This window comes from Limanda limanda, chromosome 12 (assembly GCF_963576545.1).
Source record: "Limanda limanda chromosome 12, fLimLim1.1, whole genome shotgun sequence".
NCBI lineage: Eukaryota > Metazoa > Chordata > Actinopteri > Pleuronectiformes > Pleuronectidae > Limanda > Limanda limanda.
In genome coordinates this window covers 12,247,327-12,495,985 of record NC_083647.1, presented here as the reverse complement: position 1 = coordinate 12,495,985, position 248,659 = coordinate 12,247,327, and the positions used below count along the sequence as shown (strand labels likewise).

At 42.7% G+C, this 248,659-nt stretch overlaps 14 protein-coding genes across 15 annotated transcripts in view; 7 read left to right on the top strand and 7 right to left on the bottom strand.

Moving 5' to 3' along the window:
• Positions 1-1,605: 1,605 nt before the first annotated feature.
• Positions 1,606-3,379, bottom strand: olfm4.2 (olfactomedin 4, tandem duplicate 2). The gene is made up of 5 exons (XM_061083480.1): positions 3,320-3,379; positions 3,063-3,230; positions 2,762-2,974; positions 2,480-2,621; positions 1,606-2,399 (listed from the first exon to the last, which is right to left on the bottom strand). Exons 1-5 carry the CDS (start codon positions 3,377-3,379, stop codon positions 1,606-1,608), a joined length of 1,377 nt encoding a protein of 458 aa, XP_060939463.1.
• A 2,368-nt stretch (positions 3,380-5,747) lies between these two features.
• olfm4.1 (olfactomedin 4, tandem duplicate 1) lies at positions 5,748-7,543 on the bottom strand. The gene is made up of 5 exons (XM_061082087.1): positions 7,490-7,543; positions 7,192-7,365; positions 6,884-7,096; positions 6,660-6,807; positions 5,748-6,580 (listed from the first exon to the last, which is right to left on the bottom strand). Exons 1-5 carry the CDS (start codon positions 7,541-7,543, stop codon positions 5,748-5,750), a joined length of 1,422 nt encoding a protein of 473 aa, XP_060938070.1.
• Positions 7,544-8,509: 966 nt separating this feature from the next.
• LOC133016069 (leucine-rich repeat-containing protein 74A) lies at positions 8,510-12,196 on the bottom strand. Its single transcript, XM_061083383.1, has 13 exons — positions 12,088-12,196; positions 11,678-11,853; positions 11,497-11,604; positions 11,326-11,419; positions 11,066-11,115; positions 10,890-10,971; positions 10,686-10,771; positions 10,408-10,602; positions 10,219-10,314; positions 9,964-10,107; positions 9,697-9,801; positions 9,332-9,417; positions 8,510-9,119 (listed from the first exon to the last, which is right to left on the bottom strand). The coding sequence occupies exons 1-13, from the start codon at positions 12,194-12,196 to the stop codon at positions 8,510-8,512; spliced, it is 1,941 nt and encodes a 646-aa protein (XP_060939366.1).
• A 1,291-nt stretch (positions 12,197-13,487) lies between these two features.
• On the top strand, positions 13,488-18,910 carry angel1 (angel homolog 1 (Drosophila)). Its single transcript, XM_061083089.1, has 10 exons — positions 13,488-13,581; positions 14,664-15,476; positions 15,913-16,148; positions 16,234-16,303; positions 16,392-16,834; positions 17,445-17,586; positions 17,695-17,805; positions 17,897-17,930; positions 18,023-18,186; positions 18,278-18,910. Exons 1-10 carry the CDS (start codon positions 13,488-13,490, stop codon positions 18,436-18,438), a joined length of 2,268 nt encoding a protein of 755 aa, XP_060939072.1. The 3' UTR covers positions 18,439-18,910.
• A 2,313-nt stretch (positions 18,911-21,223) lies between these two features.
• Positions 21,224-27,559, bottom strand: vash1 (vasohibin 1). Its single transcript, XM_061082586.1, has 7 exons — positions 26,696-27,559; positions 26,168-26,256; positions 25,749-25,805; positions 25,353-25,427; positions 24,545-24,926; positions 23,541-23,650; positions 21,224-23,321 (listed from the first exon to the last, which is right to left on the bottom strand). The coding sequence occupies exons 1-7, from the start codon at positions 26,906-26,908 to the stop codon at positions 23,249-23,251; spliced, it is 999 nt and encodes a 332-aa protein (XP_060938569.1). The 5' UTR covers positions 26,909-27,559; the 3' UTR covers positions 21,224-23,248.
• A 3,814-nt stretch (positions 27,560-31,373) lies between these two features.
• fcf1 (FCF1 rRNA-processing protein) lies at positions 31,374-33,644 on the bottom strand. Its single transcript, XM_061082349.1, has 8 exons — positions 33,553-33,644; positions 33,212-33,276; positions 32,953-33,024; positions 32,718-32,866; positions 32,531-32,603; positions 32,316-32,403; positions 31,724-31,818; positions 31,374-31,633 (listed from the first exon to the last, which is right to left on the bottom strand). The coding sequence occupies exons 1-8, from the start codon at positions 33,553-33,555 to the stop codon at positions 31,585-31,587; spliced, it is 594 nt and encodes a 197-aa protein (XP_060938332.1). The 5' UTR covers positions 33,556-33,644; the 3' UTR covers positions 31,374-31,584.
• Positions 33,645-33,669: 25 nt separating this feature from the next.
• Positions 33,670-46,564, top strand: arel1 (apoptosis resistant E3 ubiquitin protein ligase 1). The gene is made up of 22 exons (XM_061082348.1): positions 33,670-34,280; positions 34,565-34,793; positions 35,273-35,441; positions 36,824-37,044; positions 37,558-37,629; positions 37,885-38,111; positions 38,259-38,496; positions 38,604-38,773; positions 38,873-39,053; positions 39,180-39,424; positions 39,536-39,613; positions 39,703-39,844; positions 39,932-40,053; positions 40,164-40,239; positions 40,806-40,915; positions 41,022-41,201; positions 41,513-41,638; positions 42,626-42,755; positions 42,867-42,925; positions 43,016-43,105; positions 43,197-43,372; positions 44,302-46,564. Exons 2-22 carry the CDS (start codon positions 34,646-34,648, stop codon positions 44,402-44,404), a joined length of 3,063 nt encoding a protein of 1,020 aa, XP_060938331.1. The 5' UTR covers positions 33,670-34,280; positions 34,565-34,645; the 3' UTR covers positions 44,405-46,564.
• A 20,156-nt stretch (positions 46,565-66,720) lies between these two features.
• Positions 66,721-151,496, top strand: LOC133016015 (latent-transforming growth factor beta-binding protein 2-like). The gene is made up of 42 exons (XM_061083311.1): positions 66,721-67,184; positions 69,918-69,991; positions 81,267-81,528; positions 97,282-97,290; positions 97,556-97,809; positions 99,172-99,369; positions 102,084-102,284; positions 103,559-103,848; positions 105,324-105,426; positions 113,578-113,652; positions 117,139-117,261; positions 117,357-117,521; positions 118,942-119,286; positions 120,096-120,115; positions 120,357-120,393; positions 120,858-120,923; positions 124,601-124,726; positions 125,231-125,359; positions 125,571-125,690; positions 125,995-126,114; positions 128,623-128,742; positions 128,937-129,059; positions 129,167-129,292; positions 129,382-129,507; positions 129,692-129,817; positions 129,996-130,121; positions 130,662-130,787; positions 131,739-131,864; positions 132,352-132,471; positions 132,618-132,743; positions 134,491-134,613; positions 135,258-135,386; positions 141,754-141,882; positions 142,478-142,612; positions 143,579-143,773; positions 143,862-143,954; positions 144,733-144,861; positions 145,101-145,241; positions 145,780-145,953; positions 146,069-146,338; positions 147,108-147,257; positions 149,294-151,496. The coding sequence occupies exons 1-42, from the start codon at positions 66,721-66,723 to the stop codon at positions 149,467-149,469; spliced, it is 6,270 nt and encodes a 2,089-aa protein (XP_060939294.1). The 3' UTR covers positions 149,470-151,496.
• A 916-nt stretch (positions 151,497-152,412) lies between these two features.
• LOC133015340 (protein O-mannosyl-transferase 2-like) lies at positions 152,413-161,038 on the top strand. Its single transcript, XM_061082519.1, has 21 exons — positions 152,413-152,988; positions 153,078-153,162; positions 153,599-153,703; positions 153,826-153,934; positions 154,171-154,279; positions 154,433-154,592; positions 154,676-154,782; positions 154,886-154,968; positions 156,514-156,623; positions 156,726-156,792; positions 156,905-156,965; positions 157,073-157,151; positions 157,309-157,460; positions 157,887-157,978; positions 158,073-158,149; positions 158,257-158,328; positions 158,418-158,477; positions 158,570-158,675; positions 158,776-158,916; positions 159,475-159,586; positions 160,359-161,038. Exons 1-21 carry the CDS (start codon positions 152,705-152,707, stop codon positions 160,462-160,464), a joined length of 2,277 nt encoding a protein of 758 aa, XP_060938502.1. The 5' UTR covers positions 152,413-152,704; the 3' UTR covers positions 160,465-161,038.
• Positions 161,039-171,633: 10,595 nt separating this feature from the next.
• LOC133015926 (protein O-mannosyl-transferase 2-like) lies at positions 171,634-180,068 on the top strand. The gene is made up of 21 exons (XM_061083215.1): positions 171,634-171,911; positions 172,002-172,086; positions 172,594-172,698; positions 172,816-172,924; positions 173,161-173,269; positions 173,801-173,960; positions 174,044-174,150; positions 174,254-174,336; positions 175,643-175,752; positions 175,855-175,921; positions 176,032-176,092; positions 176,200-176,278; positions 176,439-176,590; positions 177,026-177,117; positions 177,223-177,299; positions 177,411-177,482; positions 177,572-177,631; positions 177,704-177,809; positions 177,910-178,050; positions 178,656-178,767; positions 179,563-180,068. The coding sequence occupies exons 1-21, from the start codon at positions 171,634-171,636 to the stop codon at positions 179,666-179,668; spliced, it is 2,271 nt and encodes a 756-aa protein (XP_060939198.1). The 3' UTR covers positions 179,669-180,068.
• Positions 180,069-180,700: 632 nt separating this feature from the next.
• On the top strand, positions 180,701-192,914 carry lin52 (lin-52 DREAM MuvB core complex component). Its single transcript, XM_061083070.1, has 6 exons — positions 180,701-180,719; positions 182,422-182,496; positions 182,614-182,651; positions 182,784-182,850; positions 183,022-183,105; positions 192,450-192,914. The coding sequence occupies exons 1-6, from the start codon at positions 180,701-180,703 to the stop codon at positions 192,503-192,505; spliced, it is 339 nt and encodes a 112-aa protein (XP_060939053.1). The 3' UTR covers positions 192,506-192,914.
• Positions 192,915-197,928: 5,014 nt separating this feature from the next.
• On the top strand, positions 197,929-203,880 carry vsx2 (visual system homeobox 2). The gene is made up of 5 exons (XM_061083005.1): positions 197,929-198,373; positions 199,121-199,205; positions 199,702-199,825; positions 202,909-203,089; positions 203,495-203,880. The coding sequence occupies exons 1-5, from the start codon at positions 197,929-197,931 to the stop codon at positions 203,878-203,880; spliced, it is 1,221 nt and encodes a 406-aa protein (XP_060938988.1).
• A 10,651-nt stretch (positions 203,881-214,531) lies between these two features.
• LOC133016061 (synapse differentiation-inducing gene protein 1-like) lies at positions 214,532-220,061 on the bottom strand. The gene is made up of 3 exons (XM_061083372.1): positions 219,642-220,061; positions 215,340-215,477; positions 214,532-214,690 (listed from the first exon to the last, which is right to left on the bottom strand). Exons 1-3 carry the CDS (start codon positions 220,059-220,061, stop codon positions 214,532-214,534), a joined length of 717 nt encoding a protein of 238 aa, XP_060939355.1.
• A 21,093-nt stretch (positions 220,062-241,154) lies between these two features.
• LOC133015376 (RAS guanyl-releasing protein 1-like) overlaps positions 241,155-248,659 on the bottom strand; it is a 16,589-nt gene continuing 9,084 nt past the window's right edge. For both annotated transcript variants that reach the window (XM_061082560.1, XM_061082559.1), the window contains exons 8-17: positions 247,996-248,112; positions 247,628-247,903; positions 247,144-247,224; positions 246,296-246,400; positions 246,008-246,117; positions 245,512-245,656; positions 245,319-245,355; positions 244,796-244,927; positions 242,971-243,284; positions 241,155-242,878 (exon numbers count right to left, since the gene is read on the bottom strand). In XM_061082560.1, coding sequence (XP_060938543.1) covers positions 242,744-242,878; positions 242,971-243,284; positions 244,796-244,927; positions 245,319-245,355; positions 245,512-245,656; positions 246,008-246,117; positions 246,296-246,400; positions 247,144-247,224; positions 247,628-247,903; positions 247,996-248,112 — 1,452 coding nt within the window. In that variant the 3' untranslated portion in view covers positions 241,155-242,743. The remainder of the gene's footprint in view (positions 242,879-242,970; positions 243,285-244,795; positions 244,928-245,318; positions 245,356-245,511; positions 245,657-246,007; positions 246,118-246,295; positions 246,401-247,143; positions 247,225-247,627; positions 247,904-247,995; positions 248,113-248,659) is intronic.

The following is a 248,659-nucleotide window of genomic DNA, read 5'->3' as shown; positions in this document are numbered from 1 at the left end:
GCTCATCTGTTTGACTTGGTGACTCACATACTGAGGCAGACTGTGGTCTGACTCGTGGCACTTTGCTGTGTGTCTTCCCCTCTCTCTCTCTTTCTCTGTAAAAATCTATTTACAATATAAATGAAAGTACTGTGATTTTAATATTAAAATGTAATGCTTTAGAGTCAGTGACTAAAGTATTTTTTTAAATGATATATAGGGGTAGCTTTCTTCCTGAAGGTTATTCAGACTGTATGATTGACCTCATCTCGAGCTATAATATACTGTATATCTCCTATGTGACGCAACAACAGTAGTAAGGTCTCGCCTGCTTTTATGAAGCTGAAAGGCAAAATGTGTCTGGAATGGCAAAAACATGACAAACATACATTGTGCACAATACGACAGCAGTTTGGACGTAAAACTGTTTTTTATTTCAACTCAGAAACACCAAAGTAACAAGCTATGTTCACCAGACTGGTGATATTTCATTTCTCTCTCCAGTTTATATTTTGATTAGCTGGGACCGGAGGTTAATTGAAAAACTGGAACTGGAATATGAATGTAACGAAGCAGCTTCTTCTTGAATCATGCAGATAATGCTAATGTATTGAAAAGGCAGGAACATCTTCATCATTGTCTTCTTTGAAGGGCTGAAGGTTGCCTGCGGCTGAAGCACATTAATTTCTTTCTGCTCCTGTGTATCAACCTATTAAAATATCTAAGTTAATTACAGAGTGACGGCAACTTCTTTATTTTTTTTGCTGTTTCTGTGTCTTTTTGGTCGCCACCCATTATACTCTGAAGACATTAAAGTTGACCAAGCCAGTATTTTTAAGTAAGACACATTTTCTGTAAGCTCACTCACCAGCTGCAGAACCTGGAAATTTATTTCATTTTGATCTTGATGCTGAAAGATACAGAGAACATCATTATTGCTAAAGTACCTTTCATACTCTATGTTATATGTATCTGGCATGATATGTGTTCTTTTAAATCTATTACTTAAATACTCATTGAGATTTTTACAATCTGTTTTTCTAGAAACCTGCAGGAGATGTATCGGTTATTGGTAAGAGGAACTAGTTCTTGCTCGCTTTTGTCCAGATTACCAACCCTAGTTTTAAAATTTTCTGCCAATTGTGTGAAATCGTAGAGGAAATGTAAGATGATGTATTGCAACTGGAACATGAGCTGTTATAACAGGGTGTAGACCAAACTGATATCTAAATTAGACTTTGTTAATGTGAAACCAAAAAAGTGCTACTAGTGAATTTACTATTCATTTATTAATGCTTTTTCCAATCAACGCCATATGGTCTGAAACGCTCTGGATCGTACCAACCCTAGTTTATATCTCAATGAATGTGTCATTTGAATATGTGGAATCTGGAAATATTTTTTCATTATCTACTTTCCCCTCATCGAATGCATCATCAATTTTGTAACTGCTCTATTTATATAAATAAAACAACCCATAACATCATTTGAATGCTTCAGCTTAATTTTATTCAGAAGTAGAGATTACATTGCTTTATAGAGTGTCACAGAGCATCAGGGACAAAGAGAGCGAACACAGATCAGTCGTACCAATCACAATACGTTAGATCACAAAGCTGAGAAAAATCATTCTCTGTTAAACTTCACATTGTAGGACACATAGTAGCCATTGTTGTACATGTAGAGCTTCTGCTCAGTAGGGTTGTAGTCCAGGTTGGTGTATTTCTCCTGAAACTTCTGGAAGGGAATGTTGAGCTGCTTCTCCTCCTTGGTCTTGGTGTCGAACGCATAGAAGATCTCCTCTGTGTTCAGATCCACCGACCTGGTGGCGTACATGACTCCACACGCCATGAAAGCGTTGCCAGCCAGCTCCTTGAACGCACCGGTGTTCCACTCGTCCGCAATGCCGAACGATTTCTCATCTAGCTTGGCGAGGACAATCTTACCCATGCTCTCCTCTGAGGCATACATTACCCACAAGCCATTTTCATCTGCTGCAAAGTCTAGGTTCTGGTTATCTGCGTATCTGTACGAGAACCTCTGACTGGCAGCTGGGATCACTCGGGAGTCGTATTTGGAGCTGGTCAGATTCAGCTTGGTCATACCGAAAGGCGTGTTGTGCTGGTAATATATAGTGTTCCCGTGAACAATGTAATTGTTACCGGTACCTTCCCAACCATTTGGTAGGTGATGGTGTTTGAATTCAGACCTCAGAATCAGCTTCTCATAGTCGGAGTACAAATAGAAGTCGTACACATGGGGGGTGCTGTATGCACCGTAGAAGTACATTGACTCGTAGCCTCGGACAGGTTTGGAGTCTTTGCCCCAGCCTCCGTATTGGTAGCCTCCGTTCAAATGAGCGTTCACTTGGACCACCATGGGTTTGCTGATGCTCATGATTCCTGTGTGGTTGCAGTTGCCTGAAAAAAAGGAGGGAAGAGTTAAAAATGACTGAGGATCTACATGTCTTGTCGGCTATCTTCTGACAAAGCTGCCTCACCAATATCTGGCTTGAAGGAGTCGTGCTCCTTCTGGCACTCCTCCAGCTTCTTCTGCAGCTTGGCGAACTCGAAGCGGATCACGTTCAGGTTGCTCTTGTCATAGGTCTCCAGTTGGTTTACAATGAGCGTCATGTTATGAATCTGGAAACAAACACATTCATTAAACAGAAATCTATGAAGATTTGGCTAACCCTAACTGAATTTTAAATCCATGAAAAGTCCATGGTGATTCCCAGGCCAACACCAGATTCTCGCCACAGATTCAGATGTGACTTTCCTACCTCAATGAACAGGCTGTCGAACAGAGGCGAGGAGGAGTTGAGGGAGTCTCTGAGCTGCGACACCAGAGCGTCAAACTCTCGGAGCTCGATCCTGAGCAGCTCAAAGTCCAGTTTGATGTAGTTGTCGGCGCTGCTCTCCAGCATGGCCACTCTGACTGTCAGCTCCGTCAGTTCTTTCAGGTAGATCTCCAGTTTTCCTTCATAGCTCACCATCTAAGTGAAAACACAAGTCAACATCATGATGTTTATACCACAGCACATGTTTTTATACCATCGTGCCAGTCAGTCAGCTCCCGAGCACCTTGTCCATTTGGATTTCCACTTCCAGGATCAGGTCTTTGCTGACTTGTTGCATGTGTTGCACCCGGTCGGCAGGGAAGGTGGTGTCGGGCACATACACCAGACAAACGCACTGACCTGAGTCTCCCACTGATTCAGTCACATTGCCAGACTCCCAGTCCTCCACTGGCTGCGAAATTATCAAAAAGGAAAATGTTAGTTTAAAGGTGATTTTATTTAATTGCACAATCAGGGATCAAAGAAAAGTTATTCCCTTACAATCCAGGCCAAAGCAGGACTGAGGACTGGAAGGAGCAGCAGCAGAATTGGCAGCATCATGTCTCCGTCTATCTCAAGTGTCTCCTCAGATGCTTGACTGGAGGGTTTTTAAAGGCAGCTCTTATCAGGTCATCACTGACATCTTCTCTCTTCCCATAGTTATTGTCTGAGCTCGACACAGGCACACATGTTCATTCACAACGTTCGGCCGTCACAGGCATTATCTTTGTTTGGTCACGATAATATTTTCAGAATCCCCACGTATAAGATCTGATCAGGACACGGGGTGTGGATGAGAAAAATGCCATGTGCAGTAAACTCTAGCAACACCTTGTTAAGTTTATGGCCTGTTAGCTGACCTCATGGATGTTTTCACACCTGTCCGTTGGTCGGTTGGTTTATTTGTTGGATTGTTAAAAGGATTACACAGAAACTGCTGGACAGATTACCAGGAATCATGCTGGAACCATGTGGAAAGGGTCATGAAAGAACCCATACAATTTTGGTGCGGATCCAGATCAGGGGCGAATCCAGGAATATTTTATTTCTTTCTTTAATTTAGCTTGATAGGGCAATTTTTTTTTAACATTTTCACTATTTTCCATGGGAATAATTAATGGATCTTGATGAAATAAATCCAGGCCCAGTTAGTGTGTGAATACAGCTTGATTAAATTTGATTAAATGTAGGAGGACTGTTGGGTCTGGCCTGAGGCATATGTTCTACTAAGAGCCATTCTATTATAATTTAATTTAATTTCTTGAAAACAAAGCAGTTTATTCATATTTAATCGTTCTAACTGTATAAGCATTAACTCAGGGGTCACTTTTTTTAAAATAGGAATCCAATTGCTTTTGTTGTATCCTCATCCATATGGTTAATTGCAGAATCTTAAGCATGTGTCTTTGGTGGTGTCTTTAAAAATGTGACAGTTATAAACACGTTAATCATGTAATACTAACTGGAAAACTTTTTGATGCGAACATTATACATTGTATCAATGTAAAAAGCCAAATCTGTACTCAAAATGTGGAAGTTTTTTAAGATTTTATATTATTATTAGCATAAAACAGATATACTGCTAGAAATAATGCAGTAAACGCACAGCAAAACCTTGACACTGAAGCAGCTACGTCTTATAGTGTAACAATCGTCTGTATATTTGCACAGGATGCACCACTTTGTTCACTTGAGCATCAAAAGACAGCTCAGAATTAAAAATAGCTCCTAGGCAGCTTTAAAGACAAGAGAGACAGAAGAGATTGTCAATACTGCTGGTACTGGGGCCAGTGTGTGTGTAATTATAACCACCTCAGATTTTGAGTCATCCGCCTTTTCATTTAATCCTGGCAGGACGTAATATGGGAAATACGGGTGGAACAAGGCTTCAGGGGGAGATACGACTGTGTATCATCTGCATAACGATGACAATTAATATTAGTTATCCTGTGTAACAACACAAAGATAATCATAAAATAGCCCTGTAATGCAGATGCTGTAATTTTTATTGCAGCAGAACATAATGTTTGACGTTTAGGCTCCGACTTCATCAACTGAACAGTCGGAGCAAATATTTATAAGCCCCCCAGTCAGAGCCTATAGGTGGATGTTGGGACGGCAGAGGGGCTGAATCCACTGGCAGTAATACTGACGCAGCAGCAATGAGCAAGCAAAGGGAGTGATGGGAAATCATTGCAGTTTAAATAATCCGTCAGATTGGGAGGGCGTGTGTTAGAAAGGGTTGTGGAGAATAAGACATTACATGATTGGAGCAGCGCAGCTCGAGTTGGCTGCCTGAACGAGCTTCACTCCATTTACTGATCAGACCATTTGAAATTTGTGTCAGATATTTGCCTAGAAATAGATCCTTCCTTGTTGAATATATGTATGGGTCAAGTTCATCAGTCAACGATATATATATAATCAATAGAACTCCACATGTCTACTTTCTTTTAACTAATTAAAATTAAAACTAATAATTTCTACATCTTAATTTTTTAAATATTTACTATAAAACATTAATTCCATACTGAAAAGTGTTTATTATGAACATATTCTATACTTTTTTAAATTATTTTTTTCCTATTGTCTTTTATATTTATATTCTCTTGTCTACCTCTTTCTGACTTTACCATAACTAGTGAATGTCCCCAGTTTGGGGTCAATTAAGTTTAATGTTATCGTATCTTATTTTCTTAAAAGAAGTATTGTTACTGTCATTTTCAGTCATTATTGAGTAATACATTCTATTCATGAGCATTTACACAAAAACACACCTGACACTTATATGATGCTTCACATGATTTATTCACTTATTATCATTTAAGAAGAAGGAGAAAGGAGAACAACCAGAGAACAACCAGAGAAAGAGAAAAACAGGGATAGAATCATTGTTTCATTCATAGGTTCAGTAAATCACTGATAATGCTCAGGAGGTGAGGACCAATGGAGGCTGAGCAGTGGCTTGAGTTGTGTGGTTAAACCACAGATGATAGCTGGCGTAGTAGCCGTTGTTGTACATGTAGAGCCTCTGGTCTGTGGGGTTGAAATCCAGGTTAGAGAACTTATCCTGGAACTTCTCAAACAGGACGCTAATGTGACTCTCCTGTTTGGTGCGGGTGTCGTATTTGTAAAAGATTTCTTCTGTCTGGATATCTACAGTCCTGACCGCATACAGAACGCCACACACCATAAAGGCGTTGCTCACCCCTGGTTTGTAGACGCTAGTCTGCCATTCCTCCTCAACCCCAAAAGAGGGCTCGTTTATCTTAGCGATGACCATGCGTCCGCTGGACTCCTCTGTGGCGTAGGTCACCCACAGGCCGGTCTCATCGGCAGCAAAGTCAAAGTTTTGATTGGGCATGTCTGTGTAGGAGAATCTGGTGCTTGCTTTAGCAATCACCCTTGACTCATATTTCATGGTGGTGAAATTCAATTTGGCCAGCCCGAACGGACTGTTAATCTGATAATACAAGGTGTTGTCACGGATGATGTAATTGTTCCCTGTGCCCGTCCAGCCGCTCTGTAAATTGTGATGCTGGAAGTTATTTCTTAAAATTAGATTCTTGTAGTTGGTGTAAAACCTGATGTCAACAATGGAGGTACTAGTGTAGCCAGAGTACCAGTACATAGACTCTCTGTCGGGAACAGGTTTGGAATCCTTCCCCCAGCCTCCGAATTTGTAGCCAGAGCTTAGATGGGCGTTCAGCTGGCTCACAATGGGCTTGCTGACCCTGATGATGCCGTTGTGGGCACAGGAACCTACAAAGAGAACCGGAAATGAATCAAATGAGTCTTCAGAGGGCCCTCAATACATTTTTATTAGTGTGAATGAACTCACCAATGTTGGGGTTGAAGAGCTCCTGGTGGCGTCTCTCGCACTCCTCCAGTTCCAGCTGCACCTTGATGTATTCCCGGCGGGTCACCAGAACCGCGTTCTTGTCGTAGGTCTTCTCCATCCAGTCCAGGGTCGCCACCATGGTTGTGATCTAAAAAAAACAACATGGCATCGGTTTGTCAGCACCACGGCTGTTGACAGCTGTGGCGACCATACGCCGTACTTACCTGCACGTGCAGAGACTGAAAGATGATGGTGGAGCTTGCGATGGAAAGCTGCAGCTCTTTAACTAAAGCCTCCACTTGTTTGATCTCCACCTTCACCCCGTCCAGGGCTGCGTCATTGTAGTCATCCGGGTTCTTCTCCATCTTCTCAATCTCCACTGTCAGCTGGATTATTCTTTCTGCATATGCAGTCAGCTTGGTCTCGTAGTCTTCCAGCTGAAATCAGGAAAAATATAACTTTAGACACTATACTTTTTTGATCTGTCACCTATTCGTTTTACAGTATTTGTTTCCAGTATATGCAAGAGTACCTTGCCCATCTCCAGTTCCACTTTGTGGGAGATCTCCACAGCTGTCTGCTCTACCACCACCAGGTCTCTGATGGGGAAGGTTGAACTGGGCAGGAAGGCATCACAGGTACATCTGTCCCCGCTTCCACCTCCTGTCTCATTTCTCACTCGCCCTTCCCTCCACCGGCCAACAGGCTGAAAAGAAAGGTCACAGGAACATTAAATCAGCTTAAGGTTATAAAGAATATGTATATATATATATATATATATATATAAAGAACAAAGATGCATCAGTCAATCTAGGTCGTGCCATACATACCCCCCAGGCCGCCGTGGAGCTCAGAAGCGTAAAGATACAAAGAGTGCCTATCATTCTGGTGCAGGGCTCATGATGGAGACGGCTGAATCTTCTGGGTTTATATAGACAGTGTCAATGTCTGGCCGGGTGCAGCAGCTGTCCTCGTTCACAGCATCATTAGCCACAAGACACAGGTCGAGATATGTGACGCTTGACGTTATCTTCAGCAAACAGAAGTTAAATACTCCGGTTCCCAAGTGTTATAAAATGTGATGAATCCTCAGATAGCTCAACTTATTCAGCAGGAAACAGAATGAAATGTTGACTGAGAGATGACCACAATATGAATGGACGGATGCTGTATTTGTCAATCTGTCATTTTTTGATGTTTTAATCGGCATTTGGCATTTTGTTGATTTGTTATTTAGCAGCATCACACTAAACCTACTGGACAGATTACAAATGGAAGGACTCCAATATATTTTGGTTAGGATCAGGGTGCGGTTCAAATCATTATTTTTTCACTTTCTTCAACACTGTGAGATAGAACTTTAAAACTTTTTTGTCACATTATTTCAAAATAAAGTTCAATTTGAAAGAGTCATCTTCATAACGGTTACATCTTCATTGGCCTATTAGCAGGATTACACAAAAAATACAGAACTAATTTTATTGAAATATGGTAGAAGGATGCAGGAATGTTTTAATCAACTTTCTTAATGAATTGCAATGTTGATTTCTTTCTTTTTTACATTCCCACTTGTTTCCCAGAGACAGAGTCTTCATGGAGCTTGATGGAAAAATCAGGGGACTAATATTTATGAGTGTGTGTAATGTGGGACAGATCCAAATTAAAATCCAGTAGTAAATTTAAATGTGGTTTCTTAAGGGGACTGTTGGGCCTTTGCAGAAGTATGTGCTCTACTGCGAGCCATTCAAGTTAAAGACAAGATAAATATGAAAATCTGTCTTTATTTAATAAATATGAGGAACACAAGCCAGTGGTGACACATAGAAACAATCCGAACCTTTCATTGACAGTCACTTGACAGTTTGATAAGGATTCTTTGAGCCCTTCTCCTCCTGCTTCTTCATTTTCTTCTTCTTCACTTTCTTGGTTTTAGCTTTACCCTCTGGCTTCTTGGCGTTAAGAGCCGGCCTGGATCTGGTCAGGGGGTTAGCGGTGGGGCTCAGTTTGCTGCGGCTCATTTCTGGATCAGAGCGTATCCCCTGAGCGGAGATGGACTTGCCTGGGGTAAAGCGTGGGGAGTCATCCAGCAGGTTGGGCTGGGAGTAGGAGCGCATCTCCAGAGAAGTGGTTGGACGGAAAGACGGGCTGCCCCCGAGCCTGGGCAGGTGGACATGCTCGTTGCTCAGGTTGGTGACAGAGTAGCGACTGCTGTTGGACATGACAATGTGGTGCCAGGAGCTGAGGGGGGTGGCAGAGAAGTGCTGCGGCCCCCCTGAGTCCTCCTTGGCAGCACCTGGAGACATGACTATGGAGCCATGGGGCGTCACCGCCTCCACGGCCTTCTGGAAGGTCTTGAGGATTCGGTCGCTTTTCTGCTTTTCTTTCTTCTGCCGGGACTCAACCTTCCTCAGCTGGCGGCGATGATCCCTCATCATCTGTTTCCTGGTATCTGCCAATCCCCTGCACAGAAATATCAGATCATTTTTACAGCACTGGAACCCATTTACTACAGCCCCTCTGTGCCATATACAAACACCACTCCTTTACAACACCATGTTTTTGATAAGGACGATTTCCCAGCTCATATGTAGGACACACTTTTTTCTCTGTGCTGGAATTTAAAGGCACCATCTGTCAGCATAATCAAACAGTAGCACACGGTATGTGCTCACCTGTAGTCCACCATCCCTGTCCTGTCACGATCAAGTCTCTGAATGAGCTCCTCAATCTGGTATCGATCCAGAGGGATGCTCGATTGCTGTCAGAACAAAAAAGTAAAGGAGTTTCTACTTTTTCATGCACAGCATCAGTGAATTATTTGTAAGTTACTATAGGATTTTATTGATTTGTTCTGTGCTCTGTGCCAGTCATGATCAGCATCAGGACACAGATGCGAAAAGGATTAGATGACACCTCATGGATGATTTCAGAGGACACTCTCATGGTATTCTGTCACTGAAATACACCAGTGCACTTTTAATGTAAATGTCACTGACTCATATCGCTGCTCAGTAAATCAACAATGATTGGGTCACACCTGCACGGCCTTCCTGAAGTCGGGGACTGGGACACGCATGGTACCGTCTTTGTCTATTTTCCTGAAGAAATCCCACAGACGCAGTTTACGCTGGTCCAGATAATCCTTTTGAAAAACAGAGACAATTATTAAACAGACAAATTAAAAGTGAATTTCTACTAAATTAAAGTGTGAGTAAAACACTTAGACATTATACACAGATGTGGGATTACAATTTAAAACATAGGACATAACCATCTCAAATGTTCATTCTGTGACTACACAGACCTGGATGATCTTCATTGGATCGACACGTTTCGGCGGCTTCTTGGCGATGAACCCCCCCACCCCTCCATACTGTACATCCAGGCCAGGATGCTCCTGACACGTCACCTCCAACAGATGCACAAAGTTCTCATTTACCAGCACGTTCTGCCCGGTAGAAAAGCAAAAAGGGAAAATAATACAATATTTGATTAATATTGATACAAAACTCACAGCTAGTTTGATGTGTTTGTGATCGAATGAAAAACAGCCACTCACACTCAGGTTTATCTCCTCCAGGGCAGTTCTAGGTGTGTTCTTCACCACATTAACCAAGGCCAGTGCTCCCTCTACCGTTATAGAGTTGTATGCCAGCTGCAGGAGTTTAAGTATTAAAGCATCAATTTACAATGTACCTGCAGCCGTATTGAAGATGTGTGTTGGCTTTATGAAACTTTGTCCACCCACCAGCAGGACTCGGAGTGTGTCATTGAACTCCAGGCCTCTGCACAGCATGCCGACACCTTCGTTGGTGAGCCGGTTGTTGCCGAGGTTGAGGTGAACCAGGGTGCTGTTGAATTTAAGGGCCTCTCCCATGGCCAGGGCGCCTTCATTTCCAAAACCATTCCATGATAAGTCAAGGTGTTTTAACATCATATTTACCTGCATATGGATAATGCACAGTAAATGTGATCAAATGTTGCACATGAAGTCGATGATGACATTTATTTCTTATAGAGCCGTACTCTGAGTCCTGCAGATAAAGCTACAGCTCCTTTCATTCTCAGATGATTCCAGCTGAGGTCCAGCAACTCCAGACCTTCGTTGTTTGCTGTAGAAATGGACGTTAAAATCAGAGACAAACATATAGATATATATACATATTCACTGTAATTTAATGCAATGGATCTCATCTATAAAGAAATTAGGTTTAGTGGATTTTACTGTACCTAACATCTGTCCAAGATGTTCACCTCCTTTTCCACAAAATTCATTATGGCTTAGGTCAAGTTCTTTTATTCTGGAATTAATCTAAATGTTTCAAAAATATATTTTCAACATGGTTATTGTACAAAATAATCAAATAAAACAACAGGGGCATTTTAGAAGTTCTTTAATAACTTACCGAGAAAGAATCTGCAAAGTATTTAGCATCATCATCAGTAAATTTATTACCTGTTGGGAAATTTGTATTTGTTTAAAAATATATTTTTTTAAATGCATAAACATAATAGCAATATTTTTTACAAATGTTTTATTGTTATAATGATATAATCTTATTATTGTTATGGACACTTCAGATAAGTAGGTCCATGAAACTCATTGCATCACTCCCAAGAAACCTCCCCTTAATATCATGTTAAATGCTGTTAATGTGCTCATTACCTGAAAGTTTCATAGTCTTTAGTGAAATATTGTCGGGCAACATCTTAGCCACATGCTCGGCTCCTTCAGACTTCAGAGAGTTGTTGGACAAATCCTGAATGATACACAGAGGCTGGTGAGGATACAGCTCTTGTGCCCTCTAGTTGTGGCTCTGCAGTACTGCATACATACCAGATGCTGGATGGTGAAATTGGCCCTCAGCATTTCCACAATGTATTTGGCTCCTTCAGCTTGAATGTCATTGTTTGCCAGTTCCAGAGTGTTGATGTGCATGTCGGTCTTAATGAGAAGAGCTGCTAATCAGAAATAGCAGAGTCTAACTCATTAAAAAGAATTGACATTTTAAACTTACCACCAAAGCAATAGCAAGTGCCTTGCTTCCCAGAGGTCCCAGCCCATGGTAGGTGAGGGTCATAGTGGAAGAGTCAAGGTTTCGTAGGAAGTAGGAGGCCGGCACCACACCCACGAGCTTGCAGGCCTGCAGGTACACTTCAGTTACAGATGTCTCCTTGTTGCTCTCCTCGATTTCTGGAAATAAGTAACCACATAAAAAATGATTGTCTCTCTATGGGCTGTTGCCTTAGTAGCAGTGGAAATTTATAATACAGCAACAAGTCATGTTACTGTGCAATATTACGTTTTTTCTTGAGCATTATGAATTTACAGTATTTAACATGTATATGGCTTTAAAGCATTACAATACGAGCAGTATTTAAAGACTCACAAGATATCCTAGAATTGGATTTCAATGTAGCTACTTACCATCAGACTCCAAGTCGGAGTCAAACTCGTCCTCCTCTCCTCGGGGCTGATCTGGAGATGGACAATCATCGTCTCTTAAGCAGAGGGACTTGAGAGATAATGTCGACATTGCATTCAGCCGTCACAGCTCATATACTGTTAGAAACTATTTCCCTGACTCAAGAGGAACACAGCCGGGCTATTTCCCTGTTTGTCCCGTATGGGCTTGTGCTGTGAAATGAAATAAGCGTGTAGTGTCCAGCAGGTAATTCGACCCCCCAGGTAATGCGGCATAGCGACATTATTAATGAATGACTCAGTGAAGCATGGGCATTCCGGTTAGTGGATGGTCCACTCTACCTCCTGGGCCACAGCCGCTCACAAAGGGAATCGATGTGGTTTGGAGTATAAAACCAACACAACCTCATGGGCCTGGGCCATATGTCCAAAACCTACATCAACTGTCATCTGACTGATTGTATTTACTGATGAAAATGCAGATTAGGAGATTGTGGATGTGATACATTGAAATTGACGCAAATTTGAATACATTTGCCAATTGGCACTGCAGGTGACTAGGATAAAAAAATAAAAAAAATCACACATTCTGTGGTTCTGTGAAATGTTATGGTTAAATATGCAGATTAGCTTGTTGGGTGGATTTAGGAGAAATATACTGTTGCAGACAGACAGAGGGTCAAAAAAACACCATCAACTTTTTTTCCATTAGAGCGAAAGAAGAAATGGAACCATAACAGACCAAAATCTCAAAATGGACCAGTACATGAAAAAACAATAGTTTTGCCTGTAGTGAGTAACTGCATAATTTTGATTGTAGGCTCCTCATCTTATAACTATTCATTCTACTAGTTTGTAAAAAAATCCCGTTTTTCGAACTTTTTTTTTTTTTACCCAGAGCTTTTTTTTTTCTTCAAGTGAATGCAATACGCTTCCGTAGAAAGCCAATTCATTTGCCTTAATAATAAAAGTAATCCTTACAATTTCAATAGGGCCTCACTGTCTGTCAGTGCCTGTCAGTGCTCGGGCCCTAAATAGTAGTATAGAAACATGCACATTGTGGCATAGTTTCCTTGGTTGTTGCCTTCTCGTGTGAATACTAAAGAAGACCATTGTCTCTGTGTGAACTGTTAACAATTGTGTGAGTGTGAGGGTATTAAAATAAATTGGTAAATAACTCAGAGATGTGCTTCTATTAAGAACTTTTTGTTAAAAAAACATTTTCTTTTTTAAATAATTCTGAGAAGGGCCCTTCCTCCTCACTGGAGCCCCTGCATCCCAACAGGTCTGTGCACGTCCCTGCTGTGATCGGTGGAGTTCTACTGATCAGCCCAACGACCAGCCCCCCCATGAGGGAGCACGTGCCCCTGTGATCTGTCGCCGCTCGACCAGCCTCGGGGCGCATGCGCAGGCACCAGTGCAGCATCATGATTGGCACCCTGCTGTGTTACGCTCTCTACCCTCTGTCGCGGTACCTGACCGGGCGGGGACGCTCAGGTAAACTTCACCGCACACGCACACGCACCATCAGTGTCTGAACATGCATGTGTGGAGTGTGTGCGTTCCTCCGGGTCGGCTAACGGGAGCTAACGGCTGCTAACGTAACGTGAAGTGCACCGTTAACTGCGCAGTTACGTTGTGGAGTTAAAGTTTTACAGGGTCGGTGTGTGAGACGTGTGTGTGACAGTGCACTGTGAGCTGACGTCTGTGTTTTTGCCGCGTGGAAAAGTTCGTGTGTGTGTGTGTGTGTGTGTGTGGGGGGGGGCTAACTTTAGCAAACATGTGTTGCACCTGTTTGTGAGCACTGGACGCCCCCCTGTGACGTCAGAGCGTCGCCACATGGGAGTGTTGTGAACATAGACTGTAAATAAAAAAGATTGTGAAGCAGATAATCCTCAATGAATAAATATACAATCCACAAACTAAATAAATGATCGACTTTATTCCAGCAAAATGAATCAGATTTTAGTCTATAATCAGATTTAAATTTATATTAAAACCCATACCTGTTTTATTGAGGGGATTTTTGTGTATTTAATTGCATACTTCCGCTATTTTCTTTAAGAATCTGTGAGTTGGAAGGTCCCAATACGGTTCTCTAAGTTAAATAAGACATTTGTGAAGTTGGGGATGTTATTCCTCATTCTGCATTTTGTGAATGGGGGGGATTTGCCTTTCAGGATTAACGAATTTGCAGAAAATTTAACTGTTAATCATTATCAGCAGTGGGATTTAAATATGTCACTGAAATAAAAGTACAAATTTATCATCTATAAGTAAAAGAATCACGTTAATTCTTTTACTTGAGTAAAAGTGGGAACTTTCTTTTAAATATTCTTATTAAAAGTAAAAGTCCTTGCCGAGCATATCCTCTTCCCTAATACAACAGTCTGCCATATCAGTATGGCTGAACCTCTTTCTCGACCAATGCTGCTCCTACAGGAGGTGAGGTCTAATGTTACCTACCCGTTCTGATTGGATCAGTGGATCAATTCCCCTCTCTGTATTGATTCATAAGAAAAAGCTAATTTTGTAATTTATATATGCATCACTGTTCTTTTGTTTGTCTTGTTTCACAGAGGCCTCAAAGAAAGTTCTCCCTCCTGCTGTGCTTAATGGCACGGCAGTGTGGGTTGGTGGTTCTGTCACAACCAGCAGGTTCACCCATTCTCAGACAACCCTGCTGGACCAGTGGCTCAGCCCAAGCAGTGCGACGAAGGGAGAAACGAAAGAAGGGATGAAAGAGCAGAGCTCAGAAAAAGAAGATGATGCGGAAATCCAACCAGAAAAAGAACAGCCGGTGGCCGTCCTGCGTGAAGAAACCGAGGCTGTAAAGACAAGTGAGAGCCAACAAGAGAAAATGGAAGTTCCCAAGCAAGAGGAGATCCATGAGGAGTTGTTTAGGAAGCCAAACACAGAAGATGCCACTATTTCTCCAGCTGAGGAAATCAGCCCAGTGCGAGGTCTTGGAGAAAAGTTAAAGTGCCTGCAAACAGATGACGGCACAGAGGAAAGTGCCTGTCCAGAGCTGGAACAAATCCAGATACACATGCCTAAGGAGTCCGATATCCCATCTGAAACCACCTGTCCAGCACATAGTCTTCCAAGCGTGGACGAATCAACTGTCAATCAAATGACAGAGTGCTGGGATGAATACTACATAGCTCCCACTGCTGAAGAAATACGGGATGGAACATGTAGTTCTAAACTGGTATTTGCCTCTCCACTGTCTAACACTCCAACCCACCTTGAATTCAGCGAGCGTCACCATGAACAAACTGGCTGGCACTTCCCTGTAGGACCCGGCTTGGCAGAAGTTGTTAAGTGTCCACTGTGGCAATTTCCTTATGGGAGCTATTACCCTCAAATGGAGAACACAGTGCCATTTGAAGGTGAGTCATCATTTTTTCGAAGATGTCAAAACATGCAACCTCTGATATTTATTTTTCTCTTCTCCGTGCAGCTTGGAAGGAGGTGAAGCTTTGCCAGAAACCTCTACTCTGCTTTGACTGTCAATTTTTTTCTCTCCATTTATGATATTTTACACTTTAGTGAGATTTGTTTACCCTGAGAGATGTTCTGATGCCATCATTCCCTTCCCTAGACTCATATGGATAATGTATTTGAACAGCTGTTTGCTCCTAACCCTGTACGGAATTGATGATTGCTAGTGTTGTTGTATGACTTGGCTCAAGTTAAACCCTTTGAGAAACAAATTGTATAGAACTTCTTTTATTATCTAGTTTGGCATTCGTCCCTGAGAATTAACACAAGTGAATGATTCGAGGAATGACTTCTTTTCAATAGCTGTTGTTGTCTTCCACCCAGTAATGTGGAGAGTATGGCAGGAGATGGATGAGAGTGAGCCTGCAGCAGAGCCAACCCTCATCCCCTTCCCATCCACAAAGGACTCGATGGACTTCACTGTCATGTCCTACAACATCCTCGCTCAGGATTTACTGGAGGCCCACGAGGAGCTGTACGTACACTGCCCTCTAGAGGTGCTGGACTGGAGCTACCGCTGCAGCCTAGTCCTCGAGGAAATCATGAAATGGGCACCAGATGTGAGCCTGAAATCTAATCTAGCTGCATCTTATTTTATTTTTAGACATCCAGTAATGATTTGTGTGTTTGCCTTCTTGTGTGTAGATACTGTGTCTCCAAGAAGTTCAGGAAAACCACTATCACGAACAGCTGTATCCAGGCCTGTGTGAGATGGGTATGTCATCTGAGAGAAATCAGTAGAGTAGTCACAGAGATATTGTAACAACGTTAATGCATATGTTGTCTTCATGTTGTTGCTCCAGGCTACACTTGTGTGTACAAGCGGCGTACAGGAACCAAGACCGACGGCTGTGCTACTTGCTATCGAAGCAGTTGCTTCTCTGAGGTATCGGTGACCCCTCTGGAGTTCTACAGGCCGGACACAGAAGTGCTCAACCGGCATAATGTGGGCATTGTTTTGCTGCTTCGGCCTTTGGTCACCCAGGGCTCTGAGACCAAGGCGAAGGGCCCACTCCTCTGCGTGGCCAACACCCACCTGCTCTTCAACCCGAAGAGAGGGGACGTGAAGCTGGCTCAGTTGGCCATGATGCTGGCAGAGATCGACAGGGTGGTCAAGTCCTGTAAGGCCAAAGGTGAACAGTGTAACGTTGTATTGTGTGGAGACTTAAACTCAGTGCCACAGATGCCTCTTTACCAACTCATTACTACCGGCGAGCTCTACTACCAGGGTCTACCCGGATGGATGGTGAGTCTGGAAAGAACACCTGACTATTATCCAGAGTCCTGCACGGGTCCATTTTTTCAACCTCCACCTGCAAGGTTCCGGACCGCACCCGACATGTTACCCAAAAGTATAGCCTTGTTAAATCCAGATCAAAAATCTAGTTAACATGTTTCCTCAGTGACGAATTTCCTTGCTTTCAGCTTTTAAAAGCAAATACTTTTTGTCACTCTTTCAAACAGCAGAGCCACAAAGAAAATATTCATCACTGGCTATTTGTGTCTTTATGTGATCCTCGTACTAGCGAGTTCAGTGTCACTAAAGAGTGGAAGTGAACAGTCCACATGTGGTGTTGGCTTTCACAACAAAACAATCCTTGTGACAATACTGCACCATCATTTTCCCGTGTTTATTTTATTCTCACTCACTGCCCGTATCCCTAAATTTGTATAAATACATTTTTTAGTTGTTACACAACTTGCATGTGCAGGACTCTGCTAGTATCAACATTTTGCGTACTAACTGAAAAAATATCAAACTGCTCCTACATAACTTTCTGTGGATCTTTATTTGAAGTTTTCTGCAATGATGCTTCCAGTAGTTACCTCTATAACATTGTATGCATGTCTTACAGATTTCAGGTCAAGAGGACCTGTCCTACAAAACTCATTGTTACAGATTGTTTGCTCCCCTTTGGCCAAGCTGTCTGGGAATCACCGACAACTGCCAGTACACAGCCGTCAACGACCTGTTTGAGAGGGGGAGTCAGAAATCAGGTTAGCGTTTGAAGTCCCATTATGATTTATATATACTTTTGTTTTTGTAATCCTGACCTGAGGAGTGAATTTCAGTGTTTGTATCTTACAGTTGTTGCTCTTGTGTAGGGAAATGTCGTATTCGCCACGACTTCATGCTTCAGCTGCGCTATTGTCCAGCTGCATGTGTCCGTCCTGCGGACCTGACACTGATCCCAGGCGTGACTGACAACACACCAGGTAGAGCTGCACCACACAGACAAAGCAACACAGTACAACACAAACCGATTTCCTTCCAGAAATCTTTTGTGTGTCTTCCTATTGTGCACAGAGGCCTCAAGGGAAAATCAGTCCTACGATAGAAGGTCAGTGAGCTTTTTGTCATATTTGCTGGATCAACTATGGCTGCTTATGGCTACTCTATCAATGGATATTAGTCATGAATTTTGTATCACAGTTTCAGACACACCATCAGACATCGGTTAGACCTGGAGTCGGTCTATAAACACATTCTCCCAGGCTCTGGCTCCTCAGAAGTCACAAGCCTGCACTCTGAGGTGGGAGCGACTGTCGACTACATCTTCTTCTCCCCAAGACGCATCTCCTCCTCTGACCAGAGAGGTAATGGGGTCATGTCACGAAACATGTTGCACCTCTGAATGAATAATCTGCTCTTTCTAAGTGACTGATGTGCTGTTTTTTTTTCCTTCAGCTGGAGGCGACTGTGTGAATTCAGGTCTGAAGTTGATAAGCAGCCTCTCTCTCCTATCAGCGGACGTCTTGTGGTCCATGAAGGGACTCCCCAATCACATGTTCCCCTCTGACCATCTATGCCTTTTGGCAAAATTCCAGCTGGACCTCAATGCTGCATGATGGGAAAAGACTGGGGGTGAACTCAGAGGGACGGAGGTCAGAGGATTAGCATATTTTGGGTTCAAGTCTTGCTCTGAGCACATTTGTTTTTTGTTTTTATTGGTATGAAGCCCATTACGGGTGGTTCAGTCAGGATCAGAATTTTCTAACTGAATTGAAGTTGATGTTTTTGTTTAAAAAGTGCCAGGAAAAATAATGACTATGTTCAGTTCATCAGATAAATGACATATGAGTGAGATATGACAAACCCTATTAGTTATTATTACAAATCCTTATGCAGTAGTTAATTTAGAAAAATTAAGGCAGTGATTGCTTGTGATAAAACACTGACCTCTTTGTTTGGCTGATAAATGTTCTGGCAACATTTACATTTATTTTAAACCTAATTTGGAAATGAGAATTCGATTTCTCTGATTATGAGTTAGTTCATTGTTGCAGATGGTAAAAAACCTGAATAAATATTTTCCATTAATTATTGACTGTGAGTTTTGGTGAGGGGTGGCTGTGGCTCAGAAGGTCGAGTGGGCCGTCCACTAACCAGAGGGTCGGCAAACTCGGATCCCGATTTCTATTTTATTTTATGGTGACGAAAAAGCCTCTGGGGGACACGGTCACCATTTTGGGGCTCCTGGTTTAAACAGTGGATATCCAAGACAAGACTCTGTTCTGTTCATCGTACACTGTTTAGAATCCCCTTTTCTTAATTATCATTTCATTTAACGTTAGGACAAAAAATCAACAGAGAGGTCTTTAGTAGGCGTTTTAGGGCCTGCAGGCCGGACAAAATAATGTATACTTCCTCACGGGATCTATGATGTAGCAGGAAATTAATTATTAAATTATTCAGTTAGTGTTGTTCTTGTTGGATTGTGACCTAAATGTTGGCTCTGCCCCTTCCATCCCACTCACTGAAGCACTCATTTTGTCTGGGCAAAGATGTATTTCAGTGTGTGTGTGATCTTGTACAGATATCTTTGTGAGGACCATTTTGAGCCCACAACCTACAGAGTGAGGACATTTGGGCAAAGTGAGGACATTTTGGCCAGTCCTCCGTTTCTGATGCCCACTTTTAATGGGCTGTTTGAGGGTTAAGACACTGGGAAGGCAGCAAGAGCGTCAGGTCTCTATGGTCTCTCTCCATGTACTCAATAGAGGGAAATACAATTTACTAATTTTAATATCAGCATTAATAAATTCCCATCTTTAAATATAATTAAATAAATATGGGTACTAATTGAATTAAAACAGCTGGTAAGCTAAACAATATACATATATATTTTTCAGGTTTGTAATACAAAAAGTTATGGTAAGGGGCAAGGGGAATGCATTATGCCAATCAGTGTCCTCACTAAGATAGATCTACAGACAAGTGTGTGTGTGTGTGTTTATGTCTGGTTTGACGCATGAATGAATAATTAATAGATAGTTGTGTGTCCATGCATGACAGAGCTCAGAATGGGTCTTTATGTTATTTGCCGGCTATAGAATCTGTCTGTGAAGTCGTTTCTCATCATTATCACGTCTTTCACTTGCTTCTCCCTCATTCCAGTCAATTTCCTGTATTAATTCTGTATATTTGTCATATTATTCAAACATCCATTACTTAATTTTATTTAACTCACAGCATAATCAGATTTTTCCTGAGGCAAATGACCGAAATAGGTCAGAAGGTTTTTATTTCTACATAGGTCATTATGCCATCTGTTTTTACAGTATAAACACTGCTGGTGTTTGTATCCTCCACAGGAAGGAAGGATAGGGATTTGTTTATCTTTCTCAAGAGCCTGAACGCAGACTTCCAAAATATTAACAAATCTTTTTTACTGAACCGACTTGCATACTCGCTCAGAGCAGTTCTTTGTGTGTTACATGTATCCCCTGCCCCCTTAGGGGTATATTACTGGCCCCTGCATTACACTCTAAGTGGTTTCTTGTTGACTGCCTTGCATTGAATGCAGCAGCCATCAGACTGTATTAGCTGATTGCTGTGCCGTGGGACGGACGGGGGGGATCCATCAAGCCGGATCTCTGATCATGAGAGTAAAGCACAAGCTGCCAATACACTACCAGTGTTTTATATAAGCACAGCAAACACTAAGACAATATGAGGAATGGAATAAAAATGTTACACAACATCCATTTTGTAAGAATGGGCTTTCAATTTAAACAATATTCTGAGTCTGAGTGTTTTAATTCACTGAGGCTGACACTTCCTTTTATAGACTTGTTGGCATTCAGTTTCTTTTTATAAAAACATTACATGGTTAGTGTTTGGAGATCTCTGTCTGCTCATCATCTGCTGCTGTGCCAAAAGCTGCTCTTCAGCTGAGGACACCCTGTGCTTACTTCCAGATATCGGTTGACAGAAAACCGGCGCCGTCCCCTGCCTGACACCCAAACATCTAATTACAGGGTTTATGCAGGGTCTTAAAAACTTTAAAATTGTATTAGTTGAGCTAACGGCCAGAAAAAGTTTTAATTTTGTTTAATTATTGTGTACTAGGTCTTAAATATATTTAGTTAGCTCTGAATTATGTCAACATGGAACTGTTAACTGAAAGTATTACAATTAGCTTGGCTTTAAAGAAAGACTGGATACAATTATGGGCAAGTGTAAGTAGTTCTGGGACTCTGATATTCCTTCATATCTGTCGCACTTGAAATTGATTCATTACGGTCTTAAAAAGTCCCATATTGAACTTTTTGGAATTGGCAGATTTCCTGAATAACATACAAACCACTTTTTGTGGATTATAAATGGCAAAGTAATTGAATACAAAACCACTTTGTGTTGCCTCAAGCCTGGTGACACTTTATTGTGATCCTGTAAATCTTTTTGTACAAAACAGTTGTTTTATAGAATATTAAACCGAAAATGGACAACACCCACTGTACAAATAAAAATGTTGTGGCAACATATCCCGAACAATGCGTCTTAAATATCAAGTGGTTTACTGGTGAACATAGAAGGAAGTATAAAATAAGATCATTTCCTAGTTTAAAAAAATTTACAAAATCCAGATAAAAGTGTCAAACAAACTTCACACCTTTGCTGGAATGAAAGTCTGTTGCTTGAATACCACTTAAGGCAAGTGAAATATTGGATTAAGTCGCTACAAATGAAAGAAACAATGTAAAGCAGTAGTAGTACGTATATAAATGCCAATAAATCACAGCCGTATGAAATGCTAATGAAGTCGGTCAGTGTTCCCATCAGTCACCTTGATAATAGATCATATGTTTTCCTCTGGCATCACGCTCAGGGTGGGAAGCTCAATAACTGTTTAACAGGATATCGTATTGCTGTGATCCAGGTTCAGGTCCAGTCATCTAAACAGAGAATCTGACTGTTTTCATTGCCTGCATAACTAATCAGTGGTTAAAGAAGATGGAAGATACAATGGAGGGACATGGGTCCAATCCCTGTTAGAGTGATACAGTGATACAATGAGAAAGACATTTAAATCCTCAAATATCAATGCACCTCAAAGACACAATTATTTAAGCCTAAAAGTAAAATGCACTGGAATCCAGCTTGAAATGCTAACTGTTCAATCTATTGATAAAGTGCTGGAAACAAACTTTTGTGTTGCTATAAACTGTTTAAACGTTACACAGAAACATAATGTTACTGACTTAACCAGAATATTTCTAAGTTCTGCTGAAAAGACACGAAAGTTAGCGTTACATCGCTGTTGATTTCATCCAGCACATTTTCATTACATGTCTTAAATTAAGGTGTCCAAGATGTGCTTGGACATATAAATATAAGTTTAATGTCGGCTGATTTGCTGTCCCATTGGCCTCCACATGGTAATTCATTGTCTTTTCAGTTGCTGATCAGTAAGAACACAGTAAAATTAGCAGTTTATATATTCTCTGCGTTTATATGACTTATAAAACCTGATCACAGCAGTATAACATTATTCTATTCATAACAGCATTTTAGCTTCACCCCCCGAGTGTGCGTCAGAGGAAAATGGCCGCCGTGTATGGTCCATTTCGTTCATTGAGATATTTTTTATTCATTGAACCGTCTCATCTTTTCCAATATTTCAATATACTTGGGTATATAATCATAATTCAACTCCATATTCAGTCAACATCTGTGGGTACTTAGCATGCTAAACATGCTGGCATTTGGGTGTTAACTGTCACACAGTTGGATGAGCACAGATTATACTGCTTTGTGTTTAATGAGGTGATAACAATAATGGAATCGGATATAAAAAAGTGTTTCTCTTCTCTTTGAGTTGTCAATACAAGGCACGAGGGTCGTGGTTCACTACACAAGCGTTTGCTGCCCAGCACAGCCTAAGTGGATTTAAAATTACATTACATGTATTTGCACACTTACAGTACGACGATACAAATCGCAGACGCGCCTCTAAGAGCTTTTGTTGAACATAACAACACGACAAAAATCTATGATATGTCCGGTAGCACATTTACGGAGTGGTAGTCTCAGCCGGCTTCAGGGAAGCATCCTAGTTCAAATTGTTCACAGTCAGCAAAACTGCACGAATCTAAAAATGACAAATTACTGATCCTTTGACCCCTTCTTTTATAATTTGGGAGCATAGCCAGCACCAATTACTATGCACAGTAGCTGCTCCAGAAAATCCCCTAATGACAGACATGGGGAAGCAGAATGAGGCGTCTGTTTACGGGAGGAAAAGTTGCTGGTGACCTATTACACACTGCATCCTGTGAATAGGCCCATGTGTACAAAGAACTGAGCCCTGGAGTAAATCCCCGGCCCCATGAAACAAGTGTGTTTGCTCTCAACAGCAAACTGAATCCTCTTCCTTCAGACTCGAATCTGGTAGCCGTTCAGGTCTGCAGACGGTTTTTGCTCCAAGACCTTCTTCTCTCCAGAGGGACTGCAACATCAAACACAATATGGACAAGACAATGAGTTTTATTCACCTTAGAGGGAAGCTGTGACTAATTCACAAGCTATTTCTCCTTTTGCCTTGGAGATCATGAGACGTCTGAAGTCCAAATATGTCCCGGTGACAACGAAGATTACATATCAGAAGTTATTGCGCCTTTATTTTTAGTGAAGCGCTAAAAGATCCAAAGCACATGATTAGTCATACCGTCTTTCAACACGGCTGATCCTGCGTACGGGGCTGCTTGGTCCTCTGAGGGGGGAACCCATGCTGTTTCTCCTGTCTTTGGTTGGAGATGGAGGAACAGGCTTTCCTAACTGTGAAAACACAAACACAACATTTTAATCACTTTAAAACACCACTCCACTACGCTGAAGTAGGCAAAGTACTAACAGTCAATGGGGGAAATCTGTCCTGTGTCTTTAACATGATTGTGTCGGGCACTCAGTGTAAAAGATCAACCTATTGATGGAATGAGTCAGCCATGCAAGAAGAGGAGCAGAGTCCAGCCATCACATTAGCTTTATTATCCGCAGCATCGAGGCTGCCTTCATTATGTTAGCATGAGAGGTGATGAGCGAGATATCGCTCCTCAAATAGCAGATCAGCTCGATGTCTGAAACAGAATGTCAAAGGAAATTTAATCATCAGCTAGGAAGGCCGGTCCATCTGCTGAGGGCAAATTACATTTCTCATCATTGTCTTAAGTCCTGTGAAAGCTCCATTAACTCGTGTCAGCTGCAAAGTGGAGCTTCAGAAAGAAAAAGCTTAACATCTGCCTAATGTTTAGATTGACATTATTCCTGATCTGCTATTGGCTACTGCGATGGCATCCAACATGGAAACTCTTCTACCAAACTGTGTTTTCTAATAATTACCTTTTGGGTCTTTTACACATTTTTACAATTTCCCTGATTAATGTGTGGAAAAAGACAGACATATTAAGGCGGTTACATCTATCAAAGGGACTGATGTCTATACATTTTGGCAATTCTTTATAAAAATCTGGATCTACCGGATTTATTGTGGCTTAATAAAGGGGATAGGATTTTTCCAGCTGCTGCCCGGTAAAAAATAATTACTCAATAGTTTTAGAACTATGTCCCGAACCAATATGATGGATTTTGTGTGAATTAAAGGGGACTGTAGGTCCTTAGCTGAGGTGTGCGCTCTACTGTCTAGTTCTAACTCTTTCCCCCACATTGCTGTACCTTCAGGCTCATGTCCCTAGTGTGTCTCTCCAGCTCCTTCCGCAGCTCGTCCTTGGTCAGCGTGTCTACATCGAGTATGGAGTGTTTCCACTCTATCTGCGCCACGCTGTGGGGGTTGTGGGACACGTACTGGCCGATCTTGACCTTGTGGAGCGTGTGCCAGTAGCCCTTGTAGGCTCCGTCGAAGTCCTGCACTAAGTCCATCAGTGTGCGGTACTTCAGGGGCTTGAACATGAGGTCCTCCCTGCGGCTCGTGCCCAGCGCACCAAAACGTCCCCTACTGTGAAGTCCCAGCACAATGTGGCGGAAGTGGTTCCCTGAGAACTGAGACTTAAAGCTGAGGGGGAAGCGCTCCACGCCCGGCATGTTGTTGGTGAGGTAACTGAAGGTGGGTCAAGGAAATAGTAGGATACACAAATAAAATCATAACATGCTGTCAAAACTCCAATAGGCCGTTATAATTAGAAAATGCTGCTTACATGACAGTGTCTTATTCAGATTATTGTCTTAATGCAATTAATATCAAAATAGCAGTGTCCATGGAAACAAAGTTAGTGTCAAAATTGGCAAAAAATCATGTTTAAAGCAGATGCAGCTCCTTATGTCAAACCTGTTAGCGTACTACTAGTTAACACTGCTGTGTTATTCCCCTAGATCAGGTTCAGGTGAATAGAATAGATAAGACATTTTATACTTTTTAAGTTCTAAGCCTTCAGCCTCGACAGTCACTTTAAATTGTACACACACAACACAATTTAAAGACATACCATCTGAAACGTCACAATATGATCCGTTGTTGTAAGGATACATCCCCAGAATCACTGCCTCCAGACATTTGATTGGCAGAGCCTCGCGGGTCATCTCCTTAGCGATGTCCATCAACCTGTGCAGAAAAGTTTAAACAAAGAATAATAAGACCCCAGTGCACTGGTGATTGCCATTCAAATGATGTGGACACAGTATTATTGATTTAACGCAGTCAAACCAAAACATTTTTTCCATGAGCCAGGGAAGATCAAATCTGTGCAACTTAATCGAATAAAGTGAGGCCAGGGGAAAGCTCCAGGCCTCGGCTGATTGACGCTAGTTCCTGCTCACAAAGCCCAGGAGTAAACCTGAGATACAGCTGAGCCCTGTGCATCAGCCATCAGCATCAAGGGCGAAAACCACGAGAAAATCAACAAGCACCGTCAACATGACTTACGCGTTAAGAGAGCGGCTCTTCTTGATTTCGAAAAACTGTGTTCCTGTGTGATTGTACCTGTAGGACACGTTAAGGTTATATTACTACAGAGCATCGTGACGCTGCCTTGGATAAGAGAGACATCTGCTGCGTTCAGCGAGGGGAGGAGAAAGAAACTTGAAGTGCTTTGTGATATTCATAGGTTGTTGGTTAATTATGGATGAATGCTCTGACTGACAATCAAGCTTTTGCTTAATATAGAATATTGTATCAACAGTGGCCTACTTTCTGATGTGTGGCCGATATCTATCACAATGTGCTAAAACAGACGGTGAAGGGATTTAATAAATAGTTGTGATTATCAGTGTGAGAAATGGCTTTTCAACTCTAAATAACATTTTATAAAAAACATAATACACAGTGTGGGTTCCAAAGGATACTGTAAATCCCTGATGTATTTCTGTATGGCTTCCAGGTGTTGTGGGACAGTGGTGGTAGGTTGGTATGTAGGCACACTCGGTACTGGAATCTGTGGGACAGAGGAGCCAAACAACTGCAGACATGATACAATCCCAATAGTCACTGCAGCCAGAGAATGTCGTCTTGTTTGACCGCTACTCGGGATAATCAATCTGCTTGTAACACCACTCTCAGGAGAAATGACTGAAAGGGATCATTCTTCTGTCTTTAACATAGCGTGTGCATTCACAGTGCATGGACGAACTGGACAATACATGGAAATGGTAGAAAAACCATGAAAAATAGATAGATCAGTCATTTACAGTGGATTTATTTATAGTGTGTTTAGAAGCACATGGTTCTCTGTACTACTGTGAGTCATGTGGTATTACTGTATGGTCACACTGCAACTCAACATTTCCCTTTAGCATATGGGTGTAAATTGTTTCCCCACTAACTTCTGTATGGTCAGTGTGAGGAGCAGAGTTTCTCCTGTCATGACACATTACCTTGGGCAGGTCGGTGGCACCCCGGATCTCCTTTCCCAGAGCCTCGCTACTGGGGTGGATCCGAACCACATGGCGCCACATCCTGTCCCAGGTCTCCTCGTCCACCGGGAGCCCTCCCCTGTTCACGTAGAAGGGCACCCCGCCATCCCTCAGCTCTTCGTCGCCCTCCTCCTCCTGCTCCTCGTCCCTCTCCTCCACCGTGGCCTTCAGCATCTCTCCTCCACACAGGTTCCTGGCACACAGCTGTCCTGGACTGGACCCTTTTCTTCACAGGGTGTTAATCTGCCTGCAGGTTTGAGTCGGTCCCAACAACAGATGGCCAACTCATGGCATCCAGCAGCTCTGTGGCCCCACTGTCTCACACAGGCAACGCAGTGAAGGGGAAGGTGATCAGAGCTCACCTCTGTGGCTGAAGCAGGTGAATGTGAAACAAGGATTTAAAGTAGATTGGTCCTTTTGGGATCAAAGGCTGACTTTGCATTACCTGTGAAGTACTTTGGTCCAATATGTTAAAAAGGCTAAAGGTCCTCTTTTGATCAGCTATTGATATAAATGAATAGATAAAGACATTAAGCTTGTTACAGGGAGGAAAGGGTGAGTGTTCATCTTCATGTCCGACGGCGTGACGCTATCAGTCTCTTAAGAGGATCGACTCGGCAGACAACAGAGTCCTGGATATCTCTAATCCCCTGGATCCGTTAGAGGTCATCCACAGCGCACATCCCTCAAATCACTGCCCGGCACAGACCGCAGCACGACCCCCTGTCCGTCCAGCTCAGACCCCGGTGCACCGCGGTGGTTCCCTCCTGCTCAGCCGCTCCATTGTTCATTAGCTGCTCCTCTTCTCTTCTCGGCTCCAGCGGCTGCGCCTCGGATCCACGGCTGAGACACTCCCAGAGCAGCGTGCACTGCGCATGCGCCGCGCTCACAGGATTTGCTCACGCGTGACTGATGCTGCATTCAGGCGCTGCTCTGCTCCAGAGCCACATCAGAGACTGGAGCTTCACATCCATAAATGTGAAGTGCTGAGAAAATAAACCCCCTGTTCGTGTTCTGCAGAATCGATTCTGCGAATCTGCGATAATAGAAAATCTGCGATAATAGAAAAGCGGTAAAATACATTCAGTCTTTGCACCAAATGTATTATATTATTTCAATATATCTATTTGTTTATTATTTCTGTTTAATGTATAGCTCTTTATTTGTTAATGCGAGCAGTTGTTATCATATTTATCTGTTTGTTTATTTTATATATTTAAATATTTGAATATTTTGTCTATTCTTTCATCCGTTGATATGGAGCTTTATTATTCAATTGTTACTTCTGAATAAAGGAGTTCAAACAAAATCAGGCTAGACCTAGATGAAACAATCTAGATTTTTCACACATATAGGTTCGAGCTGAAGACCTAAATTCTTCTCTTTGAGAAGAATTCAAAAATATGAGACTGTCAATCACTACATGGTGAAATCAGAAAGTGACAAAACACTGTAAACTGTAAACAGTCCAAGCTTTTTCTGGCACTGTCCCAAGACTTTTGTTTTCAATATTTTCAAAGACTTTGTTTTGTAAACGTATTCATCATTTTGTACATTATCTATCCATAAATGCTAATTTAGTCATACAAAATAATTGTGTTCAAGATGTTGAAAAATGTATAAATCAGATGACTGATTACTAAATATAATGACAACAAAGCTATCAACCCCACAACATGTCTTTCTTTTTTTTTATCTCTGTGTTCATGCTAACAAAGAATTGATGGGAGAAAAGTGCTGGTCAAACTTAGAACCACTTATATCTCTATATTCACTTCTTTTTTTTATTGTCAACCACAGCAGTAACCCATTTTCAACTTATCCAGATGTGTTGGATGAAGAAAGTCATTTTATTTCAAATGTAAAAAAAATGTAAACTACAGGTAAGAAAAACATGTTAATTTACATGACAAGGTATCGTATGTAATATCAGGTAAAATGGCCACGTGCGCTGATCATGTCACATACAAATCAACTAATAATCGCCAGTGTTGTATAAAGTACTTGAAAGCCATACTTGAGTAAAAGTACAGATATCTTACTTGAAAGTGACTCAGGTAAAAGTAAAAGTCACCTGTCATAAAATGACTTGAGTAAAAGTCTTAGAATTTCTCATATTAAATGTACTTAAGTATCAAAAGTATCTGGTGTTGAAATGTACTTAAGTATCCAAAGTAAAAGTACAAGTACCAAAATTAAAAATGCTAAGTGCTTTTTATAGTAGGCCTACAGACACAAAACAACCCAAAATTGTTCTCTTCAGGATTTATTTCAACTGACTGAAAAACACTATATCTATAATGTATAATTTTACAATTTTGAACCTGAGATGCTGAGGTTAAAATAGTATAGGACAAGTGCGTCTGAACTTCTAGAGACAACAACGAATCAACACAACAGAATAAACAAGTGCCTCTTGAGTCTACCTAAGAACACTAATAGACAAAAGAATAACCACTAAAAAAGTCTGTAAATATCACTGAACATGGACCTTTCATCAGTAACAGGAGTGATACACAATGCCACTTATGATAACTCAGCAAAGGGAAATTAGGAACACAAAATAAGATAGTTTATCTTTTGTTAACAGCCTGGACAGTGCCGTACAGAGAAGAAATAATTACGGGACACAGTCTGGTTTTGCTGCCAAATTTCAGACTGAACAAGGAAATAAATAATTGAAGACCAATGTTTTTTTGAATGCTAAATTACATATACAAAATACATCCAATTGAATATCTTAAGGTGCAAATTTGGTTACAGTCTTTTGTTGACTTTATTTTGAAGTATATAAATTATCAGTGTCTTGCTTGACGGCACTTACACACTAACCAGGACTGCTCAACCCTGTGAAGTACCAACTATAAAATACAATTTCAAAAATTTCTTGGACTGCAAACCAGCACTGAGCGGGCCCGAGCACATGCATTTTGAAGCGTTGCATGCGTTTTGCCTTTTGCCTGAAACAAATAAATAATAACCAGCCCCACTTCTCCCTGGCCATGTGTTCTCTGTCATCTCCCCAGACCTGCCCTTCTCCATGTCTCCACCTGATGTCCCCGCACTTTTCTTTAATTTGTCATTTTTCTTTCCAAAATTCCACTTGTTCTGCAGCTTCCGTCCTCGCCCACGCACCTGATCCCACCTCCCTCATCACCCAAACCAGTATTTACAGCTGCCTACAGTCAGCATCTCCACGTCGGTTTGTCGGTTTATTAACCTTTTGTGTCTATTAGCTGTATTTTGTAACTGCCTGGATGTTTACCTGCCTGTATATCTGCCCGCCAGCTTGTCCACGCATCTACATGTAGGCCTAAGCCTGTTTATTTATCATTAGACTACCATCACTGAATGGGCCTGCGTTTTTGTTTGCTTTTTTTTCCAGCAGGGTGACAATACACCTGTAGGGTATCTTGCCTGTAGGGACGGGAAAAGTGAAGACACAACCCTGCTTGAAGTTGTACACATTAGCCAGTTTGTACAATATACATATATAAAGACTCAACAGCTTCTAAGTTGTGTTGAGTCAGCACACAGGGCGACTAAGGATTGGAATTGGCAATATATAGATATATAATATCTTTGCAAAAATTATATTGGCGTTATAGTGAGTGGAAAACTGGGCCTGATTACCCAGGGTCACATTTGGCAAGGTCCATTAAAAAACCTGAATTGTGTGCGTGAATATGCAGTAGTCCACGACAGTGTTTGTTTTTGGTTGTGTTGGCTGAAAGTTGTTTTTGCGTTTGCTTATATAATTGGTTGTGTTGTTTGTTTTTCCATCTCGACTTGTTTTAAATCTGTTTGTTTTGTTTACGTGGACGTGTAAGACTAAGTAGACACGGCCAACCAATGAGAGTCTATTTGCCAACAGTTTTTGTTTAAACCAACTACTTCCAATGTTTTCTTTAAGAAAAGTTAACCACTTGCTGCTTCGAACTATGTATTTATGTGCAGATGTTGACACGAAGCAGGAAAGAGAAAACGAATGTGAATCGAAAAAGGAATACCTTCAATCATGTAAAGTCACCTAATAAAAGCCCTCAAAAAGCCAATTAATTTGCCTGAATAATAATCCTTACAACTCCAATAGGGCCTCACGTCTGTCAGTGCCTGTGAGTGCTCGGGCCCTAATAATAAAGACTGAACCGAGCTCCTGCAGGAGCGAGAGAGCGAGAGAGAGGTGCGCCGTGTGTAAAGGTGCACGTTGCGCCAACCTCCGCTGCTCAAGTAACGAGCCAGTTTTGAGAATGTAAGAAAGTACAGATATTTGTGCTCAAATGTAGCGAGTAAAAGTAAAAAGTCGTCAGGAAAATAAATACTCAAGTAAAGTACAGATATGTGAAAATTCTACTTAAGTACAGTAACGGAGTATTTCTACATCGTTACTTCCCACCACTGATAATCAGTTAAGTTTTAGAATTTCCTCTGCATTGTTTAGCATACACACAAGGAATACATTTCTGATGTTGCATTCGTGAACTAAATCTTTAGAGAAGACAGAAGCTTTAAGGATGAAGTGACCTAAGGTTCCTTGAGGTTTTCTTTCTCATAATGAATTAGCATCTCTGCTCATATAGAAATTTTACTCTAAACATCTTGGCGGGTTGGGAAAAAAACCTCAAGACTGAAGAGGGCATGCATTGAAAAAGTTCATTTATTCAAACAAAATGTTTTATATGGTCACGGTACAAAGTAATGTTCATGTACTTTAAACCCATCCCCATCCCATTCTAACCAAATCAAACTTGAAAACCTATAAATTGTATTTGTATACATAGATGAAAAAGGAAAAATATTATTACACAGGAAACCAGTTCATTTACAGGTCCGCCTCAACTGTAGAGATATTAAAATCTTGGAGCACCATAATCATCAGGCATCCGTTCAATATTAAACCTGTATTTAAAAAGAGAGGGAGGTACAAGTGAGAAAGTTGGTTTCAACACACACACAAACAAAAAGCTAATATATATGTATGTGATGTACCTGTGGTTTGAGATGTACATGATAGGAACTCCAGGGATCTTCCTGACTCTTCTTTTTAGATCTCTGTCCACAGTGGCCAGGATGTAGCACTTGTGCTGTGGAAATATTGTTCCACAAGTTATAAAGTGCCGTGAAACAAGTATTCACACCCGGCTCCTTATTTTGTGTGCACTACACATAGCTCTACAATGAAGCAACAGCACAAAACACAAAGTTAAAGATCCTTCACATTTTATATCATAAGACTGTGGCGACCATAATAATTAGTAGTTAAAGGGAAACACTGGAGTGACATACACTCAGTCATTCATTTATTTATTATCCGGGTAGTAAACTTGACTTTGAACAGGGTGCACAAGTTAAAAGGCAACAGAGCAGTACAGTATAAAAAATAAGAAAAATGTATTCTCCCAACAGTAGACATATCAGTATTTTGGAATTGAATAATAAACCATACTGTACTGTGTTATTCACTTGTTTTACTGCTGTTATTTATCATATCAGTTATGCATGATATTACTCATATTGTAGAGTGAATCACTCAGTAAACATTAATACATAAAGCAACAACTGTCCTTTAAACTGATATTACCTGTGTTACCCTTTGGACCAAACAGTCGTCGGCGTACGTTCCCTTGTGTGCACATGGTAGGCGCTCAAACCTCGGATCCTTGGCTATCCTGCAAAAACCAACAAAAGCAAAAGATGGTCATCGTAAATACTCATTTGATTAAATGATGACGGAAACAGAATAGAAGGGGACCGAAAGTACGTCGGTTAATCTCCCAGTGCTATTAGATCTTGTACCTGAGTGCAACTCTATACTTCATTCCAAGCTTTTCGATCTCAGCCATCACACAGTCTGTGATATATGGGATACCTGGGTAGATGAAGAGCAAAATAACCATCGTTGTTAGTTAACTAGAATATGCTGTGAATCATCATGAAAATAAGATCATCACCTACATTGCTACTTGCAACTGGAGGTACTTACATTTGGCATAGAGACAATCCATCATCGACTGAACAATGTCCAGTTTGGCCTTGATGGAGAAGTTAATGAAATTGGTGTCGACCAGTACGTGGTACGGTGGACCGAGCTGAGTGTTGTACTGGAAGAACAAGCACGACGGGTACTTGGCCCTGCACAAAGAGTTTACACAAATCAAGGTAAGGAGCCATTATCCACAAGATATCAACTGATTCAAGCGTTCGTGTCACCAACTCACACTTCTGTCTCCTTCAGCTGTGAGGGATCCTTCTTCTTTACCTCTTTTGGTTTGGCTCGATCTTTCTCTTTTCTAAACATTAACAAGCAAACCAGGGCTGATAAGGCTTTGATTCATATTCGATGTTGACATTCTACAATTGCTTCATTCCTCTGGATAACGCGTGTTGATGGTGGATTAAAAATACTTCCTAGTGATGAGGAGCTGGTGTCGTAGGCACAATCACAGAGAAAAGTTATTTAAACGAAGCAGAACTCACATTCTGTTGTCTTTCATATTGATCATCCGCTTCATGGCAGCGAACTTCTTTGTTTTCTGTTTCCCCTGCGTAAAAACAACAAAACGAGCTTTTAAAAACACAAACCACAATGTATACATTGTTAAATCAGGAGAACAACTGGTTAAAACAGCGTTATTCGTGTGTTGTATCTGACGCTGTATGTGTACATACAGTTTAAGCTAGGATAGCTAACATAGCTGAGGAGTACCTTCAAAAACAGCTTCATCTACTTATTAATAACACATAAATAATACACATTACAGGACATACGTTATAAAGGCAGCAGTGGACTGGCTGCCAAATCGTTACATCAAACCTACCATGGTTTAAATTTGAGAAACAATCCTCCTTCGCTCAGTAGCAGCTAGCTTCCCTTCCCCTCGTGTGTCGCTGCGCTTACCGGTGACGCAATCAAAAGTCGACACCTCCTGTGTGTTTTCCGGCTGCTATGCTAATGTGTAGCAGACGAAGGTAGACGCTGTGTTCACTAGCACTGGTTCAGTGCAGCTTTATATTCACAGCCTTGTTTTGTGTACCTGTGCGACTGCAGGCAACGTGTTGTTAACATGCTGCGATGTGGACTTTGACAACGACGAGACTCGGCGACCAGCTTTCTGTAATGTCGCGCTGACATTGTTGGCTAACTTGGTTAGCTGTTAGCATTGTTCTCTAGTCAAGCTTGCCGCTTTTCATGCTAACCACGCTAACAGACATTGGAATCCGCTTCTAGCTTCACCGAGCGCTGCAGGCGTCAACAGACTTGGGGACATTGTTGTTGTTATTGCATTGTCGGATCGTTTTGAAACGCCGGTCGAGCAGACATCCAGTGAGCCTTCCGGTGTGTTCCTCAGCTCTGTGGTTGTTGTTCATGACAGGGGCAGCAGCGGGGGACATTAGTAAGCGTTGTGACACCTGAGCGAGCCCCCCCACAGAGCTGATCTCCCCCCCAGCAGCAGCAGCATCTGGGCTCGATTCATGGGATCGATTCATGAACTTACTCTCTGACTGACCTGGGATCTTGGACTGTGACAGCCAAGCAGAAGGCGGGGTGAGTACTGTGACCCTTCTCCAGCCAAGTTGTTCATGCATATTTCAGTGATGTGGATTACATGTAATGCTATTCTCCCATCAGCCAACACTTCTCCCGGGCGACACTTAAATATTCATGCTTTCTTGGCAGAGCAGTTTACAGTTGAAGCTGCGAGGCTCGATCATTTCCCATCTGCTTGACCAGAGTTCCTCAGTAGACTCCCTTTATTGCAGGCTACAGCACTTTATTCTGTATCTTCCTCATTTAGCAACTTGAGCACTTGTGTCTTGTATTTATCGCAGGACACGTGAGTAGCTCCCTGCTGCATGGCCCTTTTCCTTTTGAGCACGGAGGGGTCTGCGTGAGGGCTGCAAGATGGTCTGATGGACCGCCGCTTCTTCCTGACCCTTCTCTTCTGCTCTGTGTCGTGGATCTTCTTCTGGGAGGTGCGCTGGAAGAAAGGAAAGGAAAGTCAGGTTGAGGAATGGCTCCGAGGACATCACCTCTCTCAATACAGCCACTTATTTGAAGGTCAGCGGGTTACCATTGTTTAATGTGAGATTATCTTGACAGCGCAAAAGTTTGGTTGATGGTTTCCACCAGGTGAAGTGAGATCACATGGTGTCAGTAATATGCAAAAGGAAACTTTTGAAACTGAAACAGTTTGTGGTTAGAAATGTTTCTCAAACTCAAGGCTCATCCACCACATATCCTAGTTTATGCAGAAATGCTTTGGATAAGTGTCATGTGAACTCAACTTGACCTAGGCTTATGCAACAAAATCGAATTTCTTACTACTCTGACCATAGTCATTTTTTTGGGATTAGAAATTATAAAAATTCTGGTTTATAAAATGTACAGACAATCAGCACAGTCTTAAATACTCATTATAATAGACTTTCATGAATATTTTGGCTTGTGTTGTGGCCTGTGTTGTGGCATTACTGTTGCTGATTTGCTGGCCAGGATGTGCGTGGGGGATTCTGATGTGCTGTTTATGTGTCATCCAGATGTACAGACACTAGAGGAACTGAGTCTGAGTGTACTGAGTCGCCTGGAAGAGGTGGTGAAGGAACCGCAGAGCTGGAGGGAAATTGCAGAGGCCCACATCCAGCTGCTCCGAGACTTTGCCTTCCAGGAGTGGCTTTGCTCCCAGAACCTGGAGCACTACTACCATTCGTAAGCAATGAAAGTCTTTAGCATTTAAACAAACCTGAGCAGCCTTCCTCCTTCAGATTCAATTACCTATTGGCATGTTATATTTATATATGGCATTTGAGTTTTTTCCTGGCATGGATTTGAAAGTTTTTTCAATGTCTTCTTGAGTAGGTTAGGTAATTGTGGTCCTTGTTAAACAAAGGTTATGTTTATGAATGTCCACTTGAGGGCAGCCTCACCATGTTTGCTGACACTGTGTTTCAAAGGGACACTGCAGTAAAACCTACTCTTTAGAGGCTGCTAGCGTGAGACCCTGTAGCAATGCAGGTGTGTGTTGTGGGTGACTGTCTGTGTGAAGTGTTTGTGTGTGTATGAGTGTGTGTGTTTGTTAGGTGCTCCCTTGAGTCAGAACTGCCAACGATAAAAAGTTATTGCTTTATCATAAAATTCTTGTTTGTTAATCCTGCTTACGTTTGACAACAATGAATAAGTCTTTTGTTTGTAAAGATGGCAAAGGTCATTAGTGTTTCTAAAGCACAAAGAATCTTCTTTTTTTGGGAAAAGTGTTCATCATCTGTAAAGGGCTGCAGTGTTACATCACTGAAGGTCATTGATCTCTAAATCTCTTTTTTAGAGAAATTATGTAAGGAAGAGCAAGTTGATGAAAAGATACAATTTATGTACATGTAGAATTAAAGAAAATCTTTTCATATATAATATCAACATTATAAGAATAATTGCACCCAAACACAAGCTGGATAATTGACCACATCAGAAAAAGTGACCTGTAAAGTGATATTAATATGTTGCACGTTACAAGATAGAGAAAGCTATGTTAGATACTTTCTACATCTTTTTTTATTTTCTGTGTGTTTTTGAGTCGGTTGAATTGTATGTTAATTCAACTGGAAGATTTTCATTTTATTTCCCTAATTATTTAGTTTTATTGGTTGCTCCCATACTTTTGGCAATGGTCACCACTTTGACCAGTCAGTTGCATCATGAGCACAGCCCATGTTAACAGGTCAAATAAACAATGTTGAAACACTAGTTTTACGCTAAGATTATGTTTTGGTTTTAATGGTTATAACTATTTATCTACTTAGCATTATATTCTGCTAACCACTTTAAACTCGGGTGCTTTTGTAAGGCCACTTGATCTCACCAAAAGATTAAGCTGATTAGAGCAAAGTTACTTTAATGCAGAGTTTCACAACAACTGTGGTTTGCTTAGTGTTTGAGGCAAAATGTTTACTGAAGTCAGCAGTCTTACTCAATAGAGTAACACTTAGCTGTGATGCCAGGATTCTATTTCTAAGGCTGTGCTAGTGCAGGAAGTGCTGCAACTCCTGTCAATTATTTATTGTCATACAGTATATTTTCACTTTTGTTTTCCTCCGCAGACTGAAGACCTTGGGTTGTATGAATCTGGATGATCTGTCTCAGTTTGATAGTCAACTGCAGCTGTCTCTAGCGGCCTGGGGCTACTACTACGAAGACTTCATCAAGTTGTCCACAGGCATCAAGATCCTCAGGAACTCCAGGGGCAGTCGAGACCAGGACTACGAGATCCGGCTGGTGCACAACCTCGCTCTGCGGCGTCTGAATGAGAAGTGGTCAATCGGTGAGACTCTTTTCCCTCCTCAGAATAGTGTTAGTTTGGGGTTGGTTGCCATGGCTACAGCTGAGGTATTTAATATATATTATAAGTCATAAACATATTGTACTGATTTCCAAGTAGTTTTCACAAAAGTTGTTGCCTCAAAAGTCACAGATCTTTTGAATGTATCTCTTGTTGTACAGCTCAACAACTGTTCTTGTATTTTTCTTGCCTATTCTCAACATTATTCACTCGTATTGAAATCTATGAATGAAAGTTATCTTATATCATTACTATTGCCCAACTGTAACCCTTGTTACACTGTTGTTTTTTCAAAGGGTGTAAATCACACCGTATCTTGGCGTTTATGCTGCTAGGGTTGTACATTCATAAAATGATGTCATAAAAATATAAGAAAGAACAGCCATAAACAATTTTACCACTGCAGAGTAGGATATGGTATTGTCTGCATTTTATAGTTACATTAGTGTTTTTGATTACTTATTAACTGTTTATGTTCAATGGTTGTCATTCAAGGGGGAGCTCTCATATTTGGCTGTACTGTGGCACTGTGCTTCCTGATAAGGGACCTCATGTTTTACGTGATTGGTGAGTTCAACATTTTAAGTGGAGCTGAAATGTTTGTTCCTGGAATTGACCCTACATGACTCATTTTCACTTTCTCTTCAAGAACATTGTTAATCTGCGACGTGTTACAAGCAAGTTTGACAAATAGCTTTGTCATATTTTATAGCCTGCAGATTTGTTGTAAAGTTTTGGTCCCGTCAATAATTTCTCAATTTACCAGTGAATCCACTAATTTCCAACAAATGGATTCTTACACTTATTCCCTTCTCATGGCAGGTGGAATTACTGTTTCCATCATAGCGTTTGTCTTTACTATCAAGTTCCTCTGTGAGCTTGCAGCGAGGGTTGTCAGCTTCCTTCAGAATGAGGATCCAGGGCGACGTGGAGACCGCAGCATCTATGACTACGTCCGGGGCAACTACCTGGACCCGCGTTCCTGCAAGGTGTCATGGGACTGGAAGGAGCCGCAGGAAGTGGGACAGATTATGAGCTTCGGGGTTCAGGTGATGATCGATTCCTAATGTGTCTAAACTAAAGATGTTCTTGTTTCTAGTAGTGTAATGATAATCACATTTCTTGTGGATGAAGCAGTGTTGGTAGCACTGTCTTCTGAAATGTATACCTGACTTGTTGTATGTTTGTCTTCTCAGCTGTTCTATAAAAATGGCCAGCCCTTTCCAGCCCATCGACCTGTGGGACTCAAGGTCCACATCACCCATATTGAATTGGCTCTAGACATCCCGGTTACACAAGAGGTTCTGCAAGAGCCAGAGTCCAATGTAGTCAAAATGGCCTTCACAGTGCGCAAGGCTGGACGCTATGAGGTTGCGGTCAAGCTGGGCGGCCTCAATGTGGCTTATAGCCCTTATTACAAGATATTCCAACCAGGTACGACTTCTGTATAAGAGCCAGCCTGTATTTCGATTTCTATAAGTTTTGATAAGACACATTTGTATTGGTGGTTTACTACTTCTGTGCTCTTTTTTTCACTTTAGGTACAGTTGTCCCATCCAAAACAAAGATAGCCTACCACTTCTCCACCCTGGTCCTGACAAACGGCCAGCAGCACACTCTGCAGATTGAGCCCAGGGACGAGTATGGAAACCCCACCAGTAACTCCACTTCTCTCACAGATGAAGCCAACTACAGCGTCCACGTGCACTATGTAAGGGGACAACCCCATTTCTGTTATCAGTATACTGGCATTTTAACTGGCTTTACAGCGGTTTACCGGTATTTTCCAAACTTCTCCCTGTTCTTCCAGCTGGGCACAGTGGATGACGACAGTCTGGAGGGCTACTACAGTAAATCAGTTACACTCAACAAGCAGCAGTGCCAGGTCATGCTGAAGCTGACCCTGAGGAGGACGGGGTGTTTTAGGGCCCGCATCTCCTACAAGGACCAGCAGCTCAGCAACGGGGAATTTGACATTATTGTTCTCAGTGGTGAGCAGGTTTTACTTGTGAAGAAAAATACACTACTTTAAACCAGTAACTGAAATGCATTTATTTTGATATAGTTTCATTTAGCCTCGGCTTTCAAAGCGTAATACTCGTTTAATCTCATTGCAGAGAATGAGAAGGCCTGCGTGGAAAAGAATGTGTCCACTCCGGGCATAAGCATCTACTTTGAAGCGTACCTTTACAGCAGTGGGAACTACAGCAGTTCATCGTGGCAGTTACCAGCTTCCTCTTTGTTGGCTCCCCAGCGGAGGCCCTCTATGGGAGAAGAGGAGGACGAGCATGACTCTCCTGTGGAGGGACAACCAGAGAAAGTCAAGAAACCAAAAAAGGTCTACTGTTACATATCACCAAAGGTAAGTGTCCAGCGTTTACTGGTAGAACTTGGAGTTGTGAATATAAGAAAACGAGAGAGACGTTTCTGTGATAATTTAGGTGAATTTAACCTGGACTCTTATGTCAATCAGCAACTATCCGTGAAGGAGTTCTACCTGAAAATAATTCCATGGCGCCTTTTCACCTTTCGAGTATGTCCAGGAACGAAGGTAAGCAGGGCGTATGTGAGAAAATCCTGGAAAATCAGCCTCTTGGGTTTGTTTGACAAGCTCACTGTAATCTTCTCCTCTCTTTTCAGTTTACCTATCATGGTCCTGATCCCATTCACAAGTATCTAACTCTAGTGGTGGATGATGGGATACAGCCTCCTGTGGAGCTCAGCTGCAAAGACAGGAACATCATGGCTGCCACCTTCATTCGCTTCCTGCACAAGAATATTGGTTTGTCTCAGTTCAGACTCCGGCTGCTTTTACTAAAAACGGTCTTTTGTGGATGCAGTCGCAGTAATTTGATGGTGTTTTCTGCAGGTGGCTCTGAGACGTTCCAAGACAAAGTGAACTTCTTTCAACGTGAACTCCGACACATCCACTCCAAGAGACCTCGCACCAAGACCTGCCTAAAAATCACTCGACACACTATTCTAGATTCAGTGAGTGCTGCTCTCCTGCATTATGAAGCTCTTTCACGATATGTGCATTATGAAAATAGGCAGATAATCATAACTCTCATTCATTTGTCCCTCTTCTTTCTGCTGCTCAGTCCCTGAAGGCTACCAGGAACTTCTCGGTGTCAGACTGGAGTAAGAACTTTGAGGTCGTGTTTCAGGACGAGGAAGGTAAATAAAACCTCTGAGTATAATGGAGTGAGCTTCAGCTTGTCTTAGGGTTAACTTTTTCTTAGCCTTAAAACAGCGGCTTCAAAGTTTAGTTTGAAAGAACTTTAAATCCCTTTCCAATTCCTGATCTTGCTCAATGTAACTTTGATGAGAGTGTACGATCTCCTGTCGCAGCTTCAATTGTCAGAATCAGGCCCAGTGACACCAAGAGTAATGCTGTAGATCAGTTAAAAAGGCTTCGAGGTAATTTAACAGTGTGTATGATTAATAAGGAAACTTTTAAAATTTCAAAAATTCTAAACAGAGTTTTGTGTATTTGTTTAAATGACTGCTCTCCTGGTTAAAATAGTAGGGGATCATGGGTAAATTGTTCAGGTTTGTTTCAGTTCAGTGGGACTACGCAGTCAGGGCTCCAGGCAACACATTGTTAGACTTTGTTTTGGCTGTAGGGGGTGCTGTTGCTCAGTAATAGTTCCCAAATGTTGCTTTAAAACCCAACCTGATGCAAATTGAGGACACAGTCATTAATTAAAATGACCACATTGTTTTCATGCATGTGCCTGCAGCTCTGGACTGGGGGGGGCCTCGCAGGGAGTGGTTTGAGCTGATTTGCAAGACTCTCTTTGACACGACCAACCAGCTGTTCACCCGCTTCAGCGACAATAACCAGGGTCTTGTAAGTTTTAACCTCCTCCACCTTGTAAATATTCCGATGGTTTACCTCCTCTTTAACTACATACACTACATTATTGAAACTAAGAGAATAAACGTTTATTTTACAGGTACACCCAAATGCAGAAAGGTCGCCCCACCTACGCCAGAAGATGTATGAGTTTGCGGGTCGTGTTGTTGGGAAGTGCCTGTATGAGTCTGCCTTGGGTGGAGCGTACAAACAGCTGGTGCGAGCTCGCTTCACGCGCTCCTTCCTGGCCCAGATCATTGGCCTCAGGATGAACTACAAGGTATGGAACAGGCTCCAACAGAAAAATACTTTGTACTCAGAAGTTGGATGATCATGTTTTTTTATTGTTTACCCTCTGGTCTGTCTCATCACTTGAACATTACTCTCAAAGCCAAGAAACCTGATTTGTTTCTTGTCATTATTTATTTTACGGAGAACATGCCGGCGTGTTTTGCCGCTTATCCAACTTCCCTCCGATTTCAAAGCGGAGAACTAAAGTCGACCCAATCATCTTTTCATTCAGATGAAATGTCATGTTTATTTTAAAAACGTCATTGCGCCGCGTTTCCCTGTTTTATTTCCCACACACAGTACTTTGAGACAGACGACCAGGAGTTCTACAAAACCAAAGTCTGCTTCATCCTAAACAATGACGTGAGTGAAATGGACCTGGTGTTCGCGGAGGAGAAGTACAGCAAGGCAGGACAGCTGGAGAAGGTGAGGCAACACTTTTGGAGAGGACCCTCCCCCTTTATCCCTGATGTCATTTCACGAGATAGGAGCAATAAACCAAGCAAAGGGAACCACATTGCTCGTTTGGCAAGCATCTTGTTTTTGTTAGGGAGGGGGAGTGGTGAGTTTACATTAAGATTTTAAACCTTTTCAAACTTTGTTCCTCAGTTATCCAATCCCACACAATAACGGCTTGTGTAACTCTCCGTGCTGAAACAGAGTTCAACCTCCTTCTTTTAATTAGACGCATATGTTACTGTTTTTTTAAACATTGATTAAAACTCGAGTTCGTAGGATTTATGATGATCTACTGGCAGAAGCTTAATCTAATTTTCATAATTATGTTTTCATTAGTGTGTAATCTTCTAAAACTTAGGAATGAATGTGTTTTCTTAAGTTTAGATTGAGCTCTTTATTTCTACATTGGGAGCAGGTCCTCGTCCACAGAGCCCATATGGCCTTGTTTCTCCATTAGCTTAGAATGGACAAACCAAATGCTGGCTCTCATTTTGATGTTACCTGAAAGTCACCGATGTTTTCTCCGACATGGGACAGGGAGAATAAAGCCTAGTGAACACGACACCATTTTTAGCCCGATTTTCCAGTTGCTGATGAATTTTCAAGGTTGTTGACAAAACTCGGAGTCCAATCTGTGAGCTAGATATCTAGACGAGTCGGTCACAGCTACAGCAAGCTGGAGCACAGGATGGAGTGGGGGTGGTGAAGGTTCACGTCGTAATGATGCGCCCACTGATTTTTTTTTTTACACTGCACATGTAATCAGGGAAATCAAGCAATAGGCATGCAGGTCAAAGACAGGGTAACAGTAACTCAGTGCAGCTTAAATGTACTGCATCAGGCTCAGACAGCAAAAAACTGAATTGCTGGATGTCTCTGCCATCTTTATCAGTTTGAATGCATCATGTTTTTTCATATGTATGTCTGTTCATTTGACCATATTTTCTCTTGCAGGTGGTGGAGCTGATATCCGGCGGAGCTCAGATCGCCGTCAACAATGAAAACAAGGTGCATTATCTCAACCTGCTGGCTCAGTACAGACTGGCCAGCCAGGTGAGAGATGAAGTGGAACATTTCCTGAAAGGTATCGGAACTCACCCGGCTGCAGTCTGACATTTTTATTCTCCAATTCCTCTTAATTTGAAGTCCTCTGGTTCGGTGACTGTACTTAATGAAATTTCCTGATCAATTGCAGGCTTGAATGAACTGGTTCCAGAAAACCTGCTAGCCATATTTGATGAGAACGAGTTGGAGGTATGTTTGTTGATGTTTATAACGCAATCATGTTAATCTTTTTTACTCCAGTGGGTAATTCCTTTTTTTCCCCATTTTAAATCTCTTCAGCTCTTGATGTGTGGCACGGGCGATATAAACGTGCAGGACTTCAAAGCCCACGCTGTGATTGTCGGAGGATCGTGGCACTTCAGAGAGAAAGTATGTCATGGAAACTCTCTGTCTTCCCTCTGCTGTCACATGGGACCGCTGATCAGGATGTCTGAGCTTGTTGATGTTTCTCTTGCGACAGGTGATGAAGTGGTTCTGGGCCGTCGTGTCCAGCTTCACTCAGGAGGAGCTGGCTCGTCTACTGCAGTTCACCACCGGCTCCTCCCAGCTCCCCCCCGGCGGATTCAACACTCTGTGCCCCTCCTTCCAGATCATCGCCGCCCCCACACACAGCACCCTGCCCACTGCACACACCTGGTGAGTAGCTGTATGATTTATATCTGGTGTTGTTCTGTGAATCTTGGTGTTTACATATCTCATTAAATAACCAAATCCAACATTGTGTTAGTCTGTCTTACATCAGTTTTTGAAAGCTCAGCCTTTTCTTTAAGTGTCAGTCAAATGCCCTAGATATGAAGATGTAAGTCTTTAAAATACTGGACACATACATCATATAAAAGCTCATGTTAATAGACTTAAGTTTAAAATTTAACAATACAAGTTAAATAAGTCTTGATTGTGAATTATAATATTATGTACTAGGTCTTAAGCATGTGTTGGTAGGTCTTAATTATGAAAAAGTTCCTTTAAATCTTCTTTCCAAATAAATGTTTAGGCAGTATACATTGTTTTACAATGTCTCAGTGTGTTGTAGTTCTTTCTCAACAATACAGATATTAGCACTCTGTAATAAAACTCTAAACATGACCAATGTTTAGTCTTCACTCAAACATCCCGGTCAGAATTTATTGGTAGACTCAGTTTGGCTTTGGGAAAGACTTTGGATACCAACTGTCTCTGCCTGTAGTTTGTGAGGTAACATGGAGTTACGAGGATTATTCTCTCCTCAGCTACTTAACTTTATCCTCAGTTCAGAAGTAAATAATCCTGGGGCTCTGCTGTTCCCTCAAATCTGTTGTACTTGACACAGGTCTTTACATTCATTATGGTCTTAAAAAGTTTAAGATTGAACTTTCTTAAAACATGCAGAAACCCTGTTTTTGGATGGAGATTTATGGCACAGATTAATAATCTTATCACGCAACCAAATTGTTATGATGAAGTCATTGTTGGTTTTAGTCTGTTTCATTTGACACATTCAATTTCACGTAGCATTCTGTATAAATGCGACATACATGCTTCATGGGAATTGAAAAATGAGCTGCCTCTGTGTGCTCTGTGTTTAGTTTTAACCAGCTGTGCCTCCCGACCTACGATTCCTACGAGGAGCTGCACAAGATGTTGAAGCTGGCCATCAGTGAGGGCAGTGAGGGCTTCGGCATGCTCTGACACCGTGGCTCCACCCGTGCAAGAGGACACCAGCACTGCTCCGGTGCACCACTCCTCTGCATTCACCTGCATCTAACAGTCCGGCTTCACAGCAAAGACTCCCTATAAATACTCTCTCAGGATGAGAGGGCGTGGCAGAAAGCTGAACTGGAATCAGGACTTCCATGAACTCTAATGCTACTGTGTAATGTATAATAAAATATCTCTGTTTTTTTGTAATTGAAAAAAAGGATTTCTTGGACTGATGTAAAAGATGGGATTTGGGCTGGTTTTATTTCTTAAAGGCTAAAAGTTTGCTAGGTTTTATATGTTTGAAAGGCAAACGATGCAGAGCAAAGGCCTTGAATATGAACTGTATATTTGCTTCTTTTGCGAACCGGGGAACACTTCAGTGCAACAGCAGCCTACATGTGATGTGGGTGACGCGTGCATCTACGGCACTTTGGCCTTAATCGATCAGGGACTGATGTTTGTATGTAAATATCCAATATCACTCTTTTATGTCGATACTTGTACATACTAGCGTGTATACATACCTTTTTCATCTTACTTTTTCATTTGACATTTGGGGTGATTAGGGGGGGTTTCTTTATCATTGCACCTTTTGATGGGTTGAACGTTGATATCATTTCTATAAGCTTTTCTTTTTTCCCCCCGATAGAGATGAAAGGGTTTTAAAAGGAGCCAAGTAATTACTATTGTTTATACATGTTTTTTAACTTATTGTGTCTTTGGAAAAAAAAGTCTGTGTTGATCCATACTGTCAAGAGTGGTAAATGTTTTTGTTAATTTTTTTATAACCTGCCTTATTCATGCCCTTTGCCTCTGATTGTATCCAGGGAGCTCTGTAGGTGAGAGAAGCATAGAATAGATAATAGTTGTTAAGATATTTCTACTACATTTCCACCTCCCCTCCCTCCACTGTGGGTTCACTGTAGATGTGAGTGTTGGTTGGATGTTAGGGGAGAGCTCATTAAAACAAATGTTATATGATTTTTACTTTCCCGTTCGCAGCCTTTTCATGGGTTTCCCTCAGAAACTCCTCCTCCACCTATGCATCCTCTGACCCAGTGTGTGTATGTGTTCACGGCACGTACACGTACGTCAGAGCATGACGTTCGTTCTTAGTTGCCTCCTTCCAACACCCCCAACTTTACAAGCCTCAGCCATATTAACCAACGTCCTCCGTAAACTGCAGCGTTGTATATCTTTGGGGAATATTGTTTTCCATTATATTATTGTGAAGCTATTTATTTTTGAAGCTGTCAGCGTCATCTATATCCTGAGCCAACAGAATCGCCTTCCTGTTTTTATTTCTGTTCATAATTGTGTAGCTGTCCCACAGTTTACATGTTCATTAGCCATTTTATCATAGTGTGCGCTGCCAGTCGGATTGTGAAGGAAAAATCGGTGTTTAGACTCGGAAGCGAAGAAGAAAATGCGGATGATTAATTGCTCTCAGCAGTGTTTGAATATATGAACGTTCCCCACAGAGCACGCTGCTTTCAGCTCCACTCCTCACATTGTTCTCACAGTTGGTAGGAAAAAGTTTGACTCAGCCACCAAGAGATTTAACTTCAGGAACGGCAGCCACGGCACATTTTGACTGCAGGTGTTAGTTACTACTGGTCGGGATTATTTGCATTGACTCATTAAACCCAGTTCAGTGGGATTTGGTGAGCATTAGCATTAGTCTGGCTTTAACAGTGTTAGGAGGGTTGTGGGAGGGTTTGTGGATTTGTGTGTTTTGGGTTGTGCAATGTTGACCTGACGTGCTGAGGAGAGCCGTGGAAATCTTTCATTTTCAGCACCAATGTCTGATATCACACTTCTCTGTAGTAAATGTAACATGTGTTAGTTGACGTTCCCTTAGATGACACGACCATTGTAAACAGATAAGGAGGTCTGTCCTGTAGTTTTATGTTCTTGTAAATTGTTTTGATTTTCATGAGCTTTACGACTCTGGTTACATTTCGGAAGGTTTCTGGGTTAGTTCGCCCGAGTGTGACTTTTAGCAATGTAGATTTTGTGAAATATTTGCCTACTTGACCTTGAAGCCGGGGTTAATTTTTTCCCCTTTTCTTTTTTTTTAATAGTAAGCCCCTGCTGATGAATGTTTGAGGTCCTTTTGTTTATGGGAATAAAAAATGATGGACTGGATTCTTATCATCTTATCTCACTTTTTCCTGCGTCATCTTTGGATTGTGTTGGACAGTGTGGATCAGAGATGATTACAAACCCTGCCAAAGCTGGATGTCTGAACTCGGGAGTTGGCTTGTGGTAGCGACCTTACAGGGCAAATAATTCCTTAACGTTGGTCTGAAGATTTTGAAGAACCTGGAGAAGAGCCCACTGATGAACCCAACATAATGTAAAATACAAATTCACCAAACTGTCCAGAACTCTTGATATTTTAAATGTTTCCTTGCTCTATATCAGAGTTAACACTGGTTTTTAAGGACTAAGTTTAAGATTAAGTATTTTAGGTGATCTACAGTTCAGCATTACTCTTTAACTTGCTGGGTTTGTTTCTGGCAAATTGTGATGCGACAGTTACACACGGGGTCGAACCTGCTCACCAAAGTTACATAGAACAGACATTCAGGGTGAGGAGTGGGAATGAAGACGGCACCATTCTCTCTATTCCAAGTCAGTGAAGCGTCAAACTCATTTTGAAGCTGCTGTTGTAAGATAAAAAAGTTGCATCGTGTTGCTTCAAGTCTGTAGTTCTATCGTCTTAATAGAAATACACAAATCTCAAAGTCAAACACAGGTCAGATATTTGACATAAAAATTTAAGACAAAAGGTTTGGGAATGCTGGATCTTTACTTCTCATGCATTTTACTCTGGAATTCTTTACTGTGGTTTTTGTTGTAGTGAAGGTAAAAACTTACATGTAAGTTGTTGACAGCATTTTACTCCACGGGACAGAACTTTCTGTAAACCTCAGTTATTTCTGATCAATATTTGTTTTAATGACGTGTCTTTATTTCTCTGCTGTTCATTAGACTATTTTAAAACTCAATGAACACATATAAATCATCTGCTGAACAGGCATGTGATCGTCCAGCAGACTTGATGTTTCAGACACAGGGGGGCAGTGTCTCCACATGGGACAGGAGTGGAGGACAACCTTGCCTGGCCTGCTGTCCTGCACCCTCGGGGGCAGGAGGAGGACAGCGGCACTAAAAGATGATGAGGGGGCTTTCCTCTCCTGCGCCGACCCCTCACACTTAAAATCTTTAACGCAGATCGAATCCCCTCCATTAGAGATGTTTCTCATTCTCCCCACACACATCCAACATACCTCATGAGACGTGAAAATAAACAAGGTTCATTCAAACCTGCTGCTGTCACGTCAGCTGGCGGCTTAATGAAATCAATCTTTGGAGAGCTCCTCCGCGTGTGGAATGTGATCGAACGTAACTGCTGAAAGTCAAATGGAAAACAAGGGGATGCCTTTGCCTTCCTCTTGTACTACTACCGGCGGCCATATCAGGGAAAGATGTGATAGCAACACTCTCTGGGATGATAAGGGACTCCATGAGTACAAAATCATTTTTAATTGCTTTGCTTGAAGGCCCCAAGGCCACTCAGCACTACACCCACATGTTCCTGGCCTGTCTCCTCACACTGTGGTCTGAACACTATCAGGAGCAGGCAGAAAGGCATCTTGAAGTACTTGGAGTCAGGAGTCCAGTTATTTGGTCTTGGCATGCACCTGCGGATTTGCATAATGGTCTCTCTCGAATTTCCCCCAGGAATGCTCGCTAAAGAGGGACCACAAATCAGAAAGTCATCCTCTGGCGCTCGCTGAGAATAATGTACCACGTTGGAACGGTTCTCCTTCCCCAGAGAACCTGTGGGAGATCTCTCAGCAACAGCACAATGTTGCATTTTTGTAAATTCATCTGATGATACTAATTCTCTGGGAAAACATGTTTCTCTGACAAATTTTCCATGTACTCTTCCATAAACATCTCCAGACCTGACTGTAGCTTGGTTTTTGGGGGTTTGGGGGTTGCCAAGTTCCTCGGGGAGTCAATTTATGGGTGGTTCTCCTCAACCAAAGAATTTGACATGATCGAAAATGCAGTGCCTCATTTCCTCATCTCTGAGTCAGACACCCTGCCTTTGAGGAGACGTCCGTCAGTGTCTGTGATCAAAGATAATCGTCCACAGACAGTGAACTTCACAGGACAGAGAACACAAATGTGGCACACTGTAAGTATCTTTAGTACATGACCGCTCGCCTTGCTTCCTTCTACACAGCCTTGGGCTTGTCTGCTTCCCATTCCAACATGCAGGTCCTCATTACCTGATTGGACGCCACTGATTACCTGCCAACTGGATTGGCTGCAGGTATTCATCATCTGTGATGACTGGGCCAATTTAGAGGCCGATCCTAATCAGGGTTGTTGAGGGACAGGAGAGCATCGCAGCAGCAGGCCTGGATTGAAGTTCTCCACTTCTCCATGACTCCGTGTTTCCCGACCAACGCTGGCAAACATCAGGGCTCCGTGTGTGACTGTACAAAGTCTTCCTCCAGGGTGAGTATGATAGAAGACTTCTCTCCCTTCTTCCTCAATGGTTGACCACTTAAGTGACTTCGTCTGTTTGGCTTTTGGGAGGGAATTCCTGCCTCAGCTGTGTCTACTGTGGCTGCACAACCAGGGTATTTAAGGAGATAAGACTTTTCACTTTTTCTTTCCTCTGGTGTGTTCTGCAAAGTTAAAAAGTCCAAAGTAAAGTGAACTGTTTTACTACATAGACAACTCTGCTCCTGAAGCGCTTAAAACTCCTTACCAGTCGTCTGGCTGATACCTCTGAACCAGTGTGATGTCAATTTGCAATGTCCAGATTTGCAAAATGCACCCCCTGCGGCTAGTCTGGCACTCCCCCCCCTAACAAGGACAGGTAAAGCAGGAGCAGATGTCACACTTCCTAGAAAACCAGGAAGCTGTTCACCAATCACAACACATCCTGGGCTTAATCAGAATGGGGACCTTGAAGACACGGGAGGTGGTCGTGCCTTAAGCCGTTTTCAGAAATGACCTCCGGGTAAAATCCGGATAATTGGCTACAGAGTTTACCCGTAGTCTGCCTTTCACACAACACAGTGGGAGGTTTTCTACACAAACATGTTCACAACAGAATCAAATCCTCTGCATTATTCAGGCGAGAGGTGGAGCAGCCAGGTGCAGCCGACAGAGTCAGGAAGTGACATATTAACATGCAGAGATCATGTTTACAGCTCCCCCACAAACATCTTCGTGGGTTTCTTCTTCATGAGATACCGCTTTTTCACCGGGAGATATTTGTTTTCTTTTAATTTTTGTCTCTGTTGCGTGTGTTAGATGTTCACACATCGACTTCTTCTTCGGACTTTATCCGCCTTCCCTCCGAGTATAAAGTCCTCGTGGCTCTGCGATTGATGTTGAGGATTATGGGGAATTTGCCTTTGAGAAATATGGATCACAGTGATGACAATGGTCTGGCAACTAACTGCAGCGAAGGAATGTATGGACGGGATGCTGCTGTTGATTAAAGAGTCCCCCCCCCCCCCCAATCTCTTGATATTTCACAGATTCTCTGCTGCTCCTATCAATCCTCTGTGATGAGACCTGGCTCTTGACTCCGGAGCTGTGATGCTGCGAGTCAGCGCTGAGCGATATCTGTGACACGTACATGAAAAGGCCTCTGTCAAAATACATTCCTCCAGCAGAAAACGGGACCGCAGGCACATGTTTTGTTTTTGAAGATGATATAAACGTCCTCGTGCACAACCGAGGTCAAAGACGAGCAGAAGCTCAGAGCCACAAGTGGTCCTGAAAAACAGGTCTCACGGCGTGGAGATTAAGTGTCCCCCAGCTGATGGCTGTCTGTGTTATGTATGATGCAGGAGAGCGCCTGTTGATTCATGGGGTTAGTCGTCCTGCTGGGATGTGCAGCTGGTTTATATTCAACGTGTCGGGAAACATTTGGGTCCTTATATTTCCTCTGCAGAGACAAGTCCTCCAATGATGATCATCCAAACATCCCAGAGCTGCTCTACACTTTGTTGTCTTTGTGTTCATCACCATAGCAGGTGAGGTGAGGTCATTCATCCTGGAGTCAGTCGGTGTATAAGTGTAGCAAACAGTCGGTGCAGAACGGGATTGTCAAGTTCGTTGGCTGACCATTTTGGTTCGAGACTGAAATAAGTCAACAACTATTTGACTGTTATTTTTGGGTGGGCTGCGTTCTCTGGCCTGTGAGTGACATCTGGGTTTCAGTTTCTCTCACACAGTCTTATTACCTTCACCGAGGTGGTTGTGTTTTCAGCCCTGTACGGGTGTTTGATGGTTGGTTTGAATGTTTGTTTATAAGCAAGATAAAGCAAAAAATACTACAGGGCGGATTACCATGAGCCTTACTGGGAGGATTGGATATGGGTTAGGGAAGACCCCATTCAATTCTCCAGATCAGGAGAATCTAGGAAGTTTTGATCACTTTGTTAAACACTGTGAGATCGGGCATGATTGAATATAAGGGGAGCACCATTCTAGTTAGATATGCTTTTTTTAAAGGTAGGCAGGAATCAAAAGCAAGGGGAATGTCAATATTACACCTAGATATACACGCACACAATTTTTTGTTTTTTCGAGAAAGGTCTTCTGTTGGATGGATTGCCACGAAATGTTGTACAGACGCTCACCATTCCCTCTGGATGAAATGTAATAAATCTTCTTATTTTTCATCTCATTTCTTCAGTCGAAATGTCTATTTTAATCCAATGCTTTGTTGTATGACTGATGATTTCAGCCTCAGCTGTCCCTTCTGCTATTCATCACTGATTATTAAATCACGGCATACTAACGTGCTTACTGGTGAAAACACTCTATATGATGATATGATGAGATTTAGCTCCAAGCCATGCTCTTCAGCTTCATAAAGCCACTAGCATAGTTGTAGACTCTTGTCATGTTTATCTCTATGTGCTCATAAACATCCCTGTGATTGTCCCTTGATGTACATACAAGTAAAACACCTCATACGTTTCCTGAGCTGTGGAGAAGAAAAGTTTGTTGGTGGTTTACAACACATTCTTCCAGAGCGCTGAAAAGCTGCATAGCTCTGCCTCAGGGTCATAAAGTCACCATCAAAATCACTGTCATTAATCCTGAGGCCCACTGTTATACAGAGGAGAAATATGAGCATTACTTGATGGGATGTTTGCCACCCCGAGGGTTTTGAAATGTGCCAAAATCTGGTTGGCACTGGTCGGTAATGAGTCTGGCATCGGTCTTCTTTCCATCCACAGCCACTGGAAGTCCGTTTGATCCAAGTACTGCAACTCCTCACTAGGCCAGACGCTGACTCCAAGCCAACCCTGGAGGTCATATTTGGACGTACATGAACGGAGCCAGAATGATGTGTTTGTGTAAATTCATCTGTGTTGATTCATACTTTGCTCACAATACACAGCGAAGATCTTGTGCCTCGAAGGGGAGTTGACAGAAACCTGCTATGTGTCACGCTGCATAAGGCTCGGTATTTGTGAATGAAACACCGTGTTGGTCCATGGTTTGGGCCACAACAATGTGGAAGCAGCTCTGGAGCTTTTAGTCATCTTCTGAGCGAGAAGTCATCATAGGTTTGGTCAGCTCACTGGGGATTTCATTCATTCATACTTTCTCCAGTTGGAGGATGAGGTTTTCAATGAGTTTCGCTGACCACAGCCGTGCAAACCACAACAATAGTAGTCACATCTGGCCGGCACATGTGCCACCTCTTGGTGCGCACACGTCAGCCTCGGCCAGATTACAGTCACGAGTCTGTTTACAGTCCAGAGCCACGTATCAGTGTCACCTCTGTGCTGTTGAATCTGCCAAGAGAGAAACTGTTTGACAGAAGCTCTGAACACTCAAGGATACAAAGAAGCTAAATAAGGATTTTGCCTGTGCACGTGTTTTGCTTGGTGTGTAACCCGAGGCTGGCACATGCAGGATGCCACACTCCAAACTCGACCAGACCTGCCAGGAGCCGGTCAGTTAGAGATGAGAGGTTGAGCACACCTGCTGGAAACTGCTGACCGAGGGGGAAAGCGTGTTCCTGTCCGGTCCGCCGCGGCGATCTCTGCCAAGTCCCAAACGGAGGTCAGCACGGGAGGGACCACCCGGGCGAGAGAGAGGGGAACAGGGTGAGGCTCTGTTTCACTGACAGAAAGGTTGACTGCATCCTATCAGCGGCTGCTTCACAAAACGTGCCCAGCTCTCCGTTAAGATAATGGCAGCCTGCTGCGTGAGCCCTTTGGAAAAAAGGGACTGCGTGTTTTCAGCCCGACATCATTGCAGCTCCTTCCTAATGGACGACAGATTCACATGACTCCCCTTGACAGTCATTGCTGTAAGAGTTGGATTGAGAGCATGTAATCACCGGGAATGAGCTACACAACATGACATTTTTCACAAAATTGTCTCCAGTTAGAGGAACGCTGAGGATATGATTCAACTCGCTCCAGGTTCCTCTCTGCCTTCCCTGCCTGCATGGCGGGTCATGGCAGGAGTTCCTTCCTGTTTGAGGGGTGTCAGCCACCCAACGGGATGATGAGGATACCATCCAGGAGGCTCTGGGGAGGACATTAAAGAGCAGTGATAAGCGAGGACATGAGAAAGGCCATGGACGTGGCAGACAGTGTTTGCTTTGCTCTGGGTGTGAGCTATGTGAGGATCTGCATGTATATTTTTTTCTTTCATGGTTGACTGGTTGAGACAAGAAACCCCCGTCATGGGTCGTTACCCTGCTACATTAAGAATATCAGGGAGACACACGTCAACAAAGCTGCAGTTTGGAGAATATCTGTAAACCGTGTGAGTTTAAAGACCTTTTTATTTGTCCTGATTTTCTGAGCACATGGACTAATCTGATGTTTTGAATTATTTCTATGAGTGTATAGAGCCATTTCTAAAAGCATGTCTGTTTTGAAGGGGCTGTTCGTTTGACCTGTGGTGATGCTGATTGCAGCTTTCTTTCTGAAACTGTAAAAGTGACCTGCAGTACTCGAGCTGTGGCGAGTAAATACCGACTGTGGGACTCGGTCCTCAGAACCCTGAGGCTGCACCCGGCTGCTGCACAAAGAGCTGCTCACCTGTTTATTCAAAGATCAAAGTGAAGTTGGACTCAGTACACAGGACCTTGAACTGGAGAATCAGCTGCAGTTGTTGTGAATGACAACGTCTCATACCTTCGAGTCCCAGCTGATGAGTTCCAGCTGCTACAGAGCGCTCGGTCAGCTGTTTCTTCAAAGTTGATCAATGATGAACGTAAAGTTCTAGAGATACACGAGCCACAAAGAGACGCGTATTTCTGGAATTAATGGATAAATGTTTGTTATTGATGACTCAATCCCTTTCAGTAACTTCAAAGTCCACATCCATCCCAGAGTGATGTGTTCCTGACGAAAGCAAGAATGCGTTAATGCTTTACAGTTTCCAAAAGACACGCCAAATTAGAAATGAATAGAATGCAGCAGGCTCCCAATTGAAAAGGGCTTGTTGCCGTGAGATGCCTGCAATGAGGTCCATCAGAGCCGGAGGACAGAGGAGAGGAACGCTGACATGCATCAGATATGTTTGGACAAAGCTGACAAACAGGAAACGAGACCCACTGGTGAGACTGTTCAGGCAAGAAAATCCTCATGAACGCACGCAACACAACATTCGATACTCGCTGTAGCTTCTGCCACTGCGTCACAATCAATCAGATGGCCTGTCAAGACGGTGCATCTGCCCACCCGCCCTTTGTCTTTTTCCCAGCATCCCTCCTGCCCATCAGGCAATGCAGTTCCCCGACCTGCTGGAATCCCCCCATCGTCTGAATCTGTCCATTCCAGACTGCTGTCATCATTCCAAACCCCTCATTTTTCTTCTTTTTTGCATAACTGGCCAGCGGCTCCAAAAGGACACACCAATTTCATCAGATATCCAACATTGTCTGTGGACTGCGTTAGAGATGTTTTTCCATCCGCTAAATAAATCAGTGATCGCGTTACACTCATTAGAGAATGCAACGGCGGGATTTTTGTGGCAAAGTAAACATTACATCAGCAAAGAATTCGCCCAGAATCACTTGGAAGTATGGGAGTAAACGTCCAGCGAAATGCCGTGTAACATTTCATTTTTCAGTCAATTCACAGACAGCCTGTATTTATTACCCCGTGAATATATACACATGAGGACCTTTCATTTTTCTTTCTGATGCTGAAGTACAAAAAATGACATAATAAAGGCGGTTATGCAGCTAAAGGAGTTCCTGGGTGTTTGCGATGAGCAGATTGAGCCGTTTTCTGTTTAGGTTTGTGATTAACAGCCCCCAGGTTGCCTCCAGATGTGGCTTGGCCGCCGACACACACAGAGTAAATTTCGTCTGATAAAAGAGTGACCCAACACGACACCATCCTTCATCGTAATGGAAGACGCAGTGATCTAATGAGTAGATCCGACGACTCGCTGCAAACATTGAATCACTCTTGGAGCTAAATGGCGGACAGATGGTTGACGCGTCTGCAAGCGATCACAGCCAGTGATTACCAAACCTCTGATCACATGCTATAAAACATAGTGAGATAAAAACAGTGAAATGGTGGGAAACAGTAGTAGCACTGCGACCTGCGCCATCACAGCCTCTAATATTACCCAGGCCTTTTGCCGGGGTAAAATCCCGGGCCGCGTCTGCCTTTGTCGTTTTGTTTTTGTGCCACAGAATCTGTTTATTCTCAGACGGGAAGGCTGAAAATATCCTGGATCCATCTACAAACAACAAACCGAGACTGGAGTTGTTTGTGAAGGCAACTACACCCTTCCATTCCATTGTCCGCTTGCCTGTTACGAAATTCCCCCGCAGCATTCGACCGATCTCCAAACACAAAACCTGGTACATAGCAAAAATATGCACGATTTTAAGCCAATTTTTTTCCCTCTGAAATCTATGTAAACATCCCACAGAGAACGGGGCTAAATCAAGCTCTGTCATGCAAACCTTAATACACAAAGCCCTATGATTGATTCCTCCGGGGGTTATCTTATCTCGGGACCGGCACAGTTAAGTAGAAACAGTTGAAGGACAATTTCATGACCTTATTGTTTTGTTAACAGCTCTTGATAATTGTCGCGGCCATCATCGTGTATTTTTCTGCTCAGCTGTCATCTTGTTTTTATTCATTTAGTAATTTACCTCTTCCTTAGATAAACACTGGTCTGCACTGTGCCAAGATTCTCTGTGAAGAACGGACACTCACATTGCACATAGAGCACTTTGACATTGTAGGAATAACAGTGGTTCGGTTATCATACTGAATTCAGTCCATAATTACAGAGTGATAAAGTACGGCCTTCATGTGCTCTTGTGTTTTCACGTTTCATTAAAAAAATTATCAAAGCTTTGACTGTGGCAACCCTCCTCTTACCTTTGATTTGTGGAGTGTCATTTGTTTAAATTAAAAGGCAGCTTTTGTAGTAGGATAAAAAGATATAATTGCAGATCCTGTATGAGTATATGATATATGGCTGGTTTGAAGTCCTTCTCAAGTTCTGTATTTGAATGCAATTTAAAGATGACTTGTATGGTATTTTGTTTTAGTAAAAACACCATTAAGTCATCAAAACCTCTGAACTCTTATCAGTCCAAAATTTGAGGAAATTCCATGAAAAGACAATCTTGAGGTATCTCAAGCTCAAGATGCAAAAAACTGTGTTTGTTGTTGTCCTGTGTCACTTTGATCTTGACCTTTGATCTTTGATCACTGAGTGAACATTGTCCCAAATTTGACAGGATTCTCTCGAGGTGTTCATGATGCAAAAAAGGGTCATTTGAGGTCACATTGAGCTTTGACCATGAAATTCTAATCAGGTCATCCTTGAGTCCCAGTGAATTTCTGTGCATCATGTAATGAAATTCTCTACGGGTGTTGTTGATGTATCATGTATGTTCTTTGACCAACAAAATCAAATCAGTTAATCTTGATTCTGAGTCTTAGTGAAGGTTCGTTCAAAATATGCAGCCATTTTCTCAAGGTGTCTGGAGATGTTGCGTTTCAAAAAGTATATTGTGAGGTCCCAGGGAACCTGACATTTGACATTTCACCATCAAATTCTAATCATACAATAGTTTGTACCAAGTTTGAAGAATTTCCCTCAAGGCGTTCTTCACATATTGTGTTCATAAGAATGGCCGTTAAAGGAGCCAAGTCCAGCAACTGTGATACTGTGGTCTTTGTTAAAATTAAATAAACAATACTATTTAAATCAGTGAGCCTTAGAGGCCCTAAAATTTTATTTGACTATTTTGAATGATCAACATTCTTAGCATAGTCTTCAACAACACACAAAGCCAAGATCAGCTTGTACAATATGGGATTCTGTTGCATAATGAATATTTCCACTTTTGAGATTTTGTTAGAACTGTTACCAAAAATGTTTTCTTCAGTTACGTTAGACCTCAGGAATTTTACTTGTGTTGTGCATTTGATGGGAAACATAAAAGAGAAGAGCATACCAGCTAATTACTGATTTACACCCCATGGCCTGCTGGGAAATAATTAAAAGGCAAGTGAGTAACACGCTCACACCTTTCACTCTCTACATGCCCTTGGGCAAGGCACTCTGCCCTAACCCGTAACTCTACACAGCTGGTGTGAATGAGAGGCACATGCTCAATCAACTTTCACTTGATAAATACAGGTTGAAATAAAACCACTGTTGGATAGATCGGCCCTCGGTTCGACTTTGGTCTTTTTAACTCTAACTCCTCCAGTAAAATGTCCCAGTTCACAGAGTCTCCTCCCTGACCTGATGGTAAGTGGTGTGCAGCGGGTGAACATTGGGTCATGTACGTGTATACGTTGCTCATGATGCCATGTACAGTCATGAGGATCAGAGGGATAAGTAATCTCACCTCTCCTGGCACTTGGGGCTGTGTAGCAGCATGTCTGTCTGCGGGCTTATTAAAACTTGGCTCCCTAATGAACACTCGGCCTTGAAGCCTGCTGAGTGCTTAGTGCCGCTCAGGAGACGGTGCTCTGGACACACGGGGCCTCTCTTCCTGCTCCCCTATGGAGTGCCGGAGTATAAAACTCAGCTGTACCGGCCGCCGCGGGTAGAGTCATATGAACACTTTTACATTACAGTGAACTGGAATGTTAACCGAAGACTACTCACACATATCAATTCTGTACTATGTTCCTCTGTGTTTAATATTTGAGGAAATCAATTTTGCAATTGGCTCGACCGTTTCTTTTTGTTTATATCGTTTTGTCGTTGTCCTGCCTTGGATGATTGAAACCCCACAGCTGTGTCATGGGAGAGTGGGAGGAAAAAGGCAGTTTCACATGGCTGATTGAAACCCAGGCCATGACTTCACACTCCACTGTGGACATTTGTGTGTTTGTGTGGGTGTGCGTGTGTGTTGTCGGCAGTGTTGCACAATAACATGTCTGGCCCAACAGCTCCCTCGGGGGGGTGATTTACGAGCTGACCAGTGACAACCAGGAAACTTGGGCCTATTCTACAGTCTGTCTATCTCTATATCTGAATATCTGTCTATCTGAATATCTGAATATCTGAATATCTGTCTATCTGTCTATCTGAATATCTGTTTATCTGTCTATCTGTATATCTGTATATCTGTATATCTGTATATCTGTCTGTCGGTTGGTCGGTCTGTCTACTTCCTGGGTAACTTCAGTTCAAAGAGATTCCTCTGTAGTGTCATGATGAATGGGGCAGTTTTCTCAAACATCTGTCGGAGGCCTGTGTGTGTGTTTGTGTGCGCATGTGTTTGCGTGTGTGTTTGCGTGTGTGTGTGTGTGTGTGTGTTTGCGTGTGTGTGTGTGTGTGTGTGTGTGTGTGTGTGTGTGTGTGTGTGTGTGTGTGTGTGTGTGTGTGTGTGTGTGTGTGTGTGTGTGTGTGTGTGTGTGTGTGTGTGTGTGTACCCAGGGGGCTCGAGCAGACAGGTCAGTGCAGTCAGAGAGGCTTCCTCCCTGAACCTCACAGCCCCATTATACCCCTCTGTCCTGTCTCATGGATCCCATGGTCATAACAAGGTTTCATTGATGGCTGTCGCACACAGGCCGCACTGAAGTTTACTCTTTGTTATAGGCTGCTGTTGATGTTCATTGACCCCCACGCTGGAGGGATTCCCACCCAACACTGGTGACTGATAATTAGCGAGAGCCTGCAGTTGAAAACACTTTGAAGTCATCTCTCGGCTAATTGTTGTGTCATTTTCCTTTTTTTTCTCACTCAAAGCTAGCTGGCGGTAAACAGGACGTAGGTAACGGCGGAGCCAGTGGGCTGTTCTGACTCGATGGACGCGGGGGGAAAAGGTTTAATGGATTGAAAAATAACAAATTTATCATGCTTAATGGGAAGCTCTTCAGGTCAAATTGACCCCATGCGGGGGGTTAAATCGCGTCATAACTTTCTGGTGCTCGACCTTCACTGTTAATTGGGAGCAGGGCAGAAGATTTTTCATTCACCTAACTGTTGCTGAAGAGAGCACATGACTCTCTGCTCGGAGCCGGTCAAGCATGAGGCCCATCCTGCTGCCGTCAAATGTATTTTTTTTACCACGTATGAGAAGAAAGAGACGCTGCATGAAAACAGGATCGGTTCGGCCCCGGACTACACACCATACCACAGTGTTGTGTCGGAGGGTGGGAGGCGCGTGTCATCAGTGAGTCAGACACCAAATTGCGGCTCGATGCATCATCTGTTCCCAGCAGTAAAGGTAAACAGACCCTAACCTGCATTACTCAACAGCACGGCAGCTTAATATCAAAACAACTGACAATTTTGGTAAATCCCTCCTTTATTGCGGTCAGAAGTTGAGTGGGTGGCTTCATCGGTGAAATGAAAGAAAACAGTTTTTCAGTGTCAGACAGTTTCTGTGCCACAGATGTTTGTACTAGAAACCTTAAAATAATTATGTAGACAGACATGGGAGTTTAAAAGCTACCACAAGCTGCAGCTGACAGTGTTGTAAAAACAATACGATTTTAAGCCAAAGGTACAGAACATTGCTGTGTCTTTTCATTTTAGCTTTATCTCTCATTTCACAATACAGGCTGTTTTGTTGATACCTCATTGAAAAGGTGATGAAAAAAGAATTACCCTCTGGAGGCAACTAAATGTGTGAGTGAGTATAAAACTTCCTTTTTACAGATCCTGCTCTTAATATAAAACCCCTTTTATAAGACGTACATAACGCTCAGTAAAGTTATATATATATATATAACAGAAAAAAAAAATCCAAAGTGGTCCGAAAATCTGTGAGTTTCTTTTACAATATGACACCAGAGAGGATCAGTCTTCGAGAAATCTGAAAATCGCTCAGATTCCAAGGTGGAACTAATGCTACGATTGGTCAGGAGTATGATCAACTTGCGAACCTTTTGAAAACCAGTTTACTTTTTAATGTGCTGGAGCCATCGTAGAGACACATCACTACTTCACTGTATACATCTTGATTTCCCAGCAACACTTGAGCCTCTAGACCACATCATCCCTTTTCTGTTTTACTTACATAAATATCCAACACAAGCTGTTTAAATGGTGGTCACCGTGTTTTGGTTGGTCTTATTGGTCCCACCGGTCACGATAATCCACAGCGTCTGATGTGAGCGTTTGTTTCTCCTAGATCAGCAGTGCCAGAGTCAAACCAGTTGCTCTGTCAGAGCGCCAGTTCTTCGGCTGATCGAGAACTAGTTAAAGATTAGGCACTGCCTTGTGGTAACACTGGATTTAAATGGTTATATGGTTAACTATGTAAATAAGTCATTGGTAGTTTGGTGTCAGACTGTTGACATGAATTTCACCTTTGCCCTAATTTCTGAAATATTCCACTTCCTCTGCATCATCCATGTTTTTTGTGTTAAAAATCTGTTTTGATTTGAGCCACCAGTTTGTCCTTCTTATGAGATAAGTGTGTAAGGCGTTTTTTTCTCCTGTGGTGGTTTGGGGGATGTTGGGTAATTGCAGCAGATATCCATTTACTGTGTATCCTCTTGGTAAAGCTGCTAATGTGGAAAATGCTTGACCTTGATTTTCCATGGTCTGGTGGTGGAGACATCGTGAAACAACGCGAACTGCACAGGGACCAAAACTGTGAGGCACGCAGCCATCTATCACCCCTTCAGGACAAATACCAGCTGAGCCAGTCCAGCAGGCCCAGTCGCCAGGTCACAGCCAGGAGGACCAGAAGCAGTGGAGCCCATGGGGCCCGGGGCCAGCGGCTGGAGAGGCTGCTGACTTGAGGTTGAGGGGGCCAGGAAAATTGAATGGGAGGGGAGAGAAAAGGGGGGGAACGGATGAAGAAAGCTGCGGGTGAACAGCCAGGATGATCTATCACACACATTAACTCCTCCCTCTGCTTTTTCTTTCGTGAATTCTGCTAAAGCCAAAGAAAACATGACGACTAAATACTCAGAATGTGCAGGAACGCATGTCGCACGAGGCACCATCTCCATCCCGCTCGTATTTACACTTTGCTGCCACTTTTGATTCATGCTGTGATTGCATGTTAATCTGAAAGTTTTAGACGACATCTGGCTAATGACTGAATGGGCCCCACATCTTAGGAAAATGTATGTTTTCCGGAAAGTTATGGCAAGTTCTTATTTGACCTAATTGGCTCCACCCTTTGAATCTGCTCCAGTGGCGTTTATCATGCAGTAGCATGACATCATTGTGTGTATTGTTCACCAGAGACACTTTAAATCAAACTTCAAGAGACAGAAGGGCTACACCACAAAATCCAAGGCTAGAGGGGGGAATTTACATAACGTAGCAGCAGATTTTCATGCTGACCAGAGTTAAACAATGTTAGCCAGTGTGTATTTCAAAGGCCCACAAAGGCTGCCATCGATAAAACAAAGTTTTATGTGATCAACTAAAACTGTAAATTATAGTACATACACAGGAAACTTTCACTTTTGGTTACGTGAGAGACACAAGCAGAACATTTGTGATCACATATCTTGGTTGTGATGTAATGCAGCTTCCTGGAAATCATTTCAAATAGCAGAGATGGTTCTGCCTAACATGACTAAAGCACTTAGTTTAACCGAAAGAGGTATGAAACTATGTTCACTTGAGTTAACTGAACTTGTGTTTCAGGAGTGAATTAGATCTCAATGGAAAACATGTGCAACAGTGCAGTGCATCCTCCAGAATTCAGCCCATGGGCCCTTTCACACCTTGTTTGGTTTGAACCAAAATAAGAGGTGTGAAAGGTGCCTTGGATCACAGCCTTTGCCTCTGACGATAATAATATGGGAAATATGAGGACTCATCGATTACTTTAAACTAACAGTTAGATATAAGATAACATAATTTACATAAATACTTATATATATATATATATATATATATATATACTTTTTCAAGGCAATCGACCAACTTGTCAACTTTTACAATGCATTAGGGGCCAATGGAGCATGGTTAACTGGCTCCTGTCTACTGCCCAGTTTATTACACCAGCAGAAAATATACAAATCTGTCCTGCAAGCCCCTGGTGGCTATCCATGAAAATCAAGAGCACGACAAGGAAGCTTCTGAGGTTTGCACATAAAACATTTAGGGCCCATCAAGTCAGGCTGAAAACTATCTGCAGGTCACAGTCCCATGCTGATAATATCACTGGAAGATGTACAGGAAGATGAATTAATTCTTTTTTTATTGTTTCTCCACGATGACCTCTGACACCAGGCTCGGCTTCATGTGATGCATGTGGCACCTCTACATCCACACAGGGGTCCATCTGTATCTCATGCCGAGCTGTAACTTGATGAATCATTATTTCTCTAAAACCAAAATTGCTGGTCCTCTGGCGAAGCCCCTTCAGAGGGCCAAAAGGGCAATTTTGTATGAAGGAAGCAGTTCATCTTAACCTTGCTTCAGTTTTCTCACTAATTTCTTTGAGCTCTGACTTCGCAGGCAGCTCAAAGCTGTTAACTTAACATCTCACACCCATAAATGACCGTGGCAGTCATTCACCCGTGAAGTAATGCTGGGCGGACATATTGTAGGTGATGACATGCTTCAGAAACATAGCCAGTGGAGCTCGTTCTGTCCAATTTAATCATCTTTCTGGATTGCTTTAATATTTGAAAGCATCCAGTGGACGGAGTTGATAGATTTTCCTTTAGTCTTCAGCCATGTTTAACAATACCATGCAGAGTTTACATGTACAGTATTGCTTTGAAGAACATACACATACGATTCTAACTTTTCTCCAAGCAAACCCCTGTAAAAAAGTATAAGTATCGTGAAAGACAAAGTGGAAGTGCTTGTCTTAAATAACGCCCATGTGACCTACTTCTATTACCCACCTGACAGCACTTTCATACAAGCTGGGAAAGACCCAGCAGTCCTTGGCCTAAGCACATTACATTTCTCCTGCTCTATCTTCAACTGTTTCCTCTTGTTGCGTGAATGCCTTGTTGTATGTGAATTGCCCAATCAAAATGGTGGCCTCCTGTAATATCAGTTCCAAGTAAAAACTGTCATTTTCAATGAAAACAAAAAAATGACATTAATAAAGCACATCATTTCAGATGTTATTAAGCGTTTTTTTGCCAAATGAACCTCCTTTCTTTTCCTATGTTTTTTTCCCCCCAGGTCCTTGCTGTTGCCCAGTCTGAACAATGTTGGTATTATGTTAGCTGCTGCCGGGCAGAGAGGAAGGAGAGCTGAGGGCTTTGATTCAAACGGCAAAAGGTAGTTGACGAAAAGATTGACGTCGCTTCATGGTGCTCCCCATTGAAAGTCACCACAGAGAGCGATTCACATGGATCACTTAATATTCTGCAGGCAAGGCTAAGAATACACTATTGATACTCGCTCATAATGAGAGCCCTACATTCTGAGTGCAGTGATACTGTTTGGCTTTCTAATGGGTACACTTGACCCCTGACCCCTCGCTCGCTCAGCGGCGTCGATGCTGTCACTCTCCACCAAATGCATGCAAATGGCCCCCTCTCGGGACATTCATGCTTCCAGGTAAACATGTACAGTTTGTTCCCATGATAGACTTCTTTAGCAGGCATTCAGTTTGTGTTCAGTGGCTACAGAACATTGGCTTCCTGGTTACACAATAAAAAGCATCTAGGACGTAGAGCTATTGAAAGCACTAAGTAGCCTGAAGACAAATCAAATCCACCTTGAGCCTTCTTCATCAAACACACACACACACACACACACATATATGCAGGCAGTATGCATCAATGTAATTACAGGACTTGGATGTTATTATTGTTACTATGACCCTGTGCTTTGTGCAAAGCTGTGTAGTGTAATGCAGTTATATTTCTGCTCTACTCTTGAAAGAAGATAGGAGTGGCTTGGTTGTCATGCCAGGGTTTTCAAAGGACCCATTGTGTTGAAGCGTCGTTCATGGCCAGAGCCATCCTCCTGGTATTTATTTTACAGTCCCTCCAGATGCTGCAAATTGTATCAATTGAGCCACATTAAGACGCACTTTCATACCACGCATATCTGCTCAGCAGATCTTCGGTGACTCCCAACCGCGGACACTCACGGCCCAGAGGGGACTTCTGCAGTTGCCATCGGTTATGTGGGTGATTGTTGAGGTTGCTTTCACCCGTGTTTGTTGGTTGGTTGGTTGGTTGTTTTGTTGTCAAGCATGATGACGGAAAAACAACAAAACTGATTTACACCGAGCTTGGTGGAGGGATGCGTCCTGTACAAGGGAAGAATCCATCACATTTTTGCGTCAATGCAGATTTAATGCTCATTTATGCTCCCTTTCTTTACAGATAGAAATATCCATTTCAAAAGTTTTAACCGCCACTGCCGACATACTTCCATATGCCTTTTACGTTGGCATGGTTGTTAGGCAATACATCCACTAGAGGATAGTGTAGAGTCGAAGGTTTCTGACAACGACAAACATGTCAGTGGAGGAAGTTGTGATAATGTTACTTTTGAAAAGGAGGCAAAAATGGCCTTTTGTCCCTCGTGCTCGGGCAAAGTTATATCACGCAGATGTTTCTCCTGGAAAAGTTCTGCCATCGTTGAAATTCTTTCTTGTGTCTTATAGTTGTTCCCCCCTGAACTATTGTCTATACTGCCCCTCCATGATTTATCGTGGTAGTGATGTGTTTCATCTGTTTCTTAATTAGCTTTCAGAAGACATGCACAAATACCGATAAAACTAAAGTAGAAGGTAGAGAGAAGACTCTGTCCGTTTCCTTATACATTAAAGGGTGGTTTCAGGATTTGTATTTGTTTTATTCAACATGAAATAAGTCACGTATGTGCTCTGCAGAGTTTAACTCTAATTTGGGAGGGTTCATATTGTGGCGATATCAGAGAGGTTGTTCTGTTACTACCCATATTCATATAAATTAAAAAGATAAGATACGACCTGTCACTACAACGCAACACAAATCAAAACACCACAAGCGGCATGCTCCAACAAACTGAGCATACAGATGAATCACCATCTCTGTATAGTTTCAGTTGTCCAACCCCTGCCATTTCAAGTACACATTTAACCACACAGACCAAAGAATATACAACACAAATATTCTCTTGAAGGAAATTGATAATATGAAATAATTAATCTGCCAAAAGACGATTAGAGGCTGCTGCTCTACACACAGAAAAACTGAGTTTACAACATAACACAGAGATAAAAAACTGACTGGGGCTGTGTAGTTGCAACCTGCTGCTCAGTCACACAGCTCACTGGGCAGATACATATGTAGCACCTCATGGATTTGTCTGTGCACGCCCCCTGGTCATCCTCAAGGATGCTGGGGTCAACTAGTCCTGATCGGTGTCAGAGGCCCCTCGACACCAGGCATGCAACATGCCTAGGGGTGGGCTGACACTGCAGGACAGTCATAAGACGAACACAGCCTCTTTCTCTAATTAGATTTTCCATGGGTTGGAAGCTGGGCTGCAGTCAGCTGTGGTGCTCTGGCCAAGTCTCCACTCCATGTTTGAGATAACAGGAAAGAAGAGTCTGGAGGAAGGACACTGTGTATTTAAGTTTTCCTGCTGAAACTTTTCTCAGATATGGTGAGAAGAAGAGTGGGCAGACGCCTCCTCTTCCTCTCCTCTGCAGTGAGTGGTATGAGAGAGAAATATAGAGAGAAAGAGAAAGGCAGGCGTGTGCATCTTTGTGGGTTGAATGAGAGGAGGGATCCACCTCTCTTTTGATTATTTAAGATCTTATGAGAGTGAAAAAATAAAGATTAATGTGTTGTTTCCAGACAGTGAGAAGGAAAGTGATGATTCAGCATGGATGAGAGAGAGAGAGAGATTAATGGGGTTTGTTACATAAACTGACCAGTTTTCCAGAAAATCGAGTTTGAGGTTGAACCTTCAGCTTCAACAGTTTACAAGATCAATGGGAGTCGTAGCCTACAAACTGCTGGATGCACTTTTTGTATATTATTATAAGTGGAAGTTGAACTGCAGCAATTAAAATGCTTCATACTGTTATGTAACATATGGAACTGAATGAATCCACCACGAAAGAGGCAACATGGACTTAAATGATCCAACAATGAGGATCCTGACTTAAAAACATATTAAGAAGTATTAAGATCTTTAATTCTTATTCAATGTAGATGCCTGTTTGTTTTTGATTTAAATTGACTGCAACGACTGATGCAGATGCAGTCGCCATAAGTCAAAAAAGTTCCTGCTCAGAGGAACCAGATAAAGACGCATTGACATGATGTAACCTGGCAGAGAAAGTGCGTGTGGGCACATGGACCGAGCGGTGCAGCGAGTGGAAGGTACAGTCGACACACGCAGGGGGAGTTTCTCTTCGTTACAATCCCTGCAACAACAAAAAAAGGAAAAAAAAGTATCCCGGTGGTGACTTCAGATCCAAGGAGGTGGTGATATTCATGGGAGCACGATTCAAACTCTCTCTCTCACTTGGAGTAGGAGCGCAGCCTCTGGAGCCGACGCGCTGCGCACTACGCATCTAGCTCAACGCACTTCGGAACAGATGGAATTCTGTCTGCGTAAAGTCGATTCTTTATTAGTGCTGGAAGGAGAAAAGCTCAGACTCCTGGAGCTGATCTGATAACCTGAACCTGAAGACTCCGTTAAGTCTCTACCTGGACATTATGCGGAGGTATCCAGGCTTTTTCCATTCTTGGGAGAGGATGTCGCTTTGCTGAACACTTGTAGCCTGATATTATTTCTTTCATTTGCTCATATTTGACTGTTTGATCCAGCGTTACTCGATCTCCCCTTTTTACGCGGTAGTTTCAAAAAACTTTGCATGCGTCAAAATGGACCGCGCAGGATTTGCAGTTTTGACAGTTCTGATTGTTGCGCTGGTGCGAGTTGGCGACGGCCACCAGGACACAGCAGCAGCAGCAGGTGGGAGGCAGGAGTCCGCAGGGGGGCACCGGGCGCAGCAGCCCCGGGTGAGGAGTCAAGGTCACACGCCAGGAGGACCCTCGGAGGACGGGGCATCCTCACCACGACCATCCGGGGAAAGCTCCCCTGAATGCAGCCACTTGAGGACTCTGGTCCGCCTGCCCAGGGACGCATCCTCCCGGGTGGACGGCAGGCAGACCTCCGGAGTGGGACCGGCTCATGCTGCAGGAGTCTCCCGGCAGGAGCGAGCCCCTGCGCCGCGGGATGCTGCGCAGCGCACCGCCAGACAAGCGGCCGGTCCGCAGCAGAGGACCAGAGTGAACCGCAAGCCGAGCAGCAAGCCCGGCTCTGCCCACACAAGGAGACTCACTGGGTAAGAGTGACAACCGAGTGTTCCCCAGTGTCAGGGCTGAGCAGCAGCACCCTCAGTCATGTGTGTGACCTGTTTTTTCTGTAAATCAGCCCACGTGGTTTACTGTAAAGTTGTGTGGTGGCCCACTTAGGCAGCATCTTTATTCCAAGAAGGCAACAAAAACATGTGATGATGAAACTGAACAACCCACAACACAGGCAGCAGAGTGCGGCTCCATTTCAACCCAGACTGACATCCAGAGCTGCACTCTAACTACATATGAGTTACAGTCATGTATGTACTTTGTCATCAAGGTCAGGGCAGGACATGGAATAATAGCCGAGGTTAAACTCTGTGCTCCTGATTACTGGCCTGATGGTGGATGCTTTATAATGAGCAGCAAATGCGTATGAATGGCTGAACTGTGTCTGAACTGTTTTCGAGATTCATGCAACGTTGCATTATCACATTTTCCTCCCATTACCACCCATTACACTGTATTTAAATAGAAGTAGGAGACTGAGGCTGCAGACTACTTCAATGTGTGTGCCCCAGTTTCGTGCATGTTGCCTGCAGGCCTTGTTTCGTAGCATTAGCTGGTGAACATTTGTGCAAATTTGCTTAGTGATCAGAAACACCTGTTCCTCCAATGGCCATCTCTCAATGCTGCAAGTCTGCCCAACTTTGTGTGTCTCAGTGGTGAGATGGAGGCCATGTTTCCATATTAAGAGCTCTTTTCTTTTTGTGAAATGAACCCTTGCCCCTCCAGTCCTGTTTGTTCCATAGGGACAAAGCATGATACACACTGGAGGGGGGAGAGTGTTTACATAATAATCTGAGGAGGGGTGGCTCACTTTTGGTTGCAGACAGTGAAATAGAAATGAAATATATCTCTTTGTGTGTCATAACAGGGCCCCCTGCCTTTAGGAAGTGGATTATTTATATGACCAATTTATGAGGGACGTTTTACAAGCAATGGGAGGATTCAGCCAAATGATTTGCCATCTGTGGCCGTACTTACATGTACTCATCCGAGTATGGCTTAAAATGTGATGAAAACGAAAAGGAGAGTGACTAATGGCCTATAGTACAGGCACTATACATTTCACTCCATGCCCCGAGTCTGCTCCCTCACCCACCTGCTAGCTATAGATACTCTTGTCATTAAAGACGGTGAAAACTAACACTAACCACTTAACGCCCAAGAGGAGTGAGTGACAGCGATCATGTGCAGCACTTTATGGATCCTGTCCATATAATTAATGTGCTGTACCATCAACAGGCCCTGATCTATCACATGTTTAAAAAAAACAACATATGTCACTCAGACAGCTGCAGCGAGGCACGGCTGAATTGAGGTGCTGTCTATTTACGGCAACGCTTAAAGAAAATAGCTGCCTGTAGTATGAGATCCAACATGCTTTATTGCAGCGTGGGGCACATGCCTTGGCTGGCGTTGCCAAAAATACATATTTCAGTGTTAAATGAATAGGGCTCTTTGAGGCATAAAGGTAGCACTACATAAATCTGTGGGAACATTACCTTATAGTCGTCCGCACGGTGATTTTAACACTTTGATTCATTAGCTTCAGATGAATCATCTGCTGCTTGTTAGAGAAAGTGCTCTCATGACACATTTCCTCCTGGAATTCCCACACGGCGTGCTCATTTGCTGAACCCCGCGGCACAGTGCGGCGCTGGGTTCACTTAAGGCGCCTTCACATTCACACCGGCTCGCTGCGTCTCGCCCCCCCCCCCCCCTTTTCAGTGCACCTGTCAGGCTGATTGATCCAGATAGCTCAACGGTGAAATGATACTCCCACTCTTTACGTTGGGGTTTAAAGAAGAAAAATATAACAAGGTGCGAACAAGGTGTTATCCTTATTTTAACCTGGGGGGCGTGATCCTAATAGTGTTGTATAAAGCTCTCAATCACAGACGTGCAGTGATGGAATTCAAACGCGATGACTGACGTCTTTGGCATGGGCCCTGGCCTCATGGGTTTGATTTACGATAAAGCTAAAGCCTGCCAGAGGGCCCAACCAACTCCATGTTCCCCCTGTGACGCCTCAGAAACCCTTGCAGTATATCTAATGAGCGCCGTCCGGCCCGAGGTCAATGAGTCAATCCCTGTTATCTTCTCAAATCACTGTGAGTCCGACATCCACTTACTGTAATGTCTTGTGAAAAGATGACGGGTCACAGATCCTTGCCAGTGCGCTGACTGTTGCCCCGAAGTTGCTCTTGCGGTCTGGTGCCTTTTCATCTACCTTGCTGCAAAAAATTGGCCTGCGCCGCAAGCGAGGATTAAAGAGTGCAAAGAATCCAGTTCTAACTGTTTAAAACTTGTCATCTCTCATTTGCTCAGTGATTTATAGAAGATGCAGGGTGCTTTTCATGTCCCGTGTGTCTAATCCCTTCAAGGCTCAGATAACTCTGTATTTGTTTTCAATCTGGACTCCACATAACAGAGCAAAGGACTTGTGGGTCTGCGCTCAGAGTGAGTTTTGTGACTTGTGCCCTGAAATTGTTATCAAGTAAAATGCAATTATAGAGTAAACTGTGTTCATATCAATGCAAGAGCCACTCTGGGGAGATCTGAAACGGTGGCAGCCTTTGCAATCAGATCTGTGTGTTGAGGCACTCCACATTTTCAATTATGGTTTATTAAGATGCTATTTATATTGAAGTCTGATTCAAGCAGTGCTGTCAGTTATCTGATAACAGTTTTTCTCTTTGTCTTCCTTTGTTCAGGCCAAATGTCTGCGGAGGTCAGCAGTGCTGCTCTGGCTGGGCCGTGGCACGAGGAACCAATCGCTGCATTAAACGTAAGGAAAAAAAACATAACTGTCTTCTGTAAAGTAAAAAAAAAACATGTAACATGCATGAATACCCTTTCATTCAGCTTAAGATCACAGTTTTTATTGCTTGGTAGCCAAGGTCATGAGAAGACACACAAACACACTGACAAGCCTCATGTACAGTAGAGCTTTGGGAGGGAGAATACATTTCCAAACAGAGAGGCTTTACAGTCTTATGTACACTGGCTGAAAAACAACACATTTAATGGATATTAATGACTGTCCTGTCAAGCGGAATTAGTCTATGAAAGTTTTCCTATGGCGATGCTGCCCCTATGGTCATGTTCATCATGTGCTGTTTGCCTTTTCGTTTCATGTAAGGTCCTTACGTGGAAATTACAAGCACTTAGCGCTTGGCTCTCTCTGAGACACAAGCCCTTAATTATGGGTGGGACTGCTCCTTCTTTTATTGGACCACAGTGCTACTGGATTTCCTCACAGCCAGATAATTAAGAGTGCAGTAGAGGACACGGCCTGAGAACGAATAATTAGCCGCTTTCTTAAAGGCAGCACTGACGCAGGAGGTTGTTGCTTTTCATTGTAACAGTGATATTTCTTTATTTAACTTGTGTGTAGACACGGCAAAGTCTTGTCTTTTTTTAGACCAGTTCTTGATAAAGAGGCCAAACTTTAAATAGAAATGTCTACAGCAATTTCACTGATTGCATGTCATGTGTCCCTTTCACGTTTACGACCACCGTTGTTGCTGCAGATTGAAATAACAGGCTGCCATTGGAGTTTTGGGCTTTTTTAGTAAAAGTTATCTTTAAATTTTACAAGTGAAAACCCATATGGCAAACGACATATAGGGACTACAGCTCTGTAGGCTATCTATCTATCTATCTATCTATCTATCTATCTATCTATCTATCTATCTATCTATCTATCTATCTATCTATCTATCTATCTATCTATCTATCTATCTATCTATCTATCTATCTATCTATCTATCTATCTATCTATCTATCTATCTATCTATCTATCTATCTATCTATCTATCTATCTATCTATCTATCTATCTATCTATCTATCTATCTATCTATCTATCTATCTATCTATCTATCTATCTATCTATCTATCTATCTATCTATCTATCTATCTATTATTTTGACTTGTTTCCTGTTGCTGGTTACTGTTTCCAATGTTTCTTCGGAGCTAATTCTCCTCCACACGCACTCACACACACACACACAAACACACAAACACACACACACAAAAACACACACACACACACACACCGTTCACCCACATTTCAGCCAGTCCATTACACAACAAGCAGACTGGCTCCGGCAGTCACCTAATTAGATCTCCTCCCCTCCTGCCCAGTGCAAAGCCTCCGTCAACTTTCTCAGGTCCCAACTAAAGGCACAGTTACCAGGGTGTAAATTACATCTAACATGGAGTTGCAGTCACCTAAATTAAAAGAGTAAATACTTATAATGTGCCCAGTAAGTAACAGGCCCAGTCTAACATGCCTCTGTTAAACAAGCCAGTGAATCTGAGAGGGCCAGGGGTCTTTCCAACCATCTGGACCCTCTTACGGCTTGGCCCTCACCCAGGTCTGACTGGAGGCTATGCTATCATCAGCTGAGTGAAGCCCCAAGGCAGGCAAGGTGCCAACACAAAGACCCCAGACTTGAGCTGGGACTGGAAGCCCCCGCGTAGAGGACCTCCGTGGAGGAAAAAAACAGCTCAGCCTATCTTTATTCTGTCCCCGGCCTGAGTCTCTTTTCTTTTTTAAAGAGAGGGCAACACAAGAAAACATGTTCACAGTGGGGGAAAGAAAAGGAACAAACCTGTTGGCGAGAGCATTAGTAAAAACACATCGTTTCTGACCCGCGTCTGGGAAATTCTGGCAGAAGTAATGTCTGATATTAAAAGTGTCAGCTGCAGGCTTCACCCAAGAGACTGGATTGGGTGTCTGGAGTTATGGCCTCCTAACAATACCTTCTTGTTCGATTGGGTTGAGCTCAGAGCAAATATATGACAGGAATTGGATCTCCAGTCGTCCAGGGAGCGCGTCTGCATGTGTTTACTGTTTAAAAAGGTCTTCGTCTTGGCTTCCCTGGGCCTGCGTGGTTGGAGGCTCTCTGAGGACTCGGTGCTGCCCATGTCCTGGCAGGTTTGGTGCTGACGGCTTTGTTTTCTTCAGCAGGGTGGATGGTTAGCAGACCTGTTTGTCTATGAAAGCAAATTCAGTGTGCCAGTGTCGTGTGATAGAAAGCTTTGATCCATTTAAAGCATTCATTGCTGTGTCATGTTTATTTCTCCTCTTGTCAAGTTAAAGGTTATTTTTTTCTGTGGCTGAGGTTTTACATTTCAGATTTTATTAATGGTGGCCACGAATCAAAGGTGTGTGTGTTGTGGTTGGTTGGTAAAGTGGGGCCAGGTGTGGGGTTGGCTCTATCGAGGCTGCCGTCAAAGTGAATGGAGCATCTTGGTTCTGGGTCAGCACTACACTTAAATATTTATTCCCCCCGCTGTGTTGAGATTCACATCTGCTCATGTGTTCCCGTTTGTTAGATGAAGAGCAGAGGGAGGCCATGTTGTAGCCTCGCCCAGTCACAGCCCAGCAGTAGTCCTGCCTAAGATATAAGACTTAAGACTGACTGTCTGCATTACTGTAACTGTCGACTGTTTGACACAAAAGCCGATCATGAATGCTCCAGATGGTGCAGGTAACTGTCAAAGTCCAGAAGAATCTCACACCAATGTAAAACAAATGCTTCACTATCCTGTGATTCATAAAACATACCAATAATAGTAATCTGTGGAAATATTTGTACACCTGCCTAAAGAGTAATTGTGAGAAAAGAGAAAACAGCATGGTTCAGTAAAATGTGCACAGTACACCACCACTTTGTCTTGAGAATGAACACAGAAATCTGTTTACAAAACAGTTGATTACCTGTGGAATTCGGAGAAAGTTTGAATTACTGGCATGTTTCATAATAAATACAGTAACCCCCCCATTAACTGTCTTATATCGTTGTAAATTACTATTTTGAAGTTATGGTTGACAAGATTTCTAGGGAAAAAAACAGTATAGTAAGAACCTTTAAAGCCTGTGTTACCGGAGATTGGGTCTAAATTGTATCTCTTCTTCTTCAATCTTGTTTTTGTACTCTTAAATGTGGCTTTCACTCAAACATGGCTTTATAACTGAGTCTTGGAAAAGCTACCAGGTTGGAATGTAGACTCTACATAAAGATGGTCGACATGCCAATTCCCCAAAGTGAGGCCAAGGCATCTCAATTTGCCCCTGGTGTCCCAACTCCTCCGTGTTAGCAGGGACATGGACCAATCCATTAGGTTGAAGTAGTCTACATGTCAAATATTTTCTCTCTGGGTCATTTAAGGTTGTTATCACATTCGTTTGAGGGATTTTTTCAGGTAAGATTGGTTTTAATTAGTTATGTGATGCTTTAAAAGTTCTCTACAGCAGCTCCACCCCTTATCACTAGATAACATACTCTGGCTCAAAATGCACAAGATGGCATCTTTCGTATCCGGGATACTTTGGCTTACTTTCTGGATAGTGGGAAGAAGTGGAGATGCTTCATCTATGGGATCAGATTTGTTGTTATCCTGAGCTATGAACTCTTTAGAAAGATGGGAGTAGTGAAGTATAGTGATACATGCTTAACAGTATGCTAATCAGTATGCTATTATGCCCAAAATGATAATGGTAGCTAATGATTAACTTTCAGTAATGTTTAAAAAGTATTATAATAACCACATTCCTTATGTTAGTTTAGCTTGTTAGCATGGTATTATTAGCTACTACTACCACAGCTGAGGATGAGTCAAGTTATTTTACTCAGAATTCCTAGTATTCGGCTGATTAAAATTTGACCAGATGTTGGCATTAGAAGAAAAGTTAAGGGGTCACCAAAGTTAATGCAATTCATCCTGAGGGTGACATGAAGGAAAGCCTCCAATGGTTATGCCACTAAAATCCCAAATATCATAATTTCCTGTTAAGCATGCACCTCATAGCAATTTATTCAATAGTTTTTTAAATTACAATTTTTGACCCAAGCAATGGACAAAGAATCCTACTATCCTGGTGGGAAAATGAGCACTATAGGTGTTGGCATACGTCTGGCGAGGTCACTATGAATCAGAGTTATGTCATGTTGCCCTGGCTTCTCCAGTTGACATGGCTGTTTTAGTAATTGGATTAATGGCATGGTCTACCGCCCACAGAGTGAATGTATGGGAGAACACAGAATACTCCAGAACAGGGGATGACTCTCTACAGGAACTGGCTTTACTTTATATCAGAGCTGACAGTACTCCCTAAAGTGCAGGCTTATAGATTCTGCAGTCACTACACTATACATCAACATGTTTTGGTGAAGGCATGTGCTACATATGGCAGCATGCTGCAAGTGGAGCCAATACTGAAAGCCTGACTCCCCCCCCTACTTATAAAAAAAAAGAAAAGCACACACATGGCCCTTGACTCAAACCTGTTGCTGTCTCAGAGAGTGCAGATGAAAGGTGCATCATTCACGTGGAAGAATAAAGTTGTTTTCAGTCTCTTAAACAGTTGGTGATGGACAGAGTGAAACTCGGCACTGTAGTTTCTTTTTGATTGCCCTCCAGCTTTCTTTGGCCTGCTGTGCCGCCCAGGGCCCCATCCCAAACCTGAAATAACTCCTTGAGCAGAAAAATCTCTCTCTTGCTTACCTCTGCCATCACAACATTAAACCAAAATACTGAGTGAAGCATGTTTCTCTTATTCCATTACGTCTCCAGATGAGTTCAGACCAACATTTATTGGTACCTTTTTTATTGTGACCTCCTTTTAGACATATAATAGCAGATGGTTGTTTAACACCCAAAAGGGGAAATGGTTTTCATGTATGTTAAAGTCATCAAAATGTGAAATAATTCAAATACTCCATAAAATAACCATTTTGCTTTATTTGTTGAGTCATTTATCCCAGTCATTCTTTAGTTTTAAACCTGAAACACATTTGATGCTCCTTTTGTTTGGTACGACATGTGTGAAGCAGCTGGTAAAGTATCAAGGACCTACATGTGTTAACGTTCTCTGACCTCCAAAACAGTGCCCAAAAAATGCAGGTTCACCATCTTCGGCTAATAGATACAAGCCGTCTCAGTTTGCTTTTAGCGACACACCGCAGAATATTCAAACACGGCAGACCCAATCCTACAGTAGGATTTGTTTTCTGCTTTCAGACAAAAACACAAGCTAGTTCAAGAAGCTCACTCAAAGGTAGGTATCCAGAACCGTGATATGTGCTCTAATCTAAACAAGCCACATGTAGTATCTGTTTTCATCTCTGGCAGAAGAGATTTATTGTGCATAACCAATGTAAGTAAAGTTTTGTCATGGTGTGTACACTGCATAGGACAGTATATATGCAGTTAGAAGTCATGAGTCCGAGCCAAGCACATGATAGAGCCACGAACCACAGAGTCACAAGGACTAAATGCATTAGCATCGGCAGAGTCACTGTAAATACATTATAATTCAATATACTGTTTACAGAACATTTACAGCAGATTATTTGATGAGAATTAATTCATGATAAGCATGAGTTATAGGAACCTAATCAAATAACATATTTATTCTGCAGCCTTGTTGAAATAACCCCAAAAAAGAAAGAATTTATTATTCCAAATGTTTAAAAAAAATTGACCAAATACTGAAGAGAACCAAGATTCCTGAGCGGCTTCCTCTGTTTTACAAGAACAGGAGGTTCTTAAGACGCCGTCGCTGCTAGTTTTGTCATTGAGCCGGGGTTAGAAATTACGGCAACACAGACAGCCAGGGCCCTCCTCGGCTTTATATGTCGTGTGTGTGGATTTGTAGGGGTTGCACAGTTCACAGTTCAGGGGAATAACACTCCCCTGGCAGCCCTGCAGAGAGTTATGGGCCATTAGACAGATAGACCTGTAATCAATACACACCCCATCATCCCAAACCCATCATTAACAAAGACGCCGGACAGCTCGCTCTGACTTTGTCTCCCCGAACCAGGAGTGCAGCTTTCTCTCCTCCAGCTGGTGTGTCTGTTTGTAGGCTGCAAATGGATCTTGCTTTGGCCTCCCGTGACACATGTTTTTCTAATTGCTACCATAGCAAAAAAATGTGGTGAAATGAGGTAGTTCTCAGCGTCTGAACCCAGACACGTTCCTGTAGAGTTTCTTTCATTTGTTTATTTGTACAACTTGAGGTGTTTCCTAATACAGAAATAATGGAGAAAGAAGTGGAACATCAAATCTTGGCCATGTAAATTCTTCAAGAACACGTGAGCTGTGTGTTCAGACATGCACTTAACTCTGGACTTTCTCATGAAATTATCCGAAGGAGCTTTGTGTGAGAAAGCAAATGCCTAAGTCAGTTGCAGCGGAAATTCTCCAGAGTTTCTCTCGCCATCAGCCTAGTAAAATGTTTGAAAAATGTCAGAGCAAGCCCAAGTGAGAGTACGGCAGGATAAGGTGTGGAGAATTCTGAGCGAATGGGTGTGTTGATGACGTTTCTAACAGCCCTCAGATGCAAAACTGAAAAGAAAAGAAAACAAATATCTCAGAATGAAAAAGAGGTACACGAAGAAGACACAGAAGAAGACATTCAAGAGCTTTTGACGATAAGGGTCAATAAACAAAAACATGTTTCCCCTTATTTGAATGCTCCTACTGCGTTCTTCATATGTGAAATGTAAACTCTGAAGACTGACTGAACCAAACTGTCCAACAAAATGCTTTGTGTTTTGTTTTTTTCTGTTATTTCGTGATGCAACAGAAGTTCACATGCTCCTGATGATGTTTGCAGCAGAAAACCCCCCAGGATGGGGCCTTACTGACTCAACATTAACAAGCCAGCACCCCTCTCCTCCTTCAGTCACACACGCTCCACGAGGCTGCAGTGTTGTTAGGGTAGCTTATAGACAACAATATATCATGGCACCCTCCTGCTTAAAGACCATATGGAAGTTGTTGGGATATGATCCCTCAGGAGGATGGGGTTTGTGGGGTTTTGGTGAGCACCACGTCTCACAGAGTCAGCTTTACAAGTTGCGGGCGCACGCCCCCCCAGATCCAGATATCCTCCACACAGTGCACATGGCATGTGGCTCATTAGGAGCTGAATCTGGGAGTTCGTGGGGTGCGGTGGAGGCATGATATAGCGTAGCTAAAAGCAATGTACACAATGTCGTGGGTCAGATGTAGGTTAACTAGATCCCGCCCCGGAGCTGAGAATAAAAGCTCCAACTACTGTATTGGACAGAAAAACCTCACACAGGGATTGAAAAGTGTGGATTTATGACAGAGGCACCTTCATCCGGTAAAATATTACAGTCGTAAGATTTACCACAAAGAGAAAACAAAGGATCAGTCGAACAGCGTCAGACTCCCCTCTTCTGCTTCTTGTTAGAACAATAGAGACGTTAAATTGTGAACCTTTAATGAAAGCATGTAGAGTTACAGTTACAGTGGTTCGGTGCAGCGGAGTTAGCCTTTGCCAAACCTGACGATTGGGATTGTTCTGGCAGCCATGTGGAAATCACATGTCGTAAAGAGATTAACACTCACTTGAAATGATTAGCATTGAGAGGCAATTGTATTAACTGCTCAATAGACCAATTCTTACTTCTTCAGTGGATAGCGAGTCTGAATGAGAGGTGAAACTTGGAGCTGTTCTCGCCCCGCCGCCTCCCACAGTCTTAAACACTTGACCTATTTCATGGGATCTGCGAGGGTCTGCGGCGAGTCCTGCACAGAGGCCCCTGCTGTCATCGTAGGAGGTTTGCCAGACTTTGTATTCAAGCACCAGAGGTTTACAGTTGTCTGTGATTGTGGAGTTTTACCCAAAGTTGCATCATTTCTATGACCTATGTTTAAGTGCATATTCCTCCTTTTAACCTCCTCATAAGCTTTGCATCCACTTGCACGTACATACACCTATTCTACCTCTACTGGGAAAATGGTCAGTATGTAGTGTATTCAGAGGTGGCCTCAATATAACAGTAAGTTGAGTAAGTTGCTCAAACCACTATTTCAATAGTACTTTTCATTCTTTCTTCCTCGCTTTTATTTGTATTTTTTCATGGTTTGAAAAGGCCTTTGGTTGAGCCTTTTGTCATATTCTAAAGAATTCTAATCCCCAGAGCAGCTCACATCCTCCTAATCTCATAATGGCCATCCCAACATTATTGCGTTTATGCTTTCATTATCAATATTATTTTCAGGACTGTCAGGTTTCCTCTGGTCGGTCTGTTGACTTATGTTAAGTGAGGAGATTTCTCCACGTGTTTGAGTTCTCTCAGATACTGGTTTCAAATAGCCCTCTGCTGAATGAATGGACTATAAAGATTTGATGGGTTGTATAACTGTGAGTCAGAGAGAGGGGAAAGGTGAATCTCTGGTGGATTGTAATGGACTGGAAATGAGTGCTGAGTTGGAAATGAGAGTTCAGTGGAATGGAGAAGGGGGGGGGGGGGTTCAAGAATGGCGGTTTTCCTTAGACACGATCATGCATATCAAAGCTTATAACAGGTAAGAGCAATCCACTTGCGATAACTTAAGAATAATTAACTCAATAAAAACCACAGGCTTGCTTTTAATGTATGAAGAGAATTGCTCTAAGAAGCCAAGTAACCAAGGGAAAACCACTTGCAGGACGAGTATTTGCATTTACTCCAGCTGTTTATAGTGTTTCTTTAATGATATTAATAACTGTATTCATACAACAGCTAAAAACAGCTGTAACACATTGCAAATAACAACAAGAATACAAAATAACAAGGACAACAAGCTAAATAACAAAATAGCATATAAAATCAAGTAAATCAATTAAAAGTAACTGCAAAAGAAAGGTTAAAAGAAACATACGTGATAGCTAAATACCATCAAGTAAAAGCCATTCAGTAAAAGTAAGTTTTGAAAGTTTTAAAAATCTATTTTAATAACAAACAACTTTGATCTGATGAATGTGCTTTATTACTGATTCCTCTGGATCAGCATGTTTGTGTGGAAGGTTCAGAGCTGCCAACCACAGTCTAGCAGTCTCGTCTTTTCAGATGACTGGACCCGGACACATTCTCCCAAAACTTGTCCAGTCTCTCTTCATTGTAATTAAGGCTTAAGTGGTAACGCCAGGAATGTTTGCGATGTCTCCCCTTTTATTTCCAGGGGATTCACGTTTTATTATTACTCTTGCAAAGTGATAATTGCGGCACATATTTGTGAAATGGGCAGAATGTGAGGCAATTAGTTTTAATGATGTGCAAGACAAATCTGTACGACAGCAATTACTGTGACAATGTGCTCAGCAGCCCAGAGGCAGGCCCCAGAGACAACACAGACAGGCGGCGATACACTGTACACCGCAGCCAAGCAAGAGGGTTCACGTGGGGCACAGGTCAGGCCCGGAGTCACTGACCTGGCCGCTCTATTGTCAGTGCAGCCGATGTGTTTGTCTGGCGTCAATTCTGTGCCTCACAACTGAAAACAGGTCGCACGTCACTCGATTGTTAGCATATCCCATCGTCAGCCGGCCGTGAAGAACAATTTATTGGGTTATTTTTCTGCCCCGGACTGTTTCTCTATTCACTTCAGATGGTTTATTTGAAGAATGCAGTTTCACACATTACAGAGTTCTCCCCCTGCAGTATAATGTCACTGGAATCTGTGGCCCATTTGTGCCACCGCTTTATCCTCAGACTTGAGGTTAAACAGACTTTGGACAAGACGATGGCACCCAGCCAGCCTGTACTTTAGTTAGATGATGTATTTAACTCCTTGCCAAACAGAGCTCAGGCAATTCCTTTTTCATCCCATGATGGAAAATTTGGATCACATACCAAGTTATACAAATCCACAACCACATTTCTCTAAACGTGTATGCTTCATCAAAAAAAAGAGTCTACATTTTCCTCAGAGTCGTTATAACGAAATGCTTGAGTGAACCGCTTGGTCTAAATACAATTTGCTTCAGCATAAGGCAGAGGAGAGTGGTGATTGTATGATATTTAATCTTCAATTTGTTCGTTTTTCTCATCATACCACAGGCTGACGATGCGTAATGCAGTGGTCTTTCAATTAACGTACTCCCTGATCTGAATTAACCAAAATGCAGAGCTGAATGGAAATAAAAGTCTGACGCGTGTTTTTAGTTTTGAGCTCAATTCATCAGCAGCCGCATTTTTGGGGTCCACCGTGATTTCTTCTTCTCTTAAAGCAACATAAAAGTGGCCCTGCAGACTGAATACTATCACAATAACAGGAAGTGTGCGGCAGGTACGCCACTGTTCGAACCCGGTTGGGCCCTTTTTGCGACAGCACTCCTCGCTGCCAAGAGCCGTGGCAGCGATCCTGCCTGCGATCTGTCAGCGTCCGCAGCATCTGTGTCAATAGCATTCCAGAGCCCTGTTGACTGTGTGCCGCTGTTTGCTTTTGCCACCACAGACCAGTAGCCTGATTTACTGTTTGAGGACAATGCCATAAATCCTCAAGTGCCGTTTACTACATACATTTGTGTCACAAGATCGAGAGCTTGTTTACTTTAAATTGTGTGCCACAGGACTTTCAGCACTCCAAGAATCTGGAGTGTGATGGGAGGGTGGGCTGATGGAGTGACACAGATTATTTTTCCATGACCACAAAGTGACCTCAGCGCTGTGTGTTTGCAGACGATTGATAAATATTATGCACACATTCATCTTTTACGTCCAATAAGCCCCTTCGGATTGGGTTGATACAGCTCCACAGGCATTTTCTTTGATGAAGTGTCAGCTATTTTCAGTCGGCCTTCAATAACCAGTTTTTCCTATTCGCTCAAACTCCCCATGTCAAAGTAAAACACGCATTGGATTCTAGATAAGTGACCAAAATATATTTTTAGGAAATCGCCCTGTACAGAAATGCCGGAGGCGCAGGCTTAAGCTCAGTGAGAAATTGGATAAGGGTTTAATGTAAGTGATCATATGAATTTAGACGAAACAGTGCAGTTAAAGACTCAAGAAAAATTGAACATGACAGCCCCTCCAGGCTCTCCCCTGAATGAAAAGGACAAAAAAGGTTGAGATGAAACTAATGGCCCTGTGATTGAATCAAGTTAAAGTGAGCCCCAGTGTTGAGATCAGGGAAAGCCATAAAGGAGCAGTAGCAGGAAAGCCACTCTGTCTGCTCCCTCTTACACGGGGGGCACACGCTCGAACATGACCCGCTGAAAACCTGATCTCCCTCTCTGCTCTCTCTTCAGCGGACTGCCAGCCCCCCTGCCAGAACCGCGGCTCCTGCAGCCGGCCACATACCTGTGTGTGTCGCTCAGGCTTCCAGGGCGCTCGGTGTGAGGAGGTGGCCCCGGAGCAGGTGTACATCCGGGAAGGAGGCGCCCTGAGACGTGTTCACCCCGGCACCAACCCCTTCCAGAGAGACCAACCGCGGAGAAGGCCCTCGGAGAGACAGGCCATCGATAGCGCCAAGGTTCAGACGCCACGACCCCCCACCACCAGACAGCCTGTGTAAGTGATGCAGCTGTGCCTCCTCGACTCATCTTATTACAGCAAGAAAGAGCCGGACAGTTTTGCCAAATAAGGTTTATTTGTGTGAAGGTTTTACATCAACTCGTAACTTATTGACCCGCCACACCAGAAAGCGTAATATGATAGTAATATGATGATCGAGGGACTACTGCTGTTTTTGGCAAGCTAATGGCTAACATACTAGCAAGTGTTAGCACTGCCCAGTCACAATACTGCATTGAGCTTTCTCCACGCTGTGCTAGGCCTACTTACTTCCCCCTGGTATTTGAGGGCAAAATAAAAACAAGTTACTTAGCTTATCAGTTAGCTGATGCTAGCGTTAATTGGCAGGTGACATTAATTTACAGAGAGATAATAAAGGGCGGGTGTCAAAGTTAGCTAGCATGTCAGTAACCTGATGCTAGCGTGAACCGGTAGTGAGCCAGAAAGCTCGGTAATTCATGGGAAAATAGGGTCATTAATTTGCACATTCACCACTTGTTTAATCAACATTTGGTTTTTAATAATACTCATTGTCTTAATTAAAAGTTGTATATGCTCTAAAAAGCTCCGCTATGAAAGTCAATGCTTTTTTTCAGGCTATACAACTTTAAAAAAATGTGTAAACATATGTATTTCACAGAAATATATATTTTTAGCCCCAACTACTGCCAGCTCACAGAAAACGAATTGACACACCGTGCTATTAGAAATTATTTAAAGACTCTTTAACAAACAGTAGTTCATTACAATTCTATTCAAGACTGGTTTTGTTTATCATTGCAATAAATCAAACCAGATGACAACTTACATCCTTAATACGCTTATAGTAAAACAAAAAGTAAGTAAGCTTTTGCTGCCATTACTGCCAGGCTTGACAAATGTATTAGGGTAAATCTTTAAAATATAGGAAAATATAACATGATATACCAGACTGAAATATATTTAAAAAATGCTATTTGTTCTGAAAATAGTGCTTGAGGATAATGTTTTCTTGAGGTTTTCATTGTTTCAGTTTGTTCTTTGACTCAATGTAATAACTGTGACGACAATATATCGGGCTAATAGCTGCTCAGACTAAAGCCCCTTATTGTGCATTCAGAAAAATTCTCTAAAGACTGCTAATCAGCAGGGCTAACAGTTTCTTGGCTTGACCGTCTGACTGTTTTCGTTCCAATAGCTTTTTGGTTTGATTAATCACTTTGCCGTGGTTTGATCCATATTCTAGATCAAGGATGCTGAAAGGGAGTAATTGTTTCCGGGAGTATTTTGATGGGCCTTTATTGCTCACAGGCTTAGACTTATCTAGTCAAATTATGCTAAATGTTGGACTCAGGCCCAGCACTATTCTAATCTTCTCACTGTTAGTTATAGTGCCATAATTTGTTTGGGCACTGAGGTCATCATTCACTTTTTAGCCAGTTTGTCATCTGGGTTATTTCTCCCCAACAAACCACTTTAACATGCTCTAGTACATCTGACATTTCTGATGCTCCTCTTGATAATTAAGAGGGTCTTATGTTATTTTGTACTTTTGCTGGTGTTATGGAATTACGCTGGCTGAGCCATCCACATGTTTGTGGTAGCTAAATGAAAATCCACTACATGTGTTGGCAGATGGGTCATTAAAGAGGTTTTTTTTTAATCCCCATTTCCCAAATGTTCTAATCAATACAAGACCTCTGTAGAGTCACACAGTTGCTATGCATATGTTTGCTTTGTTCTTGACTCACAGGACATTTTTGTGTCCTGAGTCACATCTGGGACAAGAGAAAGAGACGAGGTTACAGGTTCAACACCGTAATAAGCAGACAGTGTTCCTGAGTCACAAATGCCCTTACTATGACTACTCTCACTACCATGTTTCTATTGAAAGTGACTAACTGCTTGTAAGAGGTGCTGTTAAGTTCAAGATGAGCCATTTTCCCCCGCTCTAGTGCAAAATTTCCAAGCACGCAGCTCAGACTAATCCAATTACAGGTTGACAGATTTCCCTGAACTCATCAGGACATAATAATAACTTCTGCCAGAATTGTAAAACGTCTTCATTAAAACATTAGGCTAAGAATCATTTGAATGCTTTACTCCTTTTCATTGGTACTTCCAGGAAGCAATTTGAATGCTCGTGTAATGCACGTTTCAAGCTCAGCCCTCATGAACTGCTGCAAACGTTTGGGATGCTCTTGGCCCAAAATGATCTTTTCGGGTGGAACAGTCTTCCCCCTGGAGAAGTGGTGGATGTAAGTCTTGGTTTCGTATAACAGCCTGAAGGTTCCACTGTTTCCAAAGCCAGGAAAGCACGAGCAATGTGAGGTCACAGAGAGTGAGAGTCAGATAGAGAGACAAAATCAGTGCCAAGGCTCAATTAAGGAGTAAGAAGAGGAGTAGGGGAGGACAGACACTCAGATAAATCGCATTGCCCCCACTTGAGGGAGCAAAGGCCACATCGTACATGCAGCACTCAGCCAGTCACCTCTAATTTTCCCCAACTAGCGAAGGTGTGAGGCACTATATATGTCTTTCTTGGAGCGGACTAGGCTCATTATGTCAGGAGCACCCTGTTACTGACCCGGCCTGTCAAGTGGCGCCAAGAACAAGACATAATGTCGAGAAGTAGACAAGGAGTGACAGAACAAAAAGAATGATAAGAAAAAAAAAGAAACAAGCAAGAGTAACAGAGTAGGCAAATTGTTTAGGTGACCAAGGGAGGGTGGTTGACCAATTAAAAGTCTATAATCTGTTAAACTTACTGTCTAGTCAGCTGTGGTTCCCAATTGTGGAACCCCACTGTGTGCACGTCAGCAGGCGGCAGACAGGGAAAGTTTAGTGTCTGCGGTGGATTTTAAGAGGTTTGTCAACATCTCAGTTAAGATGATGCTTATCTCAATTTTCAGGAGACCAGCACTTAAAATGTTTGAGGGGAAAACACAGGCTTTTCTGATTAAAGTCTGGTTGCTCTGTGAGAGAATGTTTTTAATAAGACTTTATAGTAGCAGCTGCCTTTTCTTTGGCATTTAACAGTAGGTGTTTTTAATTACCAAAATTATTGATAATATAATGCATCAATTTATGACAGATTTCCTTTGTACTAGCCATATTGCTCTAATTCAATAGCATACCAACACAATTCAGAATTTGGGGTTATAAGCACGCTGCTGACATCGGAAGCTCTAAGAGGGATTCCTGGGGTTGATCTTGACTCCAGCTTTAGCTAGGGTTTATAATCTGAAGATATCCTGTCCAACAGTTATAGGCTTGCAGTTTCCCGCAGTCTCACAATGTTCATTTGTAGTTTTGTATTGTGTTCAGACATAACACAAGGCTAATTTTAACCAGACTTTCTGTTTAAATTTGATTGTTAGACTATGTGCATTGTTGCGTCAATATTTCCGAAACAAGCTATCAACCTAGCAACATAATCCGTATTCAAAGTATGGGGTAGCCATGAGGGGAGTGTGGTGATAGATTTATCACCTGCAATACATTTATCATTGAATAAAGCTTCCCTTAGAAGTTAATTCTAATAGTCTGTATCCGATGTGTAGTGTTAGCCCCTCAGTGGTATAATTTGGATTTATCGTTTGAAAAAAAGAGCCATCCATCCATTCCTATCACTTAATCAACCCTGAACATAATGTACCAACCCACCATGTGTAGAATGTGCTACAGTGGTGAAACAATTTGTTTAAACTTGGGAAGGCATCTGGCACTAGTCCAGAAGAATTAACATCAATTTGGGCAAAAATTACAACACAGTCAGCCTGAACACACCTTTGTAATGTTTACTTTTTCTCTACTGGGCATACCAAATCCTTCCATCCAAAAGTTTAGCTTGTTTGAGCTGTAAGTTCTCTCTGTCGCAATTGAATGATGGCAGACATGTTGTCATCGCTGTTCAGGCACACCTCCACAATGAAATGTTATTTTAGAGGCTAAACGGTTTCATGAATTACCCCACTGAATGAGTTCAGCACATTTATCAGTGGCAGCCTTGGGATGGACAAAACATATGAGGAGCCTCCTGTTCTGTGAAAATTGTGAGACGTCAACACAACTCCATACCATACTCCCTCTTCTTGTATTGCTGTCTCCAGTCTTCCACCTTTCCCTCTGACCCTTTAAACTGTGTCCCAAAAGGTCCAGCTGGCTGATATATGGGATTTAAACTGTAAAACTGAAAATAGCTACATCCCGGCACATGCAGCTGGCAAAGAAATAACAGTTTCCTCATATGAGGCAGTAGAGCAAATGCCTTTCACCGTAACCTGGTGTTTCCTGTGAGCCCTGTGCTCACCAGTGGAGGGCTTGTCCCTGTCAGCACGGGACCGCGTACATCACAACCGCTCCGTCATATCCTAGTATGAAGGTCAGGGCTAGTGGTGAACACATAGAGTATGTCATGTAGGCTAAACTTCACACCCCTACAATTCTCTTACATCAGTCCTCTGCAGGAAACAGAGCAGGGCAGTGCAGGATGTGTGTGCAGTGTGCAGGTCTTCCCTCCAAAGGTTATCTCCCTCTGGGCTATGTTACATAATCAGAGACAGGACAGCTGGTAGCACCTACCTGGATAAGAGAGCTGTAAATTGATGGCATACACTTAAACTGCCATAATAACTGAACTAAAGCTTAACCATAAAGTGGATTTGAATGCTATTAACTTAAATATATAATGCATTAAAAACCAATAGACCTGTATTATATATTTTATTAACAATGTCTAAACCAAGAGGAATCTCCTTCCGCCCCCTTTTGTATTGGTCCCTTTAATGGATCACAACTATTCATTGTCAATTGCTGCATTATATGAATAAGACTTTAATATATTACCTCATACGTGAACATGAGTTGCACCTGAGTCACGTCAGGTAGATTTTAATCTGCATTGCAACGACTCACATGATCCCACGCTGCTACCCAACGTCATCAAGACTTTTCTTATTGTTCCCAATAAGAGAACTATAGTGGCAGAAGTTGTATGTTTACCTGAATCTTGTATCTCTCTTTAGGTGCATTTTTAGTCTCGGTGTCGAGTTTGTAGCTGTAACTGTCATTGATGGTCTGCTTCACCTACATTTCGATCAAATAAAAGTGCAGCAATTACACAACTATCCCCTGGTGTGATGGCCCAAATGAAAAAAAGTGATGATACTCACTATGTATTTTTATTCAGGCTATATTCTGGCACTTTTCACTGTGTGAAAAAAACATTTAAATGAGGCCACTATGTAAGGCAATTACGTATCAATGTTATTTTTGATTGATTCATTCACTGTGATCTGAGGTGTTGATTGTGGCACAAAAAAAATTGCTACTATTGCCAATTGTGGAGGATGGTGAATATATGCCAGTGAATTTGAGTGTATTTAAATGTTCAAATAACATCTATGTGTATCCGTTTTTTGGCCCATTACCTAAAATAATTGCACATGTCCAATTTTGTATAGTGTCATCTGCTTTAGGGATGATTATGAATTTGGTTACACCCAGTAACACACTGAGACATTGAAGAAAAATAACAAACACCCAGTAACATTGAGATAAAGACCCTTAAAGTGGGTGATACATACATCGTTCTGTGCATTAACTGCTAATATCAGCCCTACTGTTTGCCCAGTGACTAATAGGACTGGTGGTTCTGTGGCTTGTTGACTTAAGGCTTAGCACATAGCCACACAGCTGTTTCTCAGAGGAAACTGTGGTCATAGTGGGAGTTCTCCATGTTAATCATGGATCACTACTTGCTTTCACTCCCACTCCAGACAAACCACACAGCCAGCACTGACAGAAGTCACTGTCAAAATCCTGTAGGTGACCTCAGCACCTGTATTGAAATATTATTTTACAATCATCACTAGTGTTCTTGGATGTAATGATGAGAGGAATTCGAGCTATCGGGTGTAACAGAAGCACCGAGGTTGAAATGAATATGATCATAAACATTGTAAGGCAGCAGTGGAAATTCACTCAAGAAGTTACTCATAACTCAGCTGAGAGGCCAATAAATTAAGAGAATCCCAAATCCCACAGTAGCTTTCCATCTCATAATACTCTTGATGCTTTTGGCTTTGATCAGATATGAGTGTTCATAAACCTAAAACATATATCTAAACATTCAGCCTGGGAAAGTGTTCCCACTGTACCACCTGGCAATGTGCTTTGCTGCTCCGTGAGGACATGTACAGAGTCTTCCTCACGTCTCTGTTTTTCAGCCTCTGCCACAGTAGAGGATGCCTACAGATGAGCAGAGGGGTAAAGTGAAGGGTTATTCCCACAGGTTGTGCGTGTTGTTCCCACACGAATGAGACCCTATCTCTGTTTCAAACCAGGCATATGACCATTTGTCCAGAGCTGTGATTTGTATCCCTGCGTGGGTAGAATGGGAATGAACTTGAACGGGGTCAACTGGGCTTCAGCTGGTGTATCGCAGGCGTGTTTGTCTTGGCATGCTGGTGCTACAAACTTGACCTTTGCCCTGAGCTCGGTATGTGGTGAGCATTTTCTCTAGCGATATGAATGGCATAAGGCTTTCCGGAACTTGGACATCCTCTGACCTGGTTTTGTGAGGCTGGATGGCTGCATTGTGCCACTATGGGTTTAACATCAGCATGGCAGAGTGCAGACTCAGCTATGGAGGCCACCCTGTCCTCAGGTGAACTTTCTATATGCTGGAAAGTGCAACAAGATGTTGACATTTTGTTGTCATGGTAGGAGTTAATCAAGACTGTTTCTGCATATGTTGTAAAAGTGTTTCTAGATTTTTGAACATGTGAAAGCTAAACATACAACAATATTGAATAAGCCAGACCAGGAAGAGTTGGTGTTTTTTTCTTTCTACAAACACAGAGCCAAACGAGTCCCATGAGTGTTTGGCTTCCTGCTAAGCCAGAGGGAACAAAAGACCATAGAGAACTCAGCAGTCAGCGTGGGACAGATATGTCTTTCTCTCTCTCTCCATCCCAACGCTCTGGAAGCCCCATGCGAAACACACTCTGTGCTGCAGAGCCAGGGCCCGGCGTCTGCAGCCAAATCTATTTCATCCAGCAGGCCTGTGCAGATGCAGCTGTCAGAGGGACAGATACTGTACAGCAGTTATAGGAAGAGGGGCGTCTATCCCAGAACGCAGTCCAGCCTCCAGCTCCGGAGCTGAGGCAGATGGAAGCAGCATCAAGCAGCTTTGTCCCCCAGATATTGGGGAATGTTTTGAAAGCACAAATTAGCAGTAGGTCTGTGCATGGGACCAGTCAACCTGAGCTCCTGTGGGGCCAAGAAGTGTAGCAGACCTCCAAAGGCGGCAAACATATGCAACGAACATGCTCAAGCTCCCATTTCTTCTTTTGTGTCCAGACATCACCTTTCTTCCCTCATATTCTCTGTGAATGTCTGCTAAAGTTTTTATTGCCGTGCAAACCGATGTTGCAGGTCTGTTCAAATATTCCCTCAATCACGCCTGTTGTTGGAAACCCTCTTTGGTTTTCAGTCAAAGCAATCTGACATATGACACTCGGCCGTGTAGGCACAGTCTCAGTCAGCACTTTGTAATGGCTCTTCCTGCTGACCTGTCTCGTGGCATTTTACTAAGTAAATGATCAGAGCAACTAAAATAAACCGGGGAGTATTGAATAGCCTCCCTGCTCCCCATGTTTCCCAAGCTCCCCAAGCATTTTGATTCTGGCCCCCGGACCACAGCAACCACACTGCCTCGCCTCCATCCAGAGTCAGGCCTGTTTGGATTTCTTATAGCTTGAAACAAGATGCTGAGGTAAAAACAGACAGGTTGCCACCACCACTCCCCCCCTGGAGATGGGAAGGTAACTGCTTATTCCACACTTTTTGGCCTGTGATCGAGCAGACTGCAGTAGTCATATGTTTTGATCATGTAATGTCTGAAAACCTCAATGGGGTCAAATTCACAGAAAATCAATTTTCATGCCGACAGTTGGGGGGGAGTAATAGCTATAAAATTAAGTGGAACTTCATCTCTTCATTTGCCTGTGTTGCACTTTGGCTAATCCAAATAACAGCCTTCGCTAAATAAGTTTCACAAGAAACTGTGCACTCTCCAGTGTGCAATAGGCCCAGTTGCTGCACTAATATAAGCCCCTTCCCCAGGGGGAGAAGAAAAAGCTCTCTGAATCAATCCAGCCCCTCTGTAATTCATTTCACCCAGGCTCTGGCTGCTACTAACGGGATTCCTGGAAGGCCCGTCCAGACAGAGAAAACATGATTTAATCCAGCCTCTGCGGCTGGTGCGATAAGCCCTCAGACACACCCAGATTTTCACAAGGGGAAATATTCTGCCAGGACCCACAATTATCCGAGTCATAATGAGTAGAGATTTTATCAAAAAGAGACTGGGCCTTAATTGCTCACTGATGTTTGGCCTTATGCATCCACGCATGAAGAACTTGTTTCAGGAGAAAGGAGCTTATCGGTAAAGCTCTGTACACGTTCTTGCAACTTGTAGTTTGCAAGTGATTCCTTTTTTTATAGTATGGGACATATACGAGACTACTGGCACTACTGGCAACGCTAAATTAAATCAAGCAGCAGTCAGTGAAAATGTCATCATACTGTTTTTTTCTTCTTGTATTTCGACCATTCTGGTTTTCATTCATTTAAATTTTTCCAGGAGTGAAATCTGTGTTTTTTGCCAGGACACATTTTTTATTTCACCCATTCATTGGTGCTCTCGTGATGGTGATTGATGCCCAGCCAAACGTATAGTTTTTGCAGATCTATGATAGAGTATGGCACACAGATTTTCTTTTCCTTTGATATCTAACCAGAAATATACAATCCAAGTTCTTAAAAGGAATAGTTCAACATTTTGGGAAATATTCTTACAAGTCTTCTGGCTGAGTGTTAGATTAGAAGATTGATACGATTCTTATACTATATATGTGTAGTGAAGATGTAGTTTCACATTTTAAATCACATCTGTAACTTCGATTTAGTTAGCCCATTTTTGTTGACTAGGAGGCCTAATTATGGTCTATTTTGTTTCATGCAACAGGGTTTTAAGATTTTTCTAGTTTCTACTCTTCTTTCCCTGGTGTGATCCATAAAACATATCATTCTTATAACCATGGGGTTGTTTAAGACGTTTAGCTGCCTGTCAAGTAAGACAGAACATGCAAACTTTTGTGATGAGGCCATTTCTGACAGGTGATTGTTCGCCCACCAACTGCAGGCTCCTGATACCTTCATGATTGTTGACCACCGTCACCGACACTGAGCTACAGTGACACACATCTTAATCATCAAAAAGTTGGATGAGTCGTAAAACTTGCTTCACTCGTTATCACTGTTTGTAGGACTTCCAAACCAATAAAATACAAAACCCTTTGGCAAACGAACACAGGACTATCATTGGTAATGGTTGGACTGGATAAAGTGCAATTCAAAGTACATTATGTGCATGTAACTTTTGCTCTGCTGATATCATGTTCACGTAACTTGGAACTCATACAGACATTTGCACATCTTGTTTTCCTGGCTCAGCATGAAATGATGTTTGTGCTTCAGCTGTAAATTCTTTAGTGGTAAAATAATCTGGGTTTAGACATTTTTTCCTTACACTGACTCACTGTTTGAGCTAGCCTTTGGTATAGTAACCCCTATCAATTAAAGAATTGACAGAGATCTGTAATGCTATGAGTCAAAAGTTTTTCCCCTATGGTATTACCATTGGGTTATTTCTGTAAACCCTCTCTGAATGGTCATGCCTCTATTCATTAAAGATATAAACACAACACTCCATTCACAGATACAAAGTGGTGAATTAGTTGGGGCTAAATCTTCTGGGTCATGGCCTTGAATGCCCAGTTGACACCCACAGGAGATTACCATAGTGCAAAGCAGCTGGTATTCCAGCACTAAAGCTTACTGATGTGCAGATTAAATATTTTAAATTTTTACAAAAACATCAAATGGCTGTTAAAGTTGTGTTTGAGCATTTCTTGCCAAATCACTAGTAAAGATTCAAAGTTAAGCACTAGTGTGGTGCACAAATCTCTTTAAAATTACATGTGATGTTTTCACATTTCACACACTGACAAATCAATTGTGATTTAATGTATCAATTTGTTAGACGGTACCGGTATGTGGATTTTGTTACTTTTCAATATGGCCATGGTAACTAGCCGTTTATCCCTGTGCTTGCATTCCTTATGCTAAGCTAACTGGCTGCTAGCTTTATCTTTTTTATTTACTCTAGAGAAATGTTAGCTATATCAATTTTCTTATCTATCGCAGCAAGAAAGACCAATATGTTTATTTCCAGAAATTCTAATCAAATCAAACTACCCTTATAAAACAATAATCAGCATTGAAATTGCGAAGATGACATGCAATTATCTTGCAAAACAAGCTGTGAGAAAAACCAAGACTTAGCTGTAATTTAGGGAAAGACTTTAATGTGACAGAGGTTCATGTTAGGTTATTTTTAATTCCCAATGAACACAAACTTAACCACCAAGCCATCGAATAACTTTGTTGCTACGGGGAACACAAAACAACACCATAATGAAAATGGGGTTGGATGTATGTATTGGTGCATGCTAAGCATCAAACCTCAAGATTTTATGGGAAGAAACACGCAGGGACCTCGGCGGTGAAGAACGAATGGATGAGGGCGTTCTGCATAGAGCTTTAGGAATGAGATGTGTGACCACAGTGGGGGTTGACCACTGGTGGTAGACATGGTTTGGTAGACTGGCCAAGTAAGAAAGGATTAATTATTTCCCTGCCCGCAGAGACTTCTTTCACCTCCTAAAATACACCATGGTCATTAAGACTGACCAAAATCTGAATCAAACTTTTCCCATCTTTGCATGTGAGCCGATAAAGTTACATCAGACTTCAGAAAACAAGCCCATCCTGTCTCACATTATGAAGACATTGACCTGCATTTCTTTATTAGTAATACATTCTTATCAAAAATCTGATATGAAAGCTGACTTTTTGCTAAATCAAATTCTGAAGCGAACAAGTCATACTTGGAACAGGAATCACAGTCAGCCTGTGATAGTATCTGTATGATCTGGAATGTTTTCCTTTTCGTAGCTACATCTTTAAACTATTGGGCTTTGAATAGCAAAACATGAGCAAGTTTGACTGTGTATATCTTTGCTAATGTTCTTGAATAACACCTCCTGGGACTAGTTTCAACAGTCTGCACTCTCCTTCCTCATGTACGAGCTTTCGTTTGTGAAATGCAGAGTTTAATCTGTTGTAGATTCTCCTGCTAAAACAAATCATCTGTCAATTTCAAGGTGTTTCCCTGTTTAACAGCATCTCACCAATATATTTGGGCTGCGTGATTTACTTGTTTCATCACAAACCTGAATCCAAATCTAATAACGTTTGGTTTGATTAAAAGCTTTGAAAATAGAGCCAATATACTTTGTTCAATCCAAAAAGTTTGTACCCCAAAACAAAGTGTTACAAACTACAAAAGTGCATGTCCCAAGTAGACTTATAATTCTTGTCTTCCTTCGTTACTCACAGTCTTTGCAGTGGTTGAGCAGCACAAAGTTTTCATTGTTTCAGCTGTGTGTTTTAGATTTCTGCTGTTCCCTCCAGTTAGACTGATGATCCACATATTCTAGGTCAAGTTGTGAAATGAACAATAGTCTTTCACACGTTCTCTGAGTGAGATGAATGTGTATAAACTTTGATTTACACTTGGTCTGATGGCGATTATTTCATTTCCCATTCACCAAGTAGCTTTCAAATTGCCCTAATTATGTTCAGCTCTTATGTAATAAGGGTTTTTGGCTGACGCTCCGTGTTGGAAAGAGGTAAATGGAAGAATTAAACATTGTTTGATGAATGACTTTAGTTTCCGCAGCAGGATAGAGAGACTCTTGTGCCAACTTGCTGATGGTTTGCCACTCGTCACTCCGAAGGGCATGTCCAGTCCAACACACGAGATCTGTGTCGGGACAAAGTGATAAAGCTGGGAGCTACCGAGTTGTGTGGTGTGATCCAGACTGGGATGCTCGTGCTGGACACCTCTGCCTGCTGTCAGACTCTTGTTTTGACAAGTCTGTTCAAAGCCAAATGGCTCCATCCAACCGCCACACAAGCTTTTCATATCAGTCTCCTTTCTGCACTAGTTGCCATAAGCTGACAATCAAAGCCATTAGATGCGGGTTCGGAGTTCGGTATTCTCCAACAAGATCAAATGAAAAATTTGCTTTGCCAAGGTGAACTTGTGCTGAGCTTGTAGGGCCTGTGAAAAACAATTTATTATTACAATCCTCTTTGGCATCCCGAGCCCAGCGAAACTAGGTTATCTGTCTGAACTACATAAACTGACAAATATGCTTTATTTAAAATTTTAATTTATAGCGACAGAGGGTAAGGAAGCACCTCAGAGACCTACACTGTAACTGGGAGTGAATGAGTCAGCTGTGGCCCATACGTTACTGTGCAGAGCTTCACATAAACACTGTTGTGGTCTAGTCATGCTGAGTGAGCTACGCAAATGGTTTCAGATGTAAACAGTTCCAGAGGATCTGGGTCACTGCATGTATGTGTGTGAGTGAGTGAGTTAGTGAGTCTGAATGTTTAGTGTGAACTGGATCATCAGAATTTCCCTGTCTATCTAAGAGGCTTCTGTCTCTCAATGGGCAACCTACCGAAACAACACACTCACTACCGGGATGATGGGATGGGATGTTCTCCAAGTCTCCGCTATGGGGTTTCCTGGCACTTAAAAAAAGCCACCTAACCAAATTTCCAAATGTAACACCCCCCACACACACACTTTTCAACATCAAAGTGTACCTTGTATTTTGCTTGGCGGTGAAATTCATTGGGTTCTATTAACAACATGGTTTATGTACAGCATCAGCGGAAGCTGAGAGATCAGAGGGTTAGCAGCCTTTTTTTGACCGTCCTCCAGTTCTCGATCCTGGCGTGTGTTTTCACAGTGCTCCACAATGTGCTGTTTGCGCTTCAACACTGCCTCCTCTCCAACTCATCTGGGCCAAGAGACTCGGCTGGAACTGCCATCCATGCTGCCTGTCATCCCTTCACGAGAGCAAATATTCACATGCGATTAGTTCAGATACGAAAGCTATGTAGCAACTCAAAGCCAAGTTATACTTTTGTAAAAAAATTCTTGGCCATCACTTTGATTTTGTAACTTCCACGAATGTGATGAGCTTTTGAGGTTGAGCTCTAATTGTTTTCCGCACATTTGAAATGAAGAATAATGAGTGAAAGTGGACCATGCCAATGGCTTCATGTCTTAGTTGGAGGCCTCCTTTGCTATCAAATATGAACCAATGCTTTGATCAAGTATTTGGACTGAGATTTATCAGCTCACGAGAATGTTTTTCTCTTTGAATGTAATTATTGAGCACATGTTCTGAACTGGAAATAAGACATTTCATGTACTAAACCCAGTCGAGCCTCACACTGCAACTGAATCTCCCTCATGTAATCAAAGTGTTGACATAACAAATCATAATTTGGCCTGTTATTTCAACATTGTATGGTTTTTTTTGGCCAATAAGATTGATTGTTCAATGTTTTTAGGAATATGATTATTTGCGTTATTTCCAAAAGCAAGATCTGCAGATTGATACCTACGTCAAGGCTATGGAGCTAAAGCCAGGCAGCAATTAGCTTAGCTTAGCATGATACATGCTGGATGTTTGTATACAGATTAGAGAGGACAAGTGTCAATTAGTGAGATTTAGAGGTGCTGGAAGCTGTAATTCTGAACTTTGCGCCATAGAGCTGAGGACAACAAAGTGTGATGATCATACTGCAACAATAAGGACTACTCAGCTTTAAAGTGTAGAAGCTTTTCAATTGGCAGTGCACAGCATCAGGAATATGGACTCATATGAAAGACACATTTTTAATTACACTTACTGACAGAGTGCGGCTCGGGCAGCAATTTTCTGTGTGAAGTCGTGCAAGCCTGATGATTGCCACAATTAGAGGCAAGCTATTCATAAAAAATCACGTAGATAGCCCAGCCAACCTGACCAAACCTGACCCGAACCAGACAGGCATTCCGTTTGCCTCAGGAATGGGCAAGTGTAAAAAATCCATTAGATACCTGACTCAACGGGCCAGAGTCAAATATCCTCAACCTGGTCTTTACCATATGCTAAATCACCACATGTCTTATCATCCTTAAAATAGTTTTTCTCTAACTCAATACCCAAAACATTTTTTTCCGTCTGTCTTTTCAAACCATGATCCGTGTAATCTTGGCAGAGGTCTTCAGAATTGCTTTCAAGTCACCCAGAACAAGGCAGGGGAACGGTTCCTCCTTGGATCGCAGGGGCCTTGAAGCTCCCTAATTATGACATCAAATGTGCAGTGCGAGTTGCGCTTGCCCTCGCCACCCCCCCCTGATCTGCAGGACGAGAGGGCAGCGCTGAGCTCATGCTTGGCGGAAGTCACTTTGCCATTGAAAGTGAGAGAGACACAGAAATAGCAACATCTGGCCAAGCCAAGGAAGCAGGACGGGATGCTTGCAGGCCAGGTGTCCCCCGTCAGCATTGGAAAAAACGTGGTCATAATTTGGATTGGACGGTGTGTAGCTGGGTCACCGCCTGTCTGTCCTTTCCACCTTGACACAAGCACCTCTTATTTCCCTGTGACACATCCTATCCCTGGGCCTCGCCCTTTACATTCAGGATCTGGAACAGCAGCTGTTAACTATAGGTGCTGCCTGTAAGATGACGCGAGAGACCATTATCAAACATTTGTCTCCCTTTTCCCCCTTTCATTTAGTGTCCCATTTTCAGTGGCAGCAGGAATGTAGCTTGTACTCTGTGAGGAGAAGAGACATGCATAGGCCTGTGCTACATCTAGCAAAGCTGGGACGGGGTGTGTGTGTGTGGGTTTGTGTGCGTGCACATGTATGCATTTGTGGTAGTATTACGTGTTTATTGGCCTGATTATCGTTGTGTATCTTCAGGGGCTGATTCAGTGTATAAAAACATAGTGTGTAGCTAAAATCAACATACAATAAATGTTAATGCATGGTTCATATCCTCATTTGGTTTTTGATTACAACCTCAATTACATCACAGGGCCACAGGTGTGCTTTGCGGATGTTCTTCTGATCTCCCCGTCATTGTTCGTCTTTGTCTTGCTCTGTTGACTCTCTGTCAGGGCAGATCAGTGGGATCCAGATGTTTTTTGTGGGGCTGAATCCCAGCAGTTTCTGTCTGAGAGGCACGCACCACCCCCTAGGTCGCTCACATGAGCTCAGCTTCCAGGTCGTGCAGCACAGGCTCAGTAATTGACCCGAATCAAACGCTCACTGGTTAAAAAACGCGCCCTTTGCAGCTCTGGCCGTGCTTTGTTCTTCGACCCTAGTTTTAATTCTTCCTCCAACCCAGGGCGACCCTCAGGATGTTGCTCCCTGGTTGGCCGCTGTCAGACAGAACAGGGAGTTCATAATCTAGTCAAGCAGACACAATGGGTGATGGAGAGGTTTTGTAGTCGTGATGGAAAGATCTAATGTGTTAAATCACGCAGTTTTCTCCGAGGCAAACCGACCAGCCACACACAGACACGCACACGTGTGCACACACTCAGACTCACCAACGAAGTGGAACCTGTGAGTCTTGCTCCCTATGGTTGCCTGATACTTTATTTCTGTTAATCAGTGAAGAAAAATTGTCTCTTACGCAATGTCTTTAATGTTGAACCTAATCTTTCATTAATTAGTGAGGGTCGAGGCTCTCTGACTTACAGCAGATGTTGGTTGAGAAACCCTGTGTGCTTGAATCATTTTATTGTGTTATTAATTTAATTAAAACTCTAAATTGTTGTGTCTTATCTATTAAATCAATTAAGCAAAGCTATGACCTAAGAGTGCATGTTTGTCCCTCAGGGATATTAATTTCTGTTGCACACAATCACCTTGCTTAAATGGATTTCACGGTGATGACCATACGTAGCCGATGGGAGTGTATATATGTGCAGGACATCAGCCTTTGTCTGAGGTCATATGTTTATGGTCCTGTGTTGATGTGATTGACAGGACCCAAGTGAGACGGGGACCCCCTGACACCTCCCCTCAGCAGACAGGGACCTCCCGCACCGTAAAACGTTATCCATCATCCACCGGGCCCATCACCTCCAACGCTCTACCTAACGGTAATGGGCACGGCAGTGAGCACAGAAACTGGCACGGACACAGACATGGACAAAACAACGTGAACTCCTTTAACGCTCAAAAGGCCACTGGGGACAGTCAACTAAATGGACAGTTCGACAACGCGCTGCAACCAGCAGGTAAGGAGAGAAAAATAAACACTATCTACTCTCACTTTACATTCATACTTAACATTTACACTCTCAAAACAAACATAATCCACTTTTCGCTCAATTCACGGAAGCTAACACATCCTGTGGTGTCATTGCTAAATGCAACTTGAGCCACAAAAAAATTGGCTGCATCCCAGCAGTTCCCGTCTCCCTCTGTCCAATCATACCACCCCCTCTGCGGTCTTCATCACACTGAACAGATGGATGTTTCATTTTGAGGCTGCATGCAGTGCGAATGTGTGTGTGTGTGTGTGTGTGTGTGTGTGTGTGTGTGTGTGTGTGTGAGTGTGCATTTTTAGGACCTTTTCCAGCATATACCCTGTCAGGACTTAGAGGTAAAGGGTAGAGTTAGGGGTTAGATGTGAATTGTGGTTTGGTTAAGGTTAGGTCATTTGTTAAGGGGGTTTAGTTAGTCTGTCCACAATGAATGGAAGTCAATGCAAAGTATTGATTATGAATAGCTGTGCAAACCTGCGTGTGTGTGTGTTAGAGAGATGTCAGGTATTACTCATGTTATGGGGACCTAAACTATTGACACAGTCACATTGTGGGAACATGTCCTCTTTATGGGGAAAAAAGGAAGTAAACCATGACATTTTAAGGCATGTTTTAAGGTTAGGTGACGGTAAGTGTAAGGGTTAGGGTTTGGCTAGTAGTAATTATAGTTATGGTTAGATCAAGTGTCCAGGAAATCAATGTAAATCAATGTGTGTAGTTGCTGGAGAAGACAGTGAGTAGTGTGTTTGTTCCTGCACGCACATGATATCTTTACAAATCTGCACTGTCACCTCGCCGACATGACAGGCACTGAACACTGGCGCCTCGACTGACAACAAAAAAAAGAAAGATCTCGTCTTTCCTAATTTTTTATTCCCCTTTCACTACCTCATCTTCCTCTGATCCACTATCCAGCGTACACAGCTGTCTGCTGCTCATGCTTCCCTTGTTTTTAAGCCGTCTACCAGGGCAACGGCTGTTGAACAGCTTCCCACCATTACACAATGTTCACTTGCACTCACACTTTCTTTGTCTCCTCCACACATACACATATCCAAAACACCTTCTCCCAAAGATAAAGTGCTTGGAGGCTCGCCCGATACCTAATAGTATTCACTCTGCCATTTGTTGGCCTGTGGCACGTCTACATCACTCATTCAGCTGCAGCGTGCCACTAGCCAGTCGTCAGCGCACACCCTCACACACTTAAAAACCCTTTGCCCAGGCGGGGATTGTGTCACAGTGAGGCTGAGGCAGAAAGGATGCAGCTCGTCTCCAGCCTGTCTCTGCTGCTGCTTCTTCTTCTCAAGCAGGTGTGTGTGTGTCTTCCAGGGGCCAACCTCACCTCCAACCTGGACCGCATCAAAATCGTCTTCACGCCCATGCTGTGCCGCAGGGTGTGCAGCGGTGGGCGCTGCTACAACAGTTGTGAGAAGGGAGACATCACCACGGTGTACAGTGAGACCTCGCAGCAGCAGCAGCAGCAGCAACAGCAGCAGCAGCAGGCAAAGAACCAGGGCTTCAGACTTTGTGAGTGTCGACTCCAGGCCCGTTGAACTTTCCCGCCTGCTCCCTCTTCTCTGTTCCTTTCTCTCACTGTCTCTCTTGCTAATGTTTCCAATTATCACAAACCTTCCTTGTGTCTCCATCCCCTTTTTTATGGGCTGAGCTTTACAAAATGGGTTCCCAGTGGCATGCCGTACTGTTCTGAATACCAAGCTCATAGAAGGCAGAGTGGAGGAGATTAAAACTGAGAGCTGTGCTGAAAAACTTTCACTGTCAATAAGAAAGAGAGACATGGAAAGTAGGAGAGACGGCGGTAGGGCAGATTAAAAGCGGGCCGTGTAAAAAGGGGACTAATCTCACCTCGCGCACACACACGTGGTGGTCCAACGCTCACAACACTTAGCCCCATCTCTTTGCGGTTTACGCCTCACGGCTGGCCCCGCTGTTAACCATTTAATGTGCTCCCTGGGAGAGAAGGAGCGTATGAAAGAGGAGAGGGAGAGGCAGAGGGGAGAGAAAGAGTAGCAGCATGAGCAGGATTTTATAGGGATTACATTAAACCTGCCATTTATCCAGGGGGCTTTGCTTCAAAATCATGCTGGAGTGTCCGTGGGAAGGGAGGGTGTGGCCAATGCCAAGGGGACGCCTGCATGTTTCGTAGTTTGCTCAGCAGCTATGAGGGTTCAACTAAGACACAGACTAACTACTTCTCCTGGATTAGAGGTGAACGGTACACATACCACACACACATACATACAAGCCCCTCAAACATGCACCCATCCTTCACCTCAGTGTACAAGGCTCGTTAGGGAGGACCTGGCTGACTTATGAATATATAAACAGGTTGATATTGCAGATTTATGTGTCCATTAATGGGGTTTTGGAACGTGGTGTGGATATTCCAAACACTTCAGCATCCTGGCAGACGCCGCCCACACGATTACATTCCTGGCACCCCCTGCTTCTTCCCCCGGCAGCAGTTTGTTTTTACGTCCCATTTTTTATCATCTACCAATCGCCCTTCATTATTTAAAGGCACGTGTTAAAGAGCGTGTTAAAAAAGAGATTGCTTTTCATTTAGGCGAGCATCCTGTTATTTCTCGGGTGTGCGTGTTAGGAGAAGAATGTCAAGTGGACAACAAACAGTTATCTCATGCTGTTGTTATGTTCTTTCGACGGTGCTGTAAAATCAGGCTGGGTACTTATAACAGGTTCCCTGGGTACAGCACTTATTAAAAGCCTGATATTAAATCGAGTTGAAGTGTGTTTATTGAGGGAGAAGGGAGTGTGTTTATTTGGTTGTTAGTGGTTGTTAATGAGACGGATAGGCAGACAGGGAGCGTGGCGAACAGAGTCGACAGTTGATTGTTGTCTAAGAATAGTTCCTGCCCCATGCGGGGTTGGGACTGGCCTGAGAAAGACCAGGGCTGCATCTGATAATTCAGCTAATCAGAAGAGGCCCTCCTGTATGTCTGGACACAACACTGGACCCTTTTAGTTAGTTTCTGTCTCTCCATCCCTTGTTTTCCACCCACTATCTGTTCTTCCTCTATTCTTATTCCTCTGTCTCGTCCTTCTCCGGTCACACTGTTGCTAATGCTGTGCGACAGGGAGCTAATTCCCTCCATGCCACTGAGACTGTCCAGTGTCTGTCTGTTCCGTGTGTGCACCCTGTTAGTGTGTTTCTGTCTCTCTCGATGAGTCAGAGAGGATGCAGCTGAGCAGTTCACTTTCCATCACTTGTGTCCTCTTTCATTCCATTGGATTTGGGCTATTCACATCTCCAGCTACCTTTTTAAACCTTCCTCATATTTCTGTTGTGTGCTGTGTCTGAGGTAGAAAAAGTTCAAGTCTTCACTTTTTACATCCTTTATGAGCCAGAATGGTTCTTTTCTTATTCGTCACGGTTTCATAGTCTTTGATGTTTTGAGTTAGGAGAAGTCCGGTCAGAGTGAATCTGTAGATAGGAGCAGGCTCAGGTATGTAAGGTGCTGAGCTGGCACCCATCCCTTACGCCAAAAGATAAGGCCGGAGGAGAAGGCTGTGAAAGCAGTGCTGTCAAACACCATCTGGCCAGTGCCGACCTTCCCTCTTTTTCTCCCCATGGTAAATTGCAACCTATTAATCAAAGTGTGGACAGAGCCCGTTTTGGAATTCAATTTGCTTACATAATTAAGAGCAAGTTTCCCAGCTTTTAAATTGTGTACAGCATTCGATAGTTTGGAAATTGTAAACTATTTTCCTACAGCCAGCCAAGCAAGTGTTTCTTACAGATACGCATGGACTTGTTATTTTCTTCAAATTGTAACAGGATGAATCCTCACTCATCACCCCACACAGGAGCATGTAATTACCTTGTGAGGCAAAACATGCCAATGAAAGAGGTGCCGCACGAGGGGCAGTGTTACAGCTCTGCCCTCGGGACAAAGTTGAAACTCTGTAAAGTCATGTGGTACGTGGAGCCTGCCGATGCTAAAGCAGCAACCAGCATGACCATTTCTGTTTGCAAACTATAACTGTTTGCAAACAAACCTCGCCCACATTTGGCCTCTGCACATGCCCTTCCTGTTAGAACTACTCCTTCTGTTTCTTATTACTGCATCCTCGTGTATGAGGTTGCATAAATCGGTCTAATTAAATGTGGCGTGTTGTTTTCTCTGACTAATTTCCAGCTTGTAATTACCTCTTTATCTTATTCTCTTGACCACCGATCTCACTCATTCTCCCATTCTATGCAGTCTTCTGTCAGATCCCCTGTCATAATGGAGGCCGATGCATTGGCAGGGACCAGTGCTGGTGTCCTTCAAACTCCACGGGGAAGTTCTGTCACCTGCCATTGCCGGCTCCTGCCAGAACCAACCCTCACAAAGATGGCAGCCACCAGGGACCCAAATCTCCTTCCCACTCCATGTACACGCTGCCTCTGTCCAATCAGCAAGGTAATCAATTAACGCTGCGACCAATCAAGCTCACCAAGCTGTGAGGTTTGCATGTCAACTTCAGCTGCATCACTCTCTACTGTCTCCAAACGATTCGAAGATTGTGGAGGAAGTAGACCCCGACAGGGTTAAGTGGATGGTGCAACGCACACCGTCAGAGCTGTCAGAGCTGTCTACACAACTTCAACTTGCGTCAGTTGAACTCAACACAAAAGATTAACTCTGTGATTTTGCCACAGAATGTCCTTCTTTTAAAATACTAGATTGTTCAGACCTTTGTTTTTTGCCAATTGTTAAATTTTTTAAAATAAGCAATTGCGCATTTGATTAACAAATCTGTTTTCAATGTATCACTCTTCCTTTATGGGCCAGCAGTGGAGGTAAAACTCTATTTTGAGCAGAGTGGGTAATAGATGACTCAGTGGTAGTCCTCATATTGTTCGCACAATGCTGCTTTCATCACACATGAGTGAAAATAAGAAACAGAGCAAGGAACCATCATGAAGCTATAAGACGGAATTTAAAGATTTGCTCACTTTTCTTCTCTTCTGGTATTCTTTATTTCCTCCTTATATCTCTCAGGGTCTCACTCTGTCAAACAGTAAGTAGAAGCAGAAGCTCCGTCTTAGATTATTTAAATTCCATTCAGAGATCTCTCTTTCAGTTCAAATAAAATTACTTGAATAATCAGAATTTTACAACATGAGCCTTATGTCTGCATTGTCACGTCGCCAAAAAGAAAATTAGCCGTCTCCTCTGCCTGCTTTAATACACGCACAGGCAGTTTCATGTTCAGGACTCTTGATAAGGTTTATTTCTTCTCCTTGGACTCACCCTGACGTTTGTCTGTGAGTGTATGATTCATGACAGTGGGTCAGGATTCTGGGAAAAAACCCTGGCACTCCCTGAAGATGGATGTTTCCCCTCTGTCAGAAGGACAAAAGAACTCATTCTCTTCATTGCAAGAACCTCTCAGCTCCTCAAAAAATCTGTTTTTGGTCTTTAAGTTTATTTGATTTAAACCAGAGGATCCAAAACTCTTTGTGTTGTTGTTGTTTTGTAGTATTTTATGGTGTATTCACTGCCGGGAATCTCCCCCCATGTAGCGCTCATAACTTGGTGATGAAGCAATCGAGTGTGTGCTAAATAAGTTATGCAGCATGTCAGCTGATAACGTGCAAACACTTGTATACAGCTTTTATCCCAAACATTTCAAGTTTGAAACTATAAACTATCCACTATATTGCATAAACTGTGTGTCCCTCCTTGTCCAGTGTCTCTCCACCCATCCCTGGTGAACGTCCACATACAGCATCCTCCAGAGGCCGAGGTCCAAGTCCACCAAGTCGCTCGGGTACAGCTAGGACAGAGGCCGCCCACCACAGAGGGCGCTCACTCTGTCCAGCAACGCTCCCAGCCGGGGAATGGACACGAAATCACCAATGAGCACAGCAGCAGGCACACACACACCGATGGGAACGGAAATGGACATGACCACGCCAGACCACACAACCGTCAGAACGGCAATGTGGGAAGATGCTTTCAGGAAACAGTCGACGGACAGGTATCGTGTTAAGTCATTAAAGCCCACTATGCACCCTGTCATCATCACTAGCTGGGCTTCACCACCTGGTATGTTCGTTGAACACAGGGGGAGAAAGTGTTGTATAGCCACAGCTATCATTATGTTTCTGTCTCAAACAGGAAGTTGGCCTGTGGGAGTGATTTATGCAGTGTCCAGGATTTATGAGCTTTGACCACACTCGTCATCTCGTGTTCCACCAGTTTGCTAACAGAGGCATGTTATGAGTTAGGATACTTTCAGAGGACAAAGGTTAAAAAATGAAAACCAGCCCATGTGGTCCTTCTCTTTGTTGCTCAAACAGAGGGACTTTCATGGTCCGCATGGAACCATTCATGACATGTGGGTTACTGCAGATATATTATACAAGATAATGTATAGTTTTTCATAGCATACATGAATGGGAAGGACCTAAGTGGCAATGCATGAGCTCGGCTAATCCAAGGCAGTTAAAGGTGGTGTTGTTAATTTGTTTATGAAACACTCTTTATCTTATTTGTTGAAATCCTCTTCACATCCTCATACCTATCAATAAAGAGAGTAATCTGTCATCGGTGACCCTTGCAGGACTGTTATAAACACAAACATGAAATGATTAGTCAGCACAACTGGCTCACTTACTCACCTGTCTACCTGCAAGCACCTTCACTGTTGTGTCACTGAGCCGAGAGGGCAAACACAGCTGAACCAAAAACGGTAGCCAGAAGTTAGCGTGGAAGTCACGGGAAAATCGACTTGTAGCTGTTGTGAGGCAGTGCAAGGTCATACTTTTTGGGGTCGTAGCTTTGACGAAAGGGCCGATGGGAGGGGTTGAGATTTATTGGTTGCATATTTTCAAAGTGTATCCTGCTCTTGCTAGCTTATGCAGGATTACCAACCCTAGCTTTGCTACAGCATCTGTATGCTTGGCCTTAATAAGGCATTATGATTGACTGTGGAGCAGCAACAAAAACAAAAAAATCTGCAGAGATGTTATGCCAGGATTTCTCCTTGAACAAGTTCATTTTTCCTTAACTGAAATTATACCTTGCAGTCCTACAGTTTTTTTTGAATCCCAATAGAAAATATACAAAATAATTTTTCGTGTTTTTATAAGAATGTACTCTTGGCTGCTTCTTTAATTTCAGATTTTTCTGTTTTGCCAAAAATCCAGTAAATAAAGCCTGATAGGAATCTCTCGTCACAATTAGCCAAAAGCCTTAATGGTCCATGCCAGCAGCTTCATACTTCTGCCTTATGTCCTTCTCCGTGTAACCAGTCTCAGATGTGTGTGGTTCAGTCTGTCCTCGCAAACAGGTTTACATGCACACTGAGCCACAAACACACTTACAAAATTCAATTCCTACGTATACAGACACACACACACAATTGCGCACAACCAGGCATGAACAAACATGCAACATTTTTTCTCAAAACTTGTTTCTTATATTTAACACAGATGTCCATTGTTGTTGTAGTGTGGCAAGCCGCTGCCAGGCCTAACCAAACAGGATGATTGCTGTGGAAGTGTGGGTGCCTCTTGGGGTCTCAACAAGTGCCAGAAGTGTCCAACCAAACCAGGTAAGCCCGACTGACTAAAGCCATCAGATCTAAACAATTGTATACTCCTACTTTGTTCCAATAAATCCCCTCTTTTTCTAATCGGTTATTATTTTCTGTTGTGCTCTCGGTCTGATGATCTCTCTGTGTCTTTATATTGTTCAAAACAGCCAGACGGGCTGGGCTCTGATTTCATTGTGGTCTACAATATTGTGTTTTGTCAGTGACGCTTCTTATATTCCCAAACAGCAGATCTACACTTGGTGGATGTTTTAAGCATTCATCACAGACGGAAACAATACAGACGCCTGCTGCTGCTGATTAGCAAACAGGAGCCATCATTAGATCCCTGATCTACTTTCCTGTAGATCAGGGATCCTGCGTGGCTTACCCGTGCAACCAGTAGTAAAAATTAAGCAGTTTGCGCTTCTATAAAACCAAAACCAAAGAGTGAATGAAAACACATTTAGCATGAAGACGATAGTCTGGCACGAGTGCCACCCACCCTGTGGGCAGAATGAGCCAGCCTAGCCTTAAAAAAGTGAGGAAATGAGCAGCCCAACCAAAGCTGCGGTAGGTTAGAGAAACAGCAGCAGGGCGGTTATATACGCTGGCTGGCAGGGTGGTAGCTGACACCCTTTGCTGTGGATAGAGAGTCTAGCTCAGCCTGACAGCTCTTGAAGGGCATGGTTATGTTCTCATAGTCCTCAGGGGAGGCAGCTACAGTATGGTGGCACACAGGAACACTTTTCTTTAAGTTGTTTCCCAGCACTCTTATTCATATTACGACCATTGCCCGCAGATGTCACACCCGCTGTCAGAGTGCGTGTGCCTCGTTTAAGGTCTGACTGGACCTTAATTAGAAGCAGACATAATCCCTCTGTGTCTCCCCCATCTATCACAGATACCGCTCTTCCTAAGTCCCCGGCACGATGTCTTTTGGCTCCCAGATGTTTTCTTCTGCTTCTTTGAAGTGTGCGGGAGGAACAGAGCGAATACCCCGCTCACTCATTTTTATGGTTGTTTTGGGGGTGGGGGCTGCACACTGTAGGCCTGGGTCCTAGGTCACACGCAGGCAGGGAAGAAAGGATCGAGAATGAAAGAGAGGAAAAATGTAGTCAAAATGAAGTCATATACTATGACCCAGAAGTCTTGGACAGAGCTTTATAAGATAAATGCTTTGAATTCCTCCAAAGTGTTATTGTTCTCAGTTTAGACTCTTGGCCGGATCTTTCAGTTGCTTTTCTCCCTGACTGGTCTACATGTGTGCTTCTCATGTGTTTCACGGGAATTATGCGCATCCTAGAGACAACAGCCAAAGCGGTTCTTTTCATTTTATTTCATAGTGAATGGGACAGCCATCAGCTCGCAGTGTCAAGGAAAGTCATATAGCTTTAGGAGTCTCCTGTGTCTCCTGTTGAGTGCGTGATAATGATGTCATGAAAGCCCCCTTTGTTTTGGGGGTGTAACGCTACCTTTGGTCACTTTATAGCCGGTTAGAAATTGCACTGTTGACTGAGAGCAAACATTACTACATTTTTTTTAATTACATTTAGAGAGGATGCCAATATAAGCATAGTTTAATGTTGTTCTGTTGCAGACAGGATTCTTAGTAAGTCATTGCTTCCTGGAATTACTTCAAATATCTACATCCATTTTCTCATTCTAGGTCCATTCAGCCTCCCCGTTAATGTCAGTTCATTTGCATCACTCAATCTATTTATGCAAACTCATAATATATTGCTGTTGTTGTAGTCTGGCTGGGTTTTTATGTAAAGTCTCTGATGTTATTCAGGACGGTTGACGACGTTGTATAACAGGATGTAATTTATTATTGTACTGGGACAAGGACTTTATGTTGCTGTTATGTCAATAACAAAGAATAGTATGTGTGTATAGTGTGTGCATATGTGTCTGTATTTGAAAAAGAGGTCTGACGTTATGAGGGCTCGAATACCAGTGAGTCCCATTTCAGTGGAAGCTGAAGCCTTAAGGAGCCAGTGCTTTTAAATACTACATGCTGAGGATTCCTGGCTCGTAATAAGATCCAGATCAACCAGAACAGGCTGCAACGCAGACCCTCTGGTTCTTATGATGAGGAGAAAAAAATGTGCCCTGTGCATTGTTTGAATTTGTAAGTAGTTTGATGTAAGATTCTGGTAGAGACTGATGCAGAGCTGGTCAGAACTGTCCTCATGTGTCAAGGTTAACCAGTAATATAGGAAGTGCGTGTGTGTGTGTGGGGGGGGTTCAGGTATTATTTATATTTTGGGCCCGAGGTGTGTCTCATGCATGCTCCTATAGTGAGTCCGGGTCTTGCCTATTATCTCCACTTTCCACACATGGTTCAGATCAAAATAGACAGTGAAAATGATTTTTCACAACAGTTTCAAAGTGGTTTCAATCTCTCGAATACGTCACAAACATACATTCTTGCATCACTTCCTGTCACTGTTTCAAAGTAAAAGCTCTCTTGTGTTTCTGTCTAAATCCATTAATTTGTTTTAACAAGGTTTTTTATTGGTTCAGCTTAACATTGAAGAGTCCTGGCATTTAGTTGAGTAAATAGGCCTATGAGGAAATAGTGTAGTCATACCAGAAAGCTCACGTAGCAGCTTTGCAGCAGAACCGCAGCAGGTCTGTTCCCAGTGACACAACTCTGTGTGTGTGTGTGGGTGCGTGCATGTGTGTGAGTTTGTGTCAATTTATTTGCACAAGTAACAAACAAATACACAGCAGAAACTGAATCCACTGCATAATGAGAGGAATTTAGTTTTATTTGCATCTGAGAATGACTCAGTCTGATGTTCACGCACCCTTCTGAAGTCCGTTTGCTGTTGCTTGAGTCTGACCAATACTGTAGTGTTGGCATGAATCCCTCGTTCATTGTGTGTTTAACCGCGAAAGGGATTCCACAAACCATTAGTCTTCCCATCTGTCACTGTTGGGCAGCTTCCCTCTCCGTGACTCTCCCCGTCTGCGATGCTGGGAGGCTTCCCAGGGAGCCAGATCAGACGTCCCCAGAGTCCAAAACAAACCACCACACCCACAGGAGCCTTGGCTTCCTCTGACGCCACCTCCCTGGGTCATCGAGGTTAGCGTGATGTCAGTGCCCTTGTGCTATCTTTACCCAAAACTCTATGTGAGTTGTGTACTTGTTCCGATATGCCAACCCCCTCTCTGTTTCTCTCAGTAATGAGGACAGATCTCCTCATGAGGTTTAGATCAATAAAGGCAGATGAGGCAAAGCAGGAGAAGATCCACGACGTGCAGATCTGCCCACATGAACTCATCTCTCCCAAATCTCCCATCTATTCCCCAGACAATTAATCTGACATCCATCGAGGGGCCAAAGCCTGCACTTATTGCTTTTTATAAGCGCTGATCAAACATGAACACTTGTTAATGACCAACAAAAACCAGAGATGCAGCGAATTTGCTCTAGAAAAAGGCTGCGAAAGAACAGATGCATTGGACCGGCTCCACGGCAGCTTCTCATGGTGATTAGACAAAGACGTCACATGTCCTTGACAGCATTTGATGCATTGATGTTGACTTAGCTTTATCCCTTCACAACTAGAATGATGGAATCTATTAGCTGGGCAGCAGTATGGCTAATCAGGGCTGAAGCAGACCTAACCACTATGAGAATTAAATCCCAGTTGGAGGCAGATGGATATGAATTTTTGGTACATTTGTTAATTGGATACGAGCTAAGTTGACATTTTTATTTTGAATGTACTGTGGACTGCCTTCTTCTGGAACCAGCCCAGTTGGTTAATATTCCACAGTGAGTTGGAGATTATGGAGGAATGTGGATCTGTTTTAAATGTGTGTTTGATGCTTGTTACTTTGCCATAAGCATCCTGGAGAGGGGCTTTAAGCAAAATTGTCAAACTACAAACAGAGATGTAAAATGCATTCTTTCGTGAATGAAAGCAATAAAAACTATGTTGTGAGTAAAGATTTAATGTTGCAGGAAAATGATATAATCTCTTCATCAAAGCATTGCTTTGCAGTGTTGCATATGTGCTTGTGACACGATCGTGTTGAAGCAATACGATGCAGAAATACAGCTCCAACTGTTAATGATTGAGTAAATATCCCGTAGCTTGTAGACTGGTTTCGTGTCCATGTCTGTATCAGGAGGAGACTGTTGATATTAGTCCCATGTGTACTTTCTGATTAGTCTTTGCTTCACGAGCAGAGACACATTATTTACTGGGCACGCAATATGGACAGTGCCAGAATGGCAAATATTGCGTGTGCCAAAGCGTTTGCTCTAATCAAGCATTGGCTCAAAAGCCAAGACAAGATGGCATTGCCATGTTAAAGACTCTCCAGACCTGAAACCCTCCATGGTGATTAAAGAGCTCTGTTTGCTCCTGGTTTTCTCTCTGAGGCACCAGTTTGTCCCGTGGCGGCATGTCAGGAAGTAAATTGCTGGAAAGGGTCCGGAGGGGAGACTTGGCTTTTGTATTAGTTGTATATCTAGAGAGCCGACCCCAATGGAATGGAAAAGAAAGACAATCTCTGTTTCCCCTCCTGTGGATGCCATCCATCCATCCATCCCTCCTCCCTCCTTTCTCCCACACATTCTCAGGTTTTCCAGCCAGTTAAGGAGAGAAGTCCAACACTGAGGTTGCCTCTCAGACAGGTCCCAGGGGAAGCTGGTGAAGGGCTCTGAGCCCCGTGATTGATAGACCAGACCTCTCAGTCATCTCAGAAGAACGGCCCCAGGCTGGGTGGTCCACAGCGATTGTACCAAATTAACGATTAAAGATTTCTATATAGCTGAGGAATCCATTTAACAACATACGCTCCCTCTATTCTCAGCCCGCTGCATCCCTCTCTCTTTACTTTCTCCCTAATTTTGCATAAGCTGCTATTTAATTCCAATGCCCACAGCAGTGCCCTCCTCGGAAGAAGTTTAACTCGCTTAAAGTAGTCCTATGGAATTTATTCTAATTTGGTTTGGGACAGCATCTCCAATCAAGAAGCTTCAAGGATTTTGAATCAAGGGAATTTAAGCAAATATTTCTGAGCAGTTGCCAGAGGAATGCAAAACACTTTTGAATGGAAACGGACAATAAATTAGTGAAGGGTGACAAAGTCTTTTGTAGAACAGGGCTAAACGGATAGACAACAATTGGATGTTTTTGTCTGTAGCCTGAGTGGATACAGACCAGTCTGGGTCTACAGTCTTTGTAACCGAGGGTGACAGTAATAATGCGCAGCTTGAGCGCACTCTTGCAAGCCACTGCCCGTGCCACTCTTATTCTTTCTACACAAATGACTGCAGAAACGAGCATGAGAACGGATGCATCATTAAATTCGTCACCCTTGGCTTTTTTAAATATAATTATGAATATTTCACGGTCAGGTTGCTGCTGTGGTGAATGCTCTTTCCAGTTTCCGGTGCAGTAGCCAAGGATTCCAACACAAGACTCAACTAAAATGATTTACCAAGCCTTGTTCCCAAATCAGAATTGAATCAATCAATCACACATCAAAGACAATCTGTATCTTATAAATGCATCGTTTAGGAGGCAGCCAGTATTTAATGAGGGCTGTTGTCAACTTCTGTATGCTGAGTTTCAGCAGCTGGTTTTTAAACTTTACTGCAAACAAATTGCCCCGAGGGAACAATAAAGATCTAGTGAAAAAGACTCTTGATAGCCAGCATTCTTTAGATCTATGGGATACAAAATAGATTATATGTGCAATTAAAGTAATAAACATATTTTGTTAATGCATCCTGTAGGTGGAAACATACCAATTTTACATCACTGTTTAAGGTCAGTGTGATGCTTCTTAAATGATCAGCCGTTAAAGGGATAGTTCACCAAATTTAAATTTAAAATTCCCTCAAACACTTCACCCACCCCTCCATCAGCATAGTGATGAGTAGATATTGTGAGAATTTTCCTTTTTCGGACTTTTGCTACAGAAACCAACACAAAAGACAAGCAGAGTATTGAAACTCAGATTCACGTTAAAGTTGTTACTGATTGCTGAGGTCCTTTCCTCCTTGCTAATAAGCTTTATTGAGACTCCTGAACAACCCCTACCCTTGGCATGTGCGTCCTGCTGTCACTCAGGCCAGACTTTCCCTGATCCTAACGCCGCAGGAGGACGTGCCCACTGCCCAACCACAACATCTCATTACCCAGAACTTTTGGATGGGGGATTATAGTGGTGTGGAGAAAGATGAGGAGGTGGGCAGACGGGAACAGGGGTGTCGCCATGACACAGTTTCCCCCTTTTCCCCATTGCCCCCTTCGTTCTGACCCACTTCTGCCCTGTCAACCCTCAGGTACACTGACCCTACTTGGTCCACTGGGTCACAGCAGGACCAAAACATAACTCAGCTCCAAGACCTTGTTCCCAGAAAACCTCCATGTGGCACACATTCCAGGCACTCCTGGGAAAATGACACAAACTCATGACTGATTGCTGGGCTGTGTGTTTACACGGTTGTTGTGTCGGTAGCTTCTACATGTTGAAGTGTGTTGAGGTCTGTTTTTCTAGCAACTGGGTTTAGAACCTCAAAACTGCACAGGGCACTATTCTCACAATTTTCAAACTTTGAAATTGAATGGATAAGCAACTGAAACACCGAAGGGGTTTTACGTATGGGTTCCCTTTTGCTTTCTGTCCAGTGACATAGGTTCATGAAGATGACAGATTGACAGACTATAGAGAGGTCGCTCACTCAGCACTTTGGTTAGCTGGAGTTTTGGTCACAAACACAGTGTGACTTTTTCCCCTTTCCCAGAGCCCTCTGCCAGGAAAAGAGATGTGTTATCTTTACTGGCAAGGCTAGTTTCTCACATGCGTCACCTCTGTGTTCAACCTTCTTTTCGTTGTGGCAGCAAGTTTTGTGAAATCTTATTTTTACTGGCCTTGGTGTAAATCCAAAGATTGTCATCACATTTGTTCGTGTTTTCTAAGAGTGGAAAATGCTGGAAATTATGATTTCTCTCCATGCCGGATGATGATGCAAATAAAAACGAATGTGAACAGGACTAATTCCACCACTAGCCATGAGAGCCACAGGACCTTGGCTATCGTGACTAGGAAGCAACCTACAGCAATCATGGCTTTGAGCTGGTTCATGACTGTAACTTGATTTGACTGTGAGAAACAGCTCCATCATTTTAACAAGCATGTCGGTATTTACAGAGCCCTTTTCAACCGAACACACATTTTCCCCTTGAAAAGTCAGTAGTTGGATCTTCTCCTTAGAACATGATACTACGCAAAATGTCTTCATGTCAGTTTGTGTCAGAAAGCTGTGCTTTGAATAATCACCCTGTCTCTGTTAAGAAACATATAGATCCTCGTATACAAACTATTTCTTTTGCTATTTCAAATTCCCCCTGAGGGAACAATAAAGATCTAGTGAAAAAGACTCTTGATAGCCAGCATTCTTTAGATCTATGGGATACAAAATAGATTATATGTCCAACTTGTTGATACAGACACACACACAGGGACCTCCTCTGCCATATGATCGTCACATTGACCCCTCTCGACATTTAATGGAGCATGCAGGGTCCTGACTGGGTGTCCAATTAGTAATGACATGATGTTTTCTGGCGTCTGTCACTGATAGTATGGCATTGATAAACCCACCATGTTTTTCTTTTGCATTAAGTGCAGTACTTCTGAGAACCTGTCATGTACACACACCTGAACCACAGACTACTTACATGTGAGCTATACCTTATTCGTCATTCATCGTTAAAGCATTAGTCTCTTGCTTAGGCGAATTTGCACTGTGGTTGGTGATAAAGGTCAGGGCTGTCATGGAGGCTTCCTCAACTTATTTACGATATAAGCACTTCCTTCATGTGTCCCTGGGGGTTGAGGAGAGTTGTAGGTAATATGATTATAAATGACGTCGAGTGTTATCGTTACATTCTCCTGGATGACAGTGCTGTCTTGTAAACGTGGTTGATGGGGATCCATTTCCACGCGCTCACTCTGGAGTCCCTTGAGGCCCAGCTGTGGGTCGGTCATTTCTGCTATGGCCAAGATGCTCACATCTGTAAGTTATATGCCCCCCCCTCTTCTTTTCTCTCTCAGCGATGAATGCCATGCTTTGTGACAAAGAGGCACGGCACTTTAAGATCGTCTAAAGCTATACTTTCTCTTCCTGTTTTGCAGCGTACGCAGTGATTGCAAATGGGCAAGTGGAATGTTCCAAAGGTTTTAAGAGGATGAATCAGACGCACTGTCAAGGTAAGCTATAAAATGTGACGAAAAAATTCTATGTAGTTTGATATTTTAGGATATGATTTATCCTACTGCGTACTTTTATAGGTGGTTTAATGCACATACATTGAATATAATGGCATGGATGTGATAAAAATAGTCCATATGTTTCCAAGCACACACAGACCCCTTAGGATGCAAATAAAAGTATCCCTTGCTGCATGTCTGGCTCCTATGGGAACCATGTCAAGACTACACTTAGCCTTGGTCCAGGGTCAGAGTTCAGCAGCCAATAAGCGCCTGGGGCTGCTGTTTTAATTGGTCTTCTGGGTTCTAAGTAGAGAATGGTACGGTAGGCTGCGATTACGGTGAATGTGGCTCTCTGAGTATTTTTGAGGGAGCTTTAGTTGCCGACCTGTTTGTTTCTCAGCCCTCCTAAATGTGGCAGCAGAAGAAAAGCTCAGCTTAGCCATCCATCTGGATACAAAAACAAACCTGTCGTCTTTCCCTTCTCACCATCACAGAGGATGCCATTTGGCTGCTGGTTCAAGAAGCGATAACCACCCACGGTGTCAATCCTCTAATGACCCTGTAGACCATTAAGTTAGTAAATATACCGCATTGGAATTAGTCAACCTGAACAAATAAACCTTGGCTCAGAGACACAGGAAAAAAACACATGATGCTTGATCCGTAACCAAGGCAACTGATGCTGACACTGTGGAAAACAGAATGACAGTCGACTTGAGCTCCACCACTGACTTGATTAATGGTGTCATAATCCAGGGGGCAATGCTGACTGAAGCCTGTGGAGTGTGTGCTCCAATGCATAGCTCTGAACACATCAATAACGGGCCTCATCCACTGGTTCAGCAAGTTCAACAATTTTTCGTATCCGTGTTGTTATTGGCCAGTTAATTATTTCAGGTAATGATTGATCTGGGAAACGTATTTTAATAAAGAAAAGACATGTGGACAAGGACACACTTATGTTCCAATTGTGTGTCAATAGCCAACAAATGTGGAAATTTATCTTATTTATTATTCAAACCTCTCTTTTATGATTGCTTCAAGATGTTCCTCCTTTCCAGTTGCTCATTCCTTTAGTTCTAAAAAAGTGAAGCTGACAGTTACCCACAATATTTACTGGAGCACTTTTAAGTCTCTGTGCTGTTGGGCTGCTGCACCATTCCCCCCCAATTTTTTTTTTTTACTTTCAGGCCGCTCACCGGCTGCCAAGGAGGCAAAAACTCACTCTTGGATTTTGTCATTATTATCAGGATGCCTTCCAGCTCGCCAAACTGGGAGCTCCTTTTTCTGGGCAATTTGCAATATACTTTAAAAGAACAGTGCAGAGCTTGTCTCATAGCCTTTAAAATGCATAATTAACTGCTCTGGCTTTGTATCCTCACCCTTGTGGTCAGTGACGTCCTCACCACGATACGATAAGATGTCCCATGAGAGCCTTATGCTGCCTTTTGAGATGATTCCTTATCTTCAAAAGTTCCTTCTTCAAAACTAGGTCAGCTGAATTGGCTATTTGCTGCTTGCCCACTAAAATGCATGTGGAGAAAGGCATTTGACATTTTTTATAAACCTCATAAAAGCTACAAACACTGACATTTGGCATTTATCATCTTGAATAATATCTGGGTCAACATTTAGGAATTTGCTTATGAATAACTGCTGTTCCCAGTAATGGCTGCTTCGACTGTATTTTGAGAGTGTGCCTTCACTATTGGCAGTCACTAAATGGATGAATTTTGGACCCATAATTTATGTCTGGTTTGAGACTTACAGAGGAGTCATAAGGTGCTCCCTTTGACTATAACAGCTGATACATAATAAAGAGAGTGATGAGGCCAATTTCCCTTTGGAGTCTCCATAAATTATGCAGGTGTTTATTTGAGTCTAGTTTTTTCCAGAGTTTAAAAATGGCTAAGGTCAGGTGAGGTTGCAGCTGACATCCAATAAGCCTGAGTTAAGAAGTGTTGAGGTCATTGGTATGTATCATTTAGCAATAAAACACAATCTTGAGAGAACTATTTGTCAATGAGAGCATCCGACCATGAACTCAAAATAGATGCTGAGATTAGTGCTGTTCATGACAGGTTGTCTTGCGAGTCAGTTTCAATCCCAATCAACCCACCAGCAGACTGTAACAATAGCACTAATCTGGGAATCAACCGAACCATGGATTAAAGACCCCATGTGATGATGGCTGAGCCCAACGCCGACCTGAACTCTGACCAGATAGCATGCTGCTCAAAACTAAACCAAACTATATTATTGATCCAGTCTTTATAGTGTGAAAGTCAGCCGAAGGAAGCAATGGTATCTGTGGTCTGCTTCACTGTCCTCACAGTATATGCCTCATCCTTACTCATCCAAACAGGTCTCTTCTGCTAACAGAGACAAATGCTTGTTTGTCAGAACAGAGACTGGAGGCTCAGGTTCCTCCTTCGAGAGATAGAAGAGTGCAAAGAGAAATAAAATGATCTCAAAGAAACAACCGCACTACAAAAGGAACGTCGAGGCATTCGCTGGAATTTGCTTCAGTCCGCAGACTTGTATCAGCCTCAAATCCCTTATAAGCTAACTTTTTCCACCAGGAAGCGAAACAACAAAACAAGAGCAGATTAATTCGAATTGGGGAAAATCTATGGTGGCAGGCTGTCGAGTTCCAGTCGTCAAAGCAGTGGGAAGAGACCTAATGATCTACTCTTTGTTTAACACAGTAGAACAACAAACTTTGCCTCGACCCAGTGTGATCGCATGAATAAGCACCTGAAATATGTCCCCCTATGCTTCTGGCTGGCACGTCAACTGGCTCGCCTTGCCTTCATTTGACTTAGGGATTCTGGAGCTGGGGGAGCAAAGTCTACTGACCACCATATCACTCAGGCACATGGCATGAGGTCAGAAAGGCGGGAAAAAAATCTAACTTTCACCCACTCACAGGATGGTGTGAGCTTATTGGACACTGTAAGGGAAAGATGTGGTGAAAGATGATAATCTAAAACATTCTGTGATTTTTGTCTGTCTCCTTGTCCGCTCAGATTTCCAATTCAAGGTTACCGCAGCCCTGAGAACGTTTAATATCTTGCAGTCAGAGGGTTTTTATCTTGAGTGTACTCTGGTTTACAGTGGTCAAATTTATTGTGTGTGTTTCCCCTATGTCATCACTCCTCTTCGCTTTCACACAACTGTGTAACCCTCAAAGTCTCAGTATTTCATCACCTTCCAGCAGCTGGGGGTTCTTAGTACATGATCTAAAGCCATATTTACATATTTACATCATATCTGTTGCCCTGGGAGCACGAAAAGCTCTGTAGAGTCAACGTGAAACGCAGAAACACTTAATCTAACATTGATACCTGTAGCAATTTTGTTTAAGGGCCTTCAGCAGGAGTTCAGAAAATTCTTGCCAATGGAAAAAAACATTACTTCATAATATTTCCATAATCAGAATGTACTAGATAATGCGTGACTGACCTGCTGCATATTTTATAGACATCAACGAGTGCCTGTTGCCTGGAATCTGTAAGAACGCTGAATGTCTCAACACCAAGGGAAGCTACAGGTGCATCTGTTTACTCGGCTTCTTGTTAGACGCTGACAGGAGTCACTGTGTCTGTAAGTATCTCACGCACACTGATGTTATCTAATGCTGGGACTATTTCCTTATGTGCTGCATGGGTTTTACGTGATGCTATCAACTCTCTCCTCAGCGGACAAGGCTGTGTCCAACCAGAAGTCACTGTGCTACCGATCGGTGTCAGCAGCAACATGCTCTCTGCCGCTCGCTCAACACATCACCAAGCAGATCTGCTGCTGCAGCCGAGTGGGCAAGGCCTGGGGTGCTGAGTGTAATCGCTGCCCTTTGCCAGGAACAGGTACAGTCAAAAGTTCCCCCATACTACCGCATGTAGACACATCCTCCTCGAGACTTAGCCTGTCTTGGTTCCGTAAATTTCAACCGTCCATATCTGGGTTTTTACCGGGCCTGCTCAAATACCATTAGCTGTGTTATGGTTATTAAGGGATATTTGCAGATATAAAATCTTACATGTAATCTTTTGCAAGGGACAGCAACAGAGCACATTTACCATTCAATTACCAGTTTTCCTCTGGTATGTCAAGCTGTTTAAAATAAGCAAATGTGTTCGGGGTGGAAAGGGGCCAAGAAATTTAACAGTTTTCATATTTTGAAGGCTACATAATAATGGGAGTCAGTCTTGTGTTATCACTCCAACCTCCAGAGAGAAACCCCACTAATAGATCGGCAAAGCTTCACAGCAGAATTAAATAGCTCGGCCAAGTGAAACATGGGAAGTACTTGTCATCTTTTTTTTTTTCATACTGATCTAATCTTCAAAGTCTCAGAGCGAAACAGGCTGGTCTGGTGTCTGCACTGGCCGGTGATTCATGGGGATCGTCATAGATCAGATATCACAGACACAGACCTCCTTGGTGATGCTCAGCCAGGACCAACACAGAGCACAGACACAGAGCCTCTGGTTATTTGGGACGCTGGCTTTTGTATTGCCTGACAAGCTGTTAGAACCATGCTCTGGACATTTCTTGCGACTTGGTAACGGGAGCCCACCAACTTTCATTCCAGACCGACTTCTATGATGTGGATCCTGATCATGTATAGTCCCACTTCCCTCCACTTTAAATTCATCATTCAGTAGCTTATCATATCCACGTTTCCTGCATTTACACAAGAATTTTCAGCGACCACATGTCTGTCGTTACTCACATCTCTACTTCAGGCTCTTTTTGGCGTAGAGCTGCTGCGGTTTTAGGTCAGGTAGGGGACACGGTGTGTCTGACTTGTAATGGATTCACCATCGCTGAGGTTTGTTGGGCTCGGACACAGAGAGGTGCAGTCTACCTCTTTTTCAGTGACCAGCCAATCCTCTGTTAGCCTCTCACTCACACCCCTATATACAGCAAAGGGTTCAAAGGTCAGTTGGATCATCCATTTCCCTCACTAGCGTGGTTGTGCCTGTTTGTTGCAGATATTCCCTAAACGCTCAGAATTCTCTCCCTCTGTGACAGCTGTCACAAGCTCGCTAGCTTTGCAGCGCAAGCCGAAACCTGACCCCACACACAGTAAAGCACAGCATGCTCAACATAACAGTATTACACGGATGGCTTTTTTGGTACTGCTGTGAACATCAGACAAAAACATGAGCCACAATCACACTCTGGCAGCATTTTATATTAGCTTTAGAATTTGGAGAGCACGATTCAGAGGCAATGTTTTCTATGGCTCATTGTTTGCATGATGTGTTTCCTGCCTTGCAGACCATTTCAGGGAGATCTGCCCAGCTGGTCACGGGTACACCTACTCTCGGTCAGATGTTCAGATCTCTGTCAGACCTCTGGGAGAACATGTTCTGCAGAGCACAGGAGTAACATGGGATGAGCAGGGTCCAGTTTATCCTCAGCTTCCGTCTTCCCTGCCGTCACTGCCGGTGCCCAACAGGCCAGAGTTTCCCATCTACCCAGAGACACCCCAAGTGCCCCAGTACCCCGAGTACCCCGAGTACCCTGAGTACCCAGAGACGCCACAAGCCCCGTGGCATCCTCTGACTCCGCAGCAACCTCTCCATCCCTCCCACCCAGCCAGAGAGACACCGAAGCAGCCAGGTGAGATTGAAATGCCTGGTGTGAGGGAACCTCTGCCAAGTTGACTTTAAGGTTGATAAATGTTTACTCTGAATGCAAAAAAAAAGATGAAGAGATAATCCTGCTGAATGTTTTGTATCCAAACATGGTGTATCCAAACATGGTGTTCACTTTACCACTTGGATATTTTTACCACAAACCCATGGCATAAACAGTGCCGGGGCAGCTGAGTCATTACAAAATAGGAATTTATTTCTCACAGGATGTAAATGGATTAGCTTCTTTTGTAAGAATCCAAACATCAACAGGATGTTTTGAGCTCCACAAATACATGCTTGATCCAAGGTCGAAAATATTCAGAGGAGTAGTCATGTTGGCCATACATCAACATGAAACCCCTGTGAGCGTCACTGTGATGCACACAAGTAATCCAAATCAGCCAGACATCTAAATCCTCGGGATTTCCTGCAAATGTATCTTTACCGATTTAATGCCTTTGTGATACTTTACTGGCACCGCTACAAGATTTAGATTTATGCGAGGAGACAATTTTGTAAATATTTAGAGATTTTTGTCTTCATTATCAGCGATATCTGTTTCATCGTCTCTCTCCTTGCATTCTTCTTTGGCCAGCAGTCTGCACTGCTTTTATGAAACATCTTTCTCTGTCCCACCTACAAGATAAATGAACTGTAAGCTTTGTTTTATTAGAGTTAAACACCTCCAAAGCTGCATGTCGAGTACATATGTTTTGGGGTATGTAATGGTACTTGTAAATGTGAACTTTTGCCACTGATAAACTTTTTCCTCTTCTCTCTGTCTGGTGGCAGATGTGGAAATTCTGATCCCGGTAAGTTCTCCCTCCCCGTCAGCCCCTTGTCTTTTTCCATGTTTATCTTAAAAATGATATGCTCTAGCTATCTCAGCTGCAGAGTTTGTTTATGATTATGCAACTTATCCAGACCACATTGTGGTAGATACACACAGCTAATTAGCAGTAAATATGATGGAAAAAAGCAGAAATGCTTTATTAATATGAAAAATATGAAAGATATTCATTTTATGACAAGCAATATTTGCTTGTTTTTCAGCCAGCTGTTGTGACTGACTCACCACCGAAATATCCAGGTATTTTTCCCCTCAACTTTACTCACACAGATCATATAACTCTACTTCTTCTTCTGCCTCAACGCTGCTGTTTAATGCCTCTTGTGGTTTTACTTTCCATGTCTTAGCTCAAGGGCAAATAGTAGTTGCACTCATACATAGACGTGTGATGTGTTTTTCTATAAATCGCTCACTCCTGCACAGTGGTGGCAGCCTCAGCTCTCTACCCTCAAGCCAGTGAAAACATCAACATTAAAGTTGGAAGATTACCAACATACAATGAGTCGACTTGATTTACTTTAGTCATTGTACTGTTTTCAGCCCAAAGAAAAGAGTCTATCATTTTTATCCAGCTGCCTAGTGAGTGACACCTGAGGCAGTAGTGGCTTTGAAAAGAAATGTATCATAATGCTCATGGAGAATGATTGAGGCAGCGAGTTTCTTTTGTACTTGCACTCACCCGCTTCCTCGATCCCTCTTCACAGACACTTCTCCAGATTCCTCCATCAACCTGAGTCCAGATTCAAGGGACCCAACTGAAACATCAAGAGGTAACACACACATATTAAACACTGGGGCTTTTTTTGAAACACTAGTGTGACACTTTTCACTACAGGATCAGCACTAAATAGAGTATCAAACTCTAATACTTATTAGAGACATTTCCTTGATAATAATTGGAAACTGTGACTCGTAGGGCTTCACCTGTTCACGTCCAATCCTTAGAGCAAGGATGCGATTAAAGCATTTGCTTCCTGTTCAAAGTAAATATACAGTGTGTTTTTTTGTGGGAGTTCAACTTTGATGAATTTTTACCTGCAAAGCTTGCATATGTGTGACCGTTCCAATAATTGATTAAAGCTTAAGGAATACTGGTTTTAATAAGCCAGTATGATCTTACTTAAGCAACATAAGCATCAACTTCTTCAGTTGTACAGAGTGTAATGAGAAACAACAGCACAAACACAGTATCAGCCTTGTATGAACTGAACGGAAAGTTCACCTGTGAGTCAACCGTTTCTCAGCTCAGTTCTCCTGTCAGTCAGTTGTAAATTAAAATTCAAGGATACACTGACTTCATTGATTTGATTGTTGGGATGTACTCATATGGAGACAGTTCTTTTTTCCAAGCTAATAAATTCCTAACATGTTTACTCACACAAAGTAAAACGAACTCAAGCACACGCTTTAAAGTTCATTGTTGTTTTGATAAGTGTCCCTAATAAAATGTTAATGCAGCTGTAATAAAGAAAAGAGTAGAGATTCACAGGTGATGCTGCAGCTGCGATGAAAGGAAAGTATTCACTGTGTGAGTGATTCATCAGTGCACATTCAATGATTGGTTCTCATGACCCCAAGTGATAGTCAACGGCTCTAATGGCCAGAATCAGGTCCAGCAAGGTCAAGAGTTATGCCGAATTGTAGATCAAAAACTTAGAAGTCATTAAGATCCAGTGTTTAAACTTAATATTCATCAAGGATCCATTAAAAGTTAAGGCTCTTATATACTACTACGTGTCCGTTTCTCGGAGAGTTCTCAGCAGGGGGCAAAGACTCTTTTTGATTTTTACTTCTCCGTCAGTCTACGTCCGGAAAAAAATCACCGCCAAACCCATAGGTGGCGCAACGGAAGACGAGCTCAGAGAAGCCTACCCCATTTGGGAAGAAGAAGTCCACGTGTCTCTGTTGACATGTTAGCTTGCGTCCCACACATTGAACCATGGCAACTAACAGAACTAAATAAAGTGACACCCAGCGTGTCAAAATGCTGATGTAATCGTTTCTTAGCGCAGCGGTTCCCCGGTCTTGTTTCCGAACTGTGTTGCTGATTCCACAGCTTGAATCTGCTTGAGGCTACATGTAGCTAGAAGCTACACGGACCTAGCTACCCCCAGCTTCCACACACAGTCAGCAGGGACTCCCGACACTAACTACTACTATCCAGTGTTTGCTTCTAACCTGACGGTATTATAGAAACAGTGTCATGATAGAAGTGGAATTAAAGTGGCGGCGGGTTCTTGCACTGTTACCACCGCAGTTAGCATGGTGGCTAGCCTAGCCTGCTAGCGCCGTTTTGAAAGCTCGTTATAACGGTCTGTGACCGTGCACACATGCCCTCAGTGCTCGAACGAGCCACCGTCAGCCGGACAACTCCGCTGGCTTAACACACACGTCACATTAATCGTAGAATCATAGTTGTGTTTGGGTTTGATGCTACATGGAAGTAAACAGGAAGTAAACAGGAAGTTTGAGGTCCGGAAATACGGAAATGACGTCATACGGAAATGATGTCGTTCGCGGACCAATCACAGCCAAAAGCGGTCCGTCGGGTCTCCAACATGAAGACGGATAGTTAGAAAAATCAGACGTGTACGAAAAGCTGTACGAAGCATTCGGAGAGGGCGTTTCACGACGGATAGGGCGGTCTTATCTGTCCGTAATAGAAGAAACGGAGAGGCATAAATTGGCCTTTAGTCATAGAGCAACAGCTACCCTGGTTCTGAAAGCAGGGATCATGAAGAATCTTTAAATCGTTCTGCCACGTTTCAGCTCAGTGAGTGAGTCTACACAGTCAGAGCTCTGGTCCAACACTGAGCGGCTTTTCTTTTTTTTAAATGAACAGATTTTAGTGATTCAGGACACTGACCAGGAATGTTTAGAACATCACTTATTACCTTCTCACAGAGTGAGAACAGCAGCAACACCGTGTATGTGCAAATCACAGTTGTCAGACTTATTTTAGTCTGCAGCTGAACGGCAGCAATGAGCTGTGACTGACGGCAGACTATCCTCAGAATTGGGCAAGGAATCTGCCGCGACCACTGAAGATTCTCCCGACCACAGGCTCCACTGTCATTAACAATTGCAACCAGTGTCTTACTGACTGACTACGGCGGAATTCTAGCAAAATTAGCTACCTCACGTCCAGGAAAATATACACCTTGTCAGCAGCAATCAGTCCCAAACTCACAATCGTGAACCAGCAAACAGTTCACAGTCCAACATATAAAAACATAGATAAACACTGTATGTCTGTAATGACTTTTTCATGTGTTTAAATCTCTGCTCTAAAATATTTTGTCTTTCTCCTACCACCAGCAGCAAACCAAACTCCTCCAGTTCATTATTCTCTCAAATAAACAAAAATATTATGAATCTTATAGGTACTAAACAAGCCTTGAAACATCCTGAAAAAGTTAATACAGTATATATGTTTATATGTAACTGTAAATTGCTAATAACATTTTTGCTGAGCATTAAAAAATAGACAGTTGAATGATACGTTTTAATGTGAATTTAAAAAACTTTTCAATAAATCTGATACACAATAAAGTCAGCTGAATCTGTACCATACACCTCAATACGAGATTCCTTAGATTAGTATAGAAACAAAAATAAGCTTGTAGCTTGTTACACGGGTTACAAATCTAAAAACAGTGGGTGGGTATGGGGCTGTAGGTCAGCCGTGCACTACAACAGCATGAAGCTGAACTCTTCATTTTTTATGCTTTCTGTCAACTGTTGGCAGACAAGGGATGTGTCTCATGAGGCATTTTTGCAAGATGACCAAAAGTAAGGCTGGGGAGAGCTTGTATTGTGCTTTCATTTGACCCCTTTTCTCAAAATCCAAGTTGGCTTGAAGATGCAGCACTGCACAGAGGGTGAGAGGGCGAGGGACCAAGAAAGAGTGTGCCTTTTGGACAGGGAAGCTATCCTGTGGGGACAGAGGCCAGATTTATGAGTAATGGAGGAAGAAGACCGAGTGAAAGTATTTGGGGGTTGGTGAGAGAGTGTGAAGAGCGATAGGCAGTTTTACAGTAATCCTGTAGAAAAAGACACGGCGCTGTTAGTTTTGTCCTCCTCGGTCGTATACTCAGGGGCCCAGTTCCGTCTCTCTGTTTTACCACAGTCCATTTAAACTATAGAGATACAAGAACAACACTAATGTCAAGCTCTACTGGGCATGAGCTGTTACTTCTCGACGCCTTTGTCAGCGCTCCATAGCACCTGTTAGATCACTGCAGCGCTGTTAAACCTGTCCTCTTGTCCAGGAACCCATCCATAAAACAGCAAGATGGGTTCCCATGCAGAACAACATGTGTTCCTGGAATCCTCTTTTCATTTATTACAGTGTTTGTAATGTTGTGTAACCCGTGGTAAAAAAAAGAAAAACATCTTGTCTGCTTCCTGAGTAATGACTTTGCACATCTCGTGGGTTTTCTTTTAGGTCATGACAAGTGTGCCTCCACCCCCACCATCTGCGGACATGGGAAATGTATTCCTGTGCAGACCGGCTACACCTGCCAGTGTGAGCCGGGATTCAAGCTCAGCGCCCTGCAGACCAACTGCATTGGTAAGAAACAGTGACAGAGAGAGAGGGAGATGGGGTGAGACAGGGGTGACGGTTGGGCACTCAGAGAGAGGAAGGAGGGGGCACACACACACACACACACACAGATATCCTTAAACCAGAGGCCCCAGCAGCTCTGTCTATCATCAGCACAAGTAATTCTTCAACACCAAACATTACACGGCACAGAAGCCTCGAGAAATTGACCGAGCCAAAGTGAAAGGGATCCGTTTGTTTATGTTGACCCGTTCCGTGAGGCCTGACAACAGCGTGCAGACCGTCCAAAGAGCTGCCACAGCGTTGCGATCCCTTACCTCACGGTGAAGGCCTTGGCCGCAGCCTCTGCTCCGCCCGGCTGGGCTGAGGCCCATCGCTGAGGAATGTCTGTTTGTAGAGGAGCTCCAAAGTCAGAACTCGGCGAGTGTACTGTCTCTGCTGGTGAAGAGAAACTGCTATATGGTGTCACGTCCGATATACAGTCCCCTCATTCTCCTTCTCCCATCACAGATGTGAACGAGTGTGACGAGGACCCATGTGAAGGGAAGGGCCGCTGCATAAACAACTATGGGTCCTACATCTGCCAGTGCCACAGCGGCTACAGCCAGGTGATCACCCAGAACAGGAAGTTCTGTCAAGGTGAGACACAGTCCACGTGATAGCAAGAGATAAAATGTTCCAAATCGATGGAAGTCACCACAGGCTGCTGTTAGCTAACTCTCTATTGAGCACTGCAAAGTCTCGTCCGTCAGTGCTCTTTATTTTTAAAAGCATCCTTTCCCAATTAATGTAGTGGAACACAATAGTCACTTTCTTTTCCGTTCTCCTTGGTTTTCATTCAAATTGGCAGACATTAACGAGTGCAGCATGCCCAACAAGTGCCAGAACGGCGACTGCGTCAACACAGAAGGATCTTACACCTGTGAATGCAACAGTGGCTACGCCAAGTCTTGGAGAGGCCTCTGCGAAGGTGACATGAATGCCTGCACAAGCACCTACGCACACACTCAAGTTCATATAACAGCACAACGTTAGCCAGACCCATTTGTTAGCTGCCATGAGTTAATACGTAGCTAAAACACATTTGTTTTCCTATCGTGGAAGCCAGGAACACAACTATGTGAAAGCTATGCTCAGTTCGTGACAGAGAGATTGTGTTTGTATATATTAGCATTTGTGAGCTTACACACACTTTGTTCCATGCATGTGGACATTGTTCAAGTAATAAACTAATTCCAATGATTATTTTCATGTTCCACCTTCTCCCCGAGCAGATGTGGACGAGTGCAGAGATCCCAGCTCCTGTCCCGATGGCACTTGCGTCAACACTCCCGGGTCCTTCCAGTGCCAGGTCTGTGGCCCAGGCCTCGGGTCCGTCAGTGGAAGATGTCTGGGTAAGGCAGCCTCACAACCCATCATAGCATCAGCAACACTAAGCAAACTCCTGAGGGTTTTTCCGGCCAATGAAAGGAAACAGGCTGGCTTACCTACGCAGCAACTATGAATGCTCAGCCATGTGCGTAGGCTACATGCGTACCTACGATTTAGCTTCCATGCAGAAGAATTAATTGGGCTCTACTCGTTAAAGGTTGCTGTATTGGGTTCATTTTTACGTAGCCTATGATGCAGTAAAGTAATAGGACAAACTAAATTAGGGACACTAAGGCTACATCCATATTACTACGTTTCATTTGAAAATGCATCAACTCTGCTACAGCTAAAACTCATGCAGCTAAAACAGAGAAATTTGGAAAAGCTGCTGACCCTATTTTAGTTTGAAAACTCCAGGGAAGTTTTCATCAGGGTCCTATTATATGACTCCCTTCCATAAGAAAACAACCTGCATTAGCCTCGGCTACCAGTGTAGAACGCAACATGGATAATCAATTACATGCGTGACGAAAACATAGTCCTATTGCTGTAGCCTAAATTATATAATACAAATTTTATTTTATGCTTCCAAAGATTTTATATTGGATGCTTATGTGCACTACTGGGCCCACATGACACGTGACACAGCCCAAAGTCTTGGTGATTGTGGACTTAGCACAGCCCTCCACCCTCTCTCCTCATTCAGTGTTTCCATGTACAGTATGATATATCCGCTCCTCCACCCAGCAGCCTCTGAATATCCACAATATTGTTCAAACACATTCACTCTGTTATTGCTGATCTTTGGATATCACTGGCCCCCGTTAAAAGACTGTTTATAATACCTCAATTTGGGAGAGTCCAAATATTTTCTCTTGGCCACAGCCTTGAAAAAACAGTATTATTGTTAGAGAGCTCTGGCCACTGTACTCTGGGGTCCGGCGGAGGCCAGCGAGGCTTCATTACCACGGACGAGGTGAGAGGACTGAACGCTCAAAGGAGATGTATGAATAGGTCAATTCAAGGCAGCAAAGACTTCTCGACCCACAAATCACTCAGTGCTACGTGCCAGCCAGTGGGCATGTCACTGTCTTGTCACAGTCCACTGCAGATTATGAGATTTGAGTAAACAAATGGACGATAAGCTACATTTGGTGTGTGTTGCTTTTAGGCTAACAGGCCAGCAGCGTCCCTGCCTGAATGTGGCTGTTACATAACATCCTGACTGGTGTTACTCATACCACATCCCCTCTTTAAGACCATGCGCCCCACTAATTTGTTTTGAAACCTAAGCTCCTGGAGGGAGAATTCCAGAAATGTGAAAATCTAAAAGACCAAATGGGGGAATGGAAAATACGAAAATTTACTTTACCAGTACTTATAATCGATTACTTGGTGAATGTGACAACTGCCGCCCTTGTTTAAAGTTTCTTGATTCCCTTGCCTCCAAAGAAAACACCATTTCCTCTACTTTTCTGTTCGTAAGACCACTAGTAGTATTCAATCTGGGTAAATCTCTACCATATAAATAGTAACTTAGAGGAATCCTGTTAATGAGGGATAACACTGGAGGTAAATATTGTCTCTGTGAAGATGCAGCCACACAGTAAACATCTGGTGCTGCTGGAGTCGCAGCAAACAGGCAACATGAGGGCTGGGTTTGCAGTGTTTTCTTCAGTCAATTGACGGTAGCTCAGTAGTTTGTTCCTAATTGGCCGAATCATGGATAAGCCTAATTGCTAGTGCGATAGAGAAAACAGCCCCATTCCCCTGTCAAGGCTTATCGTGGGTGCTTGAGAGATGCCGGATGATTGCAGAAACAAACCATGGGGCCACACTGACAGATTTCTGGCAGTGCCCACGAGTAGGCAAACAAAACCCAGTCTGTGACTCGCTCGCTGTGTTTTCACTCTGTTTCAGAATCTCCATCACCTCTCACTAACGTCCTCTCTCCACCTCATTCACTCTTCCTTCCTCACCCCCTCTTTCCCTTCCTCTTTCAAAGTCATCCCCTCTGTCTGTTTCTCATGCTCAGACTTCTGTTTCTCTCTCTCTCTACTCTCTTCATGTAACCCTCAAAAAAACTGCCATAGTTAACACTTGGTAAATTCCACTATAAAACATTATTTCTGCATGAGGTTTTCCACATAATCCTTGGGTCAACTGGTTTGACTCATGAAGTGGAAAAGACAGCTACTGCCGCAAGTAGTAAAAAGGCCTTCATGAATGAGGTTTGGGTCTGTGCACTGATGTGATTTAACGGCTGCAGTTTGCAGTCATTTTACACTCTAATTATGCTCTGATTATTTCCCCTTTACTGCAGTTATATGCTTATACAGACCTCAGTTTGTACACAGCTCTTTATTTTTATTTTCTGTATTTTATCACTGTTTCCTGCTGGAAAAGCTCAATTTTCCCACTGGCTTTGTCAACTTTGTATCTTACATTTAATCTTACGTTCAAGGGTTGGCACACCCAAAGTACAAAAACTGTTTTCTTTATTCAACAATGCCGTTCCCCTCTGTCCTCAGATGTAAACGAGTGCTTGAACCAAACAGTGTGCGGCAGCGGTAGATGTGTCAATACAGAGGGCTCCTATAGGTGCAACTGTTTCCAAGGCTACAAAGTCTCACCGGACAACATTTGCAGAGGTAAGCGTTTGTCAGAAGGTCAGTCAAACATTATTAACAGCCCATATCAAAGGAATGGGTCTGTGAATGGCTCTCCGCAGTGGTACTACAGAAGCTTTGCGGCAGCATTGAACGTTTATAAAAGGCTACAAAGATTTGCAGTTGTCTTTATTTCCTGTGGCCCCTCTTTTTACCCTCTATCCTCATCCCTCCAGATGTGGATGAGTGTGTTCTCCCAGGAGTCTGTCTCCACGGCCGCTGTGTCAATCTGGACGGCACCCACAAATGCACTTGTAACCATGGTTACCAAGCCACCTCAGACAGCAAAGCTTGTGAAGGTCTGTAAAGGATTAGGGCTGTTGGGTGTAACTCCTCACTGGGTACTCCTCCGCTCGTGGAGCTCCTCTGACAGCGGATTAATGTGTGCAAATTGTTTCTCTGTTAGATGTCAATGAGTGCGAAACTGGGAACACATGCCCTTCAGGGATTTGCATCAACACAGCAGGTTCTTTCACTTGCCAGAACTGCAGGCACGGATTTGGACCATCAGCTGATGGATTGAGATGTGAAGGTATATAATCTGCTGTCTAGTACAGCTTTTGACAAACTGATGAGGATCTGTCTGCACTTTTGTGGTGAATTTGGTCTTTTTGTTTTCAGATGTGGATGAGTGTTCCCAGGGTGACTTGTGTCTGGGTGGAGTGTGTGCCAACACGCAGGGATCCTACACCTGCACCAGGTGTAAGGCTGGCTACAGGGTGTCACAAGACCGGCAGAGGTGTGAAGGTAAATCCAGTCTCCAACTAATTCAGCATAAATCACTCGTATTGTTATGACTGTTTACACGACACATCTGGGCAGTTTGTCAATTCAACATTAAAACCCCTTTGTTGTGCAACTAAATTCCTTCCACAGCCTTTCAGTGATATCCAACCATATCTGTACTGGTGTGTGTGTGTGTTTCACCCAGATATCGATGAGTGCCAGTCCCTATCTACCTGTGCCAACGGGATCTGTCTAAACTCGGAAGGCTCTTACACCTGTGAGAACTGCCCCACAGGGTACAGGATATCATATGACGGGGAGTTATGCGAAGGTTGGTTCACTCAACACCACTCATTTAAATGGATCCCTGCATAAAACCACATGTAGCTGAAATTCAGGCTCATATATCTTAGTCTGGTGGTGAAAGTGCCTCTTGCCTTACTTCATGAATTTGGACCTTTCTTCTTGGCTGTGGAGAACGTCTAACAGTGTCTTTTGTTTCACTCCAGATATTGACGAGTGTGCGCTGCCCAATACATGCCCCCTGGCAACATGTACTAACACACCGGGTTCCTTCACATGTATCATCTGTCAACCCGGTTTTAGAGAGTCTGAGGACGGACAGGAGTGCGATGGTGAGACTTTGGGCTTTGTTTGTGCAGGAATGTGCTTTGTTATGTTTGTATAGTTGAGCACAGGTGTGTGTGTGTGTGTATCTTCCTTTATTCTTCTATTGAAAAATACCAGACCATGCTTTCATACTCAGCGATGTCGCAGTTAGGGGGTGATTGTGCCAGCTCTGATGAACATGTTTCCCAGCTGGTGTGTAAACAGCTTCAGGTGTAACATCTTGGACCGAAAGCCGCTTCATCTGTGTGCAAAATCCCAAAATACTCCTTCTAGACATCACATCATAGCTGGAACGTGGACCGCTCCGCCTCTGGCACCACTCATTTAATCCTTGCTCAACACAATGTAACACCAGCATTCAAATAGAACACGATGATGTCAGGCGAATGTCCCGTGGATCGCTCAGCTAAAATGATAGAGGTGTCGACATTTGTAATTCCTAGTTCCAGTGATTATCGATGTAACTGATTACATCTGGCGGGTTTTATTTATTTGAAGCAGAGATGATAATCTGTGCTATGATGTGTCTGTGTATTTGTGTCCAGATGTGGATGAGTGCTTGATGGCTAACGTGTGTCCGGGCCAGCTGTGCTTGAACAACCCAGGATCTTACACCTGCAGGAGCTGTGAACCTGGTCTGCAACTGGCTGAGGACGGTCACAGCTGCGAGGGTAAAACCACATCTGTATTCACCTACCTGCTCCGGGGAAGTTTATTCCTCTGATGGTTCAAGTTCTCCCTGTGTTCAAGATTGCCTGTTACATCAGACCACTGTTACAATGGACTGCATTAGACCTAGATCATGATTACAGAACATCTTTACAGTACTCAGTAATCTGTCATGACATGATTTATGAGATCAATGCAGTGAAACGGCTGCTTTGGCGAATGCGGGGAGTTTAGATCTGTCATGACTTCATGGGAAGCAGCACGGAATGGATTATTTAAATGGATTCAAACATGGCCTCAGTTGGTCATATATGCTGTGGTGTGTTGTTGAATGTGAAGTGCGGATCCTGAGAGGACGATCCCCCGCTGATACGTGTCTTTGTGCTGGGAAAAGATTTTACAAAACAAGCCCGGGTCCAAGTCGACCTCTGATAGAATTTTAATGGATGTGTCTGATGCCATGGAAAATATTAAGGGCTTAATCTGAAATGAAGTCAACCAATCCCCTTGCCTTCCATGAGCTCGCCCTGGTGAACTCACTCTGTTCACCCGAAGGCAAAAACGCAGCGGTCTCAATCACTTAACAATGGCCCACACTATTTTCTCCCAAAGAAATTCAATCTGTACCATCTCGAGGAATTTCCAGTGGTCACGTAACAGCGAGCCAGCGACTGTTTGTAGATACAGTAATTATACGCCACCTGTAATAGCATGCTGTTTTGGATTCAGCGACCATCCTGCATACTTATCTTTCCACCCTTCTTAATAAAACACTGTCAGTGCATTTTAATAAAGAGGGCTTTGCCTCCTGTGTGTTGGGCTGAGTCACACATGGCCATTAATAATTTATAACAGATAAGCGAGTGAGTTATAAAAAGTGGACTCTAGATGTCCCTTTGCTTTGTAGGATAACCTATAAGTAACCTTCTTCTTCTTCTACTACTGTGTCTCAGATATCGATGAGTGCCAGATCCTAGGTGTTTGCCCCATGGGTGTTTGCACCAATATAGTCGGCTCCTTCTCCTGCATGGCCTGTGACCCAGGCTTCACTGTGGCTCACAACGGACTCTCGTGTGAAGGTACAGTACAGTGGGCGGTTCACTGATGTTTTTTTCTCCAATTTAATTAAATTTTTTCAGAACAAGGAAATAAAATGAAAAAAAATACAAGAAACAACGTCGGCTCACAAATAAATCTGCAGAAAAGACTTGAGCCTTTCAGGATATAGGACAATTTAACCTATATGACAAGCACCCTTCTATGTTACAACACCCTCTAGAAAGGGCAGTGGAAATATCCAATCCAACATGACACATATTCAAGTATAATCCTGTACCACTGTGTTTTAGTTGGGACTTTGTCGGTCATTGAACTTTACGATAACTGTCCAGTCCACCCCGCAGCCGCGTGTTTCAGTGGACCACTGTGAGAATAAGTCAATACCTTGCTGATGTAGTGGTCTGGAAACTTGTCATCCATGTGACTAAACTTGGGCAAATTTGAAAATGAGACCCAGTAAATTGCAGATGTGTCATCCTGATGACGTCTGTGCATGTGTCAATGCAGATGTGAACGAGTGTGAGGACACCAACCTGTGTTTCGGAGGCCAGTGCACCAACACTATTGGTTCCTTCAGCTGCTTCTGCCCTGTTGGTCTGGAGCTGGAGGACGGGACATTCTGCAGAGGTGCACTACATATACACACACACATGTGCAGTGTGGATCATCTGACACATGAAATATACCATTAGTGGTTAACCATTTCTTGTGGCTTACCTCATGCGGGCATCTTGACACAGCTGTGTGTGCATGTTTGTGCTTGTGTGTGACAGATATCAACGAGTGCTTAACCATTATGGGGATTTGTGGAGAAGGAGACTGTGTTAACACGGAGGGCTCCTACACATGCATCTGTCCTGATGGTTACACCACCATCAATGGAAGGACCGGCTGCCAAGGTACAGTTACACACTGCAGCACCAACAGTAACTGTAATGGGAAAACTTTATTCAGATGATTTTATGGGTTTGGGGAATTGGGTGAGGCAGAGTCAACATAGGAGAAAGTTGGTAATAATGTAATAGATGTTCTTAGCAGATATTGTTGAAGTCATTTGACAGTATCCCTGCCGGGTTGCTCACGTGTCTCCGCTCAGTGCAGAAAGACTGACAGACAGTGTCCCCACCAGGCTGTCCTGGGCTCTGAGGCTCGGCTTGGGACCCTGGCATTGGTGCCTTTCTGTGTAATGAGCCATGGCTTCATCAACTGTCTCAGCTCGCTCGCTCGCTCTCAGCACGGACATCAGCTTGATGTTATTCCAGCCGCACCCATTAACCCTTTGTTAACAGCAATGGGGGAAAATAAGTGTTGCGTGATCGACAGCTAAGGAAGACTTTTCTCTTTCAACCAACCAGAGCATTTGCTGTCAAAATACATGAAATCACTTTGGCTTGGATATCAGAAGTTGTGTTGCTTCTGCTGGTGAAGTAAAGTAAACAGGGGAATGTCTGCCGGTGAAGTGTCCTGTCGTGATATGGTGCAGGTAGGGTGAGATGTGATGCAGGTGGGGTTAGCTCTCTGGGTCCAGGCTGCTGTAAGACACTGGCTTGGTCCGGTAATGGGTGAGGTTGACTATGATGACCTCCGTCCCTCCTAACGTTGAGACTTATATTGCCTTCGACATCATCCACAGACTCTGAGCAAACTGCCCAGCGTGGATCAGGTACTTTGGCTGCCTGCCCCAACAAACACTGGACTCTAATTATCCTATAAATCAGCAGTTGTCATATATTTTCTTGCAGTGTGCCAATGTCCGTACGGTGCTGACACAATGAAAGCCAGACCACTCTGATATGAGCCTGCAGAGGGAGGTGAAGGGAGGATGAGGATATGAAGGTTTATGGGAATGAAGGATGGGTCTTAGTCAGTTGAAGCCAAAATGGTGCTTGTCCTTGACCAGGCCTGTCTTTCAGCAGAACCATGGAACAGATCATGTGCAATGAAGGACAGACAGCAGACTGAAACACACCTAAGCTTAATCCAAATCATTAGGTTGTGCCATAGACTTGCTGTGCCTTTCAATCTCTAAGTCCTTGAATCAACTCCAAAGCTGTCTAGCCACAGCATATTTCTATGTTTGCTTGTAATTGCTCAAGTTTTATTCCCTTTTCTCCATTTCTTAGCAAATGGGTGTTTGCCTTGTCGTCTCTGAAAGATTAATCTGATTATCAAAGTTTGGAAAAGGAAGCTGGACTGTGATTCATTTTTCTTTGCTGTCCTGCCTTTCCCCTCAGCTTTTACCCAAAGACCGAGCGCCTAACAAGTTATGTTGTAATGCTGCAATTATCCACCAATCCACAGCTAATCAGGCATGCAGCTTTCATTATTAATTTTTACGAGTTGTAGGGGAAATGTTCTCAGCCTGAAAAGCTGAGGTAGAGGTTGGTGTTTTTTTTCTCCTCTGGTTCCTGTTTGCCAGTTTATCATTAAGTGTTTCAAAATGGCTAATGAATCTTGTGCTCAGACAAGAGCTTGATTACGAATTCCTCTAGTGATGCTTATGAAAAGGAGTGGTGTTCCCTATGGATTTAACAAGGATGAAGGATTATTTAGCAATAATCAATATGTAGCAAATGACGTTCCACCCTCTCTCCAATTATCCCTCTTAATGTATCTGCCCTTCTCTTTCTCTTTCCCCCGCCTCAGATGTGGATGAATGCAGTAACGATAATGTGTGCATGCAGGGCCAGTGTCTCAACACCGACGGCTCGTTCTTGTGCTTGTGTGAAGCCGGTTTCAAGTTCAACGCGGACATGGCTGATTGTGAAGGTGAGGAGTAATAAAACTGCTTCGTCATGTCCTGTTGTGTTTGTCGTGATGATTTTTGACACTGTCCCGATACTTCGTCTGTCTGGAACCAGCATTTTTGCAACAGCTGTTGATTGATTGTCACACTACATTTACGATTAAGCATGAATGGTATAGCACAGTTGGCTATGATTGATTATTCATAACCAGTTGGGACTGAGCTCCAGTCAAAGTGTCCAAGCTTGGCCGGGAGGATGGTCCTCCGTGGTTCCAGGACTGAGGGGTGCCTGGATTACGTGGCTGGAGCCCTGAACTCCCTCTCCCCCGAGGGAAGCATGAATGACCCCATTGTGAGCAGGAGGTGTTTCTCCCTCTGGAACGTCTCTCTTTAGCTCCTTCACAAGTTCTTTGGTTGCTGTGATAATATTGTTCTTGGCCACTCCTGTTGCCTGCTGCGTTTACTGAGGACAGCTACACCACAGGCCCCCTGGCCATTTCCCGCCGCAGAGCCATTACTTGAAAAGCAGAGGAGCAGAAAAGGGAGTAATAGCATGCGTGCGGGGGTGCATGCGTCCGTGTTAGTGTCTGATTGCACATGTGGTTGTATTTGTGCCTCTGTTTGTCAGTCACTAACCAACAGCTTCTCTCGATCCGTCTTTTCACAGACAAGGATGAGTGCAAGGAGTTTGGGAGCACGGTGTGTGGTACCTGGCGCTGCGAGAACACCATTGGCTCCTACCGGTGTTTCATGGGCTGCCAGCCTGGCCTCGAGGGAGAAGACGCCAAAGACTGTGGTGAGCGGTCAAACCACATGTAGTTAAAGACTAGCACACACCATTATGTTAAGAAAAGAATTTGTAGCTTAGCTGTTTTTGGGCTTATATCATACATGTGCCCTGATTTGATCCATTTACCGTGGAGTATAGAGTATAGAGAGGAGCCTCAACTCACCACTCTGCTCTTCAGGGCTCTGTGTTTGTGCACAGATAATGTTATCTGTCTGGCACGCCGACACAAAGAGGCCGATGTGAATCAAAAGCCATCAGGTATTCGAGATCCTCCTGCACTAGAGACCGTGGGGGGAGGTGAGTTGAAGTGGCCCCTGAAATTGGGGCACTTTAGAAAAAGGAGTGCACTGTCAATGCAGCGGCCGATAATGGTCTCATTCTCCTGACAACGAAGCAAATGGAGTGGTTCTGGCAGAGACACAAGATGGAACCTGATCACCACTGTTCTCCTTTTCATGGGGAGATAGGATTGTCAGGCCAGCTTATATGGTCCCTTACCTCTTTGTACTCCCCATGGAGCAGCCGGCTCACACAGGTTGACTGGCTGGGTTTGTGCTCGTGCTACATCTGGACCCACAACCAGCCAGCAACAACAGACTCATCCCCACGAGCTCCAAAATACATGAAGCCTTACAGTGTGTCTACTGGCAGGATTAGACACCTAGAGCTTGTAATATTAATGTGGTTTGCTGCACAAGGATGTAAGTTTATCTCTCTTTATTTCCCAGCACTGTGTAGCTTGTCATTGTTGCTTTCACAGCATCATAAAGCAACAAGTTGGATTTATGGGAGACGTAAACACCAGGCCAAATATTTTCCTCACATTGAGACGGGATCCAAACATCGAAGATTGACAAGCCAAGTCGGGAAAGCAGTCTGAGAGCATCAGATTGGAATGATGTGTTGGAAGCTGTGGGTGTTTGTGGATGATGTGTGTGCGACAGTGCGTGACTGTGTGTGCATGTGGTTTAACTGTGGGGAGTGTTTGCGTCCTCACTCGTCTGTTTGCGTTACTATTTAAGAACCGGGGACTGTAACGGTCTTAGACGAGCGCTCAGAGCTTAGTGCAGCTTCATGTAACCTCGCAGTTTTTATTGGACTATCAACAGATGGAGATCAGGCGGGAACAGCGATGATCAGTGACTGATCGGACCATCGCCCTCATCCCGACTTTGTGCGGCTGCCTTCTCACTGCACTTTATGATGTTGTCTGTCTGGCACCAGCTGTAGAGTGCAGGGGCCTGTAGTGTGATAAGGGCAGATTGAAACCAGCTGCTCACCTCTGCTCCTCTATAACTACTAATACATAACGATGTGTGATTTAAATATATGTCCCTGATAACTGTATTAGGGGCCAACGACTTCCAGAGGCTTGTTACATGCTATAACTCACACATTATCTATCCCGACATGTCCTGTGGAGCATGATTGATTCTGTAGATGGGACCTGCCTGAACAAAAACTTTCACATCATTCCCTATGTTGCCGCAAAACTCCCATTTTAACTCGTCCGACTGAGTCATGACCACATCTGACCACCCTCCTCCTGTTGCTACGTAGTGACGCTAGCTGTTCGTGTTTTCACAAGAACCCACAACAAACACTTGCACTTCACAGCATTGACTCAAAGCCCCCGGTTTAGCCGCAGAAGCCCAGCGCTACACACAATAGCGGCTTGTTTCACCTCACGATGGGAAGTTGTGGGAGATGCTGCCGTCACCCCAATAAAAGTCTACGGAGGGAGCTCAGTTACTCTGGGGCATTTTTGTCTGCTTGTAAAAATCATCAAATATTTAAGAAAGGGCCAGACGCGGTAATTTGCAGTTTCTGTGAGGGGCGTTGTTTTATTTTTACTCACTGACCTTCGAAGGGGCAGCGGTTGTCTTTGGCTCCGCTCGCAACACTCATTTAGATTTAGAGGCCATGACACAAAGGGGAAAAACAGGGTTTTTTTTCCCTTCCCCGCAGCAGCGCTTCAGCAGCAACTGTGCTCTGAGGTCTGCGCTCAGCCCTGCCATGATACCGTACTGTGAACCCTGTGTATGTGTAGATGTGTGTATTCCCAGGTCATTGTTTTTAGCTTTGACTCACCATCGAGCTCATAAATCCCCTCGAGCTATGCCTTGTCTTTAATAAGACTTGCCCAAGAGTGGAAATTGTCTGCGGTCACACTCTTGCCAACCTCCCACCCCTGCAAACATAAAGAAATCTAAAGACTTCACCATGTGTGTGTGTTCTCGCTCATTCTGTTGCCCAGATGTAAGATATAGTTTTTTTTCTTGGAAGTACTCACTCGACGTGACAGGTTGACATCCTCTTAACAGTTAACCCGAGGGGCTGGCCAGGTTGTAGATCGAACACCAGATAAAGCCCATAAACTTTCTCCTCTGAAAACAAATACCACAACTCATCTCTTTCCAGTCACGTGTGCAATCACCTCTGCATATGGGTCCAATCAAAAGAGGGGTTGCCAATAGTGTCATGCCTATCGCCCCTTAACCCCCCCCCTTATCCAGCTGAACTCCCCCCACCGGTAATTCACAGTGCCGCATGTGTCCTAATGTAAGTCATTAGTCCATGGAAAGACTTAGAAGGGCAATCCCACATCCTCCAGTGTGAGATGAGCTCTTGCTGGAGTTTTCTCATTTTCTATTATTCATTTTCCCCCCCACAAACCATTAGAGCTGTGATGAAGCGAGCTGACTCTCTGCTTGGATGACGGATCATGTAATGCTGATTAAGTAACGCTGCCACTCAAACACTACATAGTCACATACACAGCAAAACAAAGGCAATTCAAAAAAAAAAGTTTATGCTCCATGTTCTCATTCCTCCTTGGGATGCTACTTTGATTGCATCTCATCACAACATGTGGTTTTGCACCAGATTTTGTTCCATGTTACACATGAATGAAAAACCGCTTGCAGACACTGATTATTTCATATATTAGCGGAGTGCTTTCATCGGCCTCCTCTCAGACCTCACAGCTGGCGGTCGCCGCCTTTCCAACATTCCTAACGCTACTTAAGTGCTTCACACTTGAGGAAATGTTCCTCAAACTCTGATATACAATACCCGTCACTGTATTCTCTGAGACTAGTCTTGATAAAGTTTTGCGAAAACTCTTCTTTAGAATGTTTTTTTTTCAAATGTGCCACTTCTGCACTATTCTCCACAGCTATAAAAATGCTAATCTGAAGGGTTGGTGGTTTTCAGTATGTCTCCATCCATTCCCCCTCTATTATCTCGCTGCCATCTGAGCCCACAAGTCTATTCTAGCAATTCTGGCTCTTGTCAGTGTTTTCTGTGAAAGGTTTTACAAATGACAAAGACGATTGTGTCTCTGCAGTTTTATTAGCATGTGGGAGTCCCTGTCTCTGACCCATGAGGTATTTCAGAGACAGACACACTAACAGAGGACTGTCCCAGAACTGGCGTGAGAAAATGTTGTCTGTGTTGGAGGGGACGACAAGGCCCCGGCTAAGCGATCTCTTCAAATCAAATGGCTCATGATTTCTCTGGCCCTCTTCCTTCCTCTCTTAAATGAATACGTCATGAGCGCTCAGAGACAAAATAAACTGGTTTCGACAACATGTGAGCGACAGAACATCAGTTTCTTTTAAGCATCTGCCATTTCAGTTTTTTTCTTAACTGAGCAGACATATCCAACCCGAGCCTGTCATGACCCGTTAAACCATGAATTTCGAAATGATATTTGGGTTTGGATTGGTTTCGGTCACATTGGCTGGGCAATCTATGAGATTTTTGAATATTGCACGTGCGTGTAAAGGAGCATCAGACTCCTTTCAGGGTTCTGTTAGTTTTCTCATGGGGTTGGACGGGTTCATGCAGAAAATTACAGCCTGAACTGCACTCTAAGTCCAAGTGAGCTCTATGAAGCTGTCAAATGAAACGAGTCAAATTCTTTTCAAATATTCAAGTTGTTGTGATATCACTGTCCAGATTTGAAATAGGTCCTTCGTGTTTTTCTAAAACTTTGTTCCAGTGAATTTTACTAGTTATGGAAACTTTGAATGGAATGATTACGGAGGCTTGTTATGAAACTAAAGTCAACAAAAAGAATTACAAAACAGACAGTGGCGTGTTCTCTAATATCATGAGCGCATGTGGAATAATTGAGCTGTTTGTCATCACATCCACAACCTAATGACTTACAGAAAAAAACAAGCACTGACTCACTATGACTACAAAAGTGGCTAAAATAGTTTTGAGCAACTTATTCCATAACTAAAAAGAACAACATGTTGTTTCTAACATAACTTTAACACATTTTTAATTCTTCAAATTATCTGGAAAAGCTGCTTAACCACAGCGACACAGGAACAGATGAGTAGCCTTTTGTCCTTTGTCTGTTTATTCTTTAAAACAAGTCAACACAGTGGAATTCAGGGGAACTTCAAATCTAAATAAAAACATCAGTTGTCTTCGCACTAAATTTTAACTTGTCACAGTTCTCAGAAAAAGGGACCCAAGAGCCCTACTCAGGAGGTAGATGTTGAAGTAAAGAATCTTGTTTAAAAAAAAAAGAAGAAAGAATACAAAAATCCAAGAAGGCAAACAAAGTACAACTGGCCGGAACGAGCCAAAAATCCAAAAGTCAGAGGCAAGATCCAAAACACGATCAGGATGATCAGGCAGGCAAGCAACAGAGCGCTGGAAATCTAAGACACATGGCACAGAGACAATCTGGCAGCAAGGCGAGTGGAAACAGAGTGACGGTTGTGTATATACACCGGAGAGCTTATGAGGTGATGGAGAACAGGTGAGCAGGTGAGTGGCGAGGACGAGCAGGTCAGGTGGTTCCGCTGCCAGGAACAGCAGGCAGGTGAGGGAGAGGCGGAGTCTGACCTTAGAACATGTACTCACGCCTGGACTGACTGAATGAAGGGTTGAATGAAACTCAAAACCGTGACGGTCAACTTGTCAGAGAACAGTTGTGTTGACATTGAGCAGTGGCAAGTTTTAAGTGACCACAGGACAGGTCCACAAAGTGTGACTGTTTTTTTTTAAAAAACAATTATAATCAGACCTGTCCTCCAGTGTTATCAGTTTTGGGCCAAACTCCTGCACTAAAGACGCCAAGAAATACAAAAGCTGGTGTGTAAGAAATTACTAACAAATGTTGCCTTTCCACAGCGAGTGGTAGAGACTCAGCAGTGCTGTTATATAGTCTAGTGTTAACAGTCTCAATATGCACGTCTCCACATACTCTGACATATAGCAGCGTCCCTTCACTGGTTTTATTAACCCTGCATTATGATTCTTTACCATGCAAAGAATAAAACCACTACAAGCTGCCGTCTGCCACATTTAATTTCTAACTATCATGTCTGACCTAAAATCAAATCGTTTAGTTTGCTCAGAATCCTTCTCGATTTTAAAAAACATGTACAGCTGTTGTCAAACACATTCAATGGGTTCCAACAGATTCAGTGGACCGCTGTCAAAGACCTCTTCAGAATAAATCTCAACTCTCAGACATCTCACTCTAAAGTGTCTGGGTGATTGGTGACTGCTCAGGAGGCAGGACGGGTCATCCACTAACCAGGAGGTCAGTGGTTGGATCCCTGGCTCCTCCATTCTTTGAGCAAGACCCAGAACTGCCGCTGTGTGTGAGTGATTTGTGATAGGGAAAGTGCTGCAGATACAGTAGATTTGTGAATGTGTGTGTGTGTGAATGGCTAAAACTAGACTAGAAACTTAGACTAGAAAAGAGCTTAATAAATACAGATCATTTACCATTTTACTTAAGAAAGTACAAATGTTGAGTAAAAGTAATCAAATACTTGCTTTTAATAAACTTCAACTATTAAAAGTAAAAGTACTTGCCGAGTGTAGCCAACTCCCTTATGCATCTGTCCACTACATCAGTATGGCTCAGTCTTGGCCTATGCTGGTGCAGCTTTACTCTTGTTAGAGCCAGGGTCTAATTTGGTCTGCCCACTCTGATTGAAAGAGAGGCCCAATTTCCCACAGATATTGGTAATGTATATACATAGTTGAGTAAAAGTTAGTTACAGACACGTACAGAAACGAGATAAATGTACTTTGTTACATCTCTTCACTGATGCTGCCTGTGTTGCTGTAATCTCCTCCACTTTCAGTTACCCAGACCCACAGCACCTTCACGTACCCTGAATTAATGGACAAACCGTTTGAAAAGCTTCTTAATGGACCGTCTAATCTGTCCACTGTGTCTCACATGTTATGATGGAAGCCATCTCTGTTGTTATTGTAAGGTTTCGGAATGGTAGTGGTGTTTATTTTGGATAAGCGGTGCCGTGTTTACTAAGGTCTGTTGTGTCGACTGACACTGTAAATATTAACCTCTCTGTGTGCTTGGGCCTTGCAGATATTGATGAGTGCGTCAACGAGACCATCTGTGGGAACCACGGCTTCTGCGAGAACACGGCCGGCTCCTTCCACTGCCAGTGTTACCAGGCCTACACCAACCCGCCCGGAGACATGAGCAGATGTGTCGGTGTGTTAACTGCTTTCCAATCAATATGAACCACACAGAGCTATTAAAAACACATCAGTGTGCAATGGACGACATTATGATAAACATGGGCACTCTAAGACTTTGAGTCGATCACACACATCGTCCATCCTGCTGTTATAAGTACTCACAAGGGCAGTAAATGTGTATTTGTATTAATGTGCGGCTGAAAATAGTGCCAAATATTAATGAGCCAATCAGCTCTGTTTATTCCTGTTTAAGATATGTTGCTGCTTTTGAAAATCACCCAGCCTTTTCTGAAAGGCGTTTTGATATGTGACCCATTTTCAGATCTATCTATCTATCATCCATTCCCCCTCTCTCTCTCTCTCTCTCTCTCTCTCTCTCTCTCTCTCTCTATATATATATATATATATATATATATATATATATATATTTATCTATATATCTTATTGATTGAACAACTTTAAAGTGCTCTATAAAGAAATGCATGCCTTTTTATGTGATTTCGTGCATTCGCCTTTGCATGACCTTTGCTTGACCATGTCGAGCACGTGTGCGTACGTGCCTGATCCCGTTGACTGACCCGGCGCCCTCCTCTCCTATCTTTTCTCAGACGTGAACGAGTGCGAGATGAGCTTGGCGCTGTGCGGGGAGGCCCTGTGTGAGAACGTTGATGGCAGCTTCCTGTGCATCTGCCCCAACGACAATGAGGAATTTGATCCCATCACCAACCAGTGCCGCTCCCTGGGTAATAGAGCAGCACCGGCGCTCATAGTGACTCACAGGACTTAATTCTCGGAGACGGAGTTGTCCCTGATTTAATGAGCCGTCTCTCATTATCCAAACAACAAGGGTGAAGAGGTGGACATGACTTAACTCCACGTCACTTACAGTATCTTTCGGACCTGGCTGCTTCCATTTGTTTTATAGGCTGGAGCTATGGTTGGGTGGGTTGCCTACAAAAATGTGTATTAGCCTAATCCCTCAGACAAATGATTAAGTAACTCCTCTGCTAGAGCCAAGCAAATGTCCTGAGGCCTTAGTGGCTGTAAACCCATTTCCCCACCAAGACAAACATGGATAAGGTGTAGCTATGGGCAATTAGTGCTGAAGACACATTGCTCTCTTCCGTGCTAAAATGATCTAAAGTGCAGAGTTTACACATATTTAGTGTATTGCAATTTTCAGAATGACAGAACAGGCCTTTTTGAGTAATGGAAATACCATCACCTCTCCAGCTTGATAGGCGTATGTGTACACAAATTGGGCGTATTTACATTATCAAGCGGCGCGCCCTCAGTCGGGATGTTATTCCTCCTGCCTGGGCACTAAACCCCAGCTATGCCTTTGTGTACCTTTTTGCCACATTCCGCTGTTTGCTTTCGACGTGTGTTAATCAATCATGTGAGAGTGAATGGTGTGTTGACTCACATGCCAGTGTTTCCATTTGGTTAAGCCGGCAGCTTAAGGGTAAAATGCCTGAGCCCATGCCTTTGGACAAATGAGCAGGCTCAGCAGTGGCAGGGCAGGGTAATGCACTACCTGCTGGAGGCATGTGGACGCACTCTGATGGATGAGGAGCAGAGGCCACTTGACTAGTGAAATGTGGGATCCACTGTAACATAATGTGACCCCCATATTTGCTTTTGCTACCATGACGTTTGACCTCTGACCTCCCTGAGCCTAGAAAATCACGTCCCTTGTCCTTCCTCAGGTACGAACCTGAAACCTGCCGCTCCGTCTTCCCCCTCAGCTGATGAGAGGAAGGAGTGCTACTACAACTTGAATGGCGCCAACTTCTGCGACAACGTGCTGTCTCGCAACACCACCAAGCAGGAGTGCTGCTGCACGGTGGGGGCGGGCTGGGGAGACAACTGCGAGATCCACGCCTGTCCTGTCCCAGGAAGAGGTGGACGATCCCTATTCAGACTTCATGAACATTTTTGTTTCAAACTCTTTTTTGCTTTTGACTAATGAAACCTTGTCTTCTGTTCCAGATGATTATAACCAGTTGTGTCCTCATGGCAGCGGCTTGTTGCCTATGCCTGTTTCCTCTGTTCAAGCTGTGGGAGACCAGCACCCTTACATAGGTACTCTCTCTTTCATACATGAAAACTTGTTATTACTGAGAAATGCTGCTGACCTAAATTTAGTTGAAATACTTCAGGGCTAAGTTTGAGTCTGGCGAGGCAGAAAGTGAGATGTTTGGAAACAATGGCGAAGACACTCACAGCCGCTTGCTGATTGGGTCTTTTCGGTCACGACATAGTCTTCACTGATTCGTCAGGCTCCTATCACATGACCCATGCATTAGTGTAGAACGCAACATGGATAATCAGTTACAAGCGTTGCTGACCCTATGTTGTCTTTGCTAGCAGCTGTTGAGCAGTTAACTTCTGTATTTTACAATGATATAACTGCTTACATGTGAAGGGGCCATGGGATTCAGGCGTGGTAGTATTGACAGGAGTAAAACTGATACAGAGACAAGGGATCCTTTAAGTTCGATAACACTGTTTTAAAATGAAAATGTCGTAGTAATAAGCATGTAGCTCAAGCTCTTCACACCAACTTGACATTGGCACAGAAAATGTGCAAGGTTTTAATTCAACCTGCGGTAACTTCTAGAGCTAGATGGACAGCCATAATCCCTCAGTGTGTTTATTAGGCTGCCTCAACAGCAGGCCGAGGCTTAATGGGATACCTGCATACCTGACTAATTACTGCAATTGTGGTGAGACAGCTTCTTACAAGCGGAGTGGATGACATCTCAGGCAGCGTGCCAGTGTTTTGGAAACAGAGTTGTGTTAGTTTTCATTTCAGCACTTACGTAACACCAAAGTGTGAATCTGTCTGTCTCCCCCTCAGATGCCAACGAGTGTGAGATGTTTGGATCCGACATTTGTAAGAACGGAAAGTGTTCAAACCTCTTTTCTACGTATACCTGCTACTGTCTCTCCGGCTTCTATTACGATAACATCCGGCTGGAATGTGTGGGTAAGAAAAAATCAAACACTGGAAAACACTTGTGTAACAATAGGATTAACTCTACTCCATCTATAAGTAGGCAGCTACACCAATCCTCCATATTGAACTTCTGTCGGATTTAATGACTCTAAATCTATTGTGACTTTTTCAGATCTTTTAATCTCATTTGTGGTAAAATTGGATCAATTATACTCATGTGTTAAAATACAATGAAAATTGATGTTTGTGTACCTGTGTGTGTTTTTCAGATTATGATGAGTGTAAATTTGAAAACGCCTGTGAGAACGGAGCCTGTGTGAACACGGCTGGCTCCTTCAACTGTTTCTGCAGTCCTCCATTCGTGTTGGACAGCACCCGGCGCCGCTGCATCGGCCTCAACACCACAGAGGGTGCGACACACACGCACACACACACGTTTCTTATATTTCAGGAATTAAACTGTGGATGAATTAATTGGTTATTTGATTAATGCAAAATTAATCCGCAGCAGAGCTGATTTACTAGTAAAACTGACACATTCTGTGGTTGTAGCTCCTCAAATGTGAGGATTTGCTGCTTTGATATGAGTCATTGGAAATTCAAAATCTTAAGATCTGTTCAGACAAACATAGCAATTCAGATACATCCATTTATGCTCCGGAAATATACAATCTGTAGTTATTTGACCATTTTCCGATAATCTATAGACCAAACAATCAGTCTGTGTAATGGGAAATTAATCTATTGGTTTATTAACATTGAATATGATCATTAGCTGAGTTGGAGGTGAGATGAATTGTAAAGTGTCCTTGTGGGAGGATGTGAGGCTCAGTTCAATCCTTATCGCTGCATTTACAGTACAGGGTTTTCATTGCAGTGCACGATTATATTGAACAGTTTGGATGTGTTCAGTCACTTTTATTGACCCCTCCTCGTTTTGTCTCCCAGAACACCTTGAGCCTGATCACGATGTGCACATGGATATCTGCTGGCAGCGTCTGGAAGGGGACAGCATATGTTCAGAGCCCCTCCAGGGCCAGAGGACTACTTACACTGAGTGCTGCTGCCTGTACGGCATCGCCTGGAGCGGACAGTGTGCCTTCTGTCCTCGTAGAGACTCTGGTGAGAAGAATGATTCCAGTGACCCAGTGCTGACCCTGTTTGATAATTTTCTTTGTTCTGACACATTACTGTTATTAATGTCTAACATATAACTCCTTCGTGATGCTGTGTTCAGATGACTATGCAATCATGTGCAACCTGGCCCGGAGAGGAGGTGCGGACAGTCTGCGAGAACGCCAGGGTTATGAATACGGTGTTGAGGAGCCAGAGGAACCTTTTGCTCCTCCATACTGGGACAATTATGGCAGCCCTCCAGGACCCTATGATCTCCCTGAAGGCGTTCCGCTCTTCAACGACAACGATTACGGCGTCCAACAGCCACCTGTTCCCGTCCCCATCCCACGACAGCCGGAGCAACAGCCACGACCAGTGCATCCTTACGCCGGTGGGTAGACGCATCCTTCTTACGCCACGTTTCCACACACAGCTCCAATCGACCGGAAGTGTATTCATTCCTATGGCAACATCGGGGTTCTTCAATGTATTGCAAAACTCCTCACCTGTGTTTTTTTTAATCAGGAAATTGACTCCACACGTTGAAATCATTTGTACTTTTGTGCTGGATTACTTTGGAATACTTCTTTGATACATTCCTATATTCTCCTATATTTGTATATATCAATAGATACATTGATAATAATATAATCAACATAACAACCATCAACAATGGGATTTAACCAGCAATCTCAAGTCGACAACATTTTTACTGACATATTTCCAGGTGCATATTCTTCAAAACCAGGCACAGTAAATAAAAGTAAAAAGACTCATTGCTCAGTATATGAACCAGAATTATTGACACAAACCAAAACTGTGTGGATACTAGGTGTTACACATGGACACAGTGTTAAACTTCTCATCTCCGATATGTCCCTTGGAATCTTTATGAATATCTAATGTTATGTATATGAATGCATTGGCAAATTAAATACAGACATGCTATGACCTTCAGCCACTGACAATCATAACAGGAAATAAAACACCCACAATTGTCATGAAATGATGGATTAAGAAGCGATAATTGATTCGCAAATTGCTAATAAAACTGTATCAAATTGCACAGTGAAAACTTTGTCATCATACTTTGTTGATTGTTAAAAATAAAAGTGCTTCTTGTTAAATAATAAGATGGGTTTTTTTTTTTCTCTCATCAGAACGCTACGATGGCTTTGAGGGTCTTCGGGCGGAGGAATGTGGAATCCTGAATGGCTGTGAAAATGGTCGCTGCGTCCGTGTGCGAGAAGGCTACACCTGCGACTGCTTCGATGGATACGAGCTGGACCTGAACAAGATGGCCTGTATAGGTAGGGTATTTTCTTCTCAGCAGACCACCCACATGTAGACTCAAATGTTCAGGGAATTCCCAAAATCAATAGAGAATCAATCACTTAATTTCATCTAGTTTCGAAAAAATGTGGGGATGAATCTTGAAATCAAACCGCGGTGAACTCTCCCTTCAGATCCGAGCCTTTTGGGGCGAGCTCTTGGATTCATTTCAGTGAGGTAACTCTTCATGTAGTATATCATCAAGCTCAAGGAGAAGCTTTGAATTTGACAACCTTGCATTAGGTTACGTTTTATGGGAAACTAATGAAAGCAGTGAACTCCTCAAAACCATTGTGTTACTCTTTGGTCTGAAATTCCCAGGTCGCACGCTGCCAAAAGTAAGGAGGCCTTGAATCTCAGCCACTCCGTGTATTACAAGAGATATTATATCGTTTAAGTGTACTCTGTTTGCTTTGTGAGAAAGTGAGACTGTCTTGTTTTAATGAAATGCCATGTTTGCTATATTCTGAGTGCACACAACCTTATCAGCTCCAAGGCCAATCTCCCAAGGAAAGTGATTGAATGCCGACGCGGTGGAAACATGTGGGAGCTGCGCAGCTCGTGCCATGCCTCCTTTTATAAATATCACCGCCAGCAAGACATGACATAAACAGAGGAAGGGTCCTTTGAGATCAGCTGCTTTGAAAGTACAATCAGACCTCCCATGCTGAAAAGAGGGGAAAAATTCTCTTCAAGGCCAAAAAGGAAACATAATCCAGTGGGTTGTTAATTTTTCTGTCATCGTGAACAGTTCAGTGCTCACCATGGCTGGGAGGTACAGTTCAGACTCGATCCAGCCGACACGCAACATGACGGCATGCTTGATTGAAGATTTACAAGATGAGATGTTACGCAACAACATCGACAACTTGAGCTTTTGTGGAAATACTTAAAATGCCTGTTATTGTTCACACGGTTAAACAAGATGTTCAGTAATCTCATTTAAATGTGCATTTAGTAGCTGTTGTGTCCCAGGATCTTAACCTTTGGCCCCAGCGCACCCTCAAGCTCGGCTTGTGTCGTTGATTACGAGGTCAAAACACCTTATGAAGCTGAGGCGCACAACTGAGGTTACATCTCTTACATCTGCTGGCGGCCGCTAACTCCTGATAACTTCTACTTGTAGTTGGTAACTTAAATTGTGCAGAAGACTTTTAAACGTACGAATATTCACCTTCTAGCCCTATATTCAAAAAAAAATGATCAGCTCATGAAATCAGGTTGGGATTCAACTAATGATTATTTTCTCAATTCTCAAATAAGGGGATTGAGGATCCAAAACCCCAAAATATGTATTTTAGTGTAGAGTAATACACAGTGTCCTGTATCTTTTCTGTACATTTCTCTTGTTTTTATGAAATCTTTTATGACTTTTCCTCCACATTAATTTAGATGTTGAGGTTAGGAAAGTAGTTAAATCAAGGTTTTTAAGGTGAAGATCAAGATGGCCTCTTGAACATGACGTCTCAAGAACGTTCCGAGAGAATCCTTTCAAGCTTGGCACGTTCATTTAGACTCCGGGATTAATTTATGAGCCTTTGGTTGTCAAGGGTCAAAGGTCAAGGTCCTGGTGGCCACACAAAACATGTGTTTCGGCCTCTTGAACACGATGTCTCAAGTCTGCCTTTGACTTTCTTCAAATTATGTTGTCGCTTTGTCACTTTGAATTAAAGATGAACTGATTAGATTTTGGTGGTTGAAGCTCAAATGTCCCAGTGACCTCATATGAATCTGGAAAAAAATGTATGCATACTGAAACTTCACTGGTTGGCGGAGCCATACACGACCACGTCATTTTTCCTGGACTTTCAAACTCCATCTGCTAACGAAGGTCATGCGAGATGACAAAATGCTGCAGAACAGCTTCTAAATGAACCGAATACAGTTTCAAATGCCAAGAATAAATGTTCCAATCCAAAGTCCTTGAAAATACTAAAATCACCAAACTCAAAGTGAATCTGACGTCTGTATCCCGCCGCTGATTAACTCCTCATGTCTCTCTTTTTCACTGCAGACATAAACGAGTGTGAAGACATCAACGACAAGGTGCCCCTGTGTCAGAACGGGGAGTGCGCCAACACGGAGGGGTCGTACACGTGCACCTGTTTGCCGGGTTTCGTGAAGTCTGCCCAACCGCACAAATGCATCCCGACGATCCCAGAGTCGGGGCTTAGAGAGACAGGAAACTGAGACAGTGACTGTTGAAGCGCTGGCTTCTACTGCTTTTTCAAAGATCACCTTAAACACCCCTGTGGCCTTTTCCTCTGAAGGGTCTGGATCTAGACTTCCAACAGTGACACTGAAACGTCCAAACTCCCTACAGTCACACACACACACGCACAGACACACACATTCAGCACAGAACACACACGTTTCCCTCTCGCACACAGGACACGAGAGGACCAGGAACACAGTGCAGTGAATGTATTACATGGGATTTAATATTCACCAGATATCCATTTGCCTTAAAGGGATTTTGTAGACAGATTGTTTTTTTATTCAGTAACCCCGGGCAATTTGATATACAGATTTATCTTCCACATTATTTTCTCTGTCCCTTCTTCTTTTGTTGTTGTATTATTTATTTCATCTCCATGACTCGCCTCTGCAAAGTAAGGAAACAATTCCAGACGTCATACTCGCTCCCTTTCGTTTTTATTTGTCTCACCAATTGATTCGGAGACAGTGTGGGGCGGTGATGTTGTAGAAGAGGAAATCGACTCATGAAACAGCTTCTGCATCACTGTCAAACCTCTAATGTCTCGCTCAGCCGTTGTAATTTCCCCTTGCCTTGGACTAAACGGGCGCCAGTGTTTTACAAACGTCACCAATTCAGAGAACTTTTCCCGCCGCTGGCTTCCTGAACTTCACGATTAACGACGAGCTGAAGTTGAAAGAATCTCTGGACCAAGAAGTGTGAAGCCAGCAAAGCCAAACCTCCTTATTCAAACCTTCAGCCTGTATGTGGACATGAAGAGATTATAGATGTATATGATGATCTATGTAATGTTTTGAAAAAGGTGCAATAACCGGCCTTCCTCTGTTCGACACCAGTTTCATAATCTTAGCAATGAAGTAGTGCGGCTGCTGACCCCATTTTTAGTTTTCTTTTTAAAAGTATTAACCTGTTTTATACTCAAATCAATGCACCGCGACTTAAGTTTGATTCTAGGAAACCATAAGAAGGTACGTTAGTTGAAATTATCCACAAACATCACTGTTTTTAAAACTGTAAGATTGGTTCCGCGCACCAAAAGGATTCCGACACCAACTCCCTCACATCAGACTGTTCCCACATGTGCATCTCTGAGCGCACAGAAAGACAAAAGGCTTCGTTGGAGAGGTTTGGTTTATTTTGTACAGATCTAGTACTATGTATTATTTTTGTTACATATTCTCTTAATGCATTGTAGCACAACCAATATTTTGTTTGACGTAAAACATTAAAGTGTAAGAAAAAAAGTCTGGCATTATAGCTTTGTAGATTTATACATGTCTGTAAAAATGTTTTTTTTTGTTTTTTTTTAAGGCATATCTTTTTATGTGTGAGGAGGAGAGTGGCTGACACTGTACTAGAGGAACTGTGTGTATAACCTGCCCTGTGGAGCAGACAATGAATTATATATATTTTTGGAAGTGGCAGCACTGTTCAAACCACAGACATTTTGTCTCTTCAAGTACATTACAAGGACGACGCTTTTGAAAATGCAAGCACCAGCTTCTGTGTTAAAACTTTCTGGCTAAATATTACTAATTGTGAACATTATTTCTTTTAATCTCTGTTCGATCCTTTGGTCATGAATGTATCATAGACAGTATCAGCCTACTTATTTGGTGTCTTTATTCCCTCTAATACCTTTTTGTCTCTCATATTCAGGTTTGAGAAAGTTATGGCATTATTTGTCTGATGGACTGAACATCAGCAGGAACGTAAAAATGTCTGATTCTAACTTAAGAGGATGAAGAGACTTGTGCCCTTAACCTGCATTATCATCTTCAGACGCACGTTGTACAAACACAACATCTTTATGTTTTACTGTACTTTACTGTTCATATCATTGCCTGAACCGGAGCAGAAATCGGACACTTAGGACAACGTTTCAATATTTAAAACCTTGCAAAAAAACACACAAATAACTTCAGATAAATTTCTTGTTGTAAATCTGTGTTCATTGGAAAATATATTGCTCATTCATTTTGTTTACCTCTCGACTGTAATCGCCATCAGTCATCAAAATAAAAACATAAAAAATACCTCTTGTCTCTTTGAGCCTTTACTTTGAAAAAACAAACTTCACGTTCTCCATGTGTGTAGTCACACAGTCATGTCACACAGCAGTATTCTATTTGGAACAGGTTTGTACAATAGTGTGTAGCTGTGATGGAGGAAGTATTCAGATCCCTCAGTTAAAATATAGTAATATAATTTAAATATATTCAGGTATTGAAAAAAAAAAATTCTACTAAAACTCACGAAAGTGAAAACATCTCCTATGCAATTTGACATGTTTGGGTTTACATTCTACCGTAGATGGGTTATTTAAGATTTGTTTGAATACAAAAGTCTATAAGTAGCATTTTAGGTTGTAACTTGTCGAATCTGAGCAAATTTGACCTTTTTTATAAACTATTAATTTGCTTTGAATGGAAAACATTAATCCAAAAACCAGCACCTATTAACTGTATTAATTTCAAACTAGCCGAGGATTGAAAAACTAGACATTTTTACTTCACTTGACAAGAGCCAAAGATCTGGTGGATGTATAACATCATTAATAATAATTAATAAACACATGTAAATATAATAAATCTAACAGGGAACTGTAAATATAATTTGAATGATTAAAAACTCAAACACAAACAAGGGGGAAAGAACACGTGATTTATTATACCACAGCTCCATCTAGTGGCCAAATCGAGCTGCACAGCGTCCTCGGATCCGTCTCTTTTCCAGCTGCTTTTTTCCCATTTACGAACCTGGGGAGAATCCAGAGGGATTCTGGGAAAACGAGTTCACCTTAGTGAATCCGGGTGGGATCATATGGTGGGATACATCTCCCAGAAGCCCCCTCGCTTCGTGGGCTCTCTCGTGGGCCGGCTGCGCTGCTGACGTAGCGGTTTGAAGAGCATCACGTGATGCGGTGGAGGAGCTGGTCACTGTTTTCACACCGGACTGGAGGTTCGAGGTGGAACCTTGACGCCGTGTTGAGTGAGTTATGATGGAAACGTCCCTGGTGGCTCAGCGACAATGTGACTAACACAGTGGCTGATGACGTGTGCAGTGGGGAAGGTTCATTAAACATTATTAATGTCTAAGCTAAATGAGGGCTGCTTGTCCTGCTAGCTCAATTAGCATTAGCTACACGTCACCTGGCCTGGGAGCGAGGTGTCTCTGGTCCTTTTTTAGCCCAGGTTTAGTTTCCTCATGGCAACAGGAGAATGCATCTCACAGTGGAAGCAAACAGGGGACACGTCCACGCTGAGGAACCGGAGAACAGTCGCCTCCTCCGGGGCTGTGACAGAGGACTCGACCCGTCCTGCTGCTGGAGGAGACACCCACTCCTCCAACGGGGCGTCCGCCCGGCTCTCACCGGGAGGAGGCTCCGGTGATGGGGCTGCTGGCATACAGCTACTGGTGCTGCTGGTGGTGGTGGGGGGTCTGTCCTTCTCCACACGTCTCTACAATATATCACAGCCCCCCCACGTGTGGTGAGACAGAGGGAACACACCCCCATTATTCCAGGTTCAAAGCTGTGTAGTGTTTGAAACACACTGATGTGTATTTTGTGTGTTTTCAGCTGGGATGAGACGCACTTTGGAAAGATGGGCAGCTACTACATCAACAGGACCTTCTTCTTTGATGTCCATCCTCCTCTTGGAAAAGTAAGACAGCAGAATAATCCTCAGGTGTAAATATAACACATCACACGTTGGCTTCATCAGAATGCAGAAAACCCCACGACAGAAGATTGGGAGAGGTCACAAAAACAAACTAATATCACACAACTTAAATTCCTGCTGTACAATTGGCTGATAAACACTTGAATATAAGGATGCTACACCTGTATAAAGTGCGAAAATGTTTTTGGCACTGTACTGGGGTAAAAGAGTTCTGGGAGGCACTGAGGAAGTAATGACCACATGAAGACCTTTAGACCCCAGGTTTCTCATACAAATTTATACCCAAGGAATCACAACATTAGAAAGAGACAACAAACTGTTTTAGATAAAAGTTTGTAACTGGCGAGAAAAGTTATTTCTCTTTCAGGGAAAATGTTTGGATTGGCCAAGTTGTTTATCCTCCTTTACTGTTTCCTAGATGCTGATTGGACTCGCTGGCTACATGAGTGGCTATGATGGCACCTTTCCTTTCGTCAAGCCTGGAGATAAATACGAACACCACAACTACGCAGGGATGAGAGCGGTATGCATCTTTAGTTTCCACACTAAAATAATGTATCTTTTCTAATCGATTAACAATGCTGTTTGAATATAGACGTGTATTTTAAGTGCTAATGTGTCCTGTCCTTTCTCCTTCTCTCGCAGTTCTGTGCTGTGTTGGGTTCCTTCCTCCCGATCTTTGCCTACCTCACAGTGCTGGAGTTGTCTCAGTCTCACACTGCAGCTCTCATCACTGCCACTCTGCTCATATTTGGTGAGTAATGATCTAAAGGAGACGGCCTGTAGCATGTATACATTTTGTCAAATAGTAGATAAAGACCTCATTGTGTTGATTTCCTTTTATCGAACACCTTTTGTGATGAATATTTTAAGTGTCTTGTGCCTTAAGAAAAATGTTGAATCACTCTGCGTATTGAGAAGTCCAGCAGCATGTATTTGTCCTGTTGTTGAACAAGCATGAATTTGTGCTTCATGTCACCATCCTGACAGACACTGGCTCAATCACCATCTCCCAGTACATCCTGTTGGACCCAATACTCCTGTTCTTCATCATGGCTGCAGTGCTGAGCATGGTCAAGTTCAACCAGCAGAGACACAGGTAGCAAATCCAATAGAGCTTAATAAATTGATGGTGCTTTTGGGTTAGTTAGATCAGTTGTGACTACAGTCTTAAAGTAAAACCAGTATATTCTGATAGGAACAAATCTGTCTCTTTCATCATGAATGGTCATCTGTTGGCTTTTGCTCTCAGGCCTTTTACTGCCTCCTGGTGCCTGTGGCTGGTACTTACTGGTGTAAGCCTTGCTGGGGCTTTGGGGGTGAAGTTTGTGGGTCTGTTCGTCATCCTGCTGGTTGGTCTGAACACAGTCAGTGACATCTGGAGGCTTCTTGGAGACCTCAACCTCTCACTGGTAAACAGCAACATGTTTTTATATTCTGTTAGTGTTGATAATTACTGCCTGAAGCTCATCAGTGTTCTTTTTTATGTCTCCAGGTCAACATTGCAAAGCACTTCCTGGCTCGTGTTTTCACCCTCATCCTACTTCCTCTCTTCCTCTATGTTACAATATTTGCCATCCACTTTGTTGTGCTGAACAAAAGGTGAGTCTGATTGTTGTATAACAGATAAAGTGTGATCCTTGCTCAGCTCACAGATGACATCCCCTGCATTATCTTCATGGTCATGATTGTTCTCTTTCACCAGTGGACCGGGAGATGGTTTCTTCAGTTCTGCCTTCCAGTCTCGTCTAATCGGGAACAACCTGCACAACGCCTCCATGCCCGAGTGTGAGTCCCAAACACATGTGGCTCAAAATGTAGCTGCAGCACAGTTTACTGAAACACTAATGAAATCAAAGACAAATGGTTCCGTTAGTATTGATGATGAAAGCCAGATGGGCTTGTTGTGCAGGTTTTCTAAATTGAAAAAATAAAAGAGTTGGGCGCCAGACAGGGATTCTTCACCCGTCAAAAATTGTAATATCTCCCGGTGTGAGAGTTAACCCGGATAGCTTATTTACCGAACTACAAAAAGCATCAGAGAAAAAGAAATCATAAACAATCAATTTGGTTAATCAATATATATTCAATTTAATTATTCAATCAAGTTAACAATCAAATCAAATAGTTTTGATGGATAAACAGACAAAGAACTCATTTGACCAAAATATCCAGTAATCAATGCAAACAAATTAATTTCCAAATAAGAACAATTAACCGTCCATTCAATAAACATATGAAAGAAGCTTCCATTAAGAGTTCATGATGAGTATAGTTCGAGTTCAGATCAAGTGTGAGTTTGTGTGTGTGTGTGGGTGTGTGTGTGGGTGGGGTTGTTGGAGATGGGAGTTAGGGTCCAGAGAGGGGAGTTAAGAGGGAGACTTAGCTTGTTAGGTTCATCCAGGACAGAGGGACTCACGTTCCAATCCGAGCAGGTTAGATGGGTTTTTAACATCCACTTCAGGCTCCAGGGATCAGCTTTTTTGCCTCATGGTCCAGGACGAATGTGAAATAAATCCAGCAGGTTCTCGGGTCAACTTTCCAGAAACTAGTTTATCTGCTTTGTGATGTCCTTCCTACAGCTACTTCACGTGTTTCCACCCCATTCTGCCTTTGTTTGAGTTTCCCTCCCCTTTTTGCTTTACAAAAGCTGTTGAAAGTAGGAGATTATCCAGGACACTTTCACAATAACAGGAAAATGTCAAGAACATTCAGGTGAGGGGTGGTGCCTGCAAAGAGCACGTAGAAGACAGAACATGATGTCCAAATGTCAGTGCGGAACTTATGTGTTTTTGTGTACAGCCCATCAACACTAGCGTCGGCCTTTATCGCCAAAAGCTTTTGAATCTCACTGTCTTTCCAAACTGACATCCCTGTTGGTGTCTTGTACATATTTCATCCCGAGATATTTGTGTTCTTTTTATTATTATTATTCTGTCATATATTAGAAATATCATCATAATGCCCTGGAATATTGGGGACGTTTTCCTGCTGAATTTTCAAACAGGCTCACTCGTTACTCATTACCAGATATTTTACCAGGGGGCGAGTAGGAAAGGTTCGGGAATATGTCCGGAGCAACTGACTTTCACATTTGGGTTTTCACATTCAGCTCCTCCAAGAAATGTCAGTAGCAATTCTAGGCCTCAGTACATGTCTGAAAGTATCTTAAGTCGCATATCAGGTATTATTGAGGCTGATTGTTCAGCTTACGCTCTGTCCCATACCAGGCTGGTGTCGGCTTCTCTTGCTACTGTTAAATGGCATTATCCATGAACCGTACTTGTGCCACATGTTTTAATGATGTTTTCCTCCTTTTTTGTGTTTCTGTAGATCTCGCATACGGCTCCACCATTACTGTGAAAAACCTCCGTATTGCTGGAGGCTATTTGCACTCTCACTGGCACTTGTACCCAGAGGGAGTGGGGGCAAAGCAGCAGCAGGTTAGGCTACAGGTTTAGCTGTGCAAAATTCACAAAAATAATGAAACACAGCGATACCCATGCTGCTTTTTATTTATTCTAAAAGACTCTTTATTCTTCCAGGTGACAGCCTATCTTCACAAGGACTACAATAATCTGTGGCTCGTTCACAGGCAGGATCAGAATGAATGTGAGAAGATGGGGTTGATTTACTCTTGAGAGAAACAAATAACATTCATTAAAATCATAAAGAAGTCATGTATGAGCCTCATTGTTATTCCCTTTTGTTTATCCTCATTAAGCTCAATCTGGGACCCCTGAACTGGTTCGTCATGGTGACATCATACGGTTGGCGCACAAAGAGTATGTGTAACACAAAAGCAATGTTACACTTAATCCCTATAAATGATTAATCTCCTCCTGTGTTTTATTATGTATTTCTTTTGTTTGTTTGTTTTTTACTCCTTCAGAACAACTCGTAACCTTCATAGTCACCTCCATGAGGCCCCTCTGACCAAGAAGCACTTCCAGGTTACAGGCTATGGAATAGTGAGTTTAACCCAACAAGAGAGAAAGAGAGACACATTTTCAAATAGAATTTTAGAGGAAGATTGACAGACCCAAAACTATAGTGTAACATCATATCAGATTGTGATTTTGATATATCTGAGTCTAACACGCAACTGAATCTCTGCTCTGTTTGTAGAATGCCACGGGAGACACCAATGACCTGTGGCAGGTGGAGGTGTGTGGAGGTCGAAAGGGCGACCTGGTGAAGGTGCTGCGCAGCAAAGTCCGCTTTCTGCACCGAGCCACCGGTTGCGTTCTCTTCTCCTCTGGCAAGACTCTTCCCAAGTGGTAAAAGCAATTACCTTTGCTGTGACTTAAAGGGGAAGTCTGTTATTTTTCAACCTGTGCCCTTTGTTTATATTTGTGGGTGTGTAAATGAAAAGTACTTACAAAAACTTTTAGAATTGGTCCAGTAGATAAATGAGAAGTCTCGTTTGACTAAGGGAGACGGAGATGGAAATGAATGAGAGGCAGAGTTGGTGAGAGGAGTTTGTCGCTAATGCCGCATAAGATTAAAGCGTAGCCAAAGTTGCCATGTCACAGCTGCCAGAAGAGACAATCTACTTCCAGTGCCATTCATTTACAGTCCCACATTTATAGACACCTGACCTAGGTTGAAAAATATAAAATTAAATAACTTCCCCTTGCTCTGTACAAGATTCTTTAGTGTTAGTGGAATAGTGAAATCGTATTAAAAGTTTTGTCTCCATTCAGGGGCTGGGAACAGCAGGAGGTGACCTGCAGCCCCTACCTGAAGGAAACTCCGAGCTCTCAGTGGAGCATTGAAGATCACATCAATCCAAAATGTACATTAAACTTATCACTTGTGCTCCTTCATAATTTTACATACTTATATCACGCACTTACCAAATTATTTGCCTCTTGATGATTTGACTGCAGTGCCCAACATCAGTCTGTCTGTGCTGAAGCCCCATTTCCTGGAGATCTTACTGGAGTCTCATATTGTTATGATCAGAGTAAGAAACCTTTAGAAAATCAATCTGTGCTTAAAGAAAGTGTTTTGTCAAAAACTATATTGAAAAAACTAAAACTAAATAATCAAATAAATACCTATTGTTTTCAGGGCAACAGTGGCTTGAAACCCAAAGACAATGAGATGACCTCTCAACCCTGGCATTGGCCCATCAACTACCAGGTGAAGTGAATAAGGTTTATATTTGACTAAATTCAAATGAAGTACTTCACTGTTCTAACCACAGATGTTCTGGGTTTATTTCTGTGAAGGGACTGAGGTTTTCAGGGGTGAATGACACAGAGTATCGCGTTTACCTGCTGGGGAACCCTGTGAGTCTTAAAACTTGTCTCTTCTCCCTCATGTTGTTGCCCCTGTCTGATTAATGCACCTTAAAATACTCACGTTTAAACCCTGGTTTCAGGTGATCTGGTGGATGAACCTGGCCAGTTTGGGCATGTATCTGGTCATGGTGGTGGTGGCGTCTGTAGCCCTCCAAAGAGGTTTCACACTGGACCAAAAAAGAATGGGTATAATTATTGACAGAGCAGGATTGCAGCAGCAGACAATTCATTTAAACAATTTATTTCAACAGGAAGTAAATGATCTGTTCTCCTCTCTGTGATTCAGAGCACTCTCATGTTCTGAAGAGAGGAGGAGGCCTGCTTCTCCTCGGTTGGATTCTTCACTATGCACCTTTCTTCACTATGGGCCGCGTCCTCTACTATCACCACTACTTCCCTGCCATGCTCTTCAGCAGCATGCTAACAGGTATCTAATCCCACAACGGAATTTCCCCCAAAATTAATCAAGACACGTGGAGCTGACAATTTTAAATTTTTTATGCAAATTGTTTTCAGTCTCAGTCAAACACACAGACCTGATACAATTATTTTTAGATTCAGTGTGACGTAAACTGTCTCAGGATATCATGAAACCCTTGTTTGTGAATTAACTTTTATAAATCACAGAAAAAACTAACTGCGGACTTTCAGGTTTTTAAGATTGATCAGTGTCACATTAATCCAGTGATAGTTGTGGATAAACATGTTGGTACAGTTGCTAACAGTAACATCTAATGGCTCGTTTTAATGATGCATATAAACTGAATGTAAATGGCAAAGCCTATATTTTATCTCATGGTATTTAATTGTACCTTCCTCTCATCTCTAACATTTTTTACCCTCATATTTCTTCCATAATGTTGTGTGATCTTCAAGCTGCTTTCCTATTGTTTTCCTTCAATTCTTTATTTCTAACTTGTATTCATACAAAGACGTGACGGTGATGATATTGTTTTGGTTTAATCATTCTGTTTCTTTCTCTTAGGAGTTACACTTGACGTCCTGTTAGAAAACACTGACCTGCTGCTCCGCCCACCTTATTCTCATTGGCTAAAGAGAGGCGGCCAGATGGTGTTTCTGTTTACTGTTCTTTACAGGTGAGGCATAAGTTGAGTTATTACTGTGAAGGACGGATTTATTGTAGTCCATTCTTATGATGTCATAAAAGATGTTTTATCCTTTTATGTTGTTGGGATGATACTGCTGCTTTTTAGACCCATTTTCGCTTCTTAGTTCCAGATGCAAAATGTTACTATTGATGCAGTTGATTCTATCTGCTTGGAAATAAGAGGACTTGGTGGCATTTGGATGAAAAACCTGATACCCATGCATTTTCAAACTAAAGCTTGCAGGTGGCTAGCTTAGTTTAGCAGAGAAACAGGAAGAAGAAGGAAACAGGTAGCCTGGCTCTATTTAAAGAGAAAGAAGAATCTACCTGTACCATATACAACTCAGTAATTATAGTTATAATTATATAAAAACTCTTCATAAAAGTCTTAAAACGACTTGACCAATGTTATATATTTTGTTGACTTGTGTAATTAAATTGTTCAAAATGTTTCGAAGAATATTCAAACGAAGAGAAATCCCCCATTTTATTCAAGGTCGTAGGAAGTCTCATATTATATTTCATTTCATTTCATTCATAACCAACAATTTATAACTTGTTATTTGGTTAGATTTGGTTATGCATTCTTTTCAGCCTTTACCTGTTGTTTATCCTGATTCATCTGTCTCGTTGTTGAAGCTTCATATTTACTGTACACACATGAGAGCAGGATCAATCCTTTTTTTATCTAACGCATTTAACAAAGCATTGACCTCACCGTTGTGATCTTAAATTACAGTATCACATTCCCTGTCTTGTAGTTTCTACCTGTTCCATCCGCTCTCCTATGGCATGACGGGTCCTCTGGCACACGAGCCGGGCAGCGCCATGGCCGGCCTCAAGTGGATGGACTCCTGGGAGTTCTAGGCAGCTCCGCACAACAACACACAAATGATGGGATGTGTAACAACTGTTTTGAATATGAAGGTCTTATTCATGTCGTTTCACAGACATGTTTTTTTATATGGTCTTTAATTCCTATAAGGTACTGACTTGACACACTGCTATACCTGTTGTAAGTATTTATGCGTCTCACCATTTCCAAGTATTGTAGTTTAAAGAAATGTTGAGAAGACGGACTTGAATCAGTGCAATAAGAGAACCAGAGTGTTGTGGAGGATCATCTACGAGCTACCTTGACTCACAGCACAGCTCATATCCTGAACTCTCGTGTGCATCCTGTCTGTGTCACGATAATAAGCTGAAGTGCCTGAAAGGAGATAGTGAAAGAAAATCTGATTTATAAATGCTGCTCAGTTTCAAAAAACACTTTATTACATAGTTAATTTCTGTCAGACAGTATTTTTGGCTGTTGTGTTGATTTTAGTGCCTGTTATTTTTGTACTTATCCAGTAACAGCTTATGATTATATGACACTATAAGACTACTGCTCAGTGTTGTGTACATTTCAGTGTGATCAGTAAACAATGGTATTCTTGTATTCTTTGCTTTTTGACGTTGATATCATCAAGATTTCACCAAGGCCCCACTTGTCTACATTGACGTCCATTACTTTTTTTAGAACATAAGACAAGAGGGTGAATATCCCTTGTATTTTTAAAAAGTCTTCAGCATTAGCTTGATGATAAGTTTTCAACCAGCAGCAGATGTTGGCGACCAGCAGCGTAAAGCATATTAGGGAAATTGTCTGATGCTATCTTCAGCACTTAACATTTAGTACCCTCTCATTTATGAGTTTTCTTTAAAAAGTCTCTTAGTTACAAAGAATTTGTAATAAACAATGTATAGTTAGATAGATATATAGATGACGGATAATAGCAGTAATAATGAATGATACTAAGCAAAATATTATAATAATAGTATTAGCAATAATAATACAGCCAAATTACTAGCATGATCATATATAAAAATATGTAAGTGTGTACCTACATGAACTTACATACAGATATAAAATACAGATTATTATAATTATGCTATCATTGTACATAATTTTTCTAGCATATATATTTTTTCTTATTAACATCAACATTGTTATGAACATAATATTTGTAATGTTATTACCCTCATTCTTTGCACACCATTATCATGACTTCCACTGTACCTTGTGTATTGTCATGTATTTTTTGTGAATATTGATATGTATATTAATCTATCTATCCATCGGTCGTCTTTTTTCACAGTGTTTATAATTAATTGTTTTTGTAACTGAATTAGACTTTAATTATTTAAAAATAATTGGAGACTTTTTAAATACTTGTTGAATTAACTTAAAAAACTGTATAGCTGAGATGGTACCGAATGTAGAGTTGTGTGTGTCAGTTAACTTTTAAAATACATTTCTAATCAACACAGCTTGTGTATTTTGTTAAATTTGTGTGTTACTCTTGGGTTAAATCCGTGCAAGAGTTTGTTTTATTTCATGGGACAGAAAACAACAGAAGATCAACTTCTGTTGGGTTTGCAGTATTTCACGTGAAGTGATGAGATATCTGTTGCACATGCATATATGGACATCTACTGCGCATGCACTTTGTGAGGACGGATGTCCGCTATCTTGTCCGCAGCCAGGTACTCTTGCCCCCAACCTCCCAGAAGGCAGCTAGCTCGAACACGTGCTCATGGTGACTTACGACACACCCAAGTGAAGTACCATGCTGAGCACGAAATAGAAGGAAGATACACTATTGAGTAAACAACAAATGCATGTCCGTCATAATGGAAAGAGTGTATGCCTTCTTACATTAAAAGTGGGGGCTGACTGAACTTGTGTTTACTGACACACATTAACATCTACATTTGTAGAAAACCTGCTATTTTTGTATCCTGTGAGCCTACACATGGATTTTATGACGTCAGTTCTGCACCCATCTCCTAGGCTCCATTACCCCAAAAGCAATAACTTAAAAAACACTTATCTATTTCTCTACCAAGAACTACATTTGAGTTGTGATTTGACTACACATCGTTCCATTCAAAACACTCAAGGTTTTATTTTGAAGGTCTTGACAGGAACACTTGTATGCATTGTAACTAGGTTTCTTTATGTTTTTACCCCCTCTCTCCCTCAACCTATTGTTGACCAGGTATCTGAGTTGGTCTTTCCACCCAGAGGCGAAGGGAACACGATAACATGTGGACATTTTTCTACCCAAGGTTTGAATTGTGACATTGTGACACGGACACATGGATGCAGTTGGTGGAGACAACTGGCCAAGACGCAGAAGGACCAAGCGAGTAATTTGCAGGCAGCAAAAGAGAGCACGGTTGGAGGAGGGAAGTGTGCTGCGTTGTGTGATCGTGGCAAATACGGAAGACCATGACATGGAAGAGGACTTGTTTCCCTTCAAGAATGAGAGCCTGGAGCGGGGGATCATGACGCCCCCGCTCCAGTCTTTTGAAAGAGGTGGGGAGGGGTACATACGACATTGTGTACGAAGCGGTGGCCCAGAGGTCCTGTGCTAAAGTTGCTGTGAAGAAACTGCGGTGCGATGCGCCGGAAAACGTGGAACTCGCCTTGCAGGAGTTCTGGGCTTTAGCGAGTCTAGAGAAAAGGCACGAGAATGTCAGCCTGGGTGCCAGACAAACTTAGCCCCGCCCACAACATTTTTTGGTCGGGAAGTTCGGTCTGGAGTCGCTCCGTTGGCGAGAAATTATCTCTGATCAAAAGCTGTTCGGACCAATCAAATTGTCAGGGCGGGCTTTGTACGATGATGGACAGATGATCAACAGTTACGTAATCAACTACGTCATCAAAGAGCGCTTGGGTTGACTTTGTTTTCCACAAACATGCCCTAACAAGGCTAAAAGAATGTGGTTCAGCTAGAAGAGTGTGTGCTGCAGAGGAACAGTAGCGCCCAGAAAATTAGTCACGGGAACAAACTGTCACAACAGTACCTGTGTCTGGTAGAGACTTCACTAAAAGGTCAGTCCGGTTTTCCAACGTTACTCACTTAATTCACCACGACTGTGATTGGATTAGAGCTGCTTACCTCAGCATTGAATGAGGGTAGTATTTTGGTTTAGCATAGAGTTGAGGTGCTTATCTTATTCATACAACGTAATAATAACAATTGGGATTTGATTTAGAAACTGGTAACAATGTTGATATTATATTGCTGGTGCCTATAAATCATCAGTTTATTTGGGTGTCTTATTAGTCAACTCAGAGGTACTTCTATGTAAAGCCCAGCGGAGGCTGTCTAGAACGTGTCATTCTGGTGGTTCTGTCTTATATATTGTAACTTGTAGCGTCATTTACTTATATCTACACCAGCAATGTATAGTTAGTGTGGCAATCTTTGTTTTGTGAATTATTCTTTCATCTAGACTTGACATGACGCTGACTCCTTGGGGGATGGGCACATTTAAGGCTCACACTCAAGATGGAATCTTATGTGTAGGTTCGGTTTATAGGTATCCTTTACATTGTCCTGACAACTACTGCCCTTCTTTTTTTCCCCTCAAAATTTGTATTGACCGTTAACACCTATAGAAATAATGATAGTACAATCCAGCGAGTCTCAATGGGTAAAATTTTAAACGTTCTATAGCTTTTTTTACAGATGTCTTAAAAAAAGTATTAATAAAATAAAGAATTAACATAAAATAAAAATAACGAGTCCCCCGACTGCCACATTCACTGCTGCAATTAACCTGTTTCTTGGGAGGGAGCTTAAACATGAGATCACTGCAGACCCAGCCACTTTCAGCATTCTGCGATTGTGTGGACTTGCCAACTATTGTTAGAGAATAAACCAGTAGTTTGGCTTGGCTTCTGACGCCTTACAAGAATCACAGTGTGGGCCACATTTAATTTAATATAATTCTGAAAATTCATGCAAAACCTTCTAGTTTATATTCGGTGATCAAATAATTGACATATTGTTCCCATCAACTAGTAACTAGTAAGGGTCACTCATTACTCATTAATCAACTCAAACCTCCGGCCTCCTGAACTTTTTCTTTAATTCAAGTTGATTATTAATTTATAAATGTTTTTAAATGTTGGCAGTTTCCGTCCTCCATACATAAATACATCCAATAAATACAGATCAGGTCTGTCCCACCGTGAAAGCACAGCAACATTTTTGCAGACCTCGCCAAATGGAATCCCTCACAGCTCAGAGAGTTCTGACGTGGGCAAAGAAACATGGAAGGAGAAACCAATTTCCGAAATTGACCTTACAAAAATAACACACAGCTCCTTGTGGATTCAACATGTGATGTGCACCCAAATATTTGTGTCCTGACCCATACTGCATAGGCTCTGGTAATCTCGCGCCTAGACTACTGTAACTCCCTCCTGGCAGGTCTACCTGCTACTGCCATCCGACCTTTGCAGCTCATCCAGAATGCAGCAGCTCGACTGATTTTTAACCAACCTAAATTCACTCACACTACTCCGCTCTTCCGCTCCCTTCACTGGCTACCAGTGGCTGCCCGCAACCGGTTCAAAACACTAGTACTTGCGTACCATGCTGTGAACAGATCAGGTCCAGTTTACATCCAGGACATGGTCAAACATTACACACCAGCACGTTCACTCCGCTCTGCTTCGGCTAATCGGCTCGTTGCTCCTTCGCTGCGAGCTAAACACTCATCAAAATCACGACTGTTTGCTGTCCTAGCTCCTAAATGGTGGAATGAGCTCCCAATCGACATCCGGACATCTGAAAGTTTACACATCTTCCGCCGAAAACTAAAAACACACCTCTTCCGACTGTACCTTGAATAAAAAATTAAGAAAAAAACAAAAAAAAACTAACCACTTTTTGAAACTAACACTTTGGTAGCACTAAAATGGCACTTACTTATAGCACTTTGTAGTTTTGCTTTATTTCGAAGAAATTGTACTGTCTTGATTCTTGTTGTTCTGGGTCTGTACCCTCGGGGTTGAACGCACTTATTGTAAGACGCTATGGATAAAAGCGTCAGTTAAATTAAATGTAATGTAATGTAATGTACTGCATCCTTTTTTCAAAATGTTGTTTTAATGGATGCACGCGAATGGAAGGATGAGGAAGAATAGAGGGTTCAGCGATGTCTGATCAGCTGATACAGATTATATTGATCTGTGACCTTTGTGCTGAACTGAGTCCAGTATCACACAGATCGACCGACGTAACCGAACCATCCCAGTACAAACACAAGCATATAATAATATATAAACTAGCAGTGGTGTACAAAGTACTTGAAAGCCATACTTGAGTAAAAGTACAGATATCTTACCTGAAAGTGACTTCGGTAAAAGTCACCCGTCAGAAAATGACTTGAGTAAAAGTCTTAAAGTAGCTCATATTAAAAGTACTTAAGTATCAAAAGTATCTGGTGTTGAAATGTACTTAAGTTTTAAAAGTAAAAGTACAAGTACCAAAATTAAAAATGCAAAGTGCTTTTTATAGTAGGCTGTTACGTGTGGCCAGGAGGTGGGGCTCTGTGTGAGAATGTGTGTGTGTTTGTGCCTCTCTCCACCTTTCTCTCTCTCTCCACGCAGCCAGTCCTCAGGTGAGACTCATCACCTCGTCAGCTGGAGCTGACTTAAGGAGGCTGTGAATTTCTTTCTCTCTCTCTATTCTTCCATGCAGGTGAACGGGTGAGGAGACCGAGGCTCCGTTTTCCCCCATGCCAGAAGTCCTTTTGAGCTTTTGTTATGTTGGTAGTTGGTTCGGGGGTTCCCGGTAGTCCTGTTTTCGGATAACCTTTTTCTTTCATTTAGGTAGTGGGTTATTTAGGCAGACTTAGTTCGGGGCTGAACACTGACTTCGACGGCCGATGGCTGGCTCAGTGTTCCCCTCTCTTTTGTTTGTTTTGGCCGGGAACCTCCAACCCTTTTGGTTTGTTGCCTTTCTAAATATTTGTTTGTTTCAACCAATAAACATTTGTTATTATTTAGTGGCAACAGTTGTTTCTGATTCGTTTATTTGATGTGTTCCGGGCCTCACGAGCCATTTCTTATAGGTCCGTAACATATTTGGGGGCTCGTCCGGGATCACATGTTGGGTCTTCAGTGTTTCTGTTGATTCCAACTGTGAGTGCCGTGTCTATTGTGATAGGCCGTGTCTAGTTGATTTTGTGGTGTGACTTGGTCGTCACTGACAGAGTTTGTTGGCTTGGACTTCCTAGTGTGGTTGCCAGTGTTTTTTCGGCCGGCACGTTTGTGCACCATGGTTTTCTTTTTGGTGCTGCTGTGTTTTGCCCTCTTGGGTAGTATTTTTGAGGGAGTAGGTTGGTGAGCGGTCTGTTTTTTTTGTTTTTTTTCCTCTCGCCCTGGTCTGATCAGTGTGGCCAGTCTCGTCATGGCGTTTAGTGCTGAGGAGTTTGTTGCTCATCCGACGATGGAGCAGTTCTGTTCTTGCACTAAAGAGCAGTTAATTTCTCTGGCCAGTTTTCTTAAAGTTACGGTGACTAAGCAGATGAAGAAGCAGGCTATAAAAACTGAGCTGCTGTCTGTGTTGTATAAAGAGGGTCTTTTGAGTGAAGCGGTCATGAAGGGGGTGGAGTCACGGTCAGATGTGGATGAAGCGGCTCGTCTCAGGGGATTGGAGCTGCAGATTGAGTTGCGCCGTCTGGATCTGAGGGAGAAGGAGCTGTTGGGTGAACTGGAGGTGCGGAAGCTGGAGGAAGAGACAAAGAGGCAGGTGCATCTGAAGGAGCTGGAGTTACAGCATGCACCTCCTTCTCCTCCCCCTCCTGCCGCCAGTGGTTTTGATATAGGTAGATGCATCCGTTTCGTTCCGTCTTTTAATGATAAAGATGTTGACAAATATTTCACCCTGTTTGAACGTGTAGCTGAGACCCTGGAGTGGCCTAGGCAGTTTTGGCCGTTGCTTTTACAATGTGTGTTCACGGGAAAGGCCCAGGATGCCTACGCGTCTTTGGAGTCTGGTATGAGCCTGAATTATGATCATGTCAAAGAGGCGGTGCTGAGGGCCTACGAGTTAGTGCCCGAGGCATATCGCCAGAGGTACCGTCGTCTCAAGAAGTCGTATGAGAAGACATACGTGGAGTTTGGTCATGAGAAGGGAGTGTTATTTGATCGTTGGTGTCGCTCTATGAAGGTTTCTGATTTCGCTGGCTTGCGTGAGTTGATGTTGCTGGAAGACTTTAAGAATTGTTTGCCTGAACGAATTGTGACACACATTAACGACCGTAACGTGCTAGAAATTTCTAGGGCTGCGGTACTTGCTGATGAATATGTTTTGACTCATAGGGACAGTTATGATAAGCCACAGTCCTCCCTGGGTCGCAGCTTCTCTGCGCCCAGGCCCCCTGTGACGCAGGGGGGTAGGGAGAGTGGAGGGGGTAAGGAGAGTGACAGGGTTTGTTCCTTTTGCAAGAAGCGTGGCCATACAGTTAATTACTGTTTTGCTTTGAACAAAAGGGACAAGCCTCCTAAAGCTGTTAATTTGTTAAAAACCGAAAGCTCATTGAGTCAGTCTCCTAGTGCTCCCAGTTCATCTCTCTCACGCTCTCATCCTGGGCAGTCTCCGGAGCTTGATGGTGTGTTTTTGCCTTTCGTCATGAAGGGGGCGGTCTCGCTGACTGCGGGAGGCCCGAAAGTCCCTGTCGTTATTCTGAGGGACAGTGCAGCCTCTCAGTCGGTCATTTTGAGTGGAGTGTTGCCTCTGTCTGAGAAATCTTCAACCGACTCGGCTGCGTTAGTCCGTGGGTTTGGGATGCAGTTTGTGGGGATTCCTTTGCACACCATTCACCTGGACTCGGAGTTGGTTACGGGGCCTGTTATTGTCGGTGTCAGTGATGAGTTTCCTGTCGGGGGGGTGTCTTTCATCCTGGGGAACGATTTAGCGGGGGGGAAGGTCCTGCTTAATCCTGAAGTAACAGCTGTTCCCCGGTCTGGGTGTTCAGATGAGTTGGTGAGAAAGTTCCCAGGGGTGTTTTCTGTCTGCGCCATTACCCGTGCCATGGCAGCAAAGCAACGTCAGCTGCAGCCTGAGTCCGGTGATGAGGAAGTAGAATTGAGTGACAGTTTTATGGCTGGGGACGGTTCGTCAGTGTTACCAGCCCTTCCTTCCCCAGACCCCTGTTGTATTGAAATCTGTTGTGGCGCTGTCCGGTGCTGAAGTGATTGATCAGGGTGAGGCGGCTGTGGCGCTGTCCGGTGCCGATTTGCCGGAGTCTGAGGAGTTGGATTTTGATGGTGATGTCGTTGCCTTGTCCAGTGCTGTTGTTCATGGGCGTTTGAAGAACTCTGAACTGCTGGTTAATCTTGATGGTTGTGTTTCGCATCTGCCTCCGTCTCAGGGTGAGGATGTGGTCCGTTTGATTGGTTCACATATGTCACTGTTCTCTGATGTGCCCTCTCAGACCCAGGTGCTGCAACATGATGTTGAAGTAGGAGATTCGTTTCCGATTAAACAACATGCCTACAGAGTTAATCCAGAAAAACGTGCACGCTTGCAGAAGCAGGTGGACTACATGTTGGGCCACGGTATTGCTGAACCCAGCTGTAGTCCCTGGAGTTCTCCCTGTCTGCTGGCTATGAAATCTGATGGTTCAGACCGGTTCTGTACAGACTTTAGGAAAGTGAATGGAGTCACTAGGCCTGATTGTTATCCTCTTCCCCGAGTTGAGGATTGTGTGGATAATGTTGGCGGTGCCAAGTATGTAACCAAACTTGACCTGTTAAAGGGATATTGGCAGATGCCACTGACTCCTCGGGCGAAAGAAATTTCTGCTTTTGTGACTCCAGACGCTTTCCTTCAGTACACTGTGATGCCGTTTGGCATGCGTAATGCGCCAGCAACTTTTCAGCGGCTGGTGAATATTGTGTTGTCTGGTCTTTCTGGTTGTGAGGCATATTTGGACGACATTGTTGTGTATTCTGGGTCCTGGGACGAGCACATTCAGCAGCTGTATTCTGTGTTTGGGCGTTTGCGTGACGCCAATCTTACTTTAAACCTTGTTAAGTGCGAGTTTGGCCAGGCGACAGTGACCTATTTGGGCAAAGTGGTTGGTCGGGGCCAAGTCAGGCCGGTGCACTCCAAGGTGGAGGCTATTCTTTCTTTCCCTGTCCCTCGTTCACGGCGGGAATTGCGCCGGTTTCTGGGGATGGCGGGCTACTACCGTAGTTTTTGTAAGAACTTTTCTGCGGTAGCTGCTTCCCTCACTGACTTGTTGAGCCCGAAGGTGTGTTTTCGCTGGACTGAGGGCTGTCAGCGTGCTTTTGACTGTATTAAGGCTTTGTTGACTACGGCCCCAGTCCTGTGTGCCCCTGTGTTTGATCGTCCATTTAAACTGTCTGTTGATGCCAGTGATGCGGGTGCGGGTGCTGTTCTGCTTCAGGAGGGGGGGGACGGGGTTGAACATCCCGTCTCTTACTTCTCCAAGAAGTTCAACAAACACCAGCGCGTGTACTCTACTATTGAGAAGGAGGCGTTGGCCTTGGTCCTGGCGCTGAGCCACTTTGAAGTTTATGTGGGTTCCGCGAGTTCGCCAACTGTTGTGTATACGGACCACAATCCTTTAGTTTTTGTGAATCAGATGCGGAACACTAACCAGAGGTTAATGCGCTGGGCGCTCTTCCTGCAGTCCTTTAACGTGGTCATTCGGCATGTGAAGGGGCGGGACAACGTCCTGGCCGACACGTTGTCACGGTGTTAGGTCTTGTGAATGTGTTGTTTTTTTTTCCTTCCTCCCTGGTCTTCACGTTTGCCCCCGGCTATTCACAAGCTCTGGGTGGGGGTGTTACGTGTGGCCAGGAGGTGGGGCTCTGTGTGAGAATGTGTGTGTGTTTGTGCCTCTCTCCACCTTTCTCTCTCTCTCCACGCAGCCAGTCCTCAGGTGAGACTCATCACCTCGTCAGCTGGAGCTGACTTAAGGAGGCTGTGAATTTCTTTCTCTCTCTCTATTCTTCCATGCAGGTGAACGGGTGAGGAGACCGAGGCTCCGTTTTCCCCCATGCCAGAAGTCCTTTTGAGCTTTTGTTATGTTGGTAGTTGGTTCGGGGGTTCCCGGTAGTCCTGTTTTCGGATAACCTTTTTCTTTCATTTAGGTAGTGGGTTATTTAGGCAGACTTAGTTCGGGGGTGAACACTGACTTCGACGGCCGATGGCTGGCTCAGTGTTCCCCTCTCTTTTGTTTGTTTTGGCCGGGAACCTCCAACCCTTTTGGTTTGTTGCCTTTCTAAATATTTGTTTGTTTCAACCAATAAACATTTGTTATTATTTAGTGGCAACAGTTGTTTCTGATTCGTTTATTTGATGTGTTCCGGGCCTCACGAGCCATTTCTTATAGGTCCGTAACATAGGCCTATACAGACACAAAACAATCAGCTGATGCAGATTATATTGATCTGTGACCTTTGTGCTGAACTGAGTCCAGTATCACACAGATCGACCGCCGGAACCGAACCATCCCGGTACAAACATGATCATATAATAATAATTCTCTTAAATTCCATAGATTGGGGACATCACAGCTGCCTCTGAATTGAATGATCCTGCAGCTTTAGATGATTAAAATACAAACAGACAGTACAACAAATTCTGAGAGTGTTTTGTTATGCCCTCTATTTGAATTGGATTTTTTGTTACTTCAGGCTCTTTTCTTTATCTCGGCCTCACTCTCACTCACTGTGTTATCCACAGCAGCAGCAGAGTATCAGTGTATTGTTTTTATTAGTGAAATCATTGCTGTCTCAAAAAGTCACTCATCATCTCTACCTCACTAAAAAAACACCTCATGACAGTTTCAGAAAGTTTCTCTTCATTGACAATGGATGTTTGAAAGTTGGAGTGGAGTGGTGAGCAAACGTAAACTGGTTCATCAAGTGAAAAAAATTCAACCGCCTCAGAGTTGTCATAAAGAAAGAACATAGTGATTGAGACTAAAACAGTTTTTTGAACCAGGCTGGAGACAGATTTAACTCTGCTCTAAAGTCGGGCTTCTTAACATGGGAGTCAATAGGAATTGACTCTTTCTTGGAACCAGCCTCAAGTGGCTCCGCAGTTCAGCTTTTTGCAGTTCTGCATTGGCCTCATCACTCAGCCCATATTATTCTCGTTTGGCTCCAAGCGAGGTGTCTCTTGTCATTTTTAGCCCAGGTTTAGTTTCGTCATGGCAACAGGAGAATGCATCTCACAGTGGAAGCAAACAGGGGACACGTCCACGCTGAGGAACCGGAGAACAGTCGCCTCCTCCGGGGCTGTGACAGAGGACTCGACCCGTCCTGCTGCTGGAGGAGACACCCACTCCTCCAACGGGACGTCCGCCCGGCTCTCACCGGGAGGAGGCTGCGGTGATGGGGCTGCAGGCAGACAGCTGCTGCTGCTGCTGGTGGGGGGTCTGTCCTTCTCCACACGTCTGTACAATATATCGGAGCCCCCCCACGTGTGGTGAGACAGAGTGAACACACCCACATGATTCCAGGTTTAATGCTGTGTAATGTTTGTAAACGCACTGATGTGTATTTTGTGTGTGTTCAGCTGGGATGAGACGCACTTTGGAAAGATGGGCAGCTACTACATCAACAGGACCTTCTTCTTTGATGTCCATCCTCCTCTTGGAAAAGTAAGACAGCAGAATAACCCTAAGGTGTATATATAACACATCATATACGTTGGCTTCATCAGAATGCAGCAAAACCGGGTTCAGAGGTGTAGCCACGGAAGGTTGGGAGAGGTCACAAACACAAACTGATAACACACGCCTTAAACTTCTGCTGATCAATTAGCTGATAAACAGTTAAATAAAAAAGGTGCTACCCCTGTATAAATTGTGAAAATGAGAGAAATAAAGACTAATAAAGTATTCGAGTAAAAGAGTTCTGGGAGGCGGAGAGGAAGTAGCATCCACACAAAGATCTTTTTATTATTATTTTTTATTTGCCTCTATTTAACCAGGTCGGTCCCGTTTAGACCCGAGGTTTCTCAGCTTTATTCACACGGAATCATAACATTAGATAGATACAACAAATGTTTTTAGATAAAAGTTTGTTACTGGCGAGAAGAGTTATTTCTCTTTCAGGGCAAATGTTTGGATTGGCCAAGTTGTTTATCCTCCTTTACTGCTTCCTAGATGCTGATTGGACTCGCTGGCTACATGAGTGGCTATGATGGCAACTTTCCTTTCATAAAGCCCGGAGATAAATACGAAAACCACAACTACGCAGGGATGAGAGCGGTATGCATCTTTAGTTTCCACACTAAAATAATGTATCTTTTCTAATCGATTAACAATGCTGTTTGAATATAGACGTGTATTTTAAGTGCTAATGTGTCCTTCCTCCTTCTCTCGCAGTTCTGTGCTGTGTTGGGTTCCTTCCTCCCGATCTTTGCCTACCTCACAGTGCTGGAGTTGTCTCAGTCTCATACTGCAGCTCTCATCACTGCCGCTCTCCTCATATTTGGTGAGTAATGATCTGAAGGAGACTGCCTGTAGCATGTACACATTTTGTCAAATAGTAGATAAAGACCTCATTCAGTTCACTTCAGTTTATTGAACATCTTTAGTGATGAATTTTTTGAGTGTCTTGCATCTTAAGAAAAATGTTGAATCACTCTGCGTATTGAGGAGTCGAGCAGCATGTATTTGTCCTGTTGTTGAACAACCATGAATTTGGGCTTCATGTCACCATCCTGACAGACACAGGCTCAATCACCATCTCCCAGTACATCCTGTTGGACCCGATACTCCTGTTCTTCATCATGGCTGCAGTGCTGAGCATGGTCAAGTTCAACCAGCAGAGACACAGGTAGCAAATCCAATAGAGCTTTTGTTTTGTTAACAAGTGGATGATTATTAGGGCCCGAGCACTTTTGAAATGGTAAGGATTATTATTATTATTATTCAGGCAAATGAATTGGCTTTTTGAGGGCTTTAACATGCTCAAATTCTTACCAACGCTTCAAAATGCATGTACTCGGGCCCGCTCAGTGCTGCTTTGCAGTCCTAGAAATTTTTTAAATTGTATTTTTATAGTTGGTACTTTCAAGGGTAGAGCAATCCTGGTTATTATTATAATTTTTTTTTTTTAGGGTAAATGAATTGGTTTTTTTTTATTATACATTTTTTTTTTTTTTTAAATTTAATAATAATAAAACAAAAAACGAATTTACCTCCTGCGCAGAAGCGAACTGTGCACCTCCTCCGCAGTTCGCTTTTGATACATCAGTTTTAACTACAGCCTTAAAGTAACACAAGTATATTCTGATAGGAACAAATCTAGCTTTTTCATAATGTTGAATGGTCATCATTAAATACTTCTGTTGGCTTTTGCTCTCAGGCCTTTTACTGCCTCCTGGTGGCTGTGGCTGGTACTGACTGGTGTAAGCCTTGCTGGGGCTTTGGGGGTGAAGTTTGTGGGTCTGTTCGTCATCCTGCTGGTTGGTCTGAACACAGTCAGTGACATCTGGAGGCTTCTTGGAGACCTCAGTCTCTCACTGGTAAACAGCAACATGTTTTTATATTCTGTTAGTGTTGATAATTACTGCCTGAAGCTCATCAGTGTTCTTTTTTATGTCTCCAGGTCAACATTGCAAAGCACTTCCTGGCTCGTGTTTTCACCCTCATCCTACTTCCTCTCTTCCTCTATGTTACAATATTTGCCATCCACTTTGTTGTGCTGAACAAAAGGTGAGTCTGATGCCTGTATAACAGATAAAGTGTGATCCCTGCTCAGCACACAGATGACATCCCCTGAATTATTTTGGTGGTCATGATTGTTCTCTTTCACCAGTGGACCAGAAGATGGTGTCTTCAGTGCTGCCTTCCAGTCTCGTCTAATCGGGAACTACCTGCACAACGTCTCCATGCCCGAGTGTGAGTCCGAAACACGTGTGGCTAAAAACCACATGAGGCTGCAGGCTGCAGCACTGTTTACTGAAAGACAAATGTATTAGAATTGATGATAAAAGCCAGATGGGATCAAGAGTTTGCTTTACAAAAGCTGTTTTCAGAACACGTATGAGGCAGAACAGGATGTCAAATTGTCAGTGCGGAACTTACGTGTTTTCAGAATCAGAATCAGAAAGTATTTATTGCCAAGTAGGTTACCTGGAATTGTCTTTGGTATATAGGTGCATACAATGAACATAAAACATTAAAACACAATAAGTATTTCACAGAAGAATACATAAAAATAAAAATATGTGTGTACAGCACATCAACACTAGCAACGGCCTTTATCGCCAAAAGCTTTTGAATCTCACTGTCTTTCCAAACTGACATCCCTGTTGGTGTCTTGTACATATTTCATCCTGAGATATTTGTATTCTTTTTTATTTTGCGTCCATCATATGTTAGAAATATCATTACATTAATAATATATTAATAATATATATATTACATTAAAAATGTAATGTAATGTAAAATATCATCATAATGCCCACTCCCTGGAAATATAGGGGACGTTATCCTGCTTAATTTTCACACGGGTACACTCGTCACTCATTGTCAGATATTTTACCAGGGGACGAGTAGGTAAGGTTTCAGGAAAATGTCTGGAGCAACTGACTTTCACATACAGCTCCTCCAAGAAATGTCAGTAGCAAGTCTAGGCCTCAGTATATGTCTGAAAGTATCTTAAGCCGCATATCAGCTATTATTGAGGTTGATTGTTCATCTTATGCTCGGTCCCATACCAGGCTGGTGTCGGCTTCTCTTGCCACTGTTAAATGGCATTATCCATGAACCGTACTTGTGCCAGAGGCGGTGGACTAGTGGCAGAAAACTTGGACTACTGGCAGAGAAGGGGTCTCTGGTTCGATGCTGGTTCGACTCCACGGTTCGTCTCCTCGGAGTTTCGGCGGAAACTTGCCTGGATGGTGTAACGAACCTGGACCTGTCCAAAGTTCAAAAGGACTCTTCTCCCTACCCTGTCTAGTGCCCCTGAGCAAGGCACCTTACTCCCCCAACATCTGCTCCCCGGGCGCCGTACCTGGCAGCCCACTGCTCTGCTCTGCAGTGTGTCCTGCACCAGATGGGTGAAATGCAGAGGACTAATTTCCCCAATGCATGAGTGTGTCTTTGCATGTTTGTGCATGTGTGTGGGATTAATAAAAGTGTATCTTCTTCTTCTTCACATGTTTTAATGAGGTTTTCCTCTTTCTTTTCGGTGCTTCTGTAGATCTCGCATACGGCTCCACCATTACTGTGAAAAACCTCCGCTTTTATGGAGGATATCTGCACTCTCACTGGGACTTGTACCCAGAGGGAGTGGGGGCAAGGCAGCAGCAGGTCAGGCTACAGGTTTAGCTGTGACACATTCACTAACATAATTAAACACGCCCATACCCATGATGCTTTTTGTTTATTCTAAAATATTCTTTATTCTTCCAGGTGACGGCCTATCTTGGCAAGGACGACAACAATCTGTGGGTCGTTCACAGGCAGGATCATAACGAATGTGAGAAAATGCGGTTGATTTACGTTTTAAAGAAACAAATAACATTCACAAATCATAATGAAGTCATGTATGAGCCTCATTGTTATTCCCTTTTGTTTATCCTCATTAAGCTCAATCCGGGACCCCTGATCTGGTTCGTCATGGTGACATCATTCAGTTGGCGCACAAAGAGTATGTGTAACTTAAAAGAAATGTTACACTTAATCCCTATAAACGATTAATCTCCTCCTGTGTTTTATTATCTATTTCTTTTGTTTGTTTGTTTTTCACTCCTTCAGAACAACTCGTAACCTTCATAGTCACCTCCATGAGGCCCCTCTGACCAAGAAGCACTTCCAGGTTACAGGCTATGGAATAGTGAGTTCAACCCAACAAGAGAGAAAGAGAGACACATTTTCAAATAGAATTTTAGAGGAAGATTGACAGACCCAAAACTATAGTGTAACATCATAATATCAGATTGTGATTTTGATATGTCTGAGTCTAACACGCAACTGAATCTGTGCTCTGTTTGTAGAACGCCACAGGAGACACCAATGACCTGTGGCAGGTGGAGGTGTGTGGAAGTCGAAAGGGCGACCTGGTGAAGGTGCTGCGCAGCAAAGTCCGCTTTCTGCACCGAGCCACCGGTTGCGTTCTCTTCTCCTCTGGCAAGACTCTTCCCAAGTGGTAAAAGCTATTACCTTAGCTGTGACTTAAAGGGGAATTCTGTTATTTTTCAACCTGAGCCCTATGTTTATATTTGTGGGTGTGTAAATGAAAAGTACTTACAAAAACTTTTAGAATTGGTCCAGTAGATAAATGAGAAGTCTCGTTTGACTCAGGGAGACGGAGATGGAAATGAATGAGAGGCAGAGTTGGTGAGAGGAGTTTGTCGCTAATGCCGCATAAGATTAAAGCGTAGCCAAAGTTGCCATGTCACAGCTGCCAGAAGAGACAATCTACTTCCAAAAGTTTTTGGTTAGAGCCATTCATTTACAGTCCCACATTTATAGACACGTGGCCTAGGTTGAAAAATATAAAATAACTTCCCCTTCCTCTGTACAAGATTCTTAAGTGTGAGTGGACGAGTCAAATTGTTTTAAAAGTTTTGTCTCCATTCAGGGGCTGGGAACAGCAGGAGGTGACCTGCCGCCCCTTCCTCAAGGAAACTCCGAGCTCTCAGTGGAACATTGAAGATCACAGCAATCCAAAATGTACATGGAACTTATCACTTATGCTCCTGCATATTTTTTAAACACTTGTATGTTTAAATATCACACACTGACCAACATATTTGCCTCTTTATGATTTGACTGCAGTGCCCAACATCAGTCTGTCTGTGCTGAAGCCCCATTTCCTGGAGATCTTACTGGAGTCTCATATTGTTATGATCAGAGTAAGAAACCTTTAGAAAATCAAGCTGTGCTTAAAGAAAGTGTTTTGTCAAAAACTAAGTATCGAAAAAAATAAAAAAATAGATAATGAAATAAATACCTGTTGTTTTCAGGGCAGCAATAGCTTGACACCCAAAGACAATGAGATGACCTCTCAACCCTGGCATTGGCCCATCAACTACCAGGTGAAGTGAATAAGGTTTATATTTGACTAAATTCAAATGAAGTACTTCACTGTTCTAACCACAGATGTTCTGGGTTAATTTCTGTGAAGGGAATTAGGTTTTCAGGGGTGATTGACACCCAGTATCGCGTTTACCTACTGGGGAACCCTGTGAGTCTTGAAATTCGTCTCTTCTCCCTCATGTTGCACATTAAAATCCTCATGGTTAAATCCTGTTTTCAGGTGATCTGGTGGATGAACCTGGCCAGTTTGGGCATGTATCCGGTCATGGTGATGGTGGCGTCTGTCGCCCTCCAGAGAGGTTTCACACTGGACCAAAAAAGAATGGGTATAATTATTGACAGAGCAGGATTGCAGCAGCAGACAATTCATTTAAACAATTTGTTTCAACAGGAAGTAAATGATCTGTTCTTCTCTCTGTGTTTCAGAGCACTCTCGTGTTCTTAAAAGAGGAGGAGGCCTGCTTCTCCTCGGTTGGATTCTTCACTATGCACCTTTCTTCACTATGGACCGCATCCTCTTCTATCACCACTACTTCCCTGCCATGCTCTTCAGCAGCATGCTAACAGGTATCTAAACCCAACACTGCATTTTGCCCAAAATTCCTCTCCATCATTCACAGCCCATGTTTTCACACTGGGAGCAAGATTTGAAGTATCACTGTTGGGGAAGAGATTAGAAGCAAAAAAGCTGCATGAGATTAATCAAGACACGTGAAGCTGATAATTTTCCATTCTTTATGCAAATTTCTTTCAGACACACAGATCTGATGCAATTATTTTTAGATTCGGTGTGAATTAAACTGTCTCAGGATATCATTATACCCTTGTTTGTGAATTCACTTTTATAAATCACAGAAAAAACTTACTGAGGTCTTTCAGGTTTTTAAGATGCAACAGTGTTACATTAATCCAGCTAACAGTAACTTCTCATGGCTCGTTTTAATGATGCAGATTAACTGAAATGTGAAAAAATAGTTTTTATCTCATGGTGTTTAATTGTACCTTTCTCTCATCTCTAACACTTTTTACTCTCATATTTTTGCCATAATGTTGTGTGATCTTCAAGCTGGTTTCCTATTGTTTTCCTTCAATTCTTTATTTCTAACTTCTACAAAGACGTTGTCATGGTGATCATATCGTTTTGGTTTAATCATTCTTCTTCTTTCTCTTAGGAATTACACTTGACGTCCTGTTAGAAAACACTGACCTGCTGCTCCGCCCACCTTATTCTGATTGGCTAAAGAGAGGCGGCCAGATGGTGTTTCTGTTTACTGTTCTTTATAGGTGAGGCATAAGTTGAGTAATTACTGTGAGGGACAGATTTAAGTACATTATGTACATTATGTAATTACATTATTATTACATTATGTAATAACCTTTCATCTTAACAAATATCATATAAAACATATTAAGACAAATCGTACTGTAAATGTTGAGCAGTAGCCCATATTAATGATGTTTTGCCTGAATCTGGCACATATGCAGATAATTACATTATGTACGTTATGTACATTACATTATGATGTCATACAAATGTTATCATCCTTATGTGTTGTTGGGATGATACAGCTGCTTTTTATACCCATTTTCCCGTCTTAGTTCCGAAATGCAAAATGCAACCATTGATGCAGTTGTTTCGATCTGCTTGGAAATACGAGGATTTGGTGGTAGTTGGATGAAAAACCTGATACCCATGGATTTTCAAACTAAAGCTTGCAGGTGGCTAGCTTAGTTTAACAGAGAAACAGGAAGAAGAAGGAAACAGGAAGCTTGGCTCTATTTAAAGTGAAAGAAGAATCTACCTGTACTATATACAACTCAGTAATTATATGTATAATTATATAAAAACTCTTCATAAAAAAGTCTTAAAACGACTTGACCAATGTTAAATATTTTGTTGACTTTAATTAAATTATTCAAAATGTTTCATAGAATATTAAAACCAAGAGAAATCCCCCATTTTATTCAAGGTCACAGGAAGTCGCATTATATTATATTTAATTTATCTAACGCATTTAACAAAGCATTGACCTCAACGTGCTGATCTTAAATTACAGTATCACATTCCCTGTCTTGTAGTTTCTACCTGTTCCATCCGCTCTCCTATGGCATGACGGGTCCTCTGGCACACGAGCCGGGCAGCGCCATGGCCGGCCTCAAGTGGATGGACTCATGGGAGTTCTAGGCAGCTCCGCACAACAACACACAAATGATGGGATGTGTAACAACTGTTTTGAATATGAAGGACTTATTCATGTCTTTCACAGACATTTTATATGGTGTTTAATTTACATAAGGGACTGACACACTTTTATACCTGTTCTTAGTTTTTATGCGTGCCAACATCTCCAAGTATTGTAGTTTAAAGAAAGGTTGAGAAGACGGACTTGAATCAGTGCAATAAGACTTGACTTGACTCACAGCACAGCTCACATCCTGAACTCTCGTGTGCATCCTGTCTGTGTCACGATAATAAGCTCAAGTGCCTGAAAGGAGCTAGTGAAAGAAAATCTGATTTATAAATGCTGCTCAGTTTCAAAAAACACTTTATTACATACCTTTTCTGTCAGACACTATTTTTGGGGTTGTGTTGATTTTAATGACTGTTACTTTTGTACTTGTCCAGTAACAGCTTCTGTTTATATGACACAACAAGACTACTGCTCAGTGTTGTGTACATTTCAGTGTGATCAATAAACTATGATATTCTTGTATTCTTGTGTAGTGTACACATTTATTGATTATCATTGCTTTTACTGTGTTCTTTTATATATCTAGATCCCACTGTGACTTAAATCTAAGTTTGTAAACAATAACAATAAAGTAATATATAATATAAAGTAATTTAAATAATTAGATGATAAACTAAATAATCTTTACTTTCTGTACATTGTTATTATATTGCAGATCTTGTCATTGTTGATGTTAATTTCATTATTAGTATTATTATTGTTTATATTAGTGTCAATATTTAATATATTAACCATTATTGAACCAGTGCAGCTTTACTGAGAACATAATTGTGTGGGGGGGATGTACACAACGTACGTAAGTAACGTAAACGTGGGCTGTGACTGCATCATTAACGTATATTTTCCAGCTCTCTTCACTTGACGTCAGGCCCCTGGTGGCGTGTTTGTGAATTACACCGGGAACACGTCGACTCCGAGTGCGGCCGGTGTGATTGGCTGTCGTCCGTCACGTGCGCATTCTGAAGATGGCGTCTCCAAATGGAGGTAAATTCTAATTCTCTTCGCCGCTGCGCTGTGTTTAAACCCTCATTTCTCCGTTATTCAGCTTTAAACTGCGCACTTCTCCTCGGATGATTCACATGTGTACGTGGACACGACAGGAGAAACGTGTTCAGCTGTTTTATTACCGTCTGCTGGTGTTTTAGTCGCTAGCTCACAGGAAGCACAACAGTGAGGTTAGACTCACAGTAAACACACAGAGCTGCTGCTTGAGGCTCCATCACCTCTGTGTGTGTGTGTGTGTGTGTGTCTGTGTGTGTCTGTGACAGATTCACTGTCAAGTCACAGCATCGACACACTTTACTGACCCACTGGAGTTGTTTACGTCTCACCTCGGACGTAACGTTGTATTCACAGCAGCTTGTACGCTGGTTTAACAGTGAAGGGAACTGTCCACACTCGGCTCACACTTATACCTGCACACAAATATGTGCTGAACACAAAATATAGTTTAATATTAATGCTGTGCTCTAAAGACCTCTTCTGATGTGTGTAATGTCCAGGTCTGTATGTTTTAGGGAAGCAACCAACCCCTGATTATCATTGAATAATCTGCCCATTGTTGTTGTTCTTGTTTACTATGAATCGGTTAATTGATTGTTGTTGAAGAAAAATCAACTGCGAAGTTATGCTTTCCAATACTTCTGGACTATTTGGCCAAAGATTATGTCAAGATGAACATTTTCATATACTGATAATTATCAGGATTAATTTGATATTGCTATTTATTTTAAGTCTTAAGTGGTTTGTGGTTTTTAACAAATCTGATATAGATCATTTACAACATATTATATTGATGTGCATTCAGCTTTTATGGCTGTTGATCAAAATTTTGGTGGTTGATTGATATCATGTTATTACCCAACCCCACTTTCAGTTGTTTAGTTTACTACTACAAATGACAAAAAAAAAAACAGATCCTAGTGCAGTAATTCCTTCAGATCTTTTTATTCCGACCAACAGTCCAAAACCTATGATATTCAGTTTACCATAAAACACAAAAAGAAAAAGCATCAAATCGTTCCATCTGAGAGGCTGGAAACAGCAAATTTTTCATGGAAAATTAAATTCCTAAAAAAGCTGCTGATACATCCTAGTTGGTCCGTTAATCAACTGTAAACATGAAATATCATACAGTAACACAACACATGTAAAGAGAAATGAAGTGTCCAAAACTTTATGTTGTGAGTGCATTCAGTTTATTATCGGTGAGGGTTGTTGTAGCATCGTCACACTGTTCAAACCTTGTCTATAAATAGCTGTACTCTACAGGAACAGAACAATGCATATGAAATATGATGTTAGCATGTATCACTTTTGAAACATTTGCATAGATAATTGTATCAACTTTTTTAAACCTGCATACATAACATGACCTATAACCTTTGGCTAGCTAAAGGTTAAACCCTTTTTAAACACTATTGCGATAACACTAACTAATGCTAAACAAATATACTTTCTTGTATAAGTATATTGGTTTAACTTGTGACATCTTAATTTGGCTCGTGGTGGAATTCACCCTAGACAGGTCATCAGTGGATCGCAGGGCAAAAATACAGAGACAAACATTTAACCTGAAATTTACACACACGGTAAACTTTAAGTCTCCAGTCTAACAGAACCAAAAACCTTCTTGCTCAACAGTGTTAACTGCTCCACCACCGCTCTGCCCTCATTGTGTTTTTAGGTGACGACTTTGAATCGTCTTTGCTGAGTTTTGAGAAGTTGGACAGAGCGTCACCAGACCTGTGGCCAGAACAGCGTAAGTTTACCCTCTTTTGTCATCACTTATTATTAATAAGTTAAACCATAACTCCTTAATAATTAAGGAGTTATGTTTTAAATGTTGTGTTTAATTATCCTGTCATCTCGCACACAGTGCCCGGCGTTGCTGAATTTGCTGCATCTTGTAAAAATGTGAGTTACAGTCGCCATGACTCGCGTTGATTTACAAACCAGATAATTCAATAGGCTCGACACACACACTGATATTCTATCAGACTGCTGTGTTAATCTTTGGTGAGTCTTTTGCTGTCTCTTATGTTTCAGCCCATCACTAACTCACCTCCCAAGTGGATGGCTGAGCTAGAGAGTGAGGACATTGAGATGTTGAAAGGTGTGTACCTGTTCTTTGTTTACAGATGTGTGGTTATTTTCACTGTACCTGTTGTTGTTAAAAACAGAATGATTGTAGTAAAACAGCGTTCAGATATAATCCTGTCAAAGAGGATAACATTTTGCTAGTTATAATATAGATTTTATTACTGGTCCTGTTCTGCCTCTGCAGAGCTGGGGAGTCTGACCACAGCCAACCTGATGGAGAAGGTCAAAGGGCTTCAGAACCTGGCTTACCAGCTGGGCTTAGAGGAGTGTAAGTACACAAGCAACACACACACACACACACACACACACACACACACACACACACACTCACAGCACAGACAACGCTTATAAAAGCGTTTGGCTTGATCGAAATATATGGTGTCTTTAAACATTGCAAGTCACCACTAGATGGTGCTCACATCCTTTCTGCATCTAGCAGGTGGATTTTCACTTTCACATTCAAAACCCAAACAGGTTCACTGCATAAGCTTATGTGTTTTTTAGGCAAAGGTCAAATGTAGAAATTAAAACTTTGCAATTTAGAATCAGCTCTTCACTCCGGTAAAACATTGTAAACAAAATTACCTTGAGGTCTTAAAATAATGGATTTGGGTCAATCTTGTGATATAGGAAAGGTAAGAAATGGGGTCATGACCCACAAGAGCGCCTGAGCATTCGACAGAGGCAAAACTCTAGATTTTAATCCAGTCCCCACTACCTCTATTGTCATAATCCTTGTGGAGTGTGGATTAGAGAGATGTAGATAAGTGCTCATATTTTAAGGATGGGTATTTATTTTTACAGTGAAAAAGCACACAAGCAGTGAAGAATTGTGATATAGCCGCCCCCTTACTGTGAGTGGATGTATAAATAAATGTACATGTAGGTTAAATCAGTTAAATCCATGTGTATAAGGCAAAAGTGACCTGATGTAGAGACAGAGCAGTAGAAATAATGGAGTGTGGCCTCCAAACCTTTTTGCTTATAAAAAACTAACTGCTCACACTTCATGAAGACGGATTGTATTTATGAATCTAATTATGTCAAATGCATTTGGAGATATTTTGGTAAAGTTCGAGTGATGCAAAAGTAGAAACTTTTTAATTATCGTTAATTAAGGCAAAGGAGTTGCACAAATAATCTAAACAGACAAACTGCAGGAGTCAGGAAAGCTTAAATGCATATTAACAAGCTACAGGAGGCATCTATAGATTGTGTAGCATTTGTTGTAATTGCATAGAAGACCGGTCACAAGGTGATTTTGTTGGTAAAGGCTCTAATCTGCATGACTCTAAACCCAGAGAGGCGTGTAATCTGGCTGGTATGAAAATCCTAGCTGTCATAGGTGTAGGACCGCAGGCTTTGCAATCATGTTGTGTACCTCGGGATGATGGGACACAATGATGGTTATTATTGGTGTCGGAGCAGCCCTGTAATGGGTGCCTGTTTAATGCTCTCTGGTTTAATTTTCTCCTTTTCCTTGCTGTCATGGGAGGCCTTGTAAATCTCGGCTACTTTTTCATCATGTTTGTGCACTCTTCACTCCTCATAAATGAGACACCGCGGAGTCAGGGCAGAGGAAGGGCAGGGGACAGGATTTACTGCCCCTCCCCCTTCAACATGTGGACCATTAAAGAGGGAGCTTGTTAATGGGCACAACACAATCAAGCTGGGAAAACTCACCCACCCGACTGCTGTGAGGACCTGAAACGGACGTTTCAAAGAACATCATTCCCTGTGGCTGGAATCCACCAAAGCAGCACTGATGCTGGTTCCTGCTTTTTTCCTGCAGCTAATGCACTCTGCACATGTTGCTGCATGCTCCTGTTTGCACACATGCATTAACATAGATGTGAAGGGAGGATGTGATGCCCACTTCCCCTCCCCACCAGCACCCCCAATAATGTGTGCTGTGTGACGCTGGCCGGGCCTGGTCTGGTCCCACAGGGGCCTGACGCGTGCCTCTTCCTCCGGGCCCCAGCTGTTACTCCGCCCCATGATGAATGCCCCTGTCGTGGGCCGCTGAGCGCCGGCATCAAGCCTGGGGTCTCTAGGGAGAGCTGAAGACTCTGATAAGTGCTGTTATTGGAGGTAATTGAAAGCTGAGTGTTCCTCTGGGATTCAGTGGAGGGCCTCGGGTATGGAGACGGCTGGTAACATGTCTGCTGGAGCTGGTGGTGGTGCTTTATCAAACATGTAGGCTCAAGGTGACGTTAACATTAAACACTTGCCCACTAGGATTCTCTTTTGATAAAGAAAGTTTGTTGTTAATTTAGGTTTTACAGTGTCTTTAATGTATCTCGAGTTAGCTGCAGTCACCAATCGTAGAAAATTCAAAACATTTACTCACAAGTGTGCTTAAGTTGTTAAGGTGTAGGAAAGTGTGTTTAATTGAGAGTTAAAGTGACCTGTGTCTGCGTCGGACAAACTTACTGGGTATTGATTAGGTCCTAAAGAGGATATGCACCATTGTTTAAAATGACATTCCATTATTGTCATGGGTGGGACCATTTAACCGTGCGAAAGCTGACACTCTGCAATGGCTGTCTTATAAACATATTTGTTAGTGACATTCAAAAACAAAAAGTTTACCAATTTTTAGACATGAACTGGCCCTATTTGTCCAGACATGATGCAGAGTTTGTCTTTCACATAAGAAGAACACAGCAGAAGATTCTCTCAGTCAGACGTGTTCACAAGAATAGAAAAATCGCATTCAGTTGACAAGTGGCATCTGGGTAGAGCAGCAGGAGGCAGGACATGACGTAAACATTCTGCTACAGAAATCACATTATTATTTACATCTCATCGACACCAGAGTCGGCCCATATATCCATAAGCTCATGAATCTCATCTTTCCAAGTTGACAGCGTCCTCTAGGGCACCCATTTTTCATCTTGAAATGTTTGCATTCTTTTTGGGGTTATTTTTCAGTTTGGCAACTGTCGCATGTTAGAAATGTCATCAACATGCCCACTCACTCATGGTGGATTCTTTGGACATTTTGCCAGAGGGCTGGCAGGAAAAACTCAGAGGAAGTCTGGAGCAACTGACTCGGACATTGGCTCTCTCAAGTATACACCCTCTGGATAACTTCTGGGGAAGATTCTGAGTTCAGTGCATGACTGAAGGCAGCTTTAGCTCGATTTTTTTCCATCTTTAGTGGTACCAAAAATTGTCTTGCCTTAGGACAAACACACCAGAATAAATGTGTCGCGTTTAAGCCCAGGCAAAAACTTAATAATTAATATCATCACATTATGATAACAGAAAAACAGATATAAAACATTTTCACTCGACTACCTGTTGTCACCTCCATTGCACCACAGAGGCCCTGTCCTCTGTCCGTGATGCCACCCAGCTTAGACCCAGGCTGACCCCTGTTGAATCCCCCCCGTGTGAAGGTGAGGCTGAAGGTTGCCCTGCACTGACAGCTCCTAATGGGCCCTCATTCAACACCACCACCTCCTCCTCACCCTCAGGATCAATCTCCGGCCTATTAGAAGCATGCCGCTGCTGAATATGATTGCATTCACTGGGCCCCACTGGCGCTAATGTGCCTCCATCAATCCATCAGGACGGGCTGACCGCGGAGCGGGCGGTTATGAAGTGCCTGAGCTGACAGCCACTGAATGAGGAACAGGGGATGCCTCCCCACCACTGCCGCTACTACCCTTCCTCCTCATCCTCCTCCTCCTCCTCCTCCTCCTCCTCACCCTCTACTACTCCTCTGTGCTCGTCTTCTCACCTCTCCCCTGTGTCTCTGTGGGCTCGTAGCTGCGATGAATGTCAGTGTTGTGTGTTTCCTTGAAAGGAAAGTGAGACAAGGAAAGAGGAGGGCTCAGTTCAGAGGCTCAGTGTTTATCATCTCAATATTCAGTTACCTGGTGAGGTTAGTTCTTTCAAAGTGGCCTAGATTGTAATTTATTGGATGTGTTGATTGGTAATACCGCTGCTACTTATAGTCATTGTCTGTTGTTGAAAGAAATGGGAGCCATACCAAACACGTTTTGCAGCAGCGTGACATGAAGTATCTCCTTCCTCGGTATAGCAGGTTGCAGCTGTATCTGACAGAGCCTGTCCACATCTTAACCAGGATCAGTGTCGGAGCAGTGTGAAAAAAGAGGGAGGCAGAGCTTAATACACACACACACACACACACATTCACACACACACACACATACACACATGCACACATTCATACACACACTCGAACACTGCTCCTTAGTTCTGCCTGCTTGCCGCCTCCCTGAGCAGATCGGAAATGACACCTCATTTCCATAAAGGCATTAGGAATTCATTGGATTTTCTTTCCCAGCTAATCATAGTCCGGGTGTAAAACCTTTTAGGCTTTTTAATGAATGATTTTTGACTGATTGCCTATTAATAAGGACACCTCTTGAACAGCCATAGGCTGGGGCAGGGGATGGGAGGTGCAGATGTGTTTGTTTTTGTGTGTGTGTATATGTGTGTGTGTGGTGTGTCAACCAGGCGAAAATGCATTGGAGGAGCGGGAGGAAGAGGCGAGGAGGGGTGGGCCCTCTCGGTTGGGACATAAAGAGGAACCAGTGGCTCCCCTGGGAAATCACAGCTCGTGTCTGCATCTTAAATATCCCTGTGAAGTATCAATAAGTGGGTAATTGAATTTTGAACACAAACATGAGCGTCAGGTGTATGTGTTGCAGGGCGGGGGTGTCTGGGTGTGGGAGGGGGGCTGCGGATGCTGAATATGTGTGCCTCCAAGTGTTTCTTTGCTCGTGTGTTTGTGTGTGCGTGTCCTCTCCTCCGTGTCTCCCTCGTCCCCGGGGAGGAGAGCAGTGAAAGTGGATGTTAAATCCATTAAATAAAGCTTACAGCCCGTAATAGCTGAGCGGCACTCGGACATGGGCAGTGAGGGTCAGATAAGTCCTCTTAACTCTTAATGAAAGTGAATCAGGGCCGCCGCGGCCAGGGGGCCAGGACTGCTGTTAACCCAGGTGCTCATCTATCTTTGGAGCTAACAGGGGTCCAGCCGCTCACTGGGAGCGTGCCATCTCTTGTGTGGGAGGGGAGGCGGGGGGGCAGAGCGATGATTACTCTCATTTTATACACGGGGGAGTTGTGGGGTAGGGGCCTGGGGGCGGGTTGTGACAATGACACCTAGCTCACTCACCGTAAACGAGGGGAAAGTAAGATGTTACCTTCCTCTGCATTTACATTTCAGCCACCAGGGATTTGGCAAATGAAAATAATTTGCTGGCCTGGAGCTGAAAATAAAGTCGCTGTAACATTAAGGTCTGCACCACAGAATATCCTGTAGTGTTGGCTTTAATTATAAAAATTCAAATAGGCTCGGGCTTTAGAGCGAGTTTTTTTTCGGATAAGTTCATCTCCATTGTTGCTGTTACAGCTTTGCAGCAGTAATCAAACGCAGATCTATATCCAGAGGCTCAGTGGGCTGATGATGTGGGAGTGTGGGCTACCGGAGGCAGAGACCTTTAGCAGGCGGCTCTGCTGTTATCTGCTCTATAGTGGCCTCTCTATCTGGACCATACTACCTCAGCCTGATGATGATAACCTGACTTATTTCTGTTTCTTTTTATACTGTGTCTGTCTCTGCACGAAAAGGAAATGTTCTTCGATTAAAAAGTGGAATACAAGCAGCACTGAATATCAGGTTTAGGTAAAAACACTATATGCAGTACAATTTGGCTGTTTACTGAATGAACATGTTAGACGATGATGGAATCTCACACCAGGCGCGGCTAAATGATAATAGGGTAGCAACAAATCAACAGGGTGAGGAAATGGCCCACAGAATCCATAAGGTGTCATTTAGTATGGATGGCAGCCGTAACAAGATGCTGATTAACTTAGTGCAAAATTAGTAATTGACCTTTCTAATCAACTAAACAAATCTCTAAGTCCCTCTAATCAGTATTGATCTGCCATGTTGTATGACAAATCCTGTGTGTGTGTGAGTGCGTGGGGGCTGTGGAGAGGGGGTGATTTAGAGGCTCTCTAAGCTAAGCTTGTTTGTTAACACAAAATTAATTATTGATAAATATAACTTACTAATAACACAGAAGTTACAATGACATCTGTAATCATCTATTTATTCTCACAATATTTCTTCAGATTCTTTATTTTGATATTTTTAGGCATTTTTCACTGAAGACATTTAACGCATCTCAGGTCTAAATGAGTAAAGGCTAAATTTCAGTATCAGTGTCTCGCATTCTAACTCACTGTCACGAAGCCATTCATCCAACTATTTTGTGATTTTTAAAACAAATTTCCAAATAATTGATAAATAATCATGCAAATTAATTCTTGTTTCTATCCAGTACCCTTATTAAAAACATTAGGAGTTGGGTGCATCGAGAAAAGTGTTTGTTGGTTATAATTCTCCAAGTCAGCACCATTAAATTATTCCAGAGGAAATGGTTTGCAATTCGATGATGTAATTAAAAGAGCACCAGTCTAACCTCAAACAAAAACAATGTGGCAAATGTGATAAAAATATAATATATAAATGTGTGTGTTAATTTGAGGAAGGTCCTAGTCTCCTCTTCTATCCACACAAATCTGATGTTTGATGTCTGTCTGTTTTGTCTGTAACATTCCTTTGTCTCTCCAGTAGTAGAAGCCTCAGTGACATTTAAGTCACGTGATTTACACATCACACCTGCTCAATGTTTTTTCTTCGCACTTTTTTGATTCTTGGCTTTGTCACTGAAACTGAAAATGCATACAATAACAGGGTGTGGCTTCCTGAGACACTTGAAAAGAATAGTGCTGTTGTCGCCATTGAATCAAATTTCTGTGACTTTGGCTGTTGTTTCTCTTTCAGTGGTCCCACTACCTATGTACTATTTACAATGTCTGGCATATATGGTAACAACTTTCCTAATGTTGGTTTGACCCCACCCTCAACTTCCCAGTCACATCACTTTTCAATATATTTCGTATTTTTATAAAAAGAGAGACATAATAAATTGATCAGTGATTTATATTTAATTGGGTCTTTAATGAGATGATATCAGGTCTAAGAGTTTCTGTCTGAGTAGCGTGAGGCTGAACTGAGCCGTAATTAATGAAACGCTTGGTGGGCTGAGGGGTCTCAGGAGGAGAGGGCTCCGCCATCTTTGATCTGTTTTACAGTTTGGGCTCAGCAAGAGATGGAGGAAGAGATAACAAGAGAATCGGGGGATGACACATTTAAAATCAGAAATATGAACTACTACCTCATACCGTTCCTACTCAACCTGCTCCTAATAATGAAATGGCATCAAGGCACTTGTGGTTTTAGGGTCATCTGAATTTAATTACTTTCTCTCGCCTAATTTTGATGGCTTCATTTCAATCTGACGCACCCGTGCATGTGCAGGGATCCCCTGATGACTTTGTTTAGCGTGATTTGGAGAGACAGCAAAGTGCAAAATGAATCCGTCCCATTCCAATTAGCATCATCTTTAACCTAGTGACGGACACCTCAAGGTGACGTGGCCCCCACGCCCAGATGCACCATTATCATTCCACACTGTGCGACTCATCTAAATTACTAACTGACCCGGCTTTTTTCATTAGCCGCCGTGGGCAGGGGGAGGCGGGGCCCCCTTCACACCAGCACACACTCTCAGCAGTTGAGATCCTGATCACATTCTTCTTAGAGGCTTCGTTAGGTAGATGACTATAATTCCCATTTGAAATCAGTTCTCACTCGGCTGCTCTGTTATATTCGGGTGGTGTACATGTTGGTTAAGAGACAAATAAAGTTGCTGAGGTAATTCCAGCTTTGGTGCTGATGCAGACTGTAGTGGAGCCGAGAGGCTGATCCTCTTCTTATCTTTAACAAAGAGCAATTCCTGTACCTGGAAGGTGGCTCTCCAGGGTTTATGATGATACTGCAGGAAAGTCCCCACAATCTCCATAGTGACACGACAGTTTGACTTTGACAGAAAAGCCTAAGAAATGTTTTCACTCCCAGAGAAATCTTTTCATTTCTCAGTTTCACAAAGGGCCTTCTGCAGGGAGTTGGTTTATAGTTCACACAGTTGTGCAACACCTAGTTGACTGAAACCCAGCCAGACATCTTGTTAAAAAGGAATTACCTCTATGCTTTGTTTACACGTGTCAACAATCTAACCAATATGTTTTATTGGCATCACAGATGTCAGCTGTGTGTGGCAAAATGACTAAAGTTGGGTCAAATTAGCAAAATCAAAGATACTAGTACGTCAGTTATGTACGTTTTGTATAAAGTAACATTAATTCAGAGGTTTTGTGATTTGGTCTCAAAGAAAAATAGAAATATAATCGTTTGTTTGCAGCGCATTGAAAAAAGACGCATTTATATCAGAAACTGCACCGAATTGCACATACTCATAAATACCAGTTCCTTAAATATGTCCGATTTTTTCATGAAGATCCATACATATGCTTTTGAGAAATTTGTGAAAATGTCCAAAAACCTACTGCTTATCTCAAATAGTTTAGGACAGTGTTATAAGAATTCTTGGATCTGCCCTTCGTCCCATCCTCAATTTTGGAGGAAATCCGTTTTTTTATAATCCCACTGACAAATACTGACAGTTTTGAAATTTGCATTAGTTTGGATTTAAATTATGCTATGAAGATGTCTCCTCTCATAAGGGTTTATTAACTGAATCTTCAACTTCAAGCATCAGTTTCCTGAAGAAGGAGCTGTGAAGACATTTGTATATTGTGTATAACCAAAAAATAATGGTTCCTACTCATTAAAGAAACAAGTATGTCTGCTTAAAATACAGTACTTTAAAATATCAAGATTATAACAAAGATTTTATATTTATTAAATTAATAATCTGTCACTTTTTTAATAAACATTCCATAATTGCATGTTGAGGTTAATAGAGACATTTTGCTCCTTTTCGCTCGTGACAAATACACAAATCCCAGTTTAATGCTGTAGGTCTGGGTACTTGAGCTTCACTACATTGAGATACCAATCAAGCAAATCACAAGACTGTGGTAGCTATGTCTCCATTTTATGTTGTTTTCCATGTCGTGAATGAACAGATGTTTGTATAAATTACCTCCCAGCGTGAGGCTGCAGATATTAAATACATGCTTTGCATTACTAAACATTGGTTCAGACGTGGTTAGAGCTGCAGGCAGACGTGTGAGGCGGACGGCTTTGTTCTGGTTTTACCAACTTATCTGATCTGGAGTCTTATGATCATAATAATAAGAACTGGTATAGCACTCAGGAGAGCGTGCACCTCCACCAAGGGCCAACAGCCCCCTTAAATTCAATCAAGCCGCCTGGGCTTTATTCACTTATAAATATCCGTCCTCTAAATAAGCAGTTTTTTGTTACTCGCCTAGAACCACAAATTATTTCAGGCAATTTCTTCTAAATTTGGAAAAAAAAACAATGTTAAATAAAGTGAAAAACAGATTCCTATATCTGCTCCCCAAATCGGATCCACACAAATATTGAATGGGTTTTTTCCTGAGCCATTCCCCATCCTTCCACCAAGTTGCATGGTAATCTGTCCAGTAGTTTCCAGTAGGGAATGATTTAAGGGTCTTTTAACCTGTGAAGCTCTTTATGCTGACGATGTGATTTTGTGTCTTCTTGTTTTCCAGCGAGGGAAATGACCAGGGGCAAGTTCCTGAACATCTTGGAGAGACCCAAGAAGTGACAAATCCTTCTACTTCTTTGTTGACGGGACATTTGTGATTTCAAGCTGAATCCGATCTGTGTTTAGCGATATCATCTGACCATGTTCAGACCTCTACCACAAAGACTCTCAGACAGTGAGCTGCAGCTAAACGCTGACGTCTTCTCTCCACACTCCTCAGTTCACCTCCTCTAGATAGATGCCTTTCCTTTTAATGGAAACTTCAAATGATTTACTACCTTTCACAGAACTTCTCTGTAGCTTGTAGACCTGCCTTGATCATATTTTCCCTATTTATTCTTATTTCTATTCTAAGCATGATTTACAATTTTTTTTGCAATTTGTGAGGTTGTATGAATAAAGTTTTAACATGAAAAGAAGTTGGCTTTCATAAGGTGACGGAAGCTTGCAGCCAAAGCAGCTATTTTTGATAATGCAGCAGTTTTTATGAGGCTAACTTGGAGCTTTAATTGGGGCCATACCTTCATGCCTGTGCTGCTCCACAAAGAACAGCAGCTCCCCGGCTGTGGACGTGGAAGGAGCCCCGACGTGGGAGTGCTCCCCCGACTACCAAGGCATGTTTTCCATTTAATGAGCCTTAGAAGCAGGCTCCCACTACCTACACAAAACATTGCGTAAAAATAATATTGCTCATTGTCGTCGCCGTTAATGAGAGTTGACATAATTACTAGGACCATTTCTTTTCTAATTAGCACACTTCAGCGTCGGCAGAGCTAGCGGCCGGGCAAAAAGGGAATCAGACAGGCATGCCGAATGGGAAACAAAAAGAAGTCCATCCACCATAATTAGGTAGGACAATGCCTCGGACTGTTCTCGGCTGGAGATGTCGCTGAGGCTCTGGTCGCTCGCTCCCAACCAGTTACACTTCTGCCCAGGCCTCTTAATAAGCCCCCCGAGCGCCTTTCCGATTCACACGGACAGAGGCCGCCATTGCCCCGGTGGCTGCACCCCCTGCCTCTTGCACGGACCCTGGCTCACCCCTCTGAAAAAAAATATGGATTATTTACACAATTCCTCAGCTTTCAGAAACACCTACTGCCCCCGTGTGTGCTGGGACGGGGACAGAGGGTCCTGAACACAGCATGGACCATGGGGCCAGAAATCACCTTTAATAGGCTAACAGCTGCAGTCAGGACAGTGTGTAGGATAATCCAGCTGCACAGAGAGTTGAGCTATAGCCAAACAGAGGTGGCCTATATACAAGGATATAGGCTGTAATGTTTATCTTATGATGATAATAACGTTTCTGTTATTACAAGTAACCAAATCCCCATATGCTAGGTACCACTTTCTATTTAGCAACTTAACGCATAAATTCCCTCTCTTTTATATTCTGGAAAGGAGTCCTCCATGTTTATGCTATTTCAAAAAACAAACACTATTGAGTACTTATAAACATCCATAACTGCAGACTGAATGGTTTATTAGAAGCAGTAACACCCTCTGTTTATTTATGCTGAAACATTTATAACTAGGCCTATTATTAGCAAATAGAGAGTATTCAAACCTTGCAACACAAATGTGAAATTGAAATAAACAGTAAAGTTACTCCTTTAGATATTAAAAAAAAAGTGGAAATACAATTTTAAAGTACTTAATTATATTTTAATCCTGCTTTGAAAATTTCAATAAGAAAACAGTATTGTAATCAACATTTAAGTTAAGTTTAAATACTCATGGTGCAATAAAAGTTTCCTTGAGTGTTATTTAGGCTGTTCAATTATTACTGGTGCTTGTGAATCCTACTTTGCTTTTTACTCTTATTGTTGATCCAGGTTGAGTTTATTAAACTATCTTATGCACTGTTTGGTTTAATAAATAACAGTCGATAATTGTTATAAGTTAATCGCTTATGTTTAAAAATGCATATTATTTCTAAACTAACTAATAAATGTTCTATCAAGTAAATTGTTTCTATTTCCATTTATTATTGAAGTTTAAAGTACAAAGCCTGACAGGATGTTAAGTACAAGTATCTCAAATGACTTACAATACAAAAAATGTACTTGGTAGCTTGGTCCCTTATTAAAAAGTGGTATCGTAAATGGATAATTTGCAGAATCCTAATACAATACTCCAAATTTCAGTTTCAGTTCACACAGGCTGTGACCAGACACTTGTTGATGCCTGATGACTGTTGAACACGGCTCAGTCTGCTGAGTGTTGATGTGGAAACAGACCTGGCGTCCTCAATATGCTGCAAGCACTGGTGGCTGCCTGTCACCCTCAGCAGCCACCCTGCAGCCGAGCAGCCTCCCCGGGTCAGTCCCCGCAGAGCTGCCCCTCCACATGGAGACAGGGAGAGAGGGAGGGAGAGAGAGGGGTCACAGCTCATCCATCCATCCATCCATCCGCAGTGCGCTGCCTTGACCTCACATAGCCTCTGCTCCCCCCTAAACTTCAATCCGATGTGCCCCCAGTCCTTAAATTAGCTGTCAATTAGTACAAATTAATCAACTCCTCGCCTAATTAAGCAATGTCGACGGGCAGCTTCCAAACATGCCATTGTGGAGGAGCCATGAGAAAGCTTGGAAACTCTTTCCTCAGGCGGAGGGAGGGGGGGTGGGGCGTTTACATGGCATCACATCACGCCCTGCAAGTGCTTTGGGAAAAGCATGAGGCCCTGGCTGTGCTTCAGTGTTTTTTCCCCTGACTCGGCTCCACATGTGTGCTGTCATCAGGTTCCCTGCCGCCTCTTCTCAGACTGATTCACACAAACAGGTTTTTAATCCTGATTTTTAGAGGAGAAAAATCACTCTCTGTCTTTGTGTTTAAGCGCAGATGAGTACATTTGCAACACTTTCGTCCTAAAGAACAAGATACTGAATTCACTGTCTGTTAGATGAAGAGAAGCTCATATCTGGGATGCATGTGACGAGTTGAGAAATGATCTGTGTCTGCTGGAGACCACCTAATGTATTCAGTTGTGTTTCCACTTCTGCCGTGACCTTCCTGCTCATAAACAAGTCGTCTGCTTATTCATTATCACCGATGCATTTCGAGCTTTAGCAGCCACATCAGCAGGATGTGATATTCATTACAGTGGGCGGATTTTATTTTTTACCTTCAGCTCTTTGTCAGCGTTTGACCTCTTTTGAAGGTTATAGGCTGGATAAGTTTACCTGAGCTCCTAACATGTGCTTTGACAAAGGTTTGAGGACACTTTGTAAAGATGCCAGGAACAGGAGCAGGAAAAGTGAAGGAAGAGAAGAGAGGGAGGCAGATAAACAAAAAAATGTCTAACAGCTGTTTGCCTTTTAATCTGCATCCGTCAGATCCTGCATGTCTTTGATGGGCAACCCAATCTACACGAATGACTGAGCTAAATCTTCCCTTAATCTAGAGCCTTATTAGGCAGCCTCTCTCCTGCATGTAAATCAGCCCTTTGCACAGGAGATGGATTATTAGAAGTCACACAGAGAAAGAGGAGAAAGTGTCAACAAACAAACAGAAAAGGAGAGAGAGAGAGGGAGATATGGATTGCAGCAGGACTGATGATGGAGTGAGAGCGGCTGCAGTGACTCGCCTGTAATTGACGGGTCAGCCTGACTCACACCCTCCATGTTAATAAATGACTGGATCCCAGAGGGCCGATGTGTCATTAGCATATCCTAATAACATTGATTTCTTCATTAATAGAATTTCCACTAAATAGGCCCTAATTACTTTCAACTGGCCAACCACTAATTGCAGCAGCAATATTTTTCTCCTTCTTAATCAGCAGCTCCCTGTTTGATGTAAAGTATGAACGTGTGAGGCTTCAGTTTGCATCAAGTCTCCGTCATAGTTCATGTAGTTTGTAAAACTATTTAGTCACGTCGTGTCACGTCCTCATGCATCAGCCAGCATTTTTCCTAGCTTTGCTCTGTAAAATGTGTGTTTATTATTTCAGTCTATTTCCAAATAGTCTTATTGCCTTATCACTGTGTTATCACTTCAACGTGTGTGCATGGCAAGTGTGCAAAGTAAACATTACTGCAAACCAAATCAACAAAATGGACCAATTTCCCACCGTGTGATGTCAAAACAAATGTAATAAAAATGAAAATGATGCCACTAGCAATTAAGACAATTAACGAAACCATATATAATTACAAATTTTACACATTTGAATTTTCACCTTAAACAGCCTTTGTAAAATAAGTTTCATGTCAGTCACATTACCTGACTGACACTGACACACCAAGAAGAATGTATGGCCTTGGTCTTTATTCTTCTAAAAAAACTAATTCTATTTAATTTGATATATACTCTCAATTATAATAATTAATTCTAGGCCTACATCCAAAAACAGATGCCAACTAAAAATGCAAATACAATCTGTATTCAATATTGTAGTCTAATAATTGTTTTAATTAACTTCCTGACATGGAAAGTGTTTTTTTTGCCATAATATAACTCATGTTAAAATTTAAGTGTTATTATCATAACGTCTTAATTAGCCATTAACCAGCATATTGTTTCAAGGCCTCAGCACAGTTTGCAATAGGCCTATTGTTATTGGCCTATTATAAGTAGCATAGGCCTTTTGGTATATGATTTGTATTATGTCAAATGATAATTGTTAATAAAAGATAAAGACCAGTTGCAAATGTATTAGTTTTCCTTTTCTGGCCCATGTACTGTATCACTTCCTATTTAATCTGCTCACTAGTGGTATCTAGCTGCTGCTGCTGTGGGGTTAGTGCCACGCAGGACCGTGCAGCGGAGTGGGTCCATATCGTCCAGCTGTCGTGGTTGTTGTGTTTTTGGTGTGGAGGGAGGTGGGCCTTTGATTTGCGTGTGATGAGTTTCCCCTGGCATCTGGAGATCAATTATCCATCCGTGTGTGAGAGCGTGTTGCTGCGTGGGCACAGATGTAGTGTGTTCGTGTGTGTGTGTGTGTGAGGTAATACATACTGATTTATTCTGGGAAATTAAGGTAATTTCATCTAAACCTGCAGAATCTCAAAGTGTAAGAGTTGTGGAAACAGATCAGTGTGCAGGCCTGAGCAAACAAAACAGATCGAAATAGTCACATCATGCAGTTTTATTCTAAAGTCGGTACAAATATCCTGGTTCTTTTGTGTGATGCAGTTGTCATTGTCAGCATTTCTCCTCCTGCAGCCTCGCAGACACCTCGCTCCTCTCTGGAGCCTGAACCCTCTCCTCCTGTGTGTCCATACACTCCAGTGTAAATGCAGATACGTCTCCTGGAGGGCGGATAATAACATCCATGAGCCACAGGAATCCTGAAAGCTCGCAGCTGATTGGCTGCAGGCAGCTGCCTCCGGTCGGAATGGACCTGTTGGATAAAAGCGGCGTATTCTGAAGGACTCCTGTGTGTGTGTGTGTCAGTGGGAGGACCATGCACTGGGGACCCGCCTGAGAGACGCTGACATTACGCAGAAACACAGGCCAAGTCCAGCAGCATCAGCATCACCATGACGGGGAAGCAGGGCTCCGTGCTGTCGGAAAGTTTAAACCTCTCGGAGAAAAGCTCCCTCCGGCCCGCGGGCAGCAGCAGCAGCCTCCATCCGCCGAAGAGCCCCGCTGCCCCCCCGCCGCCCCGGTGCACCGGCTTCGGCATCCAGGAGATCCTGGGGCTCAACAAGGAGCCGTGCGCGGCCCCGAGGAGCGCGCTGGGCTCGCTGCCGGCCGGGGCGCACCTGATCGCCGCCAGGTCCGTGCTGGGCCACGCCGGCATGGGACTGGGACTGGGACTGGGAGTGGGGGTCGGGATGGGATTAATCGGTCCTGGTGGGATTCCGTCGTTTTACAGCCAACCCGCGTTTCTGGAGACGGTGCTGTCGGACGCAAGGGACGTTCACCTGCAGCCGCACAGCAGGTCCGCAGGCCCGCTGGACATCAGCCAGTCCGCCAGCTCAGGTGAGCCCCAGTAATACGGTGTATATAATATAATATAATGTACTAAGATAATAATAAGCATTTTCTTATAGTGGATAATAATGATAGCCTAAATATTGCAACCACTGCAATGGTATCTTTGTGTTTTTCATATAAACAAGCTACCTTTCATGTATTTCGTATTTTATTTACACTTTATTATCATGATTAGCCTTCATTATTTGTTTCTATTCCTATTATTATTATTTCTATTATTACTATTATTGTTATTTCATTGAAATGTAATATTTAAAATGCTATTTGTATACTAATATACACAGGATTGTTTTGTCAGTGTCAAGCAGATGCTGATTATATTATGGTCACTTACTTTTAATTATTTTTTCTGTATCATGGTCACTACTGTTGCAATATTACTTATAATACTTTTGTTTTCATTACAATAACACTTACATCACTCCACTTTCTCCCCAGTACCTGCTTTTGCACAGTGTCTGTTTTGCAGGTTGTTTTTTTGTTTTTGTTTTCTGTATATTTTTACTCTCATTATGTGTAGTTTAGTAGTGTATATATTTTGATCTTTCTTTTTTATTGTTGCTTCGGCACTGTTATTTAAATTCTGTTTTTCTCTTTTTTTGCTGTAACAAGTGAATTTCCCCGTTGTGTGGATAAATAAAGAAATCTAATCTAATCTAATCAGTGTTTTTCTGATAAATGCTGTTATCTCTTTGTTTATCCTCTGTATTTTCTCCTTTTATTTTAATCCAGACTCTGAGGATTTATCTTCAAATGAACGGAAACTCTCAAAGTCATCTGTAAGTCAGAGCAAGAAACGCAAGAAAAGACGTCACCGGTCAGTTAATGTTTCTGCTCACAGGCTAATAATGTTATTGTTTTAAGGAGATGAATGAATTCACTGTTATTTATGCACCATGTGTTTCACTTCAATAGAAAATCTGACCTCACGAAAATTGCATTAGCAATGCTGATAAATGCTCTTTGTGTTTTTATTTGGATGCAAATCAGTCTTATTGATAAATATTTTCTATAAATCAGTCACAGGTTGATCAGATTTTCCTCCATTACTTTTTTTAAATATCAAGCTTTTGTCTGACATGGTTTGCAGTTCAAATGGATTAATTTAAAGACACCAAATTATTAAAAGACGGGGATTATTCCACCTTCTAAATATCAATTGTTCTTCACATTTGTGTTTTTATTCCTACTGTATTTTTAATGTCGTTCAATTCAGTTAAATGAAATGTAAACATGGTCCTCAGCACCTTCTTGGCACAATAGGCTCCATGTTGAACTTATCCTATTTCAAACGACACCATGTTCTCCTGCAGGACCATATTCACCTCCTATCAGCTGGAGGAGCTGGAGAAGGCCTTTAATGAAGCTCACTACCCGGATGTTTACGCCCGAGAGATGCTGGCCATGAAAACAGAGCTACCTGAGGACCGGATACAGGTAACTGCTCGTTGGCTTCCTGTGCTTTTAGGAGATTAAAACAAATAATACTACTTCAAAATATTATTCAAACAGGAGCTCTTTTCCTCCTCTGGTGTTTGAGCATGGACCATTCTGCTTTTCTATTCCTTATTATTTTTGACATGGGAGGTTTTTATTAATATGGGTATGATTTTTTTTAGGGAGGTTTAATTAAATTAAATCCAGTTCACATGAATTATATAAAGTCTTGTATGGTTCTCGATACATTCCCAGATAAGTACTCAATTCAATGTGCCCTAAAGAAATATTATGCAAGAAATAACACTCTTTGGCCGTTTTTATTTTATATTTGGCTAAAATTAGGTTGAATGATAATAAGAAAATACGCAAAAAGCTCCTTAAAATGGTTTTAAAATCTGTTTAAATAAATAACATTGTTATATTTCTATTCTTATTGAGATGCTCTCAGCCAAATATATGTCCAAAATATCTGGCTAATAAAAACCAATAAAGGCAGTTAAAGAGTTTCGTATATATATAATTTAAAATGGCACCTTGCACATGTATCTTGTAATCAGATAATCTTGTGATCAGTGGAAGCATCTTTAAAACGGGAACTTGCAGTTTCCCCTAAATTATAACCCCAATTAATTTGCGCGGTCATTCTAATGGTTCACCTAATAAACAAGCACCTGTAGGTCCAGATGCAGTGGGCTCGTCCGTCACTGGTGTTAATAACCTGCGGTGATGTGTGAGAGGAGGCCGCCGGCTGCCTGTGTCTGCAGGCGGGAGGGGGGGGGGGACAGGCTGAGTGAGCGGCCGCAGATCGATCACCAGAGCCCCGCTCTCTCCCCCACTGTCTCCTCCTGTCTCCCCCTGTCTCCCTCCACCTCCTTCTCTTCCTCCTCCTGCTGCTGCTGCTGCTGCATCCTCGCCAGGACAGATAATCTCTCATCAGCCTGCACTATAGTTGGATGTGAAACAATTTGTTCTCGGAGAAGGCGCCTAACGACCTAATCAAGCTATCAAGGCGGAGGAAGATTGCGGTGTGACCTGCACCATCCATCTGCCCGGGCTGCCTTTTTAATCTCATTCTCATTAACGGGCTGCAACAGTGAATAAATAATAATAATAAAAAAAGGAGGGGGGAAATAAATAAATAAGCCACGGAGGGCTCTGCTGTACCCTAAATAAAATTAACACCCAATTTTCTCATTGAGTGTAATTAGTTAAATCAGAGCAGCTCTGGAGGCTGCTGCTGCTGCACAGACTCATGGAGGGAGTTCAAATGAAATAACTACATTGAATTTATTAGCACGGGTCAATAGCGCTGCTCCCGGGAGTCCCGCTAGTTTAATTTCCCGTGATATTTGCCCGCCTGGCCGCCATCGATTGGGCCCGAAATTAACTTATTTTTCAATCAGCCTCTGCGCGCCCCAGGGTCGCTGCTCCTCACCGGGTTTCTTTTGAGGAGCAGAGAAGCAATTTCTCCTCAAAAAAAAGGGAGAAAAAAAAGTATATTGTATGAAATAAGGGTTATCATCAGAATTACCAGGGAGGAGGAGGAGGGGAGGAGTGGAAAGCTCGGTCTTTTTCAATTTAATATCTGTCTGCTCTCTGGCCCCCTCCTCTTCCTCCCGGAGCCATCACAGGGGCCTAAGTAGAGTGTTTAACAGTCCTGTGTTGTGCCATACAATCAATGTGGCCCCTCTCTAAGCTGACGGATAACCCGTGGGGCCTTCAGCGGCTCACAGTGTCTGCATGTGTCAAAGCATCTATAATGGCTCCATGCAGCAGGTAGCTGCAGATGAGGCCTGACAGGAGCCACAGATCCCTCTCACCTGGAGCAGGGGATGATGGGGAATCAATGCACTGAGTCAACTTCTACCTCAAGTTACACTGAATCAACACTGAGTGGGTCGTGCAGCTTTAGAATAACCACTGATATGTGGAAATTCAGTTGCAGTGAAATAAACACATGCATTCCACTTTCATTAGGGGTTGGTAACTGATGGCTCCTGCATGGTTAATATAGTAAAACCCATTAATATAAACAGCTTTGGGTTCATGTAAGAAATGTTGTTGACTAATTGGTCGTTATCAATTATATATAGCCACAGCACATCTGGACCATTTAGTAACAAAATATGAAGCATTTATTGGTGGATTACCAGCATTCATGAATGCACCGTTATATCTCAAACTCATGTCAGCTCATAACTGATTAGTAAAGGATTAGTCATCATTTATTAATTGTTAATAAAGAGAAAACTATATTGAAGGTTCACTGATTTGCAGCCAATTTTAACATCCAGCAAATATACAACATCGAATATACAAACAACAAAGCTCAAAGAACATAGCACTGAATGGAAATATTTGGGTACTGAGTGACAGGGTACAACTAAAAGCTGTAACTCAATGGCTTATAAAAGGGAATCCTGGAATGAAGGGATTATCTAAACTTCTCTGAAACCAGAAATGCTTCTACAGTCTTATGAGTCATTTTTGGCCATCGCAGGTTAAAGGTCACCAGTCACATTTGGTTCCATATTCTCCAACTAAAACAACTGTCAAAAATAGTGATCGTTGTAAAAATAGTTTCTTGAGAGTACATCAAACGTTAAGCTCGGAACATGAGTGTTTTCAGCCGGAAGTTGCAGTACTGCTTCTAAAGGTTGTACAAGATAAACAGATAATTTCATGATAGTTGCATTTGGGGGTGAGGGTTATCAGTATCTGTGTTTATCATTATAGATTAGGGTCAACTTTTATTATACAGAATTTATAATACAGAAAAACACTTTCTCTGCATCTCTATGGCGTCATAATGGAATTTTATCCATAACAAATTGTAGATTATTATTATTAAAATTTTCTGAAATTAATCAATAGATTTTTTACAAAGAAGTGTAAAATACAGAACATTTGAGCATTTAAGATTCTACATAAAATATATTATTATTTTTTTTTTTATTTGTATCGGGCGTTATATCGGTATGACAATTTTTCACACCCTATTATTGTTATCGGTAACGTCCCACAAACAAAACATATCTGTCTGGCACTAAATGCTGAAGTGATGTGTTGTCCTGTCACAGGTTTGGTTTCAGAACCGCAGAGCCAAGTGGAGGAAGAGGGAGAAGTGCTGGGGCCGCAGCACTGTCATGGCGGAGTATGGCTTGTACGGAGCCATGGTGAGGCATTCCATCCCTTTGCCTGAGTCCATCCTCAAGTCTGCCAAGGACGGCATCATGGAGTCCTGCGCTCCCTGGCTGCTCGGTGAGGCTGACGGTTTGGGGATTTTGACAGTTTAAAGTGTTCTTAGTGTAAAGAGCATTTAAACCGTATGACTCAAGCTTCTGAAATTATTTAAAACCTTTTGTATGTAGTTGATTTAAAGTTCTTCACACATAAATATCATTTCTACACCAGTGACATAAGTGCTCATTTTGCTGTTGACTGAGTGAAAGTGTATTTGCAGAATCTGTCTTCTTTTTTATTTTAAGTACAGGAGTTACTTTCATTTGCTAACCACCATTTAAAACAAATAAACTTCCGAAGTCGATTCAGCACAGATTTGGTTTTAAATTCAAATATTTTCATCTTCTTCCTTGGCCATGATTTACCCTTGTCCGTCCAGACATTATATTCTAAACCAGAACTATTTTTGCTTGCTATTTTCAGTCCAAGATGGCTTACCAATCAACAGACGCAATTCTAAATCTGAATACCCGCAACTCTTTGCAGGGATGCACAAAAAGTCCATGGAGACGGGCGTTCCCCCGGCAACAGGAAAGTGCGACGAGCCCCAGCAGCCCAGCTCTCAGAGGTCAGAGGAGGCTGAGGCGGAGGAAAAGAGGTCAGACGGCAAGCCCACCATTTCTAAAGAGGAACTGAGAGAGAACAGCATTGCTGCACTCAGGGCCAAGGCACAGGAGCACAGTGCCAAAGTGCTGGGGACGGTTTCTCACGACAGACTGCAGGCGGGCAAACAGGAGAGACAGGCGGCCGAGGACAACGCCACTGATCCCCTGAGTCCAGCAGAGGAGGAGAAAATCCATAGAGACTGAGGACAGTTATTCTCCTGAGTGGATGCAGTGGCCCGGCTGCTCTCAGCATGTGTACGGACAAACCCCGACATTACACAGTGTCCCTGCAGAGTGTCATCCTTCATCGACTGCTCTGAACTGGCCTGCATCTGGACTTTCTGGAGGAGAAAAACTCATCTGCCGCAAATGCACTTTTATCTGATTTATTCCCAAACTTGCTGTTTACTCACAGTCGTTGTTTCTGATGCATAGTAGAGAAGATTGAACGAACTCATATTGGTGTATATACAGAGTCAGATGAGTCCAATTTTATCCATTATAACATTTATAATATTACGATTACAAACCACTAATCACCAATGAGCAGTCAGTGTCTGAAGGGTCTATATGTTCCATAGTTGACGTTCATTTTAATGTTGCTTGTACTGTTAGTAAAGGGTGACATTTGAAATAAGAACCATCCCACCGACAGTACTCTTTTAAGAGGCAGAAAGTAAATGTTGTCCTATATCGCGCTGTACAAAATTGATATATTAATCTCTCTCACTAAGGCACAATTTTAAATCATTTTCTTTCTCTTGTAGTCTTTAAAATGTTTGTGTATTCCTTTCCAAATGTGTATAACTCAAAATACAAAGCATAAAAATAGAAATAGCCTTTTATTAAATGTGGTGTTTTCGGTGTCTATTTATTACCTGTTCCTTTCATACCTGTGACAAATGATTTGATTGTCAAAGCATTACTGTAACTCTTAGGCGGCGTGAAGTTGCCCTTGTTGTCGCTTGATGCTCCGCTGGCTGGGCTCATTAGGAGACAGTCCCCTGGCTGCATGCTCGGGTTGGTCCCTATAATCCGTCGCAGTTGAGAGCGTTCAATTTCAGATTAAACTAGGGGACCGGTGCTTTAGGGACAAGAGAAAAGAGTGAGAGCCCCCCCTCTCCTTACGAGCAGGCCCACCTCAGCCTGATTTAAAGTCACTTTAATAGATGCTATTAGCAGCCAACAGTCCGTTTCATCCTCTTATCTAAATACTTAGCCCAAGTCTAACAGCTTTATATGTTGGCAATATCCTTCAGTCTCCCAGGCTGTTCTTGAAACTTTGTATTAGGCCACTTGAACTCCACTTTACAGCACATCTATGTGTTCGCATTAGCCCTAATCCACGGAAGATTTTACACTTTACCTTCAGTTACCTATTTGGGCCTCTGTAATGAGTGGAACCAGTGAGTTCCACTCCTGTTTAAAAGACAGCAAGAAAAAGTGATTATCAATATGCTGCTGCATGTCTCTAAACAGAATGGATCTCAGATTGAAACCATAGTTTCACCCAATGGAGAAAAGGTTGCTTATTACATTGTTGACATGAGATAAGACACACACAATAAGTAGTGATGGCTGGGAACTGGACTGGAGTGTGTCAGGGTTATACATGTTGAGGCATTGAACATAGGACTAAATATGATTGGAATATTTTGAGCTGATTTCAAAAGACATTTGACGACAGAGCATTTACCAAGGGTAACTTTTAGAGGAGAGTTCATTCTTCAAAATAAAGGAAATTTTGTTTAACACTTAAACCTTAAAAAGACCTAAACTTAACAAACCATCCATCTTCATCTGTTACAGACTAAATTATTGTAGATAAATTCGGAAATCTGTTACAATACGATCTCCAGAGTAGACAGTGATTGAATTGTTTCAGGTATATCCCAGCCGATAAAGAGATATCCACACCGGGCCTTGAACCTGTAGTTATTCTTGGTTGAAAAATCATTTCATTGGTCTTCCTTCTCACTGTTCTGCTGCTCAGGTACTTGCAATGTCCACTTCCTAAGTCACCAAAAGATGGCGCTATCTGTGACTGATTATCAGTTTTTAGCCATGTTAGCTGCATGTGTCTTTATAGAGCCACTCCACGTCTCTGGTCCTGACTGGAATATCTCAACAGCTATTGTACGGATAGCCATGGTTTTTTGAAAAATCATGGTCCATAGAGAATGATTTTGATGCTCCTCTTCCCCTGGATTTATCACGTCTGCCCAGGAGGCGCTTGTTGGTTGGTTTGTTTGTTTGTCTGTTAGTTAGCAGCATTAAAAAAACGTTTGAGGAGTTAGCTCAAAACTGAAGGAAGTGCTATACGTCAGGGAAATTTCTCATTCCATGTTGGTGTGCATCCAGATTAGGGGGTGGATCCCCGGATAGTTTTTCTCACTTTGTTAAGCATTGTAAGATTTTATAGACATTTTCACAAATTTCATACGAAAAAATTCATAGAACTTGAAGAACAAATCTGTTGTATGTAGGGAAGTGATATCTATGAGTCTGTTTAATTTGCTCCAGCTTTCCTGAACTTAAGGGACTATTCGGCCTTGGCGGAGGTGTATGGGGTGTTCACAGTCATTTCTTCTTCTTGTTGATTAATTTCAGTTGTATCTGGGTTAACAACTTACCCTCATCTATGCCATGACCTTATAAAAACTTCAACTGATAAAATAAAGAATGATTTGCTGGGAGCAGTTAGAACAACATTTAGACTTTAACTTCGGGGCAATCAAGGATCACACTTTTAAGATGGAAGCAAACAAGAAATTCAATTTACCACACCCTCCTTAAACAAGAAATCTCCCACAGGGCCCAACGACCCTTTGAGTCTGAGTGAGTAAAATGATTTGTAATGGGCCGAGCCCTCGCCTCCACAGACCCTCGCTCCAGTCCAGTTATTGAGGCCAAGACATATCCAGAGTGAGGATTACTCCTCTAAAGTGCAAAGCTATGTAATCCTCTGAGAGTTGAATAGAAGGCTGCGATAGATCAGATTTGCTGAAGATCAAGCTGTTTACATTGGATATGAAGAGGTAATTCACAGTATCCCTTATGATGGACAGTCTGCTTGTTGAAGACCATCATAAGATCATCTCAACCCACGCAAAGGGGAGATCAGAGGGAGGTTTATGGAAAGATTTCCACTAATGCAATATTAACATTCAATTTCTTTTGGACGGGGTATGATTTCATCGGTGAGATTAAGTGCATGTAGATCATTTTTGGGAAGGCTCTGGCCTCCAGTTGCGTGCTCGGTGGAGATGAGACACAAGATGAAGTTATCATCAAGAGCAGTGTTGTGTGCGTGGTGCTGCTCTGCCCTCTGCTGCACAGAGACGTCAGTGCACCTAAAGCCTGAGGACGTTTAAGAGTTAGCTAAATCCTTGAAAAGATTATATTAAATATAGTAATAGTCATATTTATCGTTTGTAGATTTAGTCTTTCAGGACATTTTATGAATATAATCAAACCGCATAACTCAGAAACTATTGAAATAAGACCACCACAATTTTAAGGACCGTAAATGTTGAATAAAAGTAAAGTACAAAACTGAAAGTCATTCCAAAAAAATGTAGGCCCTGAATGCATCATTTTTGTTTCTATGAGAATTGATTTGTGATCAACTTTTTTGTCAAGTTCATGTTTAGCCTCATAGCTACAGGTTTTAAAAAAGATGACAAAGCACATTCTAATCTAGAGCATTCAATTAGACCGTATTGAGGGGCTGAATTGTCTATAATCTATTGTATAGAGTTTCTATGCAATTTATTATTCTGGACGGGCTGAATTATAATTTCTCCCTCGGTACTGTTATGTACTTTTCAATGCAATCTCAATACAATCAATTCACCTGTAAGAACTTTGAGGATAAAATGTTTTTATTGTATAATCATATAATTGAGCTTTCTAGCAGTGGTGAAAAATAAAATGCACTTTTAAAAAGGCCACTTTTGAATATTAAATTGAAAAATGATTTGCATTCTGCGAATATTCTCAAAAATAAGGTTTTGGTTTTGAGCTGGAAAATGAATTGATTTGGTTTAAAGCTGCGAACAACTCAGTAAATATACCTCATGCTGAAATTGTTTTGTCAAAGTCATTTGTGATGCCTTATCTCTTAAATTCAAGCTGCAAAATTAATTTTATTGGTTGAAATTTATCACAGCTAATTTCAGCCTTACACACAAATGCCTACATACACAGCTCTGTTTCCCAAAGTGGTCTGAACCTTTTAGACAGCACTTTATGATGATGATGTAAAAAAGATTACAGTATTTATACACATCTGCATAAACAGATTGTGTGTTATACCGTATATGTATACTTAGGAACTTCTGAGCATCTGAGTCATCCATGGCGTGTTTGATCTTTTTTAATTTGCATACAGTGCACACACAAACATAAGGCTTATAAACAGCAGCCTATTTACAAACATACATAGTGTATATTCCCAGTATAAATATATGCAGGCATTTGTACCTGCAGTAGTTCAATTCTTAATTATCTTGTATCCTATATCAATAGAAAATTTTATTTATCTTAAATTGTTTTGAAGCTGATGATCTAGAAATGTGTTTTTCTCAAAAATGAGTATAATATTCAGGACTCTATTTTACCACAACTAAGAGAAGTACTTTGTTTCAACCACATGGTGGCAGCCTTGAGCTTACTTCTGAATCAAACAGCCCCATTATGAACCTGAAGTAAATGTAAATAAAGTCACAGGTTCACAGACACATATTTGACCGTTAGTAAACACTGTGGATATGAGTCCCAGTGCTAAAACAACATGCATGTGGATCAGGTCTCTGATTCCCACCTTTCAGGCTGACAGGAGGAGGCTTATATCACAAGGTTTCAAGCAGACATCATCTGATATCTTGATCAATATTTGTCATCTCCCGTCACTCTGGTGGAGCTCCCAGCGATGAGGCTGTCTGCTGTGGGTTAATGGAGACAGGATTGATATTGCGGCTAAATGATCTGTCCTGGCCGGGGGGGCTGATTTCATCTCCAAGGTTCATCTTTCCACAGATGCTGTGTGGTTGATCACACACAGCCGAGCAGAATCATCATCATCATCACCTCATGTGTCGTCAGTATTCTGAGTTTGTCTGAGGTGTTATCACTCCATCTGTGTAATAACATCGTCAATTTATCCCCACAAGCCTTTTGATTAGGTTGCTTGAACTGAGGAGACGTCTGTGGCCTTTTGATACTTCATTCTTTTCACCCGACGGATTAAAGTCCGATGACAACAGATGAAGGAACAAGGCCGGTGAATAATGGAAATTGAAATGGATGTCATTTCCTCACCTGACCTGCTGGCATTTGATTTAGCATAACAACAGTTGCCATGAACTATTATTTTGCTCAATTTTAGATATTCATAAATGACTGAGCAGTTCCTAAATTATGCTTTCTCTTTGATTTATCCCCAAAAAAGGCTCTTTGATTATTGTGCGGCCGGATTACCGGGCGTGCTGGGAGTTCTGTGTCCCTGGATAACCTCCTCTGCCTCGGCTCAGCCAAGTTTCCTCTCTGTCATTGCGGCCTCGTCTAGTAATGGATAGCAACAGGTTATCTCTTGAAGTCGGACTTGACACGTGGCACAGCACCAGCAGCCGCCCACTGCAGCCATGTACAGACCCACCCAGCCTTCACTATTACTGGGTATTTTCAGCAGGCCATCTGTGGGCAGCTTCACTTGCCAGCTCCAGTCATGTGGACGGACCATAAAATATATTACTTTCTGTTTACTTTATCTCACCAGCCTTTATTACTTCCTGCTTCATATTTCTTGCCTCACAAAATTAAACCATGTCACCGCCACTCCCTGTGAGGTGTCAGGTTGCAATTAAAAACCTATTGCATCTCAGAATACAGCTCCTGTAGGATGCTTTGAGGAATAGCCGACTGGAGTGAAGTGTCCGGTCTGTTTAATCACGAGAAGAGAAGAAACATGAGCAGATAGACAGTGCTCCCTTGTTGCTCGAGAGTGATAAGTGAAGCCAGGAGATGAGGATGTGAGGTTTCTTATCAGTGCAGAGTGTGTCTTTCCGGGCACCACAGAGAGAGCGAGGGGCGAGAGATAGGCCTGTTGCTGTGGGACAAAGAAGGTGTGAGGGCAGATAAGCATGTATGTGTGAAATTCTTCTAAAATGAGCTTAACTCTGATGTGTGTGTGTGTTGTGTGTGTGTATGTGTGTGTGAGAGAGAGAGAGAGAGAGAGAGAGAGAGAGAGAGAGAGAGAGAGAGAGAGAGAGAGAGAGAGAGAGAGAGAGAGAGAGAGAGAGAGAGAGAGAGAGAGAGAGAGAGATGCTGATATCTGTTGTGCTAAGAGTTGCTGTAGGGATGTCCTCATTTCCTGATACATGCTGGAAAGTGCCATAGAAAAACCTGTTGTGAATACAGATTTGTGGTGGTGGAAGAGGTTCACAGATCTGAGTACTTCTCCTATAAAAAGGGACAATACAACAATGTAGAAATAATCCATTATAGTTGAAAGTCCGGCATTTAAATCCTGAATGAAATTACTGATGTATTATCATCTTAAAGGCTCAGTTGGGTTGAATTAAGTGACATCTAGTGGTGAAGTTGCATGTTGCAGCTGAATACCCCTCGCCTCACCCCTGCTTCCAAACATGAACGAGAACCTGTGGTAGCCTTCAGTATAAAATAAATTGTAGAGTTAAGAAGACAAAAAATCACATTTCAATATATATTTTTTAAATGCCTTGTGTAACATGTTCACATTGTTTTTATATATTTTTATAAAGTAATCAATAATGACAAAGGAACTGGTCCACTGATCCAATCAGAGCAGGCAGGTAACATTAGGCCCCGCCTTCTGCAGCAGCATCACTAGTGAGGAAGAAACACTTGAAATAAAATCCTAAGAGGCTGAAACTCATCCATAATGAAGTAATGCACTCAGCAAGTACTTTCACATTTCATACTTGAAGCATATTCAAAAGCAAGTACTTACTTTATTTTACTCAAGTAGGAGAGTTAACATGAAACTTTTACTTTACACTGCTAAAAACTACTTTATATTCAAATATAGTTTGGACCAGTAGTTGTGAGAGTGGGTTGGGTCTCAGTCAAAGAACGATAGTGAATTATCAATACTGGGAAGACTGACACTATAGAAAAAAGATTGGAACACAGCAGACACCAGGGAACTAAGACGAACTGACACAGGGGAAAAGAAGTAAAGAGACTACAAGGTTAAGGGGGGATGGGCTATAAGAACCAAGGCAGAATGAAACACTTGAGGTTAAGAACTGAGATCTGAAATAAGAGGGAACGTTATTGACGTCAAATAAAAACAAGAAAGTCCAATTTGACCAAACAGGCCGACCCTCAGTACAGTATATATCCAGCTTAATAAAGGTACTATGTCTTATACTGCTACCAGTCCAAGGCCATGGTGAACTCACTTCTTTCTTCCTCTGCTCCCAGATTTTTGTTACTTTTAAATGTATAGTCTTCAGACCCCAATGACACTGACACAGCATCACTGGAGGCAATTTATCCGCTTTTGAACGGCTCCCACGAGAACCAGAAAAAAGCTTTATACAACTTTTTATATGCTCCCAGGAATCCGTGAACGAGCCTGATGTGTTAAATTGGCAGAGTTCTTCTCTAATGAACAGGAGTGATTACAACAGGAAGAAAAATAAATATTTCCGGGGTTTATGTGGAGACTTGACTTATTTTAAGACAGGCTGGGAAAAGAAAGAATCACTGTGTCTTGACTGTTTGAGTCAATGCTGTTATTTGATCATTGCCTTTCATTTCTGTAGAGAGACAGATATGGATGTAGCTCCATCAATTGCCGCAGACGTCATCGGTGCTGCTGTTGATGTAGAAAAAGACCCAGGAATAATCAAATAGACATTAAATTGATCTGCTTGCATTGAAGATCTCTGGATGAGCTTCAAACCGCATGAGTATGTTTGTAATTTACAAAACGAACTGTGTGATTTGCATTTGAAGATCTCACACACAATACAGAGCCAAGAGATTTTGTTATATTGTTTATGCATCTGTTGTCCCTGCACTGAGAAGGGTGACAGGTATTTTGTCAAGGCAGCGATAGGCATCTGAAAATGTCTTTCAGTCGCATGAACAGTCAAGAGTATCATGCTCCTTATTGATGTAGAACTCAGCCCTAATGTCTTTTTGTCCGTTCTCCCCCTTTTAGTTTCTTATCTGTTTCGTTTCAGCTCATTCATCGTCGCTTTTTCCTCTAGAAATGTGTTTCCGTTTGCAAGACCCATTCATTTTATAATTTTTGTAATTTGCTCGATGTGCCATCTTGGATATAGCTTTGTTTAACTTGACAAAAACAGACTTTCGTTTGATTTTGGATAAGATAGTTATATATACAAGCTGCGGCACAGACAATGCAATTATAAATTCAAAAGATGGAAGTAGTTTACTGTGGTACACGCAACAAAAGGTGCAATAAAAGGTGTTCGTACATTTGCAGAAGTTCCGAGTCAACCTGCTGCAGCCTCTTGGAAAGTTTTTTTATTCACATGGGGGTGGATGACTAATAAAATCCGCTTGCTTCTGGTGGTCTGAGCCAGCGATGTGCGAGCAGGCGTGGGTGAAGCTTCCTAGCGATTGCAAGAGAGAAAACACATGCGGCGCTGCATAGAGTGAGCCCACTCCAGCACCCTATACAGCTCCCATTGATGAGAGCGGCACTTTCGCCCCCATCTCCCCCATCGAGCCACATTTCATGCATTAGAGATTTGGAGAGAAGCTGCGAAAGAGAAAACAGACAAATTCAGGAACGGGTCAGGCTGTGCTGACTTGCTTACTTTGCTGCTCTGTTTAGCCTCATGCAGTAACGTATATACCTTTGCTTGTATCACCTATAGGTGTAGTGAATCTTTTTGTCTTGTGCATCTTGAGCCTGGTAGGCGATCAATACTTCAGCATATAGGATCCTCTGCCTCTGGAGGAACACGTTCTGAGTGGCAGGTGGGGGCAAGAGAAGAGGACGTGCATGATGGTCCTTCCAGGTCCTGGAGGGGATGAAGTGCTGTTCTTCCCAACATTGTTCCCGACACTCAGAGCTCTCTGGCAGCTAAAGTCACCTCAAGGCGAGGCAGTGATGACAAGGATGCCAGAAGACAGTGAAGAGCCATGCCAGTTACAGCAAAGGGTCAATAATACAAGCTGTGGTTGACAGGACGCTCTGACAGGTCTCTCTAACAGCCCAATCCATATGTTGTTCAGTGATTCTCTAACTTTGTCTAAAGTTGACAGCTGACAGCCCCATGAGCTGAGCTCCATTTTCCCTCCTTGACTTCAGCCATCATCTCCCAGATATGTTCTTACTGTGTAACCTGGGTGTCACCATCGTTTATTATTATCAGTGTATATGTGACAGTATTTTTTTAATACTATTCATTCAATTGTGCTCAATATCGTTCTGAGCACTGAGCAATAGTGGCTAATCGGATGTTTCTGGTATATCCATGATTTTATTCATTCATTTTCATTAAAATAATGTTTTACTGTAAAAGTAGGATATAGTTAAAGTTGTTTAAAGTAATGCATACATTAGGTTACTATTTACAGTTATTTTTTTTCAACTATTTGCTTTGTTCAGCTTTTAATTTTAAACTATTTATCCATTCCAGTTAGCTAACTCTTGCTTGCTTTCTGACTACTTGTTATTGACACTCCAAAACTAAAAAGTTCACTTCAAATACATTTTATCTCAAGGATTTTGAGTAGTTATTTTGTGTGATTTGTTAATTTTGCTCCATCCCATGCTAGCTATTGGTTCTATATGTTCAAGATGAGAGCATTCATGTCTGATATTCTGGCTTCATTTATGGATAGTGAGAGGAAGTAGATACATGTATAAACATACAGTCCATGGCTGACAGTCTTGCTGAGATTTGACTCTATGAGCAGATTCCAAAAATCCATCACTCACTTGTAATTATATCTGCTTGTCTATTTTTTGAGGGTATAATTGAGTTTTGAGTTAATTAGTTGAGCTTTCCACTTGCCCACTGGCAACTGCAGAGCTGCTGGAGGAGAAATACCTCTGGTTGGGATTCACCGCTCAGGGAGCTCTCTCGCAAAGACGCAGTGGATAAGAGGATAAGAGGAGACATGGTGTAGGATGTTTCATTATTCATGCCAAATGTATTTATTGACTAAATGTACAGTACACAATTAACACAACTAACCCTTTTGAACACTGCTCAGACGCTTAGTGTTCACACGATCACCTTTGTACTCCTTCTGTTAATTAAGGGTCCACCTCCATGTGTTTACTGCCCGCATTGATTTACAGTATATCCCTTCAACAAACATAGAAAGCCACTGTTTTTCCGAGAAATTAATTTACAAAGTGGACAGTACACAATGTGTAATAGTGTTGACATAGAATATATTTACTGTAAAGGTCAAATAAAAAGGCTGTAAAGGACTAATGTGGTAAAAGGTAGGTAGTTTGTTACTGTTATGAGCTCAGTTTTCTTCTAACATAGTAAAGTCCAGAACAGTCTTTGTAGAAGAGGAGTCATCTTTTTTCAGCACTGTCATTTCTTCTTCCAGTGATGGCGGTGGAATATTTTATCCCACAAATAAAGACTCCAGTCCAGATCAATATGCAGTCTTAGTAATACTCCATCCACACTTCTTCTCTCTCTCTGGTTCAGTCGTTTCTCTTCATATAGCTTCTTTTCGCAGACAGCCGACAGCAGCTCAGGCACGATGCCTTCAAGGGAGGGCAAAAAAAAAATCTATCCAACCTTGCCTCCTCTCACTCGCTGACTGTCTCCCCCCCCAAGCGAGCTGCATCGGTCCAATGTTATACGTGTCCAGGCTTGGACAGGTAGGCTATGAGGGCCACAACCACCCCCACGTACATCCCTGTCCCGATGGTAATGGAGAGAGCAACCAGGAACAGGGCTCTTCTGGAGCTCATCCCTGCTCTGGAGAAGTCTCCCTTCGCGATGGCCTTGCCCGTCTGACAAAACAAAGCAGAGAGCGAAACGAGCCGGCGTGTTACTCATCAGCACAGAGTGTATGAGTAGGTGTTGAGCTACAGTTAAAAGAGGGAAAACAAGAAATGCTCTTGGGTAGCCATTAGTTACCATGGCAATTAGGTCATTATCCCTCTGACAGTGATAAATGCGTTGTTTGTGGTGTTTTGGTTTCTTATCAAAAATTGAGCCAGGCATCTATTTATTCATCTGACACATGATTTTCTCTTCTAACTGTCCCTGCAATCATTTTGGACGATGTTGAAGGGCGTGAGCTGGAATCTTTTTGGACCAGGAAGATGCTGATGTGAGAGAAACCTGAGACGCTGCTGTAATTACAAATTAGGTCTTACTCAGCGATGAACACAAAAAACATTAATAACATAATTGCAGCGCACTGCTGTGAACCAAAACCCTCAATGTTAATGGTTTCTTAGAGCGAACACGGAAGACTGACAAGTGGGCTGAACCTACAAAATGTATGCGGTCAGTCATCTGAAACAACTGCAAGGAGGGTCATGCTGTGGCAAACGGGCTGCCGTAGCACTTGTCTGAGTGCTTGTGCTCACTGACCTTAAACAGAATACAGTGTAATTGGAGTTAATGACCGGCGTGAGGTGCCTGAGCCTTTACCTTGTGAGAGTAGTAAAAGGCAACGATGCCCAAGGGCCAGAAGCAGCAGAGCATGGAGAAGATGGCGAGGCCCAGGTAGTCCCGGGGGGGCAGCACGATGAAGTTGTCCTCGCTCTCACTGTCACTGGAGCTGTCACTCTGGAAGACAGCGGGTTGAGAGAGAATCATTAAATGTCAGGAAAGGAAAAGATGATACTGCTTAGTGCATGATTTTTTTTTGCAATGGAAAAACATTAAGTGAGACAAAAGTAGGCTTTCTTATCGAGACTGACAATTTATCTGTTGGCTCGATAAAGATTGTCCGATATGATCCTTTCACAGACAACTAGCTATCTGTGTTTATGTTTGCAGGTATAAAAACTTTTATTTTACAGAATAATGCAGAAAGGATGAGCATTTATCTTAATTCAAGTTCTATATACTGGTTGTATTTTAATTTGATTTGTAGCTATTTATAGTGAGGTTTATGGATAAACTGTTAAATTTCAAGTCTCAACACAATTACTTTGTGAACAGGGTTTTTTGTTATCACTGCCAATATTTTTATAAAATGTCATCAGCCAATATATTGCATTGGCATCGGCCCCCAAAAAATCCATATCTGTCTGGCTCTACTTTCCTGCAATGCGTGGTGAGCTGAGCGCGCTGTTCCTGGGATTGACACCTAAATAATTCTGTGGTCAGGCCGGACACATGTAGAGAGTCAGGTGTATTAAGGAGATACTTCGCAGTCGTGCTGCTTGACAACTCCCCCCCCACACACACCTCCAGCTCAACCCCCCACCCAAGGCCACTGTATCTGGACTCGTTCCACAAACACCCAGGACAGGATGTGCTCAGCCAGCCAGAGAGGATTTCGTGCCTCTGTCAACACCCATGAGCGGCCTGACAGATAACACGGGATTAACGGATTGTTCCATCATCGCGAGGTGACAGCGGAAAACAGCGGAGAAGACAGTTTCATTTATGTGCTAAATTGCGTCGCGAGGTTGAGAGATCCCAACCAACCAGACTCCTCAATGCACCCAGCTCCTTCCACCCAGACACTGGGTGTTCAACAGACTCCCGGTAACTTGCCTCCATACTCAAACTCCTCATTTGGTTCTATTTAATGGTTTTCCTTTTTTTGCTGCCTTTAGTGGTTGGACATGACGTATTATTATAAGCTGTAGCTTCAGATTAATTATTTTTCAGTCTGTAAATTTTCAGATATAAACTAAATATTTCTCTTTTTGGATTGCTTGCTGAAATATTAATTTTTTAAAAAACCTTCAGGGCCAGAGGAGCTAATAAATCATACATTCGAATGCCATTAAGACTTTGTCGGTGCATCGTGCCTGCAGTGAGGACAGCAAAGTGACTGCACGGCTGACCTTTAGGAGGACGTGGCCTCACTTCTCTCAGCTGTCCCAGGGACACAGAGGATGCTTGTCTAAATGAATTGCTCTCATAAAGAGCAGGTTTCATTTGTTAGTCTTGCTGCCTGCAGGGATCAATCAAAGAGGAAGAGGAAGGCACCAAATAGAAATCGATATGTAAGGCAGGAACTGAAGCAACCATTTCAGAGGTAATTAAAGAAGAGTCAGGGAGGCGGGCAAACAATAAAGGAAGCGTGTTTGTGAACAGACATCCTCGTTTTTAAAGCAAACTGGGCATCGTTCTCCCTTTAACCTCTAATCCGATCAACATTTACCAAACCACAGGGTCGAGCATAATCATCTTGAGATGTTCTGGTGAACAAACCTGATTGAGATGTAAGAGAGAAGTGGAGGAAGTCAGTGTCACACAACCCAAACCACCTTTTTTGACACCTCTGCCAAGAAAAGATTACGAGGCGACCTGTTATCTGCTTTATGAGCACAGTCCACCTGGACAGCAGGGTGGGATCCATCAAAACAGCAGCTGGTCATAACCACATAATCTGACAGCACATGAATAAACCGGAGAGCACAAACAACAGTAATCTCCTTTATCTTTGCAGAAAGACCTGATAACAGCCCTGAGTGACTGGTGCATTGAGTCCAGCTGACTCCTGGACACCGACACAGGCCGGCTTGGGACACACTCCCAGCCTGAGACCAGTGTATAACTGATGGGGTTCTTCTGGGGCACGGTGCCTTTAACAACCTTGTCACAGCTCTGTGCAAGGCCTCGTTATAGTCTGCAAGAGACCCCTGCACCCTGTCAGTGGCAGGGACGATCGCATCGCTACCTTCCACATGTTCCTTCATTACCTGCAATTTATATTCCCTCTGTCACACAGGTGTCAGACAGCTGCTGACACAAACTAGCTGTGTAGTTATTATTGTAAAGGTACATCACCAAGTTGTTTTCACTACTGGTGGATCTACACTATAGGGCAGTGGTAGCACAGAAGGAGGGTTGAGAATGACGCTTTCCACAAATCATATATAATCTATGTCATAATTTCCAAAATCTCCGGCTGTCTGTCTGTGGCTCGCATAGCTTGTGAACCGTTCATCTTAACAGCTTCACGCTTGGCATGTGTATTTTTAAGTGCCTAAGAAAGTGCAGTATCTAAATTGAGTGCAGGGGACACAGGATATATAAATATAAATCACTTTGAATAAACAGATGATCGGTGCTCTGTTGGGCACCGATGAATAAAGAGGTGAACAGTTCTTTGTGCAGCAGCGGTGGTACAGCTACAGCAGCAGGTTTGTACTCGCCACAGTTCATTTACTGCAGGTCACTTTTAAAGTTCAATAAAGAAAGCTGCACCCAGCAGCACCACAGGCATTAGCAGCAGCAGCAGCGGGTCAGTTTACAACACCACAGGGTTGAAAAGTCTGAATAAAACCATGCGAATAATCACCAGCCTTCTAAGTTTCTCTGTCTCCAGACTCCTGAGGCGATGAGACAGCATCGGTGGCAGCATTTTACAGTTTACAGCACCACCGGAAACATTGCAACACTTAGGTGATATCTTGTGAACTAAATGGTGGCAAGTCTCTTGCAAAAATTGGGAGAGAGATGATAAGATGAGACTTCCAAACACATCTGAAACAAGACTAGCAAAAGCCTAATGGCACACTACGGGAAGACCTGATACAAACTGTCACAGACTACGTCCTGGAATTTAAGCAAGTGAATCAAGCTTCCCACAGCTTTGCTTCCTCCCTCTTAATTTTATTCCTCACATCTTTGAAAGTCCTCTGTGTTATTTAATTAGACGGCGTAAAGCTGCTTTCACACACATGCTCTACGTATGTGTAATAATATCCTCTCCTAAACTAATCTAGTTCCATGCACGTGTGTTTGCCCTCACTAATGAAAAGATTATCAGTTTTAGCACTGAGACACTCAGTCACACACACACACACACACACACACACGCACGCACGCACACGCACACACGCACACACACACACACACACACACACACACACACACAGGAAGGGAATATGTAAGGAAACGCAGGTGCTGAGTAAAAAGTCTCATATTCCATCTGGAAACCCGGCGTTTATCTGAGCGCTCTTCATCACATTAATTTGCTCTTTTGAATTGACATGGAATAACTTTAGCCACAGGCTCACCTGCTCCAGCAGCCATGCATCAGCTTAATACCCTCAAAGCACGGCATTACTTATGGCATTAATGGCGGTCGCTGCCATGTCTCTATCTATCTGCCAGGCCTTCGAGTGACAAGCGCTGGCGCAATCATCAGCCCGGTCAGAGTGCTATGCTTCTTCCTGTGCCAGCTCGGAGCCCCGGGTGTCTCACGAGCGTCCCTGGATGAAATGAGATTTTTAACACTTCTGAACAGACTTTGCTCTTTTTTTCTGCCACGGTTTTCTTTTTGAAAGAGTAGTTAAAAGCCCTGGAAGAACATCAGCTGGACAGATCGAATCAATCGTCATTCTTTCGAATGTAATTATAAAACAAAAGCGCACAATTACCCCACACTAGATTTGAAAGACTCCAGCAAATTGACAATTTGGGGGACAGAGTGAGGGATGAGCATGAATCACACTGGCAGTCTGAAAGTAATATAGGCATCACTACAGTCTGCACGGCAGGATGGCCTTGACAGTTATGAGCGAGTTTATAAATGTCTTTGATTTTTATATCGCAACTCAAGATTAAAATTACTCAAACGCTTCAATTTGATCTCTGATGTGTACAGTAATTATTCCCTTGTAATCTGCAGCAGGAGTGACGAAGCAAATGTATTTATCATTCTTCCTATGAAGTGGACAATCAGACTACAACAGTGCTGCTTGTAGGGACCTATAAACCAGGTGCCTACATCTCCACAATAAGTTACGAGTGACCTCTGACCTCGTACTCAGGACCCTGCTCATCCTCCACCTCGTACGACACCGTCTGGATCTTTATGTCTTTCTCTTCTTGTACGCTGTCCAGGGTGTTTTCTGCGGACACGCCATCCTGCACAGCGTCCTTGCTCTCCGTGAACGTGGTCTCAAGGCTCTCGCTCTTGGAGTCCTTGCTGTGCAGGCTCACGTCGTCTTTGCACAGGATGAAGTTGGGCCTGTAGAAGGCCTCCACCGCCAGGTGCAGGGACGTCGCGTCCAGGAACTGCTGAGTCTTATGCTTGTCATTAGTCCCGGTGTAGTAGTAGCCGATGAGGCTGTCCTGGTAAGGCTGGCTCGGGTAGTCGCACTGGTAGCCCTGGTAGTCATTGTGGACCGCGTGTCCTTTGTCCAGCAGAGGGTTCTGGAGCTCGCTGAGGCTCTCCATGACGGTGGCAGGTTCAGACGTCCAGCGGATCAGAGGATGGAGAGAGATTTAGCAGTCTGGCAGCTGGAAAACACATAGAGCAGAGTGATAAAACCTTATGAGAGAGACACAGCCGTTTAATGCAGTCATGGCACAAACCTGTGAAAATAGACTGATCCTGTATGAGCTGTTTTTAGTAATAATGTGCTTTTCTGTTTGACATGAATTCACTGCAGGAAATCTTGCATTCAGCATTTTCCTCTTACAAGCTCTCAGGAGTGTGGGCCTTAAAATCACCATCTGCTGTGTATGTTCAACTGTTGCATTTCCCGCCCACAGACTCATATAAACATGCAGAGAGGCTGAAAAAAATCTCCCACTTGTCCCAGCTGCCTATACTAAACAACCAGGGGAAGTGAGGCAGGTGCTGCTGTATTTCACAGTGGATACTGATTATTCTGACTTGTCTGTGGACTGGCCTCCTCGACTCCTCAATGTTTTCAAATGCAACTGTGGGGAAAATTAAGTGGAAGATCAGATATTACAATTATGTAAAAGGCTAGAAGAGGCAGTCGTTGAGGTAACAAGTCCTCCAATTACAGACTGAGTGATCCGAGGACATCCAGGCTTGATAAAGCGAAAAAACTATTTTGTTTTTCAGATTTGCCATCCGGCGCCAGCGGTCATTTGCTCTTGGCCCACAGAGGCCTCATCCATTTACTAATCTAAATCTGAATCTAATCTAAATGATCAAATTAATCTTTCATCCCAGATCTAACGATGAAATAAGACTAAAGCCCCTGAAGCGGCTGTGTAGCAATTCGGATTTTAGTGGAAAAGTAGCCGATCAAGTCAAAGTCATTTCATGCTTTTTCATCCAAGGTGCTGTCATGAAAAATGGGCCAAGGGGTTGAAACACACACACGGAAAATGTGGTGATTTTCTCAGAGCCATAGCCTACACACACACACACACACACACACACACACACACACACACACACACACACACACACACACACACACACAGACTTCAGGCTCTCTGTCTCAACCCTGTGTCCAGCGGTCTCCACTCTCACATGCTCCTGAGGCTGAGCCGGCGGGTAGCAGGGAATTCCATTACACACTACATTAGACAACAAAAACCACATCCCACCCCCACAAATAATTCATCTGACATGAGAAGATGGGCACTTAGCACATGTGAGTGTGAGCTGAGCCGCCACTATTGTGAATGATCATATGCTCCCTCTTCCTTCTCTCCACCTCTTCTTCTCCCTTTGTTTTCGTCTGGTTATTACAGTTTTTATCGCACTCTAGGTGTGTGTGTCTGTGTGTGTGTGTGTGTGTGTGTGTGTGTGTGTGGTCCAGGTATAACTCATGTTGTGGGGACCATAATCAGTTCAAACTGTCCCCTTATTGGGACTTATCTTCCTTATGGGGATAAAAAGCAAGTCCTCATAAAGCCAATCATAAAATTTAAGGTGACTTCATATTTAAGGTTAGATTTTGGTTAAGGTTTAAGTTAAGGTTAGAATAAGGTTTAGCATAAGTATTAACTATATGGTTAAGGTCAAGTCAATGTAATGTCCTCTGGAATATATCATTTATGACCATGAGCTCCCTCTTCTCCTCTCTCTCTTCTCCTCTACTACCCTTCTTCTCCCTCTGTTTTTCGTCTTTTTATTACAGCTAATAAACAATGTGTGCGTGAGACACAGAGAGAGAGACAAATACACGAAAAAGCACTATTTCATTATTGTGATGACATCACGTCTTTTTTTATTCCACAGAATAAATATTTCTCTCCCACATGTTATATGACTTGGATCACATACAAATCTCAAATCTACTGCAGAATCACAGCCAGTGGACATGTTGGCTCACTCGTAAATATGTGAGAATCCTCTTACCTGTGGTTGAAGATCCTCCCGCAGGTTCGCTGAGCATCGTTCCTCGGAGCATCAGAGAGTCGACGGACGGACACACCTTCCCACTTCACATGATCAGTTTTGATCGGGGAACAGTCCAGTGTACCGCACAGCACAAGATAGCAGAGGTGTAGTTTTCCCGGCTGTGTGTGGAGGAAGAGTGAGACTTTGCCCGCTGAGCTCTGGCCGCCGTGGCACCGCCGCTGCGTCTGACAGGTAGATCTTTACGCACAGCATCTCTGCGCTGAGCCGTGGCTCCACACAGCTCGGGCACGGATTGGCTGCGTGGTGCGCGCTGCAAACTCCATCACCGACCGAGGATGTGACATCTCCAAACTATGCTCGCCCTGCTCGGCTGTCTTCCTCCACAATCTTTGGAGTGGTGTCCGCTGCGCTGGTTGGCACCCCCAGTGGTGCTGTTTTAACTCCGCGTTACATAAACCCCTCATCCGTGGAGCAGCTGCAGTGGAAGAGAAATATGTCTCAGACCACATGATGGAGCATTATTTCCACTTATGCACACTCTGGAGAGTAGTGTCCTGAAGTTACTGCACTTTGACTTAAACAGGAAAAACAAATTCAATTCGAATAGTTTCTCATGCCACTGAGATCTTAGAATATTAAAGAGAAGCCCACTCATTGTTCCAACCTGGGTGCGTCAAGTGCTCTGGGGAATGTGGGAAATTAACATGGAGACTATAAACAAAACGTGTTGTATGTATGTGTTCAGAGCATTAGAGCAACTTCACACATCTTTCCAATTTTTGCATTATAATGAAGACCAGAGAAAAGGATCAGGTGTGAGATGTGTATATAAATAATCTATAACATGCACATTACTCATAGAATTGTCTATATCGGCTAGAAAGTATTGTGTTTGCATAACATTTGGCAAATTGACATTAGGAGGTACTATTTAGAGCTGAATGCATTGTGTTAGACGGATGCTAGCTTTCTTGTGGCCCAGACAAAATGGAGTGGCCAAAATATCCCAAAACATGCTCTAGGTGAGGTGTCATCTGGATTTGTGTCTAAGTGGCCCATTAGGTAAATAGTGGACCAAATAAAATGAAACAAATTTGTGCGACCTTCGGCAGCTTTGGTTGTCATATTCGTATTTCTCTGCTATACTAGTGGCCCAGCTCTGGCAAACAGGAGCTTACCATCCCAGTGCCATCATTCCATGTGGCATGGGGCCAGCTGTTGGATGTGTAAGACCGAATCAGGGCCAAAACATTTTTACTGTGCATGGTTTATAAGTGATGATGTCAGCAACTCGGCAACAACATTTTTCCAACTTGAGAGGTGGGGTTCATAGGAATTTTCCCCCTAGGGTTCAAATTTTTCAGATCACTCCATCACCACATGATGCATAATCTGTGTCGGCGGCCACCTGCCTCGTCCATTTGGGGTGAAAGGAGGAAGAGAGAGATCAGGAGGTGTTGTGTAACTAATGTGTTTTACTGCCTCACACACACAACACAAAAAAGTACCAGATCTGTTTTTACAGAGCCCTCCCTCTCCGACATGAATTTCTTTGCATAATTTGAGCTCTTATTGTATATTTCAGGGAACGCTGCCCTTTTACATTAACGTCTCTGAACCTGCAATATGGCTTTGAATTGCTTCCAAATATAGCACAGGAATCAGCCACTATTAAATTCATTGCACATTTATATTTGATTAATATTTTAGAGATATCCCATGCATTTATCATGAGCCTGCCAATTTAGCTCTTCTCCTTTAATCCCACTGTGCAAAGCTGCTTATGATTCCACGCCACAATTTATCATTGTTTACATAACATTCATTCAGATGTTTTTCCCATTCCAGCAAATGGGCAACTTAATAGGTTCCACACAGGGAAAAATTAAACCCAGTTTATTTTTGATCCCACTGGAGAATAACAACGACATAACTACAATATTTACAGAGACACGGTCTGATTTTGAGGCTCGTGTAAAAAACACGCTGAAAACATTTCCCATCAGAGGCTGCAACTCCAAGAAACAACAGGACTGATATAAAGGCACCGAGCACCGGGAACATATCTTATTCAGAGGGGGCACAGACTCATAAAAATGTCTGGAGTTAATAATGTGCGAGCCCAGGCTCTGTCACTTTCATTGGGAGATGCATTAAGGTGCTGATGGACCCTTTATGGGGGAAACATGGGGCTGCATTCAAAAGACCGGGCACACATGAGCTGTGTCTCTTCCAGAGTCACCTTGTTTTCACATGCACGACTCAACGTGGCATAACAGACCCGCCGCCTCCGTGATGGATACCACTCCCTCAGGAGACGAGTATATTAGGGGAGGGGGTGGCGGTGGTTGGTGGCAGAGAGGGGCCCTGTAACCGTTTCTCCATTACCCCCCCCTGTCTCCCTCTGCTCCATCATTCACACCAGCATTCAGAGTTGCATTTTCTAATGAGGATCTGTGTCCTCATGGCTCAGGAACATCTTAATCTAAAATTGGAGGCTGCAGCACACACACACTTTAAGAAAACGAGAGGATTTCTCCTCGGACAGTGGGTTTGCCAGCCTTCTGTAGATGGACTGTGAATATTTATGGTCCTGACTGTGCCCTTTTCTTCTGCTCCATTTTCTACTCTATATTTAGGCACTGTGTCACTACGTAGCAGATGCACTATTTGTCAAGTATTCCCCCCCCCCCCCCCACACACACAGGCTGTTGTAATTTCAAGAAACGAAGAGGAAAATGCTTTTTTCATTTCCCCCCTGTTCTGACCTCCCTCCTGCCGCCCTGTTTGATATCGCCGCCAACTCTGACATCCCGAACTTTACTCAGGTCCATTAACCAGCTTTAATCATTTAAACACCTTCGGGAATTAGTCGGCCTAATCCGATTGGCAGAGAAAGTATCAAACCACTTAATTTGATCTGGCCTAGTCGGCTTTTGCAAGGAAAGGGGGGGGGTGTTAAGCGGTTTTTCCCACATGGCCGTTCTGTGCATTACTTCCTGTTTTGATTAAACACAAAGCGTATGCCAGTAGAGCACCTCTGAGACACCTCATAAAAAAAAAAGTGGAAATACGCTGTTAAATCTGCTTGAAAACCTGGTGGTCCACCTGTGCAGCTTCATATTTACGTATTAACAGCATCATTCCTCTGCTGCTGGTTTTGATCACAGACACCTGGTGCTGTGTTCGGACCTCATCTTTTTGGCCAGAGAGGTCAGTCTGCAAAGAACGGTGAGACTTCAATCCCCCCGCGGCGCCGTGCAGGCTCAGGTGCGGGAGCAGGAGGGAGCCCGGCATGTGGGAGCATTCTGGCTGGAGCTGCATGCTGCAAGCCTCAAACTGAAAGAAAACTCCACAGCCAAATACCGCCTGGCACTCACCACCTGGCTCCGGGTACGATGACCATATCCTGTGCCGTTACATGGGGACAAAGAGACAGAGTTGTGGTGATGAACGAGATAAGTAGGTAAGTGGTGGGTGTAAAAAAACAAATCCAGCTGTTCACCTTCAGGAAGTGGCTATTTCTCTCAAAGGAGCAAATTGAGCTTAAGAGCCCACGAGCGCAGCAGACGCTGTTTTTATAGTTTGTTTACTGCAACGTGCCGGAATCAGACTCCTGCAGAATTAATTTCTGACATCCACATGACAGAACTTCACTTAAGCTATTTGCTAAGACCTGCTGGTAAAGATAGGCCTTCCGGGGCATTAGATGAAATGAATTTACGGCCCTCTTACATCCATGGAAAATGAAAATGAGTTTGACCCTCGCAGCAGGTTGTCATAATGAAAAACTTAACAGTTGCTGAACGGCAACATTATGAGAAGCAATTTCATTAAAGTGTTACAAAAGTTGTACAGTATGTGACTTTTCAACGTCCTTCCACAGACAGTCAATCAGAATAATGACACAGTGTGCGTCTGGAAGCCGGCCCACAGTGTGCACCGGTCCAGGGGGAGTGGATGTGTGTGTGGGTGTGGGGGGAGGGGCTTCCCGAGGGACTGACAGAGGCTTTTGGCTTTGCAATTATCCAACACACAAATGCAATATGTGTCATATTATTTGAAAACGCTCCATCAGGAGGGGGAAAGGTCGGCGTTTGTCATCAGACAGAAGTATCACTTGGTGGCTTGTACCCTTCGCTTGTATTGAGCTCACATCCCACTTAGACGTTCACAAGAAAAGAATAATGCAAAGTGTGCAGCTTGGGAGAGATCCAGCCTGGAGCCGCAGTAGTTAACGTCAATCATGATTCCACTTCCTCCCACAGTGGGAAAGTGAACGAGGGCAGTGGGGAGTTTTCTCATCTTCTCAGATTGCTGCATGGCTGTGCTACAGTAGCCCGACCGTTCCACTCCAGAGAGAAGCTGGGCACAGATTAATGGCATCCTCTGTGGCAAGATTTGAAAACTTCCATTAATGGAAGACCAATGATAATTTATGTGGACAGCTGAGCTGCTTCTCTGTGAATAATGAAGCGACCCCGGGATCATTAATATGATGGATTCACTCTGATGTAGTGACGCTGCTCCACAAGACCTGGCTGCAAAAAAGTACAGAAAAAGAAAAAACACATGATAGCTGTGTACATACTTTGAATCGGAAAACAGCTTTGGCCTGATGCTGACACCCTGTCCCTCTTTAAGGGGATTAAAGATTTCTGAAGGAATAATACCTCAGAGGATTACCATTGGAAAGATTATTAGTGCTAACGAACAGCATGCTGTTAATCCTGCGGAGTGTGTTTGCAGGTAAAGCAGGAGATGAGTCAGCCAGCCATGCCAGTTGGCTGTATGACTTACAGGGATATTGTTCAGCTGCTCCTGAAGTGTCACAGCATCAGTCTGCATATGTTGCAGCTTTGTGCTTTATGACTTCCCATTAAACTTATTAAACCAGAAACAGAAGAGGAGTTAGTCTTCAATATGCTTCTGAGCAAAACACAGCCCTGTCTGTCGGCGGTTGTGGGACTTGCTGTGGGATGGTTATAAATAAGTAATCGCTTCGGAGCCATTGCAGGTTAAGCAAGGGAGCTTGTGAAGGGTCGGGGTGACTCATCCGCCCCGTCTCTTTGCATCATGTCAGTTACCTGGTGTCTGCACCTCTCAGTCCATAGCATCGTAAAACATGCTAATATGTCAAACTACCGTAGTTAGACATATTAGCATAGTCCAGGTTCAATCTACTAACATGGAGGAGGTCCAGTCATGTCCTCCATCTTTTTATACAGTTTGTGGAAAGAACCAAAAAGATAATTTTGAGGAGAAAAAAAGCCCTAAAACCATTTTTGCTATGAGTAGAACAACAAACACCCCATAAAGTTTCTAAATGATCTGCTTGTAGTTATTCGACAGCCAGATATTTCCCTCAGGAGTCATTTAGGACCGAGACGGATGAATCAGACGAAGACGAACATGACTCTAAAATGAGCTATAATTGCTCTGTATTTGTTAATGTAAATCAGCAGCTGTGTGCTGACACATTTGCCACATCACTTGTGCCAGGTTTAAGGACACCATGACTTACTGAGGGAAACCTGAAGAGTTAAAACCCAGTGGAGACATTCTTCTGCTGAGGCTGAGAGAGCAGCTCTGTCTTTAACTGTGGTACAGCTTAGCCCCACACTCCAATTGCAGTGCAGGCTCTCATGAGCCCTGATAAAGACCGTGGTTTATTTATGAAAGTATAATGCCTTTGTGCATTCAGCAGCTGTGGAAATAAGACTGTCCTAGAAATACTTTATCAGTGTGTTACAGTTGCACAAAAATCACTTGGTACAGTTTGAACAATGCAACTAAAACGCTGATGTACAGATTGGAGTAGATTGCATAATCCTCTTCAGTGTGATGTGTTTGAGAAACACATTCCACCAAAGTGAAAATTGTCAAACTAATTATTTCATTGGATGAGGCTTACAGTACATTATGAATGTGCTGTAAAACTTATCTTTGCTGATTTGAATCAATAGCCACCCGTTCCCTAATGATTTTCTCTAATGCTCCTCTCGGAGTGGTAATTTCAGGTGCGTTTATTATCACAGCCTTGGCAGCCTGCCGTCTGTGCCCTTATTTAAAAGCTATTTTCTGAGCACACTGTCACCGTGGCCATAGCTGTGCGTGATGCACAATACAAGAAACACAGCGTTTTCTATGGGTGTCAGAGGTCAGGAAGAACTGCTTATTTATCTGTGCCTTCCTGCTTCTCATTTTCCAAAAGCCTCTAATGGACCCAGAGGAGCCGCAACACTTGTTTCCACGGCTAAAGACCAATGGCGACATAATTACAGCCCGCCAGAAATCCGTGATGCTCTGCCACACGATCGTTTCAGCGTCAGTGGCTGCACACAACTGCTCCACGGGATACTCATTGACTTGGGCTCGCCTTCTACGAGAATCAATGCTCACATGTGTAACCCCTGGGAGAGGAGTAATCATCGGGACCTGAGATGGAGAAAGATGAATTTCTCTAACTGCTCATCCATCGAGCGCTCGTTGTTCAAAAGCTCTTTTAAACGACTGGTCTGCTCTGCCATATTAGGTCGGTCATCTACACCCCAGCAGCTGTCTGCTACTATAGAGCGATCCTCTGAAGAGCGATGCAGCAGGAGAGGACGTCGGTGAAATGTTCCCTCGTATCATCTCGGGAATAATCTCATGCTCTCTAGCGTGGGAGAGTGATCACTGAGTTCATGTAAAGTCACGAAACAGAAATTAAAATCAAAATGTTGTTAAGGCAGTTGTTGAAATTGACACTATATGTGAGGAAATATGTGCACTGCAATTATAATGACTGTGTGAGATGATCTGATTCTGGATGATACTTGGCAGCAACATGTCTGCAAATATAATTGACATTGCTTTCCCCTGTTAGGCTGAATAATAGATGCCTTACTATGCATAATTCATCGAAAATGTGGTATTTGTGGATTTTTTCCCCTCCCCAAGTTCACGGCTGGAGTTGTCACAGGCTCTGCCTCTGTGTAAGCTGTTTATTCTCGTCATGAGGAGAGGATGCTAGGTATAATGAGAACATCACAGTCACAGTTGGAGCAACCAGAGCTCACGCTAAACCCCAGAGGAGGAGCTGCTTTTTAGTTTATCTGAAGTATAAAGTAAAACCTCCGTGCGGCATATAGCTCTGTGCATTAACTTAAAGATTCATAAGCTTCGTGGTAAACCTAACTGTGACTCCAGAGGTGCTGGACACTGAAGTTGAGTCAGTTTAACACTGGGGACTGCTCGAAGGATACATATTTCATTGGCGTATCTATATTTTATTGAAGTGCTCATTATGTTGAGTGATGGCTGGGATGGAGATTTAATCAGGTCCTTTTTAATCTCTCATTCATTTCATAATGACCTATTTCCCACTTGACTGTGAGTCAGAGGTGGACAAGCTATTTTACTGTGGCACTGTGAATCATTGCTGAGACAGTTCTATGTAGGTTTTCCCTTTTAAAGCAAGCAATAAAAAACCAATGAGATATTAATATTTTTTAATCAATAGATGATGTTCCTCTTCTATACAGCCGAGAGTGATCGGACTCAGAATGACAAGTTGTACATCAGTTTTCTTTCCATGTTTTGAAGTTACTAGTAGTAGGTAGCTTGTATTTATCTTACATTACATGTTGGGTGGCACAGTAGTCCAGTGGTTAGCACTGTAACCTCACAGCAAGGCATTAGTTTGAATCTGTGTCTCCATATGTCATATGTGGGAGACGATTTAAAACTTAAAATTGCGCACGTCAACCACATACTGATGATGGAAGAAAGGTAATTACGCTTCACTTAGAGCCGATCCATCCAATAGAGGGATTTTTTACTACATACTAGTATCATCAGACGAAACTGTCGATAAGATTATATATAATTTACATATACATATGAACACAATATACAACATATAGCAATTATTTAGTGAGGTTAGTTGAGTTTGTATGTATGAATTTTGACTTGCTGTACGTTAAACACTGTAATCCAACAATCATGAATTTCACTGTGAACATTACATCATGGCCTGATGCTGTATTTACCATACAAGAGATTAACACCCATCAAATATTATGTAACTGACAGCATCAGCATAACAAACAGAGCAGCTTCCCACAAGGTGTGTGTGTGTGTGTGTGTGTGTGTGTATGTGTGTGTGTGTGTGTGTGTGTGGTAGGCTACACTATATAAGCTATGATAGTTTCTTAAAATAACTAAACAAAGTGACGCCTAAAGTAACCACGGTTACCAAGTATGAGAAAGAGGAAGGGGGGGGGGGGGCACAGTGGGTGAACCTGCACAGGTTATCTAGGTTAGTGCAGCGAATTCTCTTTTCTGAAGAGGCATTAGGAGGTACAGATGGTGTGGGCATACATCCAGACTGGAGGCAATAAAGCTGTGCAGCAACGAGTGCTAATATTAAAATGAAAGCTACTAAATGGCACTGCTCCATGTTAAGGTTTCTGTATCTTGCTAAGTTGCAAAAATGGATTTCCTGTGAGGAACAGGAAATCACATACTCATATATGGAAGATAAACTATTTTATCCCAAGTGTTTTGTTTCCTCTTACTTTTGTTTTCATAAGACAGGATGGAATATAAGATTTTGGGAAAATATTGTAACAAAGCAATGAGTGCACTTGAAGAAATTTATTATCTTACCACAGTAGATATGCTCAATACAATATGTTAAATGAGCAAATATTTGTACATATTTGTACAAATTATATTCTTAATGTTTCTGGATTATAAATATTAGCTCAAATGTGTGTTTGCACCATGGACTGTATATAAAGATGGATGACGTGTCTCAGCTTCCTCTTAACTAGGGCTGCAACTAACGACTATTCTGATAGTCGATTAGTCACCGATTATTGAAACGATTAATCGACTAATCGGATTATGAATGACACAAATTCTCAATAGCTATTATTTAGCAAGCAGCTTTTAAATTTAGCTTGAGGTTGTTCAAGGCATGTGATGACTGAAAATAAAGACAATAAAGATAGATACTTCATTATAAAAAATGTCTTTTAATAAACTTTGCTGCATATAAGGGTACTGTTGACACAAAAGCAAAGAAAAATCAAGTTTTTGTCCATTTAAAACCAAGGACAGGCAAAGTGCTAATAAAAAAAATTAATTTAAATTTAAGTTTCCCTTTTTACTGTGAACCAAGAACAGGCCAAGTGCTGGTACTAAAAATAAATTAAAAATCAAGTATCCATTTTTCGTGTTAACAAAAAAGGACAGGGAAAATAACATTAATAAAAACATCAACAAATGAAACTACAGTCTTCTCTAGACTAAATCATTTTGATTAAAACAAGACGTTTGTCAGGCAATAGGATAACATTTCGCTTTTAAACTCGTTAAAAAAATGTTTAAACCATATTTTTGTAATGGATTCTAGAATCCTGCGCGCAGGTATATACGTGTATATATAACATCTGACAGAGGCGAGTCCGCATCGTCTCCGTTACGATGCGGACTCGCCTCATCCTCAAATGCGTGTGTCCTGCTTCCATGGAGAACAGGTCCTCTGTACAGATACTGCAGGTAGTTTTTCTCGGGCCATGTTAAGAGTGAAGTTCTCCCGAACTTTTTACTTCCTGGTGCGCGACTGCGCGCGGCAGCGGACGCCGACTTTGGTCCATGTTTCGTCGCTATTGCACATGCGCGACTTTCAGAGATAGGAAGGGAGCGAGATGGCTCACTCCTCAGCTGCTTCTATCAGCACCTCCGGTAAAACAACGTTTAGTTCCGCTGCGCGGCACGAGAAACACGCGCTATGACGTCACCAACGAATCATCTACGGGTAAATTCGTCGGCGACTATTTTGGTCATCGATTTTTGTCGACGACGTCGACTAATCGTTGCACCCCTACTCTTAACCAAACTTACCAGAAAGATTTCACTTGAAACTATCTTTGAGAACATTTATTTGACTCGTACTTTGACATTTTAGTTTATGACATGTACCACAGCCAGCCACCAGGGGGGTTTGAGACATTTTGGCTTCACTGTTGGGGTGCTACCATTTTGATCCATTTTTATATACAGTCTGCAACACTAACCAAACAATATCTGATCTCATACCAACAATACAAGATGACAAATAAGTGTGTAATGATCTAAAATAGATTTATGTTTGTTCTTAAAACAATATAGCAGCATTAAAACAAAGAATGGCAGTTTCATAATTAGCTGGAAAAAGTATGAAATACTTTATCTAATTTCTACACATCTTTTCCAATGTTGGCTGGAGAAGTTTCTTCTGCCAGAGACACTGTGAACTGAGGCTGAGATGTGACCTTGTTTTTGCTCATTATTTCTGTTTGCTTTTTCTCTGTCCACCTCCCACTACAATCTTATATATAAGAAACTCTTGTATCTAATTGCAACACTGCTCAAAGCCCAAACAACACTTCGTATATATAGAGTTGTTTAGCGCGCTGATAACATTTTACCAAGCAATAACAACACAAAAGTACTGCAGGCCAAAATGTATACACTTGAAGAGAAGTGCACTTATTGCTGTGCACCTGCAGATCTTGATTTATCTGACTACCCAGAACTCTGCAGTATGCGCGATGGGTCGCTCAGTTTGTGCATTCACTGATTTCACAAAGATGTAGGAGTTGGACGTTTTCTGAGGTACCAGGAGACTGGTTCCCGGGCGCTGCCATGTATAAATGAAGAGCAGTGGGTGCACAGGTCTGAGCTGTCGACTCACATTATCTGTGAGTTTCCTCTGCTCAGGCAGTCAGCGCGGCACAGAGAAGGTCAGATATCAGCCCTATTTCGGGACCTCGTCTGAAAGGGTCGACTGAAAGATTGGACCTTTGCGAGCGGCCCCCTGACTCAGTGCAGTCGTAACCTCGCCGCAGCATTTTCACGTGAATGACTGATCGGTGCAGGTGTGTCTCTGATTTGCCTGTTGATCAAATCTGCTCCAGCTCTAAGAAAAAAACCTGAGGTCCACCTTTCAGCTCCCATTGTTCTGCTCTACGGAAACCGGCTGCAGGGCTAATGGTCACTCTCCGGGGATGCCTGCGGTGACGGAAGCATCAAATCACATTAATGTGAACAGTTGGCTGCTCCCTGTGGGTTGGCTGCTGACAGATGGTGGGGAGTTGTCTGTGATGTGTTTGACTCCTCTCAGGTTGACCCAAATTAACTTGAGCCCATCGCACTGCCGACTCCAGGGATCAGCAAAGGTGATCCTGGATGATTACGGTGCGGAACAAAGGTTGGAGGTCGGTCTACTAATGAACCAGGAATCATCGTGTGGTGTTGTGTTGTTGATTCAAAGCAGTCATGATACAAATGTCCTTTGTGTTTATTTGGTTAAATAATCGAATAATTCATAAATCATGAGGCAATAGTCAATTTTTTTGGATGCTCATTTTACTTTTTGATCACAGTTAGTTGAGAAGAGCAATATCATATTTGTGCCTGGATGTTAAATGCCATTGGACAGTCAGCTGAGAGCTTGAGGACTCTGCACATACACATACTCTTGTGACCTGCACCCATTGGACAGTATTGGCTGTTATCACACGGCATCCATTCCCCAATGCATACCATGATTTTTCATCTATTTGACTCTAAACGGGACCAGCCTTTACACTATAGCGATACCTTGGGTAAGTGTTTACTGACATTATAAATCAAGTTTTTCTCATTGACTTCAATAGGAAAGGACTTTTTTTGTAACCAGTTGAGTCGCCCTCTGCAGGTCATTAAAGAGAATACAGGTTTCAGGGCCCTCTGCAGTGGATTCACTCTCTGGACCCAGGGTGTGCATCCATTTTCTGTTTCCCCTCATTTGATCTTTGCGCCAGATATACCAGCTCAGGCTAACCTCAGCATTAGCTTCATATTTACCATACAGAAATTAGAGATGCAAAAATGTCATTTGCAGGAATGTATGGGCATATTTCCTTGATATCACAGCTCTTTACCACAATCACTACTGGGCAGACTGGCTCCATATCAAAGGCAAAAAATTTGTACCAGGTAGATTCCAGCTTCAGTTTTGTACAACATAGGAAGTGAAGATGCGATGTCCGTCTTTATTTAGTCTATTTTCCACATGGTGAAGGTGTCAGAGGAATCTCTCACAATAACCAGTAGATTGTCAGTACAAATCAACATACACAAAATACATCACAGTCACAGATTAGCTTCTGTAAACAAGTGTCCCTTTGCTTGCAACACCTGTAGCACAAAAACCATGCAGTGAAATAAAACCAGCTTTTTAAAAATATACATAAGAACTAATGCTGGATCACAGTCCAATTCTTTATCTCAGGGACGTGACCTTCAAAGAGAATACGGAGTCGACAAGGCAAAGGAATGATTGAACCATCTCTATTTCTGACCTTTAAGTGATGTATCGCCCAAGAGCAGTAAGTGATATCAATGGTTTCCTGTCATGATGTGCAACGTACATATGTCACTATGTCCTGCAGGCAGTTTGTAGAGACGGTGCTATCTGTCCGCCTCGTCGTGTCCTCATTGCGAGGGTCATTGGAGGAAGCAGCAGAAGTTGCGACCAACAGCGACCAACAGCAGCCGGCCGGCCTTCATTAAAGCCCCGAGGCTGTTTCCTCCAGCCACGATGCAGAGGTGTGGGGCTGATGGTGTAAGTAAATGGACTCCCTGTGTTTTTGCTACAGTGACCAACTCGTCATTACACACAGATGCACTGATGAGGCTCCATTCAGCAAATTAGCGCAACCCTACCTCAGTGATGGTGTTTCAGAATCTGTGGTCCCTGAAATTTGAGCATGATTTGGTTTGATTGCAGCGTTAACACATCGCATGCTGGGGTGAATATCAATGGCGGTGAGGTTCCTCGGTCGAAATGTTCAATCAAGAGCCTGGAAATATGCTCGCAGTGAATTTCCGGCCTTTCTCTAATAGCATAGTGTTGCATCTGATTTGTATTTCCACTTTTTACAGGGATGCAGTCAGTGGACGTGCAGCACTTATTGCAGATGATTCATTTCATGTGCCATCACACTGTGCCCGATGTGAAAACCATTGCTCGGGTTATTAAATTTGTCCTCACTGTTTTTACTTTCAGTCGAATTCGATGAAATCCACCATGAGTCTCCTGCTGCTACCGGATCACACACACACACACACACACACTGGAGCTGTGATTGTTTGTGGAGATACGCCGAGCAAACACCACGTCTACAGGCTGGTGTATGCTAATGAGGTGCAGCAGCTGTAGAGGTCTTGCCTCAAGGAAAACAATAATGTCCTGCCAGCGCACGAAGATATGTGAGAGGGGATATTAATTTAAAGTTGATGGGTTGATGTCATCTGTTCTGTTGTGCTGAAAAGCAACAGGCTAAGTTCATTGTCATGCAAAGTCGCCAGTGACACAGCCTCGTGTGCTGTATGTTTTGAGGCATAAAGGTGGTGCGGCTAAAAAGGGAAGTTGACGAATACCAAGCTTATGAGCACCACTGGCCTTATATTAGAAATATTTTAAATGATATATAAAACTATGAATGGCACTCAGTAGAGCACATACCTCCGCCAAGGTCCAACAGTGCCCTTAAATTCAATTTAAGCTGCACCAAATTGCACTCTCTCTTACATATATCTATCCCCTAAGTATGCCTGGTTTATTTTTTCATCAAGATCTCCACATTAATTCATGAGAAATTCATAAAAAATATTAAACTATGCCCTTTTTTGCAATGTTAAAGAAAGTGAAAAATAATTGATCGAATCCGGTCCGAATGTAAATGGGTTGTTCCTTGGCTCATACTCTGCCCTTCCACCAAATTTAAAGAAAATAGGTTGTGCTAACAGACAACCAGGAAGACGCAGACCATAGGGTTTACATGAAGATGGAAGATGTGTCTCCTCTTCCTCCAACTATCCAGAAATGATGCCAAAATAGCTTCGATATGAACATTGCCATCTTGTCCATTTGGAGCCAGATTCTCCCCAGGAGTTACCGCGTTGTTGAGCCGTGGTATAGAGGTCCTGCCGGTACATGTGCCGATTATGAGTCATTCTCAGCTGTCTATCGTGACATTTCCCCCAGTTTCTATAGCATCAAATAACAAATAAAAACCTTAGATCCTTCTGACTGTCCCAAAGCCAAGACTTTAGTCTAAAGGTGACCATACTTCTGCCATCAAGGCCCCTCGGCTTTGGAACAACCTGCCCGAGGAGATAAGGGTAACAGATGACTTCTTTCAAATCACTTCTTAAAACCCATTTTTACAGACTTGCCTTTATATCACATAAATGCAAGTCTGTCTTTTTATTTATTATGTTTACTGCTGAGATTCTTTCTATTTGTTTTTTATTTGCTTTGATGTAATTCCAACTTCTTTTTATTGTCCCAATTCTTTTTATTTGAAATGTCAGTTTTTTACGCGACTCTCTCCTCTTATTGCTTTTTTATTTTTATCAACTGTTTGTATCATTGTAAGTGAATGTTTGCGATTCGCCCCTGAGCATCCTGCATCTCCTTTGCCTCTCACAGCACTTTGTAGACTCTGTCACACCGCATTTAACTGTGAAATTTAATTTGTTTACCTTGACCTTTTGGATTTTTTAGGTTTATGTCAAATCCGTTAACATGGAGGAGGCAGAATCTATGATCTACACTGCAGATCAAGGTGGTTCTGCTTCTTTTTTGGCTTCCTTCTTCTTCTTTGATTAAGGACCCTGTAAAACAGACAAGTGAGGTAATTTCTGGTTTCAGTGATCTGCAGTGCGCGTTCTATTTTTGAGTTGCTGCACTCTGAGCAGCAGACTGAGGTTCCCACTAGGCAGGCGGGGGAGTCCAACTGTGTCCCGGAGCTCCGCGGAAACAGAAGGAGATGTTGAGTTTGGAGGGTTCAGATATAGACAGAGCGCTTCATTTGCTCTGTGTTACTCACCTTCATCAGGAATTCTCAGCGAGGGGAAAACTCACTCTCCTATTTACCACTGCCTCCTCCTCTCGCTCTATATCTGTCCCTTTGCTGCAGCGGTGCTTTGCTTGACTTTCCTTGATCTTGGACTGTATTGTTTCAGAGGGTTCTGCTCCGAGTCGAAAGGCGCGCTGGCTGTTCCAACGTGCAGCTTCAGCTCTTCTCTCTGCTCTTGTCCCTCCATTTTCATTCTTCTTCCTTTTTTCCATCAATACATCCTCCCCTGCAATCTGTCTGTGTTCTGTTACCACACAGCCTTCTGTTCTTGGCTTACGTACATACTTTACATCAAACCTCATACTGCAATTTGGCAGCATACCTTCTTGGCTTCTATGATAACTGCATAAAACATGAAACAGACATAGACAACTGAACTATCTGCTCTTCAAATCAACTTTGTGGTCACACGTGCAGCACTTATTTCATGCAACAATTGCAACTGCTTTTGTTCCCCCGTCACATCACGCTGCAGCAAAGTTCACCTTGAGGAGCAATGAGAGCGAAATGCACATCAATCGTAAATCACTCTGGCAGCTGCACTGGTGAATTCTGTATTAACATAAATCTCACATTACCAAAACAGCATGTAACTGCAAGCTGTGTCCTGTTTCCTCTTTCATGATGTGAATCATTATATGCTATTAAATTATCATGATACACAGCGTGCACAAAGCAACCTAAATTGAAACTGTGTTTAAAACTCATCTTCCTGTGAGTGTCGTTATGTTTACTTATCTGCAGCTGAAATATAGAACATGCTTGTTGTTGTTGTTGTTGTTGTTGTTGTTTCATGTTTGGCCCAAACCCAATCCGAGCCATATGTTTTCCCCAATTACAAGGCACGTGCAGAGTAAAAAAGTCGATAACACAGAGAATATAATTTCAAAAAATTCGGTCTGAGCCCAGCCCAACTCGCCAGGTCCAGATGGGCTACGGTCAGGTATCCACTTTCTAGGGTGCACATCTTTATTCTGAGGAATTCAGAATTCTTTGCTGTTACTTGACCTCTTTTCTCTCTGTCCTGACAGATTCCAAGTGATTGAGGGACAAAGGATTATTTTTTTAAAGATGGGATTTATTGGATCCAAGCAAGCAACTTCAAACATCTGAAGGAATGGAGGACAAGCACACTAGGTAAAAAGAAGAACCCTACTTAAAAAAAAAATACTGCACACAAAACATCAAATCAAAAATCTGACCCGAGAAATGGGAGAAGAGAGGGAGAAATATATACTGGCTGATCAGACTATTTGAAACAATAGGTCGGGAACAACATAGACAACAATCCAAACCTCACACAAAGAAATGCTCTTTCCCCCCTATCTTGATCCAGAACTTGGTCTGGTCTATTTGCTGGGCCACTGTATTTAAATAGACTCCGCCCTAAGTCACATATTTTGGCCAAACCAGGAAGAAGGACTGATGCAGCAGACAAGGTAAATCAAAGACACAAAATGATGAATTGTCAGATGCTCAGGAGACTTCTGTACAGGTAATACAGGGCGAGGCAGATAATAAATTCAGTTCCAAACTTGTAAATAGAGCTAGCAGTGCTGAGCGAATGTAGAGATATTGGTTTACATCTGCCATAGTTGCTATTTCAAAGCAACTGGGTACCAGCAAAGTAATTTGAAAGAAATCTGAGTTGTAGTGAATTGACATGTTGTTTGGACATGATACATATTTGCATTATGGCCCAGTCACACTACGCATAGGTTTCCTTGGTAAACCTTCACCTCCTGGTTCACATCCAACCTGTGCAAGCTAGCATATGAATAAAACATTTGCTTCCTTTAGCGCATTGAGTTTGGTGAACTTTGATCGCTCAACATTTGTGTTTGTGTAACCGGGCCCTTAGTGTGGACAGATCACATGATGTGGTTGGTACACCCTGTTGGGTTATGGGATCAGTCGTGTCGAAATGTAGCGGTGTACAAAACACAAAAATGATTGATTGTTTTTTTATTTACTAATGTGAGTGCAAAGATAATGAGAAAACCTGTGATAATGATGTGAGTGTGTGAAACCATAAACTTGTATTGAATCCGTGTAATTATTGTTGGGACAGACCAATGTCACTTCACGAACCAGGGCCCACAACATGGACAGTGATACACCCAAAAGAGAGCTTATTGCTATATACTCTCTTGGTGTCGAATACTTCCAAAGAACAATGGCCAGTCCCCGACCTGGTTCAAGCTCTTTTCGCCATTGTATAGTCTGTCAGATAGATCAGGTTTCATCAGACGTCACAAACCCTACATTGACCGGAACATAGGAAAATGGTTTATTCACTCCTCATTGTCCAGGTTCTATTAAACATTTAACCAGAACATTACTACGGATAAATGTTTATAGTATTTTCGGTAACACAAAAATAAACATCTCCACAAGAGAATCTCCTGCTGTGTTGTTCATATGTGAAAGGCAAACCATCGGAGAAAGTCTGGAGCCCGTTCTCACGACATCCACCGGAGGTCACGATTGAAACGGTCAGAGTGAATTCTACCATCTATTTCTTTTGTGTGGATGTGGACGATGCAGAGGAGCTGTGATGTGAAAACATTCTAAAGCTACATGATTATTAAAGGGGTCTCAAAGTGAGACACAGCAGAGCGGTGATGTTTCTCCTGCACAGCCCTTCTCCTGTTACACTCATCTGTTATCATCAAGGTTAATTAAAAAACTCACCGCGGCTTCACACAATTATCAAACCACCTCCAGAAGATTCTCTCAAAATGTCTCTTTTCCTCTTTTTCCCTCCCACTAACAGTTTCTCTTCCTCTGCTCCTCCACTGTGGTCCTGTGGCCACCATTAGAACTTAATGAACTTGGTTTAATAATCAAGGGAATTAGTGTGGCGTCTCTGTTTCCTGCCGCCACCGGCTCTCCTCCTCTCCATGTTTGCACTGTGTAACATTTTGTGTTCTTCTTGTGTTCTTCTGCGTATCAGGGGAACATAATGGGATGTTCCGCATCTTTCCTAATTAGATTTGGAGTGTGTTCATTAGACTGAGCACATTCAGTTAAATATGGGGATCTCACAATTGCCCGATTCCCTCAAGTGCCCTGATGTCGGGGTGATAAATCATCTGTCTGCCCACTGTAATTAGACTGACTTCTGAGCTTTCATATTTTGCTCTCAGTGTGTGGATTGCTAAGTTATGCAGCAGATGAGTTAACCAACGTACGTCTCGAAATCTCCCTCAGGCTCAAACCACTGCAATTAATTATGTTTACATTCTCCGTTGGGTTTGTAAATGGATTTTAGACTGATTATATTTATCTTTAGGATGACTGCTCTAATATGTCAGGGTAAATACATTTCTCCTCTCAAGCTTGTGCTACAGCTGTGACGGAGGGATGGGAAGAAGCAGCCTTTGCTAGGGCATCATCCCCTCGAGTTTAACGTGTGTTCTCTCTGTCAATTTCCCTCAGCCGGCCATGATATTGGAAATTATTCAGCATTAGAGTGAGCATGGAGCCTGCTATGCTCCTGCAGCTGCAGTGTCACATTCAAATAGAAGTAAATTAGCTGTCACCAAGGCAAGGCTGGGGAGCTGCTGTTACGCATCAGAGACGATCCCTATTTTTCCTCCACTGGGTCTCTGCTCACTGACCAGCCAGTGTAGAGGCAACAAGTCATTACAGCTGCAAGAAATGAAGACGCACAATATCGGAGTCAAATGAATCTATCGAAATGTCCGACAGCGCCAAGAATAGCAGTGCAGAGCGTCTTGAAGAAATGTAAGAATCTGAAGGAGTAAGTGCACGGTTTGGTTGTGTGCTTCTCCAGCTGCAGACAGTCGCCTTCTCATTATAGACCGACATTAACTGCAGAGCTGGACTCATTACGAGCAGCACAGCCTGGGGGACAGGGCAGATTGGCACAGTCTCCAGTCAAAGGTGTGACACACAGCCTGTCCTGAAAGGTTCACGTCTCCACAAATCCATCCATCCACGTTATAGACCTAAAGATATGTCTCCCCTATTTCATTGAAATATATATAAAAAAAAAAAAGTAAACTCATTTAAAGTTGTGTCTGACTCTGATGCCCCTTTGGTCTCTAATTTGACAACAGTCTCACACACAGCTAATTAGAGTGCAACATCTACAGTGCAGGCCCTGGGGCATCTGAAAACTGGAAGTCAACAATCATTAACAAGAAGCTGGAGGAACATTATGAGGCTCTAGTGACATCCAGTGGTCAAGCAGAGCAGCACAGGTAATTGTTTTATATAGAATTCACACAGTTTATTGTAACAATAAGATAACAATACTGAGGGGGGTGAACCTATAACTAAGACGACACTGTGCATATATACAGAACATTATACATAGTACAAACACATCTATCTCCACTCCCATTCAGAGCACAACACTGCTACAGTGGACCACTCAGTAATTGAAAGACATGGCTGCACGATAAAAATAGAAAGTATCAATATGATGCCAACACACACACACATACACACACACACAAGCATACACAATTCACCAAAAGTACCAGCACACTGTACAAAATGTTCATTTGTCTCTCTCTTTGAACCATTGTGTAGTGTTTGAGACAAAAAATATGAACGCAGCGCTAACTTCAGTTTTGTTGAGGCCGTTCTGACTGTGCTGATATTTCATTCTGCTGCTATCATCAATGGGCTCTTATTAGTTTATTATTACTAGATGTTCTAATAGCATCATAAACTACTCCGATACAGACGAAAATGCCAGATCGGGCATCAGTGAGTACGCAAATGTATGTACAGATCCCATACCATGACTTTAAGTAAGTAAATTAGTTCCACGAAGATAAAACTTCCCTTTCTTTTCCTGGAAATCACTTCTTCTTCACCACATTAAAACAGTGGTTATGCTTTACTGATATTGAGGTGAAAGGAGTGATTTCTGGTAGTGTAGCGTCAGCCAGCTAGCCAGCTAGCTAAAATGGCAACAATTTGGCAATATTTCTCACTGGAAAGTCCCAAAGAACCATCCCAAGAAAGAGCACGAGGTGGTCACCAACGCAAATGGGGGAAAAGGAAGAAGAGCAGCAGATATTTCTAGAAACAAACATTCGAATGACGTAATAAATTCAACAAAGACGGCCCCAAATTGGTACTTGTCTCGGCCGATATGCAGTCCAGGTATTGGTTTTGGAATCGGGTGGGAGGAAATGGTATTGGAACATCCCTAATAATAATAATAATTATAATAACACATCTGTCATACATGGCACAACTTGTTTTTGATAGATATTTCGCTTCATACAGTTCACTGCGGTCCCTGATTTCCATTTTATGATCAACATAAATGTCTAAGGCCATTAATTGATCAAGAATTTATCAAACACATTTAGCTATATTTTCACTCCAATACGACACTCCTTCATTCAATGTTCACATACTTTTCACAGAAAACTCAATTCCCACTGGTACTACTCTATGGGCTCAGCAATTCCTATAAAACTGTACAAGGGACTCTTCTGCTCACTTCTGTAAATGTAACACTTCAGCCTTTTAGCATCATCATACTGTAATATAACTTTGGTGTGTGTTTTATTTTCGTATTAAATTGATAAACTGTATTCACAGCACTAAGCATACACACTTAAAAAAATCCTTAACCTCATTATTGGTGACATACTGCTTGAAATATATTTTTTGATTGCATTGTTTCCCACTGTTTACCACCTGATGCCTGGTTGTCTAGGTTTCTTTACACTGATAAATTACTTGCACTGTTAATGACCACCAAGTTAAATATTGAATCCAGATTTAATGCATGCCCCCATAAGGGGGCAGCAGCGGTCTCCCTGGAGGAGGCTCAGTAAACTGTATGTACACGACTAGGATGAGGAGTCTTCCTCCACAGGGTGGAGAGCGTGTCTCTTCAGCAGCGTCTTTAAGATCTCCACCTCCCGCTCGGTCTCCTTCAGCTTCCTCCGTAGTGTCTCGTTGTCTTTCTGCAGCCTCTGGTTGTCCTGGGAAAGACACAGATGATTTGTATTGACATAGCTGAGGTGCCTTCAAGAACCGTGTAGAGAAAAATGGAAACTTTGGTTTTGACACTCACTGAATCTAGAGATTCATATGTAGGTTTGCTCTCCTCCTCTGATTCTTTAGGCTTTTGCATGACAGAAGCTCTGTTTTCCCACTTGGCACAGTGTTTCCTCTGGGGTACCGGGCTGGGACACGAGGTGAGGGGGGGCACTGCTGGGACTAACAGTGCAGGCTGAGAGCGACTGGCTGAGGGGGATGCAGCGAAAATCGGCTCTGTCTGGGTGCCACTGTGGACCTTCCGGGGCCTCAGAGTGGAGGTTACTGGGGAGTCCGGGCTCCAGTCTTTGCTGTCATCAGGTGGATAGGGGAAGGGACAGTCATCTGAACCTGAAGAGTGCGACAGGAAGTTATTATTCCTTATCAGAAATATTAAAACATTCCAATTTTCATATTGGAGAATAATACTTTGTGCTAAATGACAAATATCACAGATCTGCAGTAGATCTGCAGTTGGAGCCATGCTGGTCACTCCCAGGCTATGTTTTGTAACAAAGAACCCCCATACTTAATGTCTCTGTTCCCCAAAACCAAAACACACTACCTCTTCTTTAAATCTCACCTCAGAACCTTCCCCTTATTGAAGTCTTTTAACAATGTTTGATTTGCATTTGTTTGATTCATTGTTTTTTATCTCTTGTGACCAATTTTCTTTTAGTCTATATTTTCAGGTTTTACTTCTTCTTGTTAATGCACTTTGTAACATTGTTAAGAAAAGTGCAATGTGATGTAAATGTAATGTAAACTGTTATATTATCATAAATTAACCACAAAACAAAACATCAAGTTAGAGATGTAATTTATAGATCTATAGATACCAAACCCTCTCTATAATTTATAGTGGGGGCTCTGTTAATATAGTCTCAGTGTTTTTTTAAGATGTTTCTTGTTGTGCCAATCCCCTTTAAGTAAAACTGAAAGTACTTCTGCTCTGAATACAGCAGCCTTCTTGCAGCCGGTGGGTGTCTCAGTATTACTGTAAATGAAACGACTGGAGGGAAATCACCCAGACTGTAGACCATGCACTCCAGAGATCTTTACTTTCAGATGCTGCGAGCTAATGTGAAGCTGCTTAAACTATGATTTTTGGCATTTTGCTGCAGTGTGTGCCAGGCAGTGGCTGCAGGATTTCTAGAATAATCTCATTACGGTATTTGTGATGGACAGTCAGGTCTGCAGGAAAGATCGTCGGTGCCAACCTGCCCACCATCCAAGAAGTGTACACATCCAGAGTCAGGAAACGGGCAGGAAAGATCACTGCAGACCCCTCACACCCTGGACACAACCTGTTCCATCTCCTCCCCTCTGGTAGGCGCTACAGATCTCTGTTCACCAAAACCTCCAGACTCAAAAACAGTTTCTTCCCCCTCGCCGTCTCACTTCTGAACAGCCAACCCACTGTTGCACTGTGCAATAATCCTGGATCTTTATAATAACCACTGTAAAATTACTCCCGGAATTATATTTTATGTAATTATATTTAATTATATTTACTAACTTCGCCCCTACTGTATAACCGTAATACTCATACTGTTTAATATTTATCCCTGAACTTCTTTTCTTTCTTTTTCCTAGACCGTTTGTATTGTTTTGTTTTGTGATGTGTATTCTGTGCAAGCACACTGAGAGCCACTTCACCAAGTCAAATTCCTTGTTTGTGTAAACTTACTTGGCCAATAAAACCTGATTCTGATTCTGATTTAGTGATTATTTCCCTGTTAGATGCAAGTTGTTGTCTTCATAATGTGTATTTGCTGTGGCTGTGATTAATAATAGCATGTTTATAAATGGGACTCTATATATATATTATGCTGCAAAAGAACCCCATCCCCTCTACCCACCCTCATAGGTGCCTGCGGTGACGGGCGTTGAGCTGGGTGTAGGACTGTCTGTGGCATTGGACGCTTTGGCGTTCTTCTTGCACTCAAACGCCACCTGGTCCTTGCACAGCTTGTGGCAGTTCATTCCGCAGTCTGTGCAGAGCAGAAGAATGTGCAACATGTTAGAACAGGAATCAGCGACAGTCCAACTTTGACAAACTGACTTCTGTTTGAACACTATCGGTTCTGCAAATGCAACGCTCAGACCTTTGCATGCTCACTGCAAATAGTTCTCGTCTGTTTTGAAGGTTGGGGGAGGAGTGAAAATTGTGGTTCTGACTGCAAACATTCTGTATTTGAAGTGCTGCAGGGTTCAGCTCCATATATGCAACAAAGAAAACCACAGTGCACCTTCCTAAGATAGTTTTCCTTTACCTGCACTACACCGTCTACAACTCCTCGGCTTGAAAATCAAGCCTGTTACTGACAATTGGGGAAGAAATTAAGCTCTGTAGTTACACAGCGGGTAGAGTGCAACAACTACCTTTGCATCTGTAGCCTTGCTTGATGACACCCCACAACTGCGAAGAAGAAAATGGAAAAAAAAAAAAAACACTCAATAATTATGGAATATAAGCAAGATTAAATATGATAATGGTATTTGCAGTGGCAGTGATGTAGTACAACAGTGTTTGTGTCTCAAACAGCTTAATTCTTGAATTTGTGTGCTGACTTACAAATCCTGAGCAGTTGTCGCAGAAGGTGGGCTTCATGTAAGTGGTCTCCTGGAATTTGTGGACAAACCCAAGTCCCAGTTTGGAGCAGAGGACACTTGCCCGCATGAAATAGGCTGTGATCTCCTCTCTGCTGATGAGGCCTTCCCTGGACAACCCCAACACACAAACACAGTATAATGTAAGAGAGGGATTTATTTATGACTGCACCCACTCATCTGACCCATGTGCTAAACATAGAATGCCACTTTGTCACTGTGTGATATGAAATCATGGTAACATTATCTGTGATAGTTGTCATGTTCAGGAATCACATGCAACACAGGGCGTGCGTGAGAAAAAAGTTAGTGGTTGGTGGTATGGTTTGTTCTGCAGCTATAATCTGTTTCCTGTTGCTCCGCTCATCAGAAAAAATATCACTTTGGCTTCCTTTCCTCTGAAGTCACAAATGAGCTGTGCGTGTGCGTGTGCGTGTGCGTGTGACCTGCCAAACACTCACTTCTCTTTGTCCATGACACAGAAGGAAAATGGAAAGCTAGCAGCAATTTTCTCAAATTCCTCTTGAGAAATGAAACCATTCTCGTCGTGATCGTAGTTCTTAAACACAGACTGCGAAAGACAAGAGGAAAAAAAACCTTAGGTGCTGGCCTGATTGTGACCAATGGCCACAAGAGCTTGCTGTCATCGTGACGGCATGCAGAAGAATAGTTTAAACAAATATTATTGTTATATAACAGTTTTAGTCAGCAGCTATGCGGAGGCTACAATTTAAAACGGAAGCACTCACGTCCACCATTCTCTGCACATGTCTGCTGATGGTTCGGCGGTCCGGTTTGGGAGCCACTCCTGATGCCCACTCCACAACCACAGGAGGTCTTGAGGGGGTGGATGGCTAATGTATAAGTCGTTAAAAATCAATATGACATATAATATAAATATATATAATATTATCTGGACAATTCTTTGAGACTAAAGCTATGTAGAGAGTGCTCTTAAGTAGCAGAAGCAACTCAGTTAACTAAGGGACAAATAAAATGTGTATTTTAAAAGCCAAGCTAACTTGTGGCTAGGTGTAGCCATAGATTGTCAATAAGATGGACAAAGTGACAGCTCCCCAAAAGTGAAACCAAAGTGTCTTGATTGCCACCTGTTGGCTGTTTGCAGTATAGGTCATAAACCCTGCCTCCTCAATGCTTGTGGATGGGACATGGACCAACTATAAAATCAAAGTACATATCAGTCAAATTTTTCAGACAGATGATTTCTGTCATTTTTGGTACTTGTATTCATGGTTGACGGCTGGCACTCACGATTCATTCTGGATAGTGGGAGAAAGTGGGGATTCATCGTCCATCTTATTCACAGTGTATTGTTGTGGCTATTTAGTGTCAAGGGTGCAATCGATAATCTCAACTACTCAAGAATGTGAACAAGTGCCATCCCCAAAATATCAAATCCTTCAAGACTTTTTAATCTTTTGCTTTTAACCGTTTGCCCTATAACTAGTTAGGCGGGTATCTGGCAAATGAGCTAAGCTAATATTCATCAATTTCTGTATCTTCATTTTTACTGTACGGACACGTTAAAGACTGATAGATAACAAAGAAAATAAACATCATGTTATTCATCACTCACCGGTGCTTTACAGTTCTTGGGTTCCCTGGTGTAAGACAATTCGTAGATCTCATCCTCTGTGTAATAAAGGTCCAAGGACAGCTGTGGGGAAAGAGCGAGCACATGTCAGCACATGGCTTGTAAACAGAAAACAGAAAGAGCTCTTTGTGTCTCCACATTTCTCCTTGAAACATGTTTTTGATGAAGGCCAATTGGGTCACAGGCTACTATTGTCTGTTCATGGGCATTCTGTCGTTCAAGTACGATTAAAAGCACACACAGCGCACAGATAACACAACAATACAGCAATCTCAACTCACTCTGTCACACTCAGTTCGTCACCCACACACTCATAGATACTAGTCTCTCATCCCACCCACACTAGGACAGACAATCCACATGCTGTAACACCCTCATTTGCATCTGTGCCTGCGTTCAATGCAATGCAGTGATTCACACAAAGCTTCATAATAGTTTTTAAAAAACAAACAGAAAGGTGAACAACCGTCAACAGATGGACAAGGTCCTTGTTAGCGTCCAGCCTGGGGGGGATCTGCTGGAGCTGGATCAGCTCGTTGATGTGGCTGTAGATGGCCTGGAGCTTCTGGACGTTGACCTTGTTGTCCTCTACGTAGTCCGACATGGCCTCATTGACGGATATAAGGTCTTTGAGGTGGACGCCCAAGATTGGGATTTTAAAACCTGTACACCTGCTGTAAGCTTGTCTATAGTTGTCATAGTTTCTGCATGAGGACAGCAGGTCAGTCATCTCGTTCAGCATCTAGGGATTAAACAGAATTTATTTCAAAAGAATAAAATGAGACTCCTCGGCTTTTAAGTCCTCGTCGTAGGTGTTTTGTTGTTGTTGTTTACCTTTGTGACCTCACTAGGTACGTGTGAGGTTGTGTCTTTCAGTCTGGAGATGGAGCTGTGACAAAGGCCCCCCACCACTGCCATTAATGTGTTGTAGTTGTGCATAAGATGGAGACTCTAGAGGACACGCACATAAAAACAGACGCATCAGTCCATCCACGCACACACATATAAACACGCACAATTAAACTTGTTCCAGGTATCCCTGGTTATATGATTCACAAAACTACCATTACATAAGCCACTTACATTGTTGGCTTTTCTTATGCTCTGATATCTCACTCTCTTTTTGAAAGTGCCTTTCCCTCTCGTTCAGTTCTCTAATTCGTGCTGTCGCTGGAGCATTATGGTGTGAAATTCGTTCCCACACTCGTGGGATTTGAGGTTGACAGCAGTAAGCAGCAGCAGCAGCAGCAGCAGCAGCAGTCTGGTGCATTAGTGTTACAGTGCAAGAGGCCCCTCCAGAGTAAAAGCCTGCCTAACGGCTCCTTTACGCCAGCACATCACCTTCTCAGTAGGTCGCATGCAGCTTCATACTGAAGTGGTTTTAGCAGACAAGGTCTGATCGGCCGCTACTGTCACGAGTCTCTCTTTTCCACTTCCACTAACTCAATGTGCGAGTGCACTCTGCTTGACGGCTCCATTAGCTTGCATTCAGTTAATA

What these genes read in the sequence shown, in the direction of transcription:
- olfm4.2 (XM_061083480.1), bottom strand. Translation starts at nt 3,379, where the DNA reads ATGATGCTGCCAATTCTGCTGCTGCTCCTTCCAGTCCTCAGTCCTGCT. An exon ending in TGGAAATCCAAATGGACAAG is followed by an intron (nt 2,975 to 3,062) that starts GTGCTCGGGAGC and finishes GTTTTCACTTAG; the next exon opens with ATGGTGAGCTATGAAGGAAA. An exon ending in TCGACAGCCTGTTCATTGAG is followed by an intron (nt 2,622 to 2,761) that starts GTAGGAAAGTCA and finishes GTTTGTTTCCAG; the next exon opens with ATTCATAACATGACGCTCAT.
- olfm4.1 (XM_061082087.1), bottom strand. Translation starts at nt 7,543, where the DNA reads ATGATAGGCACTCTTTGTATCTTTACGCTTCTGAGCTCCACGGCGGCC. An exon ending in TTCAGTCTCTGCACGTGCAG is followed by an intron (nt 6,808 to 6,883) that starts GTAAGTACGGCG and finishes TGTTTTTTTTAG; the next exon opens with ATCACAACCATGGTGGCGAC. An exon ending in GCTCTTCAACCCCAACATTG is followed by an intron (nt 6,581 to 6,659) that starts GTGAGTTCATTC and finishes TTCTCTTTGTAG; the next exon opens with GTTCCTGTGCCCACAACGGC.
- LOC133016069 (XM_061083383.1), bottom strand. Translation starts at nt 12,196, where the DNA reads ATGTCGACATTATCTCTCAAGTCCCTCTGCTTAAGAGACGATGATTGT. An exon ending in ACTTTGCAGATTCTTTCTCG is followed by an intron (nt 10,972 to 11,065) that starts GTAAGTTATTAA and finishes TGAAACATTTAG; the next exon opens with ATTAATTCCAGAATAAAAGA. An exon ending in CTTTATCTGCAGGACTCAGA is followed by an intron (nt 10,603 to 10,685) that starts GTACGGCTCTAT and finishes ATCCATATGCAG; the next exon opens with GTAAATATGATGTTAAAACA.
- angel1 (XM_061083089.1), top strand. Translation starts at nt 13,488, where the DNA reads ATGCGCAGGCACCAGTGCAGCATCATGATTGGCACCCTGCTGTGTTAC. An exon ending in GACCGGGCGGGGACGCTCAG is followed by an intron (nt 13,582 to 14,663) that starts GTAAACTTCACC and finishes CTTGTTTCACAG; the next exon opens with AGGCCTCAAAGAAAGTTCTC. An exon ending in AATCAGTCCTACGATAGAAG is followed by an intron (nt 17,931 to 18,022) that starts GTCAGTGAGCTT and finishes TTTGTATCACAG; the next exon opens with TTTCAGACACACCATCAGAC.
- vash1 (XM_061082586.1), bottom strand. Translation starts at nt 26,908, where the DNA reads ATGCTGAAGGCCACGGTGGAGGAGAGGGACGAGGAGCAGGAGGAGGAG. An exon ending in AAGAGCCGCTCTCTTAACGC is followed by an intron (nt 25,428 to 25,748) that starts GTAAGTCATGTT and finishes TTTTCTGCACAG; the next exon opens with GTTGATGGACATCGCTAAGG. An exon ending in GAGGCAGTGATTCTGGGGAT is followed by an intron (nt 24,927 to 25,352) that starts GTATCCTTACAA and finishes ACCCACCTTCAG; the next exon opens with TTACCTCACCAACAACATGC.
- fcf1 (XM_061082349.1), bottom strand. An exon ending in CAGCTGAAGGAGACAGAAGT is followed by an intron (nt 32,867 to 32,952) that starts GTGAGTTGGTGA and finishes CTCTTTGTGCAG; the next exon opens with GGCCAAGTACCCGTCGTGCT. An exon ending in ATGTACATCTCAAACCACAG is followed by an intron (nt 31,634 to 31,723) that starts GTACATCACATA and finishes TTTTAAATACAG; the next exon opens with GTTTAATATTGAACGGATGC.
- arel1 (XM_061082348.1), top strand. Translation starts at nt 34,646, where the DNA reads ATGGACCGCCGCTTCTTCCTGACCCTTCTCTTCTGCTCTGTGTCGTGG. An exon ending in GCCTCAGGATGAACTACAAG is followed by an intron (nt 41,202 to 41,512) that starts GTATGGAACAGG and finishes TCCCACACACAG; the next exon opens with TACTTTGAGACAGACGACCA. An exon ending in TTGATGAGAACGAGTTGGAG is followed by an intron (nt 42,926 to 43,015) that starts GTATGTTTGTTG and finishes AAATCTCTTCAG; the next exon opens with CTCTTGATGTGTGGCACGGG.
- LOC133016015 (XM_061083311.1), top strand. Translation starts at nt 66,721, where the DNA reads ATGGACCGCGCAGGATTTGCAGTTTTGACAGTTCTGATTGTTGCGCTG. An exon ending in TGACGGGGAGTTATGCGAAG is followed by an intron (nt 129,818 to 129,995) that starts GTTGGTTCACTC and finishes GTTTCACTCCAG; the next exon opens with ATATTGACGAGTGTGCGCTG. An exon ending in CAACGGACTCTCGTGTGAAG is followed by an intron (nt 131,865 to 132,351) that starts GTACAGTACAGT and finishes GTGTCAATGCAG; the next exon opens with ATGTGAACGAGTGTGAGGAC.
- LOC133015340 (XM_061082519.1), top strand. Translation starts at nt 152,705, where the DNA reads ATGGCAACAGGAGAATGCATCTCACAGTGGAAGCAAACAGGGGACACG. An exon ending in TGCCACTCTGCTCATATTTG is followed by an intron (nt 153,935 to 154,170) that starts GTGAGTAATGAT and finishes CCATCCTGACAG; the next exon opens with ACACTGGCTCAATCACCATC. An exon ending in CAACGCCTCCATGCCCGAGT is followed by an intron (nt 154,969 to 156,513) that starts GTGAGTCCCAAA and finishes GTGTTTCTGTAG; the next exon opens with ATCTCGCATACGGCTCCACC.
- LOC133015926 (XM_061083215.1), top strand. Translation starts at nt 171,634, where the DNA reads ATGGCAACAGGAGAATGCATCTCACAGTGGAAGCAAACAGGGGACACG. An exon ending in TCCATCCTCCTCTTGGAAAA is followed by an intron (nt 172,087 to 172,593) that starts GTAAGACAGCAG and finishes ACTGCTTCCTAG; the next exon opens with ATGCTGATTGGACTCGCTGG. An exon ending in TTTGTTGTGCTGAACAAAAG is followed by an intron (nt 174,151 to 174,253) that starts GTGAGTCTGATG and finishes CTCTTTCACCAG; the next exon opens with TGGACCAGAAGATGGTGTCT.
- lin52 (XM_061083070.1), top strand. An exon ending in AGACCTGTGGCCAGAACAGC is followed by an intron (nt 182,497 to 182,613) that starts GTAAGTTTACCC and finishes TCTCGCACACAG; the next exon opens with TGCCCGGCGTTGCTGAATTT. An exon ending in CCAGCTGGGCTTAGAGGAGT is followed by an intron (nt 183,106 to 192,449) that starts GTAAGTACACAA and finishes CTTGTTTTCCAG; the next exon opens with CGAGGGAAATGACCAGGGGC.
- vsx2 (XM_061083005.1), top strand. Translation starts at nt 197,929, where the DNA reads ATGACGGGGAAGCAGGGCTCCGTGCTGTCGGAAAGTTTAAACCTCTCG. An exon ending in TACCTGAGGACCGGATACAG is followed by an intron (nt 199,826 to 202,908) that starts GTAACTGCTCGT and finishes GTCCTGTCACAG; the next exon opens with GTTTGGTTTCAGAACCGCAG. An exon ending in CTGCGCTCCCTGGCTGCTCG is followed by an intron (nt 203,090 to 203,494) that starts GTGAGGCTGACG and finishes TGCTATTTTCAG; the next exon opens with TCCAAGATGGCTTACCAATC.
- LOC133016061 (XM_061083372.1), bottom strand. Translation starts at nt 220,061, where the DNA reads ATGGAGAGCCTCAGCGAGCTCCAGAACCCTCTGCTGGACAAAGGACAC. An exon ending in AGCAGGGTCCTGAGTACGAG is followed by an intron (nt 215,478 to 219,641) that starts GTCAGAGGTCAC and finishes GCTGTCTTCCAG; the next exon opens with AGTGACAGCTCCAGTGACAG. An exon ending in CCTTTTACTACTCTCACAAG is followed by an intron (nt 214,691 to 215,339) that starts GTAAAGGCTCAG and finishes TTGTTTTGTCAG; the next exon opens with ACGGGCAAGGCCATCGCGAA.